The 288,358-nt window shown below is 48.2% G+C and overlaps 4 protein-coding genes and 1 pseudogene across 7 annotated transcripts in view; 4 read left to right on the forward strand and 1 right to left on the reverse strand.

Annotated features, from left to right (window-relative positions):
* Positions 1-29,532: 29,532 nt before the first annotated feature.
* Positions 29,533-50,568, reverse strand: Dph2 (Diphthamide biosynthesis 2). Of its 2 annotated transcripts, none has more exons than XM_077692740.1 (6): positions 50,280-50,568; positions 47,679-47,791; positions 46,160-46,380; positions 39,927-40,577; positions 34,914-35,096; positions 29,533-32,383 (listed from the first exon to the last, which is right to left on the reverse strand). In XM_077692740.1, the coding sequence occupies exons 1-6, from the start codon at positions 50,433-50,435 to the stop codon at positions 32,244-32,246; spliced, it is 1,464 nt and encodes a 487-aa protein (XP_077548866.1). In that variant the 5' UTR covers positions 50,436-50,568; the 3' UTR covers positions 29,533-32,243. The 2 variants fall into 2 exon arrangements, 1 of the variants encoding a protein (XP_077548866.1); XR_013320635.1 differs by lacking the exon at positions 29,533-32,383 and adding an exon at positions 37,981-38,094 and having other exon boundaries at positions 34,965-35,096.
* A 165-nt stretch (positions 50,569-50,733) lies between these two features.
* Polr1a (RNA polymerase I subunit RpI1) lies at positions 50,734-186,033 on the forward strand. Its single transcript, XM_077692741.1, has 31 exons — positions 50,734-51,065; positions 56,274-56,401; positions 61,686-61,849; positions 70,615-70,917; positions 71,994-72,312; positions 75,929-76,087; positions 78,814-78,957; positions 82,353-82,573; positions 90,735-90,954; positions 94,866-95,119; positions 98,886-98,994; positions 102,209-102,292; positions 110,263-110,418; positions 114,115-114,234; positions 116,605-116,822; positions 118,973-119,057; positions 119,602-119,802; positions 122,297-122,425; positions 123,303-123,467; positions 132,715-132,920; positions 135,311-135,590; positions 138,294-138,518; positions 141,814-141,863; positions 149,394-149,561; positions 162,901-163,124; positions 170,663-170,820; positions 171,554-171,634; positions 173,189-173,356; positions 175,055-175,165; positions 175,700-175,892; positions 185,824-186,033. The coding sequence occupies exons 1-31, from the start codon at positions 50,903-50,905 to the stop codon at positions 185,946-185,948; spliced, it is 5,331 nt and encodes a 1,776-aa protein (XP_077548867.1). The 5' UTR covers positions 50,734-50,902; the 3' UTR covers positions 185,949-186,033.
* LOC144162265 (zinc finger BED domain-containing protein 4-like) lies at positions 151,435-152,846 on the forward strand (annotated as a pseudogene).
* A 7,772-nt stretch (positions 186,034-193,805) lies between the features above and the next one.
* On the forward strand, positions 193,806-208,673 carry LOC144162266 (uncharacterized). 2 transcript variants are annotated; one of them, XM_077692743.1, is made up of 5 exons: positions 193,814-193,951; positions 194,039-194,146; positions 196,810-196,963; positions 203,116-203,269; positions 208,106-208,673. In XM_077692743.1, the coding sequence occupies exons 1-5, from the start codon at positions 193,901-193,903 to the stop codon at positions 208,518-208,520; spliced, it is 882 nt and encodes a 293-aa protein (XP_077548869.1). In that variant the 5' UTR covers positions 193,814-193,900; the 3' UTR covers positions 208,521-208,673. The 2 variants fall into 2 exon arrangements, with proteins under 2 accessions (XP_077548870.1, XP_077548869.1); XM_077692744.1 differs by lacking the exon at positions 194,039-194,146 and having other exon boundaries at positions 193,806-193,951.
* Positions 208,674-220,471: 11,798 nt separating this feature from the next.
* The window catches only part of LOC144162268 (uncharacterized), a 196,361-nt gene continuing 128,474 nt past the window's right edge, over positions 220,472-288,358 (forward strand). Inside the window, exons 1-3 of one of the 2 annotated variants that reach the window (XM_077692746.1) lie at positions 220,472-220,747; positions 271,923-271,966; positions 275,520-275,647. In XM_077692746.1, coding sequence (XP_077548872.1) covers positions 271,923-271,966; positions 275,520-275,647 — 172 coding nt within the window. In that variant the 5' untranslated portion in view covers positions 220,472-220,747. Of the gene's footprint in view, positions 220,748-237,544; positions 237,658-271,922; positions 271,967-275,519; positions 275,648-288,358 lie in introns of those variants that run through there. The other variant, XM_077692745.1, reaches the window with a different exon arrangement.

A 288,358-nucleotide genomic window follows, 5' to 3' on the forward strand; every position in this document is an offset into this window, starting at 1 on the left:
TAGCCACTGAGCCACCAACTAACAAACAAAGTAACTAATAAACAAAGTAACTAATTTAGTTGAAAACAAAATTAAGTAAACTTTGCTCTACGTGGGATGCAAACCAAGTTCATCCGGAATGTAAGACAGGCACTTTACCCTCGGAATACCCCCGCTCTTTTTTTCCCCACGTAATACACGTTCAATCTAGAGGTTTGAAGGGATACAAAATGTAGAAAAAAGTTTGCCTCTATCGGTAGAATACAGTGCTATGAATAAAAATATGTAAAAAAACGGCAACAGCAGTATCTTAATTATTAGCGTACACATTCATGCCAAAAGTGTCAATACAGGTATCCCCCTGCGTTCACTTTCCCGCAAAACGATTTGTGACGTTACGAATTGTTGGAAAGCCTAACCATTCTTCTGAAATAAACACTTCAGCCGTGCGTCATAATTATATGCTCGTTGCATTTGAATTGTTTTTGCTAGAAAACCGTTTAAGCAAGCTGCCCCAGTCCGCGCTTCGATTAACAGTCAGGATTTGTTAGACCTACAGTCTAGAACTAAATTAGAACTAAAGACTCCTAATTGGCTTATGAAAGGACTTTAGTCATAAATCGTGCTGCCGGAAGGTTACTGCATGGGGCAATACCTATTTTGACGCTCTCGGCATTTTCTTCGCTAATACGCAACCGTCTTTGCTGTGAGTGGTATATTTGCACCCACGGCAACTGTTTTCTACCAATTCAGGCAAACTTATTTCCACATTGGAACAGACAACCAATTTTTATCGAGTATGTTTTCTCTATCCCAAATGAAAGGGCGTCACTTAAAACACGTTAACCCGAGACGGTTTTGCTGATAGCGCCCTAGAACTTTTGAAATAGGAATTATCAGATCTACCACCCATATACGTGTCCCTCCAAAAAAGGAATGCGGGGAACCATAACAGTGAGCCTTGCGGCAACATGCATGTGAGATTAAAAGAGATGTTTAAAAATTCGTCCCCGCCTAAAACAACAATAATGTGCTACCTTTCCTATTAATTCATGCGGTTATTGAATCACGCGCTGAAATCGGCGGAGTTGTTTGGACACGTAAGGTAGTGTCACTACATAGTGCCACCTTTCAGGTTTCAAAAATGTTTGTGCTAAATTAAAATGATTTCTGCATGTTTATTTAGAAATTTCTTGCGGTCACCCCGGTGTATAACATGCTGGCTTTCGTATGAGCTAGAGGGAATGCAATCCACAAATATTGTCTGTCCGTTCATTTAACGCTAGTAATAGCCTTGTCATACTTTGAGCAGGTAGTTTACATTTGCGCCCTTTCACCACAATTAAATCATTTATTATATCTACTACATTATTATTGCGTCTTTGAGCGGCATGCACGACCCTAAATTTACACGCACTTTCGGCGAAATAATTTCGTGCGGCCATTTTCGGTTTCGTACGGCCATATTCTGCTTCTCCATATGGCGTGAAGGCCGAGCAAGAGGGAAAAAAATCCCGGGCCATCTCCACTAAGGTGATACCTGGAAAGGGGAAAAGCATGCAGTGTGTGCCGGTGTTTTCCCATAGCAAAATTGATGTTAATGAGCGAGCGTCCACAGCAGGAAAGTGTGTTTTTGGAGCCAACGAACGCCGTTGGCTCTCTTGCCACACGGCGCGCGCTGATTGGGCGCCGGAGAAGCGCCGGTGGGAGGAGCAATCACGCGCTTGCCGAAGCGCTGGCGCCCCCCCCCCCCCCCCCCCCTCTTGCGTTGAAACGGATTTAAGCAATTGAATGAGAGACAGACTGGCCGTAAGTTGTCTTCGTGTCACACGCCGCAGCATGCCAAGAAGTATGCTTTACAGGAGGTGGTGGTGGTGGTGGTGAAAACGTTTTATTGAGCTGGAACGGAGTTAGTTGAGCCGTTCCTCTCTTGTGGGGGGCGTCCTCAGTCCAGGAGGCCCTGGGCACGTGCGGCCAGTTGCGCCCGGGATATCAGCTGTTGCTGGTCACCCAGGTCGCCGCTAGCCAGCTGGCCCTCCCACTGCTCAGGGGTTGGGTTGGGAAGGGGGAGTAGAGTTGGGGTTAGGTGGCACTCCCACACCATGTGGTATAGGGTGCATGGGGATGGGCAGTGTTTGCACTTTGGAGAGTACTGTGCAGGATACATAGCATGAAGGCGTGTGCCATGAGGAAAGGTGTTGGTTTGCAGCCGTCGTAAGATGCACTCGTCGGTCTTGGGAAGGTTCGGATGGGGTGGAGAGAAGTGCTGGCGTTGTCGGCGTAAGTGGGCAAGGATGTCAGCGTAGCGGAGGGGTATGGGCGGAGAAGCACTTGGGTCGTCGGCTCCCGTGGGTGCCCGGGGTATGAGGGCGCGGGCAGAGGCGTGGGCCGCCTCATTCCCAGGGAGAGCCGTGTGACCCGGTGTCCACACGATGCGGATATCGGGAATTGGCGCTGATCGTTGGGCAAGAATGCGGAGGGCAAGGGCCGAGATTCGCCCAGCTTGGTAGTGGCGGCAAGCGGTCTGGGAGTCTGTCAGGATCGTCACGTACTCTAGATCGGTGTGGGCGGCCAAGGCGATTGCAATTTCTTCTGCTGTTGTTATGTTGTTGGTAGGGGTGGTAGCTGAGTTCACAAGACTTCCTGTGGAGTCGACAACGGCTGACGTGTGGGCTGAGTGAGAGGAGTATGGAGAGGCATCCACGTATCGAGTGTCGTCCCGAGATCCGTACTTGACGTAGAGGTGGGCAGCCCGCGCCTTGCGGCGGCCTTGGTTATACGTTGGGTGCATATGGCGGGGTATAGGGGAGACAGTGATGTGACGACGGATAGCTGGTGGAATGCGTTGAAGAGTATGTTCCGGTGGGGGGAGCGGATAGCCGAGACGACTTAATATTGAGCGACCGGTGGTTGTCAGGAGGAGGCGTTCTTTTTGGCTGGTGAGATGCGCCTCGATGAGCTCCTCAAGGGTGTTGTGAACCCCGAGTTGTTGGAAACGGATTGTTGACGTGGTGATAGGTAGCCCAAGTGCCATTTTGTAACTTCTCAATATGAGGGCGTTTAATTTATTACTTTCAGCAGGTTTTCGTGTGAGATACGGCGTGCCGTATGTTATGCGACTTATTAGGAGAGCCTGTACAAGGCTTACAGTGTCGCGCCGGTGGGTGATTCGTCGAATGAGGCCGACTAGTTGCATTACGGTGGTTTGCAGTTGGGTGAGAGTTGCGTGGCCAGCCCCATCTTGTTGAATTTGAAGTCCTAGTACCCGAAGAACGGTCACCTTGGGAACGGGTTTACCCTGTATGGTGAGTGAGGGCTCAGGCGGTGGAGGTGGGCGTCTGCCACGAGAGCGGGCGCGGAGAACGAGTAGAGACGATTTTTCCGGGGCGCAAGTAAGTCCGCAGGTTGTCAAATAGGTGAGAGTGGCATTGATAGCTTGCTGGAGTGAGTCTTCCTGGTCGCCTACTGATCCACCAATAGTCCAGATGGTGAGGTCGTCGGCGTAGAGTGCGTAGTGAATGTGAGAAAGAGAGTCAAGAGCTGGTGGTAACCCGAGAAGTGCGAAGTTGAATAGGAGTGGGGATATTACTGAGCCTTGTGGAGTGCCCTTGGGTGGTGGGTGGAAAGCAGAGCTACGGAGGTCACCGATTCCGATCGTAGCTGTCCGGCCAGTTAAAAATTGACGTACGTAGTTGTAGGTGTGGAGGCCGCAATTGGTGCTTTGTAGGTTCTTTAAGATGGCAGCATGTGAGACATTGTCAAAGGCTCCTTTGACGTCTAGAGCCAGGATGGCTCGTGGGGTGGATGTGCTGAGATGGTCCAGAACCTCTTCTTTGATTTGGAGCAGGACGTCTTGCGTTGAAAGGTGAGCTCGAAAACCAATCATCGTATGCGGGACTAGATTGTTGTCTTCAAGATAGGCTGTAAGGCGAGTATGAATGAGGTGTTCGTAAAGCTTGCCTAGACATGATGTCAGGGAGATCGGGCGGAGATTATTAATGGAGAGCGGTTTGTGAGGTTTCGGGACAAGTGTTATATCCGCATGTCGCCACTGGGCTGGAACAGTGCCTTGGGTCCATTGCGAGTTGAAAAAGTCGAGTAGTGCTTGGAGAGAGTCGTTGTCGAGGTTACGCAGGGTTTTGTTATTGATGCGGTCGTGGCCGGGAGTGGTGTTGCGGGTGAGCTTGGCCAGGACGTCTTGAAGTTCTTGAATTGTAAAAGGGGCATCTAGGATGGGATTTGGGGCCCCTGAGTAGTCTGGATGACCTATTGTAGAAGAAGGGGGAGGCCAAAATAGGGTGGTTTTGATATCGGAGAGTAGCTGGTCTTGGGGTCCGGGGTAGTTGTGAAGCAAACGTTTGAGGTGATGTGCCGTAGCAGATTTGGAGGGTTTGTCCCCGAGAAGCGATCGCAGTATGTGCGATGTCTTTGTAGTTCCAAGCGTTCCTTGCAAGCTGTTACAAAAGGTAGCCCAGTTTTGCTGATGTAGCGTGAGGCCGTATTGGGCTGCCTCTTGGGTGATCTCGTTGATCCGGCGGCGGAGTTTCTTGTTATGTTTTTGTTTTTTCCATCGGCGAAGTAGGCCCTTGCGGGCGTCTAATAAGTGGAGAAGATGAGCATCCATGACTGGGTTTTCGGAGGTAAGAGGGAGAGTTTTGCTGTGCCGGGATACGGTTTCTTGAATTTGAGAGACCCATTGATCAAGGTCCGTGATGGTGGTGGGGAGTGGGTTAGGATCTTCGCGAAAGGCTTTCCAGTCAGTAAGGGTAGGTTGTCCAATGCGCGTTTTTGCTTTATGTTGGGGGAGAGTCACTTGGATGATGTGGTGATCGCTTCCGAGGGTTTCGTCGAGGCGTTCCCAGATGAGGTGGGAGATGTTGCGTGAGAAGGTGAGGTCAGGGTTTGTATCACGGGTGACGCTGTTGCCAATTCGAGTGGGAGTGGTCAAGTCATTCCACAGAGATAGTTGGTGGTGATTCGCGGTTGTGAACAAATCCTGGCCTTTCCGTCTGTCCGAAGAGTAACCCCATGAGGTGTTGGGGGCATTGAAGTCCCCCAATAATAGTAAAGGGTGCCTATGAGAATGACAGAGGGCACGTCGGACGAGGTGGTCGAGCGAAGCGAGTGATTCTCGTGGGGGGCTATACACGTTAAGCAGGAATATACTAGGCGTGGTAGGCGAAGTAGGAAGAATTTCTATAAATGTATGGCCAATTTGGGAGCGAATGTCGATAATCTGCGCGGTGAGATGGCGTGCCACCAGGATTGCCGTGCGAGGGGAGGCTGGTGAGACGTGTGTTTCGTAATCCCGTAGGGTGACAGGGGCGGTATCAACTTCTTGGAGGGCAATGACATCTGGTTTTTTGTCCTGACTGAGATGTACGAGGGAGGTACGCTTGTTTTGAAATGAACGACAATTCCATTGCCATATGGTTAAGGGACGTTGTATGGCTTGCGGATTATTATTCATGTTGGAGTGCATCAAGAGTTGCTGCCATTTCCACATCTCGTTGAGGGTAGGTCTTCTGTTTCTTTGGATATGGTGTATGTTCTCGACTTGAGAGGTCCGAGACTTGTTTCGTAAGGTTCACGAGCGCTGAGTTCATGGCCGTGATTTGTTGTTCGATTGCCTTTGTTCGTGTGGTGAGGGCGTCTTCTATGCGGAGGATGAGGTTGGTCGTTGTGGTTTGGGCCTCTGTGATTTTTCGATCGATGAGGACGGTTGTTTCCTCGGGCGATTGGAAGACTGGGAGTGTGTTGATCTTTTCTATTAGTAGCGCATTCTGAGTCTCTATCTGAATTAAGCGTTCCTGCGTTTGATGTTCAAGCTTGTCAACTCGTTCCATCAAGAGATTGAGTTGTCGTTGAAATTGAGCTTGTGCTCGGGAGAGTGTCAGTTCAGAGGGGGAAGAAGGTGGGGAAAGGGGTGTGCTGACAGGAGTAGGTAGAGGGGGGAAGTCGGCATGCTGAGCAGTGGGAAAAGGCGCAGCCACTTGCGACCAGCTTACCTGGGTGACGTGGTGGGAAGGCTTGGCTGGTGGAATGTTGAACTTCTGTGCGACGAGGTCGGCCGAAGTCTTGGGTTTCGTTGTTGTTCGGGGAAGAAAACGCTTGGGGCAGTCTTTACTCGCTGTGATGTGTGGAAGGGAGCACAGCTTGCAGCTGGGCTGGCAGTTGTGGTCGGAGGAGGGGCTCGGGGTGCCGCAAGCGATACACTTCGGCTCGTCCGGCCGCGGGCAAATGTCCTGTCTGTGGCCTACGTCGCCGCAAATGCGGCAAAACTGCACTGCTCGTCGGTACGGGCGGCATCTGGTCAGCAGACAGCCCACCTTTACGTAAAAGGGCACGTGGGGTCCCTGGAACGTCAAAAGGGCTGATGGTGTTCGTCCCAGTAGTCTGGCGTGAAGTAGGCTGGGTCCATTGGCTGCCAGGAGGTCGTTTAGGTCTTCGTTGGAAATGCCTTCATCAAGGCCGTGTATGACGCCGCGAACCGTGCCAGGCGGGGGTTTCAGGTAGGGCGACAGTTCCGGAATGCCGGTCGTGAGAGCAAGTTGATCGACAGTGCTCAGCAGAAGGGCGTGATCTTCATTTGGCCACCAGCAGATTTTGTGCGGGTTGTATTTGCAGTGTTATGGACGCGTAGAACTGTTCTGGAGGAAGCTTGCTAGCTGCAACGAGTGCGGTCACAATGTATTTAGTTGAGCAGCGCGCGACCGTGCCTGCGGCGCGGGGACGGTAGACGATGACGTACTCAGAATCTGGTAGGCTTGGGGTGACGGGCTTGCGAACGCGGGGCTGGCGGAGTGCGGGCAGGATGCCGGCAGCTGACGCGGAGCCGACAGGGGCGACTGTGGTGGCGGCAGGGGTTGTTGGAGAAGCGGCGTTCGGCGCGGCGGATGTTGTAGCGACAAGCGTAGGAGACGCAGCTTTCGGCTTTGATTTGTTATTCTTGCGAGCTTGGATAATTTTCGTCCAAGGGCCGTTGGGATGAATCGTGCGACCGCTTAGTTCGTCGAAGTCCATGCTCTGAGTGGTTGTGTCCAGGGTAGACAGGAGCGGGTCGGTGGCTGTAGGCAGGGCAGCGGCAGGCCCGGAGGCTGGCAGGTTCGGCGGCGCGGCGGTGGCCATTAGGGCTAGCGCCCCGCCGGCACGGTGGAGTGTTCAGACAGCCACTAATTAGTCGGATGGGCACTCACAGACAGAAACGAGGTATCCCCAGGTAGCGGAACTCTTAGCGGATGCAATATTCACACAAAAAGAAAACAGGGAGGCGATGGTACGGCCCAATGGGCAGTTAAAACGGGAGTCGGTGTGAGTCGTGACTGCTTGCGGCGGCCCCCTAGCGGAGTCTTTACAGGAGAGAGAGAGAGAATAAACTTTCTTTATTGATAAAAAAAAATTAAAATGGAGTCTTCGGGGTGGCTTCCCTAGTCCAGGACGCCTTGAGCTCGGGCCGCGTCCACAGCCCTCTCGACCAGCTGACGCTGATCCTCGAGGGTGGAGCTGGCCAAGGCTCTCTCCCAAAGCTCATGGGTGGGATAGGGATTGGGGCGGGAAAGAGGGGCTTGGTCGCAGCCTCCTACAATATGATAGAGTGTCCCGGGTGCCTCGCAGAAGCGGCACTGCGGGGGGAAACAGGTAGGGGCCAAAACGTGACTTCTGGTGGCGTGGGGGTAAGTATTCGTTTGAAGGGCACGTAGGAGTCGCTCCAGATCTCTGGGGAGTTGTTTGTGCGCTGGGGGTAATGCTGTCGCTCTAGTCGGTAGTGTAGCGTAATTTCTCGGTACGTGACCATCGGGTGCATGCGCTCAGGCTCACTTCCGGCAACAGCGGCTCGGCGGGATAGCTCTCGAGCAAGGAGATGGGCGGTCTCGTTGCAAGGAACGTCGAGATGAGCGGGGGCCCAGATGATCTTGATGGAACGGTTTGGGGGGCGTTGTGCAAGAATCTTGAGGGTTGTGCGGTGGATTCTTCCGTTAGCGAAATTTCGGCACGCCTCCTGCGAGTCCGTGATGATGACAGTAGCTGTGGTTTGACTCACGGCGAGGGCGACAGCCGCTTCCTCCGCTTGCAATGGGTTGTGGTGTGGTATAGTGAGACTGGTGTGGTGGTGTTTCTTCGTGACTACAACAGCGGTCGTGGCCTGAATCTAGGGGTATGTGGTAGCATCCGTGTAGGCAGTGTCGGATTCGTTTCCGTATCGCCTCGAAATGGCTCTCGCTCTGGCCTCTCGTCTCGCCGCGTGGTGCACAGGGTTCATGTTGCGCGGTAGAGGGGGAACAATGAGGCATTGACGGATTGTGTGTGGGATGCTTCTTAGGTCAGGAGGTGAGTGTTGAAGTGGGACTGAAAGTCCCAGGCGGGAGAGAATGGCGCTGCCCGCTTCTGTGGCGCCCAGTCGCACTCTTTGGCTTGAGAGGTGGGCCTCGATTAATTCTTCTGCGGTGTTATGGATTCCAAGCTGGAGAAGTCGGTCTGTGGAGGTGCTTGCTGGGAGTCCGATGGCTTGCTTGTAGGCTTTCCGGATTATCGTATCTACTTTCTTGAGTTCTGCCGCGGACAGAAGAGCATACGGTATAGCGTAGGTGATCCGGGATATTATGAACGCTTGGACTAGTCGAAGCGTGTCTGCCTCCCCCATACCTCGCGTTTTGGAGGCAATGCGTCTGATCATGTGGGTTACTTTTTCTGTGGTGTGTTTTAACTTGTTGATTAGAATGGAGGATGTGCGGTCTGCTTGAAATGTCATGCCAAGGATCTTGATGTGTTGAAAGGGGCTGATGGTATGGCCGTCCATGCGGATTTTGATCGTCGGAGATCCAGGTGGTTGTTTTTTTTTTGGCGGGAGACCATTAGCAGTTCAGACTTCTGGGGGGCACAACTAAGACCGCACGATTGGGCGTAGTGGTTCACTACGTCCGCCGCCATTTGCAAACGGTTCTCAATCTCCCCTATCGATGCAGTGGACGACCAGATGGTAATGTCGTCCGCATATAGGCCGTGCCGGATACCCGGTATGTCGTTTAGGAGAGAAGGAAGGCCGAGCAGGGCGATGTTAAACAGCAGGGGGGATAGGACTGCCCCCTGAGGTGTGCCGCGCCCACCCACAGAGAAAAGATCAGTGGCGTGGTTGCCGACCTTGAGGATGGCTTGCCTGGTGGTGAGGAAGTCTCGGACGTACTGGTAGGTTCTTGCGGCACAGCCAAGGAAGTTGAGTCGAAGCAAGATGGCGGTGTGCTTCACATGGTCAAATGCGCCCTTTAGGTCCAGCGCCAAAATGGCAGTAGGAGAATTTCGTGTGGCAGGTGCCATTACCTCCTCTTTAATTTGAAGTAGGATATCTTGCGTGGAAAGATTACGGCGGAAGCCTGCCATAGTCCCGGGAAGCTTTCCTGTGTCTTCTAGGTACGTTTGAAGCCGGTTGAGGACAATATGTTCCAGGAGCTTCCCCACGCAGGACGTGAGGGAAATGGGGCGTAAATTTTCTATGCTAGGTGGTTTTCCCGGCTTCGGTATTAAGCGGACCTCCGCCGTTTCCCCTTCAGCTGGAAGAACACCAGCCCGCCATATCTGGTTGAGGTAGGAGGTGAGATCTAATAGAGATTATTCATCCAAGTTGACCAGAACTTTGTTGGAAATTTGATCCATGCCCGGTGCCGTGTGCCTTCGAAGACCGCCAACGGCTGCCGCAACCTCGTGTAAATGGATGTCCTCGTCGAGTAGGAGGTTAGGGCTACCGGTGTATGGTGGGAGCGGTTCTGACGGGTAGGGAAAACCTGGCGCCTGAAACCAATTTAGGGACAGAATTTGACAAATTTGTCATTAATGCAACAAAATCCTGATTATTCCTGTATTTTAAGATAGTTTAAATCGTGTTAGTTTTATTTTGAACCGGATTTATACATAATGCACTTGTTTTTCTGGCCATTGTTTGGAAACTTGATTTACCGTGACCACAGGAGACGCCGACAGCCCGAGCCCTCTCAAGCTGCTACACCCCTAAAAAACATCATACAGTATTACATCACGTTCCATGCCAACGAATCGTATGCCATTTGGTGTGAATGGCAGATCTTTGTGGAAAGTTCGCTAGAGGATGCCCAAAAAACTCCGCGTCTCAGCAATGCAAAAGAACACGCTGAACATTTTCTGGCTTTTTACATAGCATGCAGTCGCATCACCACGGAAAAAAAAACATCCCTCTTTCATGCAGTTATATCAAAACCGGCAGAAATGCTTGCGTGTGCATACAGCTTCAAGAAGTTTTCACCTCACCTCCCCCCCACCTACCCCCAAAAAAACAATTACTGGAATTAACTTTTTTAAGGACCCACCGTGGTGGCTCACTAAGGCGTTGCGCTGCTGAGCGCGAGGCCGCGGCTTCGATTCCCGGCCGCGGCGGCCGCTTTTCTGATGGAGGCAAAAAGCAAAAACGCCCGTGTGTACGAAATTTTGGTGCACGCTAAAGATCCCCAGGTGGACAAAACTAATCCGGAGCCCTCCACTACGGCGCGCCTCTTCGCCTGCGTTGCGTCGGCGCGTTAAACCCTACAATCAACTTTTTTAAGGACGTTCTTAGCCCCACATTCGTTATAAATGCTCCTGTGCATCGTTTCAGGGCATAAATGTTCAATAGTATCGCAAGTACTCCAGCGTAAATCACGCACACGCGTAAACGGGAAGGACGACTCAACTTCATGTGAATACGCATTGACAGCGTATCGGTGGGAAAAATGATTTGGCAATGCAGATAACAGTCTAACCTGAATGAATATTCATGTATCAACGGGTCATACTCATCGCGAAGAAACAAAAAAACATGGTCGCCATCCCGCCCTGCAAAAGTGGATGTCCAGCAAAGCTTTTGCCGCTACGTATACTGAAAACACATATCCCCCGTCAGCAAGCTCTAGCATAACTACACCGATTACAAGTCAGCATGCTACCACCTGGCCCAGGGTCTCGCCTTCTCCTCCTCACAGTTCCTCTTCAACAACGTTAAAGGGCCTTTTCACGAGCACTAGATGCCTGCTCACGCAGGCGTTGCAGGGAACGTCAGCCTCCGTTGCAGGGAACGCAGGCTCATCAGCATGCCCTAGAAGCTCTCCTCCGCGGTCCCCGTCGACGTCCACGACACAAATCCTTGTCCTACCCCTCCGCTTCCCACCTTAGCAGACCTTCTAAGCATATTGTCACGAAGAAGCCAAATACGAAACAGTTGTCTTGAAGGAAAAATGAGTTTATTGGAGCGAACTTGTGCTTCCCTAACAACTCAAATAATACACAGGCGGCGTAGCAGCAGTCAGCAAAAGTGACGTGCGCAGGCGAGTGTCGGCAAATCGAGTACTGCGGCGTCTGCTCTGCGGGCATTTATCTCTCGGCGCGAGTGTTTCTCGAACCGTCGAAGTACATCCAGAACACTGTATATCAAAGAAGATTATCCTAGGCTGGTGACGTTAGTTCCAAACACTCTCCCTATCAAAGGAGATAACACGGGCGGCATAAAAAAAGAGTGGAACACGAGCTTCACTTGGCCCACGGATAACACAAATAACACATCCCGGCGCCGCCGGTCTGCAAGAACAAAACATAAATAGGCAAACCCAATGCATGGTTCGCGGGAATATGTCGCACGTTCCCTCCAATCCACTCCGGGCTTACCCGTCGCGAGCAAGTACTCAATCGGCAGGCGCAACTCACACACACTGCGCACACCCACTCGGCTCCATCTACTGCATCACTCGCCAGACACCCCTGTCCCCACTGCCTTATTCCCCCCTACCCAGGACCACATTCTGTGAGAGCGCCCCTAAAACCCTACACAACCACACAATTACACCGGTGGGTGGCCGGCTGTTTCGGCGAGTCTCCAAGAGCAACGGGAACCGGCGGCCCACATCATCAGAGCCCTCAGCGGCTGCCTAGACCGCGGAGACTGATTCGTCCCCACCATCCCGTGGCCAATAAAGATTCTGCCTGCCTGCTTGTCTGTCTTCTTCCCAAGCAACCACGGATGTCCGTGGGACGTCCGAAATACAGCCGAACATCCATTGCCCAGTTTGGACGGCCACTATACGTCTACTGTACGTCCATGTTTGGATGTACAGTTTCGGACGGACAGTGGACATCCAGAAACGGATTTACGAGTCCGAATGACATCCGCCAGTGGACGTACAAAGATGCTACGAAGCATCGAATAATGGCTTAAATTGCATATAAAAGTGAAAGCGGTAAAGCTTTGTTTTTCAATTAAAAACATTTTGTACATCAACACCCCGAATTGTCTATTGCAAGTTTCATCTGCATATTTCTAAACTTAAGCCTAATTTTTTTTACTTTTTTGAAGCAACTCACCAACTCAAACGATGAGCTATTTGGGGAAGGATATGTATACATAAGAAATGAGCACAGTTAACGAAACATGTGAGGCAAGTTCAGTGTGTTCATGTATAAAGTCCGGCTGGCGCGAGGTTTTGGTCCGGGAGGGGAGAGCGCGTAAAGGCCGCATCACGGCCGCGCTCAACGATACACTGTGGAGGCTTCGGATCGTCAAAAGGGGTGGCGCTTTAACCTTCACAATGCGTGACTACGTCAATGTATTGAGAGCGCGATACGAACATCTGTTACGGCAGTCCTCTCGCGCTGCTAGTCGTGCCCAGTTTCTAGGCCGGCCAGTTTCAGACCCATCCGTGTTACGGTACGTCAAATCAGGCTCCCTTGACGGACCAGGATTGGCTCAAGTGCCAGAGGTTATGTTGCCGGACGGCTCGAAAAGTGCTAATAGCGACGACATTTGTGAGGTGTTCACGGCACATTTTTCTCGCCTTCTCACCTCAGAGAATACGTTGCGGGATGCATTCTTTGAGGAACGCCTAGCGTCTTTTTGTGGAGCGCTGCCACAGGTACCCCATGACATGGCGAGCAGGCTTTGTGCGCCGGTTTCGCAAGAGGAGCTGCACGATTGCGTCAGACGCCTAAACGGCGCATCAGCGGCGGGCCCTGACGGCATCCCTGCAAGGTTCTACAAGACCTTTTTTTCCGTTGTTGGGGGCGCGCTTCTCGCCATGGTGAACGGCTTTCTTCTTCATGGAGAGCGGCCGGAATCCTTTCGCGAGGGTCGTGTCGTACTGATAGCGAAGCCAGGAGGGAGCCCTTCGGACCCAGGTGCCTACAGGCCTATCACGCTCCTCAACACTGATTATAAGATTGTTGCGTCCATTTTAGCCCGCCGAATGAGCCATGTACTCCCGTACATACTAAGCTGCGCGCAAACGTGCAGCGTGCCGGGCCGGTCAATTTTTTCATCTTTAGCCCTGACCCGCGACCTATTTGACTTCGCATCGAGAACCGGCATTTCCGGTTGTTTCATATCGGTCGATCAGGCGAAAGCTTTCGACAGAGTGGAGCACCGGTACATGCTCGGTGTCTTAGGTCTCTACGGTTTCCCGTCGGAGTATATATCTTGTCTTCGGCTAGCTTACTCGAACGTGACCGCCCGGCTGCTTGTCAATGGCCGCCTCAGTGAGCGCTTCACAGTTACGCGCGGGATCAGGCAGGGTTGTCCCTGGTCCCCCTCGCTCTTTGCCCTATGCCTGGACCCCCTTCTGCGTCGCGTGGCAGCGTGTCCTTCCATCCGCGGCTTCCCGCTGCCCGGTCAAGGTCAGATTAAGGTCTCTGCATATGCGGACGATGTGTCCCTTTTTCTCCGGGATGAGGACAGCTACCGAGCGTTTACACGGCTTTTTTTGGAGTATGGTGAGCTGTCTGGATCCCGGCTGAATAAGGGAAAAAGCAGAGCGCTACGATTTGGGTCGCTTGCCAGTGACCTTGCTGGAGACGTACAGTGGGTGAGGAAAGTCCGGGTGCTAGGTGTAGTCTTCCATGGCTCTGGAGAAGTTGCTCGTGAGACGTGGAAGGGTTTGTTAGATACGGCTGACAAACGTATAAACATAGCGTCGACTTTCAAGCTGTCTCTCTCTGAGAGGAGCTATATCATTAAGTCGTGCGTGTCAGCGGCGTTCTTTTACGTGGCGAGGGTAGCTCGACCACCTCGTGATATAACTCGTCGGCTGGCCACAAAATTCGGGTCATTTTTCTGGGCTAGCAAGACCGAGTCAGTTGCGCGCGCTTTGCTGCGTCTGCCCCGCAGCATGGGGGGTTTTAGCTTGCCATGCCTGAACACGATGTCAAGTGTTCTAGCGTTACGCGGTGTGTGGGAACTAGTAGATGATGATGAGTACCCGGGGCAGGCTCTGCTTCGCTACTTCTTGGGTACTGCTCGCTTGTTGTTTTATGATGAGCCCATTCCCGGACCTACAGCCGTGCAGCCGCCAGCTTTCTACAGGTACGTTACTAAAACACTTAGAGGCTTTCAGTCGGCCAACCCAGATTTGGATATTAGAGCTTCATCTGCGACTGATATATGCGAGAAATTGGCTATTGGGCAACTGAATGATCGGCAAAAAGAGAAGTCTCGCGGGGCCCGCTGGCAACAGTTAACGTCAGCGGTGCTTCCTGCAGACGTTCGTGATTTCGGGTGGCTGCGGGGCTGGAGGGCCCTGCCGACGTGTGACCGCCTTGCAGCATTTGGTGTGGTTCGCTCTTCCCGGTGCCCGCAATGCGGACGCACTGAGACGCTAGAGCATGCTCTTTTTGAGTGTCGTGTGGCCGCCACATTCTGGGTTTTACTCAGCAGAATGTTTGAGCTTAGGCTGGGAGCCCACACGAAATCGAAAGACCCATTTGTCAGCTTTCTGCTGTGTGTGGGTGCCTTTGTTGTGTGGCGCCAGCGAGGTGTAGCCGCCTTGCAGGCACGACCACAGCGTGCCATGTATCCCCTGTTGTGGCGTGTTCGAAAAATGGCTATAGAGCATCTGCAGCATGAGCTGGTGGCGCTGGGTGAAGAATCTTTTCTCATGCGTTGGTCTACCCGCTTCATCAAGGTTGCCAATAACACCGTGCAATGGTGTGTCGTGCCTTATTAATAAGGTGAAACTTGCGTGCTGAAAAGAGTTGTATGTTTGAGGCCAAGGCGCAGTTTAGGCAGCCTGGCTGCGCATGCATCTCTGTACGGACATAGAACGGATGTGTGTGAACTGCTGTGGTTTTTATGTTCACTCCCACGCGTGAACTATGGTGTCTGAGTCTCGTGCCTCGGACATTATTGTAAAGGACTTTCGGTGCGGTGTACTAGTTGTTTTGTGAACTTCCGTGATCTTCACTTCCTTTTCCTCTGTGGCACATTACGTAAATCCTGTGCTCTGTCGACCCGTGTAGCAGCTAACTACAGCGGGTCCTAGCTGTAACCTGTGTTTAATAAATTCTCTTTTCGTATAAATGGAAATGCGGCGCTGTGTAGCGCACCCCTGATCACGCTTCATGGGATCATTTCTATATGCGGTGTCGGAGTTGCGCTGATCCGGACGGGGGCCGTTGAGGGTGGTCGAAGAAGAAGAGCTGCAGCTCCCAGTCGGAGGTGCAGTGGCCTCGTGGAAACCCGACTTCGACTTCGACGCTGATTGAGTCAAGGACTTCATTTTCCTGTGGGGCGGCCCTACGTTTGTACGTTGGGGTGGCCCCTCCTTCTGGACGTCATATACCCTGCCGCCGACTGGACCGCCTCTTGGGCATTTAAGGACACGTCATCATGGCGTCTTGGGAGGCTGTTCAGCCACCACCCAAGGCCCATGTCTTCTACTTCACGGCCCCGAAGGACGTCACCGTGGATGACCTGGTGAACAGCCTCGAGGAAATCGTAGGCCGTTATGGCCTGGACACCCTGATGCACCTGGGTGGATTTAAGTTCTGCGCAGTGGCTGCTTCGGCTGCTGCTGCTCGCAAGATCGCCGAAAAAGGAGCCGTCCTTGTGAACGGCGTTTCGTGTCCTGTAGCCTTCATGGGCCCACAGGTCGTCTACGTGACGGTGTACCGCTTGAACCCCGTCGTTAGCCACGCGGAACTCGCGGCAGCACTGAGACCGTATGGAAAGGTCCTCAACGTCAGTTAGCCGGCGTGGAGGAGTCTTCAGCACATCAAGACCGGCATGCGACTCGTGAAGATGGAGATGGCCAAGGCCGTGCCTAACTTCATGAAGATACGAGGGTTCAAGGCCCAGTTTGAGTATAAAGGTGTTCGACGGGTATGCGCCCGTTGCGGTCAGAGCGGCCACCAAGTTAGCAACTGCAAGACCCCGTGGTGCGGCCGCTGCTCGGAGTACGGCCACGACGAAGCCGACTGTAACGCCAAGTGTCGGCGCTGCAAGGGCAACCATGCAACCGCCGACTGCCTGCGGCCCCGGTCCTATGCGGACGCTGCAAGCAATTTCTCCGCGACGCCTAGTGCGTCCCCCAGTCAGCAGGCTCTCGAGAGCGCAAGTGAATTTCCTGAACTACCCTGCGCCCTCTCCGGCCAGCCGGCAGAGGCGTCAAGCGGGAGCACTGCTCTGGGTGACAGCACGGCGATTGAGGAATCTACGAGCGACAGCCAAGAAATGGACCTCGAGGGCTACACGTCGCCTTCGGAGGAGGCGATTGCACCTGCTGGGGAGGCCACGTCATCTTCTTCGACGGACACTTCCCTCTTCACGAGTCTCAGCTCTACCGAGAGCAGCGACACCGCAGAGCAGCCTCAGCGCGAGCAAGGGCATGCGCCGGTCAAAAACGCCGTTCTTTCTGGAACCTCCAGCGGCTCGCGCAGCAGCCGACGAAAGGAGAAATACAAGCCCGGAACCAGTGCCAAGACAGCACTCACGTCAAAGCCCTCTGCCGCGGGCCTTCTTACGCCCAGCACCAGTGTTCTGTTTCCGCCCAAGATCAAGGACCCCCGCCTAGTCAATCCTGTCAGCCAGGTCGCTGACCTACTGCGCTCCCCATCCATCCTGGATTGGCCCAATGCGTCCAAGCGGACCCTGCCTTCCTCCGCGGACTCAGGTGACGCGGATGACATTAAGAAATTGTGTGTTGAAGTGTCCTCTGAGGACAGCGAAATGTAGGAGGGAGCGTCAACATTAACTAGCGCATTAATACCATCATGCTGGTACATTTTCTTTCCCTGAATGCCCAAGTTTTTCGAAGCTTTGACAAACAGAGAGAGATAATGCATTATGCACGTGCGCAAAACGTTGACGTTCTCTTCCTGCAGGAATGTAATTTCCGCTCGCCGCGCGATGTGTTGGCTTTTCGCGAGCGGTTTTCAGTGGAGGCGTTTTTTGCATTGAATGATCGGGTAGCTTCGGGGGTAGGAGTTGTTTTCTTGCGCGAGAGCCTTCGTCGCAAGGCTCACTGCACGTTTGGCTTTGACGGGCGCGTGCTTGCAGTAGATTTTCTGCTCCTAGATCGTCGCCTGCGTGCCGTGGTTGTTTATGCACCGGCGCGACACTCCGATTCATCGGCGTTTTTCGCATCTCTAGATGCATTCATGGTGGAGCCCTACCCCACCTTTTTAGTGGGGGACTTTAACTGTGTTCTCGATCCCCAGCGAGATGTGTGCGGTCCTGGACAGGGTAAACCTTATGTCTGCGCGCGGGCACTAAAGGATCTTGTAAGCCAGTTCCAACTCCGCGACGCATGGGTGAAGCTGCATGGTGAAAGGTTTGCTGCCACGTGGGAAAGGGGACGATCGGGCAGCCGGTTGGATAAGTTCTACTTCCCGCCGGAGCTCAGCCATTATCTTGAGCGCTGTGACGTTCTTTCTTTTCCTGCGGGCACTCCGCGTATCTGTCGATCACAAGCCAGTCTTAGCAACTCTAAACCTTGGCGACTGTATGCCACGTCAGCAGTTGTGGCGGATGGACGAGAGTTTGCTGACAGATGAGGTCAGTGTAGCCGCGTTAAGGGATGCGCTTCGTCCACCGCGCCGCGACTCGACGAACCCACTACCGTGGGATGAGTTAAAGTCCGGCTGGCGCGAGGTGTTGGTCCGGGAGGGGAGAGCGCGTAAAGGCCGCATCACGGCCGCGCTCAACGATACACTGTGGAGGCTTCGGATCGTCAAAAGGGGTGGCGCTTTAACCTTCACCATGCGTGACTACGTCAATGTATTGAGAGCGCGATACGAACATCTGTTACGGCAGTCCTCTCGCGCTGCTAGTCGTGCCCAGTTTCTAGGCCGGCCAGTTTCAGACCCATCCGTGTTACGGTACGTCAAATCAGGCTCCCTTGACGGACCAGGATTGGCTCAAGTGCCAGAGGTTATGTTGCCGGACGGCTCAAAAAGTGCTAATAGCGACGACATTTGTGAGGTGTTCACGGCACATTTTTCTAGCCTTCTCACCTCAGAGAATACGTTGCGGGATGCATTCTTTGAGGAACGCCTAGCGTCTTTTTGTGGAGCGCTGCCACAGGTACCCCATGACATGGCGAGCAGGCTTTGTGCGCCGGTTTCGCAAGAGGAGCTGCACGATTGCGTCAGACGCCTAAACGGCGCATCAGCGGCGGGCCCTGACGGCATCCCTGCAAGGTTCTACAAGACCTTTTTTTCCGTTGTTGGGGGCGCCCTTCTCGCCATGGTGAACGGCTTTCTTCTTCATGGAGAGCGGCCGGAATCCTTTTGCGAGGGTCGTGTCGTACTGATAGCGAATCCAGGAGGGAGCCCTTCGGACCCAGGTGCCTACAGGCCTATCACGCTCCTCAACACTGATTATAAGATTGTTGCGTCCATTTTAGCCCGCCGAATGAGCCATGTACTCCCGTACATACTAAGCTGCGCGCAAACGTGCAGCGTGCCGGGCCGGTCAATTTTTTCATCCTTAGCCCTGACCCGCGACCTATTTGACTTCGCATCGAGAACCGGCATTTCCGGTTGTTTCATATCGGTCGATCAGGCGAAAGCTTTCGACAGAGTGGAGCACCGGTACATGCTCGGTGTCTTAGGTCTCTACGGTTTCCCGTCGGAGTATATATCTTGCCTTCGGCTAGCTTACTCGAACGTGACCGCCCGGCTGCTTGTCAATGGCCGCCTCAGTGAGCGCTTCACAGTTACGCGCGGGATCAGGCAGGGTTGTCCCTGGTCCCCCTCGCTCTTTGCCCTATGCCTGGACCCCCTTCTGCGTCGCGTGGCAGCGTGTCCTTCCATCCGCGGCTTCCCGCTGCCCGGTCAAGGTCAGATTAAGGTCTCTGCATATGCGGACGATGTGTCCCTTTTTCTCCGGGATGAGGAGAGCTACCGAGCGTTTACACGGCTTTTTTTGGAGTATGGTGAACTGTCTGGATCCCGGCTGAATAAGGGCAAAAGCAGAGTGCTACGATTTGGGTCGCTTGCCAGTGACCTTGCTGGAGACGTACAGTGGGTGAGGAAAGTCCGGGTGCTAGGTGTAGTCTTCCATGGCTCTGGAGAAGTTTCTCGTGAGACGTGGAAGGGTTTGTTAGACACGGCTGACAGACGTATAAACATAGCGTCGACTTTCAAGCTGTCTCTCTCCGAGAGGAGCTATATCATTAAGTCGTGCGTGTCAGCGGCGTTCTTTTACGTGGCGAGGGTAGCTCGACCACCTCGTGATATAACTCGTTGGCTGGCCACAAAATTCGGGTCATTTTTCTGGGCTAGCAAGACCGAGTCAGTTGCGCGCGCTTTGCTGCGTCTGCCCCGCAGCATGGGGGGTTTTAGCTTGCCATGCCTGAACACGATGTCAAGTGTTCTAGCGTGACGCGGTGTGTGGGAACTAGTAGATGATGATGAGTACCCGGGGCAGGCTCTGCTTCGCTACTTCTTGGGTACTGCTCGCTTGTTGTTTTATGATGAGCCCATTCCCGGACCTACAGCCGTGCAGCCGCCAGCTTTCTACAGGTACGTTGCTAAAACACTTAGAGGCTTTCAGTCGGCCAACCCAGATTTGGATATTAGAGCTTCATCTGCGACTGATATATGCGAGAAATTGGCTATTGGGCAACTGAATGATCGGCAAAAAGAGAAGTCTCGCGGGGCCCGCTGGCAACAGTTAACGTCAGCGGTGCTTCCTGCAGACGTTCGTGATTTCGGGTGGCTGCGGGGCTGGAGGGCCCTGCCGACGTGTGACCGCCTTGCAGCATATGGTGTGGTTCGCTCTTCCCGGTGCCCGCAATGCGGACGCACTGAGACGCTAGAGCATGCTCTTTTTGAGTGTCGTGTGGCTGCCACATTCTGGGTTTTACTCAGCAGAATGTTTGAGCTTAGGCTGGGAGCCCACACGAAATCGAAAGACCCTGTGTGTGGGTGCCTTTGTTGTGTGGCGCCAGCGAGGTGTAGCCGCCTTGCAGGCACGACCACAGCATGCCATGTATCCCCTGTTGTGGCGTGTTCGAAAAATGGCCATAGAGCATCTGCAGCATGAGCTGGTGGCGCTGGGTGAAGAATCTTTTCTCATGCGTTGGTCTACCCGCTTCATCAAGGTTGCCAATAACACCGTGCAATGGTGTGTCGTGCCTTATTAATAAGGTGAAACTTGCGTGCAGAAAGGAGTTGTATGTTTGAGGCCAAGGCGCAGTTTAGGCAGCCTGGCTGCGCATGCATCTCTGTACGGACATAGAACGGATGTGTGTGAACTGCTGTGGTTTTTATGTTCACTTCCACGCGTGAACTATGGTGTCTGAGTCTCGTGCCTCGGACATTATTGTAAAGGACCTTCGGTGCGGTGTACTAGTTGTTTTGTGAACTTCCGTGATCTTCACTTCCTTCTCCTCTGTGGCACATTACGTAAATCCTGTGCTCTGTCGACCCGTGTAGTAGCTAACTACAGCGGGTCCTAGCTGTAACCTGTGTTTAATATATTCTCTTTATCAGTCTGCCCGGTGGTGCGTTGGTCTCGTACAGTGTGGTGTTCATTGTAAAAACATAAGCTCCTCGTTATGTGGTTCTGAAAACTTTTACTGAACTTCCGAAATACATTCAATTTCGGACGTCCGACTAGACGTACGGAAGTGTTAAATCCGGACGTCCCACGGACGTACATGGTACGTCCAGCGGCCCTGAAACGGACGTTCTACGGATGTCCGCTAGCGCCGCAATGGACGTTCGGTGGACGGCCGACGGACGTCCGGTGGCTGCTTCTGTCTCCAACCTGTTTTTTTTTTTTTTTTGCGCATGCGCACGAGTTTGCGCAGCGGGAGTTTTTAAGTGCGAATGCACTTCTTAAGCGACCCTGAATCACGCGTCCACCGCCGTCCGCCCGTCCGCACCACATACCCACTTAGGGCGATTGGCCAAGAATCGGGCGTGAGAAGGGCTAATGCACCCGCTTAAAGGAGTACTGACACGAAATTTCAAAGCTGAGATCCGCTCTAGCAATCAAGTACGACAACACAAATAGGTGTGTGTCTGTGCATGGCACATACCCACGTGGGGGATTGGCCAGGAATCGGGCGTGAGAAGGGCTAATGCACCCGCTTAAAGGAGTACTGACACGAAATTTCAAAGCTGAGATCCGCTCTAGCAATCAAGTACAACGACAACACAAATAGGTGTCTGCGAATAAATGCATCTTTCTTTCTTTGTAGTTGTGTGTGTGTGTGTGATCTCTCTTTTGCGAACATTACCGAACCGCGCAAATTCAACTCCTGCATTCGCACTTTCACATTCTTCCCCTCGGGGAAATGCGGGGAAATTTTTTGAACTCACGAGACCGCTGGATTGTCCTTTCGCCTAGCCATGTAAAGCGTGACTTTTATACTTGGTGGGCGTTGTTGAACTCGCTACGCATGGTCGTCAGCAGGATTTTGTCTTGAGGGGGGAAAACCCGCGCTGTACAGCTGTAGGAAGGGGGTAAAAACATAAGAACAGTTCCACAGTATCCAAGGGATAGAACGAAGAAAGCTTATTTTGTTATTAGGTTTTTAAGAAGAACAAATTTTACGAATTAAATTTCAAGATGTTTATTAGCGCTCATACATCACAACAAGAAACAACTGCGTTATAACAGGGCAACATTGTATTAAAGAGAACGATCGATGACACAGGTTTTTTAAACAATTAATCTCGCACCGATAAGGTCACCATGTAAAATTAAATGATGCTGTGAGGCAACATTGAAAAAACTGGTATTTTCTTTGCGGAAACCCTTCCGTGCTGTCATTTATATAAGCACCATGCGTCTACAGGCGCGCGTATACCACGAAGTGGTTATCTCTGTTAGTGCTCTTTGCCTCTCCTCTTCAATTTCTTTCATAACGCATCTGAAGCATGCCGAGTCCAGGTTAGGGGATGCCGTCGAGCGAAACCACGCTTTCAAGTGCACCCGCCGAATCCCGTTAAACGAACGCTCTATGAGGACAGCATGTCGCGGGGAATATGACGGCCGTTTGCAGAGCGCGACTGACACCGGGATGTATCTCTTGAGCGAATGCCAGGACACGGCCCCTCGATCAAGCGCACCTTGTGTGCGCTTGATCGAGGGGCCATGGCTAGGAAATCCACGGGGTATTCATTGAAGCCCGTGGCCTTTCACGATCGTCGCCAAAGTTTAGCTTCACGGTCGCAGTAGCAGAAATGGTAGTATTGTAGCGTGAGCTACACTGGCCGAGGTTGAGCAGTTTCGCATGGCTCCTGGACAGCCGTGCTGCGCATGTGCGAGGAGCAGTGACGTCTCACGGCGCACAGCTGGCGCGCCGGAGCCGCCGCCAGCGGCCCGCCACCGCGACTGAACTGGACTGGAAATCGTTTGAGCAGCAGTAAGCATGATGATCAGCTAATCCTAGACAACCAGGAAAGCTAAGAATAACCAGCTGAACCATAGCTCATGCCACGTATATCCTGGCATAGCCGAGCTAAGCCACTGCTAATATATTTTTTAACTGACTCGCATAGCTTCGTATTTAAATCTTGCTCGTTCTCTGAACACGTTTAGGTGACGCAATAAAAGTAAAACAAATACGGGGTGTCTCTAATTTGTTTGTCTTGTGCTGATAGCAGAGCGTCTAAGCAAAGGATGGAGATGCTGCGAGTATTCTTCTGGAGTTACGGAGTGTTTGGCCGGCCCGTATTTGGCGTTTTCAATGATATGCAGCGCACTCAGTTCTGCGCCAAGCTGCCTCCTTGTTCTCTTAATGTAGGTGCGCAAAGACTTCTCTCGCTTTTGGCCTGAACTCGCGTATTCTTTCCGTCAGGAGACGGCATGTGCTGCTGCACGACTAAACTGAACATCTCTCCATTTAAAATGTCTGTTATTTTACAACGTGCGCCGAACGTAATAAAGCAAGATGATGTATACTGTATTTTTGTACTGATGCGCTCTTCAGATGTAGAACATCTAGCTTTGGCTCGGCCAACATCGCCAGACTCATTAAATAGTTATAAAAGAAAACTAAGAAATGCAGCTTTCGATGAAGCTATCCTAAGTATACCTACCGTGAAGTTCCGAAAGAACGCCCACCTAAATTTCAGAGATACCAAGTGAAAAATACGGGATGACGATCTTTCGGGTCAGGTGCGAAAGACTACAAAAAGTGGCCGCACCGCCAACCAAAACTGGAGAGATATCAAGAAAAAAAATTCCCGCGACTTCCCGCGAGGGGAACACGAGTAAATGCAGAGCATTGGGGCCTCAGTGCTGGTAGAAGGTAGTGTTGCTTCCATCGCTTCTTCCGTGATGCTGGAGTAGCAGACACGAGTAAACGTGGGAGCGAGCGTCAACCAAGGAAGGAAGGAGCAATGCAGTGACTGAAGCACGAGCGACCGCTAGCCGCTTTATATTTGCAGCGCGCGCAGTTCTGTGGGGAGAGCAGTACGAGGGGGAGAGCGCGCATGCGCAAGCAGCGCGCGCCCTTCCACGCCCCACCGCGCTGCTATCACGCACCTGTTACGCCGAGACCGCGACGGAGCGAACGGGCTGACTACGACGCATGCGCGCCCCAGCTGCTGTTGAGAGAGAGGAGGGAAGGAGGAGAGGCGCACCTGCTGCGGACGCGGAGCTGTGGACGCCGTCCGACGCAGGAAGAGGCGAGGCTAAGAAATGCTCTGCATTTAAAAATACCAGGTGGACGAACTTTCGGATCAAGTGCGGAAAGGACAAATAAGTGACCGCATCAACACATGAATAGATGATTAGCGCTTATTTTGTGCACACATCGGCGCTAAAGCAATAGATTTTCAGGGGTGGGCGATCTTTGTGGTCTTTTATTAAATTGAATATTTCACCCTAGCTAAAGGGTGGACGATGTTTCGGGTGTGGGCGTTCGCCCGGAACTTGGCGCTGGTACGGGGTTATAATAAACTAACTTAATAATTTATCCAACAAGTCTAACGCAGGCTAACCGGCAAACTGCAGGGGCATCTTACAGCCAGGGTTACGCGGAACAAGAATATTTGTCCTCAAATATCAATGAGAAAAACAAAACAAAACCAAGAAATAGGTAATAAATGAATTTTGATTAGTAGCTCACCCTAAAGATGGGTGTACCCAAAAGTTCTGAACGCGAAAGACTGGGGCCGGACTTTTGGCTCCAATAGAGTTTACCTGCAAGGGACGACTTGATGGCAAAGTGACGTCCATATGCTGCGAGAGTCCATCCTGCGATGGTGGACGCTGCTTAGGTGCGGCAATGGGGATAGAAATATCTTCGGATTCGGGATCGTCGACCCACTCGGAATGTTTTCTCTTCTTTAACAAGACGCTACACCAAAATCAGCACCGGTATTTTTTTTTTTTTTTTTGGAAAGCTTCTGGAGTCCATTTTAGGTTCACAAAAAGCTAAAACGGTCCAGCTTCGCGCTTGCCTAAAACAGCTCCGACAAGCTTTGCGCTAGTCTAAAACATCCCCGCGACGCTCACAGCCGCTCTACTTTTCTTTTCCCGTTCGCTCTACCCCACGAGGAACACGTTTGGTCTCTTTTTTTTGCCTGCTCAAAGCAGCTCTGAGCAGCTCCAAGCAGCTCCGTATTTTATTTGCCCATAGAACATCTATGACGGGAGCAGTTTTGGGCTGCTTGGAACTGCTCAGAGCTGCTCTGAGCAGGCAAAAAAAAAGAGACCTGTTGTGGCTACGATTGGATTAGGTTAGAAGCGTGGGCGCCGGAGGGGGGTGTAAAAGGGGCACTTGTCCCCCTCAAGCCCCACCAGCTTTGCTTCAGCCGTTTGCTTCTCCCTGTCCCCCGCAATGCAACGGGTTCGTCCCCTAAAAATGAAATCCTGCCGATGGCCATGGTGAGAAGGATTGGATTTTAGACGCCACGCCAGCTGGACGGCTTGGACCTCAGCTGGACGGCATGAATGCTTCGCCTTTCGAACGGGAACCGCACGAACGACTTCAGGCGACGCAGCGAACTCGCCAGTCCACTTACGGAAGAAAGGTGGTAGCGAGAGGTGGGAAAATGCTTTGGTGCACACACCCAGAGGCTCTTGCCCGTGTTACAAAAGGGAAATCACGCATCTGAGCACCCTCATGGATGCATTTATTTTGTCGATGCCGAGGGGACCCTCTGGCATTTTCTGTTAAACATAGCCGGCGCGGTCTTCCGGGAATGGGTTATATTCACCGGAGCCTCGCTCTTTGCAGGCATGGCCTTGCATCTTTTATAAAGGTGTACGAAAAAAGTAAATGTGCGTTCCGACGCCACGCAGCGACTTCTTATCAGAATCTTTCGCAAGAGCAAGCGCACAGAAGCCAGCCTTTCGAACACATTTGACACGCACCTTGAGTGGCTAAGCCCCTGCCGTTAGGCGAGGGGGGCCGTTAACAAATAACCGAAGCACAGCTATATGGTATAGTGCAGAGAGAGGCAAGGTAGGCCCAGAATTCCTGCGAAGAAAAAAAAAAACTTCGGGTTTTCAAATGCCACGGGCAAAATTTGCTAAGGCGTCCAGGGGTGGCTACATCTGTGTTTATGGTGCCCAATTTTGTTCCCGACCCATAAACTCCAATAGACGTCCCCACCCCGCCTTTTTTAACATTCGGAAACGTCAACGAACATTCTGGAATGTTTCCAATCATCAATTTTAGCGGCCGCGAACAAGCAAGCGCGAATGGAGAAGCGGCAGGGGCTGGGGAATAGTAGAAAAGCCGGTGGGGGGACGGGGATCAAGAACTCCTTTTGCACCCCCTGCTGACGCCCGTGCTGCCATGTTATTATAAACACGGGGCGTCTCCAGCATCGCCCCAAGTTAGATTCCAACGGTTCGCAATGCTTCCAGATATGTCGCAGAACTGTCTCGTCACAGGTAAAGTGCTGGTTAAGCTTGCTTCATCATTACAGAAGTCTGCCGCGACTATGTGCTTTGACTTCGGTTGCTTCCAGAACAAATCCTTCGATTGCTTACACAACTCTGAATTATATTTCCTGGTAAAGCGCGAGCAGAAGAGGTTATTCTTTCGGTTAGCTCTTTGCTTGTAATGGCGTTGGTCGTGCAATTTTAACACGAAAGTGTTTTATTCCCGGGTGCACGAAGATTTCGCTGACGTCACACCCCTCACGGAATTGACGCCAGTACAACGAAGCAAGCGGCCTGTAAAGGGTGCACCCCTGCACACACCGTCTTCTTGCGGGGAAGCAACCTTTAGTAATAAAGAGTACGTTATACTTCGGGTTATTCGTTTTCGAGTTTTATATTTTGCCACGAAAGTGTTAAAATATAAAATGCTGGCCGCGATACATTAAGATTTCACTGACGTCATATCCGTCACGAAAATGACGCCAGTACACATATGCGAAGCGACCCGCCAGCAGGAGGACGTCGCTCGGCAGCCACCGGCCCGCAAATGACGCTCAGCTGCAGATTTCGGTGCACATTTCACTTTCGTGTTTTACTGATTTCTTTGACAGAGGAATCAACCACAGTTTTTTTTTGTCCACCATCTTTACTACATCAAATACCACTGAACTCGCCTTGAGGTGCTATACAACTGGAAATAAATTGCCGTGACGTGCTCTGTCGAAGGCTTTTTCTTAATCAATTTGTATCACAGCAACACGCCCCTGAGCAGCGTCCCTACATTACAGAATGCTCCACCCGACGTGTATGTTTGTGCATACGCTTTTGCCTTTCATGCTGGATGTCTGATGTGTGGTCCAACTAACTGCTTTTTACGGCAAAGCTGTCTATGGCTGAGGTCCAGAAGGCTTCCTCCGGAGCACCACGTTGCTGCGTCCACTCAAATCCCCGAGATCGTAAAACTGTGCGCCACACCTTCAGCGTACGAAAAAAACATATAAAAATAAAACAAAAAAGTCCAGGTCCTTCATATTGCCGCGAACCATGTATGGGTTTGTTTTTTTATTGTTTGTGTTTACTGCCGGGCCACGCCCGGCTGTGTTATCTGCGTTCCTAGCAAAGCGCGTCTTCCATTCTTTATTTTTATGCCGCACAGGCTATCACATTCAGATAAGCAGACTGTTTCGCCCTAACGTCGCTAGCCCAGAATAATCTTCTGTGATCTACAATTTTCTGGATGCGAATGGACGGTTCCAGAAACACTCGCGCCGGAAGATAAAAGCCTGCAGAGTAGACGCCGCGGCATTCGATTTGACGACACTCGCCTGTGCAAGTCACTTTGTTGAGCGCAGCTTCGCCGCCCCTGTATTCTTTTGAGTTGTTAGGGGAGCACATGTTCGCTCCAATAAAGCTATTTCTCCTTCAAGACAACTGCGTCGTTCTTGGCTTCGTGACAATATTATAACATGACGGCTTATATTTCCCCTGGAAGAATGTCTCCATAGCCATGCATTCGTGTATGTAAGGGAAGCCTAAGCTTGGACATATTACGTAGTAGAAATTAAGAAGAAATGGACGTGGGCAGGGCATGTAATGCAAAGGCAAGATACCCGCTGGTCATTAAGGGTAACAGAGTGGATCCTTAGAGAAGGCAAGCGTGGCAGGGGGAGGGGCGCAGAAAGTTAGGTGGGCAGATGATATCAACAAGTTTGCGGGGATAAATTGGTCGCACTTAGCACAGGACCGGGATAATTAGAAATCTATGGAAGGGGCCGATGACGATGAAGATGGCTTTCCCACATTAAGTGTTGAACAGTGAAGCACTCCCATCATCGGAGGGAGTATTATAATAGAAAGTGGCTTTAACGGCACAGGGTAAGGCGAAATTTTGAAAAAATGACTTTTTGTTTTTCTTCGCAATTAAGGAAGTTCAATACCTTGTGCACATTTTCCATATTCACACTTGCCTTAAAAAGTCTTATTCCTCGCTAAAAAGCAGTTTTCCCGTAAGCAAGTAGTAAGTGCCCCCATCCTCTTAAGAATGTTCTCAGGGTTTATTGTCATTTTTTTTTTCATCAAAAAACTCCCAGTTTCAGATCAAAATGCTTTTCTGGAACCAGCTGTATTAAGAAATTGCTTAGCAACCATTGCATAGCTGATTTTTCAGCGAGGGCAATCCAAAGACCCTGTTGCACGTTTTTTCCACATCTGCCCTTCGAAGCTGCGCACAAAAAACATATTTTTTGGGCTTCACACTCTAATGATTGCAACATTGGATGCTGTTCTTTCATTAAATGATGAAGCAACGCATGAGCCAGCATTTTGAAATCATTCAGACCAAACCCTGGGCGCAACACCACCATCAAGTGGCTTAAGGAGGTTGACCACAAGCAAAACACTGTGTGAACAGATCTGTACGAGGGTGCACAAAATAGTCAAGGAAGGACAAACGACCGGGTGAAAAGCAAAAAAACTGACTTTGACAGTGATTATGAAGCTGGTGCTTTTTAAATAAATGGCTCCATTGGTGTTTTTACCAAAAAAGTATCGTTCTTCACCTCTTTTTTTACTTTAAAGGAGCACTGACACGAAAATTGTATGTTCCACTTTTATTGTTTTTATCGATGCTTAATGGCCTGGCGAACCCGAAACAGCACTTTAAATACTCCAGCGTGCGATAGTTAATTACATTGAACGGCCTGAAAATAGTTTGTTTCAAATTCCCGCGCTTTCATCCCGAACGGCGCATATGACAGACTCCCGGACAGACTCCCGGACAGACTTCACCGCTTTGTGCGGACGTCACCGGCGCCCGCTTGAGAGGGTGTTGTGCCCGCTCGCCGCTCGTGGGGTCGCGCGCGTGAAGGGACGTCACGAGTTTTTGACGAGCGCTGTCGCGTCACTTCTTTTCCGCTCATGGATTGACGTCACGCTGATGTCCATTTGCTGAGTGCCGCTCCGCGCGCTGCTCCGTCGGCGCGATAAATGAGATCCAATTGAACTACATTCTTCGCGCCGCAGGCCGCTCATATTTCAGCCAGGGTATTATGTTGAGCGAAGGAAGCGAACTGTGCAATAATATTAACGCCGAAAATTGGTGTCAGTGCTCCTTTAAACTCAATTATCTCAGAACGATCTTTTTTCTTACATAGGTACCAATATTTCTTATATCTTCCGAGACAACGAGCTGATTTTTTTCCCCTGTTATCTACATAACTTGTCACACCTGCTGTACTAGAATTGAAAATATGCGCGTAAGAGTTTTTTTGGTACACAACTTTTAATACTAAAATAATGCCAAAATGTAGGTACTAACGGACAAAAAATTATAAAAAACTGAATTTTTTAAGAATGTTCACAATTCTAGTACAGTTAAAAGAGCACAAAATTTGAAAGAAAATGATATATACGTTAAGCAGATATCTTTATTAGATGCCGAGAAAAATGTACCTCAAAATGGCCAAAAATGCATGGCAAGTATAGGGCTTACCCTGTGCCTTTAAGTCTTGTTTCACTGACACTATCCCGAAACAAATTATAAGACAATTAGTCACTAAGCCGACTCTAACATTACACAGACTTTTACTTACTTTTCAAAATTTCACAGTTCCCAGTGAAGTTGTAAATATTGTGGAATCCTCGTCTGCTGCTAACACATGCACTTCTACAAGAGGGAAGTGGACAGCCCCATGTTTGTCCTTGTGGAATAAAACTTGTTCATTAAATTTCAATTCAGGTAATTAAACAGTAAGTTTGCTCAATCGCAAATTACAAACAAACATGTTTTGATTTGTGCAGCCCTTGGCCTACGACCTGGTCAATGCGCATTGTCGCTCGCGTTGAGGCTTGCCACCACTGCTTTGCTGGTCATCCTTCTTCAGAGTGGAAGGGGACTGAATTTTTTTTAACATATTGCAGACGTTTCGCTAGTGCCTTTAAAAATAGTTTATGGTCTATTTGGTTAATGTGATGGGACGGTAACAATGTAACTTCACTTAATTTTGCTGCTTCCTCACTTTTCAGGTAAAAACAGCGTGTTCGTTGCAGAAAGACTTCGCCAAACACTCACTCACGAAGCTTCTCTAGCAAAATAACTAATTCAAGACATTTTGCAAAATGCTGAATTCAGTTTGTCAGCTAGGTGCACGTGGATTTCAAGGTCAAGTTCAGCAATTGCTCCTTTGAATTCTTGTCCACCACGTTTGGGTAATGCCACTGCAAAGTGTTGGAAAAAGCTGTAGAAACTGTTTTATATCTGTGGTATCGGGGTTCTCAGATCCCAGCATTTCGGTGGTCTACCAGCAGGGGGTTGCGAATCGGCTATACAGGCGATGCCATCTTCAAAAAATTATCTCCTGGATTTCACCTTCAACATGCGCGTTGCCTCTTTGCCATGCCCCTTAGGGGCCGTCGCCACCGCAACACTACAATATCTACTACTTAGTGGTTCTCTAGGGCTGAAAAGTTGCGTGCAATTTCTGGCAAGATACTTTAGTATCGCGTCGAGTCATCTTTAGCCCCCCACCACCTTGCAACTTAAACCAACTTGAACACCGAAGGCAGAAACGCGCGGGTTGTTGCCAGATAAACCTTGAAGGTCCACTGGCGTCAGATACAAAGAAGCTGAGCCAGGGATACAGCTACCTGTTGACCATAACTATGGGGGGAGTGGCCAAATCGTCTTTATTACACTCAACGGGCCAAAAGGCATTACAGAGGGGAGTGTGGAGTACACAAATAACAAAGATGACAATAACGAGCAAAAGTAGAGGGAATTTGAAGAACAAAACATTTCCTAATTACACAGTGTTAGCTGTATAATTAAAAGGTAAAAATACAAATAACCAGAGATACAGGGAAATAATGGATACCCAAAATGAGATATAGATGCAAAGAACAAGAGATATAGGTAAATAACGGATACACAAAATGAGATATAGGACAGTTGGTTGCATGAAAGGTTTAGGAAGGTCAGAGGAACTAGTTGCTTCTGCTGTTCGATGAAACTGATCTGCACCAAGCAAGATATGGCACATACCCACATGGGGATGGGCCAAAAATTAATAAGGGCTCCGCGAACCATGCTGGGAGTTCTGGCGTTCCTGCCTGCCCAGTCAAATGGTTTATCGCTCCATTTGATGCGTTCTACAGCTTCCTCAAGGAAGAAACTGACTGTCATTTTTTATCATACAGGCTTTCAGTAAAGCTGTACATCTCTAATCCACCCAGTTCTTGCGCCCGTGTGGAATGAAAACTTGAGGACTTGGCAGCAAAATGTACAAAGAATAGAACAGGTCTTAGGGCCTCCACATTTCCTGGAAAAATGTCTTTCCCGCAATGCACACACTGTTCAGAAGCCCACTTTGAGGAAGCCGGCTTTCCCACATTACGGGCTGTGCAGTGAAGCGCGGCCATCTACGAAGGGAGTATTGTTACAGCCATAATTTATACTCCTGGCCACGTGTGGGGTTTCCCTTCTAGCATTGCGCAATGGCACTGCCTCTTTGGTGGCTGGGCACGCGCCAGCACCAGTGCATCTCGTCACTCCTCTGGAATGCGCAGACTGGCGAATGTGCAGACCCAATTCTCTACGCACCCGTACTCCAATTGGATTGGATTTCCAATCCAATCCAATCCAATGCAATTCAATGCTCCTTGCGCTTGCGCAGCACAGCCCTTCAGGGTCGACACGAAACTGCTCAACCTCGGCCAGTGTAGCTTACGCTACAAAATTGTGTGTCCTTAGTCTTTGATGTAGAGATGGGGCCACTCTCCTCATAACTCAATGTAGCAAATCTCCAACAAAGCTAAACCCCAACACAGCAAATCCAACCAGACCGCCAGCTTCGCTGGACGTCTGGTTGGATTTGCAGAGAGTTCTTACACCCTTCCCAGGGTGGAAGGGCTCCAATTTCTTTTTTTAGTTTTTTTCTACATGCTTTCAAACAGCACATAATTTGTCGCAGTCCTCTTAAAAAATTTCAACTGTTTTAGTGATGTAGGTGTTAATGCAGGAAACCAAACAGGCTTCGTGAAACATGGTGGTTGATGGGCTATAGAAATCCATACTCCTTCCCTCCGTACTTCTTGTACCCATGGCTTCGGCTACGGCTACAAGTGCCCCCGGATCCTGCAGACATGTTGCAGCCGGCTACAGTGGCTTCGATGGTGTGTCACCCTCTCCTTCATAACCGGCTGCCAGTCCCATCTGCCCCTTTTGAACCTGGGCAGGCGGTGTCTTGCCAAGGTCTGGATCGAGCCCCTGCCATGTCCGGTTCATGAGAAACTCGCCTGCGATGCAAATAACACGATGAAAAAACATGCAATTGAAACAGCTACCATACCAATGGCGATCAAGCAAAGTTTCGTTATTCTGCACGAAGGAAAAAAAATAGAACACCGAGGACTATTTTTTCCCAAAGAATGGTTTTTAAAAATCTAGGCATGTGGTCACGCTCAACCAGTTTCAAGTGACCAGCATGCCATTTTGAGTATGTAGTTGGTTGTTGCACTCCAATACCTACTATAAACCTTTTCTCTAAAGGGGACAGGCAACCGTTTTTGGAGGCCATATGCTCTCTATCTCAAATTAAAGGACACCACTTAAAACACCTCGAACAGAACCATTTTTTTATATGACCCAACAATGTTACGAAGAGGAATTTTTAGACCTTCCAGCCTCACGCATGCTGCCAAAACGAATGCTGGCAACAGTGAGCCACTCAGCAACATACTTTCAACTGTACACATTTAAAGGGGCCCTGCAGCACTTAGCATCGACTACTCGGAATGTATTTTGGGGTAAAGTCTATTGTCCCAGCAATCTCCTCCCACAAGAATTATGAAAATTCGTTCACTATCACAAACTAGGTGCAATGAGAAATCACGCATAATTGTTCCCTCTCAACTCGACCGTGGACATTGCGACGAAAGCTGTGCGCCCTCTCCCGGAGAGTTGGGGCGGCTTGCGGCGTTCTCTTTGGCGGCCTTCAATATATCACAAGGCGAGGAGTTGTCTCCTTTTTTCTGCAACGTGGAGGGGTCTATTTTCGGTCTGGTGCCACGAAAAAGCTGGCATGGCTGCCTGCTCGCAAGCCCGTGCTCAGGCAAGCACGCTCAGGGCGTTTTTGGCATTTTTTGAATCAATAAACGTTTGTTGTAGAGGGGTGTCATTGAAGGGTGAGTATTGAGTTCGTCACTCAAACTAAGCGTGCACTCAAAACACAATAGAAACGCCAAAACTGTTCGTACAGGCTCGGAAATTGAAGAGGTTCGTACACAGCGCAGACGATGGCGGATCGTCACAGGAAATGCGAGAATTAAGCCACGAAGTTGACCAGCAACAGCCAATAGGACAGCCATGGTCGCAATGACGTCGTTTAGGCCATACCAGGGGTGCATAATGAGGAAAATTGAAGAGAGCACGGCTGGTTTTTCCGCATCTTTCACAGCAATTTGCACGCTCACCAGTTCACGTGCATGTGTAATATTTGGCTCAGTTACTCTTGGCAGTGTAATCTAAACGTTGCTCAGGTTTATTTGCACTGCTCAAAGGGTGTTGCACGGTCCCTTTGAAAACTTGTACCTGGCTGAAACTATAATATATTGCAGACTTGCCTACTCCTGCATAATTGTGTTTTTTGAATTGCGTATTGTAAACAATGGAGCTCTTTCAGGGTTCGTACAGGCTTCAAAAGCAAAAATTCAAGGGTTTTCAAGGACCAGAAAACACATTTTCAAGGTCCCCGTCTAATGTTTTATCAGGGATTATTTTATAACTTTTTCAACACAATGCAAAAGTTTTTTGTTGCACAATACCTAAGCACATTAGTGCACATTTAGATAGGCACCAACGCGTTCGTGACTGCTCCCCCAGATCTTTTTTTTATTTCATGGTTGGTAAGCTGTTTGATTTCAAAAGTTCGTTAATGTTGCCTGCATCTCCTGCTTTGTCAGCAAACTATCAGTTGAAATTAAATCCGCAAGTGTTGCAGCAAGGCAGGATGAACAATGTGCACGTCCACCATTTGCACATAAAAGCAAATGCAGATGGATCGTATGAGGCACAGCAAACATGCAAGGAGCGAGCATCCAGACTAGATGGATGATGCAAGATAGAGAACAGTAGCTGGCTTTCACTGGATTGTATAGTGACATGGATTGGATTGACAAGTGCCTGCTCCCAATGCTGCCTTGTAGTAAAAAAATTCCCCAAACTTGTCATTTCACGCAAAATGCACTTAATCTTGATTGCTACAATGTTTCTTTGCATTTCTTAGCACCTAAAATCCACGACAAACACTTTAAGTTCTTGTGAAAAGACAGGGACATTGATTCTCTCCGGAAAAATCAAGGGTTTTCAAGGACCATTTAAAAATTCCAGGACTTTCCAGGCCTTGAAATTGACACTTCTAAATTCAAGGGTTTTCAAGGTTTTCAAGGACCTGTGCGAACCCTGTCTTTGTATGCACACATTAGTGTCGCGTTTAGACATCACGTGTCACCACCATTCAGACTGCGGGAAGATTGGTGCCAAATTAGAATGATGTCCATTAATTCATCTGGAAATTCTTTGCGGTTACCGCACTACACAAACTGCTGGATTTTAAGTTGTGTTGCGTAAGTAAACATTTAGCGAAGTTCAGTTTTTGTCCCCCAGGTGGCGCGCAAATGCATTTTCCCCAGATCATCAACGAAGCAAGGGTGCTGGTACGGCCCGGATTTTGAAGCAGAGTTTCACACCTGGTGCCATGGTATACATCAAAGGACTCTGCCTCAACCCCTAGAGCCACCGCAACTCAGCCAAAGAGTGGTACAGCACCTGAGGCAGCAACATGCAGCCGTGGTACGGCGACCGTGCCTTCCTTGGCTACAAGGACACCACTTGCAGAGTCCGCGCTGTCTTCTTGAATGCCAATACTCCTCATTTTTCCAGTCACCAGGGACACGTCGTATTCGGGTTCTCGTGAAGCTTTTTCTCTGAGCTCCGAATACAATTCACCACCTGTCAGCAACATAACAAAAAGGGAGAAAGGAGGTTTTTATGTTCGGGGGAAACTTGCGCACATTCTCCCAACATCCCAAACAAAACCAACTTGCGCTGCGAGTGGCAGGGGTCAGAAATGAGTTCACTCAAATGATGAAATCGACCCCACCTAAGTGTAGATGAGGGGTAGTTGGTTCATTGGAAAACTGCCTGACAAAAAATTTAGACCCCTGCCACTACTGTGAAAACGGAAGACCAACGAAGCTTTATTGGTGGATAACCGTAATTGTTTTATGTGTGGTGACTTGCTATATTGATCGTAAAGGCACACACACACATAACTTCCTTACGACTATAAATTATTTGTCCTATAGTTGCAATCTTTTTATATGATCACACTCTCACCATAGACGGACGTATTGACGTGACATTAAAACTGTTACGCAACTGTAAACTGTGTAGTCACTGTGAACTAACTAATTATAACAAGTAGATGAAACTCGGGCGTAATGATAGAGTTGTTGTAGCGGCCAATTTCAGCATGATTTTCTCCAAGCTACATATATTAGATTGCGAGCTGCACCTGTTTTACTATCTCTGGAGCGAGTGCGTGTAATGCTTTGTCACCATGACCCAACAGACGCAAGCAATTTTGGTCAGAACCTAGTACAAGACAACTTCTCTGTGAAAATTAGCAGAACTATTTAGACGTAGTATCTGAATATGACATTTGGGATTCTGGATAGAATACGAATAGTAAAAACTAATCGCGAATTGATATTTTTAAATACTTTAGCTACAAAAAAAAATAACTTAGGCAGTCAAGAGTTGACACATCTTTGTTTATGGACTAGTGCTGATGAGAAAATAAGAGCAAAATTTTTTGAAAAGTTTAAGCCAGGATGGCAAAGCAGTAGAACAAATATTTGGCACACATTGCCATGAAGAAATGTGGTTTTTTTAACATGCTCATAAAAAAAAAAAGAATCTTTTGCTAGGCATGCAAGTAGTTGGTATGACCAGTACCTTAAAGCACGCCAACAAGTACCTAATAACCCTCGATTCGTCACTTGTGCCACTATATCGATGAGAAACTTCTTTTAGCTACATTTTGCACCAGTAGTGTTCCACTGCACCTAACATACACAACAGTTGGCAAGCACTCATTCCCGGCAACGCTTACACGTGTTAGGCTTTTTTGCACAGCTTCGGTGTCGTGCAAAAAAGTCAACAAAAAGAAAGGCGCGTAGTGCAGAGAAGCTTAAAAAGCTTGCTTGTTGTGCAGCAGAGACAACTTTTATTGCTCTATTATTCGCAACTTTCGACTCTTGGAAAACCTCGAATATTTCGAACGACAAAGCTGCACTGCGAATTGAATTAAACAGCAAACAGTACTCCGAAGCAGCCAAAGTTTCAAATTAGTGCAACCCCTTCCGTTAACAGTGCTCCAATCTCACGAGGCAGCAATGTTCTGGTGACCTTGAGGTCATGGTGCTCAACCTTGGAACTGGGCAAGTGAAAGTGCAAGTGCAATACAACAGCCCACACCAACAGCATGCATGTACACCAGCCTTTCCCATGATGATGAGTGGGGTGGGATTTTGATCCTGTTCATAACAATGATGGGAATGCTGTGATGTGTGTACACAGACCCATATGGACTCCAGAACTCCCCCCTGCTGTATGCTGTAAAAACTTTAAGAGGCAAGGAAGATAAAATACAAGTTTGTTTTATTCGAAGCATTTGGCGTTTCATGGTTACCCCAGCGCTTGTCTGGCAGCAAACATGCTTTATCCATTGAGAAATTGAACATTTTAAGCCAAAATTTTAACTATCCCGCTAAACCGTGTTTTGCGACGTCAGCAAAGACGTGCTCAGGGAATGCGCCTAAAACGATCGTTAGTATGTTGACTACAACCGCTGCAAACAGTGAAACGGTCTGTTGCGTTACTTTGTTTAGCATTCGCCTTCACAGATGGCACAACGATACCACTCGAACGATATCAGTCGAGGAGCGCTCTCCGCACTTGCTCTGTTTTTGACCTAATTTGTACGTGACCTACTTTTGTTGTGGTTGACAGTAATCATTCGTTCGTGAAAGATCGAGTATGCTCAACCAAAAGGGTCCCATTGGTGGCGATGTCGCTTACGCCAGTTGGCCAGTGTCGGGCCAAACAAGCCCAAAGTGCCCAACTGCTGTGCAGCTATAACAAGCATAGTACGCACTAGTGCTTCCATGTTTACGTGCACATTTGTAACTTCCATTGTTTACCCCGCCATTCTTACTGCTATAAAGCGAATACACGCCAAATTTGGCTCAAATAGCTCAGTGTGCAAGCACATACCGTATTTACTCCAGGGTGCCAAACCGGAACTGAACCAAACGGAACCGAGAACCAGAACCGAACCGGTATTTTTGCCGGAACTGAACCCGAACCGTTATTTTTTGAGCATGTCGAACCCAAACCAGAACTGAGCGGCTGCCGGTTCACGATGAAACGGTTCGGCCTTCCGCACCTAATAATGCGCGAACAACGCCACTCGGTGCTTCTTGTCTTTCACGCACCATCGACTTCGCAACTTCTCGTGCACTTTCCCCTTCAGATCAATCACAATACTACCAACGCTCTCTTCATTGTCCCAACATGAAGAAAGGCGTGCGCCCAATGCTACAACGGCATGCTACTACTGGTAGCGCGAACAGAGTGCAGGGCTGAGCAAACGAGATTTCAAACTCGGCGGCCTACAGGCGATATGAAACATCGACATCGCTTTTTCCTGGCACTACGACTGTGTAATGACAATCGGGCCGCAAAATTGCTGCACTGCGCAAAGGCGAATGCCAACACCTGAAATAAGAGCATGCCGCCTTTCATACTTTTCTTTAAAAAGCTTTCACACCTGGAGGGGGTAAGCGCTTGAGAACTGTGGCCCTCAAAAGCTTCTCCGAGAGTCACTTGTAGGCTGACGACCACAAGGATGTGGCTGCGAGCACCACACCAGGCTGCCGTTTTGCTGAAGTAAAAAGAAAAACCAAAACATCCATGTGTGGAGATTTCGACGCACGCAAACAGCCCCAGGCGGCCTAAATCGCTCTGCCTGCCTTCAATATGCGGTGCGCCTCATAGCACAGGAGTAGCTTCGCGGAATCAAATGCACCATGATTATTTGACGTGTTTTCACGGGCTCATCTCGGGGCTTTAAATTATTCCGCGCCGAGTTCCCACACGAACAATTTACGCTCTTTTTTGCTGCCTTCAGCCATCAAATAAGCGAAACACCAAAAGGTACATGTTGCTCTAGACACCCCTTTTTTGTCTGCACGCACGCAGAAAGGCAGGCTGGTCCCGCATTATTGCATTTCCACCGCTAATACCTTCTGTTTTTTTTTTGCGGTTCTACCTTTTTAGTGATGCTTTCTTTTGGGATATGCACGTCACTCACTAGACTAGCAACTGTTGTCGAATAAAGATATTATTCTTTCATTCATTTTAACTCACTGCTCTCCTACTGCTACTATTTCTAAGGGGAAGGGGGGGGATACTGCAGTCGACAAAATTAAATAGCGCCTCCTCAAAAGAGTTTTATATCGTGCTTTACGAGTTCCCTCTGCTGCCCTGGGTTGCATGTACTGGTGAGTCAGTGCGCTTCCTTTCCTTTTCCTTTCCCTCAAACAACAACAGCGACAGTCTCATTAGTAATTGCGTGATCTGTTATGAGATTCCACCGCTTAGTGGACGAGGGCGGTGGTGTGTGTGTGTGTGTGAGAGAGAGAGAGAGAGAGAGAGAGAGAGAGAGAGAGAGAGAGAGAGAGAGAGAGAGAGAGAGAGAGAGAGAGAGAGAGAGAGAGAGAGAGAGAGAGAGAGAGATGTTATTTTGTCCTTTGAGATCAGGTATTGGGGACGGAAGAGGCCCAGAGCACTGCCACGACTGCAAGAGCCCGGGAGGTGGCCAGTACTTGGCCTGACTCCCCTGAGCCACAACACATCTGCCCCCAGATGTGAGGGGAGGGAAGGGGGGTATGAGTCTGCGGGCCATTCGCAGAGGAAATGGTAGTGAGTGTCGAGTGCAGCGCAGGCTGGAAAGGTAGGGGTAGTAAAGAGGTGTGGAGGAGTGTGTATCAGTCACGTTCGGAGTGGGAAAGTGCATGTTTTATAGGATGTGAGAGGGGGGGGGGGGGGGGGGGGGTGAATCGGCAAGAAGAATGACATGATGAGATGCAACATGTGGAATTACATACGTGAATACTTATACACACGCTCAAGGGGGGAGGACTGGCCATGGCTTGGTGAAATGGCTCATGAAATAAAAACGCTTCTGTCATTCCATTACAATAAATCAACTTTTCAGTCGGTAGTTCTAATTAATAGCAGCCTCAGCTGACACCTGAAATTCGCAGCACTGCTGTGCGGCTGTCCCTCCAAATTTACTGTGAATCAGCATTCACGGCGCAAGGATCATGTATATTAGGAAAAAGCCGCTTGCAGTACCTGAATTAGTGCAAGGGGCAGCATTAATTCTTCAACTCAACTTCTTCTTTGTTAAATACTTCGCTACAAAATAAAGGTAACTAAGCTTCCCTGGCATATTTTTGGCCTGAACCGATCCTATCCTGCTCTGAAGTCTGCATACATTCCTTGCAACCAAAATTCTTATCTGATACCTTATAATCACCAAATTATTATCTGCCTTTTTCTACTTTTATTTTTTCACCTTCTCAGCAGCCAAGCTGCTGCACTGCTGCTCCATCAGTTGTCAGTCCTTTGCCCTAATGCGGAGAAGTGGCAACCGATGGTTTATCAGTGTAACAAAATGTCAAACCAACGACCAGAAAGTGATGCTCTTACCCGGCAAAATGTCCCCAAAGGACAGCGAGAACGTCTGGCTCCACTCCCGCGACGAGTTGAAGGCCACTTCGAGCTCAAAAGGTGTCACGATGGGCCGGTAGAAGTCCTTGGAGTCGATCAACGAGTTCTCGGGACACGCCACCAGCACGTACACGTCGACCTCCGGGAAGTTGGCAAGCTTGGTGACGTTGAGCTTGCCGATGACAAGGATGTACGACTTCTTGCCGGCCGCTTTGATCAGCCTCTTGAGGTGGTCGATCGCGGAGCGAAAGCTGGCCATGGCTAACGTTCCGACAAGGATTCCCACGATTTTGGCGTCTTTAGCCTTCTCAATGAAGTAGTACCTCCGCATTAGGTGCTTGTTGACGGACCGGCTCTCCTTTCGAGCCTTTCCGGTTAGCGGGTCGTACGAGTAACACGTGCACTGGTTCAACGTTAACATGATGGTGGTTAGCGTCCGGTTCTCCAGTCCGATGAACAGTACGGAGCAATCGGTGATGCTCACGCCTTCCGGAAGAGGGATTCTCCGGGAACACTTGGTTAGGACGTTTGCGCAATTTTGGTCACTGTTGCTGGCGGCTTGCTGTGGGATGGCCAGCTCGGAGCAGATGGCATTTTTGAACTTGGAGGAGATTTCTGCGAAAATGTCGTCTGCGGCAATGGAGAAAGGAAAGAAAAAGTGGTTGGAATATACGAAACATTACACAGCTATCGGAGTAGGTATCCACACAAAAGGCTGTAATGGTGAAAAAAGGTGTTGCTGAGAGGCGCTGCAGTGGAAAAAAAAAAGCTGTAAAAACAGTGCGAAAAACGGTGGCTGTCTGTGGAGTGACTGATTTGCACAAAAGCAATGAGGACTCAAACAATGAGGACTCAAAGTAATACCCGTGCCACATGTACACGAAAAATGACATTAAGTGCCTAATGCTTTAATGCCATTAATTTGCTGCTACACGCAAAAATCGAATGCCATTAGCTCTAATGTCATTTCTGGCTTAAGGAGTTCCGCACAGCTCATTTGACCTTACAAACGCCTTAAATCTGCTTACTCTCAAACACAATGAGCACCAAATGAAACCAACAAAACTCTCTCCACCAGAATGTTGATGCGGAAACGCAGCTGAACTTCCAAATATGACGATTTTTTGTGCACTCTTGGTGGCGAAGGTCTGAAGAAGACAAAAGTTTACTGAAACAGTGGAAAAGGCAAAAACATTGCGTACTCATCATTTTGAATTTTTCGGATCTGGCTACTGCTGGCAGGCGACGGCAGCTGCTGAAGCCACTTTTAGAAACAGCTGACATTTTTTCGAAATCACTATTTCTCATAACATTTTCTTTCGCAAAACATTAAGACATGTTTTTCTACGTTAAAAACTTCTAAAATATGAGTGCGTTTCTCTTTTTGACCATGTTCACCATCATGCCTAACACATTTAACGCCTTTGTGTTTTCGTGTGTAGCACGGCCTGCCCAAGTAATGTCATTCAGTATCTTAAGGCTTTAAACAATTAATGACATTTTTTCGTGTACGTGTGGCACGGGTATAAGTCACACTTTTGCAACTTTGTTTTTCTATTTAAAGCAAAGCAGCTCGACTAACAATCTTTCCGAATTTCGTGTAAACTCATCTCAGCCTCGTTCAAAAGAACATGCGAGTGCAAAACCAATTGTCTCTGCTCAGTAGTTCCTCCCCAGTGTACGGTATTTCCGACTAATTTGTAGTGCCAGGAAGCATAGTTGAAAAATGGATGTTAACCGAACAAAAACATAAATATTCCTTTCCAAGATAGGTCCAAGCCTGGCACTTCGAGTGTGATGCAAAAAATTTAATAAACATGTTGATACTACAGTCGAATCCCGCTACAACGAAATTGACGGGGCGTGCAAAAAATTTCGTTGAAGCGGAAATTCGTTGGGACGAAATCTGCCCCAACACAGCACGGAAGGGCAAGAAAAATAGCCCCGGATATTTCCGCATCATTGGCAGCATAATAGAATGTTTAGAAAAAGGAGTGACGCGCAGTAATGTCGTGTTTATTCAGATAACAAACATACCAATGGTTATCTGTTCTTTTACCGGCATGCAAAGAGCGCGATACTTAGGAGAAGGGGGAGAGGCGAAGAAATGCGGGCGAAAAGCGTATTGCTGTACGGCCAGGCGTTTCCACCGAGCTGATTACTTGCAGCAGATAGCTGCTAGGCGGTTGGAAGCCCCCCTCTCGCTTGTAGCAGGAAGGGTGCCGTTAACTTATCCTCTGAGTAGGCAAGGCAGCAACTGACCTTGGCAGGCAAGCCGCGTGCGCTTCCATTTATCGCGACCACGCGCTCACGACTAAGATAAGATGACGCGGGTTCAAGACTAAACACGAAAACATTATTTATGCTTTTGAATTTGAAGAATTGTAGAAGGAAAACTGTAAGGACAGCTGCTCATAACACATAGGTACATGACGGCGCTGCGGCAGCAGCAGAGCACATTTGCACGATTTCAACTGGATACGGATTGGCTATAGTTCCGGCTTGGCGAACCTGGCTTGCGCCTCATGTAAACACGGCCCACCGCATCGTTATCACCATCAAACAATTGCGTCCACCTACGAGTTTGTTTTTGTTCTGGGTGGCAGTGCGGGCCATGTGTGGGCGCACCGCGCATGTTTTCGGTGAAACTAAGCGTCCTTAATGTACAAAAAGTTACAGATAGCTGGCGCCATGCTTATTTTATTTTAAAATAATTGTTCAAACCAAGTCCAAATCATCGAAAGCTTCGTTGAAGCGAAAGCAAGCCAGACAAATGGTTCGTTGTGGCGAAGACTTTGTTGCATAGACTTCTATGGCTAGCTGACGGGGAATTGGAAATATTTCATTGAAGCAGACTTCGTTGTAGCGGGATTAGACTGTATACCGTGCCCACAACCTTTAAAGGCCAACTGCACTCAAAATTTCGACTTCTTGAAAACCCTATTTCCGTTTAGTCTGCTTAAAAAGAAAGCAACATGCAAAATACAACAGCTGAAATACGCACGTGGACGCCGCAAGCGGCCAGCAAAAATCGGCGATTTTGAAACCGAAACCGAGGAGAGAGCGGCCATTGCAGTGACGTTGCAGCCGTCCAGCGAGCGGCCGGACGGTCACCAGTTCGGGAGAATGTCTGCGCGCAAGCTCTACGCGCGCACGGGGCAGCAGAGCTCGACCGGTTCTCCCGCTGCGTGGCTGGCCAGAGGAAAAAGCCACCGTCGGCTGGAACGTCAGAGGCGTGTCATGCCTGTTTACGCGATCCGCCGGCAGGTGCAGAGTGGTCTGCGGCGGAGCTTTTTTAAACGCTTCTGACTGATTAACGAGGCGTTTCACGGGGCTACCACTTGTGTCCCAGCTTATTTGGGGGTACTTACTACGCATTAAAAATAAATTTGGCCGAGGTGAAATTTGAGTGCAGTTGGCCTTTAAGGGGGTCTCACGTGCCAACGTTCCTATGGGACTCGCTACTACATTACCCACGGGCGCCAATACGGAAAGTTTTGCAAATACAGTTAAACCTCGATATAACGAAGTCGTACTTGGGGCCGCAAATTTCGTTAAATCGAGAATTTCGTAAAATCGAGGTTTCGATTTTACAGGTTATTTAACCAGTTATTGGGGCTTTAACACTTTGGCCCTCGCCAGGCAACAACTGCTATGTAGTTACCTCTCCAATTAAAGCGAAATTTGTACTAAAACTGGCCGCGAAAATTGTGTGAATTAAGAGTTTCAACACTTGGGCAATGGAATTCGCATAGCCGATGGCAGTTCATGTGTCATCGTAAAACCGGTGCTTTTTCCGCAACGCCTCATTAAATATGATAGCAGACTAGGTTTCCACTTTTTCTTTTTTCATTTCGGTCACTACTAAATGCCGCTGTTAGTCAATTGAACCCGCGTCCATGTCCCGTGAACTTCACCCCGCCGAGGTGCTCGTTCGAAGTTACGCCTCTTTTCGTCCATTCAGTGGTAGGCTTAGGCGCGGCGGGCCAACAGCGGAAGGCTGCTATGAAACTTTCGAAATACTTTTTTCATGTACAAAGGCTCTGCAGTATGGGCGCGTGATGCAACCACAACACTCGAGATAAAGCCATGATTGCGAGTTGAGCGGAGTACACGCGGACCGCTTCACTGTGTGGAGCAGCGCTTACGTGCTCCGGAAAGCGGAAAGCTTACATTAAAATCTTCCGGCCAAATTCGATTAAGCAATTACTTTTATGCCCACTAAGCCCTTACGAAACTGATTTCTCCGCACCGCAGCTGTTTAATGAACGCTGGTGAAACGAAGATGACCACGTTCAAAGAGAGCAATTTATTGCCACCAGCACTCGATGTTCAAGCCGTAGTGAAGAAGTCCGTAAGCAGTGCTTGGCGTTTCTTGACCAGGGCGGGCTTTACGTGACGCTCGTACGCTGACAGCGCTAACAAGGTCTTAAACATTCGTGTGCACCTGCGTGCCTCCGCAGAACATCGATGGCATCCATCACACTTCGGTGGCTGTCAGTTTCGATTGATTGATTGTGGGGTTTAACGCGCCGACGCAACGCAGGCGATGAGGCGCGCCGTAGTGGAGGGCTCCGGATTAATTTTGACCACCTGGGGATCTTTATCGTGCGCCGAAATCTCGTACACACGGGCGTTTTTGCTTTTCGCCTCCATCAGAAAAGCGGCCGCCGCGGCCGGGAATCGAACCCGCGACCTTGTGCTCAGCTGGCTGTCAGTTTCACCGAACTTCCTCAGGCTCTTGTTCGGAACACTTTTCTTTCTCTTGGAGTGCTCATGCTGCTTACAAGACTCACCTAACGATGCACGAACAAAATATTAATTTGGTTATCAGCGAGCACAACCTAGAGCAGCAGCACCGTGAGCAATGACGCGCAGAAAAAAAAAGCTTGAAGTAGGCTTCGGCAGCCTAAGCATAGAGGGCGCTGGCGTAGGCAACGATGGAGACGTCAAAACAGTGACCCCACTATTAAACCGTCTATGACCGCTAGCGGTTTGTGCAGCTTCGTTCTTCGCTTTTAATTGTTGTTAACCGTAGATTTCACCGCTTTTCCTTCATTTTAGCCTTCAAGAGTCAATTTGAGTACTGAATTTTTTTCAATTTAGGGCCTGAGAGGCAAAATAAAACGTGCCCCGACCGGAATTTCGTTCTTCCTTTCTTGCCGTGACTTCGTTAAATCGAAAGTGCCGCACAAAATTACTTCGTAAAATCGAGACAAAAATACATGCATTTAGCAAAATTTTGTTAGAAAACTTGAAAAAATTCGTTATATCGCGAATTTCGTTAAATCGAAGTTCGTTATATCGAGGTTCAACTGTACACGGAAGTGTTCACAACGGCCCAGTTTGCTTATTTTAGAAATATGTCCCCTTTGTACTGAAACAAGGACATGAAACTTTCCCTTGCCAGGCAGCTACCGCCACCTAGTGAAAGCTAGATAAACCAAAATGTTTTTCTTGTCTATTTCACTAAAGAAGTGATATATGTCGAAAAGAAGCAAACTAGGACGTTAGGAACATGTATATGTGTTTGTAAAGCTTCATATCGGCACACAATGCTCTTGAAGCCTGTGTCTCACAATTGATAAGTCCCATAGGAAGGTTGATTGATTGTAGGGTTTAACATGCCGACGCAACGCAGGCGATGAGGCACGCCGTAGTGGAGGGCTCCGGATAATTTTGACCACCTGGGGATCTTTAACGTGCGCCGAAGTCTCGAACACACGGCGGGTGTTTTTGCTTTTCACCTCCATCAGAGAAGCGGCCGCCGTGGCGGGGAATCGAACCCACGACCTCGTGCTCAGCAGCACGACGCCTTAGCCACTGAGCCACCGCGGCGGGTAACATAATGTGATCAGGTGAGTCCGCCTTAAACCGACCTAAAGTACACCGAACCACTTTTATTTACAAAACGAATGCGCAGAATGGAGTCAAGGGATCATTTCACCATAAAAAAAAATCCCGGACCTTGGAAACAGTATTGGCATTGCTGGCGCTAAAGCCCGACGCATTTGTTCCGAAACCCATGGTTCTATCCCTAGGCTCTGAGGCAGAACAGCGGAGCTCTTCGAGCAGTTGCATAAAAGAAGGAGTGTTCCAAGTGAACCAGTAGATGGCGTTGGATGCGCACAGGAAATGCCCGGCTTGTATTCGCAAGGAAACGGAACCTCACCTCCCTCTGTTGCCAGATGGGAGTGCGTACCGACACTCACCCCTGCAGTGGTCGTACTGCGTGTCAAAGAGCACGACGACTCGGGCATCGGGGTCGGGCAGCACACCCTGCACAGCTTCTGCCAGACCCTCCACGCTGCACGGCAACCGTCCGAACACGTAGAGCACGGGAAGCCTTGAGGGAACACTCAGGCAGGAGTGGCCAAAGTGGATCACGCAGTCCGAAGAAACGTGCTCGGCGGCGACTTCGTCGATGCAGCAACTGTGACAACATGGACGTGTCAGAAGCACGGAGTGAGAGCAGGAGAGGAGAAACGACGCTTCCTAGGGTGGCCAGATAATGCCACAAGCGCTCGGCACAGGATAAGCTAGCGGCGTCTGTCCCAGGAAAAGAAAGAAACTGTGCACCCGCCGCGATAGGCATTTAACTGCGCGGCCCCGGAATGAATTGTCTGTCCATGAATGATTGTGAAAGTTAAATGTGTCAACACTCCGATACATTTATTTAGTCTTGTGAATGATGACTTGGGAGGGAGGATCATGAGAAACTGCTTTTTTGAACGTAACTTTCTTGAGAAAGAATGAATTTACCGTATTCTTCAGTCTATAAGTCACGCCCTCCTCAATATGGCAGCTTTTCCAGAAAAAACGTATTTAAGTCGCACCGGTGTACAAAATGCACTTGTTAATCATAAACTCATAGAGGATCAGTTCGTTAGAAAAGTGCAGCGAAAGTACATGGTTGGGGTGGCCACCTCCTCTGAACGCATCCCCCGGAAAGCAGTGCTAGACATGTGCATCTACCATCCAAAGTCTAGACAGAACTAACTTCTCAAAAATGGTTTATTGGTACACACAGGCGGCATGTGCTTACAGACGGTGTTTAGGCAAAGCCATCGAAGCCTTCTTCCTCCGACTCGCTAACAAATAATTCCTTCACTTAGACCATAGAGCTGCGTCTCTTAGCGTGCGCTGACATCACGCAGCACACAGGCACCTCTTCGAGCGCGGACCATGCGCGGCCACCACATACCAAATTTATTCCATACATAAGCCGCACCGGTGGTTAAAACGCACCTACGAAAATTTCAGCAAAAAAAAAAAAACCGCCACCTATACACCGGAAAATACAGTATATCAGCCGGAAACACTCTCAACTTTGCAAACACATTCTCAGCTTTAATACAATACAATAATCGGACATTGTTTCCAACAGATGCAAATTTGCGCGACTGCTATAGAAGGGGGCGGTGGTAAGTATTCTTGTCTGTGATGATGATGACATTGCAGTAGACGAATAAGAACAATATTTTTTGTCCTTCTAGTGATAAAAAAAAATCGTGTTTATTTGTGTGCCCACAGACAGGCAATAGGTCTTTACAGGCATCTGAAACAGTAATTTCTTCGGTCATTTTAGGTCGCTAAGGGGTGGTGGCTGCCTCCTCCACGCCCCCTCACATTTGCCACTAGTTTCCCACTCACCACAGAGTTCCTTTAGGTATGCTTAATTAATGATTTCATTGTGCCTCTGGAATACGTCCATTAGAGTGCCCCACGTACCTTCCATAAGACGTGTCACCCAAAATGAACACCACACCCTCAACTGCAGCCTGGATTTTGAGTGTCACCGCGACACAGTCCACGAGCATTTCATCCGGAAACTGTAGGGCCACCTGGTGGGAGGGCAAAGAACTGAAGTAAACATAATGTCACGCATTAGCGAAGCCCACAACTAATGAATGCTTCAATAGATGTACCTGACTTCGATTTTTCTTGGCAATCAGGCCTGCCCTTGGCAGAACGGCACCATGCATGGGTATCAAGCAACTGGGAAAAAGCGATACACAGCCCCTCGATGGATTCCCTAGGTCTTTATGCTGACCAGTAAGGTATCTCTCCCTGGGGATCCCAAGGGAATGCGTCGAGCTAGGGAATTCTAGGGAATCCATTGAGGGGTTGTCTCTTACTTAGTCTATCACCTGACACCCACGATTTGGGCGAGTACTGCGCACAACACGCTTGTCCATAACAGCGAGTTCAACTTCAAATTGTTACACCTGAAAGCTGCCCACACAAACTTTTTACAAAAATGTTGGTGACAAATGGGGAGGGATTAGAGTGCAGAATGCCAAAGTAGTTTTCTTCAAGCCCCGCTCGGGCAAGGCAGGATAAGGTTGGAAGTACGGAAGCTGTGTTATAGACAAGTATGTTGCACTCTGTACAGCACATCCTCACCCCCTCCCCCACCTGTTGGGATGGCTTATGTCTAGGGTACAATGAGTGCGGTCCAAGTTCAAACAATTTTCTGAAACAGAATACACGTCACGAATTAAATTATGTGAAGAATTAATGTCTGGTTCCGTATTTGAAATCATTGAACATTAAGCACTTGAAATCATTGAACATTGAAATGAACATGCACTATCACTGCATTGTAATGGTATTTGTGTATGGAGATGAAAAACGGCATCTTAAGAGGACCCTTGAAAGAAAATTTAGATAAGCCCAAGGAGTCATATAAAGGAAAAGCACTAGGTTTTATCCTGAAGGATGGAAAGTATGTCCTGCAGATTCGAGAGTAAACTAAAGAAAAGGACATGCTGGCTAAAAAAAAAAAAAAAAAGAGAATGAATGAAACGGAAGTGGACTGGGGGTGGGAAATTGAGTGCCAGAGGTGGACAACAAAATGGTGAGACTACTGCGCTATGGGAAGTGAACACATTGCCAGACGAAGCGATAACGGCAGAATATTTGGGGAGTCACTATACACGCAACGGTACTGTGATGCTTTGTCATACAGACCTTTTATGGTACTGCTCCTCTGCTCACTGTTTTTACTTACAGATGTGTACAGTAAGGCTTGTTGTTGGGCTAGTTGGTATCGGTAGTTGTCGGTATCGGTAGCGCCTCACTCGTTCTGTCTGGTTTTCTTTCGCTCTACGTTTGTCCCTTGTGTTACAAAAAAGCGCTTTTCCAACCATGTACAACTACAGATGTGTACACCTCCACAACTGCCTAAAAATCACATTTTGATGACCTAGTGGTCATTATAAAGCATTTTGTATTAAAGTTACTTGTAGTTTGCATTAGCTTTGCAAAATATCTGCACACCGTAAAGCAAATCTGACCAGCAATCGTAGACATTTAGGCTCACGTTTGCTAGCTTAGCATTAAGGTAGGAAAAAATTAAAGAAAGCAACTGCTCCCCTATTTCTTACTGGGCTATAACTTAAAAGTGCCACTGGTTTTTCGTTCGAAATCACCGATATCTACTAAAACATTATCACAGGGGTTTTCTCCAGTGGTGCTTCCAGGGACAAGTGTTTATAATCTGCTTTCAATGGCACGTGAGGAACCTAAGCGATCCTTCTCATAGTTGACGAGAAGCCACAGTATTTATATCGTTCGAAAAACCCTATGGGGGTTCTGTTGTAGGAACTGAAATTTGATGAATTCCTTCGCCATGATCGGAAAAAGCTACTTTCAGGAAATTAAATTGATTTATGTGTGTACTTCAAATGGTGTTTATTGGGCGTACCTGGTACAAATCTATCCCTCGCCACTCATTTCTTCCAAATATGTTTCGTAGTTTCTGCATATACATATGCAACGCAGAAATTTGGCGCCTGTTCTGTGCAAGTTGAGGATATACTGATTCTTGTGTACCCGTCTTTTCGCGCTTTTTAGCATGTCGAAGGCATATGCAGCATTTTGAGTTCAGATTCTAACCCGCCGCGGTGGCTCAGAGGTCATTGCGCTGCTCAGCCCAAGGACTGGAGTTCGATCCAGGCCGCGGCGCCTGCTTTGCAGACGGTGGCGAAAAGCAAAAAACAAAGCCTGTGTCGAGATCCCCAGGTGTTCAAAATTAATCCGGAGCCGCGGCGCAGCGTCGGCGCACTGAACCCCCATGAAATTTTTTAGTTTAAGTTCTGTACCAACGAGAGACCACGTAACAAAGTTTGATACGACACTAAGGACCAGTCGGGCTTGTCAGCCCATGTGAAGAATTTACAGCGCAGACACGCGAAGGACAAAGGGCGCTTGTGGTGTAGCGCTCTTTGTCTTTCGTGTGTTTGCGCTGTAAATTCTTCATACGACACAATCAATCTGGTGTATGTTGTCACTAGGTTTGGGTTAGTTTTTCAATGCAATAGTTTTTACCTTTCTGTAACTGTTCTCACGGATCCAAGATATGCACCGCTGGATCTCATATCTGAAGTCGAGTTGAGACTCTTCCGTTGGTGCGGCATTCCCGAAAGGCAGTTCCACGGTCCGGTCGATCGCGGCTTGGTCACTACTACTAAAAGCTACCGCCATTATGCTTTCACGCGTTTATTACATTGACCACGCTCAAGCGTGTAGATGAACACAGTTGTTTCCCTATTTTTATATCAAAGATACGATTGTAAACAAATACAACACGTGTTTTGAGCCCGACCGATTTCGTGACAGCGGCATTAGCCTCACCACTGTTTCGCAACTTTTTGCAGAAATTGCGGAAATCCCGGTTGAGTAATTTAAAAACGCAGTGTAATTAAAAAAAACGTATTAAAAATTATTTATAGCAGTTTTTTTACTTACGTTCAACCTTGATTGAAGGTGTGAAATGATCCTCCCTGTTCTGTGATTCCACGTGCGCGCGCGGTGTGCTGTGTGATGTCGTGTTTCGGCGTGTTGTGAAGTTTGCAAGTGTGCGTGTGTGTATTGAAAAGAAGTGACTTTGTAACTGCGATGAACGCTTCTCTAATTCTTCGCATGTAGACCTAAACCAAGCACTTTCCACGATGGACATTGGAAAAATTCCACACCGTTACGTTGACGGTGTGAGCTTCAGCGTGTTCAGCACGGAAGAGCTTTTGCGGCAAGGCGTGCTCGAAGTAACTTGCGCTGAAACTTTCGACATCGTTGGTCACCCGACGAAAGGCGGCCTTCATGATGCCTTGCTCGGTAAGGACGTTTCGGTGGCCCTGTCACCGAGCTACCCTTACATCGCTTTTCTCGGCAAATGTGGAGGGAATTGGCTTACGGCGGTCCCGTGCTCGGCGTTTGTGCTGGAGTGCATGCGATGTGTTCTTAGCGCTTTAGTGTGCCTGTGTCTTTCCCCATTGTGAAGTATTGCGCAACGAGACGCACGGACAAATAACAATAACGGAAAAGTCACACATTGTAGCATTGACCACATGGTGATTCTACTTGGATGGGCCAAAACTTAGCGTCGAAACGGCAAGAGAAAATTCAACAACACTAAACGAGTACGATCCCAACGTGTCCTGCATTAAGCTCATTAAGCTGTGTTATGTAAAACAAACGACTGCATTGTATCTGTAAACAAACTAGCTAAGCGTTCCCAGTAGGTTGTTAGCTGATCTTGCAGTATCCAACCCTGGAAAAAAGGGCAGTGAAGCCTCGGTATCTAAGGCCTACGATACCGTGGACAGAGGCATCCTTGGCCAGCAGCTGAAGACGCTGGGTCTGGACGAGGAAGACGTGGACCTGGTGAATGGGCTGCTGGGGGGGCCTCTCAGTGAGGGTGGAGTGGGAGGGACCCCATTCCCAACGAGAAGGGGCTACGCCAGAACTTCCTGCTCTCACCCCTACTCTTCATGCTCTACATAGCGGGCATGGAGCGGCAGCTGCAGGTCTCTGGCGTTGGCTTTGACGTCTCCTTTTCCAGCGTGGGGGGGAAGCTGTGCAGAGGCGAATCCCGGCGGTAATCTATGCCGACGACATTGTGGTGCTCGCGGATTCTGCCGAAAGCCTGCAGTCGCTGCTGGACATCTGTGGGCAGGAGGCAGCAACACTGGGACTGCGATTCAACCAGAGGAAAAGTGCGGTGCTTGCGTGGGGGGAGTGTGACAGGGGTGCGGTGTGGACGCTGCAAGGAGGCGAACTCCGGGTGCAAAAATGCACCAAATACTTAGGGGTCACCCTGACGGCGTCTCCCTGTTACCTGGACTGCCACGAGAAGGACCTACGCAGGCGAGCAGCTAGAAGCCGGGGAATGATGACCAGGCAGGCCCTCTGGTCCTTCAACCGTTTCGAAGTGTTGAGGGGTCTCTGGAAGAGGGTCGTGGTACCGGGCCTTACGTATGGTAATGCGGTCTTGTGTCGATCTACAGGGACAAGGGAGGCACTTGAACGGCGCCAGCGGGAGGCTGGAAGAGTGGCGCTGGGTACGCACAAGGGGGTCGCCATAGAAGGCATTCAGGGAGGGCTTGGGTGGTCCTCGTTTGAGGCCAAAGAGGCCATTGCCAAGCTCTTTTATGAGGTGCGCGCCTTCCTATTACTTGAGGACAACGTCGTGCGATGGGTCTTTGACTACGTTGTGTACAGGGAACGTCACACGCGCTGGTCGAAGAGGACTCAGAAGCTGAGGTCGCTCTGCGGGCTCGCAGCACCGTGCCTTGAGGGTGGTCAGCCAGCCATGTCTCCCAACACCCTCACGAAACTGGCGAAACAGAGGGAGGAGGCGAAGTGGCGGGAGGGAGTGGGAAAGAAGGTCACCCTGACGATGTACTGCTGAGAGAAAATGTCGATATGCAAAGCGACTTGCTACGATAACTCTCGGGGCAGCGACCTGCCGGCGGAGGCGCGGCTGCGAGCCCTGCGCACCAGGGTCTGGCGGAAGAGGACGGGTGGTACACTGCCTACGCAATGCGTGGCAAGCGGTGTGGTGGAGGAGTCGGATAAGCACATCCTCCTAGACTGCACGTCAATTAAACCAGCACCGTCGGCCGCTACGCTGGAGGAGGCGCTCGGTTTCAGGGTACAAAGCCCACACGGAACCGCGGATAGTGCAGCAGACGACGGCCCGCCCATGAGCCTGGCGAGCGGGGTGGCATCGCGTGAGATGACGAACGCTGCAGCGGGAGCGACGCTTGCACCAGGGGGCAACGCCATCCAGGCGTCCAAGCAGCGCCTGGAGGACTGGTGGCGAATGTCCCTGGCATGTTGGCAAGCGCCATGAACATTGCCGATTGCGGCAGACACTATTTTTTTTTTCTTCTTTCTGTTACTTTGCGTTTTGGGTTCAGTGTGTGTGTTTCAGTTTTTATTGCTAATTTTTTACGTATGAGCACTGCCGGCAACCGTCTCGGTTGCCGCCCGTTACAAAGGGTAGAGCCACATCCACATCCAAGCCTCGTGATCACCAGGCCACATTTTGACCGGGTTAAACTCGTAGCAACACATTTTTTTTGGTGGATGGTGAAAATATGTTCTGCGGACTCAAGTGGCAGCACTTTAGCCTGTAGGCTATATTACTGGCGAGCATAGTTTTGCTATCTGCAGTGCTGTTTTCATAACGTTTTCTCTGCATCTAACGTGTACCTAACCTAAGCAAATCTAACACAAGAAGTGCAACACTAACCCCACAAATAACACAACTGAACAGGGCAGCCGTGTGACCTAGTCACAAAAAGCCAGCGCTGTCGACCCAAACAATTGGGTGAAATCACTGGGCTACACCATTCTCCTCCCCCTCCTTTAACCACACTAACACAACTAGGCCGTGGCACAACTGATGGTGAGGCATCACTACCAGTGAGAAGCGAGTTAACTCTAGGCATAAATACCACTCGCACTGAAGCAAGCCAACTAAGCCAATCAGGGCTTGCAAAATATTCTTCTGGAGAAAATATGCCAGCTGTTAAGAAACAGCAATGAAGTCATTGACCAAGTCAAAAAGTTTGAGGGTGTTCCGGCACATGTACAGGTTCTTTGCTCGCAAGTTTTTTTCATTGCCTTGGTGACAAGTGCTGCAACTATCAAAGTTTTCACAGACTGATAATAGCTTCACCCAGACACTCTGTCTGTAGTGTAACTTAGTGGCCATTTTTTTTTACAGCCTTATTCGGCAGTCCACGGGATGCAGATGTCAAAAGTGACAGCTGGACAATAGCTAACCCCGTCCCACTCTCTCCATGAGAGGCAAATGTCTGTCTTGAATTTCAACCAACCGGCAAACTGACTAGCCAGAGCCACTTGTTGATTCATCACTGCCAATAATCACAGATCGGGGGAAGTACCTCTAGCGATGAAATTTAAGACAGACTGCTCCCGATGTGAGCGTAAAATGGGTTGTCCGGGGATCTCCTGCCGACAGCTCAAAGATTCAAAATGTGCTTGACACAATAAAGCAGTCACACACATCATCGCTGTTGGATGTTCACTGACGGGACGATCCTGAACGACTGACCGACAAAGCTCTGTAGGAGGTGAGCGGCACGATTGCCATAACAGCCTATCCACTAGATATGGCGGGAGCGTTTTAGGTCGTGCGTACAGCCTTTTGCAATCGGAGTACGAGACATCGTGTGTACAGCCTCGTCGCAAATAGCCCGCCCTCACTCTTGCTGTGGGCCTGGGTAATGGAGTGAGATAAAGAGGAGCTCTGATGGTGGCCCAGAAAAAAATAATTTGCCTGGTCTGATAATGTCCCTGCGGTGCCGGCCACCCAGCTGTCACTTTGCTCTCTTCCTCTTTCGCTGCTCTCTCATCGTTGTGCTTTTGTACGTTGCTCTCCCCAGTGGCTTGTTTCTTCTCGGCGGGACATCTGTCTTTAAACTTGTAAAACAATGCGCGCAACCACGAGACATGCGTAAGGGCGCGGAATCGAAACCCCGGTGGGCAGGCACAGTGAGTGGTGGGGTAATCACCCACCACCACACACGTGGCGATCGCTTATTCCCTGTCAGGAAGCATGAAGTATGACGTAATCAAGGCCAGCTGAAAAATATCAGACTAACCCAGGAGGTCGAGGATACAGCCGTACGACAACGATTTAGGAAAAACCTAACAAAAAGTTAGCACGCGTTATATTTTATACCACAACATGCAATGTAGCCTGATTCTGCTTATGGTAAATCGATGCAACGAAAAAAAGTACCCTTTCTTTCTCGCTCACTATCCTGCTGCCTGTTTATTGATTTACACACAAACAACGTTTACAAGGGTTATCCGCAGTATGCGTTGACGTGGAGCAATGATGCATATTTCTATTTCAACACCCGAAATGGATAGCTAGCTGCCGCCTCGTGACGGATTTACAAAGGCGCTGTCAGTGTGGTTTAGCGACCCAAGAATATCAAACGCATTCTTTATTTTACCCCATGTCCTAACTTATGGCCTGATGTTCACTGCCACTGTGCCGTTGTGTAACCTTGTTGATGCCATCAGCGGATAGTGCCAGATGCATTGCTGAGCAACTTGTTGGGTGACCTGGTTTGTGAAAATAAAGATAGTCTAAAATGAAGAGCCAGGATGGATAATGACAGTCATAAGAAGTGCTTCAGTCATAAGAAGTGGTTGCGTGTTTCTTCTCGCACCCTTGACTATTTTACTTGTACTGATACGTGCACGCGTGCCATAACCATTCCTTAGTGTATCTTTGATGTAAGACAACTTAATTTCGTCAGGTACCGGTTACCCAGGAGGTGCTGCCGAACAAGCTCATCAAGCCATGCGTAATATAGGCGCACAACAGATGCGAAACTGCGCCAAAACATGCCCAAACAATCTAAACAACTGTCGCTGAAGCAGGTGACAAGCAGACAGACTGCGTCCTGCCGTTGTGGGGCTGGCGGTGAGATGAAGTGCCAACACACAGGGAATGCTGGGTAATAGTGCCCATTTGTAGCGCCATCTACACTGAGCTCTGCGAGTTGGGGTCATTAACGGAACGTCTGAGATAGCCGAGTTGGTGCTCTTGTTATATCTTTCTCTGTGGCCTGGGTTATAGTCAGTAACGGCAGCCACCTGAATCCAATTTAGCAGTGTGCTTTATAGTAGACATGAAAAGTGTCATGTGGTATCAGCTACCATATGAGTGGCTCTCTGCATGGCTCGGCTGTTGTCAACTTTTACGTGCTGAGGTGTTGACCTAGTATGGAGCGTCAGTTGGACTTCATGGTAAGTTGTAACTGGGAACGAACTGCTCTACCAGGCTTATTTCTTACTGCTCTACCAGGCCTATCGTCTTATTTCGACTGCATATGCTGTACTGGAACCGGCCTTGTGGTACTGTCTCAACATGGACATTGGGGGGGTGTGCGAGGGAAGAGTCAGCCCTTTATTATGCACTGCACTCGGGAAAACAAGAATAGACGGTTGTGATTGCTGTAACTGAAGTTGGTGAACGGTTGTGACTGCTTGCAGGGCCTAGTGACCGTGACGAAGTCTGCGCCACGTGCGGTCTCGGCTTCACCCACTGTCCGGGCCACATCGGGTACATCAAGCTGCCCCTGCTTGTCTTCAATCCTGTCTTCTTCAGGACCCTCTATCAGGTACGGTGATGTGAAAAGACCATTTCCGTCTGTTTTGCATATTGCCTTTTTTTTTTGTGTGTGGGTATAGGGTGTTAAAAATTATGCTTCTTTGTTTTAAGAGGTAGAACACCACTAGAGTATTTTTTGAGCAAATTTACATTTTTCCCGTTAATGTGGGAATGTGTCGCTCAGGAGGAGCAAACTGAGTGGCAGCTAAGTGCCTCCTGTGGGAAAGCTACTGCGCATTGAACAATCAGTTCTACAGCCAACAACTTTGCCTCTTTGGGGGGCAGATATCGGCAATTATTTCTGCCTGCAATCTGTTTGGTCATTGAATCGAATGGTTACTGTAATTTTCTTCCTCAAGGTAGCTAAGTGAAGGTCAGAAGGAACGAAAATTCTCCTTAGTAGTTACTTCCACAAGATGTGTGCAGCATGGTGGAAGCCACACGGCTCTCCCCGGTCTACTCAGTGAGCAGCATGTCTACTGCCTAACTTACTGTGTCATGTTATGGTGGCCGGCTAAAGACACAAGCAATTGGTCGGGACGTCGCCATTTCTCCCGCCCTGCCCTGACACGGAACTGTCCTTCCAAGACGTTAACGCCTGTCGCTGTATTTCTGGCCACCGTAGAATGTCGAGGTTAGGTAGACATGCTCATTGAGCTGATTGTTAGGTCCATGTGGCTTTCACTGAGCTGCACGCATCTGGTGAAATGAACTGTAAGTGCAGGGGTGAGACAGCTGCACATATTGTGCAGTTTTGATAAAAATTTATTTTCATGTGCCAAGCTGCACCAAAATAGTGAAAATTTTGAAAATTGCGCCAAACAGCCTGAAAAGCAAGGATTTTGACTCTCACGTCAGCTTCAATTGGGGAAAATGCCGACTTGACAACATGATTTGTGAAGGAGCCCCAAGGGGACACTGTTTTTAGCAGTTTGATCGGGTCATCAATCAATCAAAAAACGTGATGATCGATAGCAAGAAGCGTCCAAAAGGTTGTTTTTTAGAAAGTCAAATTTTCAGAGTGCTTGTTTTATATTCTATACGTTTCTATATTTTGCTCGTCGAAAACCATTCCAAAGGGCCATTAAAAATACTTAGGTCAGCTGAGGTGACAAACCATTTGCGTGAGTTGACGAAAAGCAGCTATTTGTCATGCGCTGTATCACCGGAATGACACCACCGGGCCTTCTTGGTATGGTTAGATTAACCATGCCGTCGTCTTCCACTTTCTGGTCGCCTCTTTTTTTTCTTTTTTGGCTCCTCTCAAAAGCTCGCAAATGGCAGAAAAAAGAAAACGGTGAAACAAATGAAATGATACCTTCCAAAGCGCGATTGGCTCTCTAGCTGGGTTCGCTGAAACGTCTTTCCGGACCGCTGGGGCAAAGCGCCTGTGGCAAAAGCCAAAAGTACTTTGAGCACTTCGCCGAATAGTCCCAGGTTTAGGTTACGTGAGTGGCTGGGTCTCGTTTAGTCATTTTATCTGTTGCGGTACCGCAGCGACTTTACCGCAGCCGATAATGCTTTAGAACGTGCACCAAATTACAAGAAGTTGTGGGGCTCGAAAGGCGGAGTTCATCGAAAACAACACGGAGCCCATTGAGTGTGAAATGTGGTATGTGTGTGTGTTTATAATCGGGGTTTATGAAGCAGAATTTTTTACTCATTGCGATGTTATAAAATGCTGAGTTGGTGCTACTATTTGACAGCGAGCTTGCGAGACACAGGAATAGGACGATCGACACGCCAAAAGTTGCGGCGGACAAATGCATTGTCGCGAGGTGTTCGGGCAGTGCGCGAACAGTTGTTACTATTTGTTAAACTAGTTACTATTGTTAAATTCCAGTAGCAATTATTACTGTTTCTCAAATGAAATTTAACGCCAGAGGCGGTGTGGCTAAATGTAGCAACGTTACTGAAATTACAATTGTCATGAACATACTGCACCTGGGAGGGCTGGTAGGGTGCAACTACCGTTGCCTTGCTTTGCGCAGCTTTTGCCGTGGCTCTACAATCGTTCGTGCAACGCAGTCTGGAATTACAAAAATAATAATTTCAGCATTCAAATGATAATAGAAATGCCTTACAATTGCAGCATTTTTTAGAATGTAGTATTTTTATCTGCTCTGTACGCTGTCTTTGCATACAGCCTCAATAAAATTTATAGGGAGATAGTGCAGTTTGTACTTTGGCTACTTTGTTAAAAAGGACTTCCACCAAAGGCTGTTTCTTTGTGGTGTGTATATCAAACTAATTAAAAAGTCTACTGCCCCGCCACCTGCTATAAATTTGATTTTTTCCGCTTTTAAGAAGATGGAATAGTAAATGTTATTAACTGCTCCAGATTGAGGTCCTTCTGCTCCAAAACCTAGATTTTGCTGCTCTAGAAACTGCTCCCTATTCTGCTTCTGCTGTCTCACCCCTGTAACAAGTGTTATTGTACGAAACTATGTTGCAACTGTGCCGTGCACACTTGGTGTATAAATGCCAGCAGCAATGGCACGGGTGCCCAGTACTTGTAAAACAACACAGCCGCTTGTCGGGCAGTACAGCATGATTATTTGCTGTAGAGAAAGACCCGCCAGCATCGCATGCAATTGTTCAGTTTTTGAGTGTCAATTCCACCGTGCGAAAAGTGCACAGCCTGTGCGTACTGTTTTGAGAGCTTCTTTTTCTATCAACCCAAAACTTGGGTCAGATAAACCCTTTGCATTTGGAGTGAGTTGGAAAATTGGGGTCGGTTTTGGTAATGCGTCGCACGTATAGTTTCATACTTAGTATATACTAGAGGGAAATCTGCCTTTGCATTTGCCTGCCGTCATGGGCACTGCCATAACATTTGGAAGCAGAGCTGCTCAGTGTGCAGCAGTTGCAAAACTCTCCGTAGGCCCCATTTATCAAATAGCGGTCCGTGGTTGACCCCCCTGCCTTGGGACAAACAGGGGCAAGTGGATTGGTCTGCCATCTGTCGACAGAAACTTGTAGCAGTACTCGAGCGCGTGTGGCTGCTGCCGTAAGTCGCAAAAAAGAAACCGCGGAAACTTGAGCAAGCTTTACCTAATTTGGTGTTTTTTAATTTGAAAAGCAGGATTTAAGTTGTGTTACTAAGCAAATGCTTTGCAAAGTTCAGTATTGTTTCACTAGGTGCTACACTTGCCTCTCAGCTTCATCAAAGCAGGAGTGCTTGCAGAGCCCGGATTCTGAAACGTAGTTTCGCAAATGGTGTATATTGAAGAACGCTGGTTGGAGGCGTTCCTCTCGCACTTGACCTGGCTAGCAGCATGCCTTCTTGTGGCCCCCGGTGACAAAGGCAACAACAAGAGCGACACCTTTTTTTTTTAAATTTCTGGTAGCTATTGTTTTATAATAATAAAATAAATGTAACTGCTCTTTTAACAATGATAATTACAGTTTGGGCAGCTGCAGGTGACTTTTGAGCTTGTTGGCGAGCCGTGCCAAGTAACGATGAAGTGCTTCTCTGCAGCGATATTTTGTTTCAAGATTCTGTTACAAGCCCTGTACCTTCAATGCATTGCAGAACATTTATTGCACTTGTTCATATGCTGTGCCCCACTCCTAAACTAACCTAAAAAGAATCAAACAACCCTTATTTATGGAAACAATGCGTAGAATCGACCTAAGAAAAGATTTTACAGTTAAAAAACAAAAAAGATGTGGGTTATTCGAAAAAAATTAGCTTTGCTGTGGCTTGAACCCAGTTCCTCCGCTCTCAAACCTGCAGTGCTACCCTCAGGCTATTGAGGTTGAACAGTGTTCCTTTAGCACTTGTTCAAACGAATAGGAGTTTCCCAAGCGAGCGAGTAGATGGCACTAAGTGCGCACAGAAAGGGGAAGCAAGGACGCACGCCTCCTTAGTCTGTCACGTGTGCCTCTGATCATGATTATGTATGTTCCCTTCGAAAATCGCTTTCATGGTTTTTTTCTCCGGCGAGATGAACTCATTGCAAGAGGTGTAGTCAGTAAATACTTGTGCGTTTTTTTTTTTTTTTAATCAAACCAATAGTTGCGAGTCAGCGCCGTGTCGTCTATCTTTCGTTCTTCGTCCCTCTCTTGTGAACAGCAAGATGAACAGCTACCAACTAGCCCTATTGTCTGTTCTGCTGAACTGGTGTGCTTGTACCCATGATAGAAGGGAATGTCGCTTCTTCGCGGCATATGACAGTACATTCACGGAAGTACGGCTCCATTTTACACTAGGGCCAGATTTCCCTCCAGTGCGTATATACAGTCTAGTCCACTCATAACAATATCCAAGTGCCAAGGAAATTCCATCGTTTAACCGGTAATGGTTACAAGCGGGTTGCGGAATGAAAAGGCGAAACATAGACCAAAACATTTTACTAGCATGCAAGCAAGGTCGCACTACCACTTATTTGCAGAAAAGAAGCCGTAGTTGGTCAGCTTTGTTTGCTGCATGCAAAGTTGGCGCACATCTTTTTCAAGAGCATCTTTAAGTGGTTCACCTAGCTGAGAGAAGGGCCTTTGGCGGAAACGAAGTCCCAGAGGGACTGTATCATGTGTTGGGCGTTCTGTGAAGACTCGACCTGAGTAGCACAACCGCATCATCAGAGTCGTCGCTGCCAGCGCTGTCACATCCTCACAATTTCGGTGTATGATGTAACCGGATTCAATCATTATATTGTCACGTATCCAAAAGACAATGCAGTTGCCTTGAAGGAAAAACAAGTTCATTGGAGCCAACTTGTGCTCTCCTAACAAGTCAAAGAGCACCGAGGGGGTGAAGCAGCAGTCAACAAAGTGACCTGCTCAGGCAAGTGTCGGCAAATTGAATACCGCAGCACCTGCTCTGAGGGCATTTATCTTTCAGCATGGGTGTTTCTCGAGTCGTCGAGTTACATCGGGAACACTGTAGATAAAAGAAGACTATTCTGGGCTAGTGGCGTTAGGGCGAAACCTTCTTCCCATCAAATGACATAACCTGTGCGGCATAAGAAAGAAAGAATGGAACATGGGCTTCACTCGGGACACAGATAACACAGCCCAGCGCAGCCGGGCGGTAAAAGCAAAAACATAAATAACCAAATCCAATGCATGGTTCGCGGCAATATCCGATATCGCGACACTGGGGTGTTGTGATAAGCAGTTTATTTTGCCACAGAAAGCATATGAAAGCGAACGGTGCTACAGTTCACCGTGATATCCGATATGTTGTCATTATAAGTGGACATGACTGTATTGGTATGGATCTTGATGCTGTACACGCCTGGCTGTGCAGCTCGCAGTGAGTGCCCTGGAACGTTTCCTTGTTGTTTCAGTTGCTGCGTGGCAGCTGCTTTTCCTGCCACCGGCTGCTGGCGCCGCCCGTGGCCTGCCAGGTGGCGCTGGCGCAGCTTCAGGTCCTCCAGTACGGAGCTGTCGCGGCCGTCCAGGAGCTCCAGGACATTGTTAACGAGAGCCTGGCCTCCGACGGCAACCGCGGGTGCGTTGGGGGGCCGATGGCGGCCTTCTTATTAAGGGGGGACACTGGTCTTTGTCAAGAACATGTAGGGTTGCCACTTGCCGAGTTTTGGACCAGCCCGACTGTTTTTTTTTTAGACAGCGGGCCAGTTGCCGGTCCGTACTTAGAACCGGCCGTCATTGGCCGTTTTTTTGGCCCTTGTGCCGTGATCATTTCTTTTTTGACCTTTTATAAGCGTCAATTCACCAACTGCGACGATAAATATGTGTCAACAAGCTACATGCAAGCTGAAAAAAAAAAGCATGGGCGAGAGCACTTTCTGAGAAGGAGGCGGACCAAGGTGAGGAACAATACAACGAAATCCCGTTACCATACTCAGCAAGGGCGGTTACTTTTCAGTGCAGCACTTTCAGAGCAATAACAAAAGTCTCGATCACTTTGAGTATGAACGCTGCAATGATTTTTCTCTAGGAAAACGCTGCAATAAACGGCATCGCATATAAAAAATGCATTTTTTTCAACACAAATTCAACCTTCTATATACCACGTCCCCCTCCCCCAAGGGTCGTTTTTTTGTTTGTTTTTCTGGGGAAGGTGGCAACCCTAAGCGCATGCCCTCTAGCTCTCATGAAAGCCAGCATTTTAAATAGTGGGGTAAGCACAAGGAATTTTGAAATAAACTGGCGGAAAGACTTTTAAAGGGGCCATGCCTACAAAACACAAGTTCGGTTCATTCGAAAGATTGCCTCGTTGGAATCATACTGACTCCACTTGTAGCGTGAACTTTGCTCAAATAAGCTACATAATTAGGAAAAAAAGGGAATGGCCGTACCACCCAGTAGCTCATTTTCTGCAACAGAGCCTATGATGTCCTATGATGCGAATCTATGTTGTCATATGAACCTATGATGCGATTGGCAGCCCTGCGATTGGCTGAGGCCGGCAAAAGCAACCGCAATATAGGTACAGCTTATAAGCTTTCCCAGTGAGCTATTTGCGCTTAAATGTAATGCATATTCATTTTACAGCAGTAAAAAGGGTGGGGTTAACAATGAAAGTTGCGAAAATACACATAACCATATAAGTTCCGATGTGCACTGCTGTTGGTGCTAGGTGCAGGATGCTTGTTTTAGCTGCACAGCAGTCTGCCGATTTGGAGTTGTCTTACACGACACTGGCCAATTGGTGTAAGCAACACTTTCTTACGGGACCCTGTTTGTTGAAGATAACCCATGATTCACAAAACGATTACTACCTACTGTGAGAAGAATGGGGCAAGTGTAAATACACTGAAAAACAAAGCAACGGCGGACAACGGTCCGCGGCTCAGTATGTAGCGCCATCTGGGAGGACGGACGGTAAGCATGGCTACAGAGCCTAGTGGCCCACTGGAAGTTCATTTGAATACCCGCCCCCATGACTTCATGGCAGACGTCGCGTAAACTCACGATTTGGCGGGAGAATCAAAGTTTGAACCTAAGTTCATTAATTTCTCAGTGAGTACGACATTGTTTGCTGCTGGACAAGCGCTGGGAGCTTTATAAAACACAAAATCTTTTGAATAAAGCAAACTCGTATTTTGTCTGCATAACCCCTTTAGAGTGGCACTAAAGTCCGTGAAGTCTGAAAGGCGGCATCACGTAGTGTCTGAACGTTGACACTACCGTACGTGTTTGAACAGCTCTGTCGGTTTCAGTGCACGATTCCAAAGTCGCATGAAGGAATCTTAAGGACTGCATTTTATTATTGTTTTATCTAAGGACAAGTTTTCAAATATCTCTTTTCATTTCGCATACAGTAAGAGGTATGTTGTGGCACGGCCCACTGTTGTGGTTGCCAATATTGGTTATGGCAGTGTACGTAGGGCTGGTACAGTAAAACCTCGCTACAAGTGGAACCACAAAACTTTGGTGGCACCAGTGGCAAGGAACCGTTTCGAATGCCCATTTCAAACACCAGAGTTTAATGAGCTGTAAAACTAGTTGCAAGCGGTGCGTCAAAGCGCCGCTTCTCTTATTGCATTTACCAGGATTCATAGTATACTGGAAAATATAAAGATTACAGTTTTGTGACTAGCACAGTTTCACATATGTATTCCTCCAAAAATTACTAATTGTCTCTCATTCAGGGGTGAGACAGCTGCGCATATTGCGCAGTTTCGATACAAATTCGTTTTCCTGCGCCAGACTGCTCCAAAAGCTTGAAAATTGCAAAAATTGCGCCAAACTGCTCCGAAACAGTCTGAGAGCCAAGGATTTTAGTGCTCCCGTCAGTTTCAGTGCGGAGAAATGCTTACTGATGGCATAATTTTCCAGCGCCACCAAGGTGATGCTGTTTAATTGTAAAGGTAATTGATTGATCATTCAATAAAAAACTCGCATAAAATTGACCCCGAGATAGTTTCTTCGAACGTAGCAATGTCGGGTTGGCAATGTTATATTCTGGAGTTTTTTAAAGTTTTCTCATCGAAAATCATTGAAAAGTCTTGTAAAAAAAGGCTTATGTGTACTGATGCGCAAGGTACTTGTGCAAGTTGATGAAAAAAACGGCAATTTTCGGAGCGCCGTATCTCCGGAACATCACTGGGCGCCGCCATCTTGGTGTGGTGAAGATAGGAAAACATGGCTGCCGGGCGAAGCAGTTGTTCGTGGTTCAGGCAGAGGGCCCACGCCGATTTCTACCGTGGTTTTGGTTATGGGGGTGGCTGGGTTTACATTTAGTTGTTTGATCTGTTGCGGGAAGTTGCGCAACTCGAAAGACGGGAGTTCAAAAACAAAAGGGGTGCCCACGAATTCGCCGTGTTTCGGCCTTGAGTGTGAGGCGCTGTGCGTGCTTGAAGTGAAATTTCGGACTCATTGCGGTGTTATAAAACGCTGAGCTACGGCTGCCTTTGACATTGCCTTTGACATATATTTGACTTCGACATTGCAGAAGTGGTGGTGCAGGCTACATCGCCGCAAAATGCTCAAGCAATGTCCGAAAGCGGGACGGGCTATTATTGCACGCTAGTAATAATGGTTCATCTATCTGAAGTGTACCAATGCCAAGAGGAAGGAGGCTAAACATACCAACGTTACTCAAATTACGATCGTAGTGTATATGCACCTTGGGGGTTGAAATGGCAGGGCTGGTGGGGTACGACGACTGTCACCTCGCTTTGCGCAACTTTTGCCGTGGCTCTACACTTGTGCGTAAAGCCCCGTCTGGGAATACAAAAACAAAATTTTGGCATTTACATGACAATAAAAATGCCTTACAATTGCTTAGTTTTTCAACTCGATATTCTCAACGGCACTCCACGCTATCTATACATCAGGGGTGAGACAGCTGCGCATATTGCGCCTTTTTGATACAATTCCATTTTCCTGCGCCAAGCTGCTCCAAAAGCACGAAAATGGCGAAAATTGCGCCAAACTGCTCCAGAAGAGCCTCAACGGCACGGATTTTGATGCTCATGTCAATTTCGGCGGGGACGAAAGCCTCCCGCATCCCAGTCACCGCTTTTATCGTCGGTCAATCGCAAACACAAAAATGGCACAAATAGAAAGACTGAAACAAAGCAAGCGATAGCTTCTAAAACTCGATTCGCCTTCCGTTCGGGTTCGCTGAAACGGCCTCGATTAGTCATGGCTGTGGCAGCAAACATGGCCGCCACCTGATCTGGCTGCTACCAACGCGCTCAGTGCGCATCGCTGATAGTTTCCCTGGTTTATTTTGCGCTATCAGCTGGGTTCCAGTCTATTCATTCTATCTGTTGTGGCTCTGAACAGGGACGTTAACGCAGGGATATGGTTTGAGATAGATTACGGGAAGTTGTGCGGCTCGAAAAAAAGTTAATTGAAATGTGGTGCCTACGACTTCGGTGTGGTTTGCCCTTGAGTGCGAAACGCGGTGCGCGTGGCTATAAACGGGTTTGTGAAGTGATTTTTTTGGCTCGTTGTGGTGTTATAAAATGCTAAGGTGCTGCTGTGCTTCGAAGCGCGATCGCGAGCCTCGGGGATGGAATGGTCGACACGAAAGTTGCGGGCTGTGCTGCGGCGCCGCAACCTGTTCAGGCTGCGCCCAATAGCTGCAGGACTACACGGTTGCCATAGAACGCGACTATATCACTTGATGTATGCAAAGTGAAATTTAATGCCCAAATCAAGGTGGCTAAACAGTAACGCTACTCAAATGACTATAGGGTGAACCTGCGCCCCGGGGACTGAAACGGGTAGTCTGGTTGGGCTATGCGACCGTTAGCTCGAAGTTGCTCAACTGTTGCCGTGACTACAGTCGTTCGTACAACGCAGCTTGGGATTACAAAAATAATAATTTTAGCATTAAAACGGCAAAAAAATGCCACAATTGCGGAGCCCTTAAATTTGATAAGAGTTTTAGCAGTCCGTCTGTTCCGTCGTATGCGTAGTAACCGTGCTGACCGGGACTCGTCTGGGCACTTGGGCATTCGTAGCGGTAGGGGGATTAGTTCCGCGGGCCTGCCTTCGCCTTGTCCGCATCTCCTCGCCCTTCCGCGCACGCAGGCACAGACCGGTCCTGGTCAACCCGGCAGGTAAGGCTGTTTCAGTGTTCTGTGTATTCAAAACTGATTGAAATGTGCACTTGACCCTGCAAATTGCTGAAATAATGATTTTTTAGCTCACAAGACGATGTAATAAATGTCCCTAACTGCTCCAAATCAAGATTCTTCTGCTCCAAAATCGAAATTTTGCTGCTCCGAAAACTGCTCCCAAATCTGTTTGGGCTGTCTCACCCCTGATACATTGAGCCTAAGCATTTAAAAATGGTTTCTCAAAGGGTATTGCAGTTCGTACCTTGTGATACTCTGGTAGAAAAAACTTTATTGAAAGGCTGTTTTAGTGTTATGTACGTCCAAAACCGATTAAAAAGTGCACTTTTCCCCCATGCGTTGCCAAAAAGTTGATTTTTTAGGCTCCTGACATAATAAATGTCGTTGTTCTGCTCCAAATCAAGATTCCTCTGCTCCAAAATCGAGATTTCGCTTCTCTAAAAACTGCTCCCAAATCTGATCCAGCTGTCTCACCCCTGCTCATTATCTTGGGCAGGGTTGCCACTGAGTTTAGAGTGAATGTCGCCAGACGGCGAGCAAGAAGTCTCCAAACTAGCCATTTTTTCTTAAAGGGACAGACAACCGATTTTTGTCGAGTATATATTCTCTATCCCAAATGAAAGGGCATCACTTAAAGCACCTTGACGAGAAACGGTTTTGCTGATAACGCCCTAGAACTTTTTAAATCGAATTTTTTGATCTACGAGCCGTATGTGTCCCTCTCAAAACTGATGCTGGCAACCATGACATAGAGTAGCTCGGCAACATACTTTTGTCTGTATGCGAAATAAAAAACGATATTTAAAAACTTGTTCCCAGCTAAAAAAGTTTGGATCGCAGGCTTTCCTGTTCCTTTATGTGTTTTTTTAATGCAACGGTCTATTTTGCACGAATGCGCCATCTGTTGGGATAGACGATAGGTAGAATCTGGCTTCACGTGGAGGGGGGAAGTTCAATTCTCCCCGGGCGTGATGTTTTTTTTTTTTTTTTTTTTTAAGCTGCCTTGGCGTATTTGGGGACTGAAATCAAATATATTGGCAGAACAAACGCCCCTGACTCAGACAGAATCGTCAAAGCTCCTTCGCTGGGTCTGTTTGCTGAACGCTGCCGTTGATTCTGGGCATGGTGGCTCTCAGTTAGCCACACTGAGAGCAACCCAGCGGCGGCGGGCGGCGTGTCTTTAGAATTTTTAAAGTAATGTTTAGAAATACATATACTATTTAAGCTTGTAAAAATACTTGTGTTAAAAGGTTTTCAATACGTAAATAAACGTTTCAGCAGTTACAGTAGCTGCTAGGTTTGCAGGTCACGTGACAGGGACACATATTGTAGTGTCAAGTTTCGACACTACGAACCGCCACCCTTCCGATTTCAGGAAGTTCGCTGCCAAATTAAAATTATTTCCGCCAGTTTGTTTAAAAATTGCTTGTGGTTACCCGGCTATATAAAACGCTGGCTTTCGTATGAGCTAGAGAACATATACGCGACAAAAATCGGTTGTCTGTCCCTTTAAGATTTCGCCAAAAATGTCGCCACACTTGATATCTGCGGTAGCACCTAAAAATAAAAGCTTCTAATTTTGTATCACCTCATAAAAATCAGCACTGTTCCAAACACTTACATTATATTGACGTTTTTCAACGCCAGTCGCAGCATGCGCTTCAAATTTCCTGGTTCTTCGACTAGTTAGATGGCGCCGAAAGGCTAGCCCAGTTATCATGGTAAACTTCTAGTACACTCTAATCATGGTCTTTAACGACGGTGCGGAGCACAATACAGTATCAGTGCAACAAGTACAAATACCATTGGTGAAAGAGTACAAATATTTAGGAGTATAGATGAACGACAGCGAAGATTACACGCACGCGCATGAGGCTCACATTAAGACGAAAGGAAGCCGGAACGCGGCTATAATGAAGCATAGAGCCCTCTGGGGATACAGCAAATACGAAAGGGTAAGGGGAGTCTGGAAAGGGGTCATGGTACCAGGATTAACTTTCGCAAATTCAGTTCTGTGCATGAATCCAGAGACCCAAGCGGGCCTGGAGGTAAATCAGAGGGCGATAGGCAGATTGGCCCTTAGGGGCCCACGGCAAAACTACAAATGAAGCAGTACAGGGGGATATGGACTGGCTGTCTTTCGAGGCGAGGGAGGCGCAGAGGAAGATAGAGTTTGAGGAGCGACTTCGTAACATGGAAGACGAAAAATGGGTCGCGAGGGTGTTTAAGTATCTGTATGAGGAGACGCGGTGGAGACGGAGGACCAGACAGGTGACCAAGCGGTACGGAGAGTCAGCAGGGGAAAGTGGGTTTTACACTAAAGTCAAAAAGCAGGTAAAGGCAGCAGAGACGGCAAAATGGGAACAGAGAATGGAAGAAAAAAAAAAAAGAACCTTGGAGACTTATAAGACAGAGAAACGGGAAATTAAGAAGGAGGTATTCTATGGCAATACGAGAGGAAGTGCATTGCTCTTCGAGGCATGGGCGAGGTGCCTGAGAACCTGGGCATACACGGGTAGCTACAGGCAGCAGGATGAAACATGTGCATGCTGCGGCAGTGATCGGGAAACTATAGACCATAGTGTCAGGGGCTGCACAGAGATACGACCACTGCGGGGTGAGGGGAAAACGACGCTGGCCTGCGCTGGCGGAGGCTTTGGAATTTGGGGCGAGGGGGAACCTCAACTTCAACGCCATATAGGGGACGAAGAGGCGACTGGAGTGGTGGTGGAGGAAAAGTAGTGAAGGGGTGGCTACGCAAGCGGAGTAATCATGCGGATGAGAATTTAGAACTGCGAGAGGAGGAAAAAACGGGGGTGGGAGCGATGAGTTTAAAACAGGGAAGAGGGGAGATGGGAGGAAGGAAGCAAATCTATTAGGTTAGCCGGGAGTAGGGCAGGTAAGTGTAATAAAACAGGCAAGTCGGTCGCTGACAACCGACGCCTCGATCCAAAGGAAGAGCCACTAATCATCATCATCAGTTATCAAACCCTAAAGTTCCTTCATTGCTTTTGGTCAAAGCCTCTATTTTTTTTCCTTTGTGACTGGGAAGGCTAGTACCGCGGGGTGTGGGGAAACGTAGCAACAGTTGCAGGAAAAGCTTAATTAATAATAATAATAAACATTAAAATAACCACGCCGAGGCTCCACCTTTACCTTCAGCCATAGCGTTATACAGTAGGCTATGGCTTAGCCGACGAAGAGACTTTTCCACCGACATAGCATGGGATCGTTATCTTGCAAACACAGGAAAAAAAAGTGGTGACTGCACTTGGAGGGATAAGTACCCAAAAACACGCTAAAAGTTAGCTAGCTGCGCGGTTCCCAGAGCCGCGGCGGCGAAAAATTTTCACTGGAGCCGTGACCCCGTGACACCTGCGTACGTCCCGCTTTCCACCCCCCGATGCCTACCCTTGTGCCCCCGCCTAGATATGCGCACGCCTCGGAGGAAATGAGACAAAAAGCCCTTCGAACGCCGCTTTCTTGGTGCGGCCCGACGGCAAAGCTTTGCACCGCCACCGAGACAGATGGAGAAAGGTAAAGTGAATAAGGGGGAGAGTCCTCAGCTGAAAATCGCCAGAAATTCGCCATGTTGCCATTCATGATTTTACGTCACCACGGGCCTTTCAAAGTCGCCAATTTGGCGAGAAGTAGCCACCAGTGGCAACCCTGATCTTGGGAACTAATTGACTGACTGAAAAAATAAAGGCATATTTGAAATGAGCAGGGAAAAATAGCAGCAACACTGACAAATTTCAAAGGGTTTAGTTAACAATTAGCGGAAGTTGTTTTAAGAGCAGTGTAAGGAACTACAGTTTCATCGCAATCCATGTTGGTCCGTGGTGCCCCTACAGCAGTAATAGCGTCTAAGCCACTGTTATCCCACCCATTGACAGTGCTTATTTTGCACACACAGCTCCACAATATACCAACGAGAAAAAAGTATGCGGCAAGTCATCTAGTTACGTAGTCAGCTAGGTAAGTTCTTGTGCATAAACAAATGTGTAATGTTACTTGAGTAGTAGATTTGGCCCGTCCTTTTATGTACAAAACATGCGGGCAATACGCAAGGATATTTTTTTTTATTCATCGATGGAAAAGGGGGGGGGGTGCGGGTTATATGGTTATATGTGCAAAAATACGGTACATGCCCTTGGGAATTCGGCTTGTCGTGGTCCCATTCCCTTTGTATGAACTGGAATGCACTCGGCCGCAGTGTTGTTGCCGGCGCTGTCCGGCCGGGCCTTCAGCAGCGCATCGAGGCGTGCGTAGCGGCCGTGGTGCGGGACGCGGGCGACCCGGAGGAAGCCCGGCGGGCGGCCGGCGTCAAGAACGTGGTGGAGTGCCGGCAGCGCACAATCAAGGTGTTCATCCGTGAGCACCTGATGGGGGCGCCCCGCAAGTGTCCCCACTGCGCCGAGCTGCGCCGAGCCATGTCCATCCACAACAACAGCCGCTTCGTCTACACCAGCAAGATCCGGCCGGTGGTCAAGCCGCCCACCTCCGCGGTCCCCGTCAGGTATGTTCCCCTGTTTGCGTCACATTGTCATCATAATAATAATCGTTATCATTATCACCATCATCAGCTTGATAATGTTCACTGTGGCAGAGTTGTTCGGTATAGATGGTATTCACTGAAAAGTTTAGCTGCAAATTTCTTCGCTTGGCAACACTGGAAACGGCCACAGACATGGCCGAAGCGCCACGGACAAGGCGCGACTAGTGTCACTGCGGCCGCACGCCGCAGGAAAAAATAACGGTGTGCGTCGTCTGCTCGGTTTCAACCCGATTGTCGATGATGGTGTCAACAGAAATGTTTTTAATCACACTCACATTGGAGTCGAAGCATTACATTGCGTTCGGTGCAGTACAGTTTGAAACGCCCAACACATGTCATGAGCTTAGCACAGACAAGTACCGCCACCCCGCGAAGCCTGACGTAACTAGTGACGGAGCACTCTCATGGTTGCCTGCATGTGTGCCTCGCCAGGGAATACAACCTATACACCAGTTGCAAAACTCATCTTCGGAATCCAGGCCACGCGAGCACCCCTGCTGTTTTGAAGCTGAGGAGCAAGTGTATTGTCTGCGGCACCTGGGGGACAGAAACTGAACTTTGCCAAACATTAACTTATTAACACAACATAATGACATAAAACTTGCTCTAGGAAACACTAAATAAGGTACTGTTTACTTGTGTTTCCACAGTTTTTCTTGCCATGTCCTAATGTGACACTGCCGTATCTATACAAACATTTCTGTTTCAGTTGCAACACATCTTTCAGAAACAACGTAGACGAATATGAAAGAAGGCATTTCATTATTATTTTAGCCGGGGACAAGTTTACAATAAGTATCTCTTTTCATCTCACGTACAGTTAAAAGTATGTTGATGCGCGGCTCGGTGTCATGGCTGCCAGCATTCATTTTGGCAGCATCTGTAATGCTGGTAGATCTAAGAATTATTCGTATCAAACATTCTAGGGTTCTGTCAAGGAAACCGTTTCACGAAAGTTCAAGGTGTTTTAAGCGGTGCCCAATCATTTGGGACAGAGAGCATGTACTGCACAGAAATCAGTTTAACCGTTGTTACAGGCGCACGTACGGCGGCTTTGAGGAGGACGCCGGTGGGGGCTTTGACGTGGAAGAGGAGCAGCGGGAGGAGGAGGAGGAGATGCTGCGGAGGCAGGCAGCGGAGGAGGCGGCGGAGGCGAAGGGGGGCCAGGGGGGCGGCTCGCTGTCCTACCTGACCCCCGTGGAGGCGCGCGCCCACCTGCGCAAGCTGTGGGAGCGGGAGCGGCCCCTGCTGCGGCACCTCTTCGGCATCCTGGCCCTGGCGTCCAGCTCGCACGAGAGCCCCGTCGACATGTTCTTCCTGGAGGCCCTGGTCGTGCCTCCCACGCGCTTCCGCCCGGTCAGTCTCTCCCTCTCTCTCTCTCTCTCACTCACCGGAGGAGGGTGGAGGTTCTTTGGAGCATGTTCCGAATGCCAGAAAGGTATACAGGGCAGCATAATCATCATCGTTGATTCATTGATTGATTGTAGGGTTTAACATGCTGACGCAACGCAGGCGATGAGGTGCGCCGTAGTGGAGGGCTCTGGATAATTTTTGACCACTTGGGGATTTCTACCATGCGGCGAAATCTCGTACACACAGGCGTTTTTGCTTTTTGCCTCCATCAGAAAAGTGGCCGCCGCGGCCGGGAATCGAACCCACTTCTTTGTGCTCAGCAGCACAACACCATGGCCCATCATCCTCATTGTCCTACTTAAGTCCTCCAACCACTCCTGTCTTCAGCTGTGCCAGATTTCACTCTGCTGCCTGCCTGCACTGAAGCAACGTCTGTGGATTTTTTGTTTTTAGAATGCCGCGTCCGACCCTACTTTGCTCTCCCTAAGGTAACGCAATGTAACCTAACCTAACCTATTCTAAGAACAGAACTATCCTAAGCCATGAAATCCTAAGCCACCTCTACACCACAACAACAGATATGAAATGTTGGAACGTCATCCAACGGCACTCTAGACGCTGAGTTCCTTATTTTGTGTGTTGTGGTTACCCAGCAAGCGGTTTCCCACTTCCTTCCCTGGCTTTGCGTCTGGCAGTGCGCGTGTGTGTGTGCATAAAGGCCAGCGGTAGCTAAAATAGGTGTTTGGAGCCCTTTTCCGAACATGATGACGATGGCCTTTCGTGCATTAAAAAGCTTCCATTTGGGCAAACTGCTAAGTTTTTACAAGTGCTAATGTAAAGGTTAGGGGTTCAGGAACAGTGCAAAATCCGCATGACCTTTCATCAAGCTAACGTCATCCCAATGGCGCTCTTTGGCTTTTGCTTCCCTTGTGCCACAATAACACTACCGCATGCAATAGACAACTTGAACAGTTAGACACAGCTAGCCGTCACGGGTTCGATTCCTGGCCGCGGCGGCTGCTTTTTTGATGGAGGCGAAAAGCAAAAACGGCTGTGTGTGCGATACTTCGGCGCACGTTAAAGGTCCCCAGGGGGTCAAAACTAATCCAGAGCCCTCCACTACGGCGTGCCTCATCGCCTGCATTGCGTCGGCAGGTTAAACCTGACAATCAATCAATCAACAGCTAACCATCGTTTGTAGCCATTTCAACCTCAGTGGGTGTGCTGGCTTGTCTTGTGTGTGAAAGCAGTTTGGGTAAAACTGCTGCAGAAACGGTGGGGATGATCTTGAAAATTTTTAAAGATGATAGTCTTTCTTTGGCTACCTAAATGCAAAAGTTTTGGTCTGTATGTATGTCTCTTTGTCCTTTTGTCCTTTGATTTATCCGCCCAGCCGAAAGTTAAAGAAATTCTTGGAACAAGACGTTTATGTAGGGCCAGGCAAAGCATCGCTGAACTACTAAGTCTGGTGGCAATGTTCATACTTGTCGACAGTGCTCAGGAAAAAGAAAACATGAGGCATGTTCAGGGTTTTTACAGGTCCTTGAAACCCTTGAAATTGGGAATTGAGTTTTCAAGGGCCTCGAAAGCCGTGAATTTTTTCCTTCTCCTTGAAAACCCTTGAATTCTTTGGGCAATGAAGAAAAGGCCCGGATATATGACCTGCTTTTTATGGCTTATCATTGTGGCCCCGCACACTCCCCATCCAAAACAGGCTTTAACACTTTCAAGCCAGCTTGGGAGTACAGGCAGGCTGCTTTATGCAAGGGCTCGTACAGAATGAAATCCCCGCATCGGGCGAGGGGAAATTAACACAGGTGCCCTTCCCATGTTAGATGCTTTCTTCACTGCCTCGTCCTGCTATTCATTTTGCATATCTCTTGTGCCTCACTACGTTTTGAAAAGGAATGGTGCTGACACCCCAGAATGGCATAAAAAGGAGCACAGATTTGCTTTAAGCAAGGCTCTGAATGCGAATGTGAGAACACAGTGCATCTAGCTTCTAAGCTTTGGTGGAATATTTTATTTTTACATGTGTCATGGCGGGAAAAGTTGGAGGCCTCACCCCCCCCCCCCCCCCCCCTGTGTTGATCAACAGACATTTAGGGGATGACAATGGCAGGAGGTATTAAGTTATGTTCCTCACTATCCGAGACTGTGCATTAAGAGCATTTGCAGAGCTCAAAAAAGTTATACCGTAATGGCATGTTTTTTGTAAAGCTCTCGGATTATTATTGCGGGTGGCACTAAATTTGACCATTTCCAAAAGGTGGAGTTGTTCCTCAGAGATTTTTCTCAAGGTCATTTTTTGTAATGTAAAGAAGCAAATGTTTTGCGTGCGAGCAGAACAGTAGTAGAACAGTTCGGTACATGTTCTCCCCTGCACCTTTGAAAATACCTTGACAGGGCCTTGAAAGTCCTTGAATTGTGTTTGAATTCTGTTCGAACCCTGATTTTTGAGGCAAAACATAAATACATACCGTACTTACCCGATTCTAACGTGCCCCCGATTCTAACGTGCACCCGATTTTCCTGGCAAAAAAAAAATTGCACCTCCGATTGTAACGCGCACGGAACTTTATAACCCAGACAAACGAATGTGGGAGAAATGGGCGATTTATTCAGAAGTAATCTCACTCATCTCACTCCTCGTCGCTTTCCGCTGACCAAAACATCTCGTCCTCGGTGCCGCCAAGAGCGTTCGCGATGCCACACTTCTGAACGAACGTTCAACCATGGTCGATGGGATCGTGGCCCACGCCTCGCACGCCCATCCCATGAGCTTCTCCAGAGCCGCACGCTTCAGCCGACCGCTCGTTTTGAACGCGTGAGAGCCGCTGCTGCCATTGCTGTTATCAAGTGCGCAAGTGGAACGAGTTGACGATTTGTGTGAACGCCGATAGAAAACCATGGGCGCTTATGCTTCCTCCGTTCAAAAAATTGTTTCTAAACATGGAGGAAGTCTTCCTCCATGTAACTAAAGGCTTTGGCGCCATCTTGAGAGGGCGATGGCGATGGGTGGGATGAAATTTTTGCTGTTTCGGCAGTTTCGGTTTCGTATCCGATTCTAACGCGCATGCTATTTTTCGGCCTATTTTTCCGGAAAAAGGGTGCGCGTTAGAATCGGGTAATTACGGTAAGTGATATTTGCATTGTTATTTTAATTAAACGTGCATGGATGCTTGATGTTTTGCGATAGCAAATAAAAAATACACCTTGGAAAAAAAAAGTTTTAACCTCAAAATACAAAAAGCACTCGCGGCGGCCCTTGTGGCAGTGTTCCAAGTTCATAAGTAACGAAGCGTTCCAGTACATGGTGCGTGATCAGTGGAAGGCGGCCAAATTGAATTGGCTTGAGCAAACCTCCACCGTATTTATCGTGGGGGGAGTGAAACGGGAGGGGAAGAGCGTTAGAGGGGGAGGGAAAGAGAGGAGAGGAGTTTATGGGGCATTGGCAGCTGAAGACCGCCATCTTTCGACGACATTTGCAGCCAAGCGAGCAGATACATGGCCAATTTTTTTTTTTTGCTTGTAGTGCTGGGCTCTCCAGCGTTGCACCGTCCTTGCGGGTATTACTCGGTCATGTGACATGGTGTGCCCTGCCGGGCTGCGCTCGCAGATGAACTTCATGCACGGCCGCAAGTACGAGAACTCGCAGACGGTCAGCCTCTCCAAGGTGCTGCAGTGCTGCGACGCGCTCAAGGCCGTGCTCAAGCTGCTCGCTCGCCGGGGCCAGTCGGAGAAGCTTGAGGACCAGATGGAGGTCGAGAGGCTCGAGGTGACCGGCTGTTTCCGTGGTCTTTCCTTCACCGCATTCGCTTCCTTTGCTGGGGCTTTGTATGTAGCCAGTGTAACGGCTTGCTAGATGAAATGCTATCAGCAGCCCTGCTGATTTTTGCCACTGAGCACTGGGAGACGGGTCACAAGAAATAAATATACGGGACGAGTGCTAGACATCAGCTGGCGATGTGTAGCGTTTGTCCCGTGTATTTATTTTGTCCCATTTACAGCACTAATACAATGTCCTCAGTGGCGATTAATTTTACTTTTGCCAATTTTCGCAAAGTTACTCTATCTGGATACTGGTCACAGTAATCTACAGGGGACGCAAAATAGATAACATTGTTTCCAGGTCACCAGTGTGTGTTGAGAGATACAGTGTAGACCGCTTATAACGTATGTCGCGGGAGCCGCAAAAATCCGCACTATAAGCGGTACCGCACTATAACCAAAACGTGCGCGAATTCAACCAAATCGCGACCTATCTCTCAAGTCATCCTAAATTTTTTATCACCCAAACGCACAGCGCCTAAAAACGAAGGAAGGGTCTTTATTTCATATTATTTTTAACATCAGCCGCTGCTGCCGGGTCTCACACATTGCAAAAGCGCGGTTTTACAAACGGCGAGTGCGGCTTTAACTTCCTTTGTATTTGTATTTTGAAAGACCATGGCTGCGTTTTTTGCGTCTATGAAGATGCCGCAGGACATGATAAAAAAGGCCAGCGGGATTTTTTTTTTTTTACCCCACTCTGTGTTCACGATGCCGAAGGCCGAAGGCGGCTGCTTATCAGCGCAACGTACTGGTGGTGGAAATCTTCGCGCGGCTCGCTTGTTCGGGAAGAGCGGTGGCTTATCTGCACAACGTTCTAAAGCGTGAACCGCATGGAGCGATTTTTCGCGAAAACGTGCAGCGCACGCCGCAGGCGCGGCGACGCCGGCGCGGATACAACTGACGTAATGTGTGCGGCGCGGTAAGCGGCGGCAAGATGGCGTCGGCACTGGCCGCGAAGCGGCGAAGCTGTGCAGGCAGCTCCAGCGACCACTTTTAACCGCTCGCTGAAATGCCGCACGAGGCGCAAGCGAAGATGCTCATGCAGGAAAAGAGCTGATAATGTGACCGCAAAGTGGAATATAAACTACCATCCACGCTGCTTGTGAAAGCGCCCATCAAAAAATACCGCGGTGGTAAGCCTAAACTAAAGTCCCTTCATCTGATCGAGGGACTTTAGCCTAAACACCTCTGGCGCGGCTAGCCGGCTCGGAGCGCTTCGAATCTCCCGCCATTAGGTGCGCGTCTTTCCGTTGGTGCATGTCATCAGGCTCCTCCCACTGCCACGCGAAGAAGCCACCGCGAGCGCGGAATCGTAGACGCGAGCATGAAAAAAACGCACGCGCAACGCCGATGTGCAAAATTCGTGTGCGAAAACGGGCCATGCGGTTCACGATTAATAGAAACAACTTGCCACGCGCGGACGGGGAGCCGGCCGCTATCTTCCGAGGAGCATCAAGCAAAGTCAGTTGTGGTTATCACGTACGCGCGAACTAAAGGGTGCCTATTTTTTGCTTCTGTTGCGCGCTGCGTCAGATGGCCGATTTCATCATTTCTTCTTTTCTTTTGCTACTCTAAAACGATGCCCCAGCTGCGCCGGTCGATGAGCAGATCCGCCGAAAAACCGCACTATAAACGGTATTGTTCTTCGGCCAACTGCATCTTAAGCGGTATGCTTATGCATTGAGTTCTATGGGAGGCAAACCGGTGGTCACAAAAACCCGCGTTATATCCGGTCCCGCACTATAAGCGGTTACGTTATAAATGGTCTACACTGTATGTGAATTAGTGAAATGGTTCTTTGAGAAGAGAACGCTCTGTTTGCACCTCCCTACAACTTGAAGGTGTGATATGGATTGTAGACAGGCCAATTGGTGCATAACTAACAACTGATGCATTTATTGCCTGACAAGAAATGAAAAAGAGAAGGACATGTGACTTCAGCCTCTACAGAGATCACAAAAAATACAGAACAAGATACGCTAAGATCAACTAGGAAACAATATTCACAGTGCACGGCATTGAGATACCAATGTTGGAAAGCGCAATCCTTACAGGTCATGTACTCCACGACACGACAGCATGTAGGCTTCAAGCAATAAGATCTCTGTAATCTCTGGGCAGTTTTGAGTCGGACATTCTTTCCCTGTTTATTAAAGCGAGGGTTTCTATGTCTCCTTTATGGCGTCTGTAGTCCACCTTAAATGCTGCTGCAGGAAAGACGACTTTCTCAGACTGTGATCGTGGGTTATGTGAAAGAAAAAAACGATTCCTGTGGTCGTAATTGAACACGGGTCCCTCACATTATGGGGCCCGGTTGACGTTTACCGCATGCGTCATTCCGACGAGGTCGAAGCTTGTGTCTCACTGATGGCTGGTAGTCCACCTCAAAACCCTCTGCAGGAAAGCCAACTTTCACCTGTAAAGCGTGCTCTGCCGCATATATACTCTTTCACAGGTGAAGCCTGCTTTAGGCTTTCGTTTCAACAGAGGAATCCCTCACGAGAAAGCTTCGCGATCAACCGTCGCCATCGTTAGACGGAGGGGTGCAGCATTTTTTGCTTCTCAGGCCATATATCTGTCAGTTGTTAGTCAGTGCTGTGTGCGTGTGCTTTTCTGCTGTTGTCAGTTGACGGTGTGGTTGCGTGTCGCCGTATCCTCCCCTCTCCGCAGCAAGTGGTGAACAAGGTGATGGGCAAGGACTTGGACACCAAGATGCACTTTGCCTGGAACGCACTGCAAGTCGCCGTCAACGTGGTCGTCGACAGTGAGCTCGACCGCCTGAACAACAACAAGGGCACGCCGGGCATCAAGCAGGTGAGGGGAGTTTTCGTTGTGAAGACAAAGCACAAGTTTGGTCCGTTGAGATTGAATTTTTTTTTTAATTGAATTAAATTTTATTTCCAAAGCTTGAACATGAAACGTGAATGGGTACAGAGCCACAGGAAGGTAGTTCCCAAGGTAAAAACCGCAGGCGGGACCTCCCGTGGTGATAGTAAAAAAATGAATAAGTAGCAAGCAACTCTAGAACACAGATGTTGGCGAATAAATGCAAAACAAAAAGCGGAGAAAGATGGATACGAAAACCAGAGAAAAAATATTACACTAAGAATCTGAACACTAAAAAAAAAACAATCAATACAATGCCAGTCTATTCACAAATTGACTAATGAATGCCATATTCATAAAAAGTAACACGTAATACTGTAGTTACAATTCAGTCAGATGAAAGTGGGCAACAGGAAAGTTTCTAATTTAGATTTGAAAGCGCGTAGTGAATTAGAAAATTTAATTTCAGGTGTTAGTAAATTCCAGAGTGATACGGTGCAGAATTGGATCATATGTTTGCCGTAGTTAGTGTGTATGCACGGATGTAGCGTATTCTGGCGTGAAGCAAAGCAGGTATAATTGAGATTAGAAGTGATTCATTGAGGGAAAGTATCCAAAGCAAGGATGCTTCTTGCGGTACATATCACTATTATTGGTTTTTTTCTACAGCTACAGGAAAGCGTTGCAGTGAAGACCAGACTGACGTCGGGGTGACCCGAAGGTCCGAAGTCCTAGCTTGATGTACATCTAAAAATACTCGCACTACTAGCTTTATTTCTTGTGTGTGGGATCAGTGCTTTTTTTTTCAAAATTTATGGAAACAAGCAAAAATATGATTTTTTTTTTTTTTGAAATTAACGCTGATTAGATATCATGCCTGTAAATCACTAATTACTTGCAGCACGAGCTCAATGTTTTGTTTGTAGGCTCATAGCGTTGAAAAGTTTGGGAAAACACAGAAAAAAGTCTTTCCTTCGAAATAAAAAAATCCAGGGCTGAAAGGGACATTGAGATTGTAAGCATGAGATGCTCAGATTGTAAGAGCCTATGTCACACGTTGCCTGAGATTAACTGCTTGTAGAGTGGAGAAAAAAGAAGATGCGTGCAGTCAGCACATGCTGCTGTGGGGAGTGCAGCGGAACCTAAAGACCAACTGCACTAAATATTTTGACCTCTCAAAAATGTTATTCCCGTATAGTCCGCCTAAAAAGGCTGTGATACAAAATATGAGAGCTGAAATATGCTTGTCCACAGTGCAATCGACCATCGAAAATTGGCGATTTTGAAAGTGAAAGTGAGAAAAACACAGCCATTACAGCCAAGCTGGAGTGACGTTGCAGCCGGCAAGTGAGCGGCCGCAAGCCGCTGGCCGGCCGGAGTGAAACTACGCGCGACGCTTCACCCTCCCAGCAGTCCTAGGAGAAATGCACGTGATGGAGCTCACTTAGTTCTCCTGGCTGGCTGAAGAACCAAGCACCTGGCCATTCACAATGTCTCTTCCGCTTCATGGCCATTTGCGTGGTCCGCCGACAGGTGCAATGCCGCTTGCGGTGGAGCTATTTTAAACCTTTCATCTAATTAACAATAATTTTCCGGAGGCTACCAGTCAGGTCCCATTTAGTTTGGTGGCATATGCTGTAGATTCAAAATAAATTTGGTAGTTTGCCTTAGGCGCATTTTTGGGTGCACCGCTGTTTGTGTGTGTTTATGGACGGCCTCTGTGATCAGCAACGGTGCAGTGATGGAGTTAATTGTGGAGGCGGTAGTCTGTGCGTGTGTGTGATGTGTGTGGTGTTGCGAGCGTTAAAGGGGCCACGGAAACAAAATACAAGTTTGTTTTGTTCGAAAGCTTTCGTGTTTTATAGTGCCCGCAGCGCTTGTCTGGCAGCAATAGATGCCGTATTCACTGAGAAATTAATCAGTTTAGGTTAAAATTTTGATTCTCCCACTAAATCGTGTGTTTTCGTGACGTCAGCAATGAAGTCACAGGTGTGCGTATTCAAACGAACTTCCACTGTGTCGTTCGGCTCTGCAGCCTTGCTTGCCGTCAGTCCTCCCAGATGGCGCTACTATACTCATCCACGGACCGTTGTTCGCCATTGCTTTGTTTGTGACCGTATTTGCACCTGGCTTGTTTCTGCTACTATAGAAAGTAATCGTTTCGTGAAACAGAGGGTATCCTCGACAAACCGGGTCGTGTACGACTATGTCGCTTATCCTAATTGGCCAGTGTCGTGTAACATAACTCCAAAGCTTTGGGCTGCTGTACAGTTAAAACAAGCATGATGCGCCCAGTACCAAAAGCAGTGCGCATCGCTACTTCTATGCTTGCATCTATTTTCGTAAGTTTCATTGTTTACCGCACCATTCTTACTGCTGTAGAATGAATATGGTTACATTTAAGCGCAAATAGCTCGTTCGGCAAGCTTATAAGCCGCGATTAGTTTGCATTTACTTTTGCCGGCATCAGCCAATTGCAGAGCTGCGCATATGACGTCTTAGTTTCTGTTGCAGGAAATGAGCTGGTGGGTCGTATGGCCGTTCCCTTTTTTCCTAATTATATAGCTTATTTGACCACAGTGTGCGTTAAAAGTGGTGTCAGTACGATTCTAACGAGGCAATCTTTCGAATGAACCAAACTTGTGTTTTGTCTGCATTATGCTCTGATTTGATTTCTGTTTCCCTATCTCATTAAAGACCACCTTGAAATTGTTTCTTTTTGTCAACTGATGGGGAGTTGTGTATAGAGCTTGTGACAGAGCGCACAATTTGGCCGCAGCAATATTGTTAACCGAAGCTGGTCCCGATGCCTAAGGCGTTTTGTTGTTGTTATATCGAGATTTGTTGTGGCACTTCACAGTTGTAAGGTGACTTGCACTCAGGGGCTGAGGTCTCGTTGTGAGAAAGTCACTGGTGCTGAGGTCATGTGACCGAAGTTCCTAGATGGCTGTAGCCCCGGTGTAGTTTACCTTTTCTCCCATTGTATTCTCTTGATCCCAAATGAAAGGGCATCCCTTGAAACACCTCGAACCGAAACGGTTTTTTTGATAGGGACCTGGGACATTTAAAACCAGCATTTTTAGAATTACCAGCTTTGTGTATGCTGGCAAAACGAATGCTGGCAACCGTGGCAGTGAGCCGTGCGGCAACACACTTCTAACTGTACGCAATGAAAAGAGGTACCTAAAAGCTTCTCCCCAGCTAAAAACAGATATAAAGCACAGGCTGTCCTCTTCCTTTGTGCGATCTAACCACTTTGCACACGTCACATTCAGGCCCTACATGGGGCCACCTTCCAGTTTCAGCAAGTTAAGTGCCAAACTAAAATAATTTAGGAAATTCTTGCGATTACCCCGCCGTATAAAACGCTGGCTGTCGTGCAGATCCTGGAGAAGAAGGAGGGCCTCTTCCGCAAGCACATGATGGGCAAGCGGGTGAACTACGCGGCCCGCTCGGTCATCTCGCCCGACCCCTACATCGATGTGGAGGAGATCGGCGTGCCCATGGTGTTCGCCACCAGGCTCTCCTTCCCGGAGCCCGTCACCGAGCGGAACATCGCCGAGCTGCGCCGGGCGGTCATCAACGGCCCCGACAACTACCCCGGGTGGGTGAGAGTCGCCGGGCCGACCCCGATCTAACGCGCACGCGGATGGAGAAGAAAAGACCTCCGGTTTGTACCCGAATCCAGCGCGCATGCCGGAAGGTGCGCGTTGGAATTGGGTAAATGCGGTACCTTGGCGAGCCCTCATGGCGAGTAAAATGTGTCGTCCAGTGTGGTGAAGAGTGGATTCACTGTCGCTTCCCTCAAGAAAAAAATACAAGGGCGTGTAATTCGTCTCTTATGCGAGGAGGGCATATTTTTCCACGTCATTGCATGTCTTCGGGGGCTTTCTTTTTTAGTGCCGTTCCTTTTGAAAAATAGTTTGACCAGGAATTTTTGTAAGCTCTGTCCGTGGGCATCTTGATTTATCCAACACTTGTAAATGACATTGGGGAGTTGAGAGGGCCTTATGTGCACTAACAATTATGACGTGTACTGGCGTCAGCAGCTGTGCTTGCAGGCAAAACAGGGCTGCTTCTTGCACTGCAGTTAGCAAGGAAAGCTGTGCCATTCTGCTAATGCTACAGAGTGGCATCCCGGCAGTGTAGCTAGTGCAGTGCTATGTTGCCGAGTTGCTTTTCTGGCTGGCTGTATGAAGGGGCCTCAGTCCTGTTGTACATGAGAACACTGTTTGCTGCTGTAGGCAGATACTGTATAAGTCAGAATATTGGTCGAGGGGGAATATAGTCGATCCCTTTACCTTACAGCCAAGAAATGGGGAAAAAATACTCCAATGACCGGTGCATAGGTCGAGGGGTGAGTTTTTGGCAAACAATTTTGCGAGAAATCTTGACCTATACAGTTAAACCTCGATCTAACTTCATTACATTGAAATTTCGCGACATTGAAATTCGCGGTGATAATGAAGTGTTCATTGCGTGAAGCGTTTTCTGCAAACGAAAACGTGGCGCACTGTTTCTGTTTCTCTCGGAGCTTAATTGTCTACGCGGGCATCAGCGTGAACCGCATGGAGCGTTTTCTCCTCGCGAAAAAGCGCCCCCCAAGCCACAGACGCACTGATGCAGCCGCGGAGACCACCCACGTGATGAGGGTAGCTCCAGCGACCGCATCTAACCGTTCGCTGAAACGCAACTCGACGGGCAAACGAGAAGGGTATGCGAGAGAAAAAGCGCATAACACGACGAAATTTTCACTGTAAAACATCATACGCGCCGCTTACGAAAGCGCACATCAAATATCCTCCGCGGTGGTAAGCCTAATCGTCTCTGGCGGGACCAGCCAGCTTCCCCAAGCGCTTTGAAGCTCTCCCGCCATAGGGTGCGCGCCTCCCCATTAACAAAACTGGTCAGGCTCCTCCCACTGCTGTGCGCAGCGCGGGTTGCTTTCTTGCAAAGGCAGCCGCCGCCGCACAATCGCGGACGCGGGCGTAAAAAAAACGCGTGCGCAAGGTCAAAAGATTCGCAAATGCTTGCTGGAATGAGGGAACCCATAAGCATGAGCAAACTCGAACGAAGGGCAAATCGGCGACATGCGGCGACGGCGGCCCCGCTAGAGATAATTAGGCTTACCACCGCGGAGGATATTTGACGAACGCTTTTGTAAGCGGTGCATATGACGTTTTACAGTGAAAATTTCACCCGCGTTATCCGCTTTTTTTCTCGCATGCCCCTCTCGCTTGCCCCTCGAGTTGAGTTTCAGTGAGCGGTTAGAAGCGGTTGCTAGATAGAGCAACCCGCATCGCGCGGGTGATCTCCGCGGCTGCGTCAGCGCGCCTGTGGCTTGCAGGGCACGTTTTTGGTTCACGCTGATGCCCGAGTAGACGATTAAGCTCCGACAGAAAGAGAAACAGTGCGCCAGCCGTGTATGCACGCCACGCAGTTTGTAGGCAAGGGGCTCGCGCACAGACCGGTGGCTCACTGCATCCGCAGCATTGGGCAACCCGTGCTGCCGTTCGCATTTTATTGAGACTCCGTTTCGGGACTTGCGTCTCCAAAAATCTACTTCTACAACTGAAATTTCGTGCCTGAATCTCCATGAAACTTCGTTACATTGAAATTTGGGCAAACCGGACTTCGTTACACAGAGGGTGAAAATACATGGTGAGCATAAACTTGAAGTCACAAAAGATTCCATGGTTCGTTACATCGAGGGTTTCGTTACATTGAAGTTTGTTGCATCGAGGTTTAACTGTATTCCGACTTCTGCAGGACGAGTTTCATGATGTGATGAAACGGTTAGGTTTAGGCTGATGGTGGAATTGTTTCAGCTTGGCATCCAATCGTAGCAAGCTCATTCAAATCAAATGGGGTGTAGCATTTTGAGGTGCTTAACCATGCAGTTAAGCTTTGAAGTTACAAATCTCCTAGGGTGATTGGAAATGTTTGTATCATTGAAAACTAACAAAACTGGCACAAAGAAGCAAGAAAAAAATATTAGGGATGGGCGAATATAGATTTTGAGGTTCGAAGCGAATTCGAAGCGAATAGTGATTTGGTCGAATAATTTCGAATCGAATAGTTCGAATAGTGCACATTGCAAATCACAAAGACAAATGAGCAACTTGTGACCTGACTAATGTACACATTTTTTTCTAATAATTAGAACTCACGTAGGCACAGCATTGTGTAAAACTATTACCAGTTGAACATTTATTGCAAAATCTTACACACAGCTTTCCTTTGCTGTATTCACAAGTTTTCATGAAGAAATGCCTGTTGCGCCACATGCTCTAGGTGCAGCAGTTTCCGCCGGCTGCTCATGCACAAGTTTAAGCGCCGCCTAGAAACTCGCACAGTTAAGCGCCGCCTAGAAGCTCCGCAAAAAAAAAAAAAAAAGAAGTATTGTAGCCACTAGTATCCTCGGCCGTAGCCAAGCAAAGCGCAAGTGGCTGGCCGCCATTTTGAATAGGCTCGCTTAGTGCGGCGTACTGCCGCGCTGTGCGAGCCTATTCAAAATGGCGGCATGCCTATTCAAAATGGCGGCCTGTACAAGTCTGCTGGCTTGGTGCCGCAATGTTCGGAGCGGTGTCGTTTCAGTGCCGCCTTTTTTTTTTTAACTTAAGTGTGCTGGCGGCCGAGAGCTTCGTCGAACCTCTAGGCAAGGCAGCAACTCGGCAGTGCCGGCACTGATAATAGAAATGTCCGCGTCGGTGGGTCTTGAGCCAAGCCTGGGGTAACTCTCGGAAAGCTTGACCGAAAAGCTTGGCTTTTAGCTGCCTATTCGGGAGCATCGAATAATTCGAAAATATCGAATACCTGCATTCGGATCGAAGCGAATAACGAATAGAGAGCTATTCGATCGAATATTCGACAATACCGAATATTCGCCCATCCCTAAAAAATATGCAAGTAATTCTCAATAGTGAGCATGCATTATGAAGACATAAAACTGCATTAATGATGGGCTAGTTGATTTAGGGCTTCATGGGCTCTCAGGGTATTCGTTGTGCCTTCCTAGGAAGCATTGGTATATTCGCGTATTCAACTGGTGGCAAATGTCAGAGCAGAAGCGAGGATCCTTTCGAAGTTTTAGATATTACCCAAACCCAATGAAAGAACTACAATTAGGGACTTGGCCCATTCTTATGCCAACAATCTCTCTGGGCCACTGCCCCGTCTGTTCAACCTCTGCGTTTTAGTAGAAGAATTTTCCCACTGAGTGCAGCACATTTTTTAAAGCGAAAGCTTTTTTAGTGAGACCAATGGTGTCCTCTCAAAAAACTTGTGCATTTCCCCATAGACCAATTGGTTGACAGAAAAGCTCTGGGGAAATCTCTGGACACACGGCGCGTGCGGGAAACGGGTCTTCAATTGTGTCAAAACCGTTACTTGAACAATCGACAAAAAGGAACGCTTCTAGATAACACAACGCATGCATCGATCATGTACAAAGAGTACAATAGTACACCTTCATCTCGTAAACCAGTTATCGGTGCATGTTTAGATCATTCGTAGATGCGCTTGCTTAATGCGGGAAAAAGCGGCGCATGGGTTGGTTCTTCGTTTGCAATTTGGGTCTTCGAAGATTTGACGATTGACTGGACACACTTTCAGCTTTCGCACTTCTCCCAACTTTTAGGAGGGGATAATAAATTTTTTTGTTTGAGGATGGGCTGTGGTGGCAGAGTAGAGCCTGTTTTTGTTTGTTGTGTTCCTTGTCTGCGGTGTGCGTTACTTTCTTTTGGGATTTCTTTTAAAGCACGGTGTGTTCCTAGTGGCAGTCATCCCGGTACCTTTTTGTCATGTTCATACTGCTCTAATAGCCTGGTGAGATATTGTGTGCTTGGTCAGTGTGGGGTTGTCACTTTGCTCGCTTGCTTGCCCTCTTCCTTGCCCGACGCCTTTTGAAGCTTGCTTTTATGCAGCACTGTTCTGAGCTGGTGTTGACAATGCATAATCAGTAGTTTATCCGTGATATTGATTTTGGAAAGTGGGTTGTTACGAAGGCTCGAAGGGAGTGGGTGGGGGTCATGCTACTTGGAGCTATGTGGTGCACACACACAGGAGGAACGAGAAGAGCATGAACGAGCTTGAACACTTGTCACTCCCTTACAGCGTTTACAGTTAAACCTGGTTATCACAAACAGCGTAATGTAAAGCGATTTGTTATTCGATACAAATGAACCTGCTTATAACTAACTTCAGTATCAAATTCGCTATAAAAAATGTGAGCAGTTGTTGGGAAATGGAATAACGAAGGACGGACCATGCCATTCACCATGAATAGTTATCTACTCAAAAAGAAGTTTATTGCAGAGAAATGTACACCTATTTGCAGTAGGCAGGGATTTTTGGCTGAACACTGCATTTAGCACCATCAACGAGAATCGCATTTAAGTCACGCGACATCATTTAGACGAACTGCAGTCCACTTCCCTGTATTTCGGAGCAGTATCGCTGCAGCATGTGTGTAGCAGTAAGGGCTTGCAACGTCGGGTGAGGGCGATCGTCTTCCGGCGGTGGCTCAGTGATGGTGCCAGCACCAGACACCATCACATCAGTAACAATTTCAGATTCCAGTGGGCTCGCTGTCACAGCAATGTCGTCGTCTGCTGGCAAAAAGCGCGCATTGCTTCCGCTGCTGGGTTTCACGGAAGCGGGGCAGGGCAGGGCGGCGGCCCGGAGGTTAGGCATAACCAGCGCAGAAGCGTGTTGGTGGGCATTTGGGGACCGATTGCACGGGCTCAGAGTTCGATATATGCAATGTATAAAATCCAATGTACGTTACAAATGTACCGTATTTACTCGCGTAATCCTCGCACTCGCGTAATCCTCGCACTCGCGTAATCCTCGCACCCCTAATGTGAGCCACCAAAACTTGGATTTTTTGGTTCCTCGCATAATTCTCGCACCCCCAACTTCGCAGCGGCGAAAGTTGCCTGCTCGCGAAACCCGCATGGTGCACACGCTCTCCAACGCGCGCCCTCCCCCGCCGCCTCTCCGTTCGGCGGAGAACGCCGTGTATCCAAGGCCGTCCAGGCGCCCTAACAACCTGCATGGGTACTCCCTAAAGGAGCCCTAACACGCTACTCACACTGTCCTTGAGCCGGTTTTGCGCATGTTTCGCGTGCGCGCTACTAGACGGTGTTCGCGCAGCCCGCTGTCGTGTCGTCGTGTCGCCGTCCCGTCGTTGAGCGGCAGCAGTCAGTGAGTCACTTGCGTCAGTGGTGGATAGCTCGCTGCCATTTTGAGAACTTTTTGATCCCTTTGTTTTGCGCTTGGTGCCGCTTCGCCATGGGGAAGAACGCTAGCTACACTGCCGCTTTCAAATTGAAAGCGAAAGAGTACGCGATCGAACACGGCAACCGTGCTGCAGGCAGGCACTTCGGCGCCACCGACTTCAACGTGCGTTACTGGAGTAGGGCACGCACATACGACGACGAGATAGGGCGCGCGCCAGAAAGCAAAGGCGGCAATTTCATGATCGCTGATCGACGGAAGGCTGTTTACGTTGTAAATAATAAAATAAAAAGAAATAGCTGCTGTTAGCAACACTGAGCTTACATAAACAAAAAACGACCGCTACATTTAGCGGGATTGGCATAAGGCAAATTGGCAACACTGTGCACCGAATTTTTTTTCCCCGCATAATTCTCGCACCCCTAACTTTGCATTGACTTTTCCGAAAAAAAAGTGCGAGGATTATGCGAGTAAATACGGTATATTTTGATAAACATGTATATAAATATACATACATTATATAGATACATACATTATATATACATTTGTATGTATATGTATATATAATGTATAATTTATATATCATATAAATGTATAAAATCCAATGTACGTTAGAAAAATATATTTTACATTCATAATGGAAGAACATTGAGTGTTCGGTATAGAGCATAATTTGCTCTATCCCAGTTCGTTATATACGGGTTCGACTGTACATCATTTTTTTTAAAGCACTGGACTGTTTCTGGCTGAAGTTCGTTGGTGAATCTAACTGTTATTTGCCAGTAATTGCTCTGCGCTTTAAGTTAACAGCTCCCTGTACTATCCAGCTATCAAAAAATAAAATGGTCCTATAGTTTAACTTATCGACGTAAGAGTTGGTGAAGTCGTGTCAACATCTCACGGGAGTTAGGGTATTGTACCAGGAAAAAAGATGTACCGTAAAATTCCGAGCAAGCGAGCCCCCCCTCAGCAAGGCGGAATTACCGGCAAAGTGAAGGGGGGGCGCTATCCCGGAACGGCACCGAAATTCAAGATGGTGGCGACATTTGTTTTTACGAAAAAAAACGCAGTGCACGTGGTTTTAAACGTTCATTTGGAAGATGAACTTTATTACGCAAAAGATGTTACTGTTAGTTACTTTGGAAACCATTGGAAAACTTGGCAGCAAAAAAAAAAAGTTCGCAGCACTCTGCTGCCTCAGTCTTCGGGTGCCACGGCTTGATCTTACTGCTGTTCGTCACTTTCAAAACCATCGAAAGGCTCCTCAGAGTCTGTAGCAATAAACAGTTCGGCGCACTCGTCTTCCAGTCCGCCCCGGTCTTCTGGCACCACCGCTTCGACATCTGCCAGCCCGCCGTGCAGGTCGCCGTCCTTGGAGCCATCGATTGCGTTTGCAATGCCGCACCCCTTGAAGCAGCGCGCCACAAGGACCTGCTGCCGCGACGGCTTCTTAAAGTTGCCTTTTGACGTCATTTCGCCATCGCAGGAAGTTCACGGAAGTCCGGAAGGCGCTTAATGCCTCCGCAGATTCCTCGGGCGTCCTCTGGCTCTCGTTCATGGTGCGGCGCATTGCAACGCCGAACCGCTGCTTCCAAACCTGCTCATGTAGTGGCTGGAAGCTACAAAGTTTCCTAACTGCATGCTGTTTGCTATTTTCACAGCCTCTTCAGACAGCAGCCGGTTGCTAACGGCGCATCCCGCGCTTCTTTCGCGCTCTAAGAACTTGAACAGCGCATCGTCCACGTACTCGCTGAACACTGGGGCGCCGTTGCTTAGCTTCCGTCGAAGTTTTGCTTTTCCGAAGTTTTGCTGCAGGAGATTGTCGAAATTCTTCACCCATTCCCGTATGCGCTTTCGGTCGAGCTTAAACTGTGGAGAGGTCTGGTGCACGTTTTTCCCGTGCTCTCGGTGCCATCGGATCACCTCGATTTTCTTTGCAACTGTGTAGGAATGCATGACCTACCACCACCAAAACAAAGAAACAAATGGCGTGTAGCGTTTGGTTGAAGCAGATTGGATTGGATTCTTAGACTGGCTCCAGCAAGCCAGTGTTGCCTGCACACGGTGCGTGATAACTGCGCGGAGGGAGGGTGGGCGCTTTCCCGGAATGGCGTGGAAATTTTAAATTAGCACTGAGTGGGGGGGCGCTTGCACGGGTGGGGGCGCTTGCCCGGAATTTTACAGTAAGTTATGTACAAGTCATAAGCATTGGAAGTGTGTTGTTCAAGAATTATAACTGAAGAAACTTACTTCGTATACTTTTAGCCAGTTCTACTTTTGTGATGACTGTCATCGCGTTAGATTCCTGCTTATGTTTTGCAATGCGGTGTCAACGTATTTATGTACTACTACCTGCATGTACAATCTGCACACCCGGCTGCTTATGGTCTCGGAAAGAGACTGGCAGTATTGAAAATAGATAAATAAACAAAATTCCGGAGCAGGGGTGTGCACCTATGAATAACTTGAGCATTCGAGACAACTGCCGCCTCCCCTTCCGATCTCCTTTCTCTTGTACCGCGAAGGGCCCTGCTGGTGGAGCGCGAGGACGGGGTGGTGATGCGGCTGGACCCGAACAACCGGACGCGCCGGGAGGCAGTGGCCAAGCAGCTGCTGACGCCCGCAGAGGCCCCCCAGCAGCTGCTGCAGCGCTGCAAGACCGTGCACCGGCACCTGCGGTCGGGGGACATGCTGCTGCTCAACCGGCAGCCCACCCTGCACAAGCCCAGCATCATGGCCCACCGGGTACCTGCCTACCCTGCTACATGCTAGGGGCTTTTTAATCAAAGGGGCCAGCCAAGAAGGCAAAATGCCAGTTCAGTTCATTAAGAAGGCCCATTTGTCCAGATAACAATGATTCATACCCATTTCATCACAAACTTAAAATGATTACCGTAAAGTTCCGAAAGAACACCCACCCAAATTTCACGGATATCAAGTTAAAAATGTTGGATAGACGATCTTTCGGGTCAGGTGCGAAAGACTTTTAAAAAAAGTGGCCGCATCACCAACCGAAACTGCAGAGATGTCAAGAAAAAATACGAGATGGACGAACTTTCGGGTGAAGAGCGGAAGGGACAAATAAGTGACCGCATCAACACACAAATAGATGATTCACGTTTATTTCGTTCACTCATCGGCACTAAAGCCATCGATTTCAGGCGGTGGGCAATCTTTGGAGTCTTTTAGTAAATTGCACATTTCACCCCTAAAGGGGGGTGGGCGTTCACTCAAAACTTTATGGTAGTTGAGATATTAGGGAAAACAGATGTGGCAGGGGTGGCTCCACAGCCACAGCGATATCTCTAGTGCAAATTTGAAGTGCAACAAATTTGTACTATGGAGTACCAACTAGCTCGAATCCTCACGGTGTTAAGCGATATCTCTGTGATGTCACAAGCTCTTTAATGGGCATTTGGCAGCTGCTGATCTAAGCCGCCCCCAAGAAACACGACTGGGCAGTCGTGGTTGGGCCTCTAGTTTTGTTTAATCATATTACTTGAATGCTAACTTGCTAGTAAGGCACTGGTAACTTCACTTTGTCAAGGGGGGACGCGGCTTTCAACTTCGGAAAAATGACCAAAACATCGTTTTTTTGAAACCCACATATTCGGCTTCTATGTTTCCTATTCTATGCGTCTGCAAAGTTTTTCCGCTGAAAAGAGTCGCAAGCTGGCATAAAAAAATACTTTTGTCAGGCTCGGTGACAAACTATCAGCGCAAAAGGGCGAAAAAAAAAACGGCAATTTTCGGAGTGCTCTATCTCCGCAACGGTTCCACCGTGCGCGGCCGAGCAATCGTCTTTTCGGTTCCGCTCGTCTCTTTTATCTTCGTTCATTCACAAACGCACAAACGACAGAAAAGAAATGACGCACAAACGAAGCAAGAAATAGATGCTGAAGCGCTATTGGTCCTCCGGTCGGGGCACACTACAACGACCCTCCTGATTGGATATCACGGGCGCAACGCAAGATGACGGCCGCTTGAAGTGCGTAGCGAGCGGCTCGAGTTCATTTTCGCCGCTTCGCTCGGCCGAGTTTCTGTTCAATCTGTGGTATTCAGCACGGACGTTATCGCGATGGGAAGGCCTGAGATCACGAGCCAGATTACGGGAAGTTGTGTGGCTCCAAAGGCGGAGGTCATCGAATGCTTCGTGGTGCGTGACTCTACCGTCGCCAGACCCCAGAGGGTGTCGCGGTGTGCGCGCTTGCGATAGCGGTTCGTGAAGTGAACTTTTAGTCGGATTTGCGATGTTTACACGCTTTGTTATTGCTGTGCCATATCACCTTTCTTGCGCGTTTCCCATGCACTTGTAATAATCATGCAAACAGGTTTGAGTTAGTTATATAGGAATAAAGATATGTTCTCTGTGTTAAAAATGTACGTTACTGTCGCAGCATTTAACAGTGATTTTTTTAGGGAAATTATTGATACCATTGCTTAGGCATACTGGCTGTGCTGCGAGGAATATTGGATGCCTTGAATGTCAAAAGTAGTAAAAAAATATGCTCTCGCATTAAAGTTGGAAGTTATACAGAATATTCTACCAAGCTTCAAAGTAGCTCATTTTCATCCTTTTGGTATGCAAACTTTTGGCCATGAACACCTGCACGTATGAGTACTACGTTGCTGTGCCAGGCCAGATGATAAAACATAAAAAAAAGCCAAAAATGTTCAAATTTAAGTAAAAAATAATGCTCAAATTGTTGCCATGGTGACAACACTGCAAAAGGAGGTTGTCCAGTGCGATACAGCCAACCAGCTAACCTACTTTGCATTGAAAGCCCATTGAAAGCCATCTCCCCCTCCGTTTGGTCTGCTAACTGGGCTATGTACTGTTCACAGAGGAGCTGAAAATTATGTTTTGTGGAAAGAGAAAGGCTGTAAAAGGCACTCCAATTTCAAGGCGAGGCCTTCCAGAAGCCCCATGTTCAAAAGGACACAAAAGGCTACAACCGTGACGACTTTTGATAAGTGAAACCTATGTTGCAACTTCGGAAGCCGTTTTCTCAAAACAGTTTTTTTTGCCACCTGTGTCGCTTGTTCCAGGGATTTCTTCGTGACTGCTGGGTCTATTTTGATTCCGTTTCTTGCATTACATTCCTTGATGAACAGTTCAGGTCGTGACACTCTTGGCTTTCCAGATTTGTTTCTTGTGATTTTTTTTATTCAAATAATCGTTCACAGTCGACATGCCTGTTGCACATTAACCTCTAAAAAAAAATGAAAACTAAACAACATTGTGTTGTAAAAAAATTCTAAAACTGTCACGACCTCGTCCATTCATTTGGGAATGCAAAGCACTTCAAACAAGTTTTTCATCGTGTTTTATAATCCGATTATGCTCGGTACAAGTGGAACAGAAAGAAAATATAATGCATAAAAAAGGTTTCAAAATATTACTTTGAAATTTATGGTGTTAGCACAGAAGCATTTCCAGTTGCTGTGCCAATTTTCATCAAAATCCACTAAGAAATGAAAAAGTTGATTTTGAAAGCCACGTCCCCCCTTAACTGTGTTTTTGTGCCTGCTCGTAATACATCCCTCCTGCCCTTAACACGTCACTGTAGCGCGAACTTTGAGAGTTTTTTCACTATTTTTCACATTTTCTCGGTTAAAACACGTATGTTGTGGCTGGAAGGAAGCCAAGGGAGTTTTTTTTTCCCTGCGTGGATCTTCCCTACAGCTTGGTGAAAAAGTTGTAACTTTGTTGTCAGCTAAAAATGTAAGTATTGCAAGATATTTGAGTCTACTTGTTTTTCATTGGTTACTTTACTGGATTTGGAGCTTCACAGGTGTGCCAACCGCAAGACAAGGCGGCTCTTCTTCATAAAAGTCCCTGTTCAGAATTTATTGCCACGTACAGTTAAACAGCTTAGCGAACTGGTGGTGATTAGGTGCCTCAAGTATACTATGAAAACCCCTATCATGTATGCACCAGGCCTTCTCAGTTTACCACTAAAAGTTGCAGGGTAAAACACGTGAAACACACAGACTACTTTGTAGCTCTGGGAGTGCAGGGACTTCTCTATAGCAAATTGAGTATCCCCCAGTTGCAAGCAACGAAACGTTACCACAAATGTCCGCCGTGTGCCTCTGTCAGCATATTTTTGCACTAACTAGCTGTGGCCTTTCTATGAAATGTCGAGATAACGGGTTTCCTCAATTTACCAGTCCTGGGCGGTCCACGGGAAGTCTGAGGACTTAGTTCATACCGGAAGTCCCATAAGAATGCATGGGGAAATCGAGTGCTGTACTGCGTCTCGTGTAGTCCGCAGACTATCCGGGACTGGTAATTGAGGAGGCCCACATTTGGTTTTTTGGGGCACTCTAGTTACCTAGTAAACTAAATAAACTGATTTCTCAAGGTCTCAGAATAAAAGTAGTGGAACTCTGCGCATTCTTTGACGATCTCCCCAATCCTGCCTCCCTCCCCTTGTCAGGTCTTCCTCCCCCATCATTTTTTTTGCACTCATCCGCTGTGACATCCATATGATGTGTCGAGATGACACCTGGTTGTATTCAGGACCCTAGTTAGTGAGGGAGCTAAGCAATAGTGGTATTTCCCGTAGCCTGAGAACATAGATAGTGGTGCTACTGCGTCGCGCACCCACGCGTGACGACCTTTCCCTCTCTCCTTCCCTCGCTTGTCCCAGGCCCGGGTGCTGCCCGGGGAGCGCACGCTGCGGCTGCACTACGCCAACTGCAAGTGCTACAACGCCGACTTTGACGGGGACGAGATGAACGCCCACTTTCCCCAGAGCTACCTGGCCCAGGCGGAGGCCGCCCAGGTGGCCAGCGTCAACCGGCAGTACCTGGTGCCCAAGGACGGCACCCCGCTCAGCGGCCTCATCCAGGACCACGTCATCGGGGGCTCCCTGCTCACCATGCCGGGCCGCTTCTTCGACAGGTGGGCGTCACTCGGGCGATGAACGGAAGCCCTGCGTGTCTCGTCAGACGCGAAGAGTAATTGTCGTTGACGTCGGTGGCTACGTCAACTCAAACGGTATGCAAAGTCACGTGACCTTTTAGACAGGTGAGTGAGGCTAGAGGCCTTTTCCCTCGAACACTTAGCGTCACTGAGGTGAAAGCCCGTACGAGTCTCATCAAATGCAAAAGGTAATTGTCATTGACGGTGGTGGCGGCGTCGTACAACATGAAAAGTACCGAAAGTCACGTGAAGTTCGTGGCTTATTTGACAGATGAGTGAGGCTGCAGGCCTTTTCGCCTGTGACACCTGTGTCGACTGTCAAATGCTTAGCGTTATTAAGGAAAAAGCCTTGCACGTCTCATCAAATACGAAAAATGATTGTCAGCATAGGTGGCGACGGCGTTAACATGATTGGTGACAAAAGTCACGTGACTTCAATAGCTTCTTTGAGAGGCGAGCGAAGCTGCAGGTCTCAAGTGATGCCTGTATTGAGCGTCAAACGTTTCGAGTTACTGAGGCAATAGCCTTATATATCTTGTGAAACGCAAAAAGTAATTGTCGACAGCAGCGGCATCGACATGAATGGTACGATAAGTCACGTGACCTTAGCGGCTTCTTCGACAGGTGGACGAGGCTCGAGACCTCTTCCTCATGACGCCCATGTCAACCACCAAACGCTTAGTGTCACTGAAGCGAAAGTGATATGTGTCTCGCAAAACACGAAAAGTAATTGTCGTCAGCAGTGGCGTCAAGACGAATGATACCAAAAAAAAGTCAAACGACGTCAGCGGTGACAACTGCGCAGTGGAGGTGCATGGTGGTGCTCTGGCTCTGTTGCTCAGCGTTTGCAGTTCACATTCCTATGCTCAAGTGCTCTTAAGGGGAGGTGCGGGTCTTAGAATCCCAAAATTTGGCCAGAAAATCGATTTTTCGATATCGCTATCTTCGGAAAGTAGAGCTATTTTTCTCCCGGTTAGCAAAATATCCAGACCAAGGAGTACGTATTTGGGCCCAAGGTTCGCACAGGTCCTTGAAAACCTTGAAAACCCTTGAATTTAAAAGTGTAAATTTCAAGGCCTGGAAAGTCCTGGAATTTTTAAAGGGTCCTTGAAAACCCTTGATTTTTCTGGAGAGAACCAATGGCCCTATCTTTTCGCAAGAATTTAAAGTGCTCGTCGTGAATTTTAGGTGTTAAAAATGTAAAGGAACATTGCAACAATCCAGTTTCAGTGTATTGCGTGAAATGGATTGCGAGTTGTGGATTCTCATTATTACGAGGCAACATTGGGAGCAGCACTCCTCAATAGAATTCATGTCACGATACAATCCCATGAAAGCCGGCTTCTGTTCTCTATCTTGCATGTTCCATCTAGTCTGTGGACGGCCTTTCATTGCATGTTTTCTGTGCCTCATGCTCTCCATCTGCGTTTGCTTTTACGTGCAAATGGTGGACGTGTACATAGTTCATTCTGCCTTGCAGCAACACTTGCTGAGTTAATTTCAGCTGATACGCTTGCTGACAAAGCACGAGATGCAGGCAACATTAACTAAGTTTTGAAATCAAATAGCCTCAGCAAAACACCAAGGAAAAAGAAAAACCTCTAAATACAAACTATGAAAAAAAAATAAAGCTGGGGGAGCATTCATGAACCTATAGCGCCTATCTAAATGTGCAATAATGTTCTTGGGTCGGCAATATCAAAATTTTTCATTGTGTTGAAAAAGTTATAAATAATCCCAGATAAAACATAAGATGAGGACCTTGAAAATGTGTTTTCAGGTCCTTGAAAGTCCTTGAAAACCCTTGAATTTTTGCTTTTGAAGCCCGTATGAACCCTGTGAGCGATAATATCAATTCAGAGCACCGACGACCGCTAAAATCGGCCAAGATTCGACGCGAAAATAGCATCTTTTCGACGACTCGCCGCCCGGGTTCTACATGCGCCACGGCGTCCATCTTGGTCTCATTCGGAAGTGCGTCTTTTCGTTTTCAATTCCCCGCCAGAACCGCTCCGTTTCGTCCGTTGGTTGCGAGTAAAACCGGGTTAGAAAAGAGACGGAACGCGCCGCCCAATTGGCTACTGACTGCACGTGACCGCAGGGCGCAACCTCATTGGCTGGGCGCCGTGGGTCGTCTGCTCGGCACTCTCATCACAGTGCAACGGCTCATGTATTCGTCTATGCGATGACCGGCAAAAGCCCCGCATGGCATAAAAATAAATAGAAAGAAAAGAAATGATAAAGTGGAGGATGCCACATGCCGACGTTGCAAGGGAAGTTCTGTTATCAACGACGCCACGGCGGGTCGGCCCGCACTCCGGCGCGCACTTTCTCATCAGCAGGTTACCGTTTTGATTAGCGTTTTGGGAATTATAAATGCTCGCACTCAGCACAGTGTGCGTTGGTGACTTGATATACGCGTAGAGTAAACCGAAAACGTGGTTATCCCACCTAGCCAAGCGCATGCACATTACAGAACAGTGGGGTGCTTTCCGTTATCAGCCCCTTTGTTGCAATTCATTTCACGCGATGTAAATATGATTTGATTGCTACAAAAGAAACAGTAACATAACAAAATAAACGTTTACAACTGTGGTGCATGATTGGCACCTCAGCCTTGGTCGCCAAAGAGTGACGGCGCGCTGCCAACAGCGTAAAAATTGAAGCAACGTTCTGGCTTTGCTATTGTTCAGTTTTTCTGCCAAGTGCCATCTTTGTACAGAGGCTTTCATAATTTTCCCATCAACTGATTTCAGCAAACTTGGTATGCTCGTGTTGAGCAAAAAGCAAGCTACATTATAAATAGTTTTCTTTTATATGCTCAATAGATAAACTGTCACTTGTAGTAAAACTTCAACTGCGATTTTCTCAGCTTCCCCTTTTTTGCATATGTGCCTAGCCCTACAGAGGTTTTCAGGTTGTTTTTTTCAAAGGATTTCTATAAACGTTACACCGTTGAATTCGGGATGAAATGAACTGCATGCTGATGCTATATTAATTAGCTCAATGTGCCTCAAATAAATGTTATGAGTAATAATTAGAGCTCATTAAGTTTTCAGAAAACTGTACTTTGCATAATTAGACTAATTCTATCCAATCAACTATCTTTACAGGGATATAAATAGCTTCAGCATGCATGGCAGGTCTTAAGCTACACATCCATGCCATTTATTTTTAAAAATTTTGTATAAAAAGCCCCTTAACGGCCCGTAAGAAATTACTTAATTAGGCTCCAGTATTTTCTTTGTAACTCAAAAAACACTTATGCCACGTGAAAACTAATTACATATTTGAAATGAGGAAAACAAAACACATACGCACAGTGATTTTCATTATCATAGACCAATTAATAAAAAAGTTCATTTCAAGACCCACGTCTCCCTCAAGTGTCCCTCTGGCAAATTTCAATAGGCTGCGGTGTGAGAGTGGGCTCTCGGGAATCCAGGGTTGCCCGTTAGAGAAAACGTGGGCTGCTCTCATCTTGTGACTAGTATTTTGAATTCATTTAACGGCAAGTGTCCTTTTTTATTTGCACCTTTTGTTCCAGGAGTTTGCTAACCTCGCCCAGTCTTCGTATCAATGTTAGAACAAAGCGGGATTGTATTCTGAATGATGACTAGCTTGTCTGAGCAGGATCGAATGGGCGCAGTCGGAGATGTTGTGAGGATTTCCCACGGAAGCGAGCTAGCGTTGCCTGCCCACCCTGTGTACGCATCTTCTGTTTGCCGTCTCTGTGCCCTGGCAGGGAGGACTACAACCAGCTGGTCTTTGGGGCCCTGACCTTTGTCAAGGTGGGCATCAGGCTCCTGCCACCGGCCATCCAGAAGCCGCAGCAGCTGTGGACTGGCAAGCAGGTGGGTCGGAGGAGTGCCCTCAAGTGTCTAGCTTCATACTATAATGTATGCTAGAGGGAAATCTTCTGCTGCCAGCGTCTAGACAAGCCATGCCTCAAGCGAGCGTTCCGTCATGTACCGGGGAGGCACGTTCCCCTTGTCCTTGGCATGGCTCATTGACAGGCTGGAAAGTTGCCTCTGGCTGCAAAAGAGCAACAATATGATTGTAAACAATTATTTAGATGTGGTTAATCACTATAAAAATAGAGTTTCAGAAAGGTGTATTTCTCGGGGAATATTTAGAAGCTTTACGCAAAATGAACGAGAGAAAAAAAGTGACCATTCTTTGGTCCTTTTGGCTTCAAGAGTAAGAAGAAGCCATCTGCTGGCCAAGCCAAGCCAAGTAATACCCCTATCACACGGGCACTTTCAATCGCGATTGAAGTGAATCGCGATCGAGTTTTCGAGCGCGCTCGGCGTACTGCCGCTGCCACACAGCCCGTTTCAATCGCGATCGAGAAGTTGCACCGGTTGTGCTTGTGTACGCCAGATGGCGTTAACAATGTACTTGCGGCCGGCGTCTGGTAACTTCGCACGGTCGTAGGTATGCATAACTATGTAAATGTTACCGAACACTTATTTCGGTCAAGTTATTTGACACAATTTGCGTCGTTGGTTGAAGTTGTCGCCTTCTGTGCCATTGCTGAGCGGGGACAAGAGTACCGCCGCTTTCGTTCGATCGCGCTTGGAAGCCTCGATCGCGCTTGAGAAACCAGGATTGAGTTCAAGCGGGATCGAGCTCGATCGCGATTGAAACTGCCGTGTAGCAGCGGCCCGATCCAGATCGAGCTCGATCCGGATCGACTCAATCACGATTGAAAGTGCCCGTGTGACAGGGGTATAAGTGAGGAATGTCGCTAGCTGCTATGGCGGCACCGACGGCAGCCCGCGACTGCAGCGCCAGATTTCTCTCTATTGTGTATTAATATGAAACTCTATGCCCAAAGAGACAGACAACTGCTTTTCGTGGAGAGCATGTCCTCTAGCTCGTATGACAGCCAGCTTTTTGTATAGTGGGGTAGCCACAAGAGATTTCGAAGTGTAAACTGGTGGAAATAATTTTGATATGGCGCTAAACCTTCTGAACTCAGGAAGGTGGTGCCATGTAGTGTCTAAGCATGACACTATTGTACGTATACAAGCAGCTATGTTTCGGTTTCGACGCGGGGTTCGAAAACCGTGCAAAGGGATGGGAAAGACTGCATTTTATTATTCTAGCTGGGGAGGAACCTTTTCACCTCATGTCCAGTTAAAAGCATGGTGCTGGGTGGCTTACTGTCATGGTCACCAGAATTCATTTCATCATATTCATATACACAAGCTAGAACGTTTCGGTCTGAGGTGTTTTATGTTATGTTATGCTATGCTATGTTATGTTACTTGGGATTTGGGATAGAGAGCGCATACTCCACAAAAATTGGTGGCTGTCCCCTTGAACGTTTTCTATTCAGCTGATGCCCAGTGTTTTGGCTTTGTAATGGCTGCTCGTAGCGTCAAGCTCTCTGGCATCTCTGGTTGTGCCACTTGACAGCAGCATAAGTTGCTGACTAGTGGTGCCATCTTGTGGGTGCTGCAAGAGCCTGTCTGCCAGTAGGTTGCCAAAGGTAGCTGGAAAATCTTTAGTGTTCTAAAACTAAGAAAAATGAAAAGGAGGTATCAAAATAGATCACTGAAGCTGCATGCTAAAAGAAGCAGTAACGGCGACAATCGGGGACACTAGCCATAGGCCGTCAGCATGAATATTTGTGTATTGTTTCCCTCCGGATAGGCTCAATACGGTTGTGGTGAACTGCAGTAAAAATTTCTTGAGTCTACAAACTAAAATAGGTGTTTCCGAACGCCGGAGTTCATCGTATGAGCAATGGTGTTGGGCTTCTTTGGTCATGCAGTGACCTATTACAGCTTGGTTTTGTTTGATATATAAACAGCTTGCTTGTCATGCAAAATAAAAAGAAAGAAGAAACTTTTATGAAGCAGCTGTATCCACAAGAAGGCTCATTAGCATTGTCACAGACAGGGGTTCTTTTTCCATTTTATCAGTAAAGTGACACCTGCTTGTAAAGAGATGAGGACCGCTGTCGTCGCTAGTGGCCTGTCCTATCTTGAAAAGCTACTAATGAATGAGTGTACGTTTGTTCTCTTAATGGGGGACACTGCTCTTAAAACAGCTTCCTTTAATTTTTCAGTAAGTAAACTCTGGGAAACTTGCCAGACTTCCTGCTTTTTTCCCACTGATTTCAAATGTGCCACTATTTTTCAGGTCAGTCAATTAGTTCCCGAGAGAATTGGAGATAATTAGCCATTTCTGGAGGAACAGTAGACCAAACCGTGTTGGTCATAAAACTGCAATCTTTATATTTTATAATACTATGAACCCTGGTGAGTGCAATAGGAGGATCGCTTTTTTGATGCACCGCTTGGAACTAATTTTACAGCGCATTAAACCTTGGTGTTTGAAATGGGCAATCGAAATGGTTCCTTGCCGCTGGTGCCACGAAGGTTTAATGAGCTGTAAAATTAGTCCCAAGCGGTGCATAAGAAAACCGATTCTCTTATTACCTTCACCAGGGTTCATAGTATTGTAAAATTTAAAGATTGCAGTTTTATGACCAACACGGTTTGGTCTATTGTTCCTCCAGAAATGGCTAATTATCTCCAATTCTCTCGGGAACTAATTGACTCACCTGAAAAGTAGTGGCACATTTGAAATCAGTGGGGAAAAAGCAGCAAGACTGGCAAGTTTCACGGAGTTTACTTAAAAATTAAATGAAGCTGTTTTAACAGCAGTGTCCCCCTTAAAGCAGTCGGAAGCTGATTGAAGCCAGCAATGCGAGGGAGCTTAGGTTTGTAACGTTTGAGCTTTTCACTTGCATATCACTATCAGTCAGTCATGCGCAGCGTACGCTGCTTGAGTTCACACGTACACTTGCAGTTTCTAGCAGACTTTTCCGCAATCCCAACAGCATTTTGTCTTTAACAGGAAGCACCAGTGCGCATTGAAAAATGCCAATGAGGTGGATAGGGAAAGGTCGTTTGAGTCGAGTGTTATGTAGACGCCACAGTTTGTCCTCCCGTTTAGCAGGAATGCCCTACTTTTGTTTTTCTGGCGGTCGCTGTCTCTGAAGTGACTGAAGAGCATGATTGTTGAAACAGACGGCGGAAACTGCACTTTCAGGTCCTGTCAACGGTTCTGCTCAACTGCATACCTCCAGGGAAGCCAGCCCCGACTGTAGAAGGCAAGGCCAAGATACCCGCCAAGGCAAGTGTCCGCTTATCCTGGAGGAACCATCTGTTGAAAGAAACATTGAAAGCTGCGGAGCAATTCGAAATTTATGCAAAATGGGTGATTGACCCCTGTTCTTGTTCGTTCTCTCTGCGTTGTGTTGCGTAAAACAAGTCTACTTTCCTCATTATTGAAAGAAAGCGAAGGTGAACAAAAGGTCGTGACCTTTGCTACGTGAAAAGAGTGGGAGTGAATTTAAAAGGTGCGACGAGTTCAGGTGTGAAGTTTTAGTTGGGCTTTGGCATTTGTTTTGAACTCGTGTGTTAGGTTTGGTTCAGCATGTTCACTCATGTTGTCTACCAAGTGAGTGAAAGGCGTGCATCTTCTGCGTGAACTTTGGGCCTCTCGGCATACTGAACCGTTTCTGAAAATTTTTATGCGGTAAAGTTGAATGTGGTGAAGATAACAGCTGGTGGTTCTAGAATTCTTTGATTCTCTGGCAACTTTTAGTCGGTGACGAGAAAAAAAAAAGCAGCTCATGTGGGTGCGGAAAACAGTAATACAGTAAAACCTCATTACAAGAGACACTTGAAGGACCCAGAAAATATGTCCCTTGTATGCAAGGTTGCTAACATGGCGAACATAGGAAAACCAACCAAACTGTTTTCGTTCAAATGGCTCCTATAACCGAGCACCTCTTGTAACAATGTCTCTTGTAACGAGGTTCTACTGTAACAACTGTTGCGACCGGGTGGGCCGAGCCGAACCGAGCTAAGTGGCCTCCGTCATATGTGTGGTAGCGTGTATGATGCGAGCCGCCAGCCGCTGTTGCAGCCATGAAGAAGTCCAGAAGCCGTAGGCTAACGTAACTGTTTTCTTCATAGCGAGAGGTGAGCCGAAGCCAAAAAAAACAATGCCCCGACGGGCGAGGTTACAATACAGGACTCGAGCAGAGTGACAGCATGTATTCGCTGCTCAAACAGGAATGGGTTATAGCGCTTGCAGAGCTTCTATTTGTACCCAAAAGCGGTAACGGTCAAAACAGCCTTCTCTCTACATTTTGTGCATGCCACGAACGTCACAGACACACACAACGCTCTTTCCAGAGTTCGTAAGCAGTCAGTAACAGCACAGAACAGGGAGGATTTTAGAGAAGCAAAGGTCTAGCTTTGCCTGTACTGCCAGAAAAAGCGTAGTGGCGGCGTCATGAACTACCGAGGACGCCCGCTTGATGGCGCTGTAAACACGGCTTTGTAAACATGGCGGATGCTTTTTGCACTCTCTCGTTTTTTGCACAGGCCGCTTGAGCTCCTTTATAACATGGCTGCCCTCGCACGGCGGCCGCCGGCTCGCTGCCCCACGGCCGGACTCGACTCTCCTCCTCCCGCGCGCGAAAGGAGCGTCGAGTCCGGCCGTGGCTGCTCCTGCTGGTTCCTGGCTGGCACGCTGGCCGCGTGTTTACTTGCGCCGCGCTAGTGAAGTGATGTTACGCCAGGTGACCAGATGGCCTCGACTGGCACAGACCACAGTGAGCAGCAAGGGAGAACAAATCGTTTATTGACGTCCGTAAGTTTACAGAGGCCAGGACATCATTTCATTTCGATTGCTGCAATTGTACGTCGCTTTCGTGACATTTTTTTTTTGCCATAACAGCTCGTTCACTTGCGCTAAGATTTCGAACGAAGGGCACAAATGAGGTATTGACGGCGACAACGGTTTCATTTTCACCGTCTTTCTAGCGAAGTGCATAACACTCACCTTCTGTTGGAAGAATCAAATATTCTGGCCTCGACAGCTGTCTTCCGATGCGGAATTTCCCACATTTGTCGCTCCACAAGCACTCAATTCCCATGTTTTGCCAGTCCTCTCAACAACTGATGGACGCAAAAGCACATAACAGCAATAACAGTCACGAAACCAGTGCTCCGCGCACATTGAAACGGTGGGCCGTTGCAGCGGTTTCAATTTGAATTGGCGGCTTTGTGGTTGCGAATTCAGAAACGAGGTGGTGCACCAGTCGGCTGTTCGTAAAAATTTGCGTATATTTTTGCTCAACGCATGTTTGATGCGGAACTTGTTAATGATATTTTTAAACAACACATTGTAAGCAAACTGTGTAGGCTCTTTGAGTCACGGAATGAATGTTTTGTACTCTATACCAAAAGTAACCTTTCGGTTGCGCCATCTGGTGGACTTGATGGTCGAAAACTGCACTGTAGGAGGGAACGTCCAAGCTTGAGAGGCCTGGTAACAGCGGCGCACGCTGATTCCGAGAGAGGGGAGAGAGGAGGACTCCGCTGCGATCGCGGGGCCTCTGTGTCCCTGAAGCACGTTGAGATGTGCCTCGCCGGGCCGGCAACCATCGTAGTTTGAAACGCGGCGAAAGCGAAGCGTCTGGCCCGGGCTTTGTCGAGACTTGAAAGTATGAGTCACCGACACGGAGGTGCCTGTTTTGGAAGGTGCACGTAGTGGCTTCGCCGCACAGCCGAGGAGTGATGCGGGAAAGCACGGCGGCGGGCCGATTCGTAACACAACACGGCAAACAAAAAATAAATTTGTCAAGTAAACTCGAGGATGCACTGCCAACAATGTCTCGCCAAAACAAGTGGTTACAACACCTGAGAAGAAAGAAAACAACAGTTAACCTAATTAAAGCAATGTCATATGGAAGGTGCGCAACAGATTTATGCTTTGGCACTCAAATTTCATGAATAGGATTGGCTGTTTCGCCCCAATCATTGCTACACTACCCACCAGTGTAACACAGTGGCTGATGCATCGCACTGCCAAGTGGGGGTTGTGGGTTTCAGTGCGTAAAAAACAGAAGAGCTCTTGTGTACATGACGTGCCAGAAATTATTTTTTGTACCCTTCCAACACAGCCCAGTGGTCGCTTTGGCATGTGAAATGGTGGTGTGAACTTTGGTTCTAATACCCCTGTCACTTGGAAAATCTAATGACATTTAAAGCGAATGACATGAGCTGTGAATGCCTTTAGTTTGGCGCTATACGAGAACACTTAGTGGCATTTGTGTGAATGGCATTTGGTGATCGAATGAGTTCGGAGACAGATTCACATTAGCTTCCGAACTGAATGATTAGCCCAGACGTCAGTGGTCTGCCACTAAGCAAAGAAGTTTAATTGAAACCGACCAGCAAATCAACTTTTTTTTTTCTGCGTGTTATTTTATATAGAAAAAAAAACCACACGACATCTTTGCAAATCTCTGCCATGTTTGCTGCTACCCAGGTACGGATTTATTAGTTACTTGTCTCTGCTTGTGATGTGAATGTCGCCTAAAACAGAGCTACACTTTTTTTTCACTAAAAGAGTAAACTTTATCCTTTTGTCTTAAAAAAAAGTAAAAGTTTTGAAAACATTACGAATGCATTTGCAGTTATTGCCTCGCACTCCTGCGAGTTATACTTCTGTCACATGGCAACTCTTATGTCATTCGAAGTGAATGACATTAGCTGTTAATGACATTTGGTTTGGCCTTACGGGTCTACACAGCAAAACAAATGTCACTTGAGAGTGATAGTGGTGACGATTAGCGAGCTCAAAAAATTGTGAAATTGTAGTTCAGGTGCGTCTAAAATGTTTCCATACATAATAGTTTTTTTTAAAACAAAACAAATAATTATTTTTTTAAATTAAAAAGAAGAAAATCACTGTTCTAGGTGGCGTAAGTAGACATCACAGGCCGAGACAGGTTCGCAAGGAATCTGTACTATCAGGGTTGGGGGACAAGATTTTTTTTTTTGTAAGTAATTGTTTGTGTTTCTTTATGTGAAAAACAATATGAAGAGGAAAATATAAGTTTACTGACAGTTTTTAATGGTATTCTTTGATTTATTACTGAACTTTCTTTTCTAGGACTCGCCACTGGCCGCTGAATGAGCTCCCCAACCTTATTTAGCTGCTAAGTGCCATTCGCCTCAAACGTCTTTCGGTATTCTCGTGTAGCGCCAAACTGATGGCATTTAGAGCAAATGACATTTGCTCTAAATGCTATTAGATTTGGCGTGTGACAGGGGTATTACCTACCATATAAGTCAAAATGTAGGTCAAGCTGGAATATAGGTCGACCCCCGTACCTTGTGGCTGAAAAATGGGGGAAAATTAAGCCAGTGACCGGTATATAGGTCAAGGGGTGACTTTTCGGCAAACTTTTAGTGAAAAATCTCGGCCTATGTTCCGACTTATGCGGTTATCGTCGCTTATGCGGTTATCGTCGCTGCTATCACTATCAAATGTCATTTACTACACTTTGTAGACCCACACAGCCAAACCTAATGTCATTTATGGCTAATGCCATTCTCTTTGGATGACATTACATTTTCCCCGCGACAGGGCCATGAGACTCGATTCAGTTAGGGTTATGGGGGGAGCTCTCCACAGGTAGGTCTGTGAAAGACTTGACATGCGCTTCTTGCTTCTATGCACTTGCCGCGGTGGCTGAGTGGCTGAGGCGTCGTGCTGCTGAGCCCAATGATGCGGGTTCGATCCCGGTGGCCGCTTTTCAGATGGAGGCTGAAAGGGAAAACGCCACCCGTGTGTCAAGATTTCAGCCCGCATGAACGATCTCCTGCAGGTGCTGTGAAGTACAGTCAAACCGTACAATAACGAAATCCTGCGAGTATGAAATTCCCGCGGCAATGAAACATTTTCGGATCCCCGGCCAACATCCAGAGAAGCCCATGTGTTCCATATCTCGCGGCAACGAAATGTTCTTGGAAAGTGATCCCGCGCTAATGAAATGCGCTGCAAGTCCGGTCGGCATTTCATCTACCCATTTGAGGCTAACAGTGTGCAAAAAGTGCTCAAATGCATTTTTTGCGGACTCATTGTGTAAACACCTGCCACAGGGTGCTTGCTTGGCCCCCACCATATTTGTTTACATGAAAGACCGTGCAACGGGTGGCCGTGGAGGCAGCCTCGCAGCGACACCACCAGGGGGTGACACATGGTGACTTGCGGCATGTCTTTTGCTTAGGCTACGCTGGCCGGCTGCTGCTGAACAGCGTGCATGCGTTCGTTGCGTGTGCAGCAATGGACCTCTCCGTGTATGTAAACAACGTGACGTCACTAAGCGCACGTGCGCGACGGGTGGCGCCTGCTGGCGGCCGCGAAGTGAGGTGGCGGTTGGCAGAAAGCGCCTGCGCCAACGGCACGGCCTGGCCACGCGGCGCCCGAAACGAATGATGTGCCGTTGGTTCGGGCCGTCACTGGCTTCCCACATTGCAAGTGGGGGTCTAGCTATCCGAGCTGTGGCCGTCGCATTTCCATGTAGCTTTCCGCATCTACAACCTCCGCAACACTTTCGTTTACCGTACGGTCAACTGAACGGCGACGCTTTCGGATAATCAGTGCGCAACAGAACAGCCTAAACGAGTCATTCTGAAGGTTGGTACTGTTGCGACGCATCCCAAAATGTTTTTTAAGATTCTTTGGGTTCGGACACATACCAAGGAAAGCTAATTTATTGTTGCTTTCGAGGTCCGCTTAAGCTAAGCGCGGTGCCTCAGGCAGCTAAACGCTTCCTATTCTTGGTCTCTTTGCGTCGCCCGGAGACAGTGGCGTACACACGATTTCATGTCGAGGGGAGAAAGGAAAGGTAAAGCATGAAAGGATTAAATAGTAAAATAAGCAGCAACGAAACGAAAATATGAAGAGCAAAAGGAAAAAATTATTTCAATTAAAATATCGCGATGATGTCGTTCTCTACGAGATTGACCGATTGTTTTATTACCTTTACCCTAGTAAAATCTCGAAATGGTTCATCGTCATTGTGAGAGTAACATAGCAGCCACATATGGTTAGTGCGTATATCTTGCGACAGTGCACTGAAATATTTTCGGTAGTCATTATTTCATGATAGTTAAAGTTAGTGTCCATGTACGCCCGCTGCATACGGCAGCGTCGGGAGGCCGCAACAAATGAATACATTCACTGAGTCTATTCGCTAAGGGCAAACACATTTGTCGAGTCGCGTGAGCGGCCCATCTCGCCCCGAAGGCACGATGCTACATGTGAGCACGGCAAGCATCTCAGTTTTCCGGCATCCTCAAGGCAGAGTATAATTGATCAAGGTAAAAATTTATTGTACAGTTAAACCTCGATGTAACGAAGTCGGTAAAATTCGTAATTTACTTCGTTACATTGAAATTTCGCTACATTGAAATTCGCGGTTATAATGAAGTGTTCATCCCGTGAAGCGTTTCCTGAAAAAGAAAACGTGGCGCGCATACACGGCCGGCGCACTGTTTCTGTTTCTATCGGTGCTTAATCGTCTGCGCGGGCATCAGCGTGATCCGCATGGATCGTTTTCTTCCCGAAAAAACACGCCCCGGAAGCCACAGGCGCGCTGACGCAGCCGCGGAGACCACCCGCGCGATGCGGGTAGCTCCAGCGACCGATTCTAACCGCTCGCTGAAACGCAACTCGAGGGGCAAACGAGAGGGGTATGCGAGAAAAAAAGCGGATAACGTGGGCGAAATTTTCACTGTAAAACGTTATACGCGCCGCCTACGAGAGCGCCCATCAAATATCCTTCGCGGCGGCCTTATCGTCTAGCCAGCCGGCATCCCCGAGCGCTTCGAAGCTCCCGCCATAGGGTGCGCGCCTCCCCATTGGCGAAACTGGTCAGGCTCCTCCCACTGCTGCGCGCAGCGTGGCGCAGCGCGAGTCACTTCCCGCCGCCGGCACGCAATCGCAAACGCCGGTGTGAAAAAAAAAAAAAAAAAAACGCGCGTGCAAGGCTCATAAAGATTCACAAATGCTTGCTGGGACGACGAAACCCAACAAGCATGAGCGAACTCGAACGAAGTGCAAAGCGGCGGCTTGCGGCGGCGGCGGCGGCAACGCCGGTGGCTTAGGCTTACCACCGCGGAGGATATTTGATGGGCGCTTTCGTAAGCGGCGCGTGTCACGTTTTACAATGAAAATTTCGCCCACGTTATCCGCTTTTTTTCTCGCGCGCCCCTCTCATATGCCCCTCGAGTTGCGTTTCAGCGAGAGGTTAGAAGCGGTCGCTGGAGCTACCCGCATCGCGCAGGTGGTCTCCGCGGCTGCGTCAGCGCGCCTGTGGCTTGCGGGGCGCGTTTTGCGTTTTTGCAGGGAGAAAACGCTGCGTGCGGTTCACGCTGATGCCGATTAAGCCGTAGACGATTAAGCTCCGACAGAAACAGTGCGCCAGCCGTGTATGCACGCCACGCAGTTTGTAGGCAAGGGTCTTAATCAAAGACTCCGTGGCTGGCTGCATCCGCGGCATTGGGCGACCCGTGTCGCCGTTCGCGTTTTATTGGGACCCCATTTCGGCGCTTGCGTCTCCCAAAATCCACTTCTACAACTTAAATATCGTGCCTCGTTCTCCATGAAACTTCGTTACATTGAAATTCCGGCAAACGGGACTTCGTTACACAGAGGGTGAAAATACATGGTGTGCATACACTTGAAGTTACAAAAAATTCCGTGTTTCGTTACATCGAGGGTTTCGTTACATTGAAGTTCGTTACATCGAGGTTTAACTGTACTTACAAGCAATGAATTTCGTTCGTCTTGAACAGATTCCCCCATAACAAAAGACCAAACTTGTCATTGTCGATCAGGTGGTAAGGCGGCTATCGCGGATCCCTTGTCGAAACATTTATTTTGCGTCGCCTAAGCAGGTTAGGCATTCATTGTGTTTTTAATACAGTGCTGTACCTCCTCAAAACATGACAATATTTCGCAGCAAGAAAATTTCCGTCTGCCCCCTCTAATATAACCGACTTTTGGAAATGAATTTTCGGTTTGCGGCCGATTTTCCTGTCGTTTCGGCTTCATTCTCACGGCAACTAAATTCCCGCAAAAGCGAATTTGTTTGGCTTTTCCCGGTGCATTTGTTATTGCGGGGTTCGACTGTAATTTGGAGCCCTGCACTGCGGCTTACCCCATAGCTCCAGGGTGGCTGTGGTGCATTAACCCCCCCCCCTGCTTAATTTTTTTTTTCTTCCTCTATGCAGGCGTGGCCCAAGGGCCCTGGTGGTGAAGCGGCAGCAGCTGAGGCTCGCATGACTGAGGGTGAGGTGGTGATCCGCGATGGTGAGCTCCTGTGCGGCATCCTCGACAAGGCGCACTACGGGCCCACCCAGTTTGGCCTGGTCCACGTCTGCTACGAGGTAGGCGAGGACGAACCACGCGCGGGGTTGTTTGCACCAGTTGGCAAACTCCCCGCAGTCCCTATCTATCAAAACCCAGTCTGCGATTGCCCCCCCTCCCCTCCTTCATCGTGGGAGCATAGAGGGGCAAGCACGGGGCACAAGTACCATATTTTTGCGTGTATAACCCGCCCCAGCATATAATCCGCACCCCCTTTCAGCCCGCCGGGGAAAGAAAAAAAAAAGTCCTCACGTATTGCGTGCACATTGGATACAGGGAAGGCTGCACCGAAGCTACTGTTTAAGCAATGCATCACATACTATGTAGACAGAAAAAAACGTATATTTAGCGAGTAGAACACACTGACTGCAAGGCGAAAGTCACAGTTCACTAATAAAATTCAGTTGTTAGAGTGCGCTTGTCCGTGTTTTTTCTTCCTTGTCCTTGTATGTTTTGCGCCATTGCTGCCATGGAAGGCTTAGTCAGTGTTACTGCGTGGGAGCTTCACGGCACAAACGCCTATTGCTGTGAAGCTTCACTAAAGAAAAACCCCACGTATTATCCGCACCCATACTTTGCCACTGAAATTTTTGCATTTTTGGTGAGGGTTATACACGTGAAAATATGGTACACTAGCCTGCCATCTGTTGGCAGAAAGTTGAACTGGTACGCAGGTGTGCTTGCAGCTGGTGCCTTAAGTCGTGAAAAAAAAAAGGAAGAAAGAAAAGTGCAAACTTAAGTAAACATTGTTCATTTTAGTGCTTCCCACTTTGAAAAGCAAGTTTTATTTTATTGAGTTCTGTTGCTGAGTTAATGGTTTTCAAGGTTCAGTTTCTGTCGTGCCACTCCAATACACTTGCCCCTCATCTTCAACGAAGCAGGGGGGCTCGCGCTGCCCATATTCTGAAACGGAGTTTCTCAACGGGATTTATATTGAAGAACTCTGGTTTGTGCGGGGTGAGAGATGGTGGTGATGTTGGGGGGATGGCGTCACTTGCGTCGCTCAGCGCCACGGTGATTCGTGCCTGCCCTTTTATAGCCCTTTTTGGTGCTCGCACGGACATCTTTTGCGAGTCGTTTGTTTTTCCAGATGCAATATAGGCGCGGAACAGGTTGCCGCAACACAATGGGAAGTGCTCTGATGTTAGGAAATTTGGTGGTTCAACTGATGTTTACTTTGCACAGCACTGAACATGTGATTACACTTTTTCTCCCCTAAAGTTGCTAAAAATGTCACTGCTTGTATTTGGTTGCCTGTCTCTTTTGTTTCCCTATTTGTAATGACCTTCAGGTGAGAGTTGAGAGTATTAGTAAATCAATAAAGAAACAAATGCTGTATGAATTGCAAATGAGAACACCAGAGCACACGGACCCTTACTGGTCTTCCGTTGGCACCCTCTCTCACGGAGGGAGGAACCTCTTTTTCTACCGAGCTGAGTTCAGACGCGCACCCCGTTTTTGCAAGGACTTTTCGTGGAGATTTGGTCGGTGTTGGTTGTCGGGGGGCACCTTCTCTTCCGACTGCCACGATGACTGATATCAGAGTGTGTCTTTACGACCTAGGAAGCAATTGAAGAGTCCTGACTCCGCTATGAGTTGTGGAATATGTGGGGGTTCTTGGGGGCTACCTAGCCAGCACTCTGGCGTGGGCCACAACGCTAGCTCCCGGCGTGTCAACCACGTGGGCTCCCACACTTACGGCAGCCCACCGAAGTTCGCTGATACGAGAACACAGTGGTGCCGAAGCACAGCCGTTTATTTGGGGAATCCCAAAGCATGCGAGCACAAAGCTCAATGGCGCTCACGAATCACGCCATCCTCGTCCTGGCACTCGCGGCGTGCGACAAACAACAGTTTCCACCTGAGAAACATGGTCGCCTCCACCGCCGCGCTGTTCCGCCGATGCTTCTCAGTCCGGATTTCTGGTCGGACTCTCCCTCCGTCTCTTGTGCACCCCTGTTTGTGTGTCCAGCGCGCCTATTCCGCATACGGACTGGTGGTGCCATCTCGCGGGGGCGCCGATGAACCAGCGGAGCACCGGATTGGTTTCAGCGCAGCGAGTCTTTCCCCGGAGCGCGCACTGGTTCGGGACCGCAGGTTGCGGTTCTCCATGATTCCCACAGAGTGGAGGTTGTCTTGGGGTAAATTAACTTTCAGATGTGATAAGCACAAAGTTTGTATGAGAGACGAACAACAACAACAGGAGCAAGCTCTCTGCCTTTGTCTTTTGTCCAGACTTCGCGCTTTTCACGTATGGAATGCAGTACCAGCTAGCCCAAAAGGTTGCTTTTATCAATTAGCAGTAAAGCCGCAGCCTTGTTGCTGAAGCAAAGAGTTTGTCTATTGCGTGCGAGTGCTCGAACCTGTCCAAGAGTCTTCAGAATCCAACTCATGGCTAGTACAGCTTGGTGTTTCTTTTCTAGCGTTGTTAGGTGGGATCCCCTAAGATCTTGTAAGCAAGACTACAGGGTACCATTGTTTTTCAGCATTAAAATCTTACTGGAGATGTGCAACCGCTTGATGGACAATGCCAAGTTGTACAGCTGTTAGGCACCGTGCATTTATCGTGCTTCCACATCCCGGAAGCGCGAGAAAATGTGACGGAATATCCGTAACCCCGGGTTGTTGCACAGCTGTTGTGGGGAGTTTGAACAGAAATTCCTCCAGAAATACATTAACAGCCGTGTGTGCGTTCTCCAATGCCAAACGATCCTTTTACATTGAAACTAGGGGTGTGTGAATGCTTGAATATTCGAACACGAATCGAATAGTGCCTCCACAAATAATCCGATTCGCAAATCAGATATCTACTATTCGGTTTTTCGAATAGTCGAGTGGATTTCCCGACGAATGTTCCCTGGCTTTGCGAAAGCGAGAGATGTCAGCGCACGCTAACGCACTGCTGCTACACCGTCGGCTCGGCAAGTTTCATCCAAATAGCACTTTCGACGAGGGCGCCTTGCAGATGCCGTAAATTTTATCCCGCTGCACGGAGTAATCTGCGATTGCGTCAATAAGATCTTTTTTTTTCGGGCCTTCACCGTCGACTGTAGCCGCCATTTTGAATTCTGCGACCATATGCTTAACATGTTAGGGCAGCTTCCGGTGAAGACCGCCGCCGTTTTGTCAGCGCTTCTGTTAGTTTAAAATCAAAAGCGGTCGTGGCGGTTTTTAATGCGATTGGTGTGTGGTTACTGCGTGTTTACTTGTTTTTTAGACCACAGTGGATAGCGCAGGCTTGTCCACGGCGACTGTAGTGCGAGGTCTCCTTGCGCTGCCCGTGGGCTTCCGACGAGTACTGCAAAGTGGTTGTTTTTGAATTATGAGGCACTGTCTAGTCGTGGCCTATGACTGCAGTACGGCAACTCCAGTGCGAGTAGTTTTTTTCTTTTTTCAAATGCGTATTGTGCCCGCTCCGGATTCCTGGAGTACTGCCGATGCGAGTTGAAAAGTGCGTTCTCGAGGTTAAGAATGTCATGTCTCCCAAACATACGAAGTAGCTTCTGCTTTTGCACAAAAACTTATGAAAAAGTGAGGCCTGTAAAAAAAAAAAAAAAAAAATTGATATTCGATTTTCTATTCAATTTTTCTGAATTCAACTCGATGTTCGATTCGAAAGTTACTATTCGGCATTCACACACTCTTAATTGCAACTACTACTTGGGATTTCGCAAAGAGTGTGGCTTATTCTGGGGTCTGTTGCCTTGCTTTTGCAGCTTTATGGAGGTGCCACATCCAGTTTGGTGCTGAGTGCCTTTGCCAGGCTGTTCACCCACTACCTGCAGATTTATGCCGGCTTCACACTTGGCATCGAAGACATCCTGGTCACCGACAAGGTGAACTAGACAATTTCCTAGCCTCTGCAAAGCCGTTCACTGTGCTGCTGGGACCAAGGACTCGGGTTCGAACCCAGCCATGGCAGCTGTTTTTCGAGTGGAGGCGAAAAAAAATTAAAGCCGTTCCACTCAATGTGGAAGATGTCGGAAGTGCGGAGCAGCGATTCGCCATAATGGGCTGTAGCGCCACTATCCACTCGCTGCTACCACCCACTGCAATTCAAATTTCCCGCCTCCGCAGTGCTCGCGCGCCCCCTGCTTGAAACTGTGCCAGCGCGAGTTCTGTTCTTTTTGTGCTTGCTTTTCCTCCCACATGTGGCGGCATGGAACCGCCACTTTCTTTCGCTTACTATCGTGAAAACCAACCCAACGAGCGTTCCTAACTGAATGAACGCGGGCGCTGCTGGTTAATTACGTGTAATTTGCCTTAAAGGTACCTGCAGTTTTCTTAGCGCTAAACAACGGGTAGATGTATGACAAGTGCCAGCGGTTCACAAGTTTCGGACGTTTATGACTATATAAACTGCTTGGCTTTCAAAGCCTGTGTGGGACGCCACGACGACAGCCACTATGACGGAACGCCGTTTGGCTCTGCTTGGGTCCAGTGAGTGAGCTACGATGACAAGGCGAGCCTCTAAAGTGCTCTGCACTCAAAACAAGAACACCTGTGTGTTGAGATTTCGTAGCACGTTAAAGGGGCCGCAAAGACAAAAAGCAAGTTTGGTTCCTTAGAAAGGCTGCTTTCTCTCGATTACAACGATACCAATCTTATCGCAAACTTCATGCAAATAACCGAGATATTAAAGAAAATAGCGGTGGCAGTGGCAACTCCACTGCTATTTTTTGGCAATTTCTTTGTGACGTCGCGGAATCTTGCTTCAACTATTGGCGGCCACTAACAAATGTAGCGGGACATGTAGTTCAGCTTGATCTCATCACTTGAATGGTAACGTGCAGTTAAGACGCTTATAACTATGTTCTTAGTTCTGGCTTATATTACGTCCTGTCCGTAACACATCGCTTTAGCACGAGGCGTTTAAGTTACCTGACATTTCTTTCGTTGTTCTGGTTAAAAAAGTGTCTCTCGTGCCTGAAATAGGGCTGAGTGAGTTACCGAAAGCTAGTTCTTTTAAATTGAACGAAGTTGTATTTTGTCTTCAGAGCCCCTTTAAGGATTCCTAGGTGGTTATAGTTAATCTATGACCACCTATAAACCATAAGCACGCAACACCCAAAAATTAAATTCATTTCCTTGCCTTACTCTTTTATTACATAGTGCCCGTTATGAAGAGACAAGGGCCTGTGGCAAAAAGGTTTAATATGTGAGTGGTTGATGCGAAAATTTGCAGGCATGTGCTTCATCTTCTTGGCCTCTCAAGTGTTATGTTTTTGTTTTGTGGTTTTCCTGAATGTTTTTGGGAAGTTTCTGTCATAAGGTTCTAGAAGGGTGCTTTTAGTTCAGTGCTGCCATAACCCAGAGGAATCAAAGGTGCACTACAGGTCGTTTCATTCATCTAGCTACGCTATTTTAAAAGGTTGGTGAGCCTCGTAGCTGAAGAAAAACGCCTTTGAAGTTTGTTCTCGATCTTCAGGTGTGGACTTTTGGCATTCATAATTTTAGAACCGGATTGCTGAAAATGTGGAACAATCCTTTAGCATCTGTTGATTCATCGAAGTTGGGACTGCGCAAAAGTCCCAAACATCTTTCCAGCACTTTGTTTTTAAAAGCGTCTCAAAAAAGATGCACGCAAAAAAAGAATATTCAGCACTTGGGTTCACGGTTGCTGCAGTCCAAAAGCCATTAAAAATTTTAAGCGTAGCTCATTTAGCGGCTCTAGCGTAACCTAGAGCCACTAAATAAGCTACGCTGGTGTAACCGAGCCTGACCCCATCGCACCGGTGCGCTGTCTCGAAAGCTTCGAAAAATAAACATAGCTGTCATGGTTGCCAGGCGGCGCCCGGACCAATTCCGCCTGTCAATGTCAGCCGCAATAGGGTGCATAAAGCTGGCCACCCTGGTGTCAGGCACCAAAATGGCTGCCGCCGTGCGTCACTGTCGTTACTCTCAATCGTAGCTTATTCAGTGGCTCTAGTACTGGCTAATCTGATCTGATTGTCTTTGTTGGACTGTTGCATGACTTGCTTCTCGGCTGTCACGTCCTGCCTTCACTGTCCAGCGCGGCACCATCACCAATTGCATGTTAAGCATGCAATGTTATCATCAACCAAGGCAATGTCTAATAGCAGTGTTTTTTTTTTAACTCTGACACAGTGTCGTTTGGTGCTCCAGCAGTGTTATCAAACGAGACAATGTCTAATCTCGCTTCTTCTGTGGGTGTGACGCAACGCCGTTGCTGGGCGCCCGTGCAGGCTGACCGCAAGCGCAAGCGGATCATGAAAAAGGCCAAGACGCAGGGTGACGGGGTGGCCATCAAGGCCCTGGGACTGGAAGACGAACAGGAGCTGGACGCCACCCAACTGGAGGACCGGCTCCGAGCGGCGCACATGGCCCGCAACGACCGGCAGATGAAGCAGCTCGACTCGAGCATGAAGTCGGTGACCGACGACGTCAACAACCAGATCAACAAGTGAGTGCAAAAAGGGGGCTTACGGGGGGTGGTGAGGCTTCCGTGACGCGCGATTCCGTTTCCTGGTGGGTACAGGCCCGACATTTCCCATGCATGCGCGTCCAGCACCGCCTCCTGCTTCCTGTTAAAAAAGCTCCGCTGTGTGGCCCTGGTAGCCTATGGCTAGAATCGTGGGTTTTAGACAGAACGCCCAGGGTTCAAGCCCCAGCAGTGCCTGTATTTTTTTCCAAGAACCGTCTTTTTTTTTGTTTTTTTACTGTAAAATGTTCTCCTGGTCATTTGTACGCATTCTTTTCGTGAATAAAAGTGGATTGCCATCTTTTAGGTCGGTTTGGAGGTGGGGTGCAGGTTATGAACACGCCTAATTAACTTTTTGCATTGCACTGGAAGTGACAGGCTTGTATCTTCCTTGGAACGAAATACCGTAATTACCCGATTCTAACGCGCACCTTTTTTCCGGAAAAATAGGCCGAAAAATCGCATGCGCGTTAGAATCGGATACGGAACCGAAACTGCCGAAACAGCGGAAATTTCGTCCCACCCATCACCATCGCCATCTAAGATGGCGCCAAAGCCTTTAGCAACATGGAGGAAGACTTCCTCCATGTTTAGCAACAATTTTTTGAACCCAGGAAGCATAAGCGCCTAGGCTTTTCTATTGGTGTTCACACAAATCGTCAAATCGTTCCACTTGCGCACTTGATAACAGCAATGGCAGCAGCGGCTCTCACGCATTCAAAACGAGCGGTCGGCTGAAGCGTGTGGCTCTGGAGAAGCTCGCGGGATGGGCGTGCGAGGCGTGGGCCACGATCCCATCGACCATGGTTGAACTTTCGTTCAGAAGTGTGGCATCGCAAACGCTCTTGGCGTCACCGAGGACGAGATGTTGTGGTCAGCGGAAAGCGATGAGGAGATGAGTGAGATTACTTCGGGAAATAAATCGCCCATTTCTCTCGCATTCGTTTGTCTGGGTCATAAAGTTCCATGCGCGTTACAATCGGAGATGCAAGGTTTTTTTTTTTTTGCCAGGAAAATTGGGGGCGCATTAGAATCGGGTAAGTACGATATATCGCTGGCATGACGCCGTGTCTCAGAAGTGCTGCTGGGTTTTTGATGAAATTCCGAGGTCAATTTTGGGGATTGGCCGGACGAAGTCTGGGGAGTTCTTTGAGGTCAGTGGAAGGTACTCTTTCTTGCTCAATCTACCAGAGGAAGGTTTGTTTTGGGGGCCATAATGGAACGCCTGTGGCTGAAGTAGTGTAGAATTTAGAGCTTACAAATACTTCAGGGTGGGGCATACCGTGTAAGTCAAAATATAGGTCGATTCACCTCAGCATTTAAGAGAAACATCATAAAGTATGCCCAAGCCAACGGCAATATGCCTGGCGTAAATTCAAGGGGCAGCTATCAATATGCAAGGCTGGAAAGACCTCGTTTCATTGGAGCTCCGCTGCGCACCTGAACATGAAGGACAAGGTGGCTACTTTTGTCCGCGAGCACTGTGCGACATCTCCACGAATGGGTGGCCGGCAACATCACCAAGACGCCTGCTGGCCGCCTGCACATCCCGCCTTTTGCAAAGGTCTATCCACATATGGGTGCCCCATGCTTGGCGCTTGCTTCCAGATGACACGGTCTTGTGAGTGTTTAAGAAGTTCTCTGCTCCATAAGCGATGGCCCGGACCGCACTGAGGACGACTTGCTGCGTGGGGGACAGCCAGACTGAAGCAGTCGTCCGACAAGATTTCAGACTGCTCTAATGAGTAACCTTAGACAAAACAAGTGCCTCAATAAAATGTTGTTGTGCGCCTAATTTTTTTTTCCCCCATTTTGAGGCCTATATTCTGCCTCAACCAATATTCCGACCTATATGATAGTATTGAGACCTCTTGCAGTCCTTTCTAGGTGAAAAACCTTTGCGCTAACCGATGTGGTCGCATCAGTCATTGAAAGCAGGTACCCTATTGGCTGTTACTGACACTCCACAGTCCTGGTTCTCCAACTTTGCACCTATACAGCGTAGGCATTCCGGCATGTTGTTGTTATGAAAGCAGCATCTCTTTCCTGGAAGCTGTCCCAACTTTGAAAGCGTTTTCTATGCTCAACTTCTGTGCGCATTCATATTTTTTTCTTCTCTTTCTGGTTATTAGGGCCTGCATTCCCGATGGCCTGCTGAAGAGGTTCCCCAGCAATAATCTGCAGCTGATGGTGCAGTCTGGTGCCAAAGGAGGCATGGTGAGGCGTTTTACCTTGGGGGTGCATTGTGCAGGTTGAATGGAGGGGCCAGTATAATGCGCTGGTGTTAAGGACGAATGTTGCCCTTAGAACTGAACCCTTCGTCTTTTTTTTTTTTTCTCTCACTTTTAAGGATATGTGAAGGAAGCTCTCAGGGTATGTTCAAAGTTTCGTGAAATTGCGTACATTATTTCCCAAGTTGCAGGAGCCTAATGAGATATGCATGAGCATTTCTTAGGAAAGTCCTGGAGCAGCAACGAAAGAAAGTAACAGGCGGCAATTTTTAGTGAGGGTTCCTCGGTAGGTGATGCTGTTCAGATCAATTCGCAGTCCCAAATTTCATTTTATACACCTCTACTGGCGACTACTGAACACGCCTCTAATGAAAGCGGGCACTCATCTTAGCGCTGCTTAATTAGTTTACTAATTGACTAAGGTATTCAATCAGAACAATTAATCAATAATTAATATGTTAATTGATTTAATTAAACCGATTGATAATACAGCTCTGACGCGTGTCTTTCTGTCATGCTCTCCCCTCCAGGTGAACTGCATGCAGATTTCGTGCCTGCTGGGCCAGATTGAGTTGGAAGGGCGCCGTGTGCCGCTGATGCTGAGCGGCCGCACGCTGCCGTCGTTCCTCCACTACGACACCTCTCCGCGTGCTGGTGGCTTCGTCGACGGCCGCTTCCTGACCGGCATCCGGCCACAGGAGTACTTTTTCCACTGCATGGCCGGACGGGAGGTGGGTGTGCTGTTCTTTTCCTTCCTTTCTTCCTGTAATTAGCGCGCATGCAAAAGAGGCCAGTTTTGTGTTCGAAGCTCATGCTGGGGTCTGAAATTCATTGTGAGTAATGCTTGGTGTTGGGCTAGTCGGTTGAGCATCGTTTGTGGAATTGCACTAAGTATAACACATAATTGAACCAAAAAGAACACGTACGCTTGACGTAAAAGCTGCGCACTAACAACTGTTTATTATCAACGAAGTGACAACATATACACGGGAAAAGCAATAAAAGACATCACGAAAAACAACAATACGAGAGGAGGGAAAAAAAGAAGAGGCGATTGATAGGTGTGAAAGACTATTCCAGTGCTGCATTTGCAGCGATTGTTACAAGAACTGCGTCTCACTTGTGGTGAGCGTGATAGAAGGGAAGCTGACACATTCTCCTCCGCGACCAGACAACGTTGAGTATGCTTCATGAATCTCCCGTGCAAGTTTATCTTTTGACCTTAACAGGAGTGGTTTTTTTTTTTTTTTTTTTTTCAAGCACAACTTCACAATTGAAAAATAAAATTCTTCAGCTACTGAAATTGTTTTTAAAAGACCCCTCTGCAGGCCTGCCTGGCGGGGCATCGCAGAGGAGGCTGCGTTTTTTTGGTGGATGTTTCTAGAGATCTGGTGGCCATTTGGCTATTTGCACGCACGTGGATTGCTGTCGGCATGCTTTAGAAGGTGTCACATTGCTCGTGGGTTCCAGCCAATCCAAGCAGCACCTCACCAAATGATCTCAGTACAAAGGCGGAATGGGGAAGCAGCAGAACTGTGTTGGAGGCAGGGGAGGAGTGAAACTTTATGGAGGAGATTGAAAAGATGTGTCTGGAATTTTGTGTTAGTAGCATCAAAAATACAAAAAAAGCATAGTAATCATGAGCTATCCCATTTATTTATGTGACATGTGCCACTTTTGAACAGAAGCCGCTTCCCATGCACCTATTGAAGCCCTCTCTCCCAAAGTTTCCCAAGTACACGGAGCAAACATCTGCTGCCACAAAGCCTTACTTGTAATGATCTGCAATTTGCTACCATTTCTCGGAGCTTGTTGTCTTCATAGAAGTGCCCCACCTGCGTTTGTGGAGATTTTTTTTGGAGTCACTTACATGCCTCTTCTTCGTAGGTACATAAAATTCCACTTTGATGATTTGTTTGTTGGATGTTTGTGCTTTTAAAAGTGTTACTGGGAGTGTCTTTAGTACCTGTTAGAGTCTGAAGCGGTGCTTTGCAAATGGTGGATTCCACATTCCACATACCGTAAATACCCGATTCTAATGCGCACCCGATTTTTCTGGCAAAAAAAAAAAAAAAAAGAAAAAACTTGCACCTCTGATTGTAGTGCGCACGGAACTTTGTGAGCAAGAAAAACTAATGTGACAGAATAGGGCGATTTATCTCTCGAAGTAATCTCACTCATCTCACTCCTCGTCGCTCTCCGCTGACCACATCTCATCCTCGGTGCCGTCAAGCGCATTCGCGATGCCACACTTCTGAACGAACGCCATGGTCGATGAGATCGTGGCCCACGCCTCACACGCCCATCCCGCGAGCTTCTCCAGAGGCGCACGCTTCAGCCGACCGGTCGTTTTGAACGCGTGAGAGCCACTGCTGCCATTGCTGTTATCAAGTGCGCAAGTGGAACGATTTGACGATTTGTGTGAACGCCGATAGAAAAGCCTAGGCGCCTATGCTTCCTGTGTCCGAAAAATCGTTGCTAAAAGCTTTGGCGCCATCTTGAGTTTGCGATGGCGATGGGTGGGACGAAATTTCCGCTGCTTCGGCAGTTTAGGTTTCGTATCCGATTCTAACACGCATGCGATTTTTCGACATATTTTTCCGGAAAAAAAGTGCGCGTTAGAATTGGGTAAGTACGGTAGCCCACTGCAGCAATATGCTACGACGTGACAATAAGCAGTTGAGGAACACCAACTTTGCCGAATTGTTCATTGAGAAATAAACAGCTTATTGCAGTGCTAGTTTTTCTCATTATCAGGTATGGAGGATGCGGGCGATTTTTTTCCATGTTTGGCCTCGTGATGTACCTTGTAGTTCTTTTCCTCCGAGTTTTTCTGCATATTGGCAAGCCTTCCCGTTATTCCATTTGTTTCCTCGCTTCTATTTCCGTTATCATTCTGTATTACTTTCCGTGTATTTATTTCGTTGTTATTGATGTTGATTACGCCCTGTCATTAATTGAAGTTTGTACTGCCCGCACTCAATGCTCTCCCTGAGCCTCTAAGGTGTCATAAATAAGCATGACAGTTGAACCCGCCAGCTTCAGCCAGGTATTTGGAGGTTTATGTGAGAACCGTGGTGTCACGGGCAGATTATGTGCGTTATGCTCTTCATTCTTTAAAACGTGGAAGAAGTTTCAGGGGTGGGACCTTCTGTGTCTTTTTGTCGGTAAGCCCCCTGTGCTGGTACTGACGGCTGGTTGCCCTCCCCATCCCCCACTGCGCAGGGCCTGGTGGACACGGCGGTGAAGACCAGCCGTAGCGGGTACCTCCAGCGCTGCCTCATCAAGCACCTCGAGGGACTCATGGTCTGCTACGACCAGACCGTCAGGGACAGCGATGGCAGCGTCATACAGGCACGCCTCCACTACCACTCCCTCACTCGTCTACTGGTTTGTCCTGCCACAGTGGATTGCTCAGCGACTAAGGCATTGTGCTGCTGAGCCCAAAGACGCAAGCTGCATCCAGGCCGTCGTGGCAGAAAGCGAAAGTGCCCGTGGGTTGAGATTTCGGCGCACGTTGAAGATCCCCAGGTGGTCAAAATTAATCCCAAGCCCTTAACTACGGCGCTGCTCATAGTTCAGGCGTAGCTTCGCCGCATTAGACCCCTGGAATGTTTTTCTGCTGTTCGTATCGTGCAGAGATTGACACAAAAAGAATTATCAGGATCCGTGCAGAAATGAAAGCATTATTTAATTTTTAAATTTATAAATAGAAAAAAATTTAACGTTGCTCTCTCTTCAAAAACTGGGGCACTGCGGCTCATTTCTCACTCTCCCCAATGATGTCACATCACAGGACCAACGAGGGCAGCGAAAAATGCCGTGTTCCGGGAGTTTCAAGCCTACCCTAAATCACTGCTCATCTCGTGGGCAGGAAAGTGTTAAGCACCCGCTCCTCTGGTTTCACATCATCCATTGGCGTCAGCCTCCTTGCGACTGAAATAACAAAGTGGCCATCGAAAATAGAGTGAACAGGAAAGGGGAAAAGGAAAGTATGGCAAAAGCGTACGGGGGAGGTCGGCAATGCGCTGCGAGGTAACCGCAGAGTACAGCATGCCATCACGCATTCGCTGATGACGGTATCACTTCCTGAGGTGCAGCGGCGACGTGCCGTCGCCGAGAAGACTGCAGTTGGCGCTACGCTCAGATTTCGCGTTGGGGAGTATCGTAATCGTCAGCCGATTTTGCGCAAGTCCTCCACAGCTGGGCGGCCTTCTTCTTCTTCCTGCAGTTCCAGTACGGGGAGGACGGCCTGGACGTGCTGAAGATGCAGATGCTCAAGCCCAGCCAGTTCCCCGTGCTCATCAAGAACTCGCAGGTGCTCATCAACAGGGGCGACATCGAGCGCTGCCAGCGGGCAACCGACCACGACGAGCTGCACAAGGCCAAGAAGGCGGTGAGGGGTCTCCGCTGTGGCGTCGGGGATTTTGTTCGTAGTCGACGGTGTCTTTGAAATCGATGAGATGGCGGTACAGCTGAACGTCGTTATAAGAGACACTGATGTAAGAGACAAATGGGTATAAGAGACACTATTGACCCACATGGTTGGCTGCCCTATCTTTCCCATTAAATTGACCTCTTTTATAACAGACATCGGATGCAGAAGATTAGTTATAAGGGACAAGTCATCCTTGAAGTTTAATCAATAATCTCGCTTGTAATAGACATTTTAACTTCAGACACAGTGCCACCAGTCACTAATTGCAGTTGCTTCCATCCTGGAAGCACAGGTGGACGACAGACGCCTGCAGTCGCTATTTATTATCACTTCAGCAAACACACAGTGGTTCAGTCAGCTATGAAATGACGAGAAGCCCTGCCAATGGAAATGCAACTTACAGAAGTGGTTAAAGCTTACTGCCATCCATTGGATGGAGCGCAATCACACATGCGGGTTCTCCCACTGGCATAGCTCCCAATCAAAAAGCATCGCAGATGTTGAGTCCTGCAAGCATAATGAATAGCCTGAGCACACAGCGGAAGAAGCTGTGCGCTCCGCCTATTCATCAGGCTTGTGAACTCAACATGTACGATTCATCTTCCACAAACGAGGAAAGAAAAAAAAGCTTGCAGAATCGGTTGTAAAATATACAGTGTAAATACAGTCATGAAGCAAACAAAGATTCAGAACTGTTTCATAAATTCTGGGGGCCAAACATAAATTAGAATGAATCTTTTGAAACATGCTGTAGCATTCTTTTGAGCTTGTTTTAGTCATAGGGTGCCCACATTGAACTAGGGTCTGATTAGTAAGTGAAAAAATGGTACCCTGCTTATAAGAGACATCTCGTATAAGAGACAGAAACTGCACCCCGGTACGTGTCTCTTATAAAGGGGTTCAACTGTACTTCAATGCCAAATTTTCGCTGTTAGATTGAAATTGCCATTCTGTGGCTTTAGAAGCTTCGTCTTGGAAACTCAAGTAAGGAAAATTACAATGCATCTGTAAGTGGAAGAGTTCTGTCAGAGGCCGACCACACTGAAAATTTCCTCTTGAAAGCCTTATTTCCGTGTAGTCTGACTAAAAAGTTTGCAAGATACAGAATGTGACAGCTGAAATATGCACTTGCACGGCGCAAAGGATCTTTGAAAATGGGTGATTTTGAAACCAAAATTGAGAAGAGTGCGGCTATTGTGGCCAGGCTGAAGTGATGTTGCAGCTGGCGAGTGAGCAGCTGGCCAGCCGGAGCAAACCTGTGCGCTACCGCTTCGGGCTTGGAGCAGCGCTAGGGGAACCACGGCCAGCGGAGCTAGAGCCATTCCCCTGGCTGGGGCTGTTAGCACGATCCGACAGCAGGTGCAGCGGCGCCTGCGACGAGGCTGTTTTAAACGTTCCCAACTGATCAACAATGCATTTCACGGGACTACTAGTCATGTTCCAGTTGGTTTGGAAGTACATACTGTACTTTCAAAATAAATTTCATCAACATCACCACCACCAGCCTATCTACGCCCTCTGGAGGACAAAGGCCTCTCCCATTATTCTCCAATTACCCTGGTCCTGTGCTAACTGGGACCAATTTATCCCCGCAAACTTCTTGATCTCATCTGCCCATCTAACTTTCTGCCGCCCACTGCAACGCTTGCCTTCTCTAGGGATCCACTCTGTTACCCTTAATGACCAACGGTTATCTTGCCTTCGCATTACATGCCCTGCCCACGTCCATTTCTTCTTAATTTCTACTAGTATGTCCTTAACACGCGTTTGTTCCCTGCCCCACTCCGCTCTCCTCTTGTCCCTTAATGTTACACCTATCATCTTCCGTTCCATTACGCGCTGAGTCGTCCTCAATTTATGTTGAACCCTCTTAGTGAGCATCCAAGTTTCTGCCCCCTAGGTGAGTACCGGTAAGATGCAGCTGTCATACACTTTCTTCTTCAGGGACAATGGTAGGCTGCCATTCATTATCTGAGAATGCCTGCCGAATGCACTCCACCCCATTCTTATCCTTCGAATTATCTCTGCCTCATGGTTGGGATCTGGGGTCACAACTTGGCCTAAGTAGATACCGTATTTACTCGCGTAATGAACCCACTTTTTTTTCCAGAAAATTCGGCATGAATTTGGCGGAAGGGTTCATTATGCGGGAAAAAATTTCAAAAGATTCTTAAATGTTGAAATTTCATACAATAAATTGCTAAGAGAAGTGCTATCAGAGCCTTGCCATTTTTGTAAAAACATGTAGGTAATTATTAGGGGTGTGCGAATATCAATTTTTTAATTTCGAATCGAATTCGAATAATAAAAACAAAGTTCGAATCGAATATTTTTCGAATATTTTTCGAATACGAATACTTATTGTTTTTTGTAAAATTAAAGTTTTCACCATCTAGAGACACAAAAACTGCAACTTTATTGCACAACAAATCACACAAAGTAAAATTAGGAATTACACAATACCATTGCACTCAACAGGTTAAGGTCTGCACTCACTTAAATGTTAACATGGAGAAAGGTTAACTGCTCGACATGTTCGGGGAGCAGTAACAACCTCCTGCTCGTCACCACTTTACCAGATATCGAAAACAGCCGCTCACTTGAGACACTAGTAGCTGGCATGCCCGAGCCCGTGCACATTGCCGCGCGCTGATACAGTAAAATCTTGATGATACTAATCTCGCGGGACTGCGAAAAATATTCGTATCATCCGAAATTCGTATGAACCAAAACAACCCAAAAAATTTAGTGCTGAAAAAAGTTTTCGTTTATTTCTTTTGCTACTTTCGCGTGAAGAAATTCGTGATTTTTTTCAGCTTTTTTTAACCGCAAAGCAGTCCTTTCTGGAGCACGTAAAACTTCGCGCTCGTCTCCTCACTCGCTGTGCCCAAGCTCGCTACACGCCGCAACAGCCAAGCGTGAACCGCATGGTGCGTTTTTTGCACGCGATTCGCTCGCCTCGGCTCTGCGAGCGCTGTATTTTCACGCCCACATCGACGATTTCGCGCCCGCGGTAGCGCCTACCTCGGTCAGAAAATGACGCACGACGCGCGCGGCAGAATGGAGGAGCCTGACTACTTGCGATGAGATCAAGACAGCCAGCTTGGCTCCGCCAGAGATAGTTAGGCTTAGCACTCCGGCAAATAATTTAGGGGCGCTTTCACTAGCGGCGCGGATGATGTTTTATAGTACCGTTTTCGCATGCATTATCAGCTCCTTTACCGCACAAGCAACTTCGTGTCTCCCTTGAGCCGCATTTTAAAGAGCGGTTAGAAGCGGTCGCTCGAGCGCCCGCGCCACTTAGCGGCTGGAGCCGACGCCATGATGACGCCGCCGGCCGCGCCGCGCGCAGCGTGGGGGTGGTTGTTTCGCGGCGGTGTCAGCGCGTTGGGCGTGTGCAGAGCATTTTCACGAGCAGAAAACAACAGCCCGGCCGTTTCTGGAGAAAGAGTGACAAACAGGGGAGCGAGAGCCGTCACTTGCTCGTTTGGCAGTCGGGTGCCTCTCCGGCTCGTTCGTATCTTGCGCCGGGCCGCGCAGGTCCGTTTGTAACAGCCGAAAATTTTCCCATTGCAAACGATGCAATTTCGCCGGGACTTTTTGGAAATTCGTATCACCCCGAAATTCGCACCCCCAAAATCGTATCATCGAGAGTCCACTGTAAATAAACACCGATACAGACACGCTCTGAATTTATTATTTTTTTTTTTTAGTTTTGGGTTGTTCGAATATTTCGAACAATAAAAGTGTCGTTCGAATCGAATCGAATACCAAAAAATTCGAATCGAATATTCGAAGTTTCGAATATTCGCACACCCCTAGTAATTATGTTTTCAAATTTCTTTTTTATTTCCAACATGCTAGTGGCCCCCTACTCGCCATGGAGCTGACCTCAGTCTCCTCACTCAAGTCGCTTGCGGCTTCACATTCGTTGTCAGCCCGCAGCGCACCATCTTCCGCGCTGTCAAGGCACTCTAAAACTTTTTTTCCCACACCGGGAAACTTCTCTTCTTTGGGGCCACGAAACACACGGGGATCTTTGTTCATCGCCCAAAAAACATCTCGCACGCACTGGGTCAACACTAAAGCGCCGCCCAGCAATGCGGTTTCCATGTGCATCAACGCATGCTCCACCACCTTCAGTTTAAAACCGGCTGTGTAGCTCATGTACTAGCCCATCGTACGGCGCACTCCAGGAGCACAAAAAAGGGTTGGAACACAGCTGAACAACAAAACCACGGAGTGTAATGGCGATATCGCGAAACAGAGGAGTGCAGAGTACGTTTAGTGCTTTGTTCGCACGCTGCCAAGACCAGCCGGTAGAGCAAAGAGCAGGGAAGGAGTGCGAAGTACGTTTTGTGCTTTGTTCGTACGCCGCAATGTTTTCATGGCGCAAAAGGTACGTTTCGTGTTCAGCAGGTGGCGCTACGCGATTGCGCAATTTTTAAATTGTGAGCCACAGCATTCGCGCTCACGTCTCTGGCTACCGTTGAGATTTCTTTTTGTTGGAATGCGTTTTTAGCATTTCCACGCGTACTTTAGTGTGTTATCAAGGTGCTGCAATCGTTTACAGCATCAGCAACCATGCTGAGATAAAAACATATTCTTGCCGCATTTTCTATTCAAAGTGATAAAAAAGTAAATTCTCAAGAAGAAAAGTTAGGGGGGGAATCATTACACAAGTAAATACGGTATATTCGCTTACTACTTCCACGGCCTATCTCAAACCGCTGTGCTGTCTTGAGGTTATTGATCATTACTTTAGTTTTCTGCGTATTACCATAAAAACCCGCGTATAATACGGACCCGCGTATAATACGAGGTGTAATTCGGGGACAGCAAAATCAGAAAAAAAGTTTTCATCCGCATATAATACGAGGTAAAGAGCACAGAAAACATTTATTTGCACTGCAGTTACCCTTCAGTCATTGTCAGTTTTCGCTGGCACGTTCTCCCGACATCCGTTCAGTCATCGTCAGGTTCGCTGCCGCTGTCTCCTGAAGTTGCCTTGTTGGAAATGTCTTCCCACGAAAAGTGGTCCTCAGTGCCATCAAGGGCGTTCGAGATGCCGCATTTCTTAAAAGAGCGACTGACGAGCTCCTCTGGGATGCTGGAGAAGCCCGCATCAGCCATCCGGTAGCTGTCACTTAGGGGTCTCCTGACCTCATCCACTCTTGGTAGCAGGACCTGATGCAGTTTTTGAAAGGCTTGTTGATTCAAACATCTAGTGGTTGCAGCTGGGATGTCATTCCTCCTGGAATTACAATGAGTTCGATGCGGGGTTCGCACAACAACTTCTTCACGGAATCGGCCAGGTGACAGCGAAAGGCGTCCAACACGAGCACTGACGGGAACCCCAACAGGGCTCCAGGCCGCCGACACCACACAGACTTTATCCAATCAAGCACCAGTTGCTTTCTCCACCCGCTACTGCTGCCTTCGGTGACACCGAACTGCCATCCTGCGGCGCAATTAGTGATGGTCTCGGCAGATCAAATAACTTTCCGTTTAATTGCCGCTGAATACTGCCTTCGTACACCCGACACCGTGATAGACTTGCGGTGAACGTGTCGATACTTCGCGTGGTCAAAACAATCAAAATGGGACTGAGAGAAGCAGCAGCCAGCTAACGCCACCGCAAGATGGCCCACCCTCCGCTGAAACCAAAACCGAAAGTGCAAATTTTCAGCTGAAAACTTTGGGATCCACATATTATACGAGGCAAAAATTTTACATAGTAAAACTTGGAAAAAAACCTCGTATTGTCACGAAGCCAAGGACGACGCAGTTGTCTTGAAGGAGAAACAAGTTTATTGGGGCGAACTTGTGCTCCCCTAACAACTCAAAAGAATACAGAGGCGGCGAAGCAGCGGTCAACAAAGTGACTTGCGTCAGCGAGCGTCGCAGAATCGAATGCCCCGGCGTCTGCTCTGCAGGCTTTTTATCTTTCGGCCCGCGTGGTTCTCGAACCGTCTATTCGCATCGAGAACATTCTAGATCCAAGAAGATTATTCCGGGCTGTTCACGTTAGATCGGAATGCTCTCCCTATCAGAACAGATAACGCATGCGGCACAGAAAGAAAGAATGGAACACGCGCTTCCCTTGGCACAGAGGTAACACAGACCGGCGCAGCCGGGCGGTAAAATGAAAACACAAATAAACAAACCCAATGCATGGTTCGCGGCAGTATTATACGCGGGTTTTTACGGTAGTTTTCAGGCCCACAGTTCTACTCTGTCTGTCCAGTGCGGAAAGCATGCTTTGCAATTCGTCCCCCGATTTACTTAGCAAGGCAATGTATCAGCAAATCTGAGGTTACTGAGGTATTCTCCATTAACCCTTACTCCCACCTGTTCCCAATCCAACGTTCTGAATACTTCTTGTAAGCATGCTGTGAATAACATTGGAGAGATCGTGTCTCCTTGTCTGACACCCTTCCTTATAGGTATTTTACTGCTCTCCCTATGGATGATGATGGTAGCTGTAGACCCATTGTAGATATCCTCTAGTATTCTTACATAATGCTCATCTACCCCCTGGTTCCGTAATGCCTGAAGGACTGCTGAGGTTTCGACCGAGTCGAATGCTTTCTCATAATCTATGAAGGCTATATATAGGGGTTCAGTACACTCAGTGCACTTCTCTATCACCTGATTGATCGTGCGAATATGGTCCGTTGTTGAATAACCTTTACGGAACCCAGCTTGTTCTTTAGGTTGACTGAAATCTAAGGTTGCGGAAATTTTGTTAGCAATTACCTTGGTAAGTACCTTGTAGACGACTGACAGTAAGCTGATCGGCCTATAATTTTTCAAGTCCTTTATGGATTAGGATGATGTTCGCGTTCTTCCAAGATTCCGGTACGCTTGCGGTCATTAGGCATTGCGTATACAGGTTTGCCAGTTTTTCAAGTACCATCCTGCAAGAGGTCTCCTGTTATCTGATCCTCACCAGGTGCTTTGCCCCTTTTCATTTCTTTCAAAGCCTTCCTTGCATCTTTTGTCGTTACTGGTGGGATGTCTATCTCCTCTGAACTACTTTCTCGTTCGGCATGATCCTGGCTGTCCCGGCTACTGTACAGGTCCCTGTAGAACTCCTTGGCCACTATGACTATTTTATTTCTATTTGTGATGACATTGCCTCGCTTGTCTTTAAGTGCATACATCTGATTTTTCCCCGCGCCAAGACGCCTCTTCACTGCTTTCAGGCTACCTCTGTTCTTTACAGCGTATTCAATCCTCTCCATATGATACTTCCGTGAAATTTGAGTGCAGTTGGCCTTTGTCAAGGCATTGTTACGGTAGTAAAACGTGCATAATTGCTCAGGTGGGAAGGAGCTAGAATACGGTGCGACGGGGCACTTTAGTTTAATAACTGAACGGAATAATAACTGTACCTAAAAGGTGCTGGACCACACTTGAAGCACTCTGGCTGTTGTGAATTTTTTTCGTTAATGCAGGAGGACTCGGGGATCTCAATGGATGACCTCAGTGATTGTAATCACGTTTGTTGGGTGAAACTGAAATTTCTGGCAAACGTGCTTTATTTTTGAAGCTGTACAGTCAATGTCGAAGTTTAGGACTGTCACTCATAGTGGATGCAGCATGTCTTGCTAGCTTGCTGATACATGTTTTTGAAGTTTCTCGTGCTGTGTACAGAATTGTATCAAACCAGCTGAATAAGTGTCCTTACTGAAGCAGACTTGGGTAGTGAAAAAAAAATTTAATCTTTAAGTAAGCTCTGTGAAACTTGCCAGTCTTGCTGCTTTTTTCCGGCTGATTTGAAATATGCCATTATTTTTTGCGTCAGTCAATTATTGCCCAAGATAATTGGAGATAATTACTTGGAGATAATTAGAGATAATTAAAAAAAACAGACAAAACAGTGTTGGTCACAGAAGTGCAATCTTTACATTTTCCAATACCATGAACCCTGGTGAGTGCAATAAGAAAATCGGTTTTTTGATGCACCGCTTGAAAATAATTTTACAGCTCATTAAACCTTGATGGCACCAGTGGCAGGGAACCATTTCGAATGCCGATTTCAAACATGAAAGGTTAATGAGCCATAAAATTAGTCCCAAGTGGTGCATCAAAAAACCGATTCTCTTATTGCACTCACCAGGGTTCATAGTAGTATTGGAAAATATAGAGATTACAGTTCTATGGCTAGCAATGTTTTGTCTGTTGTTCCTCTAGGAATGACTAAAAGAATAATGGCATAGTTGAAATCAGCCGGAAAAAAGCAGGAAGACTGGCAAGTTTCGCAGAGTTTACTTAAAGATTAAAGGAAGTTGTTTTAAGAGCCACGTCCACCTTTAAGTCTGCTTATGTTGTTTGAAGGTGAGGGCCTGGTGATGATCAAAGTCTCCTTTATTGCTGCATTGGGTTTGCAGCTGACGGCACATGCACCAGGCCAACGCTTGATCCAATCTGCTACGGTGCCGGGTAAGAACAGTAGTTTGAGCACTTGGCCACCGCTGCTGCTCCGACAACCAAGGTTCAGAGTTCAAATCTCACTCGAACCCAATTTGTTTTCACTTCATGGCCGCGGCCCTTGTGGTACGATTCGTGTTGATGCTGCCAACGACGACGACGACGGCCACTTTTTGTCTTTGACGAGACACCTAAGCCTTCATAAACATTGCCTTAAACATTTGTACGTAAATTCCGCTAATAACAGGGCTGCCTTTGCTGTGGTTTGGTTCAGTAATGTGGCTCGTTTATCTTGTACACTGTGAAATGATTTACACCCTTAAGGGGAATTTTCACTGTCTATAATTAGGGTAGCACCCTTACACCCTGCCAAAGAAAAAAGAATGCGAGAAAACACCTGTAAAGATTGTATAGTGTAGCTAACACCCTTACACCCCCAAAAAAATATGAGAAACACACTTTTTATAAAAAAAGGCATTTTGTCATTCATAACACCCTGTGAGAGGGTATTTTTGTTGTGTTTTCTGGTTGGGCGTACTCACCCTTAATGGCGTAAATCACCCTTAAGGGTATAAATCAGTTTAGAGTGTATCCTTCATTTATTTCTTTTATTGTTTATTATTATTTTTTTTTTTCAGGACGTCTTTTGAAGTGTAGTGCTCTTGCTTCATTTTTTTCGTTAGAAAACGCACGTTGTTGGCACTTGTCCCAACTGAAGCGTTTATTTTTGCTTCACATGCACTTAACCTAGCATCCTCACTTCTGGCAGGTCCGCAAATGGAAGAGAAAGAAAGGCGATGCGGACGACGCCGGCGACACCTCTCGGAGGCAGAGTGCTTTCACGATCTTCTCGCAAACTCACGGGTCGTCAGTCCAAGAGGAGCACTTTCGACGTTTCCCCAACGCAACCCAGGAGACGGCTCGCCAGGCCCTTTTCGAGGCCTACTTCGACCTTGACGAAAAGACCCACCGAAAGTGAGATTTACGCACTTCCTTCCTCTGGGAGAGGCTCCGTAGACCGTAGAGTTTACCATACTGGTATACACTAGGCGCAATGCTGAGCAGGCACCAGTGTCTGGGCGAGCCGTGCTTATGCGAGCTTGCGGCCGTGCACTAGGTAGGAGGAACGTTCCGCTTGTCCTTGGCATGGCTCGTGAACAGGCTGGAAAGTTGTCTCTGGCTGCAAAACAAACAACAATAATATTATAAAACGTTATGTAAAGTCACTTTGTTATTACAGAAAGGGAGCTCCGAAAATATTTATTTGTGAGGGATTTTTTACGAACTTCATGCGAGATGCACAAGAAGAAAAAAATGGTAACATTTTTTGTCGATTTTGACTTCAGGAGCGAAAAAAACCACGTGGTCGGCGAAGCGAAGTTGGTATCTGCTATAGTGCACAATAGCAAAATACTATGGCATCTGTAGTATAGCTGCTACAGGAGATGCTACAGTGCTAGCTGCTATAGAGCTGGTATGGTACTATAGCTGCACATTGTCACACGATTTCAGTGTCAGATTTTCCTCTAGTATTCATTAGTATGCCACTCCATGCTGCAAACAGGTAAAAGTTGAAAATGCAGTCGGGTGCATCACTGTACTACTCTATTCCTCCTGGCACATAAAGACCTGGCCTCGTGGGTTGTTTAATAAGCGCTCATGCGGTGTTAGCTTGGACCGAAAGAAAAGTGAGGAATCGGACCTAATGTCATGCAGAAGGCCAGTGACAAGTTGACTCCCTGATTTGCTGTGAGAAACCAGCGGGGCGATGGGGTAAGATCGTCAGCGTAAAAGTTGGGTTCAGGGGGCACATGATTGAAGCAATTAGAAGCTCATGGTATTCGTAGGTCCTTCCGTCTTGCACTGGATGTCATCAAAGGGATGGTGATGATGATGAATAAATAATGTACAGGCACCGTGAATGATTCTGACGTGGTAGCGAACTGCTTGTTGGAGGCATGGACTCTCTCGGCACCTGCCCATTATACAGTAGAACCCAGTTGATACGTTCCCGATTGATACGGTTTGCCAGTTACGACGCCCTCAATTGTGAACACTAAAAATGCCCCGTGGCATTAGGGGGTTTTCTTCCTGGTGATACGATTTCCTGGTAAGCACATTCAAAATTTAAAAAATTTTATTCCTCTTTGATCGCATGATTTGTTTTACGGCGAACAAAAAACATGCTGATGTGCGTGCAGACCGAGCTTCGGCACACGTGGTGCAATGAGTAGGCGCCGAGTGGCGGTCGGGCCACCCAGGTCACCGTGGCGGCTTTCCCGCAGTGCTGGGCTTGACGGAGTCACTTGGTAACGCACCTGCCTTTAGCCAATGTGGCCTGTGTAACGATGTCCCAACGTGCGAAATGCTAATCTTGGAAGAAATCGGGGTGGAGTCACGCCATGAAACAGCGCCGGCTCTGGACGAAGCCTCCGAGAAACATGGCGACGATGATGGGGAGGGAGAGGTGGCATCTCCGGCGGCCGCTTACGCTCAGGCCGTAGTCGGCTTAGAAGCGGTGTGGAGTTAATTTCAGGTGAAGTACAATCCTAGTGTGGTGTTTAGTCTGCAGTGTTTAGAAAACAGTGTTTAGTCCCAGTCTGCAGTGTTTAGAAAAGGAGCTCTTGCTCTCAAAGGGCCGCACCATGCACCAGGAGACGTTGACAGACATGTACAAGTGAAAAAGGCCATTAAATGTTCATGTTCGTCTCTCGATTGCTTTTTTGGCTGCGGCAGATCGTACGTTTTCCCGGATAGAATTTTTTTTTAGAACATACCAACAAGGTTCTACTGTATTTGAACTGTATTGTAACAGTTGGTGTGAGGGCCTTGCAGAGGGCGGGTGCTGTTACCGTTACGAGTGGTTGACTGTCGTGGTGAAAAAAATCAGCCGTGCAACAAAAATTGAAGGGGCCAAGGAGGCAAAATACAACTTTATTCGGTTTGAAGGAACCTGTCTTTGGTAACTTCCTCAGGCTCATTCTGGACACGGAAGACGTTCTTGGCTGAAAGGTGGGAACCAGAAAACAGGTTTTCCCTTCCAAGCCCAAACTTCACAAGGTCATAACTTCTGCTAAAGACCACACAGAATGATGATGTTACTCTTATTGCACTCCTTGATTGGGGCACAGTTCCCTGGTACCTTGTTCAGCTGCATCACTCCAGGAGTTTTTTTTTTCACAAAAGCTGTCAAAAAATCGAATATAAGAATCGGAATAAATTTTAATGTAGTCATTTTACACAAAAACAAATTTTATATGTACAATCGGAATAGAAAACTACACATTTCCCTCAGTTTTCATCACCATAACTGCAAAAGTAAACTTTTTTGTTTTAAGGCCGTGGTCGCGTCTTTGCCTTCCCAGGCTGAACAAGTCCCTGGTGAAGTCGGCCGACCCCGTGTGCTCCGTGTTCCGGAGCGACGTCCACCTGGGTGCAGTGTCGGAGCGATTAGATGCCCTCATTGAGGACTACGTCGAGAAGAACCCCTACGGTCTCCTGGTCGGAACAGGGGACGAGGATGCGGATGACCGGTGCGCGGAGAGGAAGACGCTCGACGCCGACGACTTCCGAAACATGGTGTACATGCGCAACATGCAAGCCATCTGCGACCCCGGGGAGCCGGTGGGACTGTTGGCTGCACAGGTGAGCACGGGCCCTGACGGAGGAAGCGGTGGGGAAGTATATAAATAAAAAAAAATCAAAACCTCTTTCGTAAGAGAGAGGGGGTTAAAATGCGAAGCTGTGTTTCATGCAACCTGAGTAAAAGAGCCCAAAATCCAAACTGTTTCACCAATGTCGGAATGGCGCTATCAGATAGATGTCAGCTTCGTGACGCGAGGGACCCAGGTTTAATTGCTGTCACAAGGAGCGTTTTTTTTTTTTTTCCCTTGCTTTATGTGCCTTCGCTTATCATCATCATTGTTTTGTGAAACTCGTTGTGCAAAGCTGGCTTTAGCGCGTTTTAGCTCGTCATCGAACGCCATCATTGAGCATAGAAAGCTTCGCTTTAAAACATTTCGACCCCTTTAACTTGTGAAGATGGAAGACAGCGAAGCGGTAGTTTGGTGACTTTTGCTGTGGTGGGGTTTTGCTAGGGGAATTGATATATTATCTTTATTCGCTCATGTCGGCTTTCCAAGCGGGCAAGTTGCTCTTCATACCGGAGGGATGCGCAGCTACTCTACGAGCTGGAACTTGACGTGGCAACGGGGGTGATTTTTCTTGTTTTCGCACCCATTCATGCTTCTATGGGCGCTGACGCTCCTCCAATTCCTGCTCTTCTTCTTCCGAGCGAACAACACGCATCCGTCCCATAGCGAGTTTAAAACGCCCTGCAGGTAATGGTGTTAGAGCACCGTTATCACCCGATTTCACGACTTGTGGAAGAATCGTCAGTGGTGGCGATGAGGGGCAGTGGTGAGCGGGGTTCTTTTAGGGGTTGCATAAACGAATAAAAGGAGGGTTTGAAGCTCACCATTAGATGACATTGTGTGCGTACCGGAAGTACCGGGCGTGTACCACAGGGGAACAAAATATTGCCGACAAGCCGCGCGATTTGATGTTGAAGTTTTACTTTATTTCCAGTCACGTGCAGTCGCTGAGGAGGTGGGAAAAAAGCCGCGGTAGTCATGGCTTGATGGTGCTCCCACCCCCGGCGACACGCCTAACATCAGGACGTATAGCAGCAGAAAAATAAAGAAAAAGAAAAAAAGTTCAAAAAGGAAATCAGCAACAACAAAGAGAGAAAAAACACTGGCACAACAAAAAAACTTTTTGTTTAAGGCAGCTACAACAAATTGGGGCGTTCATGCCAAATTCTAGGAACTTGTTCTGAAGGGTACTTTAGGATATAGACGGGATTGACATATTGTCAAAATGATATTTGTTAAAGGAGCCATGAAGAGAAAATGCAAGTTGGTTTTTTCGAAAGATTTCGTGTTTTATAGTGCCCCCAGCGCTTGTCCGGATACAAACGGTGCTTTATTCACTGAGAAATTAAACAATTTAGGTTAAAATTTTGATTTTCCCGCTCAATCGTGCGTTTTCGTGGTCCCAAATGACATCACAGGAACCGACCGCTCTGCAGCCTAGAGTACCTTCATTCACGCATCCGCCGTACAGGGTAGAGGCACGTATACGCTGGCGCCGCCATTTTCGGTTGCTCGCTCGCCGCCGAAGCAAATCATTGTGTCAAAACCGCACTAAAATTATCGCCGCAACGCGGTTTACTGAAGAAGTTTGAATCATATTGTCTGTTTCGCGTTGCTAGGTCTCGTGGGAAACGAAAAGAATAACGCGTTGAGCCCGTTGGCCCAATTGCGGCGGCATGGGACCGTTCAAAGGTTGTCTCCACCCTGTACATAGGTGTTGGTTTCTTCCCGCGTTTCTTTACGTTCCGTAACCTAGATGGCGCCACCATACCTGGCAAGCGTTTGGTTTGTTTTTGCCCGCATTTAAACCTGGCTTGTTTTTGTTCTGGGAGAAAATATTCGTTCCCTGAAACAGTGCTCGCTCGACAAATGGAGTCACGTAAGACACCGTTGCTTGCGTCAATCGGCCAGTGTCGTCTGAGACAACCCCAAGCCCCGTAGTGCTGTGCAGCTAAACCAAGCATGCTGTGCACAGTACGAACAGCAGAACGCATCAGTACTTCTATGTTTACATGTGCTTTCGTAACTTCCACTGTTTGTCCCATCATTCTTATTGCTTTGTAAAGAATGTGCCCTAAATTTAAGCGCAAATCGCTCGTTCGTCTAGTTTGTAAGCTCTACCTAATTTGCGTCTGCTTCTGCCAGCCTCCGCCAATCGCAGAGCTTAGCTCATGTGACATCATAGGTTCTGTTGCGGGAAATGAGCTGGTGGGTCACATGACCATTCCCGTTTTTCCTAATTATGTAGCTTATTTGAGCGAAGTTTACGTTAAAAGTGGTGTCAGTATGATTCTAACGAGACAATCTTTTGAATGAACCAAACTTTTGTTTTCTCTTCATGGCTCCTTTAAGTGCGGAAGAACACTTAACAAGGGCAAGGGAGGAGGTCGTCATCAATTAAAAGTGATATATTTACATCATGTACAGAGAACTGTGCTTTAAGCAGCCATCTTGATGCCTCACACAGTTCTCTTTGTCTTCTTCGCCGTACACTTCTGTGAGCTTTGTGTCAGCTTTGTTCTTGTCTTTATAGAAGTTACAACATTATGTGTTAAAAGCAAAGTGTACGATAGAGTCTATGAGCTGTAAGTTGCTCTGACGCCATGTGTGAATCAGATTGTTCGATTTGTTGCGTCATTTCGCCTGTGAAGACTTTGGGCGTGTTACGATCCCCGTTCCCCCCCCTTCCTCGCAGAGCATTGGGGAGCCCTCGACGCAGATGACGCTCAACACGTTCCACTTTGCGGGGCGAGGCGAGATGAACGTGACGCTGGGCATCCCGCGCATGCGGGAGATCCTGATGGTGGCCAGCGCCAACATCGCCACGCCCACCATGGACCTGCACCTGCTGCCCAGGCCGGACATCGAGCAGCGCGCCGAGGAGCTCCGTGTCCGCATTACGGCCGTCAACCTCTCACAGGTGAAGCTTTTTCCTCCCCTCCGCCACTCTGGGGGTGGTTTCATTTGATGGCATGCAGGGGATTGAATTTCAGCTCTGGCCAGACCTGTGAAAAAAACACCGGGGCATCTCCACTAACGTGAAACCTGGGGAGGGGCAAAGCATGCAGTGTTATGAGTGTATTCTTGGTGCCTTGGCATGTTTTTTTGCCTACGGAGATGAAACCGTTTGGGGGTGGGGGTATACAGCTTTACTGTAAAAGTCTCTTGTCTTTGAAGCACAAAGCTCTCTAGCGCGAGGCATAAATGAAGGTCCCGGTGTTTTAGTGCCACGGCTACCGTATCTACACGATTGTAAGTCGACTCGAATGTAGGTCGACCCCCAAAAATTACATCTCTCAAAAAAAAAAAAAAAAAATGCGAGCGCCGCGTAGAAAATCGTATCACAAAGAAAAGCTCTTAACCCACACGGCGGCTCTCCACAAGAGCCGTGCGCTCGTGGTAAGCGCGGTAGATGTTAAAAAAGAAAAGCTTTTGTATAAGCACGCGGAATAACAATGCGCTGTAGGTTGAGCGGGAAAAATACATTCGCTGCGAGATGACAACCATCGAAGCAACCGGCAGCGGCCACTGCCGCGCGATACCAAAACAAACATGGCGGCTACGTTAGCGCCGTGCATTGAATCAAGGGATTCGCTAATGATTTTTTTTTTATACGAATAAAACGCTTCTTGACGCGTTTTTGCACGCGATTCGTGCGCGGGTGACTTTTTGATGCCCCCATCAACGACTCCGCGCGCGCGGCAGCTTCTACTGCTTTTAAGGCCGAACCTCATAGAGTGTTTTTTCACGCGATTCGCGCGTGTCGGGAGCGGCAGTAGGAGGAGCCTGACGACTTGCCCCAATGGGGAGGCGCGCTCTTCAAGCCGGCAGTTTGAAAGCGCTTGGGACAAACGGCTGGCGCCGCCGGAGACGTTTAGGCTTACCACGGTGGTGGATATTTGATTGGCGCTTTCCCTAGCGGCGCGGATGATGCTTTATAGTGTCGTTTTCGACCATATTATCAGCTCCTATCCTGCACAAACGCCTTCGTTTGTGCCTTCAGTGATATCTTAAAGAGCGGTTAGGAGCGGTCGCTGGAGCTACGCGGACCTCTTCGCGGTTGGTGACGCCGCCATGTTGCCGCCGCCGATCGCGTAGCGCACGCGGGTGGCATTAGCTGCGGTGTCAGCGGCGCATTTTCGCGAGCAGAAACGCCCCATGCGGTTCACACTTACGACCATAACCATGGGAACGAGGGTGCAAAGGTGTCCCCACCTCGCAGCAGCCCTGAGTTCTCGTTTCTCTTGCCGTGACTAGCGGTAGACGGTTGATTTCGATTCTAAGTCGACCCCCCAACCTTGGATTGTCAAATTTGAAAAAAAGGGTCGACCTACAATCGTGTAAATACGGTACATGAGACGACGATTACGACGGTGACAGGAGGCGCCAGCAGCCCCAGCCCCGAAGGGGCTTCGCCCCTAAAAGGAGAAAGAAAAAGAACGCTAGAACAAGAGGGCAAAGATGCCAAAAGAGCGAATAAACATTTGAAAAATAAAGACCTCGAAATGCAGTGAGTTCGCACTGTATAATCTTGTTGCTTTCTTTAGTTGCATACGCCTGCTGGGGCATTGGAGAGTGGGTAATCATTGTGGTCGGAGCCAGGCAAAGCCGCATAAGCACAATATATCACTTTAAACTAGGGGTGTGCAAATACCAAATCGAATAGATTTTGTAAACAAAGCTGAATATCGAATTGATTCGCAAAAACCCTCTTTACAAGCCTCATTTTTCCGCAAGTTTTTTTTTTTTTTTTTTTTCGGAAAATGAAGCAGCTTCACATGCTCAATAGTCGTGAAGTTTTTGTTTATAACTCGAAGAACGCGCTTTTCAGGTCTTATTCGCAGCAGTCTAGTTGCCAAATCACTATGAGGTGGTACTTCAGCAATCCAGAGCGAGCACGATATGCGTTGAAGAATGGCCTGTACTAGAGTTGCTGTAGTGCAACGACTATACAGCGCCTCGTAACTCTGAAGAGAGCACTTTGCGAGCATGAACAGTAAACGCTAAAACACGGCAGAACCACAATCTCGGACCACGATGAGGCAGCATCTGTGGAAGGCTCACAGGGTGAGTGTGAATGATACGTTGCGGAAGAATGTCTCGCACTACTGTTGCTGTAGACAAGCCAGTGCTATGCTGTGTAGGCACTGCTTGCTATGGTACCGCAATTAGGGAATACAGTGAGGCACTTTTTTGGAAGCCCGTGGCGAACATCAAGGATAAGCGCCAGATGGATGGCTTGCAGTGGCTGCTCATCGGTTCAGCGAAGGGGTAGTAAGGGTAATGAAACTATCGCGCCAATTTGTCCCCTGTAGTCTAGAATGTAAACATGCAAAAAGTATATGCCAGCTGCATGCAAAAAGGCCAGAACAGCTTGTGTTTTTAAATTAACGGAGGTGCCGTCTAAAACACAAAAGCGGTAACAAAGTTGGTATGATCGCTTTACCAGAAGCTTGCCCTAACATGTAAACACCCTGTCGCAGAATTCGAAATGGCGGTGATAGTCGGTGGCGTGGGTTAAGGTGATCTCGTCGACGCAATCGCAAATTACTCCGTGCTGCACAGTGAAATTTGTGGCCTCTACGAGGCGAGCTAGTCGCAAGCGTTATGTGGATGAAGCTTGCCGAGTAGGTGGAAAATGAGCAGATGGTGCAGAGGCAGTGTGTTAGGGTGCACCAGCATCTTTCACTTTCTCAGAGCTGCGCGCATTGGAAAATCTACGCGACGTTTCGAAAAATTGAATAGTCGATATTTGATTCTCGAATAGCACTATTCGTGGAGATAGTATTCGACACACCCCTACTCTAATTTTGATAGTCTTTATTTGATGATGGGAAGAGCCACTGGCCTTGCACGCTCTATTTATGCCTCTGTGGCCATTTACTCCTGTGGCTGGTGCCAGGGCACCAGACGGTCACTTGGTTGGAGTTCTGGCACCTCACCAATAGCAGGAACAAAACTGAAAGGAAGTAAACGAGCATCAGCCAAACCAGTGGTAACGTAACAGCTTTTTGACAAGGCACAAAATATATCCTTGTATAATTTTGGTTCCTCCTGCCTTGCTGGATGCCTATGCTTAGGTTAGAAAGGAAGAAATCTCCAGCATTTTATGCACTATTTCAAACTTGGGTGCAGTGTTTGTGTTTCTTTATCGTAAAATGTGTTTCTCTTTTTTTCTTTTTTCTTTTTTTCTTTTGAAATTGTAACTGTTGCAGGTGCTGGAAGAAGTTACCGTAAAGGAGATGCTCCACGTCAAGGGGAGATCGTGAGTACTTGGCTTTTTGCTCGCCCTGCCTGTTTTCCTTCAGCTGGCATGTGCCACTTTATGATGCCACAAGGATGACTTGCACACGCATTCATCTCGCTAGGAGATGAGCTCTTGTCGTGGGGAAGTCAACAGCTGGGATGTTGAAAAGTGTAAGATGCGCTCACATGTGAACAACAGTGGGTGACCTGGGGGGGGGTTGGGCTTCCACATATATTTCCACTGGACTAAAAATGACCACATCGTTGCCTCATTACAATGTAGCTCTAGCTCCCTGAAAACCTTTTTTTTTTCTTTCTTTCTGGGAAATTTCTCTTGGTAGGTGGTATACCTCGTCGCAACTTACATGCTAATTTTTAAAAGTAAGGGCGACAGTTATTTTTGGATGATGGTGAATCAAATATAGTTGAATAGCTTAAACCTAATGGCAGGCATTGCCGCTGACAGATGAAGTTTTCTATCACGTGATTGTCCTACTACACGAGACGAGTTTTCTAGCACTGAGAGTGTAGCCCTTAGCTTTGGCCGGGTGCTCTTCTCGGGTGACCAGCGGTGAGCATCATAATGGTATCCTGTAGAAGTAACTTCCAGAGTACTAGATTAAAACTAGCTTGCCAGTTCTTTTCCGCCACAGACACTCATTTTATGGCCATAAACACTAGTTGAGAAAGGGAAAAAAATTTTTAAAAGTAACGATAAGAACACTTGTTGCTCAAAACAGCATCTTTGCTCCCTGCAGCATGCCATGTAGGCACACAGACGCAGTGGGTGCTGTATGGGGTTTAGTGTCAGTGCTGCCCTGTTATCCACAAAGTTTCTTGTAGCTCCTGAACACTGGAAAGACAATGGGCCAGTGCTGGGGCATAGGAGCTGAGCGGTGGGAGAGAAACACCTGGCGCCCACAAATGTGGATTACGGGAATCGGTGTCACGGTGTCGGCACACACCGCTTCCTGTTATAAGAAACACTTGGTTGTAAGACACATTTGACACATTTGAAAAAGTGGCTTGGCTGGCTGTCCTGTGCTCGCTATGTTGGCAGCGTTGCGCACAAGGGACCCAGTCAGGTTTTGCTGTATGTATATGCAGTAAAATCTCGATGATAGGAATCTCGCGGAACCGTGAAAAATAGTCGTATCACCCGAAATTCGTATGAAACAACACAGACCAAAAAATTGAGCACTAAAAAAAATTTTTTCGTTTATTTCTTTTGTTACTTTGCAGGAAGAAATTCGTGACATTTTTCTGCTTTATTTTATCCTCCACGTCGCCGAGCGGTCCTTTATGGACTTTCATCTCCTCACTCGCAATGCCCAAACTCACTACAGGAGCGTTTTTGCACGCGATTCGTCCGCGCCCGCGGCCGCCTGTGCCGCCTGACGACTTGCGCCAATGGGAAGGCGTGCGCCTCATGGCGGCAGTTTTGAAGCGCTCGAGACAGCTGGCTGGCTCCGCCAGAGATGTTTAGGCTTAGCACCCCGGCAGATATTTCATGGGAACTTTAACTAGCGACGTGGATGATGTTTTATAGCACCAGTTTCGCCCACATTATTAGCTCATTTACTGCACAAGAAACTTTGTGCGTGCTTTGAGCGGCATTTTAAGGGGGGACGCGGGTCTTAGAATGGTCAAAAATGGCCAAAATATCGATTTTGAGAAAATCCAATTTTTGGAATTATTGTACCTTCAAGCACCTGCCTTCAAAATATCAACGCGAAATTCCATCGGGAAATACTCTAAAATCATGTTTTGAAACGCCTCGAGGGCCACGAAATGCCCCGAATTGGGCAAAAGTTGCTTCAAATTCCCGCGCGCCCCGCGGGCGAAGCAGCCGACCGATCGCCGCCATCTTGGTCTTGTTTTAAAGCTTGTTTCTTTGTGCGCATTTTGCGATATCTCAAAATGGCGTCGCTTGAGTAGAACGACCGCCCTTGCCAGTTTTCCGAAGGCACCTTCTCGGCCGCCGATTGGCTAGAGCGGGCGCGCGCGGTTTGAGTTCGCCATACGACCCCTCCCATTGGTCGGCGCGACTGCTGTCATGGCGGTCGCCATCATGGCGTCTGCTACGCACGTCTGACGGAGTCCGCTCTTCTGGCGCAGCGCTCGCTTAGAGCAGTTTTTTTTTACAGTTTCTTTTAATTCTTCCATCGCGTACTTTCGTGAATGATGCCAGGAGACGTACGTTTGAATCATGCGCACGGGAAGCGAAAGCGTCGTCCGCCTATCCCAAGGTCGCGTGGTGCGACTTCGGGCCGCTCGACTCCGCCGGATGAGAATCGTTCGCCGCCTCGTATTGCCTCGCCTGCCCCATCGCCTGACCAACCACCTCCGGAATCCATACCAGGTCCAAGCACGTCCTGCCGGCTTGACACGAGGTATTACACGGCGGAGGAGATCGCCGCGCGTACGGAACACGCACGAGGTCAAGCGCGGAATGGAGACCAAGTCAGCAACGCAGCGGAAATTCGACCTCCTTGAAGTGGATTTGGCGCACTCAGAGGAAGAATCCGGCACAGATTTTGTCTTAGTGGATTTTGCAATGCTGAAGGACCTTTTTGCGCACGTCAGGTGCGGCAAGTGCGGGCTGGCGGCGCTGGATTTGAGGAAGCCTGACCGGCAGTACGGCCTCGCCGTGAAGCTCGAGGTGACGTGCTCGGTTTATGAACACCGTGTGGAACGTTTTTCCTCGCCAAGGACCGAAGGATCTGGCAATATCACTCTTTTTGAAGTGAATATGAGGGCTTTGAAAAGTATTCAAAGCATCGGGAAGGGGGTGACTGCTCTGTCAAATTTTTGTGCTGGTATGAACTTGTCCCACAGAGGCCTGCACCACAAGACATTCCAAGCGCACTTGAGGAAAGTGGTTCAGGTTTGCGAGGACACTGCAGCAGCCTCTGAAGCTGATAGTGTGCGTGCCATCAAGGACTTGTACTCGGACCTTGGTCAGCCGCCAAACAACATAGATGTGATGTTTGATGGCATGTGGATGACAAGGGGACGGTTGTCACACATTGGAGTGGGCTGCATCATTGAAGTGTACACCGGCTTGGTGATTGATCATGTAGTCCTCTCTAACTTTCGCTTAGGTTGCGCCATCGGACCCAAAGCTTCAGATGAGGGCTACGAAGATTGGCTGGCAGACCATGAGTGTCAGCGAAACATTGACTGTGGTGCAGGACGCATGGAGGTAGAGGCAGCCCTGATAACGTTCAAGCGCTCGCTCTTCAAGAATGGGCTGCGGTACACAACCGTGATGTCCGATGGAGATAGCCGCACCATGCACGGCTTGAAGGAAAAAGGCGTCTATGGGTTTATCCCCATAGGCCAAGAAAGTTTGCCTTTCGGCTACATTTATTTTCCCCAAAAGACTCTTTTGAGAGCCAACAACATGATGCATTTGCGGAAAACGCACTGCGCAGTGTCCCACCCCTGTATCCTCTCAAACTTCCAGCATAAAAACAGCGAATGAAATAGCCTCACCAAAGAACAAAAAAAGGGGGCACCTAAAGCAAGTTTCACCCTCATACTTTTGCCGTACACAATATTCTGGGTACCACAGTGCACTGTAATAGATGATGGCACTTCACGAAGGACTGTTGCAGTTTTCACGACGCCAGCAAGACACCACCAGATTTCACAACGCTAACAAAATGCCAACCGATTCGAAGTTGATAAATTTTGCTAAATTCCTGATGGGGTCCGTTACTTGGCCTTTTGTATCTCCAGTTCTAGTTGACATTTTTGGAATCCAAAGACAGATTTGAAAATGGGAAGAACATGTCTTTGTTACTGGGAAAATTTGAAGCTACACTACTGACGGTTCATCTCATAACACATGGCCAAACTTCAAATGCAGTTTTCTCAGTTTCATATTTTTGAACACTTCCCTCAGCCTTACGCAGCTTTTTGGAAACTTCTTTTTGCTTCACAAGGTCAATCTTGGTACCATTTTTTTCAGTACAGCCTGAGGCAGCCGATGACATTCTTAGTTTTTCTGTTTAGGCTACGCATAAATAATGACTTGCAGTTATTTTGATGAGCCAAAATATCCAATACTGCCATTTTTTGTACTTGACATATTTTTTTAGGATGCCGTGACTTTAGAGAAAAACGAAAAATGTCATCGGGTATGGGAACTCTCTGGCTATCCATTCATGTAATTAAAAGCGACAAAATGCAATGCGAAAGTTCATTAAAGCTGCGTAAGAAATTACCTAATTGCGGTTTAGACTTTGTATTATAACTTTTGAACTAACAGCACCAGCTCAAATATAATTGCATATTTGAAATCTACAGAGAAAAGCACATCCGTGTGCAAATTTTCGTAAGTTTCTACCCATAAATAAAAAAGTTAGTTTTAAGACCCTCGTCCCCCCTTAAAGGAGCCATGAAGAGAAAATGCAAGTTGGTTTTATTCGAAAGATTTCGCGTTTTATAGTGCCCCCAGCGCTTGTCCGGATACAAACGGTGCTTTATTCACTGAGAAATTAAACAATTTAGGTTAAAATTTTGATTTTCCCGCTCAATCGTGCGTTTTCGTGGCCCCAAGTGACATCACGGGAACCGACCGCTCTGCAGCCTAGAGTACCTTCATTCACGCATCCGCCGTACAGGGTAGAGACACGTAACGCTGGCGCCGCCATGTTCGGTTGCTCGCTCGCCGCCGAAGCAAGTCATTGTGTCAAAACCGCGCTAAAATTATCGCCGCAACGCGGTTTACTGAAGAAGTTTGAATCATATTGACTGTTTCGCGTTGCTAGGTCTCGTGGGAAACGAAAAGAATAACGCGTTGAGCCCGTTGGCCCAATTGCGGCGGCACGGGACCGTTCAAAAGTTGTATCCACCCTGTAGCGGTGTTGGTTTGTTCCCGCGTTTCTTTACGTTCCGTAACCTAGATGGCGCCACCATACCGTGGCAAGCGTTTGGTTTGTTTTTGCCCGCATTTAAACCTGGCTTGTTTTTGTTCTGGGAGAAAATATTCGTTCCCTGAAACAGTGCTCGCTCGACAAATGGGGTCACGTAAGACACCGTTGCTTGCGTCAATCGGCCAGTGTCGTCTGAGACAACCCCAAGCCCCGTAGTGCTGTGCAGCTAAACCAAAGCATGCTGTGCGCAGTACGAACAGCAGAACGCATCAGTACTTCTATGTTTACATGTGCTTTCGTAACTTCCACTGTTTGTCCCATCATTCCCATTGCTTTGTAAAGAATGTGCCCTAAATTTAAGCGCAAATCGCTCGTTCGTCTAGTTTGTAAGCTCTACCTAATTTGCGTCTGCTTCTGCCAGCCTCCGCCAATCGCAGAGCTTAGCCCATGTGACATCACAGGTTCTGTTGCGGGAAATGAGCTGGTGGGTCGCATGACCATTCCCGTTTTTCCTAATTATGTAGCTTATTTGAGCGAAGTTTACGTTAAAAGTGGTGTCAGTATGATTCTAACGAGACAATCTTTTGAATGAAACAAACTTGTGTTTTCTCTTCATGGCTCCTTTAAAGGGCGGTTAGAAGCGGTCGCTCGAGAGCCCCGCACCACTTCGCGACTGAAGCCATCGCCATGTTGCCACGGCCGGCTGCGCCCCGCACAGCGTGTGCGGGTGGTTTCGCAGCGCCGTCAGCGCGCCTGTGGAGTGCGCGGCGCGCTTTCGCAAGCAGAAAACAACAGCCCGGCCGTTCCTGGAGAAAGAGTGACAAAGAGGGGAGAGAGAGCCCGTACATCGCCGTCGCCTGCACACTCGGCAGTCAGGCGCCTCGCCGGCTCGTTCGAATCATCCACCGGGTCATGCAGGTCTGTTTGTAAGAGACGAAATTTTTCCCATTGCAAACAATGAAACGTCGCCGGGACTTATCAGAAATTCGTATCATCCCGAAATTCGTATTACCCTGAATCGTATCATCGAGATTCCACTGTATGAATGATTTTATCACTCCATCGGGTTGAATTGCTTTTCCCACTTCTAGTCCAGTCTCTCAGGAGCCATATTCTTGCCTGATGCTGTTAGTGTACAGTAGCATGCTCAAAAGGCCGAAAGTAAGCTTTGTGCATTTAGCTGAGATAAGGGGCGTACACTTGTCATCACAGCTGTATTTTGGGGGAAGGGGGGGGTGGGTGCATGTGTGTTTGTGTGGCAATAGTCACTGTGAGATAATAATTCCCCAATAAAAATTTTCGCCATCCAGTAAATGAAATTGTGGCGATTGGACAGTCTGCACTTGTACTTTATCTGAATAGATGTCTGGCTCAGAATCTACTAGTCAGTATTGGTACGCCCATAATACCTAAAATACAGCGAGCATTGCCATAAACAGGGGCAAGGCTACTGGATGAGAACGGTGCAACAGTGTGTCATTGATTGCTCGGTGCTCACTGATTTCGGCAGCTTGGGAAACAAAGAGAGCTTGGCTGGTATTGGCAACACTTTGGAAAAGGCTTACGTATTGGACCTCAAGGCTCAGTTTTCACAAGAGTTTTAAAGCAAAGATTTCTGTCTCACTGATTCTGTACATCGCAACAAAAAAACGCTGCAGGATAGCAAACTTTCTCTGACAATGATGATGGTTTTTGGTGAAGTGGAAGAAAAATATGCTTCCCGTGATCGAAATCGAACCTGGGTCCTTTGCGGTAAGAAGCCGAGCTTATCCGATCCAGCCCGACACGGTCGAAGCCGCTTGGATTTGGAGAAGGATGCACGGGCGTGCAAAATTAGGCGGAAAAGTCACGAATTCATACAAATCAATCACTCCGTCTAGCGACGACGGTGGTTGAATGCGCCGCTTTCTTTGCGCAAAATCAAATGGCGAAGGGCCGACGACAAAGCCGCTGCGATAAGAAGTCCAAACTGCGTGCCAGTAAAGTCAAAGCTCAACGAGTCAAAGTCCAAGCTCAGACGAAAACTCAGGAATTCCTCACGAGAAAACTTTGTGTTCAACCATTGTCATCGTGCGACAAAGGAGTGCATGATTTTTTTTCCTCTACTGTTTTTCATTGTTACTCCTCTTAGCCCCGAGACACTTGGGCATTATCTGCAGGAATTTTCTGCGCATTTTAATGAATTTTTACGACCATTTCATTTTATTTTTCCTTTTCTGCATTTTTACTCCACACGGAAACATTTTGGGGCCTTGCAGACACTTTCAGCACGTAGCTGTCTGCCTGACTGCGGCCCGCCTGCCTTGGTCTTGGCCTTGGCGGGAGAATCAGAAAGTTGAAGTTTGTTTCCGTAGTTTGTAAACGCTCCTGGTCATTGGCTTCCCACCTTAATGCTGTCCTTTGTCTTTTGCGTGCGTGGTTTGTTCAAGGTTCGCCGACAAGGTTGGATTCACACTACACCAAAGCTTCAGTTGGAATTTTTTTTAATACTTCCACTTGAACAAACCTTTTTCGCTGGCCTTCTTGAAATGATTCGAATTGAAATCCCGGCATGTTTTACTAGGCACACACTAGTCCTCGTCCAAATACCGCTGGCACTACTGTTCTTGGGACGAAATGAGTGCTGACTGTTCGACGCTGCCGTGTGGTTGGTTCCTTCTCTCTAGGGAGCGGTTCCGGCGGTACCGCGTGCACTTCCAGTTCCTGCCGCGGCGTGCGTACCGCAAGACCCTGCAGGCAACGCCTGCACGGATCCTCCGGTACATGGAGACCACCTTCCTGAAGCGCCTGGTTGAGGCCATCAAGCGCAAGATGGAGCAGGTCAGCTCGGAGAGGTGAGCCCCCTTTTCCACTGATGGCGGTGTTCGATGGGTAGCGTAGCCGTTGGTGTCAACACATTCAAGCCCACTTTGGGGAAATTTAGGGTCTTCCATTCTGTTAGAACACTGGTGTTCTGATGATGTCCGTTCAGTGTGAAGTATTTTTGAGATCTGTAGCGTTATCTGATTACATGAAGAATGTAGACGAGCCGATGGATGTAATAAAGGGAAGAGAAGAGGGGGGAGAGGCTAAACCATTGGCTTGCTTAGCCTCCAATGCCCTGGGGCTCCAAAAGTACTCCAAAAATACTCCACAGGGTTTAAAAATACCCCACAGAGTATTTTAAAACTAAATTGCCGTGATGATTATGATTATTTCAGGAATAAGAGTTTTATTTTCCTCTTGCAGTGCAGAATTTTAGCGTAGTGTGCGAAAGGGCAGTGTTGTCGTGGGACTTTATTTCGAAATAATATAGCACAAATGTAACTTTTATGTGTGGGGACTCATACGGTACCACACCACCAGTCATGGTTCCTCTCTAGTTTGGAAAACACACATATACAGGTCGTTTCACATATCATGGATGGCGAATTAAGGCTAGGCGTGGTAAATTTTTAAGCAACAAAACTCGCGCTAACCTGATTCGGGGTGCCGTGAAACAGTCCAGCCTAATTTTTCTGACATTTGTATCAATTTAAAAAAAAAATGGTTTCAGTAAAAGTGTTTTTTGAACAAGTGAATGCAGCCGGAAATGCCCCAGTACAAGGTTGCACATAGTGCAAAGGAAACATCGAATGTAGAAGATTGACACTTTTGACGTCAGCGTGTCACATTTTAATGACCCGCACATTCAGTAAAGTTCCGAAAGAAAGCCCACCCAAAGTACAGAGGTATCAAGTGAAAAATACAGGATGGGGAACTTTCGGGTCAGGTGCGAAAAACTACGAAAAGGTGGCCACACCACTAGAGATGGGCAAATATTCGACAATTTCGAATATACGATCGAATATTTTATTATTCGAATTCGCTTCGACTCGAATTCAAGCATTCGAAAATTTCGAATTATTCGGCGTCACCGAATACGCTGGCATGGTCTTCGAACGTTGGCACGGTCTGCAAGTGACGCAAGCAAAGCGGCAGTACAGTGTAGCGGAACGCAGCCGGCCATTCACGTATAGCTGCTGTCAGTCCTATCGCCATCGCTAACATGTTTTGCTTGAAGGTGGGAGATAGAAGTCAATCCAATCCATTTAGCACAGCTCTATTTCCAAAATGGCGTCAACGTCATTTGGCGCGTCGGAAGACGATTCACGCTCAATGTTCGCAAATTCAATATGAAAATACTACTCCAAGCTTCCCGGTGGCGGCACAGCGCGGTGCGAATAGTGCCAGTCTGTTTTTAAGACCCCGACCGGAACGACTACAACGCTAGTGAGCCACCTGAAGCGACACCCTTGCAAGTACAATGCTTACTTATCCGACCGCCAGCGTAAAGTAATGGTGGCCTCAAAGCGGAGCGCGGGAAAGGAAAGCTTGTCTCCCGTTTCTGTTGCATCCAATTTCAAGCCAAAGCTCCAGCCGACGTCCCCAAGAGCGAAAGAGATGACACGAAGAATCGCCACTTTCATTGCCCACGGCCTTCAGCCGTACAGTGTGGTCGAAGCTAAAAGCTTCGTGGATATGATCAACTACGCAATGCCCGAGTACGTCATCCCTTCTCAAAATAAGTTTTCAAGGACGATTATTACAGACTTATATGCGGCGAAGATGAACGAGTTGAAAATGGTGTTGCGGGGAATTTTCTCGCGGGGAGTAGAGTGCTACACGTTCACAACGGACGCGTGGATGTCGCGAGCGAGCGACATTTACGTGAGCGGGACCGTTCACATGCTGCATCGTAACTTCGTGCAGCATGCGTTTGCCTTGGCATGCAAAGCAATGCCAGAAGGTCACACGGCAGACAATATCCTGCGTTTTCTTCAAGTGGTCGTAAAAGAGTGGGACCTTCCCGAAGACATTCCTACCTGTGTTGTCACGGACAATGGAAGAAACTTTGTTTCGGCTGTTGCCAGGTCATCGTGGGAGGGACTTCAGTGTTTTGGACACACTCTTCAACTGTGCATTAGTGATGCAAAAAAAGAAGTCTCAAGTTTTGCCCTACTCTGTGTGAAATCAAGGTCCATCGTGGGACACTACAAGAAAAGCGCGCGAGCACGAGGCAGGCTCCTCGAAATACAGAATGACATGCACATGCCGGCCCTTGAAGTTATCCAAGATGTCCCAACCCGCTGGAACAGCCAGCATGCAATGTTGGCAAGGCTGCTAAAGCTTCGGGCTCCTATTTCTGTAGAGCTGTCGGAGTCAGACTCAATGGAAAATCTGAGCGCGCAAAAGTGGAAGCTGATGAATGCCGTGGTCAGAGTAGCCTGCCCTTAGAGCAGGCTACTGCCGAGCTTTCTGCAGACCACTATCCAACTCTTTCACAAGTTATTCCACTCCTGCACTGCACGCGTGTGATGCTTGAGAAGCACGTATCTGGAGCAGACGAAGCAGCACCTTTTGCCTCCAGACTCTTGCACAGTCTTTCGACATGATTTCTCGACATCAAGATGGCCAAAGTGCCAGCACTTGCCATGCTGATTGACCCACGCTTCAAGAGTATCTGCTACACCACGAAAGCTGAAAAGAAGTGGGCAAGAGCATTGCTTGTGTCTACTGTGGAAAAGCTTTTGCCGTCACAGCAGAAACAGGACCAAGGATGTTCTGTCGTGCCAGAATCAGCAATGGGTGCGACAAGCGCTGTGTGGACTATTTTTTCTACATTGAGCTCCACCGCATGTCAAGAAACTGACAATGGTCATACGGCTAGGCAAGTCTGCGACTACCTGAGTGCACCGCTGCTGCCTCGAACAGAGAACTCATTGGACTGGTGGAAAGGTCGTGGGAGCCAATCGTACCCAGCCCTGGCTAAAGTAGCTCAGAGGTATCTCTCCATCCCAGCCACTCAGACAAGAAGTGAGAGACTGTTCTCAACTGCAGGCGGTGTAGTTAGCAACAGGCGGGAGCTGCTTCTCACAGAGCATGTCGAGCAGCTTGTTTTCCTTCATGAGAACCTGTAACTGTGCCGCCAACTGTTGACACGAGATGTGCAGCATTTGCAGTGCTCCTATTATTTTTATAACGTGAACGTTTGATGTTACCTTCCCCCAGTGTTCATAAAATAAAAGTGCATGAACACAGTTCAGACTCACGAAACTTATTGTATGAGTATTAGTTACTTAAGCACGTGCATTTTTACGATTAATGATTATCATTTTCCAAACTATGTGAGAAAAAGTAGTAATGATATTCGAACTATTCGATTCGGAATTATTCGAGAAAAACCACTATTCGCTTCGAAGCAAAATTTCACTATTCGCCCAAGCCTACACACCACCAACCAAAGCTGCGGAGATATGTATCAGAAAAAAAATACGAGCTGGATGAACTTTCAGGTCAAGTGTGGAAAGGACAAATAAGTGACTTCGTCGAGACACGAATAGATGATTCACGTTTATTTTGTTCATGCATCGGTGCTAAAGCAATCTATTTTAGGAGGTGGGCAATCTTTGGCGTCTTTTTAGAAATTGAAAATTTCACCCCTAAAGGGAGGTGGGCAATGCTTTGCGAGAGGGCATCATCGCAGAGCTTTACGATACTGTCACCATTCCCGCTTTGCATATCTCGGCACGACTTGGCACTTGCCAAGAAGAATAGCTTTTTTGCCAAGAGACCTAATGAATACCTCTTTAGCCTCCCACTTTTTATATGGTGCAGAAAGGCCAAACATGTCACGTCAAATGATTCTTCACAATAGCACAAGTCATAAAAATTGAGGATGTGAATTTAAAGGCTTCTTTCAGGGCCATAAAAACGAAAGACAAGTTTGGTTCATTAAAAGGACTGCTTTTTCTCACGACAACAATGATATCAATTTTATCGCAATCTTCAAACAAATGATGTACATATCAAAAGAAACAAATGAAGCAGAGGCAACTCTCCAGCTACCTTCTGGCGAAATCTTTGCAATCATTCGAATGCTGCAGAATCTTGTTTGTGCAAATGCAGCCACTGGCTGAAGCCAAGAAACATGACTGGGTGATTGTAAAGCGTCTTCTGCCGCAATTTACTCGCGCAATGAACCCTCCCCCCACTTTTCTTCTTGAGAATTTACGTTCTTGTCACCTTGCATAAAAAATGCACCGGGAATACGTTTTTATCTCAGCATGGTCGCTGATGCTGTCGACCATCGTAGTAACTTGACATCATGCCACAGTGTGCGCTGAAGCGCTAAAAATGCATTCTAACAAAAAAAAAAATCTGAGCGGTAGCTGGAGACGCGAGTCCGAATGCCGTGGCTCAAAATTTAAAAATTGCGCACTTGCATGGCGCCATGAAAGTGCGGCGGCGTGCAAACAAAGCACTAAACGTACTTTGCACTCCTTGCTTGCTTTGTGTTGTTCTGCCTTCCGCGACTTCGCCGTTACGCTTCCGTGATGTTGTTCAGCGGTGTTTCGACTTTGTCTTGTTCTCCTGGTGCGTGGCGTACGATGGGCCAGTACATGAGCTACACAGCCAATTTTAAACTGAAGGTGGTGGGGCATGCGTTTAGGCATATGGGAATTGCGTGGCTGGGCGGAACTTCAGTGTTGACCCAATCAATGTACGTATGATACTGGTGAAAACAACAGGTTTGGGCGATGAACAGAGATCACCGTGTGTTTCGTAGACCCAAAGAAGGAAAGTTTCCCGGTGTGGGCAAGGAAGTTTTGGAGTGCCTTGATGCCACGGAAGACGTTTCGCTGTGCGCCGACAAGTGTGAAGCCGCAAGCGACTTTAGTGAGGATGGGAGCTCCATCTTGAGTAGGGGACCACTGGCATGTATTGGGAATAAAAAAAAAAATTTTATTGCATAATTACTTACGTGTTTTTTCTAGAAAAGTATGGTTTTGAGAATGTTTCTTTTTGCATCTTTATTGCTTGAAATTTTAACTTTTAAAAATCTGTTGCAACTTTTCCCCGCATAATGAAGCCACCCCCCCCAAATTCATGCCAAATTTGCTGGGAAAAAAGTGGTTAATTATGCGAGTAAATACGGTAAATCGCTTGAATTGCTGTTTCCCTATGTTGTATCACTGCTGACATCGTGTAAGGTGAAATTTGAGTTCGTCAATGTGTGTTTTTTTTTGTTGTTGTTGTTTAAGAAGGCTTCTCTTGTGGTTGTAATGGGGCTGAGTGAGTGAGTTATTAAGGGCTTGTTATTTCAAATTGAACAATGTTATATTCTGTCATCGTAGCCCCTTTAATAAGTTTGCAAGCAGGTATCTTACAGTGTCATGTGGTTCAAATTAAGGGAGAAGAATACAGTGGTGTCAAGCCAGGGTGCGAAACACAGGCTCTTAGTGACAGAATGGTTGTCGCGGAATGGGCTAATAAGTAGAGGAAGACAGGAGATGGGAACACTGGCAGAGGAACTAGATAAGAAAATTTCAGAGCAAAGAATGGATTGAAACAGTGCAGTGCGGGAGCACACAGACGTATTTGGCAAAGACCTTTGTTTTCAAGGAGGAAGATGATGATGATGATTGTGCAGTAATATTTTCACGATTTTAAATGCAGAGCATTTCAGTAACTCACGATGTCACCCGCGTTGACGTCCGTCGTAGTCCGCACCGTCGTTGTCCGCACCCGTCCCCCTACACTATACAGTGTAGACCGCTTATAACGTATGTCACGGGAGCCGCAAAAATCCGCACTATAAGCGGTACCGCACTATAACCAAAACACGCGCGAATTCAACCACATCGCCACCTATCTCTCAAGTCAACCTATATTTATCATCACTCAAACGCACAGCACTTAAAAACGGAGGCATGGTCTATATTTCGTGTTATTTTTAACATCAGCCGCTGCTGCAGGGCAAAAGCGCAGTCTCACAAACGGCGAGCGCGGCTTTAACTTCCGTTGTGTTTGTTTTGAGACCATGGCTGCGTTTTTAGCATCTATGAACAGATGCCGCAAGACGTGATAAGAACGCCAGCGGAATTTTTTTTTTTTTTTTACCCCACCTTGCGTTCACGATGCCGAAGGCGGCTGCTTATCAGCGCAACGTACTGGTGGTGGAAATCTTCGGCTTCGCGCGGCTCGAATGTTCGGAAAGGGAAAGAGCGGTGGCTTATCAGCAACAACGTTCTAAAGCGTGAACCGCGTGGTAGATTTGGTATCGCGAAAACGTGCAGTGCACGCCAGCGCGGATACAACTGGCGTGGTGTGAGCGGCGCGGTAAAAGGCGGCAACATGGCGTCGGCACTGGCCGTGAAGCGGTGCAGGCAGTTCCAGTAAGTTCCAGTGACCGCTTCTAACCGTTCGCTGAAATGCCGCACGGGGCGCAAGCGAAGATGCTCATGCAAGAAAGGAGCTAATAATGTGGGCGAAAAGTGGAATATTGTCACGTAGCCAAGGACGATGCAGTTGTGTTGAATGAGAAACACGTTTATTGGAGCGAACTTGTGCTCCCCTAACGACTCAAAAGAATACAGAGGCGGCGAAGCAGCGGTCAACAAAGTGACTTGCACAGGCGAGTGTCGTCGAATCGAATGCCCCGGCATCCGCACTGCAGGCTTTTTATCTTTTGGGGCGCGTGGTTCTCGAAATGTCGATTCGCATCGAGAACATAGTAGATCCAAGAAGATTATTCTGGGCTGTTCACGTTAGATCGGAATGCTCTCCCTATCACAACAGATAACACATGCGGCACAGAAAGAAAGAATGGAACACGCGCTTCCCTTAACGCAGAGATAACACAGACCGGCGCAGCCGGGCGGTAAAAGCAAAACACAAATAAACAAACCCAATGTATGGTTCGCGGCATTACCCCCCCCTCTAAGAGTGCATCGACCCGATGCTAACATAAGCGACAGTCCGAACAAATGAAAATAAAAGTTCGTCATCGTCCGTAGAAAGGTTTTAAGCGAACCACGTGGACGACTTCAGGCCGCGTGCGTCGTCGTGATGTGCCGGAGTCACCATCGGGGATCACTTCGTAGGTAAGTTGGCCAACACGTCGTAGAATCTGGTAGGGTCCGAAATACCGTCGCAGGAGCTTCTCACTGAGTCCGCGTCGTCGGATGGGAGTCCAAACCCACACACGATCCCCTGGTTGGTACTCGGCGTCTCGGCGTCGGAGGTTGTAGCGGCCCGCATCCACCAGCTGCTGGTCCGTTATACGAACTCGAGCGAGCTGGCGGGCCTCTTCCGCACGTTGAAGATATCCGTGGACGTCGGCGTTGAGGTCGTCGTCTTCTACGTGCGGAAGCATGGCGTCGAGCATCGTAGTCGGCCTTCTACCGTAGACAAGCTCGAACGGCGTCAGCTGTGTCGTCTCCTGGATAGCCGTGTTGTACGCAAACGTGACATACGGGAGCACTTCGTCCCAAGTCTTATGTTCAACGTCAACGTACATTGACAGCATATCTGCGATTGTCTTGTTCAGACGTTCTGTTAGTCCGTTCGTTTGGGGGTGGTACGCCGTCGTTCTTCGGTGATCCGTGTTGCTGTAGCGTAATACTCCTTGCATCAGCTCCGCAGTAAATGCCGTTCCGCGGTCTGTGATTAGGACTTCCGGGGCTCCATGTCGCAGCACAACTTGGCTTATAAAGAACTTCGCCACTTCTTGTGCAGTCCCCCTCGGAAGAGCGGCGGTCTCTGCGTAGCGCGTCATGTAGTCTGTCGCTACGACAATCCACTTGTTCTGTGATCGTGACGTAGGGAACGGGCCTAAAAGGTCCATTCCAATCTGTTGAAATGGTCTCGATGGGACGGCGATCGGTTGCAGAAGTCCGGCGGGTCTTGTCGGCGGCGTTTTTCGTCGCTGGCAGTCACGGCAGCTCCGGACGTAGTGGGTGCTGCCGCGAAGTGGGTGCTGCCACTACGTCCGCACCCACTCCGGACGTAGTGGGTGCGGACGTAGATGCTGCCATAATGCCGCGAACCATACATTGGGTTTGTTTATTTGTGTTTTGCTTTTGGACAAGGACGGCACCCAAGCCTATATCACTGGCGTCCGTGTGTATTTCCGTTTCGGCGTTGTCGTCGAAATGAGCGAGCACGGGCGGGCTTTGCAGGTGTTTTTGCAGCTCGCAGAATGCTTTTTCTTGGTCGTCTTCCCAGCTGAAAGCGGTGCTATCTTTCGTCAAGCGCGTGAGCGGCTCTGCAATGCGTGCGAAGTTTGCGACGAAGCGCCGGTAGTATGCGCACAGTCCAAGAAATCTGCGCACGCCCTTCTTATCTTTCGGCCTTGGGAAGTTCGCTATGGCTGAAGTTTTCGCCGGGTCAGGCAGGACTCCCGCGGCGTTGACGACATGGCCCAAAAACTTCAGTTCCTCGTACGCGAAGCGGCACTTTTCAGGCTTCAGCGTTAACCCCGACGTACGGATGGCCTCGAGTACTGACTGCAACCTTGCGAGGTGTTCGTCGAAAGTCCGGGAGAATACCACAACGTCGTCGAGGTATACGAGGCAGGTGTGCCACTTCAGGCCAGCTAGCACAGTGTCCATGACTCTTTGGAACGTTGCTGGTGCCGTGCATAGCCCAAACGGCATTACCTTGAACTCGTATAGGCCGTCCGGGGTTATGAATGCAGTCTTCTCTCGATCTCTCTCGTCCACTTCAATTTGCCAGTAGCCGGTCTTGAGGTCCATCGATGAGAAGTACCTCGCATGGCAGAGGTGGTCGAGGGCGTCGTCGATTCGTGGCAGGGGGTACACGTCCTTTTTCGTGATTTTGTTCAATCGCCGGTAGTCAACGCAGAACCTCAGTGTGCCGTCTTTTTTCTTCACGAGTACGACCGGCGCAGCCCACGGACTTTTCGATGGCTGTATAATGTCGTCGTTGAGCATGTCGTCGACTTGAGTCCGGATGGCTTCCCGCTCGTGGGAAGAGACGCGGTACGGTGACTGTCGGGTAGGTCGGGCTCCATCCTCGGTTATTATCCGGTGCTTCGCCAGAGGTGTTTGACGTAACTTTGAGTTCGACGAAAAACACTCGCTGTAGCGACGCAGCAAAGCCAATAACTTGTTCCTTTCTTCTTGCGGTAGCGCCGGATTCACGTCGAAGGGGTGCGGAAGCTTGAAGGTATCGTCGGGTGCGCGTTCAAAGTCGGCGACTGCTATCACGTCACTTGCTAGTTGCGTTTCTTCGACGAACGCAATTGCAGCGCCCTTGTTTAAATGCTGGTACTCGTCGGTGAAATTGGTGACCAAAACATGGGATTTGCGATGCTTAAACCGCGCAATGCCTCTTGCGACAGACACACCGCGGTCAAGAAGCAACCTTCGGTCACTCTCCACGATAGCGTCGACGTCGGGAGCAGCACCTTCACAGTAGACGGTGATCATCAAGCTTGCGCGGGGTGGCAGGGTGACGTGATCATCGGCGATCCTTACAGCTGCACGGTGTTCGGGGTTCAATTCCGGCGTCATGGAGTGGTCGGAGGAAAAAGTTATCGACTTCGTCTGGAGATCGATTATTGCGCCGTTGTCTGTCAAAAAGTCCATTCCGAGAATTACGTCGCGGGAGCAGTTGGGCAAAACGACGAACACTACAGGGTACGTCGTGCCATCTATGGTGACGCGCGATGTGCACATTCCACTTGGCGTCACGATGTGGCCTCCTGCTGTGCGTATGTGCGGACCGTCCCATCTGGTCATAACTTTCTTCAGCTTAGACGCAAATGGTCCGCTCATTACGGAGTAGTCGGCTCCCGTGTCTACGAGGGCGACTACATCAAAACCGTCGATGGACACCTTGACGTCGGATGCCGCCTTCCTCGAGTTCCGGGTGCGTCGGGGCGTCGCATCTCGGCTTGTGCGTGTTGACGGTCGGGCACTGTGCGTCGTCGTTGTCCATGTCTTCTCAGCGGACGTCTCGGTCAGGTCGGGTAAGCGTCGCGGCGTATAGCTGTCGTCGTGTTCGGGAGTCTCATCAGGGTTAGGTCGGGTCGTCGGGATGAGGGCATGTCGTGAATCACTGTCTTCGGCGCGTCCTTGCGTCGTTGGAGGGTTTCCGGTTTTTCGCCGTAGAGCAACTTCACCTCCAGAAGTTGCTGCTTTTAGTTTCCCCCGCGTGGGCTGGGGGACCTTCCACGGGCGAAGTCAGCGTTGCTACGGCGGTTCGGCGATTGGTATGGGTAGGGCGACGGCGAACGGTTGAAACGCGCTGGGCCACGGCTGGTTTCAGATAGATACTCGTCGATCTCACGTGGTCGTTGGCCAGGGAGAGGGCGAGGTGCGTCGACGGAGAAACCACGCAGTCCGAGCCTCTTGTATGGGCAGCGACGGTAAATGTGGTCGGCCTCTCCGCAGTGGTAGCACAGAGGACGGTTATCGGGAGTTCGCCATACGTCCGTCTTCCTCGGCGTCTGGTTTCGGGCTACCGGGGGTCGGGCGGGTGACAGTGGGCGGCGGTACGGCGGGGCCTCTTGACGGCGTGTTGGAGTAGGGCGGGGTCGACGAACAGCCGCGGAGTATGTCATAGCTTGTGGCTCTCGGGGTACCTCGGATGGCGTAGAAGTTCCCAACGCTTGTTGCACTTCTTCTCTAATCACGTCGGTGAGGGAAGCGACTTGGGGATGCGGCGGCGTTGGGAGAAGTTTCCGCAGCTCCTCTCTCACTATTGCGCGGATAGTCTCGCGTAGGCTGTCGGCCGGGATCCGCGTGCTGCCAAAGTCGTTCTCATTGGTCGCGCCAACAAAGTTGCGGTCATACTGCTTAGCACGCATTTCGAGGGCTTTTTCAATGGTGCTGGCTTCGGTCACGAATTCGGCGACGGTTTTGGGCGGATTTCGGACAAGTCCAGCAAACAGTTCCTCCTTCACTCCGCGCATTAAGAAGCGCAACTTCTTTTCTTCCGTCATTTCGGGGTCCGCGCGGCGAAATAGCTGCTTCATCTCCTCAACGAAGATCACGACACCTTCGTTGGGGTGTTGCGTGCGCGTTTCCAACAAAAGGGCGGCTCTTTCTTTCCGCACGACGGTAGTGAAGGTCTTAGTGAACTCGCTTTTGAACTGAGCCCAGTTTGTCAAGGAGCTCTCGTGGTTCTCGAACCAAGTGCGAGCCGAATCTTCCAAGTAAAAGAAAACGTGCCGGAACGTTTCTGCGTCGTCCCACCTGTTGAATTTCCGGACGCGCTCCAGTTTCTCCAACCATTCTTCTGGGTCTTCTGCGGGGGCTCCTCGGAATGATGGCGGTTCCCGTGGCTGCTGCAGAACGACAGGAGGATTGGCTTGGTTGAGCATGGTGCTGGTTGCGACGTTTTTCTTCTTCGTCTTCTCCGGTAGTAGACCGAACTCGGGTGGTAAATCTTGCACGCGGAGGCTGGCTCTTGTTGGACTGGCTTGGCGGCTTCCAGAGGTTGTAGTGGGCATGAAGGGTGCGTACCCCGCACCTCCACCAGATGTCACGTAGCCAAGGACGATGCAGTTGTGTTGAATGAGAAACACGTTTATTGGAGCGAACTTGTGCTCCCCTAACGACTCAAAAGAATACAGAGGCGGCGAAGCAGCGGTCAACAAAGTGACTTGCACAGGCGAGTGTCGTCGAATCGAATGCCCCGGCATCCGCACTGCAGGCTTTTTATCTTTTGGGGCGCGTGGTTCTCGAAACGTCGATTCGCATCGAGAACATAGTAGATCCAAGAAGATTATTCTGGGCTGTTCACGTTAGATCGGAATGCTCTCCCTATCACAACAGATAACACATGCGGCACAGAAAGAAAGAATGGAACACGCGCTTCCCTTAACGCAGAGATAACACAGACCGGCGCAGCCGGGCGGTAAAAGCAAAACACAAATAAACAAACCCAATGTATGGTTCGCGGCAATATAAACTGCCATCCACGCTGCTTGTGAAAGCGCCCATCAAAAAATACCGCGGTGGTAAGCCTAAACATCTCTGGCGCGGCTAGCCGGCTCGGAGCGCGTCTCCCCATTGGTGCAAGTCGTCAGGCTCCTCCCACTGCCACGCGAAGAAGCCACCGCGAGCGCGGAATCGTCGACACAAGCACGAAAAAAAAAAAAAAAACGCGCAACGCTGATGTGCACGATTCGTGCGCGAAAACGGGCCATGCGGTTCCCGATTAATAAAATCAACTTGCCGCGCGCGGATGGGGAGACTGTCGCTATCTTCCGAGATGCATCAAGCAAGGTCAGTTGTGGTTATCAGGTACGCACGAACTAAAGGGTGCCTATTTTTTTTCTTTGGGTGTCTACGTTAGAGGAGGGCAAGGGGTGCACGCTGCGTCAGATGGCCGATTTCACTTTTTTTTTTTTTTTCTTTTGCTACCCTAAAACGATGCCACAGCTGCGCCGGTCGATCACCAGACCCGCCGAAAAACCGCACTATAAACGGTATTGTGCTTCGGCCAACCGCATCTTAAGCGGTATGCTTATGCATTGAGTTCTATGGGAGGCAAACCGGTGGTCGCGAAAACCCGCGTTATATCCGGTCCCGCACTATAAGCGGTTACGTTATAAATGGTCTACACTGTATAAAAAAAAATACTATCCGGCGCCTGGTTTCGATCCCTCGACCCTGCGGGCGGAACGCAATGTACATGGTGCTCTACCCACTGCGCCACAAAGCCGACACAGAATGGGAGGCTACGAACGCGCCTTATATCCTTGACTCATTCAAACTACGTCAAGAAGCTGCTGATACAACGCATTCACTACCACCAACTCCCCAAACACTAAACGTTAACGCAATACACCCACCCCCTATGCGACGCATTTACTCGAGTCCCCCGCGCGGGGAGATGGGACCGCCAAAAACAACGCGTTGTGGACTGCGCAGTAAGGTGCCGGCACGTGCGAGAACCGCTCGCGCTGTTCGTTCCAGGCAGGGGGCGCGCGAGCACTGCGAAGGCGGGAAATTTGAACTGCTTTGGACAAACCTCCGTTCAATTCATCAAGAGAGAAGTGAGACAGGGAGGGGAAGAGCGTGATGGGTAGTAGCAGTAAGCGGATAACGGTGCCACAGGCCGTTATGGCGAATCACTGCTCTGCATTTACGACAGCTTTCACGTTGAGTGGAACGGCTTTAATTCTTCCAATTCACAATGCTGCAAGCTGTGCTGTAAAAAATAGTCCCCACTTCCTGCCGCCTTCTGATGTCATTGGAGAGTCGTCATTTCCGCCCAGTGTGGCATGCTTCTAAGCCACGTGCATTGATCTGCCAAAGCAGGTGAGCACCTTTTGTGCATCCTGTTAGCGACTCTGATGAAGAGATTCACTTTCTTGCGCCCTGCGCGCCCCTCCAGGATGACGCGGACGGCCAAGTCACGGCAGCGGCGTGGTGGCGGAGACGCCGACGACGGGGGCGATGGGATGCCGTCCCGGCCCGAGGCGAACGACGCGGAGGGGGAGAGCTCGGACGAGGGGGAGGGGGACGGAGACACGGTCGCCCACCAGGCAGCCGCCCGCCACGCCCAGGAGAGGGAGTACGAGGAGGCTGAGGAAGAGGAGCGCGTCGCCACCGAGTCAGGTGAGAGTCGGAGTGCTCCGCTACGCACCGGTCAGGGCCCGTATTTGCGGATGGGGAGTTTTTTAGTGATGATGATGATGTTACAGTAGACGATAATAATAATGTTTATCGTTATTGTCCTAATAACAACTAAAATTAAATTAATAACATGGTAATTAAGTCTGTCTATTTATGCACCCAGTGGCCGCCAGTAGACCTTTATGTCGGTCCGAAACAAGGTAACTAGGTCGCCTAGGGAGAGCAGCTGCCCCCCTCCCGCCTTCCCCCCCTTCCCCCCGCCCCTTCCTTGATGGAGGCAGAAAGCAAAAACGCCCGTGTGCGAGATTTCGGCACATGTTAAAGATCCCCAGGGCGTCAAAGTTAATCTGTAGCCCTTTACTACGGCACACCTCATCGCCTGCATTGCGTCCACACATTAAACCCTACAATCAATCAATCAATCAAATCCCCCCTCACTCAAATCTGCCTCTGAGCCCTGTTGTGAAACTCTGCTAGGGACTTCTGCTTCACGGAAGCTGAGGGGCGCCACCTGTGGGACAGAAACTGGACTTAACTTAGCTTAACATTTACCTAATAAAACAGCTTAATGGAATAAAGCTTGCTTTTCAGGTTAGGGGAGCATTAAGTTAGGTAATGCTAGCAGAAAGCCAGTAAGGCATGGGGTGACACCTGGCGGAGCGAAAGGAAAGCTCGGAAAGCATCCATGCTACATTGCATTGCGTGATCAGTGCAAGGATGGATAGCAGCGGCTCACTTACAAAGCTGAACAACGATGTTGAAAGGTTCAACACAACTAATCACTTAGTGTGGGTCAATTGCAATGACACTACCCATGTGGTCGTAGTTGGGGGCGTTCCAGTGTCGGTGAAATCACTGGGAGTGGTTTACGTGTTCTCTGTGTTGGAGACGTATGGAACTACCCAGTGGCGTACATGCATCGAGTTGACTTTGTCCAAGAATGTGCCTGCAGTGCTGACGAGTGTGTATCGTAGCAACCACAAAGCCATTGTTACTGTTGCTACCAAATCAAGTGATGCATTGAAGTGTTCAGAACAAGTTCTCGTACAATTATGTTGACAGCTCTGCTGGTCGTCCACCTATGCCAGGCTGAGAACGGCCTTGGAATTTGCGGTTGCACAGAAGCTAAGGCCATGGTAAACTGCTTTAAGGAGGGGCTTATACAAGGAGAGGATATCTGAATTTCTTGTATAATACAGTAGAATCTCGATGATACGAATCTTGCGGGACCGCGAAAAATATTCGTATCATCCGAAATTCGTATGAACCAACACAGAGCGAAAAATTGAGCGGTGAAAAAAGTTTTCGTTTATTTCTTTTCTTACTTTCGCGTGAACAAATCCATGATTTTTTTTGCTTTTTTTAAACCCCCACGTCACAAAGCAGTCCTTTCTGGAGCGCGTAACGCTTCGCCTAGCTTCGCGCTTGTCTCCTCACTCCCGGTGTCCAAGCTCGCTACACGCCGCAACAGTCAAGCGTGAACCGCATGGTGCGTTTTTGCACACAATTCGCACGCCTCGGCTTTGCGCGCGCTGTATTTTCAAGGCCGCATTGACAATTTCGCGCCCGCGGTATCTCCTACCTCGGTCAGAAAAAGACGCTGACGACTTGCGAAACGATTGACAGCCCGCTGGCTCCGCCCGCCTCTATGCCGCCCGCGATGTTTAGGCTTAGCACTCCAGCAGATATTTTATGGGCGCTGTCACTAGCGGCGCGGATGGTGTTTTATAGTACCGTTTTCGCCAACGTTATCAGCTCCTTTACTGCACAAGAAACTTCATGTCTGCCTTGAGCGGCATTTTAAAGAGCGGCTAGAAGCAGTCGCTCAAGCGGCCGTGCCACTTCGCGGCCGAAGCCGCCGCCATGTTGCCGCCGCCGGCCGCGGCGCGCGCAGCGTGCGAGAGGTTTCGCGGCGCGCATGGGGCGTGCGGGGCGCGTTTTCGCGAGCAGAAAACAACAGCCCGGCCGTTTCTGGAGAAAGAGGAGTGACAAATGGGGAGAGAGAGCCGTCACTTCCTTGTTCGGCAGTTGGGCGCCTCGCCGGCTCGTTCGTATCATCCGCCGGGCCGCGCAGGTCCGTTCGTAACAGCCGAAATTTTTCCCATTGCAAACAATGCAATTTTGCCGGGACTTTTCAGAAATTCGTATCATCCCGAAATTCGTATCACCCAGAATCGTATCATCGAGATTCTACTGTACAAATACATGATACTTACCCTAGCTTTCATTACTTCTTAGTACTGAATGCTCTGAAATTTTTATTGAAATGAATACAGACTGATGTACTGATTGATTGGATATCAAAAAGAAATGAATATTCGCAACTACCTAACATCTGCTGTCAAACTTTTTTTTTTTTTTTTGTCCATTCAGAGCAGTTCAAAAGTTAGGGGGTCAACTCATGATCAATCCCTACTTATGGGCCTCGTGCACTGCAGTTTCAAAAAAACATGTGGCGGCGGAATTTTTTCTGAAGAACAAAATAAACATATAAAGCAGTTTGCTACGAGGCTCAATTTAAACAACAACCGGAAAATTAGTAAACAACAATTACAGCATTTTGTTACGTTCACCGAAACCAAATATTCATAGTAATACCGTATTTACCCGATTCTAACACGCACTTTTTTTCCGATAAAATAGGCCGAAAAATCGCATGCGCGTTAGAATCGGATACAAAACCGAAACTGCCGAAACAGCGGAAATTTCGTCCCACCCATTGCCATCGCTACCTCAAGATGGCGCCAAAGCTTTTAGCAACTATTTTCCAGACGCAGCAAGCCTAGGCGTCTAGGCTTTTCTATCGGCGTTCACACAAATCGTCAAATCGTTTGACTTGCGCACTTGATAACAGCAATGGCAGCAGCGGCTCCCACGTGTTCAAAACGAGCGGTTGGCTGAAGCGTGCACCTCTGGAGAAGCTCTCGGGACGGGCGTGCGAGGCGTGGGCCACGATCCCATCGACCATGGTTGAACGTTCGTTCAGAAGTGTGGCATCCCGAATGCGCTTGAAGGCACCGAGGATGAGATGTTGTGGTCAGCGGACAGCGACGAGGAGTGAGATGAATGAGATTACTTCGGGAAATAAATCGCCCGTTTCTCTCGCATTCGTTTGTCTGGGTCACAAAGTCCCGTGCGTGTTACAATCGGAGGTGCGACTTTTTCCGGTTTTTTTGCCAGGAAAATCGGGTGCGCGTTAGAATCGGGGGTGCGTTAGAATCGGGTAAATACGGTATTCGGCTGACGAGTTGTGCGGGAATACAAGGTGAGATATTTTAGAAAACGCCCCTTCTCCAATAAAAGCAGACGACTACACGAATCAGCTGCCTGCGACGCCGACGTGCACAAAGCACATAGTACCCAAGAAAAAATAAAAAGAACAGATTCATAGGTGCATTTCGCGTATCTGACGGCTACTAGGCGTAAGACAGCTGCGAAAAACTGCCGTCTATCCAGCTGAACGGAACGAGTGCTTATTTTTGTAGCTCTTCAAACAGATTGGTGTCAGTATAATAACTGTGCACTCATCAGAAAATACAAGGAGCATCCCACGGATATGCATGCTTTCATTGTACGTAGTCAGACCAGCAAAATATAAAGAAAGCTTTAAAATGAAAACAATAGAAACGTAAATGTTTGCGCTACACAGCGTCATAATAAACAAATGGACACATATAGACACAATTCGGAAGCTCGCATCTACAGTTTTATTGAAATGACTCTCCAATATCTCAAACATATGTTGCTCTACAACTTTTAGTTTGCGCTTCTGCCACATAGGTGACAGGAAAAGAGTTCAAGTGGAGCTTGGGCAAAATATTTTTCTGACAAAGGTAGCATGCACGAGCATAATAATACAGTTAAACCTCGATGTAACAAACTTCAATGTAACGAAACCCTCGATGTAGCGAACCACGGAATTTTTGTAACTTCAAGTGTATGCACACCATGTATTTTCACCCTCTGTGTAATGAAGTCCCGTTTGCCGGAATTTCAATGTAACGAAGTTTCATGGAGAACTAGGCACGGAATTTAAGTTGTAGAGGTATATTTTGGGAGACGCAAGCGCCGAAATAGGGTCTCAATAAAACGCGAACGGCAACACAGGCCGCCCAATGCCGCGGATGCAGCGAGCCACGGGTCTGTGAGTGAGCCCCTTGCCTACAAACTGCGTGGCGTGCATACACGGCTGGCGCACTGTTTCTGTCGGAGCTTAATCGTCTAGCGGGCATCATCGTGAACTGCATGGAGCGTTTTTTCCCCACAAAAACTCAAAACGCGCCCCGCAAGCCACAGGCGCGCTGACGCAGCCGCGGAGACCACCCGCGCTATGTGGGCAGCTCCAGCGACCGCTTCCAACCGCTCGCTGAAACGCAACTCAAGGGGCAAATGAGAGGGGCATACGAGAATACGAGAAAAAAAAAAAAAAGCGGACAACGTTGGCGAAATTTTCACAGTAAAATGTCATGCGCGCTGCTCACGAAAGCGCCCATCAAACATTTTCCGCGGTGGTAAGCCTAATCGCCCCTTGCGGGGCCGCCGCCGCCGCATGCCGCCGTTTTGCCCTTCGAGTTCGCTCATGCTTGTTGGGTATCATCGTTACAGCAAGCATTTGTGAATTTTTGTGAACCTTGTGCGCGCGTTTTTTTCACACCCGCGTCCGCGATTACGCGCCGGCGGCGGCTTTTGCGCCAGGAAGTGACTCACGCAGCGCTGCACGCGGCAGTTGGTGGAGCCTGACCAGTTTCGCCAACGGGGAGGCGCGCACTCTATGGCGGGAACTTCGAAGCGCTCGGGCATGCCGAGGATATTTGATTGGCGCTTTCGTAAGCGGCGCGTATGACGCTTTATAGTGAAAATTTCGCCCACGCTATCCGCTTTTTTTTTCTCGCATGCCCCTCTCGTTTGCCCCACGAGTTGCGTTTCAGCGTTTCAGGTCGCTGAAGCTACTCAGATCGCGCGGGTTGTCTCCGCGGCTGCGTCAGCACGCCTGTGGCTTGCGGGGCGCGCTTTTGCGGGGAGAAAACGCTCCATGCGGTTCACTCTGTTGCCCGCGTAGACTGTTAAAGGGACCCTGCAACACTCTTTGAGCAGTACAAGTAAACCTGCGCGACGTTTAGATTACACTGCCAGGAATACCTGAGCCAAATATTACACGTGCACGTGAATCGGTGAGCGAGCAAATCGATGTGAAAGACGCAGAAAAACAAACCGCTCTCTCTTCAGTTGTCCTCATTATGCATGGCCTAAGGGACGTCACATAGGCCATGGCTGCCCGATCGGCTGTCACTGGTCAACTTCGCGGCTAGATTCTCCCATTTCCGTCGTCGTCATCGCTGTGTACGAACCTCTTCTATGCCTGAACCTGTAGGCACAGTTTTGCCGTTTATTTTGTGTTTTGAGTGCGCGCGGAGTTTGAGTGATGAGCTCAATACTTCCCTTTCAACGGGACCACTCGACTACAAACGTTTATTGCTTCAAAAACGCCCTACCAGCCCGAGCGCGCACTTGCGAGCAGGCACCCATGCCTGCTTTTTTGTGGCACCAGACCGGAAATAGGCCCCTCCGCGTTGCGGAGAAAAGGAGAAAACTACCCGGCATATGATATATCAAAGGCCGCCGAAGAGAACGCCGCGAGCCGCCTCCCTCTCCGGGAGAGAGCGCGCAGGTTTCGTCGCCTTGTTCGCGCTCGAGTTGAGAGGGAACGATTATGCGCGATTTCTCATCGCGCGTAGTTTCGTTAATTGTGAACGGATTTTCATAATTCTTGCGGGAGGAGATTTCTGGGACAATAGACTTTATCCCAAAATACAGTACTAGTAGTCGATGGCAAGTGTTGCAGGGTCCCTTTAAGCTCTGATAGAAACAGAAAGAGTGCGCCAGCCATGTATGCGCGCCACGTTTTCTTTTGCAGGAAATGCTTCACAGGATGAACACTTCATTAAAACCGTGAATTTGAATGTAGCGAAATTTCAATGTAACGAAGTAAATTACGAATTTTACCGACTTCGTTACATCGAGGTTTAACTGTATTCACGCTGGCATGTAGTTACAAGAACATCACGTACAACTCTATTAGCTTTGAAACAATTTCTATTATTCCAAATGGTCTTTATTTTTATTGGCACTCGAATGCGAGGAACCATTTGGCCACAATTATAGCTCCTGTTGTGTGCTCTACCATATCTGTGCCCGTGTCGATGTCGACCGATAAACAACAAGGTAAATAAACGCTTAGAGGCTTTCATGAAAGCTTCCTCACGCACATATACGTCAAAAGGTATTCGCATAGTAAGTACGCGTTTATAAACCCATGAAATCGCTTTAAAAAGCGTCGCGATATTTTTCTGAGCCCATCCAATGAACTCATCGTAGTTTCAGCAGTTTGAGGTAGAGTTTACCCAAGCAGTTGCATTTTCAAATACCTGCCTCCACAAACCTGAATCTTCGGGCTCTTGAAGCCGCATATCCTTGATGTCGCAATATACACACGAACCTTTCGCAGCAATTTCACACACGCAACGGACATCGCATCACTTCCTGACACATACAAGTCACAGGGGGGGTTTACACGGGAGAAATTCGCTTCTGCAAGCCCCGGGAAAGTCGCGTTGCCGGTCTCCTCTTCGCTAAGCTGTCCGCCAAATGATTCCAGTTATGAAGTTATGTCAGTTATGCCCTGACCAGGACTGAAAGGGTAAAACCGAACAAATGAAATCGTTACTACTACTGCTAAGTGATTCAGGTGGAAAAGGGAAATGAAGTGCACTGGGGATATTGTTGCCGGTGCCGCGTGAACGGTGAACATTGCGCTGTAATTTTAATGCTCTTGCGGGGACGAGGGGCCCCACAGAAAAGGAGCACAGGGGTGTCCCCATTGGTGGAGCGATCGCGGCTTCTCTCACACACAATATCGCTTGCAGGAGGCGATGCACACACACACACACACGCACACTCCCGCTTGCGGGTTTTCGCCTTTTTATTTTTGTCTTTCATTCGGACGATGACGCTGACGCCGATGGTGAACTTCAGTTGAAGCCATTGCGAAATTGCAGCGTGTCCATGCGGCTTGGAAAGAGACCGGCGCTTGCATACAACCGATTCTTTTTTGATGAATCGCTTTCCTGTCGCCCTTGCGAAGCCTTTTCTCTTTATTTGAGTACCGTTTGGCTGTTTGTATCGCATTTAAAAAGAATAGCGGCCATTCTTGCTTTCTTGTGCTGATATTCGTACACTGCCGAACGAGACACTACTAGACGTCGCCTGCTCGCGGAATTCAGAAGTTATGTCGTCGTCGTCCGAAAGGTGGCGCGGAACACACCGAATCAGTGGCGCCACCATACCAGCGCACGAGGCCCATACGTGTCAGTGTACAGTACTTAATCGTACCGACTGGCTGATTGGTGGAAACTAGCGGTTGCTCACTCGCATCTCGCAAAAGGGGGGTCAGAGCTTGAGATGTTTGGCCTACTCTGGCATTGGTGCAAAAGAAAAGCGTCTTTTTTCTTTCCGCTTTACAGACGAAGAGTTGTTTGACGGTGTTGATAACCCTGCTGCTGCTGGTGCTGCAACGCCTACCGCTGATGAGAGGGAAAGTGCGGCCCATGATATCCTGATGTCCCTTCAGGAAGTTGTACGGGACGAGAAGGCGGAAAGGCAGAGGCAGGCGAGGATATTTGTAAGTCTATACTCTCTCTCACTCACTCACTCACTGAGCTGAGCGGCTGAGCAGCCAGAAGGTGCTAGGCTTAGCATTGTGGCGGAAATTCGATTACCGCTTTCAATAAAAGCCCTGATGGTGACTTCTATTGCGATTCTGGGCTATATTATCGCTTCCTTTCCCGTGTGTGGAACTTTATTTTTGCCAACAGTGCCTTTCTGGGCAGCGGTTATGCCGGTAGCTCTGGCTACGTGCACCCATTTGTGAATGCGCCGGTGCCCGCTCGCCGCTCGCGGGGCTGCGCGCGTGAAGTGACGTCACGAGTTTTTGTTGAGCGCTGTCCGCGTCATTTCTTTTGCCTACCACGGGATGATGTCACACTGATGTCCATTTGCTGAGCGCCGCTCCGCGTGCTGTTTTTTCGGCGCGATAAATGAGATCCGATTGAAGTATGTTCTTCGCGTCGCAGGCCGCTCATATTTCAGCCAGGGTATTCTGTTGAGTAGAGGAAACGAACTGTGCAATAACATTAACACCGAAAATTGGTGTCAGTACCCCTTTAAGCTTTGTGGTTCCTTTCATTTGGGATAGAGAGCATACGCTGCAAAAAAATTGGTTGACTGTCTTTTTAAAAGGCACACGCTGTGACTCGGCTTTTAGCTTTACGTACCACCGAGATAGCGGCACGTTGGTCTGTCCGTTTCCCCGCTCCTTGTCATCCCACTCGTCGTCTTGCTTGTCTCGTCGGCAGTCGGTGGTGAAGTACAACCCCTGGGTGCTGGAGTACGACTACGACGACGCCAAGGAGGAGTGGTGCACCTTCACCTTTCAGGTGAGCTCAGTAAACAAAGGCCGAGTCGTTTTTCTCCAGTTCGGACTCTGCATTTCTAGGGCAGGAGCCTTGGGTGCGGTCACGAACACTTCTTGGCACACCTGATGTCATGCTTGTTGAAGCGTGGCCTGCCTGGACACTAAGCACCGGATTTCCCTGCTTCCCTTTGAGCCGTGATTTGTTAATTTCAAGCAAAACAATGTTTTCTGGGTATTTTCCAAAATTTTAGGCTCCGATCAGCCCAGAAACAAAAAAATAGAGCTGGAAGTGCAAGTAATAACTAATTTATTAATGAGGCAATTATGTAAAACTGTCAGTTAAAATTTTTGTTGGGCAGAAGCATCTTGTTAAAGTGTTTTCCTAAACGTTACGACCGCATGAGCCTAGAAACAAAAAATGGACTTCATAGTGCGCGTATTTATAGATTTACGAGCTTGGGAATAAAACTAGGACCTCCGTTTATTTAGCTTCAGTGTCGCAGTTTTGTTTTCAGGGGAGCAAGCTTCTTCTTTGGAGCGTCCAGTTCGCTCTAAAGTGCAACAACGAGAACGTCTATGGCAATGGGCATTCTTGAAGAACAATTCCCCAGAAAGCTAGCACTTTTGGGTTCGTTCTCTATGCGCTATAGGAACTTTTATGTAGTGGCGTCAATTGACACCACCAGGGTTAAAACGGATACATTAGTAAGAAACTCTGTGGTGTACACATTTAAAGGGCCATGCAGACAAAACATAAGTTTGGTTCATTCGAAAGATTGCCTGGTTGCTATCATACTGACACCACTCTTAACGTAAACTTTGCTCAAATAATCTGCATAATTGGGAAAAAAGGGAATGACCAAGTGACCCACTAGCTCATTTTCCGCAACAGAACCTATGATGTCATACCAGCGAGCTCTTCGATTGGCTGAGGCCGGCAAAAGCAAACGCAAATTAGGCAGGGTTTATAAGCTTGCTGAAGGAGATATTGGTGCTTACATTTAGGACATTCTCTTTTTATAGCAGTAAGAATGGTGGGTTAAGCAGTGGAAGTTACGAAAGCATAGAAGTACCAATCCGTACTGCTGTTGGTACTGTCTCAGACGACACTGGCCGGTTGGCGAGAGCGACGGCGTCTTATGTGACCGTATTTGTCGAGCGAACACCATGTTTCACGAAACAATTATTTTCTACCTTAACAAAAACAAGCGAGGTACAAATACGGTCGAAAGCAAATCAAAGGCAGAAAGCGGCCCGCCGTGGTATGGTGGCGCCATCTAGGTTGACTAACGATAAGCAATTGCTGTCAAGCACACTAAGTTGAACTTGAAGACCTGCTTTTGTGATGTCATGGCAGATGTCAGGAAAACACGCAATTTGGCGGGAGAACCAAAATTTTAACTTAAATTAATTTCTCAGCGGATATAGCATCGTTTGCTTCCGGATGAGCACTGGGGGCACTATAAAACACCGAATGTTTCAAACAAAACAAACTTCTATCTTGTCTGCATGGCCCCTTTAAGTGTACGCGTCAATAACAGTGCGTTGGATGTTCCCCTCCCTGTCGGGAGCGCAGCTGGAGCTGCAAGGGAGCAAGTTTGACTTCACCTCGTTGGTGGAGGAAGAGTCGGCCCGGGCGGTGTTCCACTCGGTGCCCAGCATTGCGCGGGCCTTCCTGGTCAAGGACACCAAGGACAAGTCGGGCTGTGGCAAGATGCTCCAGACAGAAGGCGTCAACTTTGTGGTCAGTCTGCCCCGCGTGCGCTTGCTTCTTTGCTCTGCGAGGCTGTGTGGGGCCAGAATTTTGTGCGTTCTCTCTCTCTCTCTCTCTCTCTCTCTCTCTCTCTCTCTCTCTCTCTCTCTCTCTCTCTCTCTCTCTCTCTCTCTCTATCTCTCTGTCTGTCTGTGCACGCGTGCATGCAAAGCCCTTGCGGGGAAGCCAGCAAAAGCCAGCCTCAAATGCTGTGCAGGAAATGGCTGACTCTTGTTTCATCAAAACTTTCCTAAAAACAGTTGCATGACAAATGGCCGCCAGGACAGCCTTATCATTTACTCCGAGCTTTATTCGCCTGTCATTACAGTAAAAACCTCGTTACAAGAGACACTCAAGGGACCCAAGAAACATGTCCCGTGTAACCAAGGTCTCTTCTATGCGGCGTTGCTAACATGGTGAACATAAGAAAATAACCAAACCGTCTTCATTCAAACGTCTCTTATAACCAAGTGTCTCTTGTAACAGTGTCTCTTGTAGCGAGGTTTTACTGGATTAGTTCACAGCAATGTTTTCAATATGGCAGAGTTCCCATCTGCTGTCAATGCACGAACTTCTACAGAAGCATTAAGGTTGCAAAGAAAAAAAAAATGACTGTCACTTGTTTCATTGAAGCTAACCCATATCAAATCATGGGACGATTAGCCTCTAAGATGAAGGACGTCGAGTTTCAGCTGTGTTTATTATTGGGTTTTTCACGTTGAAGCTTCAAAGCTTGTGGAATTTCTGTCTGCTGTCAAAACGCGCGCTTCTGTGGGAGAGAAACGGGCAGCCCCACGTTTGTCTGCTGGGATAAAACCCTTGTCCTTCCGTGTCTGATCACGTAATCGCAAAGCCGAATGATGAGAAAAATATGTGGTAATTCTCCCACCATGCGTGTGTGTGACGTGTATTTTGTACAGCATTGCTGGTCCTCCAGTGTCGTAGAGTGGAATGGCTTCTAATTTTTATGTAAGATTCTTCATGTATGCAGTTTTTTTTCTGTTTTTAGAAACAACAGATGAATGGTAATGATTTCTTTACAGCTTTTATATAGAGAACCTAAGAGTGCAAGAAAGGCTGTTTTATGCCTCTAGCTCAGTTTCTCCGGCAGTAAGAAGTAACGCTGGCCCAAGGTTCATTGTGTGAGAAGAGTAATAAAAATTTGTGGGCTTTCCTTCTACCATAAACTTTGGAGCCCGATGACATTTGAACTAGGAGAGCTAAAAGTGCGAAACAACCCTTATAGCAGTCTATGTTTGCTGTAGATGATTGTTGCAAAAGAATTGCATACCCTCATTACACAGGGTTTTTTTTTTTAATGTAACTAAACTTTTTTGGGGAAAATTTACATATATTGTAAGCTGTTTGATCTATGAAAAGCTAGTTTTATATATGTGGTCAACCCACTGTAATGTACATTCTGTTCAATTTTAATCAGGATTTCACCAATACTACGAAGTTGTCAACGGTCCATGAGCTCTCCTAAGCTGTGTAAGCTGTACTCCCATTTTAGGGCACCCATACATACTCTCGCGTTTTTGTGAGGGCACGCTCATAGTGATGAGTGATTGTCAGAAGCTGTGCAATTGGGCCTGAATAGCTGTTTCACTGTGGGGCATTGCCTCCTACATAGCGGAATGCTCAACGTTTGGCAGCGCGAGCCAAAATTCACGGTGTTGCACTTTGCAGGAAATGTTCCGTTATGGCGAGATACTGGATCTCAAGCGCATCTACAGCAACGACATCCATGCCATCGCCAACACCTTCGGCATTGAGGCTGCGCGAACTGCCATTGCTAGGGTGAGTGCTTTCTGTTACGAATTTACGGAGTAAAACACTTTCCCAAGGACGCTGGTTTGATCCCGACCGTGGTAGCTGCTTTTCAAGTGCAGTTGGAAAGCGTAAACGTCTGTGTGTCAGGATTTCGGCACACGTTAAGAGGTCCCCAGGTGGTTGGAATTAATCCGGAGCCCTTTACCACAGTGTGCCTCATGGCCCAGGTGTAGCTTTGTCGCATTAAACCCCACAACCAATCAATCAATCAATCAATCAATCAATCAATCAATCAATCAATCAATCAATCAAACAAACACTTAATGATAAAGTTAGCTTGGTACAAGTGGCACATCGACCTTGTACATTCTTGGCCTCCTGGCAACCCATGATTTGGCGTTGGAGCACACCAAGAACCCCTCATGCTTGGGCACGTGCGACGGTGGTGTCGGTCGAATGCTGAAGACTTGGAGACGCTGGTGTGGTCTTCTTGTCACTGGAAAGGATCTTTCGAGGGTTGCCTGTGCTTCACGGCACGATCCGTCCACCGTCACTGCGCAGGAGGTGGCCAACGTGTTTGCGGTGTACGGCATCGAGGTGGACCCCCGGCACCTGCTGCTGGTGGCCGACTACATGACGTTTGACGGAAGCTACCGGGCGTGCAACCGCATCGCCATGGAGAACAACGCCTCCCCGCTGCAGCAGATGACCTTCGAGACCACCATGAACTTCCTCAAGACGGCCACCCTCGCCGGTGAGGGCCCTCCCTCTGTGTGCTGAAACGTTTGGGGGCGTATCACTCGTATCCGTCTTCATCTCGGGCAGGAATTGCTGCCTGTAATGGAGTGTCGCCCTAAGCTGTCCATCACGCATGCCCAGCACAGTTTCAGTTCTGAGGTTCTTGTTGGGCTTTTGTTGTCCGTCTGCTGTAGGGGGCTTGGCAAGGCAGCGCGAGTGGGATCCTTTTCGAGCGTGGTAGTTTGCTGGAAGAAGGGTTCTTCGTCATGCTTTGGCCATAGAGTTTGGTACTAGTGTATACTACAGGGAAATCTGGTGCCAGTGACGTTCCACTTGTCCTTGGCACGGCTCACCAACAGGCTCGAAAGTCACCTGTGGCTGTAAGAAAGCATTAATGGAAACGATTATTCAAATTTGTTGAATTATTATAAAAATGGAGCTTCAAATTGAGTTATTTGTTAGGGATTATTTAGAAACTTCGTGCAACGCAAACATAAAGAAGAAGCTTACCCTTATTTGTTGATTTGGGCTTCAAGAGTGGAAAGAAGCCACATGGCTAGCCAATCCAAGTACAGTTGAACCTCGTTACAAGAGACACTGATGTAAGAGACAAATGGGTATAAGAGACACTATTCGCCCACATGGTTGGCTGCCCTATCTTTCCCATTAAATCGACCTCTTTTATAACAGACATTGGATGTAGAAGATTGGTTATAAGGGACAAGTCATCCTTGAAGTTTAATCAATAATCTCGCTTGTAACAGACATTTTAACTTCAGATGCAGTGCCACCAGTCACTAATTGCAGTTGCTTCCATTGTGGAAGCACAGGTGGACGACAGACGCCTGCAGTCACTGTTTATTATAACTTCAGCAAACACACAGTGGTTCAGTCAGCTATGAAATGAGGATGAGAAGCCCTGCCAATGGAAATGCAACTGACAGAAGTGGTTGAAGCTTACTGCCATCCATTGGATGGAGTGCAACCGCACATGCGGGCTCTCCCACTCGCGTAGCTCCCAATCAAGAAGCATCGCAGATGTTGAGTCCTGCAAGCGTAATGAATAGCCTGAGCACACAGCGGAAGAAACTGTGCGCTCTGGCTATTCATCAGGCTTGTGAACTCAACATCTACGATTGTTCTTCCACAAACAAGGAAAGGAAAAAAAGCTTGTAGAATCGGTTCGAAAGAACAGTGTAAATACAGTCATAAAGCAAACAAAGTTTCATAAATTATGGGGCCAAACATTAATTAGAATGAATCTTTTGAAACATGCTGTGCCGTTCTTTTGAGCTTATATTAGTCATACAGTGCCCACATTGAACTAGGGTCTGACTAGTAAGTGAAAACATGGTTCCCTGCTTATAAGAGATATCTCGTATAAGAGACAGAAACTGCTCCCCGGTACGTGTCTCTTATAAAGGGGTTCAACTGTAGGAGAGGAGCGTTGCCAGCTGCCATGGCAGTGCCTACGATGGCACGCTATTGCAGAAACAGATTTCTCTCTAGTTAGTGTATATATTAGTATGAAACTCTACGCTTGTTTCATCGAAGCAAGGCCATCTGGTCAAGTGAGGGGCTGCTGGTGTAGGGAGTGCTGCCGAGCTTTTCTGTCGCTTTGCGGCATGGCAGGCCGAGGGCGTGTGCAGGCGGTGAGTGTCCAAGGGGTTTCAACAATGGCGAACAAAGGCATTCAAATGTCTTTCTTGGGCGGGCCTCTGGTTTCTGTATGCTCTAAATTTGTACTAGGGTTGCAGTGTATCGTCCACTTCGTTTAACACCAAGGTCTGTGATGGAAAGCTAAGTTATTTATAAATCTAATGGAAACGATTTCTACCCGTTGGAGTTGCGGCGGCCATTACAGAATATTGACTGTCATGAAACAGTTACGCCACCTGTCTTATCCAAAACCAAATGATTTGACTTCTGAGAAGTGGTTCGGTCCTGTTCACGTCTGTCATTGCTTCGTAATTTATTGTTGACTTGAAAGCCCGTAAGCATGTGTGGTGAATTTCAGGTGTCCAAACACGTCAAACAGGCCTTGAAGCAAAATTTTTTCTCTACCAAGAAGCATTTTGTTCTTTTGGTAAGGCAGGTGCTGCCAGTATTCGTGGCGGTCATTTTTTCCATAATGGCTGTCACCATTCTCATTTGTGAAATATATTTTGTTCAACTTATAAATAACTAGGTGAGTTCCCTTTCTGATCTTGGTGTCAAATAAAATGTACAATAAACTGTGACCCTTGTAACGAAGCCTTTGATAAGTGCCACAAGGGCATGCCATTATGCTTTTGCCTTCAGACCATGGAAGTACAGTCGAGTCCACTTCTAACAATACCATTTATAACAATATATCAGATATAGCGATGAACAACTATGGCACCGGCCAATTTTGTCTGCTTTCTATGGTAAAATAAATAGCCTATTACAATATCGGATATAACAATTGAATCTGATTACAGCATGCACTGAAAATGTTGCACCACGAGCCGAGATGAGTCTCGCATCCCTTCCACCGCTCAGAAAGCGAGCCGACTGCACTGCTTTCAAGGAAGCGAAGGAAAGAGGAGAGCAGTTTTCCTTCCGAACCACCCTCCTGGCACCGCTGCTTTAGCATCGTCCCCCCCCGCCCACTCGCGTGTTCGCTTTGGGCGTTTGCCCCGCACGGGGCACCTTGAGTATTCATGGTGACGGTGAGCAGCGACACCGCGGACCTTGAGCTCCCAACATAAGCTGTGTCCAACCGTGGCGAGGTGTTTAAAGGTGAAGGGTAGAAGCCATAAACGGTGGCCGTCGGAGCTTTGGTCAAGCTCCGGCCAATGGGCTCCCTGCCTGTCTACCAGGCAGGGAGCTCCGGGACCTCTTTGACTACCAGGGTAAGGTCAAAGGAGAAAGTACCCCCGTCTCCCTGCTTTTATACTATGCCGTATGGTATTTTCAAAAACCCCCCCAACCGTGATCGGCCCCCTAAAAGGGGCCGCACCGAAGTATCGTTTCCCCAATCGCCATCTTTGACATTTCCTGAACCAGATCATTACTCTCGATTTCTTGTCATGGAGTCCCTGAATCCAACCCACCCTCTTGCATCTCAGTCAGTCTTCTTGATCGCCAAGTATCTTGAAGCCATAATAGGAAAATCGTATAAGTGCAAAAAACAAAGGTCTGGTGAACTCCTAATCGAAATAAATGACAAGCAGCAGTCTGCAAAGCTTCTAGCTCAGACTAGACTGGCTGATCTCGACATCAGGATCACACCCCATTGGAGCCTAACAGCTCGCAGGGTGTGATATCCGAGACAGATCTCCTGAACGAAACGGATGCGGATCTCCTTGCCGGCTTGAAGGATCAGGGTGTCACTGCCGTGAGATGCATCCCTATCCGCGGAGACGACAAGGAGATTCCCACCAAGCACATTATCTTGACTTTTGACCGCGCAGTACTCCCACAACACATAAATGCAGGTTTTATCCGTTGCTCCATCCGTCCGTACATCCCGAACCCGCGGCGCTGTTTTAAGTGCCAGCGGTTCGGGCGTGGTACAAACTCTTGCCGTGGCCGAACGACGTGTGCGAAATGCGTGGCGCATGATCATCCAAGCGGCAATTGTCCATCCGATACCCTGTCTTGTGTGAACTGCGGCGGGCCGCATGCAGCGTACTCCCGCAAGTGTGAAAAGTTCCAACTGGAGAAAAAGATAATCAACATCAAGGTAACTGAGAACATCACCTTCCCGGAGGCGCGAAAGAGGTTCGCCTCTTTCCCCCTGGGGAGGTACGCTGACGCGGCTCGCCGGGGGGCGGAGCGGCGTCTGGTGTCCACAGGGACCCAGTTCAGCGAGTCTGACCTGGTCCCACCCCCGCCCCCCGCTGGGTTGCCTCACGCAGCCCAACCCGGTACCACGCCGCTTGCTGAGGCAGCAGTGGTTGTGGTGCAAACCACTTCTGTTGGGACCGGTGCCGCTCCCGCCTCTGTCTCCCCGTCCTCCAGTGCGTTGGAGGGGACCGAGGTGATGGACACCACGGGCCCCGTATCGGCTCCCACCGCCACCGCACCGCCCCTGCCACTTTTGGCGTCCCTTACGCCCGCGGCGGTGGCAGCTCAAACGAAGGGCTCCCGAAGGGGGGCCAAGTCCGGGGGTCCGGTCCGTCGGGCACCCCTCGGACATCCGACGACGAGATGGATGTCGGGCCGTTCCTGCCTGCAACGCAGCACAAGGAGCGGCCTCCGACGCCCAAGCCAGCAGCAGAAAGGCCCAAAAAGCCAAATCCTAGAGTAACAGCCCCGATAGACACATGAACACACATACACACAGACTTCAGTAGCTTCTGAATCTCCATAATGGGAAGAGAAAATATTACTCAATGGAACTGTAGAGGCCTCATTAAAAATCTTGATGATGTCCATGAGATATTGCATTTGAACCAGCCAAGTGTGATGTGTCTTCAGGAGACGCATTTGAATCCCAGTCACACAAATTTTTTAAATAGGTACATGGTATTCAGAAAGGATAGGGTTGGCTGCACACACTCTTCGGGCGGTGTAGCCATAGTAGCCCGGAAATCCCAAGCATGCCACCCTATCGCTCTCAACACCGTCCTTGAGGCTGTAGCAATATGCACAATAATTTTTAATAGGTTGATAACGGTATGCTCAATTTACATTCGTCCTGATTATGCACTTTCCAGCTCTGACTTCGAGGCGCTGGTCAACCAGCTGCCCGAACCGTACATCCTAACAGGCGACCTTAATGCACACAACTCTCTTTGGGGCTCCTCCAGAACGGATGCCCGAGGTCGCCTGATAGAGAAATTTCTTACATCTTCAGGAGCATGCCTTTTCAACAAAAAGCAGCCTACATACCATAACTTAGGACATAATACATACTCACATCTCGACTTGGCTATTGGTTCTGCAATTCTCTTTCCATGTCTTGAGTGGGGCGTGGGCACTGACCCATATGGTAGTGACCATTTCCCCACTTCCCTAACATGTATAGGTAAAGGCCCATGCAGTCCATCTTCCCATAACAGGTTTAATGAATCAAAAGCAAACTGGAGTATATTCACAGAAACATCTAAACTACACCACACAACCATAGAACACCTACACGTGGAGGAAGCATCCCAACTCATCACGGCACACATCTGCGACGCTGCCGAAAAGTCCATTCCCCATGCCTCCAGCGCTCCGCGCAACCAAAGGAGGCTGTGGTGGAATGAGGACTGTAGGCGGGCGCGAGAGGCCCAGAACAAGGCGTGGGGTGTCCTTCGCCGGTACCCCACGTCAGATAACCTCATTTTTTTTAAACGGGCAAAGGCTTTTGGGAAGCGAGTGCGTCGTGAGGCGAAAAGGGAGAGTTGGCGCACCTTCCTCCATCAACTCATACACTGACATGCGAAAAGTATGGACACGAATCCGTAAACTAAAAGGACAACAGACACACAGCCTGCCCCTGGTTAGTACAACAGGGGACACACTGGAAGACCAGGCTAACACACTCGCACAACACTTCCAACATGTGTCCAGTTCAGCGCACTACACGAACACTTTCATAAAACACAAAACATCCTGTGAGAAGAAGTCCTTGCGAGACAGTAATAAGTCGACATCATCTTATAACACCCCCTTCTCACTGCATGAGCTGAAGATCGCACTTAGTACATGTAAACCTTCAGCTCCAGGCACAGACAACATTACATACACTATGATTCAACACTTGCACACAGACACACTTGAAACCCTCCTTCACCTTTACAACAAAATATTTCTTTCGGGGCACCTCCCAAGGTCGTGGAGGGAGGCCATCGTAGTGGCCTTTCTGAAAGAGGGGAAGGACCCTTCCTCTCCCGCAAGTTATCGTCCCATCGCCCTCACAAGCTGCCTGTGTAAGCTGTTCGAGAAGATGATCAATAGGAGACTCATGTACTTCTTAGAGTACAATGGTCTTCTCGACAGCTGCCAGGCCGGCTTCAGGGCTGGGAGATCCACCAACGATCAACTGGTTGCGTTGGAATCGTATGTAAACGATGCCTTTATCCATAATCAGTTTTGCATAACAGTCTTCTTTGATATGGAAAAGGCCTATGACACTGCCTGGCGGTATGGCATCTGGAGTGACCTCAAGTCGTTTGGTGTCTCCGGCAACATGCTGAACACCCTCGCTAGCTACATGTCGGAAAGGACGTTTCGAGTGAGGGTTGGCAGTGCACTTTCCAATGTATATGCGCAGGAAAATGGCGTTCCTCAAGGCGGTGTCCTGAGCTGCACACTATTCATTGTTAAGATGAACTCATTCCAGAAGGCATTGCCACCAACCATTTCCTGTTCTGTATATGTAGATGACGTTCAAATACAGTCGAATCCCGCTACAACGAAATTGACGGGACGTGCGAAAAATTTCGTTGAAGCGAAAATTCGTTGAGGCAAAATCTGCCCCAACACACCACGAAAAGGCCAGAAAAATAGCCCCGTGCGTTTCCGCAACATTGGCAGCATAATACAATGTTTAGAAAACGGAGTGACGCGCAATAACTCATGTTTATTCGGATAACAAACATACCAATGGTTATCTGTTTTTTCACCACCCAAAGAACGCGTTACGGAGGGGGGTGAAGATATGCAGGCGCAAAACGTATCGCTGTACAACAAGGCGTGCCCACCGAGCTGATTACTTGCAGATAGCTGCTAGGCCGTGGGAAGCCCCCCTCTTGCTTGTGGCAGGAGCAGTGCCGTTATCTCATCCTCTGACAGGGCACGGCACAGCTACTGACCTTGGCAGACAAGACGCGCGCGCTTGCATTTAACATGACCGCGCGCTCACTAGGCTTCAAGACCAAACGCGCAAACATGATTTTTGCTCTTGGCTATGAAGAATGGTAGAAGGAAAACGGCAAGGACAGCTGCTCACAACGCATACATGACGGCACCGCGCCAGCAGCGGAGCACATTCATGCAATTTCAACTGGATACGGATTGGCTGTAGCTCTGGGGCTCCGCCTTGGCGAAGCGGGCCTGCGCCTCGTGTAAAGACGGCCAGCCACATCGTTATCACCATCAAGCAATGGCGTGCGCCTATGAGTTATTTTTTGTTTTGTTTTGGGTGGCGGTGTGGTCGCAACGCGCATTTTCGGTGAAACTAAGCGTCCTGAATGTATAAAAAGCTACAGATAGCTGGCGCTATGCTTATTTTGTTGTAAAATAATTGTTCAAACCCAGCCCAAATCATCGAAAATTTCGTTGAAGTGAAAGCAAGCCTGACAAATGGTTCGTTGTGGCGAGGACTTCGTTGCATTGACTTCTATGGCTAGCTGACGGGGAATTGGAAATATTTCGTTGAAGCGGAAATTTCGTTGAAGCGGCGTTCGTTGTAGCGGGGTTCGACTGTATCTTTTAAGTCGTGTAACTTCTCAATTTGTGAACGCCAAGTTTAGCTTGGGGTGAACCAACTTGCTGGCTGGGTGGACACAAACGGTTTTAAACTGAACCCTGGAAAGAGTACTTGTGTTGTGTTCTCCCGCAAGCGCGGGATTAAGGCAGACCCTGAGATTACCCTTCATCGCGCTTCTATCCCTGTAAAAAAGGAGCACAAGTTTTTAGGTGTCATATTTGATGAAAAACTCACGTTCATTCCACACATCAAACAACTTAAACAGAAATGCCTGAAAACACTAAACATTCTCAAAGTCCTTTCCCACCAGTCCTATGGTGCAGACAAAGAACTCCTTCTTCGCGTCTTTACCGCCTTAGTCGGGTCTCGGCTAGACTACGGTAGTGTCGTGTATGCGTCGGCATCAAAAACAGCACTAAAAATGCTTGACCCAGTGCTCCATTTGGGCCTGCGCCTTGCGTGTGGGGCTTTCCGCACTAGCCCGGCCCAGAGTCTGTACGCTGAAAGTAACAAATGGTGCCTGGAACATCAACGAATGTACATAGATTTATTATATGCTTTTAAGGTCTCATCATTCAATAACCATCCTTTTAAACCTGTCCTCAACGATACATCTACAACCCAGCTATTCTCAAATCGTCCATCTGTTCCTTTGCCCTACTCTCTGAGGGTGAGAGAGGAAGCTTCAGGTATTTCCGTTGGGTTTTTAGATGTCTGTACATCATCATTTTCTGACGTTATACCACCATGGCAACTGCAGCCTGTTTGTTGTGATGTTTCTTTTATGAAAATAGATAAAAACAGGGTTCCGAGAGCTGCAATTCTGCAGCATTTCTTGGTGCTTCAGGATAAATATAAATGTGCCGAATTCTATAGCGATGCCTCGAAAACTTCAACTGCAGTGTCGTGCGCCGCTCATGGTCCCAACTTTATTGCTTGCAGAACCATGAGTGTACACACCACTATCTTCTCTGCAGAAGCATATGGCATTTTACTCATCGTTCAGCACATTCTTAAAAAACAAATTCCTAAGTCCGTCATCTTCACAGACTCTTTGAGCGTTGTGCGTGCATTGTCTTCACACAGACCCAGGAAAAACCACATTGTCAATCTTGTCTTTAATTTCATAATGTCTATATATGCAAATAATTTTCAACTAGTCCTGTGCTGGGTTCCAAGCCATGCTGGAATCGCGGGGAATTAGACCGCGGATCAAATGGCCGCCTCTGCTGCACTTGCAAACACAGTGGACATAACAACAATACCCTACACTGACCTCAAGCCACACATCCGACAACACCTTCGCAAAACATGGCAAGCCGACTGGAATACACAGACAGACAGCAAGTTACACATAATAAAGCCACACTTAAGACAATACACTAGTGACTCACTCAACAGATTCATCGAAATTGTTGACACATAATAAATAAAGCCACACTTAGGACAATACACTAGTGACTCACACAACAGATTCATCGAAGTTGCCCTAGCTAGATTACGGATAGGCCACACACACGCGACACATTCCCATCTGCTCACTGGATCTCCAAGACCCCTGTGTAGCAGGTGTGGGAAGGGCCTATCCGTACTTCACATCCTCATTACATGCAAAGCACTCCAGACAACAAGACGCAAGCACTTCCCTCAACTCTACAGACAACACATTCCACTACACCCAGCACTCTTTCTAGCGGATGATCCCGTGATTCCTGTGCAACGCACTTTTAAGTCTCTCAGTGACATCAAGTTTTTACATCTCATTTCCTATCACGCGTAGTTTTTTAGAGCCTTATTTCATGCCATGCACCATCACAACCTGGCCTTTTACACCAGCCATCCTTACTGTCTTTTATTGATTTGACTTTTGTTCTTGCTTGCTTATTTTAGTGTCTACGTTCTCACCTCTCATATTTAACCACTGTTTTGGCGCTCTTTGCCCCAGTTGGCCTTGCGCCATTAACATCCAACCATCATCATCATCATCGCTTTGGGCGTTTGCTTGTTGTGTCATGTGCGCGGCACTCTGAATTTGGCTGGGTGCGTCTTCTACTGCCCCCGTATTTCCGTGGAAGGGATGTCAGGGCTGATGTTTTGGAAATGTCCGAGGCGATCGTTGTGCGGATATGTGCTGTGGACAGCGGTGACAGTGACGATTCTGAGAACGCCGTCTGACGATTCTGTCTTCGCAGGAAGCCCAACACACGATACCGTCCCTCAGGGACTTCGTTTCTGCCAGGACCCTTTGCTCAGCTTGATGAAGCACCTATAGATCTCTTGAAAAAGACGTGCGCCAGCTTTGTGTGCAGAAAACAAAGCTGACTGACTATGGCTTATTTTTCGCAAATAACTAGTAGTACGGCCTTGCTTGCATGCGAATGTAATGTTTTGAGCTCTGCTTCATCTTTTTTATTTCACACTACGCGCTTATAACAATAATCGGTTATAACGATGAAATTTTCTTGGCGCTTGGATGTTCTCATAAGTGAACTAGACTGTATACCTAAGTGCCCTGAAGAATATTTATGTGTGTTCTCAAACTGTGCTTGTTTTGTTGCAGGCACCGAAGACCACCTGAACTCGCCCTCTGCTCGCCTCGTGGTAGGCAGAGTTGTGCCCCTGGGCACTGGCTGCATGCAGCTGCGACAGCCCAAGGCCGCCACCTTCAAGCTTCGCTCGCGCTAGAGGACTGCACGCTACGTGAGGCCCGTGCTGGAAGCTGATTCCAGGCACTTGAATAAACCACGGTGGTTTTGTTGTGTTCTGTTCAGTCGTGATCTTTTATTGGCTCTGCTGCATTTGTTGTTTGAGCAGTCACCATGTGGGCGATTGATTGATTGTGGAGTTCAACGCACCAAAGCTACACCTGAGCAGTAAGGCGCACCGTGGTGGAGGACTACTCCGGATTTATTCACACCGCCTGGGCATCTTTAACGTGCACTGAAACCTCGAAACGGGCATTTTCGCCTGTCGCCGCCTCCATCAGATAAAAAGTGCGCACCGCAGCTTGGATCGAGCCTGCGGCGTTTTTGGACTAAGCAGCGCAATGCCTTGGTCACTGAGCTGCTGTGGCAGGTAGTCGCAATGTAGGATCGGGGTAGGGTGTGTGGGGACCACGGCAATGAATGGGCTTTATTACATGGTGTCGCATGGATGCCGCTGAGGGTCCGATCGACTCACCGGAAAGTCCCACTGACGAGCTCGGAGGCAGGTGAAGTCAATGAAGACAGCTTTATTCCGCAGTAGGTCAGATGTACACTCTACGAGTGGCTGTCCAGAGCTTGGATACAGAGTCCCCACGAGCTCGCTAAGCCGTCTTAGGTCACTGGCTTGGTCCATCTCCTGAGGGAAGACTCACCCTGCCTCGTGGTCGAGGAACGTAATGTTCCTTGTGCGACCGTGCATGAGGAAAATTCCCAGGGAAGCCCCCGTGCGCAGCTCTAGGCCTCTGTGGGAGAGAAGGGACTCCCTGGGGTGGGGTATGCGGCTGATAGTGCTGGCCGGAGCATCGACCGTCGGGAGAGGGCACATCATGTCTCGCACGAGAGCCCGAGAGACTCATCATGCTCCTTGTGGCTCAAGATGGCGGCCCCGTCGGCGGTGCTGGCCTACTAGCCCTAAGCAAGGCATAGGGACACACGTATTCCCCGCAGGTGCGAGCTAGGCAGCTGGTCACTTCAACAGCGGAGCTATTTTCTGATCTCCGTGTGGCTCGCTGTCATGCTGTGGCGCAAGTTGCCTTGCCAGCATTCAATGGGGCCGTTATTGTCGATCGATGATGATGCTCTGCAAGACTGATGTCCAAGGCTTGCTACGTTACAGCCTGCCTGTTTTACAGCGGCTGACGACCACAAGCAAAAAGCAGCTTGATGCAGCAAGAAAAAAAAAATCACGCCATATCCCCGGAATGAATGATGATAAGTGGGGCAAAGCTCGAGAGGGGGAGATCATCGGTAACTGTAACTCTCCCGTGAAAGTTCGCCCATTACATCATTAAGAAAGACGTAAGACTGTGTGCGTACATTGTACAAATCAACTTTTATTTTCGGAGTCAATGCTCCCAGGCCCAGACCTGGTGAAAGACCCCGGGCCATTGAGGACTACCCCGCACCTCCACCACAATTTGTCACGTAGGATGGGACACAACGGTAAAGAAAGAACTTTTATTTAGGGCGAACTTGTGCCCGAACAAGACGAGAGGAAACGAGCAAAGGTCCTTGCGTCTCGTTCGGTCTCCGAGAACGACTGCCTGCGTTCGTGGCGTGATCTCCCCCTCGCAGTGCACGTGCGCTCGCGCCTCCGTTGGCGAACACAGACAAGCTCGCGCTCCCGGTGCTGAGTTTGCGCTGCCGGTTGCAGCCGGTTCTTGCGCGTGCAACGCGGCCCACTTTGCGACATCTCCGAAAGCATGCGGCGGTCACGTACCACGAGACACAAGGGATGGACAGACCCATGGCTTTAGGAGCTTCGCCCCTAATAAGTTACTGTTTGCGCACCTGCCTTGGCCTGCCTAAGGGCACTTCATGTGCTGGTACAGTTGCGGAGGCTGGTTGCTTGCTGTTAGAGGTTCTCCGGCTGCAGGAAGCAGTTCGAATACACCTGAGGCATCGGTTGCACTCACAAAGCGATTTCTTGACCCGTATTGTATAGCACAATGAAAATACGAGCTTTGCAGAAAAACTCCATAAACATATCTGTACCCTCTCAAGAACAACAAACCATGCCGTCTGATTTCCCACCCTGGACTCTGCCACGCCTGTGCATAAAAATGAGCATACCTGGCCTCAACTTAAAGAAAACTCTGCCCCAAATTTGCCTCCTACTTGCGCTTGCCCACATCAATGCCCGATATCCACATATGGTCAACATTTTTACTGACGGCTCATCTACGCCTCATGGTAGTTCATCTGGCGTCTTTATTTTGTCAATAGGCCAAGTGCTGCACTACCACATTGAACGTGCAACCTCATCCACGTCTGCCGAGCTCCATGCACTTAAACAAGCCCTGCACTACATTCTTCGTCAGCCACCAGCAGAATGGGCTATATATCCACGGACTCGAAGGTGGCGTTTCAAACCTGACGACATGCCAGCTGCTTCAGCCTTCATGAGCATGTATCCCATGACATCACCTTCCTGCACCATCTAGCCTACGTCACCAGGCACCGTGTGACCCTACAATGGATGCCTGAACATTGTGGCATTCTCGGCAACGAGAAAACTGATGAGGCCGCTCACAGAATGCTGCAGCTGCGAAAGCTAAGAAACATTTTTTCACAGAGCACGAGCCCGCAGTGCTAGTGAAGCAGCTTGCCTTAGAGGAACGAAACCGCCTCTGGTCTTTCCTTGAAAGTGGCCACCCTTTCCTGCACCATATAGACTCTGGACTCGGAATGAGGCTACTAGAGCATATTCCACGTAGCCTTGAAACTCTCTACCACGGGTTGCGTCTCAATGCAGGTCACACAAACTCCTACCACAATCGCCTCGGTCTAACTGCAAATTCCTATTGTGACGACTGTGGATTGCCGGAAACAGTTGAGCACATCTTGCCAAAGTCCAGCATACAGGCAGGAAAGATATCACCTTGCACAAAAGATTGAGTGCCTCAACTATGGATCTACATCTTTGAAAACTCTTCTTGGACCCTGGCCCTTTTCATCATCTCAGCGAAAAGTGTTGGTTGCCTTATTTGATTATTTACACAAAATCTGTGTCGCGCATACAGTCTAGAACTTCATATCCTCACCTGTGAGATATTGTGAACTTTTACGACAACCATGCAAAGCTCCATGTTAACGTTCTGTATCTCTTTTTTAACACGAAAGTGTTTTATGCCAGGGTCCACCAAGATCTCACCAACGTCATATCTGTCATGGAAATGACATCGCCAGAAAAACTTTGACGTGGGGATTCGAGCCACGAACTCTTTCGCCGCAACGGAAGGTATGCAACGCGCTCCCAACTTCGATATAAAAATACCCGTGAATAGGACGACTGTGCCTGATATTTTTCCCCTTCAGAAGGTGCTGCTGTCTAGGAGAGGCGAAGTGAAGTAGTGCATCATGACGCTATTGAGCGCCCAAGTTGGCGCCTCGATGCCAGAGCCTACGTGTATGGGGGACACACAGCATAAGCTGTTGCAGAGCCCGTTGTGCTTGTGGCATGGTCAGCTGCTCCTTTTGCTGCGGCAGACCATGTGTTCACCAAACGATACGCTGGCAACCCGTTCGGTTTCGTTCGCACGGACGGTTTGCGAGCGCCTGTGGTTCCAGTCGGATTTACACAATGCTCCGGCGCGTGCAATCTAGTGTCTAACGTTGATGTGTATAACGGTACGTGCCATACCGACGAATAATAAGTAACGATGTGCAATAAACATTCACCTGCTCCTGTGGAGGCAGATTTCACTTTCGTGTTTTACCAGTTCCTATGGAAGCGGGATCAACCACATTTTTTCCTTCCCTCTTCCTCCCTACTTCCTTTAGGGCTTTTATTCCCTTCTCCCTATCCCTGCAGAGTAGGCGGGAACATGCCGGCAAACCAAGCTCACTGCTTTCATCTAATAAAGCTCTCTCTCTCTCTCTCTCTCTCTCTCTCTCTCTCTCTCTCTCTCTCTCTCTCTCTCTCTCTCTCTCTCTCTCTCTCTCTCTCTCTCTCTCTCTCTCTCTCTCTCTCTCTCTCTCTCTCTCTCTCAAAGGGCATCCCTGTTTCAGTCCTCGATGGGTGCATTTCTGCCCTTCCCTTGTCAGGTGCACTCTAATATTTATAGATTGCTTCAATTGAACTGTACTAACTTGTCATCTAAGCACTGGAGTTCCTGCACCCTCAACAGCAGGCACTGCAAAGAAACGACGAACTCCCTGAACAGACGCCAAACGCAGAGAGAGCGAGAGAGAGCTTTAATGGACACTGAAGAGGTTAGCCCGACAAACAGCGGTGCTTGCTACTTCAGATGGGGGTGAACATAGTGAGGTCAAAAAAAAAAAAAGAAAAGGAAAGAGGGCCATGCACCAAACGAGCTAGTTCAAGCGGTGTTCGTTCTCCTTTGCTAAAGCGGTGCTGTAAGTCCTGTAAGGTGCTGTTTTAGGAGCTTTATGTCCTCTAAAGGAGTGCACAGAGATGATTTAAATATGGACAGCAGACCTGTTTAAACTTTTAGTTCCGCCGTATGCCGTTACCAGGAAAAAAAAAAAAAAAAAGATGCCAAGAGAAAAGACCGAGCGCACGTGAGCTAGCGCCTCGTGAGAAGCGCTCGGCGTCGACCAAGCTAGCGCCACGTGAGGAGCTCGCAAAAAAAGAAAAATACCGAACGCACGTGAGCGTGCGCCTCGTGAGGTGCGCCTGGCGTCGGCCAGCGACCTTCGAGAGCACTCAGCCCAGCGCCCTCGTGGCGTGATCTCTCGCGTGCTGTTCATCTCGCCAGGTCACTTGCGTTCGCGCCTGACGTGGGGAGCACGGAGGCCGAGTTCGCGCAACAGACCGAAGCCGGTTGCCGCGGGTTTGGGAGAGATGTGAAAGCCTGCTGACAAAACGATTCAGGCCTGCCAGTCACGGAGAACTTTCAGCGGCAAGTTCGGAAATCCCGGGTCTCCGACGAAGGGAGATGGGCCGCGAGCTCTGCTGTTTCTCCAGCCTTGCACGACTAGTGCAAGAAGGGCCAACGGCTTGTGGTCTTACGAGTTGAATTATTCCCGCTAATGTGACTTCATGTAGCGATCAGCTGTGGCCATCATAGGGACCGGGCGGCCGTTGTATGGCACCACCGTCGCTTCAGCGAACAGCGCCGCTCGTGGCGAACCGCTCGTCAGTGGAATGCATGTGGCGGTCAGCGCAGCGTTATTGTGCATGGCTTTCTATCGTTTTTCTGCGGTGCGGCTTGCAAAGCGCGCATAACCACAAGAACTTTTTTCAGATCGGTAAATCTTGAGCGCGGATGTGACCTTTACGAGGCATGCCATGTGTGTGATTAACGCCCATACTCAGTATTTACAAATAGCAGACGACGCTCAATGCGCCAAGCTGGAAGTCAAGCTGGAAGTGGAAGTCCGTTCGTTCATGTAAATTTTTTCATGCCTGCATGCAGTTTCGCGTATCGAGGAGTATATTGCAGCTAAATACTCCCAGAAAGCCGGTGTGTGCAACCGATCCAGGAATGCTGCGCCGCTGGCCTTTAGCAGCTGACAAAACGGCGTCGACGTCGTGCACAACCGAAAGGCAAAGTTGGGGGGTGCCTTCCAAGATTTACCTCAAAACAGAAATTGTGATGGACGGCGTACGCTTCCGTAACTTTATTACATACGGCTGAAACGTGCTTAATTTCACAGAAATGCTCTTACTACAGTCATCGGGAATCATTGATAGAATAAATACCGCATGATAGTAAACGTTATTGCTTGTCGTGGAGAAGCATTGATTTATAAGAATCGCAATGGTTGCTGGCTAGTTGGTAAATGGTTATTCAAAAAATTCCCCCGCATTTCCCCGAGGGGGAGAATGTGAAAGTGCGAATGCACGGTTGTCGGCCCGCTTGCGGCGCTTGCGCTCGGCCCCCGCAGCCCACCGCCTCGCCGCCTTCTCTTCCATCTCTTCCATCGGGTTTGTAGTATCACGTGTACACCATGGTTATCAAGCCGCTATAACGCCGCTGAGTCGCCAACGCACGCCGCTGACGACGTAGTTTGAATGCGTTAAAGATATATGGCGCGTTACTGACAATATCAGCGTCGCGTCCGTGGCTTATTCGGTAGAGCGTCGGGCTGCGGCCCGCAAAGTCCTCGGATCGAAACCTGGCGCCGGATGCTGTTTCTTCTTTAAAGAGCGCTGCGGACGCCGCCGACGCCGGCGGTGGATGGTTTGGGGTCGCTTATAAAGTCACACTTAAAACCAATTTCCGCGTGGCTGAAGGACGCAAGACAGGAGGGTGCCCGAAGCCTGTACTCAGCTTCACAACTGAATGCTGCCGTTACAAGCTTCCACCTACGCTTGAAAAATCATGCACTCCTCCGTCTAACGACGATGATGGTTTATTGAAAAGCTTTCTCGTATGTGTTTCCTTGGTTGCCTTCTGGATTTAAACTTTCATTAGTTGAGTCTCGAATTTGACCAGCACGCAGTTTGGTCTTTTGATCACAGCGTCTTTGACCATTTCCCATTCATTTCGCACGAAGAAAGCTTTGCGTTCAACCATCGTAATCATTAGACGAGGGGCTAGATGATTTTGCTGTTTAATTTTTAACTTCCATGCACCCCTCTCCAAATCTAAACTTTTTCTAGCGTGTCGGAAATGTGTCTGTGCTGGAGGACTCGGGCTGATGCACACATATTTGAGGTAACTAATCGCGCGTTTTTGGTGTCTTCACAAGGCATTACACGATTTGTTAGGTACTCTGTAAAGAATACTTAAGCATTAAAAAACACCTGCTGACGTTAACACTGTCACATTTTTTAACTATCGGTGCCAGCCTTTATTCCACGAATGTGGTAAAACGGGAAGGGGAGGAGGGATGGTTTGTGGCTTGTGCTGTTGGTAGGGTGAATAACTTTGGCACTTGATAAAATGACCCCCACAAACGTGGGAGTTCCACTTCGGCTTTCAGGCTCCCATGCTGTCAAAGTGTCGCTCACCAAAACCGAAGGCACAAAGCTCACGGTTTCAGAAAGTGTGAATTACCGCAACGTTTCTACGGCTGCGCGGTAATCCACATCGTACGCAAGTGCCTTTCTCTACAAAGCACACGTATAGAGGTATCCCAGCGCAAAGGCTGGCGCGGAAACCGTAGTCATTGAAACCAGTCAAGATAATTTAAAGTGGTAGAAATGAATACTAATATTCCTAATAGTTTTATTCCTACTCAGATCGCGCGGAGCCATGGGCGCATAGCGCTGCAAAAAGCGCTCAGCCCATTTCCAACCTTAGAAGCATCCAATAAGTTTTCGTAGCCGTTAATGCATTTAAGAAGAAATGAATACTAATAATAGTAGTTTTATTCGTACTCACAACGGGTGTAGCCAAGCGCAAATCGCTGCAAAAAGCGCTCATGGCGTTGCAGCCGATACCCAACTTTAGAAGGGTCCGACAAGTTTACGTAGTCGTTACTGCAAATAAGAACCAAACACATCTGTCTAAACTTCGTTTCATCTCACATGTCCGCTCACAACACCACCAAAACATTCAAAGCACCGAAGCAAACACGACGAAAACAACGGGAGGCTGTGTAGTCCAATGCACCGGCTCATTCCACTGACGATGGGAGCGCCGAGTGGTGGCGCCACCCGTCCAGCTGCCCGGTCCCTATAGATGGTCTCTTTTTTTTGCCTGCTCAAAGCAGCTCTGAGCAGCTCCAAGCAGCTCCGTATTTTATTTGCCCATAGAACATCTATGGCGGGAGCAGCTTGGGGCTGCTTGGAACTGCTCAGAGCTGCTCTGAGCAGGCAAAAAAAAGAGACCTACAGTTTCTTCACAGTTTCTTGTTGTCATCATACCGACTGGAGTCGCGCCAATCCAATCCCAGCCAAGCCGCCAGTCCTTTTTTTTCGTTTGCAGTTTTCTGGCTTTTCTGGCAAAACGGCAAAACCGAGCGCCTGCGAAGGAATATTCTGCCGAGAAACTTCTCGTTCGCAGCAGTCCATCTGACATGGCAACGTACGCAGAGACCCCCAGCAGGGTGGACAGTGTACGAACACGGGTAAGTCGCGTCAACCACCAATTTATGTTGAGGGGCTAAGCAGCGTCGCTGACAGCCTTGTCTTCGGATCTGCGTTCCTCGCGCAAGGTGCATCCGGACGTGGCGGGAGACGCTGACCAACAACGCAGCCGAGGTTCAAGGGCTTTCACTCATTGTGAACAAGCCTGCGTTCGCTCCTCCTCGTTCATCGTCGAGGTGAATTTACGCGCCATCGTCACCCAAACATCGCCCGCCCGCCTGTGCGGGTTATCTGGAAGCGTGTTGCGTGCAGATTGATGTAGCCGTGGCGCTAAAGTAAACGGAGTACGGGAGCGGTGGCATCGCGAAGCCGCTCAGATGAAACGGCGAGCTGCGTTGTAGGGGGTATGTGTACCCGCCGCCTTTCTTCCGCTACCGAGCACGGGCCCACGACATCGCATCCTCGAAGCTATCCCCCACACGTGATTGGTGACTCTAAAGGTTAAGGCTTTGATGAGATTGGTGCATAGGTTCGTTTTTCTATTTTCCGATTGTATTTGTCCCGTCAATGCACTGTGGCCATGTCCATCGCCAAACCACTTCTGCCTTCTGCGCCAGTTCTAAACAATCTGCATCACATCTTGTATAAAATCGTCACTCTGCTGGCGTCGCTAACTGGGCATGGCAGTTGCCGAAGGACAGCGCTTGGGTGTACAAAGGCGCTGGTTACATTGCCGCTGGTAGTCGCAGAATCCGGCATGGTTGGGGTGCGATCTGGAGTGCAAACATCAATAAAAAAAACCGACAAAAATGCTCCGCTTTTCTGTTTGTGTTCGCACACTTCACCATCTTAACAAGCATTAATACCATTGCAGCTGTGATGTCCAGGCAAATGGGGAAAGTCTGACTGGTTACTTTTAACAGAGCACAACACGTGTGGTTTGTGTCAGCCATTCTGACGTTGTCCTTTCCTCTGTGATTCCTCAGCAGGGAACGTTGCAAAAAAAGAACCTAGCACATGATCGCAAAAGCTCGTCAGTTATGAAGCCCTCCTCTCCATGGTGGCACCGTGCGTTTTCCATGATTTGCAGCTCCATTGCTCTAAGGCTTGAAGGGGTCACTGCTATATGTCTCTCAGCTTGTACTTGAAAATGGGTACATGACCTTCTTCAAGGCTTTTACTGGGCAAATCAGCTCCAGTGTGACACTGAGGTTAACTGTGCCAATGTCGGGCCAAGAGCGTTAGATGCCAACTGCACTGAAAATTTGGAACTTTTGACCCTATTTTATATACTAAAAACACTGCAAGATGCAAAATATGACAGCTGAAATACAGGCATGCACGCTACAAGTGACCAGCAAAAAATGGGCAATTTTGAAACAAAAAATGAAGGAAGCTCACACCATTGCGTAAGACTTGAAAGTATTGATTGATTGTAGAGTTTAACGCGCCGACGCAACGCAGGCGATGAGGCGCGCCGTAGTGGAGGGCTCCGGATTAATTTTGACCACCTGGGGATCTTTAACGTGCGCCGAAATCTCGTACACACGGGCATTTTTGCTTTTCGCCTCCATCAGAAAAGCGGCCGCCGCGGCCGGCAATCGAACCCGCGACCTTGTGCTCAGCAGCGCAACGCCTTAGCCACTGAGTCACGGCGGCGGGTAAGACTTGAAAGTAGCAAAGCTGTTTGCAACCATTATGACCATCACGACGGTTTAAGTCCATCATTGCAGCTAATTTGCTCCTTCACTGCCACAACTACCTGTACCGCATCATTGTTGCTTCTTTCTTTTCCTGAAAGTGATAACCATTGGACATCACCTTGGAGGGGCGCATGCTACGAGTTGTCCTTCTCGTTCCGAGCAAGCGTTGCGACGATTACGGTGGACCCTGCAGTTTTTTTTTTTTTTTTTTTTTGCCAACCTTGGCCAATCTCCCTGAGCGGGTATGCCTGGCTTGACAAATGTGCGCCGGGGCCACTGGGCAGTTGCTGCAAGGCACGCACACACGAGCACTCGGCATTCTCTTGGTTTTGTCAAGTGCCCGGCGGTGGCCGCGAGGCCCGCACTCACATGCGCTTGCTCATGTGCACGCGTTTAGCAATTTTTTGGTATTTTTGACTGTGTACTGGGCAAATTACGAATTGCTAAACATCTTCCCCGTTAAAATCGAGGAGCGCTGCCATTATGGTCCGACTGAACTGGTGTTGCAGCCGGCAAGCGAGCGGCAGGCCGGCTGTCAGCTTGGGAGCAAGGTAACCTCTATGCGTGCACGTGGCAGCAAACGCGGAAGCACCTACGGTGTAGTTCAACCGGAATATCACACATGCTTCATGGCTGTTTCCACGATCCGCCGACAGTTGCAGTGTTGTCTGCGACGTAGCAATTGTTAAATGCTTCTGACTGATTAAGAAGGCATTTCAAGGGACTACTGTTTGTGTCGGTGTTGAGGTGGTAGGGATAAGTTAGGCCGAAGTGGCAATCGAGGGTGCTGCGTGTGCAGTAGTGAAGTTGTAGTTTGAAGCAGCTGTGCTTTTTTCTGAAATAATGAGCTTGGTTAAGATACCGATGTTCATAAGAACACTTGCTGGCTCTGTCTGTGTTAACTTTCGCCTGTTACCCGCCGCGGTGGCTCAGTGGCTAAGGCGTTGCGCTGCTGAGCACAAGGTCGCGGGTTCGATTGCCGGCCGCGGCGGCCGCTTTTCTGATGGAGGCGAAAAGCAAAAATGCCCGTGTGTACGAGATTTCAGCGCACGTTAAAGATCCCCAGGTGGTCGAAATTAATCCGGAGCCCTCCACTACGGCGCGCCTCATCGCCTGCGTTGCGTTGGCGCGTTAAACCCCTACAATCAATCAATCAATCATCAATCAACTTTCGCCTGTTTCCTTGTTTCTTCCAGAGGACAAGGCTCAGCCTCTCCCAGTCCTTCTGCCCTTGTCTGTTCCGAGTCCAGGCTCTGCTTGTCCTCGCAAGACTACCTCAACAGACACATGCTAGGTGCTTCCACGCAACTGCCTCAAGGAAATCTACTGCCCCTACACAGGCAACGATTGGTAAGAATGCAATGCTTTTTACCTTGAAGACCCGGTACCGCATGTTTGGAAAAGTGTGCTTTTTGCTAGTTTACCCTCCAGTTTTCTCATCTGTAACAACTGCATAGGAAGCAGTGTCCATATTTCTGCGAGGCAGTGCATAGAATTTGAGCAGTGCGTATGCGTGAGTGGTCAAGGTTGTTTTGAGACTATTGGTACCGCTTGTTGTCTGCCTTGAACCACAAGTTGCTTTGAGGAATAGACACAAAAAATTTCAATTAAAGAAAAAATAACTGACGATGCGGACTCCCTAATGAGGAATTTGTGCGCAGCAGGAAGTGCAGTCTTCTGGATCACGGTGCAAAGCTGCTGCGTCTCGGGAAGTGATCACATGATCAGAGAATGCACGGCGGCGCGCATTAGTCTGCCATTATCTCGCACCGCGTCGCCGCTGCTCAGCATGTTGTTGTAAATTGCGTTTGAACCTCCCGCACAAATGCCACGTGGTTTGGATGAGTCATGCAACGAGGAAAACGCCAAAGCACCCGTGCACATGCAGCACGCAGCGCATGCTGTCCTCCCCCTCACTCTTTTTCCATATTTTCATTCTCCGCTTTCTTGCAGGCTCATATTCAGTGGTGTCCTTGTTCGTTCGGTTATCTCGTAGCGCGTCACCACCGGGGAGCGTCTTGCGCTGCGTCGGTGTACCGCACACATTCACCACACTTTCCTCCTCCACTTTCCTTCCGTCTTTGGTGTTCGTTCGCTTGGTCACGAGGCACGGCGACGCCATCAAACCACAGTAGCGGGCGTCCAAGCAGTGCGCACTAAAATGGCCGCTCCAGATCCCCCTGTGATGGCGCCGCTTCTCCAGCAGCTTGCTTTCACTGGGTGCATGTGGGAGATGCTGCCGGATGTGAGTCTTCTGTCAGCACCATTGCTGGTAGCACTAGGCCGTGAGCGTTGCTTGTAGCCAGGTTAAAATAACTTGGGTGCGAGGCATAAATGGGCTATTGCCATTGGCATGCGTCTTCTGCTCCTTTCGGTGACCACTGGCGCAGCTACGCAGCGCTCCAACACGGTTTGACCACAGCTCCAATTTTCGAAATACTTTTAACGGCACCTATCCGTCATCACACAACATTTCGTTAGGTTTTAAAATCTTGCTTGGTTAAGGGTAGGTGTACTGAAAGCATGCTTACACCTTGCCCCCAAAAAAGTGGGGGCAAGGTGTAAGCTGACCCTCATGCTGACCCTGTATGAGCAGGTGGTGGCCCTTGTGGACGCAGGCCCCCCTGCCCTGACGGCCAAGTGTGCCTCGAGATCCCGGGCCCGTGCAGCAAGCCGCGAACGTCACACTGCGGGCAGCTGCAGCTGGCCCGGGCCATCGTCTGGGGCGACCTGGATGCCCACACCCTGGCCTACTCGGATGGTTCCGTGTGGCAGGGTTTGGCCGCAGCAGCTGCTGTGCTGGTGGGCGCCTGCCCTAAAGCGCTGCGCCCTGCTGTGTGACTCCCGGGTGGCCCCTGGTGCGGATTTAGGAGGGCGACCCACGCTCACTCCTGGTGCGGGCCGTGCGGGGCCAGGCGGCGCGGCTGGCTGAACGAAGCACTCACCTGCGGCTGCAGTGGGTGCCCGAACACATCTGGCTAGAGGGAAACGAGTGGGCAAATGAGCTGCCCTCCTCGCCTGCCTCCTGATCCAGCGGCACGTGCGGGCCCAGCGCCCAGATCTGCGCTTGGCCGCTGGAAAGACCCCATCACCCATGCAGACCGGCACGTCAGCAGCGCTTGGCCGTCCTGCGCCTCCCTGCAGAGCGCGTTTGGACGGCCGAGCAAAAACACCGCCTGGAGCTGGTTGACAACCCGTTGTGCCCGCACTGCCAGGTGACCATCCAGACTGTGCCACACTTGAGTGCCCACAGTTTGTGGCATGGAGGGCAGAACTGCTGGCTGCCCTCGGGGGAAGGGCTGGGCCCTTTGAAGAGGCTTTGTGGCTGCCAGGCAGTACCAGGGAGCGGAACGGAGTCCATGAAGCCCTGGGTTCCCACCTGGGGGTCTTTTTTTTAGTGAATTGTTCGGTGTATATGTTCCTTCTCACACTTTCTCCTCCTTTTCCTGCCTGTCTGTTTTCCCCATTCCCCACACCAGCAGGCATTTTGGGGTCCACCCTCGGGCAAGACCCACTACACCTGCTGGTGGACTTTCCTTTTCTAGCGTTGGTAACAATAAATTAATTTTCATTCAAGCCAGCAAGAAACAGTTGGAAAATATAGAATGCCAGTTTGGCCCACTCAACTGCTTTACCTATCACAATAACAATGGTAAGTTTATAACTCCAACTCAAAACCTTCGAAAAAGGCTTGATCACAGCTATTAATTAGCCCTAAGGCTCCATTCTGAAATGGTTGTTTTCTTTTTGTTGCAGTTTTGTTTTTGTTCACATTGTTAAGCCATTTCTTGATTACTATAACGTGGTTGGTGAATGTATTGCTCCGACACGTTGGACATACTTTATGGAGAAAATAACACAGCTTTTTTGTTCTCAGTTCACATTTCAGGAAGGCGAAAGTGGATGCCCGGTGGGTTACCAGCAAAGAGAAACGTTTTGAAACTCAACGGTGCCTTCTTTGCTTGCGATTACGTGGGCCTTCAAAAAAAACATGCAGAACACTGCATGGGATGGCAGTACAGTTTTTACTTTGTTGCTCAAGAGAAGTCATTACATGGCGTCCAAGGACACAGGTTTGATTCCCGGCTACGGCGGCCTCTTTTCTGATGAAGGCGAGATGCAAAAACGCCTGTGTGTTCGAGATTTCAGGGCATGTTAAGGATCTCCAGGTGGTCAAAATTAATCCGGAGCCCTCCACTACGGCGCGCCTCATCGCCTGTGTAGCGTCGCCACGTTAAACACACACAATCAGTCAACCATTACTTGATGTAGGCTTCCAGCTGATAAATTTTTGTTTACGCTGCCTTTTTTTCTTCCTTGGTGGTGCTTTCAATTGACTAGCCATGTTTTAGTACATTTGCTAGCTTTTTCCATTTTCTTCTCGCCTGTTTTTCTTTTACATGAGTTATTCTTTTTCACGCCTGCCTAAATCTTCTTTATCAAGTGGCTATTACTGTAAGTTTCTTTAGAGCGAGAGCACTATTACTCCATGTTTTTTAGAGCATTGTGCCCTCTGGAATCTGCATTATCTGTTCTGATTCTTGTATGTGTTTTTTCTCTATCGCTCCAGGCACAAGCCCACATAACACCTGGTGATGTCCATCTGACCTTCGAGCTCAGCCAAGGTCAAACCAGCGCCTCGTGCAATTGCGTGGAGGGAAACTGTCTATTCACCTGTTCACTCTGAACTTTGCTGGCTCACTATGTGTTTGTGCCAACAGCATCCTGGGGTGCCTGGGGTGCAAGTGTAGATGCGGCTGTTCTTGCTACAAAAGCAACTGTCTTAAGGCGTTGCTAGAACTGAGCGGCCACTTGATAAACCTGATTTAACCGCGTTGAACCGCGGAATTTTTTTTTTATCATTTTGCCAGTGTTTTCTTGATTCCAATCGTAGTGCCCGCATTATTTTCTTTAGCCAGTTTTAAAGAACTGGTTAATTTTAATGTTTTTTTTTTTTTTAGCGCAAAAATTGAGTATATTGGAACTACTGTAACTTGCATTCTAAAAACTATAGTTCCAAAATATGACAATATAGGAATCTGGGTGCCTGGATACACGACACGGCGTTTGCAATTGTGCACGCGACTTGTAGAAGCATTTTTGTGAGTTGCAATCGTCGTCATCCCCACTTGAACCGTTCAGCCAGCATTGGCATTTCCTGCTCTAAGAAACGGTGCTACATGGCCTCTGAGAACCCGCGCGGGGGAATATCTGAGGGCATGCCAAAACAAAAGAGCAAGATGGACGCTTTGGCATTCTACGGCGCATCAAGTAGCTGTTCTTGGTTTTACCTTTTTTTTTGTCCAGTTAAAAAGTTTATTAAAGAGAAACTGAAGTTGTTACTTTAATGTATAAGGGCTGGAGATCACAATAACGTGTACATGTTTTCTATTGTAGCAGTGGTTAGGAAACGGCGGTCGTGTTTACGATGCCGTGTTTATGATTTGGACACGGCCTAATTTATTAACTACTTATGAGATCGAGTTGTTTATTGTTTTTAAGCATAATTTTGGTTATAGAAAGCATACACAGGTAGCTACAAACTTTTCTAACAGCTACATCATAATGCGTGTCGCAACTCGCAAAGGAATAAATGACCAGTTCTTGTCGATGTGTTTGATGGCACAAATTTTATGAATGTGGACTACTTAAACACTGCTTTGTGTGTTCAGAAACCTTTCGTTACCCTGGCTGCGGGTGAAGAAATATTGAGATAATGGCTGATTGAATTTTCCTTTAATGGGGCTTTGAACGAGGCTTTTTAAATTGTGTTTGGCAATTCGAACAGGCTTTTCTGCTCCTGGTGTCTCATTTGACACCAATGTAAACGACGTCTGCTTGGTCACTGTGACCACAACAAATAGTGTGTTACTTGCCTTGTTCCCGTTGTTTCTTTTTGTCTATGTTGTGTTTCTGCTGTGCAGTGCTGCTGTATGTTTCTAGAACTCCTGTAGCTGATAGATGCAATGTTGTATTTCCTTGTAGTTTTTCTCTTTTTTACCTTTTGTTTTCTTTTTTATGGTTTTTTCTCTGCTGTACACTGCTCCTGATTGCGATCATTCGCGACTTATCTTTTTGTTATGAAAGGAATTTTTCTATTTTGAATTTTTTATTCTTTGGATTGAGGTATATGTATTTGTAATATTTTTTTCTTAGTACGAGATTGATGTGTTTATTTTTTCGGTTGCTCTGCGGCATCTCTGCAACAATGCCCTCTGGATGAATGTAGTTACCTGAATAATACCCATGCCACACGTACACAAAAAATGACATTACATGCCTAATGCCTCAAGATTTAATGCCATTAATTCGCTGCTGCACGCAAAAATCTAATGCCATTTGCTCTAAAGTCATTTTTGGTTGAAGGAGTTCCGTACAACTCATTCGCCGTCATGAACGCCTTAAATCTGCCTTCTCTCGAACGCAGTGAGCACCGGAGTGTTGACGCGGAAATGTAACTACGTTAAACGTTGAAATAAGACGATTTTTTGGGCGCTCTTGGTGGTGAAGACGAAGACGAAATTCACTGCAACAGCGGCAAAAGGCAAAATCGTGTTACTCGTTTTGAATTTTTCGGATTTGGCTACTGCTGACAGGTGACGGCAGCTGCTGAAGCCACTTTTAGAAATGGCTCGCACCATTTTTTTGAAAACACTATTTTTCATAACATTCTCTTTCTCAAGAAGCATTTTTAACCCTTCAAAACTCAAAAAAACTTCTAAAATATGGGTGCATTTCTCTTTTTGATCATTATCAACATCATGCCCAACACATTTAATGCCTTTGCGCTTTCGCGTGTAGCACGGTCCGCCAAAATAATGTCATTCGGTTATCTTAAGGCCTTAAAACACATGTAATTTTTCGTGTACGTGTGGCATGGGTGGAAGTGACAAACATGAAAGTTGGGTTAGTTGGTTTATGTTGGTTAATGTTTAAATGCGAATTATGCAGTTGTCATGGATGCTTGCTGAAGAAAAACATAGCTAACCGATGAGTGTGGCTAGTGTGTTGTATTGGGTGGAACAGTCTGAGCAAATTACTTTTAGCAATAAGTCAAAATGGGTTTTACCTAAGCCCCCTATGGTGCTTTTTGCTCCTGCATAGTTTCTCAGCTATGAGCGGTTTTGAATTTTAACGTGATGATCCGTTATTAATGCAGCCGCGTATTGTGTGCCGTCAAATTGAAATTTATGACCTGTGACCTTCACACTTTTCGTTTTTGAAAATGCTTTGTGTTGTGAATGGGTGATTGCTATCCGTCGCTAAGATTTTACGCTGGAGAACGGGCATGCAACGTTTGGGGGTTCTTCCTTGTCTAATGAGCTGCCACATAGACATTGCGATGAACTGGCCCAATTGCAGAAAACGAAGTGTTGTAGTAGTGCTGCATTTGCAGCAGTTGGGGTTCCGTATAAATCGTTATGTTAAAATGTGTGAAGTTTGTGTGAATGATTGCAGTGCCTGTCTGTACAAAGTTGTGCCTCTTTCCTCGTTTCTGACAGAGGCTCTTCTTGGTGCTGCTGTCTTCGTCTGTCCAGAGTGTGGGGAATGCCTCTCCTCGCAAGACTACCTCGACAAGCACATGGAGGACTCCCATTCACCAAGGCCGCCAGGGAAATGGCGGTGTGCCTACTGCTCGTACACGACCGATAAGCGGTAAGTACGTGAACGCTGCTCTGTGCTTTAAATAAGGACTGGTGAACACACATATGTCTGCGTTTTGTGTGGTTATCCTTCAATTTTATTGAGTGCATTGCTAGTAAACAGCATTTTTATTTCTGTGAGTCTTTGCCAGTACAGTCGAATCCCGCTACAACGAAATTGACGGGACGTGCGAAAAATTTCGTTGAAGCGAAAATTCGTTGAGGCGAAATCTGCCGCAACACACCACGGAAAGGCCAGAAAAATAGCCTCGTATGCTTCCGCATCATTGGCAGCATAATACAATGTTTAGAAAAAGGAGTCACGCGCAATAAAGTCATGTTTATTCGGATAACAAACATACCAACGGTTATCTGTTCTTTCACTGCACGCGAAGAACGCGTTGCGGAGTGGGGTGAAAAAATGCAGGCGCAAAACGTATTGCTGTACAACAAGGCGTGTCCACCGAGCTGATTACTTGCAGACAGCTGCTAGGCCGGCGGAAGCCCCCCTCTCACTTGTAGCAGGAGCAGTGCCGTTATCTTATCATCTGACACGGCGGGGCAGCTACTGACCTTGGCAGGTTAGACGCGCGCGCTTGCATTTAACACAACTGCGCGCTCATGACTAAGATAGGATGACTTGGCTTCAAGACCAAACACGCAAACATGATTTTTGCTCTTGGCTATTAAGAATGGTAGAAGGAAAACGGCAAGGACAGCTGCTCACAACGCATACATGACTGCGCCGCGCCAGCAGCGGAGCACATTTGTGCGATTTCAACTGGATACGGATTGGCTGTAGCTCCGGCTTGGCGAACCGGGCCTGCGCCTCGTGTAAAGACGGCCAGCCACATCGTTATCACCATCAAACAATGGCGTCCGCCTATGAGTTGAGTTTTTTTTTTTTTTTTTTTTTTTTTTTTGTGGCGGTGTGGTTGCACCGCGCATGTTTTCGGTGAAACTAAGCGTCCTGAATGTATAAAAAGTTACAGATAGCTGGCGCTATGCTTATTTTATTGTAAAATAATTGTTCAAACCCAGCCCAAATCATCGAAAATTTCGTTGAAGCGAAAACAAGCCTGACAAATGGTTCGTTGTGGCGAGGACTTTGTTGCATGGACTTCTATGGCTGGCTGACGGGGAATTGGAAATATTTCGTTGAAGCGGCGTTCGTTGTAGCGGGGTTCGACTGTAGATGCGTACAGTCTGTATAAACTTTGGTCAGGGTTGGTGAGGTCCCAACTTATCACGAACTCGCAAAGGGCCTTGTGTAAGAACTCAACTTTTAAAAATGGAGGCTGGTAGGATTTATGCTGTGTACTGATCGCATCTTGCTGCCATCATCGGCTGCGAAGGCCGCAATCCAGAACTTTCCAGTGTATGTCCTCGCAATAGTTTTCCGATTATTGTGAAAGTGGCACTCCCTGCATTGGCAATAGACGTGGCCCGGTTTCGAGGTTTTTTGCCATTTTTGTGCACCAAAGCCGCTTCACCACATTTTGTTCCACGTCACATGTGCCATGGCCTCCGAAGTCGTCTCTTTCAATCCTGTTTAAATAAGGAAAGTGACCTCACTGTGAGCTGATCAAACTGACAAAGATGCAGCGTCTGACGTCACTTTGCAGTAGCAATGACAGAAGGGCCACAGTGGTGCTGGCACTCCCATTTGTCTCAACACTGTTCCGTCAGTGGATTTCCATACGCTCCCCGACTACTGCGAGGGTAGTGCAAAAAGCTTGAACTGAAGACAGAAGTGTGGCAGACTTTTAGATGCGACTGCATCTCATTCACTCGCTTTGTCCATGCAGCGTCGTCGGCGTTGTTGTCGTCCTCCCCTCCCCCATTCTCCTCGCCACGCGAGCTGCGCTCTCCGCTGCTCACCCCCTCTCCTCTCTGATGCCCCTCTCTCGCGAGGGGCATTGGATTGGATTCGAATGGATTGGATTGGACTAAAGTGGATTGTGTTGCGTCATAGCCGCGGCAGACACTGGTGCCGGCGCATGTGCAGTAGTCTCTCTCTCTCCGCGGTCTCCTCTCCTTCGGGCGCGCTGCGCATATAACCGGTGTGCCGCTCTCCGGCGGCCTTTCGGTCGACGGTTGCTCTCCGCTTGCACTTGAACCCCCCTCAGCGTCGCATCACACCAGGGTTCCGGCGAGGGGAGGTGGGTGTAATTTTTTATGCTCCTGCGAGACCAGAATGTTGATTCCTCACCCCACGCCACGCATACATAAGCATCTTGCAGAGGTCACAGTGGTACAAAATGCAGTGGCTACATTCGAGCAAGGTGTACATGGCAATGTGTTGATGAGAAGTTTGAGGTCATGGACTGAAGGCCGTAAGTCATCTAGGCACTGCGTTGAAGAGTCTGGAGATTCAACTGCCCAGCGCAGAGATGCTTGGTGGCAAGACCACTCGGCAGTGGGGAGTGTACCGAGTTATGCACTGCACTACCTGAGTGTCGTAATTTCATTCATGCTAAGGCAGTTGGCGGAATGCGCACAAACTGTGCCCAGACAGGAAGGTCGTGCCAACAGAAATGCCCAGGCCTTGAAACAACCATCTCTCAAACACACTTTACTTCTCGCTTAAGGGGGGACACTGCTCTTAAAACAGCTTCTTTTAATTTTTAAGTAAACTCTGTGAAACTTGTCAGTCCTGCTGCTTTTTTCCCTACCGATTTAAAATATGCCATTATTTATTTAGTCGGTCAATTAGTTCCCGAGATAATCAGAGATAATTAGTCATTTTTTGAGGAACAATAGACAAAACACTGTTTGTCGTAAAACTGTAATTTTTATATTTTCCTGCAAACCCTCATGAGTGCAATAAGAGAATCGGTTTCTTGATGCACTGCTTTTAACTAATTTTACAGCTCCCTAAACTTTAATGCTTGAAATGGGCATTCAAAGTGGTTCCCTTCCATTGGTGCCACCAAAGTTTAATGAGCTGTAAAATGAGTTCCAAGCAATGCACCAAAAAACCGGTTCTCTTATTGCACTCACCAGGGTTTACAGTTTTGGAAAATATAAAGACTACAGTTTTATGACGAACACTGTTTTGTCTATTGTGTGACCAGAAATGGCTAATTATCTCCAATTATCTTGGGAGCTAACTGACCGACTCAAAAAATAATGCCATATTTGAAATCAGTGGGGAGAAAGCAGCACAACTGACAAGTTTCACAGAGTTTACTTAAAAATTAAAGGAAGCTGTTTTAAGAGCAGTGTCCCCCCTTAAAGTCTAGAAGCACTTGACAGATGCCTGCTGTTTGCAAATGAAAACACAGAAAGTCCCTGCTGAGGTCGTCAACCTGAAGACCTAGATGCTGTGCTTCAAGACTCGAAGTTTTTTGCATTTTTTTTTTCCAGTTTGTTTTAGTTCATCTTCAAAGTGTGTGCCCTCCGCCTTCCCCCTTAGAGCTGTCATATTAGTGGAATTTTACGCATTCCTTCGTGTGTCGAGTAAACACGCATTGTTGGGTATGCAATTTGTAGAAGCGAATATTTACGGCGGTCATAAAACCAAGAAGTAAATGTGGGCACACAACTTGTCAGTTTTTTGCTAGTAATGTAAACGTCAAAGCATTTTCAAATAGATTCGTAAACTCCAGAGCTAAACAGAAACTGCCGAGTTGGTTTTGCATTTCTAAAAATTTTACCAAAAAAAAATGATGTGTGCAAGAAAAGGAATTCAATACACCTAATCCTGCATACAAATTTACCCAGCGCGGAAAATTACATGATTTATCACAAGAGCAGCTGAAACTGCTCTGTTGAGCCACTTAAGTTCATTAATAAAAAGAGTTTTTTTTAATAGCATCTCTGCCAGTCTGGCTTTTGGCAGGTTTGTGGCATTTCCTTTGTATGCCCACACATTTTCGGCATTGTTTTTGAATATTCAGTAATTTAACATGGTTTTGATAAGACCTTTGTACTTCTTCATTAAAATATACAAATGACTCAGTTTCCTGGCAATCTGGTGTGGTCTTTCAAATTGACTTGGTGAAAGGATGAGCTTTTTTTTTTTTTCACATGTTCATTGTTTGAGCATGGTTCACTCAACTGAAGAAAACTGAAGCTTTTATTACGGTGACGCTGCTCTCTGCAGAAATATTTTCATAAGGAATGTTTGTTGGTGGAAATTTTTATCGAAAAGGATACCGAACTTTTGTTATCTTATAACTCTGATTTTAAGTGCACAGCACTTTAGGCGCTTGCCTTGTCGTCCTAGCTCGCTCGCTCGACCCATGTATATAAAACACCAAGGCAGCGTTCCGGGGTAACCCTGTTCGCGGCGTACCCCAGAGGCTTCGAAAGCCAAGCGGTTTATGTAGTCATAAGCGTTCGAAACTCGTGAAACGCTGGCGCTTGTCATACATCTTCCCGTTGTTTAGCGCAAAGAAAACTATAGGTACATTTGAGGAAAAGTATTTGTAATTAACCGGCAGCGCCCGCGTTCCTTTAGTTAAGTACGCCTGTTGGGTTGGTCTTTACAACAGTAAAGGTAAAATGTGGCAGTGCGATGCCGGCATGTGCGGGGAGAAAAGCACAAAGAGAACTGAACTCCCGCTGGCGCAGTTTCAGGCAGGGGGGCGCACGAGCACTGCGGAGGTGGGAAATTCGAATTGCATGGGGTGGTCGCAGTAAGCGGAGAACGACGCTACAGCACGTTATGGCGAATCACTGCTCTGCACTTCCGACAGCTTTCACATTGAGTGGAGCGGCTTCAATTTTTTTAAGAACTCCACGTGTAATAGTGGATGCCGTGCTCATTCTTGTTAATGCAGTTCTCAGTCGTCTCTCCAACCAAGTGTCTCGTAATATCGTCTTGCCCTTCTAATCTCTGCAGAAACAACATGATGCGGCATCAGCAAACGCACACTGGTGACCGGCCCTTCTCGTGTCCGTCGTGCGACAAGAAGTTCCCGAGGCAGTTCCACCTGGTCCGGCACCAGCGGGTCCACACGGGGGAGAGGCCCTACAAGTGTCCCGAGTGCGGCCAGCTGTTCAGCCATTCGTTTCACCTGGCGAAGCACCGAGAGCTGCACCTGGGGGCTGGAAAGCCTCACGCGTGCCACGTCTGCGGACAGGCCTTCAGGCTGAAGAGCGATCTTACGAGGCACTTCCTGGTCCACACAGGGGAGAAACGGCATCCCTGCCGCGTGTGTGGCGAGAGGTTCGCGCGGGCCTCGCTTGCCAAGAGACACGAGCGACTCAAGCATGGTGGGAAAGTCGCGTCCAGTGACAGTGCCACCGAAAAGTGATGCTGAAAGGGCCATGCGGAAATACCAGCGTTAACGTCTAAATTATTTCGTTCTGTTAAAAGCTTGTTGAGAATCAAGTTCAAGAAGTGCTGTCCTTCGGTGACTTGCTAACAAGAATAAAAGATCAGGCAACTTCGTTCCTGAGGGTTAAGATGTGGCGTGTTGTTGAGTTTGTGCGAAAGCATGACCGTTACCTGGTGGTGACAACCAGGCTGCGAGATTTGGAAAGTGCTTCACAAATTTGTGTGATATGACACGACTTTCTGGGCGTAATTTTAGATTAAGACAGAGTGTAGTTCATTTCTAGTCGTACTGTAGTCCTGCCCTTAGTAGCCCGCATCTATTTTCATTACTTTAAGTGGTGAGTTGGTTGAGACAATGCCGACGCAAGTTTTTGGAGAGGCACGTAAGTCTTTGGAGCGACCATGCCTGTCAAGCACTGTGCAATCACCGATAGGGAGAGGATAAACTTCACTGTCACACTGCAGGGGTTCACTTGCTGAAATCCAGTACCCTGCCTGCAATACCGTATTTTCGCGCGTATAACCCGCCCCTGCATATAGTAACCCGCATCCCCTCTTTCCGTCGACAAATAGCAGCGCTGCAACCACCATAGTGTCTCATCACCACTGAAATCCCACCCCGTACGCTTGCCGCATTCAGCTCTTCGTCCTGTTCTCGTGTCAAATCTCGGAACACTTGCCTCCAACTCGTTCGTCTATTGTTATGCCTTACACTTTTGCCGTCGTTTTCTGTACGCAATACCTTGTTGGGTGGTTTTTTTTTTTTTTTTTAACAGTGAAGGTGTATTGGATACGATCCGTACTCCTCGCCATTCCTGATGTCTCTTTCACAATTTGCGCAACTGGCTGATAACGGCACTAGGTGTGACTGTTGCCGTCTGTGTGAAAAAAATGATGTCCTGCATCGTCATAATCACCGAACAGATAGGGAGCTGGTGGAGGAGGCATTTGATGTCAATTTAAAAGATACCAGGTTTGTTTGCAAAATGTTTGCCACTCTGCAGCAGGGTTTGTAGTTGGGCAAGTCGGTACATAATTTACCGAAACAGCGCAATGACAAAGGGAAGAGAAGATGACACAAATAAAACAAGTTTGCCACTGTGCAAGCGGAAGAGCATGTTCTACTCGGCACTATGTTCCTCAAATCTGTGATTTGTTTTGATGTGCAAATTTCGGCTTTCAGTAACCCTGGATTTGAGGGTAAACGCTTATGTTTTTTCCATCAGTCCCTCATTCCTCTTGCGCTTTTTAACCGACTCTCCCAACTTTCATAGTAGGTGTCTGCCTAGAGCTAGACCAAAGGCAACCTAGGGGGGTGCGACTTCAAGAGCAGCTGCAAGCGGGTGCAGCTTTCAAGGTAAGGCTGACGTCCTCGGAAGCTGCGTTAAAACACGGAGTGAATCACCTGAGGTGGAATCTTATGTGTTGACCTGTGTGTCTCGATGGTGGAGGGGCTCCATAAGTCGCTGATGATAATATTTAAAAGCTTGATGATGATAATATTTGTATTTGGTTTTTCTACACGCCAAAGCTGCACTTAGGCTGTGAGGTGCGCCGTGGTTGAGGGATCCGGATTAATTTTGACCACCGAAGGTTCTTTAACGTGTGTGCCGGAATCTCGACGCATAGATGTTCTCGCTTTTTGCCTCTGTCTGCAAAACAGCCGCTGTGGTGGGGAATCGCAAAGCTTTCTCTTATGTGCCTGAGTAGAAATCTGAGTCCAAAATTCAAACCTCTTCGATTGTGTCGGAAAGGCACAATGGGATAAAGGTTGGCTTCATAATGCGAGGTACTGCAGGTTCGATTCTGACCACGGGAAGCATTTTAAAGCGAAGCTTTGCTAATCTCGTCGAGCCGTTTCGCCGTCGCGGTGAGTTTGACCTTCATTTGACTACAGCTGCGCCGTATCCTTGGAAACGCATCACGTGATTCGAGCTCTGCCGACGGCCGCCGCTGCCGGCTTAGTGCATGCACTCTCTGCAGCTGGTTCGCACGTTACCACGTGACCTGCTGCGTGCACGCGGGCTTGGCCATGGATGAGAGCGAGTCCTGACCGCGGCGGTCAGGACTCTGAGCATTGCACGGGAGCTGGAGGCTTTAAGCCGTCGTCGGCAAGCGGCGTCTGACCACCCAGTGGGTATCACCTGGCGTGCCGATCAACTCGGAAAACTTTTGATGTGGGACCACAACCGTAGACAAAGGCAAGCCTTGGACGAATAGTATAATAATTACAGATAAAATATTAACCGAGTGAAACCAAGCCAAGCCAACACCACCTGTATAAATATTGCCTAACGTGTCGCGCGCTTTTCAATGGGAAGGGTAGGGACGCTTAGTTTAGGCACTTATCTGCTATGTTGCGCACGCCGGCGCACATCTTGCCTTACGTCACTGCTCCTGAGTCGCCAGCGAGTCACGAACGCTGCACCCACGTCTACCACGTGGGTCTGTCAACTTGCCTGTTGGGTTTGAAGACCCGTTTCGCTCTCAATTTAGCCGTGACTGGGCGCTAGTTCTGATGCGCACTGGGGATCTCATTCAACATGTCGCTCGCTTCATACTTGCTGCATTTTTCCAAAGATAACTGACGAGGTGGAACTGAAATAGTGTAAGAACATATTTATTGTCGGGTAGACAAATAGTGAACAGAAGAACGATATTTTCAGATGGTGGAGCCATTATTTTACTGATATTTTCCTCTCTAGAGGATTTGGGGAAGAAAAAATTGCGTGCACATTTTTGTTCAGGCGCTCACTTCTACCACTTCTTTCCAAAAATATCATGTGCTTCTAAAATTTCAGAATATTATAGAAAACAAAATGATAAGCAGCTGAGGGCCCGCCACGCTCTCCGGGCGCTTCTACAGTACAGTCATCAGTTTGAAGTGCGTACCGATGCGGAGTGCGAGCAGCGGGGACAAAAGACCAAAATGCGGAGGGGACAGTGGGGGGATGTCCCACCACTTGGAAAATTTCGGGGCCCGTGATCCAAGTAGATAAGCGCGCAAAGCCGGAATCGGCCTGAGGCAGCACAAGTGATTTTGCCCCGTGGCAAAGGCAGTTTTACTAGTGACAGAACAAGACAGACAGGGATGGTGAAAAACAAGAAGGCGTAGGAGCGCCGCCTGGGGACGCTAAACAAACTTTCAACTACTTCGCATAGTTCCCGAGGAGCGGTGCTGGCCGCGGCTAACATGAAAGCACGCAGGAAGGCTACGGAGCGGGGAAGGGTAGGAGAGAGCAACAGTGGCTGTTTGGCCATTTTTCGCTCATGCGTTAGGCAATGATTATACAAGCGGCGTTGGCCAAGCTTTTGCTTTGCATATCGAGGGTAATTCACTTTGCTAAGCTAGCTGAAGCCATTTTTTTCCCTTGAGGCGCTTGACGTTCATTTGCGGAAACCCACTGTGTAAGTCGACTTTCCTGCAGTGTGTTGCGCATGCGCGTACGTGTCGATTTGGATTTTAAACTAAGGCTTTGGATTTTGAAGAGATTGCCTTTGGACTAGAGAAAGCTTGGAGTTTCAACCAGTTTCTTTTTCACCAACGATCAGTATACCACCTTCGGAGTAAGTTGGCTTTCCCGCAGTGCATTTTGCCATGCGTTGGGCGCCATCAGTGAGAATAGACAGCTTCTCTTTAAAAAATTACGCCCACCTCCCCTCGCGGGAACCCTGGTGTGATGCTACGCATCTCATGGGGGGTTCCATTGGCGTTTTCCATCGTATTGATTACGCTTATAGCAGGGATTCTAACGCGAAGGGGAGGTGGGCGTAATTTTCCATTCACCATGCAATGCACATGCAGTACACGTATGCTCAGGCACGGTCTTTATTGCAGACGAGAATGAGTGCCTTGTGGTCCGTAAAGTGCACCGTTAGGGGCTCGACGATTGCATCAAGCAATCGTCGAGTACTGCGAGAGAGTGCAAGCGTAACGCGGACGACCGTCGACTGAGACCGTCGGAGCGCGGCATGCCGCTTTATATTCACAGCGCCCGAAGGAGAGGAGAGCTCGGAGAGAGAGAGTACTGCATATGCGCAGCGCCGCCCACCGGCGCCTAGCAACGGAGTGAGAGCGCGCTGCGCCAACCCGCAGCTGTTTAGGAGAGAGTGTTCGCTATCGGAGAGAGGAGAGGAGGAGAGGCGCAGCTGTGCGGACAACGCCGGACAGACGCAGGAAGGACAGAGGGGCGAGCATGAGATCGTTGCATCTTCTTCTTCTTCTTTAATACCTGGTGGAAAAATAGGAGAGGTTGACGCTTTATAGGAGCGCCGGCTACTCCTTCTCGCGTAAGTTACTGTTCGTAATAGACATTTCAAGAGTCTCAAACTCACTGGCCAGTTCGGCGAAGGCAGCTCTTGCGGGAGAGTTCTTGCAATGATTCAAGGAGTGACTGCACACAATATACTGCAAACACAAATTTGTCCCTGGTGTCCCTTAATAGGAGTCAGCAACTATGGTAGACACTTGATGGTGGTTAGGGTAAACGTCACACACAACAGAAGATCACAAAGCACACAGAAGATTACAAACAAATCACACACTAAAGAAGTAACAATGTGCAGTACAGAATTGAGGAAGGAAAAACGGCACAACGAGAAACGCAATAAAACGTAGTGTGGGCAGTCATGGCTGGAGACTCTAAGCGCAATAATACCAAAGGTAGAGGAACATTTCCTACTAATAAAGTCCTAATAAAGCAGTCTCTAGAAAGAGTTTAAGAGCAGAAAAAGAACGCCGTCGCTGACTGGGTGTTGTCCATGGTCCGAGAGCTTTGGCGAGATTAAACGGCCTATTGTCTAAGGACATGAGCACACTTTTAAAGTTCCTCCTGGCATCGTCATGTCGGGGACATTCTAAGATTACATGATGAATCGTTTCATCAGGATGACCACATAAACATCTTGCACTTTGAACTTTGCCGATTTTGTGGAGAAAGTGCTTTGTGTAAGCAGTGCCAATACGCAAGCGGTGTATAAGCGTCTCTAAGCATCTGGATGTAGGTGTTGGAATTTGGAATCGTAGTAAGGGATCAACCTCAAACAGAAGGCTACTTTGGGACCGTTCGTCAAACCATGTAGCATGGCAAAGGCTGTCACTAGCTCTCGTTAAAATATGTCGCAAGTCCGAACTGTATAGAGGCAATATGTCGGAGGTTGGAAATTGGTGCGCTTGGCGAGCTGCCACATCTGCCGCTGCATTGCCGGGAATATTGCAGTGGCCAGGAATCCATTGAAACACAATATGGTGCACCTCAGATGGCTCTCGTTAATGCTTTCAAAGTTTCATACACCAATGAATCGTTGAAAGCATTGCTAGTATGTTTCATAGATGCTAATGCTGCTTGAGAGTCAGAAAGAATCAACCAATTTTGTGGAGCTGCCACACTGCCGATGAACCGCATCTAAAAGCGTCTAAAAACCGCATCGTTGCATCACCCCGGATGCCGGTAACGCGTGCATGGGGGGGGGGGGGGGGGGGGGGGGGCTACCTTTATGCGCTCAGGGTGACATGCCCGTCGCGCTGAGGCGGAATTCTGAAGCTGCGTCCGTTCCACAACTCGTCAGGGGTGAGACAGCTGCGCATATTGCGCAGTTTTGATACATCCATATGCATGTTTTTCTGCGCCCAGCTGCCCCAAAAGCTTGAAAATTGCAAAAATTGTGCCAAACTGCTCCGAAACAGTCTGAGAATCAAGGATTTCAACGCTCCCGTCAGTTTCAGTGGGGAAAAATGCTTACTGATGGCATAATTTTCCAGCACACCTATGATGATGCTGTTTGTAAACGTTTATTAACTGATTGATCATTCAACAACAAAAAAAATGGGTAAGTCTCGTGCCCCGCGCGGGGTACGAGATCTAGCCCCCTCGCGGTGGCTCCTGCCCCGCAGAAGTGACGTCAAACTAAACTGGTCACGTGACTTCCTGTGGCGTCACTATTTTTTTTTTTTTTTTTGCACAATCGAGGTTGTTGTTTGACAGCGTGTGCGCGCAATGTGGGATTCCGGCCGTGGCTCCAACCGCAAGCCTGCGCAACGTTACGTCCTTATCGCCTTGCACAGCGGCTGACTCGCGGCGCTTTTTTCTTGTTGGGAGGATTGTTTGCAATAATTTATTGAGTATTTTTCGTGAACTTGCTGCTGCTAGTCTTGGTAAGCCTAACGCATCCTATTTTGGCAAGCTGCTTCGCCCCGCTTTTTTCCGTGCTCCTTTTTTTGCCGTTAAATATGTTGCTAGCTTCATATTGTCTTGCAGTTCGCGTGCCATCGGCTCTATGCTCCTGCATTCGTTCTCTACTTGTTCCGATCGCTACTTGCATTCCAAGCCTTGTATTTTGATTCTGGCGTGAAACGTGTTACGTGCGGATCAGTTTTCCAGCGCTTTGCGCCGTGGCTAACGAGGTAGCTTACTTTGATGACGTGTTAACGCGAGCAACGCAGTGTCAGCGGCGTCAGTGTGCACGAATGAAGTATCGTCAGGTAGCGCAGGGCATCGTCGAACGCAATCCGTCCTCGCATGTAGCCTGTTCTGCAATTTTTCTCGCGGGGCACTGCAAGAAACGTTACTACCCCGCGAAACGATCCGTGCACGCGGCATGCAGGGAGCGCAGCTCCACTTTCGTGGGTGGCCTGGTGAATGGGAGAGCCAAGCAGCTGCCCGTCCATGGGCAGCATAGGTACTCAGCTATCGCTGAAACCAACCGCCCACTGGCTGGCTTCTTGTGCAAGGTGGCTCAAGCTCCAAATGTGCAAGTTCGGGAGAAGTCAAGCCGATAAGATCGCCGTTTGTGCCAAGCTTGACACTTGTGTTAAATAGTGCTTTCAAGTTTGGTGTGCTCAAGGTAAACAAGTGGCTCTCTTGTTGTTCATCTATGTTTTTCGAATTTGTTGCTTCGAATAATACTATTGTGCTTTCATGATATGCAAAACTTCAAATGAGCTGCGAATTCTAAGCAATCTGTAGGCAGCCATTATTGAATGCACTGGAAACAACGTTTTGTCTACCTTGAAATTTTCTACATAGGGTATGTGGAACTGCCAGCTAGCAAGTTTAATGAAAGGTTGTTATCTGCTCAGTTATAGTAAAGAGGTAGCAAGGGATAGATAGGATAACCCTCCCTCCTCACCAGCTGATCGTCTGGCAGCGTCTCATAACTTCGTTCCCAATTACCGCATGGATTTTATTTCCCTAACCTTTGCCCCACTGCCTTCTTCAACCCGGTTAGTCAACAAACTTCATCCTGCATCTGTTCTGATTATGTATTGTGGCACGCTAGTTTTTTGTTTACTCGTGTTTGGCTTGGAAGTCAACATAACCAACAACAATACTTTTCATGCCCACTCAGTTGGATGGCCAGTAATGGTGAGAGCTTCTCTCGAAGGCTTACTGAGGATTCACGAATTCTGATTGACTGTGACATCAATGTACCCATCCGGAGCCCCCTGTGGAATTCAACTTGACGTTAATACTTGTGTTCACAGCTGGTAATTGTCTGCTCTGTGTTTGGGGGAGGGGGGTGAACAGTAAAAGTTTCTAATTGCAAGGAGATATTTCATGTTCTTTTGCTTTTTAACTCTGTGCTGTGTAAAAAACTGTTTCGGCTAATTGCTTAAGAGACTATGCTTAGTCGTAAGGGCCATAATGCAGTGTCCCATATTTTGTTTGCAACGATGCATGCCCAGCAGAGCCCAACTGCTAGAAAGCACATTCTCTGGTGGTGGTAATTAGCTTGAAAAAAACAGGGCACTGAAACTATTTTTTAAGCTAACAAGCCTAAAAAACGGGTTATGGAGCACATCTACGAGGGAATGGTTCTTGTACAGCTTGACATTATCCTCTCCCGAGAGTACTTCATACCTTGTGCAGGAACTGGAGCCGAGGTCACCTATGTGGACGTGAATGTCTTTATTGGTGTTTGTGAATATTGCAGTACAGCTGAAAGCTGTATGTATCCTGGAAGGCTTCAACAATAAAATGACTCCAGTGAACGTACTTCTTCTTTGGTGTCAATGGGCAGCATGTGAGCATTGATAAGTGCTTCGCTGTTGACATTTTTGTTAGACAAAAACAGGCTTGATCAGGCACTGTAGCAAGTCTTCATGAAAAAACACAGGAAAGAAAAACATGGACACTGTTCATCACAGCACCTTTCCTTGTACTTCAGTACTGTTATTGTCGCTGTATTTTCCCTCAAAATATAAACCAATTCTCCCAGATTCACACCTTCAGACAGAAAGCAAACATGGTGTTTGTCAATGACAAGTGATTCTACCAAAATTCCGTGGCTGTGAAAAAAGTCAGAGAGTAGCTCTACTTTCTCTGCACAGTCTGTGGTGTGAAGTTCCTTTTCCAAACAAAATGCAAGGGTTTCTTGGCACAATACACAGAAAAAATGCCAAATAAGCAAGTGATGCCTTCTAGCACCAGTCCTGCAGGAAAGCCAAACAACCAAGTGATCTTTTCGCTTGAGTGCAAAGCTCTGCAGAGAAGCCAAGAAAGATTCCTTTTTTGTTGACACCAAAGCTCTGCTGGAAAGCCAAAACGTGTGGCTTCTTTCACTGCTGATTTGCTGTAAGACGGGCATGTGAATATATTGCAGTAAGGCATTTGTTGTGTACATGTCCCTCATACATAGATAAATAAATATGAACCAGGCTGGCTGTGTAACAAAAACGTCAAGTGAGGTAACAACCAAATGTTTTATGTAAAATGTTAGAATACTGTTTGTTATAACTAGCAAAAAATGTTTTAATATGGTGTTGACAGTAGTTAAGTGACCTGTTGGAAATCATAAGGTAAAACTAAACAGAAGCAATGTTTCATACAGCTGCAATCGCGTGAAATAGCAAAATAATGGTTTGGGCCCTAAATTCAGCAGGCATGTTCCAGCTGGGAATGTGTTTGTAGAGCACAACAATAATAAAGACATGGGGAAAAAAGGGTAAGCTGAGTTGAGTTACCCCCAAAGTATTGGTAGACAGTTAGAATGCTTACAAAAATTTATAAATAGTTTGGATACCCTGAAACAATAGGGGAAACTTCACTTGCCCTGGTTTTAAGTTTATTAGTACTGAGCTTAATGTACCCCACACAACACCATTGAAGAATGTTACGCCTGCATGGACACAGCAGCGTTTTAGGTATAACACATTTTTATTTGAGCAGAGGTAAATAAGAGAATATTCCATAATCAATCCATTTATACGTAAATCAGAAAAAGTAGGGTTTTTGAAGTGAAGCTCGTAAGCATGCTAAGTGAAAGGGACAAATGGCGAGTTGATGTTGTTACTAATCACAAATTTCAACTCAACCACCTTGCCGGAAACAAACCCCTTCCATGGAGGGAGTGTGTGTAATTGCAAGATTTTTAAAGAAAAGTTTGTGAATGCACTGTACACGTAGGCCAGAAGGTATTTCGACACCCCAGCCGAGGACTCGGAGTCATCAGCGCTCTTTTCTGCTGTTAAAATCAAGAGACTCACTGCATTGGCTTATAAGTTATTGCATGGCATTGTGTGGGTGGGCTTCTGGTTTCCACCTATGAAGCCTGTTGGTTGTGTTAGTGTCCAGTCCTGCTGTCAAACTTCTTTTGAGTCTTGCACTGCCCTGGAGTGTACCACCGTGGATTCCTTGGAATTTATGTTGGCCATAAAAAATCCTAGTAAATCGTTACAAGCCCCTGAAGCTGGCTGGCAAGTGGGCATTTGTTTAGCGACCACTGTTTAGGGGCACAGTAGGCAGGCTCTTACAGAGGCTACGAAGAAAAAATACAAGGTTCGTTCATTAAAAAGACCTCTTTGCCCCAAAAACAAATGACATCAATTTTATTGTAAACTTGAAACAAATAAGATAGTACAGAAAATGTGTAGAGCAGTGGAAGTTCGATACACACTTTCCAGCTATTTCTCTATGACATCACAGAATCTTGTTTGTGCAATTGACAGCCACCAACCTAACCCACCGCAAAAAAGCATAACTGGGCAATTTCAGTGGGGCCTCCATTCCGTTTGAGTGCTAACGTACAGTTAACACACAGATAACTGCATTTACAGTGCACGTCCATATGACGTCACTCGTGCCCATATTATATCAATGCAGTTTGAAATTGGGATGTTTTTCACCATTTCTTTTGGTTAAACTCGCACCATTACAGCCTTGACCTTTGCCTATCAATTACATTTGCAGTGTGCTCGCTGCTCATACCCATGGACACAAACCATCCGCTGAGGATTTCACGTTCCAGGCACATCTTCAGATTCTCTTTGACGTTGACTATTGAGCCTGCGTAGAACCCATGGGTTTTCATATGCTGGAGACATGATGGTCGGCCAAGTGTATACCCACCCATTTAAGCATTCTGAACTTGCCGTGGTGCAAACTGTTGATAGCAGATGCCGCCGCGCGGACATGCCGCAGCAGGCTCACATAATCACGCTCGGACGGTGTCTTTTCTTGCGTGGGACGTGGGTTGTTCGAACGGGGCCACTCGGCTGCGCGATGTCGTAGATGTAACGCAGGTACCATCGGCATACAGCAGGCGGTCACAGGTCAGCATTACTCGAGAGCGGATTTCGCTACCGTGTGGAAAGGCTGGCTTGGTCCCCGCATACGGCAACGTTCTCGCACATTCTGATAGTGATTCTAACTCTATCAACTCTGCTTCATCTACGTTGTCGACCCAAGAAATTCAGGGATTCAGGGCTTTCGGCACTTTCGGATACGCCATACCGCCAGCAGCGGCAGCATCGGCGGCTTCCGCAAGAACGAACAAAAAAATTATTTTATAAAACTTCCAGCAAATGAGTGGCTTCTTAATTTTGTATTAAAATGTAAAAAAATGTGCTTTTTGTATTCTACTACGCAAAATAATAATAAATGCTGTTAATATGACGTCACTATGACGTCTTTATGACGTCACGCGGGGCAGGAGCCGTTGCGAGGGGGCTAAATCTCGTGCCCCACGCGGGGTTCCAGACGCTGCCAAAAAAAATTGCACAAAATTGTCCCCAGGATAGTTTTTTCGAAAGTCACAATGTCGGGTTGCACATGTTATATATTCTGTGAGTTTTTTTTTTTTTTTTTAAGATCCGCACCCGAGCCAGAGCCCGCGGCGTGAGCGCGCAGGGGTTTGTAACCAGAGCGGAATGAACTGGCGACCACCTGCAGCCGCTCTTTTAGCGGGGAAAGCATTCCTGGTCTGGCAACCATGGTATCCCCGCAAAAAAAAATGGCGGGAAAATTTGCGGGTACGCCAACCGAAATGCTACCTCCTCTTCCGCCATTGGATGTCCACACCTTTAAGGTACAGGTACCTGCATGTGCACTCTGGCGGCCCACTTCTTCCCATCATGTCTAAGCCGCTCCTCAAAACGTATTTTACTTCGCGCTTCCCTCGCCTCAAATGAAGTCTAACCCACATCGCCTTGCACCGCCTCATTTGTAGTCTTACTGCGAGCTCCCAGTGCTAATCTGCCGACTGTCTTTTGGTTAACCTCCAGTCCCGATAGGATATCTGAATTAACCATAATATGTCATTAGAGAACGTGAACGGTGGTACCATCACCCCTTTCCAGATGCCTCGTACTACCTCGTAATCCTTGTATCCTGTATTTAATTATTGTATTATATTGTATTAGTTATTGTATTAATTTTTTGTATTGTATTGCATTTAATTATTGTATTATTGTATGTTTCATTATTGATGCGTTTCGTCTCTCTTTCAGTTTCCCTTTCGTCTCCCTTTCAATACACTGCGACCGCAGCGCCGCCATGCCAACTTTACACAAACTACGCTTCGCGGCGAAGCAGGCGCGGAGCCGGCGGCTCGTCCCGCTCAGATTCTTCTATTATAGTACACTCTAATTACCTGCGCAGCTATCATTATCACCATCACCATAACCGCCGCCTAAACACGCAGAAAATCGCAAGTCTTGCTTGCGCAGTCGGTGCTGCACTGTTCACCAGACCATTGTATTATCATCATCACCTGCGCAGCTATCATTATCGTCAGCATCATCACCATCATCATCATAACCGCCGTCTCAGCACGCGCGGGAAATCGTAAGCCGCGCTCGTGATCGCGCGGCCTACGAGCCCCGCGAGGCGAGAAGAAGAGGAGAGCTCATCTCGCGCAGTCAGTTCTGCCAGCGTTCGGCGACTTCACCATCTCTTCTGGCCAGCCCCGTCCTCGGAACCGGTCAAGGTGAGCTTGCGGCCGCCCTCGTTGGCATTCTTGAAGCACAGGTTCAATAGGAACGCGTTCGGGATGGCTGTTCCGGGAGATCCAGAAGCGATCGAACACTGGCCGCACCGTGGGTGACCGTAGTCGCTCTGTCAGATGCCGAGACCGCCATTTTGCACACTGCTTTCGTGACCGCCTCGATAACGATTGCTAGTAATCACGCAGACAGGCGGGTAAATTGTTCTTGAAAACATTTCTCTTGACGCCATTGGGAAAAGCCCCCGCGGGCGAAGAAGCGTTGCGCTTTTCTATCGAAAGGTAGTGAGAATTTTCGTAAGACGTATCCCACGGCAGTCGCATCTGATTGGCTGAGCACGCCACACGGATATTCTCTGGGACAAATATTCTCTGAAAACTCGCTGGTACAGTTGCTCCGGTGGCGCTGCGATATACCACTTACTTTTACATAAGAAGGCTCAGGTTCAGGTCCGGCAATGTATAGAAAGGTTTTGTTGTGTTGTTTCCTTTGTCGTTGCGCTGGGTTAAATGGGCCCCGAGTTGGATTTCAAAGTGACTTTGTTTGTGTCAGAAATCTTCTCTATAGTTCTTTAAAAGAACTGTTTTTTGGCTCGGCGGCTTGCGATGACGTAGGGTGCGTTCCAATTTCCCCCTTAGACGGCTTCGTAGCGCGATGTTGGTGCAACTAAAGGATGTCTACATTCTCTTGAAAACATTGTGGATTGACGTTTTGGGGAGAGAATAAGTAGAATCAGCTGTGTATTGTAGTAGCTTAAATATTAGTATATTGCTTCAACTTTTTTTTAACATTGTGTATGCTATGTTAGGTTTCATTGGTGGTGTGGGCCTGGATTTACACGAAGCTGGCTTAATGGAGTGAGGTATTTTTCGGGATTTCTTGTTTGCTCTGAGAACCATTATTCAGTCATGTGGATATTGTAAATATTGTTCGTGCTTATGCGGGGGTCATAAACGTGTGGGTTGTACCCACGTAAAAGTGTGAACCTTTTTTTCAACAAGTTGGCCTGCTAGACGTCTCACTTTCTTTTTTTTTTTTTTTACAAATTTATCAGGCTTGTGCAAATACATTGCGCAGCTTTTTGCATACTCGCTGAAACTTTAGTCAGATATGATTGATTGGTTGATTGATTAGAACTGATTGGTTGATGGCGTTTAACGCGCCGAAACCTCGCAAGTTATGAGGCGCGCCGTAGTAGAAGGCTCCGGATAATTTTGCAAAATTAATCCGGAGCCTTCGCCTACCCCAGGTGGGCATGACCACATGGGCATCTTTACGTGCGCCGAAATCTCGAATACACGGGCGTTTTTGCTTTTCGGCTACATCACAAAAGCGGGCGCCGCGGCCGAGAATCGAACCTGCGTCCTTGTGCACAGCAGCACAACGCCTTATTATCCACTCAGCCACCGCGACGGGTTAGTCAGAATTTTTATCCTATTCGACCATGCATATGCTATTACCAGAACACCGCGAATAGACGCGCCGTTTTAAAGATATACTGAAAATAGGCCATACAGACCAGTCTTGATATTTTATTAGAGCAATTAACGCTCTTATTCGGGCTTTGAATAAACATGAAGCTTCTGCATAGCCACAGCCGGGCTAGAGCGGCGGCCTGCGCGCGTTCCGGTACGGCCTTCGCAAGGAGCCCAGTTCTTGCCTGCCGCCGCTGCGGGGAGCCGGCGCTGCGAGCCCACTCTGCTTAAGATCCCTAAAATTGCTAAGGTAGCGCCAACTGCTCCCTCCTTCTCCGCTGCCCTCCTCTTTTTCTCTCCCCTCACCCGCGGCGCCGTGGTCCCTTTAACTATGGTCCCTATTTCTAGGGACCATACTTTAACTACGCGGCGGGGCCGCCATTTTTGTTGGTTTCCTCAAAGCAGACGCCCTCGCAACGCTTCGGGCCGTTCGCTGCAGTTTTTCGTGCAGTTTGCTCTTGTTTTCGCGCCGCAATCGCTCTTTGGTAGCATTATAGCATTTCTAGAGCCCCGTTTTACAACACGCATTAAGTGAGGCTGTTTTGTTGTATATTTTTGTCTAGAAGGGGATATTTGCGGGGTGGATGCCGCGGGCGCATGCGGACAGCGCGGTGTTTGTTTACGTGTGCGGCATGCTCAGCATAGTTCGTAAACGCGAAAGGATTGAACGTGGACGTTTCAAACTGCTCTGTTACATAGTATTTCTAGAGCCCCGTATTAGCAACTAAGTGAGGCTGTTTTGCTGTATATTTTTGTGTAGAAGGGGATGTTTGCGGGATGGATGCCGCTGGCGCACACACGGACAGCGCGGTGTTTGTTTACGTGTGCGGCATGCTCGCAGCATAGTTCGTAAACGCGAAAGGATTGAACGTGGACGTTTCAAATTGCTCTGTTACAGTAATTCCGTTCTTGCATTTGCGTGATTAAGTTGTGGTCGTGCAAGCGCTGAACAGAGGTCTTGCGAATGGTTCGCGGTGACCTTGGTTCGCGGCAGTTCAAGCGCTGCGCTGGCTTTTTTGCGTTCGCGTTTTTTGCGTTAGTTGTAGATCATTAGGCAGCGCTCCGTATGCGTCCAGCATTAGCTACTGACATTCATGCCACCTTTATTCCGTGCACTTTCGGGTGCTTTGACGCTGTTGCAAAATATGTCACCTTCACGTCGTTATAGGCTGCTGTCAGGGTCAAAGTTCTCGCGTCTCCTCGTTGGCCTCGCCCATGACGGCTGTACTTTTGGCAGTGCGTCCGTGACATAGCAATGTTCGTGCGATTGGCGTTAACAATTACTTCGAGTAAGATCCTGTCGGGCATATCTGGAAATGGCTGGCACGAAGAACGAGCAGTTAAAGAATGCGCTCACCTTACAATTAGCTGTAGTGCCCAATTCTAAAATAACTACCGTATTCCAAGGCCAGAAGCGCGCTAACAAGCGCAACTGTGAATCCTTTTTATGCTGTACAGCTAACATTGATTTATGTGTGGGCTTTGATAAATTACAGCTTGCTACAGCCGAGCTGGCCGTGACTGCACTGACCTTATTCGAGCAGCCGAAGGCACAAACACTCGGCATCCCAAAGCTACATAAAGTGACGCCGACGCAACACTTGTTTGAAACGAGCAGCTGACTCTTCGGTTATCGGTTGTTATACGCTCGCGGCTTCGATAAGGCCTGCTCCGAGGCAGCTGAACCTAAAATGGCGAATTTAAATGGGAAGTGGCGGCGAAGAGAAGAAAAAACAACGCGGGGACGAGGTACTACGTCACTGGCCGTTGGCCAATGGCGCGCGGCGTTCTCCGGCGAAAAATAAAATGGCAAAAAAACGGAGGAAAGGATCGCGGGCGAGGGCGAAAGGCGGCGAGATCTAAAGATGGCGCTACCTTAGTAATTTCAGGGACCTTAACTCTGTTGATGCGCGCGTCTCCCACTCCGCGGGCAAGCTATGCGCAGCTGCTGCTCTTGTTTTCTTTTTCTTTTTTTTGGTCCTGGCTACGGTCCTACGCAAAATACGGGAAAGGGGGGCTGTGGTAGGAAACAATCGGCGAAGACATGCTCATCAACGAATAATGACTTCGGATAATTATTCCGACGCACCAGCCATACGTGCCTTCGATGTATGTACCCAAATTCTCCAAAGAAATTGAAATATTTGGAAAAATAGACAAAGCACTGAATCACCCATAAATTGTTACCTTTGGCTCTTTCTGTTGTCTTGTTTTCTTTTTATTGGCTAGATTTCGGGGGAAACCCCAAGGCGGAGTAAGTTTCTGGGAAGAAACATTTGACCTGCACCTCAATGCAGCAATCAAATTTTCCTTCGCTTGTTTTGTTTTATTTACTTTTGTGGTCCTTCAGGTCCCCCCCTCCCCCCGAACTGAAATCCTCAGTACTCAGCTGTTGTGGGCACCCGCCACTGAGTGCATCGCAGCAAAATATTTCTAATCTTGCTCTAAACTCGTAAATGATTCGTCTTTGCTAGTTTCAATGTTTCGGGTTCGTATGCAGTTTTCGCGTACATTGCTTAGAGAATACTCTAATTGTCATAGGTTACTTACTAAAAGTAGCACAGCAGCTGTTAAGGTACCATGCCGGAGTACGGTTGCCACCTTTTCCCGAAAAAAAACCCCGGCCCTTCGAGGGGGGGGGGGGGGGGGGGTGGTATATAGAATTTTTAATTTGTGATGAAAAAAGAGACGCCATGTTTTTGCCATGCAGTGCCCTTTATTGTAGCGCTTTCTTAGAGAGGAATCAACATAACCTTTGTACTGAAAGTGATTGAGAGCTTTGTTATTGCTCTGTATGTTCTTCACTGAAAAGTAACCGCAATTGCTGACCGCGGCGGTCGCATTTCGTTGTTTTGTTTCTCCCCTCAGGCAGCGCGCTCGCCCGCATATTTTCTCTGCTCGCGTGTCTTTGCACTTAAGCTTGTCGACACATATTTATCGTCTTAGTTGCTGAATTGACGATTATAAAACGCCAAAACGGACATAATCACGGCACGAGGGCCAATAAACCGGGCTATGACGGCCGGTTTTAAAGGGGCCTTGAATAGGTTTCTGAAGGCCGCCATTTTAATCGCGCAATCGCTAGAGTACCCCTTCCCGACAATGTATACCAAATATTACACCTCTGCGTAAAGCAGGGGCCGCACAAACACGCAACAAAGGTGCCTTCTTTCTTCCTTGCTCACCTACCGCTTCCTTGCCGCCACACTGCTCCGCTCTGACGTGCGACAGAGCGCTTGTGACGCACCCGTGTGACGCACGAAGCTCTCAACAGTACGGCTGCGCTATTGGTGGGCCCCGTTAAATGCTGTAGCCAATCAGCGTACCCGGCTGTGTGAGAAAACGCGGGCGCGCGGCGCTCCTGCACCGGCGGCACGGCACGGACGAATGTAGATCGTCGCCATCGGTTACACGAGCTTAGCCGAGTTTGTTTACAATGTATGAATAACGCTGAAAAAATTCCCCCGCATTTCCCCGAAGGGGAGTATGAGGAAGTGCGAGGCACGGGGTGATGCTATGAGGGGGAGTTTGTTGAAGTTTGGTGGCATTTTGCCCGTTAGTTACATTAACACCCCCTCGTGATCACGTTCGGCTTAACACGCCTCGTTTGTCCCTCTGCGGAAATCTTGGTGAATTAACGTGTATGTTCGAGAGATGTTCGAGAGGGAATGTAATCACGCACACACACACACACACGCAAAGTAAAGTGAAACGACAGTATTTATTTCAGCACTTGTTTGTGTTGTCGTTGTCCTCGGATCGAAACCTGGCGCCGGATGCTGTTTTTTTTTTATATAGTGTAGTGGCCTGGCTGGCGCGCCGAGAGAGGGTGTTGCGAGCTGGAGAGTAGTAAAGGGGCTTTAGGAGAGTAGGCGAGGGGGGAGAGGAGGCGCTATGCGAGCGCCCTCACGCGTCGGAAATCCGGCGCCGTTGCTAGGCACGGTAGCTAGCTCCGTTGCTAGGCTGCGGACGGAGGACGGCGGTGGAAGCAGGAGTAGGCCCGACTAAGAAGTGCTTCGCACTTAAAGGGGTCCTGAAATGCCTTCCGCCGATGCATGGATGTACATGTAACCAAATAAAGCAATGTATTAGCAATCTCCTCCTGCAAGAATTTTGTTAAAGCGATGAGTATTAGCTGAGAAATCGTAAATCAAAAACCGCGAATTATCGTCGCGCAGTATTTCCTCCTCCTTTCAACTGTTTCTTCGCTGTTGGCCTCCCCTCCCATGATGCTCCGCTCCTCAGAGGTGACGAACTTCCGCTATTGCGCTCCCACAGACTGCCGTCTGCTACGGGCCAGCTCTTTCGGCTTTTTCATCTCTGTAGACACCATGGACACAGGCTGGAAAAGCGAACGAATGACCTGGCCGCATGTGTGCGGCCTGGCCTTGCCCTTTCGCGGTGTACGTAGGTGCAGTTGGTATCGGCGGCGAACTCGCAGCCGCGTGGGGAGAATCGTGCGCTCGTTCCCTTTGGTGCACCGCGCACTGTTTATCCAAAAGGCGCGGTCTCAGATGTGGCCCCGCTGGTGCGGGGTGTTATTTTGCGGTGGTTGTAATTCCTACTACCGGCGGCATGTGAAAAAAGACATTTTCAACCGACACAGAACCCGTGCACAAAACGCGCCGGATCGGATCGCTTTATCAGCGGCGATGAACGTGAAGGCGAAGAGCAAACCAACGCTGCACTCGATCAGCGAGAACCCGTGTTCTGACAAGCTGCACCCGTGTGTTGCATTCAACACTCACGGGAAAGCGTTTGTTTGCACTTGTTTGGATAGTCGTAAAATGTCCAAACACTCCGGCACTCCGCTAGCAGCAGATCAGCCGGCGAGACATTTCGGAAAACATTTGACAGATGGCGCCGTATGCATTAGTGTGTCGCTACGCAAAACTGATGAGACGCTCTACTAAAACTCCCATCGCGGTGTCACGTAGCGGGACGAAAAAATTTAGCGTTTAGCGTATGCAAAGGCCACAAACGCTGTACTAAAACTCTATTAGCAGCAAAATAGCGTGCGTATGTGAAACCGCTTGCGTTTACAAAGCTGCACGCCGAGCGCGTACGTTTCAAACCTAGTGACATCGTTTAAATACACTGGCAAGCACAGTGCGCTGACTTGCCAGTGTATTATATCAACCGTATCAACCAAGTTAGATATCAACCGTATGCTCAGGCGACAAGCAAGAGCTTGTTTTATGTGGGGCGGAGATTGCGCATAAAGGCCCCTTCGCACTTGCGACGAAAGCGAGTGAGAGCGGCAGGAATTCCGTCGCTTTGTCGCGCGACGATCGTTTTTGTCGAATGGTCGGGACAAATTTTGGTTGCGCGACAGAATTCCCGTCGCTTTCGCTCGCTTTCGTCGCAAGCGGGAATGGAAAGTTCTGCCGCTGCCGTCTGCTACGCAGCTCGGAGGTAACCGCGCGATCTGCTCGGGCCGGATGAACGCGCACACTCTCGCATGGCAGCGCCCCAAGCGGCAGACGGCCGCGTACATCGCTCCCGGCGCCCGCCTGGAGCGAGCCCGCCCTCGGCACACTAGCCAGTATATTTCAGGCACTATAATGGAGGAAAGATTTTTTGCTTCCGATGAACCTAGTTCTTTGCCCCTGTGTTTTTAAATACGTGAAGTGGTTAGCACGTCGTCCTCACGCAGCTCTGTATCGTCGTAGCATCGCTGATTGTCCGAACGAAGCTTGCAGCTAAGCCAATGCAGCGACCGAAGCTGTGTGTGTGTGTGTGCATCGCCTCCTGTGGGTTGTGGACGCGTTCGTTTCGCGATGAAATGCGACATTGTACTTCTGCGGGTGGATAGTGCTTCCCATGGTCTGGATTATCTTTCTCGAACGACGTACCACTCAACCTCGCATGGGGTATGTGCGGTGTGCCTGGCTAAAAGCCTTCTCGCTTGCGCGCCAGAGTTGTGACTTGCTGCTCGTCCCCGCAAACCGGGTGTGAGGTGAGTGCCGAATTTACGACGGGCAGGAGGAGGCAACTCATCGTCTGTCAATCGCGGTTCAGACTTGCAACGTATGTTGTGACGTTGCGTTCGTTCGAAACGCATCTCTGGATTGTTTTGAAGTTGAATAAAATGTACGCGTCAAACCCGGGCATTCGGCTCAGGGCGTTCTCTGCGATTGCACCAAAGAAGTGCCACGGGACTTTCTTTATGGTACGTACTCACGTAAGATAAAATCCACGTCGTGTTATGGCCGTGTTGCATTCAATACAAACGGTTAAGCGTTTGTTTACACTTGTTTCGTCTGTCGTAAAATGTCAAAGCACTCCGGCACTCCGCTGGCAGATCAGCCGGCGAGCCGATGCTGAGCAGACGACTCATCTCTTTGCCGGAAGTGCGTGAAAAAGCCGCCCAATAGCAGGATGTCTAGCTCATGACGAACATCTGGGAATCGATGATGTAGACATGTGAAGATGGCGGCGTCCAAAAACACGAAGGAAAGGGTGAGAAAAAAGCGACAAACTTTGCAACAAAAGTGTGAGCTTTCCGCTGCGCGTAAAAGAGTAATACTTGGCACAGGTGACGTTGGCGACCCAATCTAGCGATTGCGCTAGTTCATTTAGTGTGCTCAAAATGCCTTTCAGGGCCCCTTTAAAACACGGAGCACCTCTGCGGGCACAAACACCCGCTACACGCGCGACCGCGGCAAGCATCTGCCTGTACGGTAGACAAGCAGCCCACTGTGCGGTGTATGCACGATAGGCATACACCGCGGCAGCTAAAACTTGTCACCGCCCGCCAGAGCGGGACTATTGCTGAAAATCAGTTTGCAAATACGTGAAAGGGGGTGATAATGCAGTGAAAGATTGCGCGGGGGATAGTCGTCGTCGCGGCCTCGCAAAGCAGTGTCTGGATAACTGCGGCGATGCTAAGCCTTTTCCCCGACCTCGGGACGAGATCACCGCGACAGCGCCGCATGCCGAAACGCTAGCGAGCCGCTATAGTCATCGGTGGCAATCTTCAATTATGATCGTAAACGAGCATGTTGAGTTTGGAAGACCCCTATCTTGCCTTCGAACGCTCGTTTCCGCCGACGCGAGCCCAGCCGGCGCGAGGAGCCGTTCGATGCGGGCTGGCCACCGACCGACCCCGCTGAGTGGTAGTGGAGGTAGTATACTCGGTTACAACTCAAGAACGGCACCACCTCATGTAGTGTATCACTCCGCCAAAGCGCCGGACCCGTGACGTCAGTGCGCGCGCGTTTTGAAAGGGGTTTGCTATGAATGCGGGATAGCGCCTGCCTTGTCTCACGCAGTTTGTTTGTCGTCACTGGAGTCGTTTATAAGCATATAAAGTCCAAAAAATAACGGGAACGGCTCACGCCATGTTCAAAATATTCCCAGTAACGCTCTACTTGCTCCGCGCGGAGAAACATCCGGCTACGGTGATAAGGCACAGCGGCAACTTCCGGTGCCGTTCTTAAGTTGCATGGAGGAAAGTTGTCACCGAGTGTAGGAAGTGCTTGGCCGTCGTCTGCTACAAGAAGCGTGACGTACCGCCGAGCGGAGCCAATGGCTGCGCGCTTCTCGACGCAACCCTGTTTCTCTTGGTGTCACCTACCAGGTCTTGCGCCTGGTCGGTGGCATCTTCGCTTCCACAGTGCTTTGGAGACGCGGTGAAGGAGGCAATGCGCCAGGCCTTGTTGCGGGCCCTTTTTAATGAACGATAACTCGGCTAATACTGAACGCTTTTGAACCATTTTTGCGGCAGGACGTTCTTTGTATAGTACTCTAACGATAGCGCACGTAAAATCTCAACCTTTGGCACCCTGTGTAGGACCCCTTTAAGTATGAACCGGCAACCGGCCCGCTGTTTAAAAAAACCGGTCGGGCCGGTTTAAAACCGGGCAGGTGGCAACCCTATGCCAGAGAAAAAGCATAGGTGGATTACAACCTGCGAATTGAAGGGAACGAGGCAGGCTGGAAACGAGTTGATTCCCACAGTTTATTTGGGGCGTAAGATTCACAACCCAAGCCAGCTATCAGCCGTGAGATTTAACTCTGAACGTAAGGCAACTATGAACTGCACTGTAGCGGAACAACATCCTTTCATCTTCTCTAAATTTACCTAGCTGATTAGAAGGGGGGGGGGGGGGGCGCTCTTCCTAGAAGACTTCATAATTTCCCTCGCTCTCTGGAGTGAGAAAATGTCCTTGCGTGTTCAGGATCCCAAACGAAGCCACAAAACAAAGAGAGTTCCGTGATAGGAAATATGTAAAAGCCGTAGGCATAGACTTGGGGATGCACAAATGGGTGGGTGCATTGTCATTCTCTGGCGTGGAGGAGCACAGCCGGGATGACTGTCAACAAAGAAACTCCCTGTTGTCGGATCGAACTGTCAACGAATTTCTCGGCCTCCGCAACTGCAAGGACGAGTTACCATTGACCGCATAAAATGACCTCTATTCGGTAGCATCGATAATCCAATTGAAAAAAACCCACTAAAAATGGGACATTTCTGACAAATAAACACGTCCGACTAATTGGTTAATTAAGATTTTCAACCAATCGAAATAAAATTTTTAATGACGCCCAGCCCTATTTATTACATTATAGTAATAGAATAATGTGCATAATAGTTATAATATTAGTAAGTCTTAACCATTTCTCGGCGGCGGCCAGAAGGGCCCATTGGTAATCCCAGGGAGCGTGTGAAAACACGATTGAATAATAAACTATTGTTAATATTAATATTAATATTATCGTCTAGTGGAATATCATCGTAATACATACAAAAACCCCCCACCTTTCCAGGGCGCACCAACAAATCCGCTCCTGATGCGAATAAGTGGTGAATACAGTTCGTTGTCCGGCGTCGTCGGGCCCTGGCAAAAATTTCGTCGAAGTCCGGCGTCCAGCATCCAGGTTTCGCCGCAATAATATAACAGAGCTACAAAATTCTGCTCCTATATGATCTCTGATGTATCACATAAGTACGAACGCTGCGAAAACAGCCCGCGCGCGCGTAAAACAGCTTCCTAATGCAAGTGCGCAAGGACCAGGCAAGGGAAGGCTCCACCAGCCCCCACGCGGAGAGCGGCGAAACTTTACGTCGAGACTCGTCCGCATTCTTCTCGCCTCCGCTGCTGAGGCCGTATCAACAGAACGCGCGCCGCCGCTATAGCCCGGCCGTTGTCTAGCGCACTTATTTATAGTTGGGAGTGCAGATACGAGTGATTCCGGCAGAATTAAACGTCGAAAGCAGGAGATGGCTACCAAATGTATCCGTCCAGATTCTAAAAACACGAGCCCTTTGCCCAAACATTGGCACTGGACCGAGCCTACAAACTTCTTGTTCAGTAACAGTAGGATCCCGTGATACAGAATAACCGCCGCGTCAGCAGATCAAGCGCCAGCTGGTCAAGATATTTGTTCGTGGCAATTTAATGTTATGTCACTTGGAAACCAGTGCGAGGTGTCATGACCCCTGCGAGTGGCGGACACTTCTACGTCCGGCGTCACACCGGGCACACCTCGGGCGATTCTAACTTCTTCACCACCGATGGCGTGCGTGCAGTCACGCTGTATGTAGCGGTATGTACAGTGTATACATATACTGTATGTAGCGGTATATACGCTCGCGCACTGCGCAGTTTCGTTTCTTACTCTCTGACACTTGCGTTGCCGGCGCGGCATCCCGGCGCGTAAAATCGGAGGAGGAGGCATGCCGATGACGTTGAAATTAAACACCGAACGCTCATCACATCAGAGCACTCAAACAAATGACTATGCGACAGCGGCACCTCCGATCTGTGGCCACGCCGGTGCTTGCAGATCTCAACGGCTCAACCCAATCCATGGCGACCGGAGCGCCGCCACGCCAACTTATCGCAAACTGACCACCTCGGCGAAGCAGGCGCGGAGACAGCGGCTCGTCCCACTCGGATTCTTCTAGTACACTCTAATTTCCTCCGCAGTTATCATCATCACCATTACGATAACCGTCGCCTTAAAACACGCGGAAAATCGCAAGTCGTGCGCAGTCGGTGCTGCACTGTTCACCAGACCATTGTCATCGTTCATCACGATTTCCCGCGCGTTTTGAGATGGCGGTAGTGATGATGACGGTGATGATGCTGGTGACGATGATAGCTGCTATCATCATTGTTACCGGCATCATCATCATAACCGCCGTCTCAAAACGCGCGGGAAATCGTAAGCCGCGCTCGTGATCGCGCGGCCTACGAGCCTCGCGCGGCGAGAAGAAAAGGAGAGCTTATCTCGCGCAGTCAGTCCTGCCAGCGTTCGCCGACTTCGCCATCTCTTCTGGCCAGCCCCGTCCTAGAAACTGGTGAAGGTGAGCTTCAGGCCGCCTTCGTTGGCGTTCTTGCAGCAAAGGTTTCAATAGGAACGCGTTCGGGATGGCTTTTCCGGGAGATCCAGAAGCGATCGAACACTGGCCGCACTGCGGGTGACCGTAGTCGCTCTGTCAGATGCCGAGACCGCCATTTTGCACACTGCTTTCGTGAACGCCTCGATAACGATTGCTAGTAATCACGCATAGAGGCGGCTAAATTGTTCTTGAAAACATTTTTGTTGACGCCATTGGAAAATGCACTCGCGGGAGAGGAACCGTTGCGCGTTTTTAGCGAAAGGTAGTGAGAATTTCCTTAAGAAATATGACACTGCAGTCGCATCTTAGTGGCTGAGCACGTCACCCGGATATTCTCTGGGACAAATATTCTCTAAAAACTCGCTGGCACGGTTGCTCCCATAGCGTGGTGCTATAGCACTTGCCTTTAATGGGACACGAAAGGGAATTTGTCCAGCTCCCGTATTTGCTTGCACAATTAACACACTTTTCATCGTTTATCCAGTGATCAAGTCGGTAATTATTTTATGAAGCCCGAAAGATGGAAAAACTACCATGCGCGGTCTGTGGCGGCCGCACCAACTAAAGAAGTGACGTCGGGAGGAGGTACACCATGATTGAACGATGTCAAGATTAACATTCAAACAAATTTCGGTTTCCGTTCTGTGAAACAACATGCTTGACATGCGACGTCATCATTGGATGGGCATTGTTATCTCAATAATCGTCATACCGTGCTTCTGCCATGTTGTCAGCCGTAAAATGCCTAAGATAAGCTTCTCAGGACAGCTTGGAATCATAGTAATCGACCTTCGCATTGGATGAACGCCCTCCGTGTCACCGCAAACACTCAAATGCCATGCGCTTTCCCCCCATATTTGGAGCCTGCCTCACTCGTGCGTGTATCGTAAAAAGCGCGTTCGCACCAGGTCAAGGGTGTGCTGATTCTGGCCTGTGCCCACTGCCCGCAAGCAGTCGGTGCTTATGGCAACAGCACGCGAACGAGAACTCGCTAGCGCGTCGGTGTCAGTTTGCGCGCGTTCTGCGAACCCGTTCGTGGAACAGTGAACGTTACAGCCCAATAATGGGGAACTCAGTATATGAAACCACGGTCGAAAACGAAAAAAATCAATTTACAAAGAAAAAGAACGCATCCTCGGAGATTCGAACTTGCGTCTTTCTCCAGACCACTCGGTCACGGGCCAGCGCTGCCGACGTTGGAAATATGAGGTATATAATGTATAACTAGTTTATACTTTTATTTAGTTATAGAATTTCAAGCAGCTTAAGTGACTTGTTGTATAGCGCTCGTGCAGTAAGCATCCCCCAAATTTCCAGAATATCTCACGTCTAGCAATTGCATTTCTTAGGCGGAAAAGCGTTCGAAGATGCATAGTCGTGCCGCTGACCGCTGTGCTTCTTCACCCAGATCAAAAAAGTGCTTCCTATAGCTCCCTAGTTTTGCGCTGTACGGTGAAAGTCTCAGTTGATTTTGTTTTCTTGGTACCTATATTGACTTCGCGGACTTCTCCAGCCTTTCAAGTGGCCTTAATTTTTTCTACTAGCGTAGCAGTCAGCGAAGCGTCGCATGTGCGCGTGTGCACCGCTTGTGTGGAGCGACCTGGACTTGGACCTTGATACGGTGTACGAACTGAAAAACTAAAGAAAGGCACATTCTACCATTCACAAACTAGTCGTGGCTTAGTTTCAACTGAGCGAACGAATTGCGACGACCTGTCGGCAGCCGGTGGACTAAAGGCCGGGCCCACTGGCTCTGTCGGAAGGTCGGCGAGCTGTGCATGCAGTGGCGCAGTCAATCCAAGTTGTTTCCTCCTGACGTCACGCTAAAACGCCACAGAAAATGGGCAAGGAGGCCGATAGGAGGAAAGCATTTTAGAATAAATTCGGGTAAATGCACTCAGAGTGGTAGAAACAAGGCCTATAGACTCCGGAATACAATTTGCTCGAGTAATCCCGCAATGCTTACAAATCACTTCAGTGTCCCGTTATAGGATAGGGCTCAGGTTCGAGTCCGGCAATGTAAAGGTTTTTATAGCTAATATATGTTGAGCTCTTTGACGTTGCGCTGGGTTAAGTTAGGTTTGTTGCAGTTGAGCTGGGTTTGGGTAGGTTATAATTTTGTTTACGTTGGGAGGTAACGTTATTAAGCGAAGTTTATTCCAACCAGCTATTATGGAAAGTGCCGTGAGACCCACCGTGGTGGCTGAGTGGCTAAGGCGTTGCGTTGCTGAGCACGAGGTCGCGGGCTCGTTTCCCGGCCGCGGCGGCCACTTTTCTGATGGAGGCGAAAAGCAAAAACGCCCGTGTGTACGAGATTTCGGCACACGATAAAGATCCCCAGGTGGTAAAAATTAATCCGGAGCCCTCCACTACGGCGCGCCTCATCGTCTGCGTTGCGTCGGCGCGTTAAACCCTACAACCAATCAATCAAACTGCCGTGAGAATTTTCCGGAGGCAATTCTCACTACTGCCGGGAGATTAGACGCAGCCTTTACGAAAAGATGGCTTGTTGTCGGACAGTGTTCTTGCGGGATAGCATCGCCTCCTCTGTCCTATCATGCAGATCTTGGGCTATTTTCATCGCGTGAGTGATGTGTACATGCATATATATATATATATATATATATATATATATATATATATATATATATATATATATATATATATATATATATATATATATATATATATATTTTTTAATATACACATTTTCTTCCAAAGACTTTTTTCCGCCTCGTGGTATGCGAAATTCAATCTTCTATTTTTCCGAGTGCATATTTGAAATTTTTAACTTTGCGTACTCGTTGCAATACAGACGATCTAAAAAGTAAAAAAAAATATCGACGCAGCTTTTTTACTTTAGAGCTCGTTGGCAAACAACTCGTAAAAAAATTGATCTCAGCTATTCAAGCAAAGCTTGTATTTTACTTCCCAACTTCCCAGCTCATTTATGCAAAACCAAGGGGTGAAAACGGCTTATTTTTTCGCCTTTGTTGTTCAAACATTGCTTTTTTCATATTCACCACCAAATATTTATTACATTTTATTGCCGAGGTCCCACACGTAGCTAGACAACTGACAAAGCTTTCCTTAATTTGGCATTGCTCCTTTACTGATATCTATGCTGCTTCTACCCATGGTAACACATTTCTTTTGGCGAAAACTACCTTCTAAAATAATAGGAACCACTTTCGAACTTAAATAGCTGAGGAAGTTAAATAAAACATGCTTTGCCAGGAAAAAGTACATTGACTTCGGGCATGCGAAAAATTCATAAGCAATACTGCTCTGAGAAGCGATAAGCAGCGAAATTTTAGCACGCAGACAGATTTTAGGTGAAAGGTACGAGCAACTTGTATTTCTTTTCAAAATAGTTCACGACGTCACTCCTCAGAAAGGCACATATATACACGCACACACGTGGCCCCGTTTGCTGGCATTGTCTGCCTGTCGCTTTTTTTGTTGCCCCATTCTCTTTTGCACCTACTCGACCGTGAACCTGTTCCGCACTACGTTTCACAGTGCATAGAAGCGGTGAGGAGATGCGTCGGACAGTGATGTATAGATGCATGTACAGATATCACTCACGGGATGAAAATGGTCCAACATCTGTCAAGAAATTCACATAGCTAGGCATGATATTACAGAGGAGGCGATGCTATCCCGCAAAAACACTGCTCGACAACAGACAACAAGCCATCTTTTCGTAAAGGCTACGTTTAATCTCACGGCAGTAGTGAGAATTACCTCCGGCAAATTCTCACGGCACTTTCCATATATAGCTGGCTGAAATAAAATTCGATGAACAACTTTACCTCCAAACGTAACCAAAGGTATAACCTACCCAAACCCAGTTCAACTGCAACCAACCTAACTAAACCCAGCGCAATGACAAAGAACACAACATATACCGTATTTACTCGCATATTGATCGCACCCCCTAGGAATGTCGTCCAACTTCGATTTTTTTTTTATTTCCTACGCAAGGAACGCACCTTGAAATAGCCGCAGCAATATGTCGTATGTGCGCAAAGTGATATGGTCGTGCGTACCTCTGTTTCCTTCCCTTTTCGAAGAGGACATGGATACGTTATTGAGGGAGACTTGCCGAAATTCACGATATCGGCAAGCATGCATTAAATATTGACGAGGAAGAAACTATCACTAAATGCAGATAACATAATCACAAGACAAAGAAAAAAACGCGCTTAGGCTGCTGAGTCGGCCTGTCGGTTTCGATGTCCCGCACTGTAACAGTGACAGCCACTTATTGGTCGAACTGCTGTTACCTCGCAGCAAACTCGTGCAGGCGCGTTCGGTAATTCATGAAAGCACGGCATTTTGCGTCACTTTGCAAAGCTGCTGGCGGCGGTGTGCGGAGTGTTTATTATGTTTAAAGTTATTATTTGTATTATGTTCATCAGAACTATCGTAAAAATATTTACCCAACGCTTGCTTGCATTTTCTGTGCACAAAACGTTTTGCAAAAAAAATTACCCAGCGTAATGAACGAACCCCTAGATTTTCATCAAATTTTCTGAAAAAAAAGTGCGATCACTACGCAAGTAAATACGGTATTAGGCATAAAAACCTTTCATTGCCGGACTCGAACCTGAGCCCTCTCATTTAAAAGTGTTGTATCACAGCGCCACATCAGCAGCCGTACCAACTAGTTTTAAAGCTTTTTTATTGCCTAAAAGTCAGGCCTCTAATCATCATCTATTACCTTCGCAGCTATCATCATCACCATCATCATAACTATCGCCTTAGAGTGAACTAGAATAAGGGAGCGCGGGAAATCGCAAGCCTTGCGCAGTCGGTGCTGCACTGTTCCCCTGTCATCATTCATCCCCTGCACAGCTCTCATCGTCACCAGCATTATCACCATCATCATCATAACCGTCGTCTCAAAACGCGCGGGAAATCGTAAGCCGCGCTCGTGATCACGCGGCCTACGAGCCTCGCGAGGCGAGTAGAAGAGGAGAGCTCATCTCGCGCAGTCAGTTCTGCCAGCGTTCGGCGACTTCGCCATCTCTTCTGGCCAGTCCCGTCCTAGGAACCGGTCAAGGTGAGCTTGCGGCCGCCCTCGTTGGCATTCTTGAAGCAGAGCTTCAATAGGAACGCGTTCGGGATGGCTTTTCCGGGAGATCCAGAAGCCGCCGACCCACCCGAACACTGGCGGCGCTGCGGCCGACCGTAGTCGCTCTGTCGGGTACCGAGTCCGCCATTTTGCACACTGCGTTCGGGACCGTCTCGATAACGATTGCTAGTAAGCACGCAGACAGGCGGGTAAATCGTTCTTGAAAACATTTCTCTTGACGCCATCGGAAAAAGACCGAGCGCGAGGAAGCGTTGCGCGTTTTTAGCGAAAGGTAGTGAGAATTTCCGTAAGAAGTATCTCACGGCAGCCGCATCTGATTGGCTGAACACGCCACCCAGATATTCTCTGGGACGAATATTCTCTGAAAACTCGCTGGTACAGTTGTTGCTGTGGCGCTGCGGTATAGCCCTCACTTTTAAATGCGAAGTCTCAGGTTGAGTCCTCACTATTAAATGCGAAGTCTCAGGTTGAGTCCTGTAATGTAAAGGTTATCTTGTGTTATTTGTCGTTGCGCTGGGTTAAAGGGACCCTGAGATGTATTTCAAAGTGATTTTGTTTGTGTCATAGTTCTTGTAGAAGCAAGTCCAAAAATACTAAGCATATTTGATCACGCTACTAAAAGTTATTACCCTGACAAGGCTGAACTATTTGTTGGCTTCGCGGCTTGCGATGACGTAGGTGCTGTCTTCGCGGACAGCACGCCGTATTAAGCACCGTTCCAATTAGAACGAAGCACTGCTTCGAGGAGACGGGAGCCGAGGAGACGACGTAACGGGAGCCCCGACGTCAGCAGTTTTGGAAGAGGCAATCAAATTGTCATGCTAATGCCGATGTCGTAAAGGCATCTGTTGCGAGCTTTTTTTTTGCGTGCAAAGCCTAAAATTGATTCCAAATATAGAATGCTGATTTTCTACGATGGAAAGTTTATGGGATAAAGCAGCCTGCCAAAGTCGGGAAGGGTGGTCCCAACAACAATTCGGGTTCAACGATACCATCCTACTCACCGAGGTTGCACCTATGGACCCTACACATTCCTCCGAATGGGCAACAACTTCTCCATTCAACAGGCTTGCCAATTGACCCGTCGAGCCCCTGTATCACAGCGCCCCCACACCTTCTATTACTTGGGAAGACATTACCCAGTTTTACCAGACCACCAGACAAATTCCCCTCACGTTGCGACGTTTACAAACCGGAAAATTCGTACACCCGCCACGAATGCATTTATTTTTTCCCAGGCATTACACGGCTCAGTGCAGAGTTTGTAGCCTTCAAAGTATACTCGTGGAATGTGCTCACAACCGGCCTAACTACTACCATCCACACGTTGCTACAGGACGCCTTTGCTGCTCAGCCACCGCGGGGGGGGGGGGGTTATGGAACAATTGAATGGCTTTGTTCAGCTGTTAGCGCCTTTGTGCCATAGTGGACAAAAATATTTTTGATTTTTCTGGCGTAGATACAGGCCTCACATGTCTCCATTGGAAATTATTTACATTTATGTAAAACTTTGTGGTGCCTATATTTACATTGGAGGCCTCAACGTTGCATTGCCTACATGTTTTCGGCGTCTAGAACGCGCGTTATTTTGCCGAAGTCAAGCCTCTAGTCGTAATCTATCAGCTGCGCAGGTATCATCATCATCATTATAACCGTCGCCTTAACAGGCGCGGAAAATCTCAAGTCTTGCGCAGTCGGTGCGGCACTGTTCACCAGATCATTGTCATTGTTGATCACGATTTCCCGCGCGTTTTCAGATGGCGATTTTGATGATGATGGGGATGATACTTGTGACGATGATAGTTGCTATCATCATCATCACCATTATAATCATAACCGCCGTCTCAAAACGCGCGGGAAATCGTAAGGCGCGCTCGTGATCACGCGGCCGACGAGCCTCGCGAGGCGTGAAGAAGAGGATCATCATCTCGCGCAGTCAGTCCTGCCAGCGTTCGGCGAGCTCGTCATCTCTTCTGGCCACGCCGATCCTAGTAACCCGTCAAGGTGAGCTTGCGGCCGCCCTCGTTGGCGTTCTTGCAGCAAAGGTTTGAATAGGAACGCGTTCGGGATGGCTTCTCCGGCAGACCCAGAATCCGCCGACCTACCCCAACACTGGCGGCACTGCGGCCGATCGTAGTCGCTCTGTCAGATACCGAGTCCGCCATTTCGTACACTGCGTTCGTACCGTCTCGATAACGATCGCTAGTAATCACGCAGACAGGCGGGTAAATTGTTCTTGAAAACATTTCTCTTGACGCCATTGGAAAAAAGCACCCGTGGGCGACGAAGCGGTCGCGTTTTTAGCGAAAAGTAGTCAGAATATCCGTAAGAAATATCTCACAGCAGTCGCATCTGATTGGCTGAGCACGTCCTTCGCGTGCTTGAGAAGCTGACTGGAATATGCAAGTACGATATTGTTTACGGAAATGATGTACGATATTCCGATGTATTTTATGTGCTTCCTACTTTGTCGGAAACGATGCTAGTCTCGCGTTGCTCAGTCTTTTTTGTACAAGCGAGGGTTTTTGGGAATGTTTGTTCCGGAGACAGTTGCTCTTGTGGCACCGCGGTATAGCACTTACTTTGAAATGAGAGGGCTCATGTTCGAGTCCGGCAATGTAAAGGTTTAGTTGTGTTGTGTTCTTCGTCGTTGTGCTAGGTTAAAGGGTCCGTGAGATGGATTTCAAAGTGATTTTGTTTGTGTCGGAATTCTACCCTATAGTTCTTTAGGAGCAAGTTTAAAAGTAGTGAGCGTATTTGTTGGCTCGATGGCTTGCGATGACGTAGGGTGCGTTCCAATTTCCCCCTTAGACGGCTTCGTTGCCGTCTTCGCGGACAGCACGCCATGTTAAGCCCCATTCCAATTTGAACCAAGCACTGCTTCGAGAAGACCGCATCAATTGTGCGTTCCAATTCGTGGACAGCTTGGTAGACAGCTTACGACAGCGCCACCTTTTTGCGTAATAATTTTGGAAAAAAAGCACTTGTTCTGTTTTTGAAATATTTACTACAATTTACTAGTGTTGAAGATGACTGTTTAATTTTTAAATCACGTAATGTTTGTAATAAAAGTGTGTGAATATCAAGTTTTTTAAATACGAATAGAATACGAATATCTAGCTTAGAATATCGGATCGAATATCAAAACATTAAGGGGGGTTGTGTCTTTCAAAATGAACCTTTTGATATTTTAGTGGGCTTTTATGAGAATTAGCACAGCAACTGGAAATGCTGAAAAAAACGCCATAAAAAGTTTAAAGTAATATTTTAAACTTTTTAATTTATAGAATTTTGTTTCTGTCCGCCTTGTACCGAGATTGAGTGGCCTGTAAAATGATAGAAAACTTGTTCAACGTACTTCGCATTCGGAAATGAATGGACGAGGTCGTGAAAGTCTTATTAGAACACAATTTTTTTAGTTTGCAGTTTTTAGAGGTGAATGTACAACAGGCATAGAGACAATGGATGGACATTTGAATAGAAAATTCACAAAAAGTAAACCTGAGAAACCAAGAGTGTCACAACCCGAACTGTTCATCAAGGAATGTAGCGCAAAAAACGGGATCAAATCATTAAATAAAATAAAAATCATTAAAACAAGAGGCAGGTGGCAAAAAAAAACTGTTTTGAGAAAACGGGTTCCGAAGTTGACAAATAGATTTCGTTCATCAAAAGTCGCTAGGCTTGTAGCCTTTCGTGGCTTTTTAACACGGGGCTTCTGGAATTCCTTGCCTTGAAAGTGGAGTTCCTTTTGCATCCTTTTTCTTTCCATAAAAGATCAATTTCAGCTTCGCTGTGACGAGTACACAGCCCAGTTTGCGGACCTAGGGGGGGAGAAGGCTTTCAATGCAAAGTAGGTTAGCAGGTTGCTGGTATTGCACTGCAAAACTTCCCTCTGCAGTGATCATGACAACAAATTAAGCACTCTTTTTTTTACTGAAATTTGAAAATTGAGCGTTGACTTTTATGCTTTGTAGCCTTGCCTGAAGAGCAGCTGCTTACGTGCAGGCGTTCATTGCTAAAAGTTTACGTACCACAAGGGTAGAAATGAGCTACTTTGAAGCTTGGTATAATATTCTCATAACTCCAACTTCAATACATGGACATTTTTTGACCCGCCGCGGTGGCTCAGTGGCTAAGGCGTTGCGCTGCTGAGCGCGAGGTCGCGGGTTCGATTCCCGGCCACGGCGGCCGCTTTTCTGATGGAGGCGAAAAGCAAAAACGCCCGTGTGTACGAGATTTCGGCGCACGATAAAGATCCCCAGGTGGTCAAAATTAATCCGGAGCCCTCCACTACGGCGCGCCTCATCGCCTGCGTTGCGTCGGCGCGTTAGTAAACCTCACAATCAAATCAATCAATCAATCAATCAAATCAATCAATCAATAAATCAATCAATAAATCAATCAATAAATCAATCAATAAATCAATCAATAAATCAATCAATAAATCAATCAATAAATCAATAAATAAATCAATAAATAAATCAATCAATAAATCAATAAATCAATAAATCAATAAATCAATAAATCAATCAATCAATAAATCAATCAATCAATAAATCAATAAATCAATCAATCAATAAATCAATCAATCAATCAATCAAATCAAATCAAATCAAATCAAATCAAATCAAATCAAATCAAATCAATCAATCATTTTTTGGTACTCTTAAAATTCAAGCCAATGCATTGGTATTATTAATTTCCCTAAAACATCAATTTGTTGAATTCCACGACTGTAAGGTACATTTTTAACGCTGTCAACACGTTCTTCCTAACTCAGACCAGTTTGCATGATTACTTGAAGTGCACGGGAAACATTGCGCGAGAAAGCGATATGGCTCACCCGCATCGCGGTGCTCGTATACCGCAACATGTCACACTTTGTTTACCCCTGACATGGCCCGTCAGGTAGCTCTTAAGATGAAATCTAAAGTCACGGCAATTATCATAACTACTGCCGTTCAATCGCACCAGGTTGCGTAGTCTAGCAATGCTTTAAAGGAGCACTGACACCAATTTTTGGCGTTAGTATTACTGCGCAGTTCGCTTGCTTCACAGAATACCCTGGCTGAAATATGAGCGGCCTACGACGCGAAGAACATAGTTCAATTGGATCTCATTTATCGCGCCGACGGAGCAGCGCGCGGAGCGGCACTCTGCAAATGGACATCAGCGTGACAGTGCACCCCGTGAAGCCGAAAGAAGTGACGCGACAGCGCTCGTCAAAAACTCGTGACGTCACTCCACGCGCGCGGCCCCATGGGCGGCGAGCTGGCGCAACGCCCTCTCAAGCGGGCGCCGGTGACGTCCGCACAAAGCGGTGAGGTCAGGCCGGGATTCTGTCATATGCACCGTTCGGGATGAGTGCGCGGGAATTTGAAACAATTTTCAGGCCGTTCAATGTAATTAACTAACGCGCGCTGAAGTTTTTGAAGTGCTGTTTCAGGTTCGCCAGACCATTAAGCATCGATAAAATCATTAAAAGTGTAACATAGTTTTCGTGGCAGTGCTCATTTAGCGCACAGTTGCTACGCCGTGCGCGCCGAAGGTTTTGAAGCGTCGCCCGTTTCTTTCCCAAGGCTAAAGAGCATAGTGCCAAACTTAGCAATAACTAAGCGTGTAAGCATCGCAAATAAGGCGAAAAGTTCACTGCGCAAACCGCTATCACAAGCGCGCACACCGTGTTTCACCCTCTGGGGTAAAGTCACGCGCACCACGAAAAGAGTTTGGTGGCCGATCCGCCTTCGAGCCACGCAACCTCCCGTAATATGGATTGTGATCTCAGGCATTACCATCGCGATAATGTATTTGTTGAATACCACAGCAGATAAAATGATTTAACAGAAACTTGGCCGAGCGAAGCGGTGCAAATGCACTCAGAAACGCGCATTACGCAGTTCAGGTGGCCGCCATCTTGAAATGCCGCTGCGACGCCCAATCACGAGAGCCGTTTCAACGCGCGCCCGCAGAAAGGCGAACCCCGCTTCAGCATATATATCTCACTTCGTTTGTGCGCCTTTGTTTTTCTTCCATTCGTGCGTTTGTGAATGAACGAAGATAAGAGGCGGTAAGGACCGGAAAGAGGGTCGCTCGGCCGATCCAATGGTACCAAAATGGCCGTGATCGTCGGCAGTGTTGCGGAGATACAGCGCTCCGAAAATTGCCGTTTTTCCGCCCATTTGCGCTGACATTGTGCCACTTTGCGACGGTTTTCGGCGGAAAAACTTTGCAAATCCATAGAATAGAAAACATAGAAGCCGAATATTTGGCTTTCAAGAAAACGATGTTGTGGCCCTTTTTTCCGAAGTTGAAAGACGTGTCCCTCCTTAAACTAATCAACCCATAATAGCCGATTATTCCAACTCGTTCGAATATTCGAAGCATTTCGAATACGTAGTCTTCGAAGCGAATACGAATATATTGCCGCGAACCATGTTCGGGTTTGTTTATTTATTGTTTGTTTTTAATGCCCGGCCGCGCCCGGCTGTGTTATCTGTGTCCCATGGGAAGCGCGTGTTCCATTCTTTATTTTTATGCCGCACGGGCTATCTCATTCAGATAAGCAGAGTGTTTCGCCCTAACGCCGCTAGCCCAGAATAATCTTCGGTGATCTACAATGTTCTGGATGCGAATCGACGGTTCCAGAAACTCTCGCGCCGAAAGATAAAAGCCTGCACAGCAGACGCCGCGGCAGTCGATTCTGCGACGCTCGCCGACGCACGTACGTCACGTTGTTGACCACTGCTTCGCCGCCTCTGTATTCTTTTTAGTTGTTAGGGGAGCACAAGTTCGCTCCAATAAACTTGTTTCTTTTCCAAACAACTGCGTCGTCCTTGGCTTCGTGACAATATCATATTTAATATGCGAGTAATATTCGATATTTTCTAATGTTCGCACATTCCTAGTTTTTATTAATAACGGTAATATTATTTACGAAACATGCTGCTTGCGTTTCTCAACATGTCTGCTACGAGGCTGTCGTCTGCGTTGGTGTTGCGTTTGGGACGGCGGCGGCGTCAAATTGTATTCCTGTAGACGTCTAGTTTCACTGCTTCGCAAGCTGTCTACCAAGCTGTCTGCGAATTGGAATGCAGACAGAGTGGTTCAAACGCCTATACTTTCAATACCCCAAGAGTGAAGCAAAAAACGGGTAATATTTGCTAGAGCCGCTGCGTTCACAAGACTTCAAAATGTGGCGCAGTGGTAGAATAATTGCTTCACACGCATCACACGCAAAATGCCGGGGTTCGATTCCCACCAGCGCTGCATCTTTCTTTTCTTTAGTTTTTTGTCTTTTAATGTCTGCGAAACCTTGGGTACCTACGCTTCAGGGTTACTGTATAGACCTTGAGTATTTGTTTTCTGTTCGGAACGACATGCAATAGTCATACTCTGACCTTGAAATAAATATTCGTGCTTCCTTGAAGCAGACAATCACGGGCACATTTGTAGTTTGCAAATATACAAAAAAAACAGCACCGCAATTTTCTTAGCACCGAATACGTCATATACATATCTACGCCTACCTATACACATAGTTTCATACAAATATTATTGCATGAAACTCTATTCCCATGCTTCTGTTCAATGCAACGTCGCATTTGCTGAGTCTTCGCCTCATAAGTGCGTGTTCATGCAGCGAGGTGATAGTCAGAGCCCGGCAGCGCTATTCACCAAACGTTAAAACCCGAGGTTAGATTAGGCGAAGAAACATATATTTGGTGAACTGATGCGCTACCGATGCATATTTTAGCCGAGAGTAGTAGTAGTAGTTGTAGAAACTTTATTTTGAGCTCGAAGCGACGGTGTCTTCAGACACCGGACGGGGCCTCGGAGCCCGTATGCGGCCAGCAACTCCTGTCCGCCAGTGCAGGCTGGGTCATCAGGGCGGGGCTGAAACGCAAGGTCTCCCATCGCTCGTGGAGTGCGGTTGGGGCTGGGAGGTATGGGTGTTTTGAGTTTAGAGCACTCTGCGATAATGTGTGCAATAGTGCCAACGTTCTCTGCGCAGAATAGGCATTTGTCCTCCTCTCGTTCTGGATAGATTTTGTGTAGTAGGACTGGGTGCGGAGGCGACCCCGCCTGAATTTGCCTGATTATCGTCTGCTGGTTCCTGGTCAGGGCGCGATGCGGGTCAGGGAGGGTACACCGCTCTCCTCTGTACTCGTGTGTAATCTCTTTATATGTGAGCATCGGGGTTGTGGTGCCGGTGTCCTGCCGTGCCCGGAGGGTCATTGCTCGGGCGTGGTAGTCGGCGATAACGTTGCCGGCCACCTTTGTATGGGAAGGCACCCACGTGAGCTCTATGGCTCTCCCTGGTTCCATAGTCTTCGACATAATTGCGGCTGCCTCACAGGAGATCACCCCTTTTTTGAAGCCGCCGTACGCTCTTTTCGAGTCGGTAACCACTACCTGGACGCCAGGTTGAACGAGTGCCAGGGCTATGGCCACCTCCTCGGCCGTCGTTGGGTCCTTGGTCTTCACCGCAGCGCTGGTGACCAGCCGTTCATCGTCGGTGACCACCACCGCCGCGCGGTTGCTCCCTTTCGCAAGTGAGGCATCCACGTAGAGCCTTGACGTCTTGCCGGTGTCTTGACGTAATCGCTGGGACATCGCCTTAGCACGAGCTTGCCTTCTTCCGACATCCTTACCCGGGGCCATGTTCCGGGTTAGGGGCTTAGTGTTTATAGACCTCTCCCACTCTGTTGGTATGAGGGCCTTTATCGTTGCTTGTTCCTTGCACCAGCCTACCTTGTTCAGCACCGCGTGACCATGGATTGTTTGGCTCAGGCGGAGACGCTGGTGAGATAGATAGGCCTCGATGAGCTCGTCAACTGTGTTGTGCACGCCCATGGCCTGTAAGCGCTGGGTCGACGAGTATATTGGTATGCCTAGGGCTTGTTTGGTGGCCTTTCAGATGATGGTGTCGAGTGTGGACTTCTGGGTCTTATTGAGGTTAAGGTAGGGGGTAGAGTGTGATTCTTGATATAATGAACAATTGCACCAGCCGGAGGTCATCTTCTTCTTTCAGGCCCCTATAGACCTTATGCAAAAGTGCCGCCATCTAACGGAAGAAAAACGAAACGAGCACGCGACGCCATGTTGGGGGATGGCGGTCGCGGCATTGCTTGGTACGGAGTGTGTGAGGGGCTTTCTTGGCTTGGCGATCATTTCATATTCAGATTTAAGCGCAGCAAAATGAGCGACTAGTGATATGTGGACCTTTCTCTCTGTTGCCCACATTTGCGGGCGACTTTTTAAATGCGCATTATGCATCGAAAAAGCAGTTAGGAAGGCACCGCAGGGAAGCTGTTGGAGGCTGTCGCGTTTCTTCTCCTTTTTATTTGGCTTTGAGAACGCAAACATTGAAAGTACATCCGTGTGAATTGGTTCGCATCCTGCGAGTTTCTTATGAGGTCATTCCTGAAACGCTTCGAGATTTGCGGGATGTCCTGAGGTTGAAATGAGGGGGGGGGGGGGGGGGGGGGCATCGCGATATAGCTATACGCTAAGGATCCTCTGGGACGCAGAGGAAACCTGCAAAAGAAAAAAAAACACTTAACAAAATAAATTGCATACCTGGTATTTTTTAACAGCGGACCTGTTGTAGATAGCCGTCATGTGCAGCGCGTAGCGCGTTACGTGTGTGGCGTGTAACGCGTTAAACATTGCCAATAAATTACCAATAAATTGCCAATGAATAATTGAATTACCAATAAATTGTCGAGCGCTGGTGAGCGCGTGCCTAGCGGCGACCGCCGAGCGTCGCCAGCACACGCAAAGGCTTTATAAAAAAAAAACAGTGAAAACCTTAAAGAGCGAGAAAACCGAGCACTAGTGAGTGCGTGCCTCGCGGCGACTGACGAGCGTCCTTTGCTCGCGCCGTGGACAACAAAACTGGGTCACACTACCGCTTAGAAAATTCCGCTCGAAAAATTTGTTCTTGGGGAAATAGGCTACGGTCGAACAGCGGGCGACGAGCGGTAAATGACCGAAACACGGGTTACTACGTACGTTACTTGCGCTACTCATGGCGTTACGTGAAGGTTGCAACTCTCGCGGATCCCTTATTTCCTGTAACGTTTCGCAAAGGAAAGAATGCGTAGTACTTCTATAAAAGCCTACCGAACGTCCAGAATAAAAAGAAAACGCGGGCGCGCGAAGCACGAACGACAGACTCAAAACTCATCTCGATTAAGTACGAGGTGACCGATGCAGTGCGCCTTAACTACCAGCCGGCAGGACTGCTCCGCGGCAAATACAGGGCTAGAAAATAGCTCACTTTGGTACCTTTTTAGTCCTGCACATATTATTCGTTTCGTGACTATGCATGTGATCTATAGCTATAATGTTACTGCGTGAAGGGAAGTTGACACCCGCAAGCGACTTCACGCAGGGCTCCAATCATGCTTCCGTTGATAAAAAAAAAAAAAAGATGTGTACGCTATTTCCGTGGTCATCCTCGTATTATCTTTGTGCACAGCAAGTTACACGGCAGTATTTGGGCATCTTGGACAATGATAAATGCCCACGTGCGCGTTGCTAACTTCGGGCTATCATGTATACTGCGGTATCCGGAGATCCGGGAATCCCCAAACATGGCGGAAGCGCACGCGGTTCCCGCAAGAGGGCGCCAGTTTTTGCATAAGGTCTATTCCTGGTGGATACTCTTCGCAGCATTGAGAGGATCTTCTCCGCGCTGTTCTTGATTTAATCGACGGCAGCGTGTGCCTTTCCGTTGTGTTGTAGAATTAGCCCGAGGATACGGCATTTATCCGTTGGTTTGATTTCGGTGTCTTCAACTTGGATGGAGATGTCGGTTAAGGGCGTCTTGCGAGGTTTGCTGGGTTGGACCACGAGGAGGTCCGACTTTTGCGGCGCGCAGCTAAGTCCGCAGGTCTTTGCGTACTCGTGTACGGTCAGCGCTGCCGCCTGGAAGGTCTCCTCTATCCAGCCGTCGGAGCCCGCTCGCTCTGTCTATATTGTAATGTCGTCCGCGTAAAAAGCGTGCCCGATCCCTTCTATTTGGTCTAAGGCGTGGCAGGGGTAAGATAGCCAAATTAAAGAGAAGTGGTGACAGGACAGCCCCTTGAGGGGTGCCGCGTTCACCTAGCTCAATAGGTTCCGACTTCTGATTGCCCACCGAGATTTGTGCCATTCTGGAGGTCAGGAAGTTCTTTATGTATCTGAATTTGTGTGCGCCACACTTCGTTCCGTTGAGGTTTGTTAGAATGCTTGCATGCGTGACATTATCAAGTGCACCCTTCAAGACGAGGGCCAGGATTGCCCTGGGGCTGTTCCTTGTGGCCTTCTTGACGACCAGCTTCTGGAGCTGGGGCATTACATCTTTGGGAGGATAGATGCTTCCTGAAATCGAACATAGTCCTTGGCATAGAATTTGCGTCTTCCAAATGTGTTTGGAGTGGACGGAGCACCATTCTCTCCATGACCTTCCCCACACATGAGGTTAGAGAGGTTGGTCTCCTGTTTTCAATGGCTGGGGCTTTTCCGGGTTTAGGGATGAAGCGCACTTCTGCTTCTTTCCCTTCCGGCGGGAGCTGCGAGCTCTCCCAAGCTGTGTTGATGTGCTTAAGGAGAGTCTGCGCAAATTTGTCGGTCATGTTTGTAAGTAGCCTACACGTGATGGTGTCTTTCCCAGGGGCACTCCTCTTGTTACTCTCGTCGACTGCGGAGAGAGAAGTTCCGAGATAGTTCCGAGAAGTTCCGAGAGACAGTTCCGAGAGAGAAGGGCCTGTCGAGGTTTTCATTGTTCGGCCCCGTATATTCTGGCGGGGTTGGATGTTTTTCTTGTTCTGTTTGGAGGTAGCGTTCATTGAGGGCCTTGATCAGCTTGTCACCATCGCCGTTGTATGTGTTTAGCTCTTTCGTCAGTGCGCGGTTGCTTGCTGTTTTGCTGCCTGTAGGGTCAAAAAGATGGCGTAGCAGCTTTCACGTCTTCCCCACCGACAGCTGACCTTGGAGGCCGTCGCAGATCTCTAGCCAATTCTCCCTGCTGAGTTTGGCCACGTACTCGGATATTGGGCTATACGGCGGGCTAGCTTTGTTTCGCCTGTGCCGTTTCCAGCGTTTCGTTAGTGAGTGTCCGGCCGCCCACATGTTGGCGAGTCTGCTGTCGACGAATGGCGCCTGTATCGTTGTAACGATTGTTTGTGTGAACTGGTGTAATGTCCGTTTCTGCTTGTCGGCCCACTCCTTGTACGTCTGGCCGGTTGACGCTGTTTCGTCTGTGTTTTCTTCTTGAGTATGCTTGCGCATCTTGTCCCAGTCTGTGATGTGGGCTGTTCCCAGCTTGGCTCGGTAGTTGGGACCCCATATCGTGATTGTAACGACGCTGTGAGCGGAGCCCAGATCCTCATCTTCGCACTTCCATGTAACGTCCAGTGATCCGCTGAGCCACGACAGGTCCGGTGTTGTGTCCCTAGATACATTGTTTCCTCTGCGTGTTGGTACCCCAGGTTCGTTCAGTAATGTTATGTCTTGGTCGTCCATTGTCTAGACTAGAGCCTTTCCTTCCCTTGATTGAAACTTGTACCCTCACAGCGTGTGCGCTGCGTTGAAGTCCCCGAGGACCAGGAGTGGTCTGGTCCTCGCAAGCTTCCTCGCATCCAGCACGACGCGGTCAAAGTCGTATTGTTTTTGCGATGGTCTGCAGTAGACGCTCATAATTTACTTCCGATTTCCCTTGCATGTATTTCAACGAGCGTATGTTCACATCCCGCTTGCGTTGGAAGGGGTTGGGTGGTTGCTATACGATTCTCTACGAGAATCGCCGTTCCCATTTTAGCGGGGTCGGTATATGTGACATACCCCAGGATCCTCGTAACTGTCTCCTGCAAGGCGAGCAAGGCTGGTCGAATTTCTACCGTGTTCATGTGTAGCGCGAGTTCCATGTCCTTGTAACGGATGCCCCGGCCATTCCACTGGAAAATCGTTGTGAGCTCTCTACTGCCCTTCCGCTTACTGCTCCTGATGTTTGTGTTCGGTGTCATGTTTGGTGAGGGTCTCGAGCCGGCCGCGTCCTTTGGCTAGGCCTCTTTGAGTTTTAATTATGGCCCTGTACACCAACTTCCATAGTTTAATTTTAATGTAGTGAATTTTTTAAATTCCATTTTAATATCCTCTCATAGCATCCCACCATTGTCATGGCGCTCTTTGCCGTCGTCGGCCTTGCGCCATAAAACCCTAAATCACCATCATCATCTTTGAGTCTTCCTATGCGATTCCTTATTCGCGATGCAGATTTTATCCTTACTTCTAGTGTCGTAACTCGTGACGCTAGCCTCTCGTGCTTAGCTTGTAGCGCGTTCAGCCGGTCCTCGTTTCGCCCCAGTGCCATAAGGATGACCGTCTCTCCGTGTGTTAGCTGTTTCTTCCCCTCGGCCTGCGGCTGCGTTTTCCTTTCACTGGCTGAAGCCTCTTCGTTTTCCATGGCCTCTTGCTTTTGTTGACCTGGCGTATTGCTGATCGTCGGAGGGGGTGACCTCCTGCGGGGCATTTTTCGCGGGCCCTCTGTCGCTACTGCTGTCTCTGCTTGGCCATTCGCTTGACCCTGACCTGATTTGAGACCAGCTGTTCTATCTTGCTCATTAGACCTTTTATTTGAGCGTCCTGCTCTTGGATTTGTGCATTCTGTTTTGCGATGATTTGTTTCGACTCGACTATCTCTACGTTTTCTCTAGTTGTTGACTGGGGAGGGGGGCAGGAGGGGTTAAGGAAGGGGAACTCCGATTCGAGCGTTTGAGCTGTGGGAGACCCGCTAGCCCAGCCCACCTTTGTGGTCGCTGGTCCGCGTTGATCACCGAGTCGTCCCCTGGACCTCGAACGCTGCCTCCGCCCTGGCGCCTCGCCATCCTTTCCTTCGGTGTTCCCGCGCTGGTCCGCAGGTCCGCCTCGTGACCTCGAACTTTCTCTGGCGTCTCGTCCGGGCCCGCCACGCGCCGCCGATGCCGCTCGGCCAGCTGTCTCCCAGCGCGTTATCCCGGTTGGTGTCGTCCTTGAACTATACCCAAGTATTCTAGTATGGTGGCTAGAGTTCACTATACTTGAACTGGAGCGCTCCTTGCGGCCATTCGCGCTGCTCCGTCCTCTGGAGTGCGGCTCGCGGCTGGCGCTGCGCTCTCTCCGCAGCGGCGGAAATTTCCCTCCACATTCTTTCCTCTCTTGCTCTTGCTGTTGTCGTTCCCATTGCCGTCTTCGCACCACGTACGGGGTCTTGAATGTGTTGCTACATTCTTGGCCGCCCGTGATGTGCTGGCCTCCGCATAGTTGACATTTTGGTTTGCATCTTGCTTCGTGGTCGTCGCCGCGGTTCGGCTGTCCGCACCCGATACAGACTCTCGTGTCGGGAAAGGGGCACGCATCTCTCCGGTGCCGATCTTGCCATACTATCTATACACATCATAATGCTTGCGGTATAGGACTCACCGCCGTAGCATAGGTCCATACTTGACGTAGCTTGGCACCCTCGTCCCATGAAAGACTGTGACGGCCGACGTTGTGCCGATGTGGTGTGCCTGTAACGCAGTTGAATTTAGGTCGTTCACGATGTTTTCATTGATTTCTTCGTCCATGTGGGTAATGTCGAACCCCCGGATCACTCCTTTTGCCGTTTCTTCCGGTGCGGCCCTGTAGGTCCACACCACGTGTGTGTTTTGTCTCCCACCATCAGTTCCTTCATCCTGTTATACTTCATTGCTCTCTCCTCGATCGACGTGCTGACCACTATAATATTCTGGGTGGGGTTTAGGCACACCGTGTTCAATCTTGCCTCTTCCTTGCTAATTTGGGCTGCCGTAGCGTCAGTGCGTGCAATGTTTAGTCCACCTCGTCGTCTAACGATAATTTTGGCTTCTTCCCGTCGCAACGCCGGCATGCGCGCTGCCCGTGTTATTCTTTTGGTAACTCTTCTTGCCTAATCTGCTCGTTCCCTCGGTCGCGATTGCCGTCCAGTGGAAAAAGTGGACTCACCGGCTTTCGATTCCGCATCTAGTGGCTGAGTGCGCTTGCCCAGGGCCGTCCACCCCGCCGTGTCCCCCGCCACCAAGTCTTCTCTGGTTACTTCAATACTCGTCCGGCCGTCACGGTTGCCGAGTTGGGTCAAGTTCACTCCAATTGCTTTTGTTGATTCCATGCCTTACCAGTAGAGCGGGCCGCTAGGGCCGGGAGCCGCCCGCGACGAAGATAAAGAGATAAAACGTTTATTTTAAATGAAAGGTCTCGATTGAACTAGGGTAGGTTCCCTCCTTCCAGGGCTCCTGTTTCCTCTGCCCCGGTCTTAGCCCTAAAGATCAGATACTTCTGAACCCCAGGGTCAGAGCTGGCCAGAGCTGCCTCCCATAGCTCATATAACTTGGTGTTGGTGTTTACTGAGGGCCATATATTACGACAACCCCAGGATGCATGGAATAGGGTGAATATTTCACCGCACTTATTACATGCCTTCGAGAATTTCTCGGGGAACATCTTCGATAGCCTGAGGATGTTGGGATAGGTGTTCGTCTGTATTTGCCTGAGAGACTGATGCTCGGCAGCTGTTAAAGGGGCCCTGAAAGGCGTTTTGAGCACACTAAATGAACTAGCGCAATCGTTACATTGGGTCGTCAACGTCATCTGTGCCAAGTATCTCTTTTACGCGCAGCGGAAAGCTCACACTTTTGTTGCAAAGTTTGTCGCTTTTTTTCACCCTTCCCTTCGTGTTTTTGGACGCCGCCATCTTCACATGTCTACGTCATCGATTCCCAGATGTTCGTCATGACCTAGATATCCTGCTATTGGGCGACTTTCTCACGCACTTCCGGCAAAGGGATGAGTTGTCTGCTCAGCGTCAACTCCCCGGCTGATCTGCCAGCGTAGTGCCGGAGTACTTGGACATTTTACGACAAACAAAACAATTGTAAACAAACGCTTAACCGTTTTTATTGAATGCAACACGGCCATAACACGGCATGGATATTCTCTTACCTGAGTACGTTCCACAAAGAAAGCGTTGAAGCCCCTTGGCACTTCTTTCGTGCGATCGCAGAGAACGCCCTGAGCCGAATGCCCGGGTTTGACGCACACATTTTATTACACTTCAAAACAATCTAGAGATGCGTTTCGAGCGAACACAACGTCACAACATGCGTTGCAAGTCTGAACCGCGATCGACCGACGATGGGTTGCCTCCTCTTGCCCGTCGTAAATTCGGCCCTCACCTCGCGCTCGGTTTGCGGGGACGAACAGCAAGTCACCTGACTCTGGCGCACAAGCCGAGATGGCTTTTAGCCACGTACACTGCACATACACCATGCGAGGTTGAGTCATACGTCGCCAGAGAAAGATAATCCAGACCATGGGAAGCACTATCCACCCGCAGAAGCACAACGTCGCATTTCATCGCGAAACAAAGGCGTCCACAACACACACACCATCGCCTCCTGTAATGCCAAACGCATCTCGCACTTCCCAATGGGAGTGAGTGGCACGCCTGCAGTGCCAGTATGCCGCGAGGTGGGGCCCCGAACTGAACCGGGATCACGGAACCGTAACTGACCTCTAGAGTGGTTTGTGCCTTGTTGCCAGGGCAACCGATGTTTGAGATTGTCAAAGAAATGGCGCTCGCTCCAGCGCTAGAAAGCTCAGAGCCGCACCGGAGCATGTTTTGCCAACGTTGCCGCTCTCCACCACGCGTCGCCCCAAGCTGAACTGGTCATATGATTGAATCAGTTTTGTGCACGGGTTCTGTATCGGTTTAAAATGTCTTTTTCACACGCCGCCGGCAGGAATTACCACCGCCGCAAAATAAGAGCCGGCACCAACGGGGCCACATCTGATGCGGCACTCTTTGGATAAACAGTGCGCGGTGCATCAAAGAGAACGAGCGCACGATCCCCCCCGTGCGGCTGCGAGTTCGCCGCCGATAAGAAGTTGCGTGCCGCCGATACTGCAGCAACGTACACCGCGAAAGGGCAAGGCCAGGCCACCGCACACATGCGGCCAGGTTTTTCGTTCGCTTTTCCAGCCTTGATCAGAGTGTGGGATTCAAGGTGTCAACAAAGCTTGCCCGTAGCAGACGGCAGTATGAGCAGCGCAATAGCGGAAGTACGTCACCGCCGAGGAGCGCAGCATCACGGGAGGGTAGGCTGTCGCGCCGTCAACAGCGGAGAGTAAGTTGAAAGGAGGAGGAAACGCGGAGCGACGATAATGCGCGGTTTTTGATTTACGATTTCTCCGCTAATACTCGTCGCTTTAACAAAATTCTTGCGGGGGGAGATTGCTAATCCATTGCTTTATTTGGTTACGTGTATATCCATGCATCGGCGGGAGGTATTTCAGGACCCGTTTAAGCTTTTATCTGGTGGAGGAAACAGAGCTCTGGCTTTTCTTTGAATGTTGAGTCGCTCACTGAAGGTATTGGGGAGAGGGGTGAGTAAGCTAGGACTACTGGCTGAGCGGTTAGTAAGTTCTCGCGCAGCTTGGTCTGCTCTCTCATTACCCTCAAGCTCCTCATGTCCCGGTGTCCAAATGATATTTTGGAACTTAGTGATATTTAGAGGTAAAATTTTTGTGAGCCTTTTGTGGATTCGGCCATTTAAAATGTTTTGTACGGCTTTCTTAGAGTCCGTAATTATTTGGAGGCCTTTTCCTTGGAATTCTCCATACCTTACGGCCAACAGAAGGGCGCCAGTTTCGGCCTCCTCTGTGCTGGTGTTCGTTAATGTGAGGCAGTCCCTCATTACTCCTTCTTGGTCGACGATGTCTGGGGAAGCATTGGTCTTGTTGTAAAAGGCAGCGTCTGTATATACAACGTTTGGTTTTTTTTTCCAACTTTCTGCGTAGGAAATTGACCCTGGCTTTCCTTCTGTCTTCATGTAAGTGGGGATCCATGTTTCTTGGAATGGGGAGCGCTTTCAATTTCTCTCTGGCGGCGTTACTTAGGTCTTCTTTGTCGATAATTGATTGTACATCTAACCTGGAGCCTACTTACGACGGAGGCCGGTCGGCCGTGCTAAGCCTAGGCGTGGTCGGCTGGTCACGCAAAGCTCGTAAATTCGAAAATCCGGGTGCCTTCGCCACAAATTTGGTGTCAGATCGCAGCGGATGACTTCCTACGACTCGTCGTATCCTTGATTTGGTCCAAAATTGAATTTACACTGCGTAAACGGGCATTAGAGCAGGAGCCGAAGCGATGCACGTCTGCACGCTCTGGCGATCGCAGCGCCCTTCTTTAGCCGAGAGGACTACTAGCTTCACGCCCGGTTTTTAACATGTATGCGCTGTCTTCAAGCCACGGGTGAAATTTCTTCCATGCAACGGCTCCGCGTCGCAGACGTTCACGTAGCAGACAACGCAAGAGTTGTTGGTGGCCGCCGCATGGCGGTGCCGCCATCGCAAGAATGCAGAAAATTTATATTCTTTTTCGCAGTAGTAATAGTAAATTGCAATTACTTATGCAAGTATTTATTTGCTTGCCTAAATTCTTATAAAATGTCATAATGATCGATTAGTGTTTGTTTATTTTTAAATTATCCACGCAGACGCTGAAGTTGCCACTGAGTGCCGCGTGCCGGCAAGACGATCGCAGGACTTCAGGGGATTCCCCTGTCGTTACCTTGTTTTTGCTTCATTTTTGGCACCTCGTTTTAACCACTTTGTGTTCTAGTTCACTCTAGCATTGGTGTTGCGTTTGGGACCGCGGCGCCGTTCCAATTTTATTCCTTCAGTCGTCTAGTTAGACTGCTTCGTAAACTGTCTACCAAGCTGTCCGCGAATTGGAGCGCAGCCGGAAAGTTCGACCTCGTCCGAGGCGAAGCATTTATTTCATGGTTGGCCGCTGGATTGCCCGCGATTTTCGCCGGCGGCGGTTCTACCCGCGTACGTGGTTTACAGCGTCGTCGTTACCATGGTTACTTAAGCGAGTGGGCCGCACATGGAACGACGACGCCTTTTTTGAGCCAGCTCCCCAGTTCTTACGGACTTCAAACAGGAGGTACTGAATGCGGGAGTCGACTTTGCACGCGCGAGAGTAACCGTGAACGGTAACTTACTTTTACCCTCGCTACATAGCGATACAGAGGCTAGATTTTCTAGGGACTGTAATAGCGAGCTCCCTGCGTCTGCAAAACGTACGCTCGCGTCTAGATTAGATTACCGTAAATTTCCGAGAGAACGCCCTGACCCGAAACATCGCCCGCCCCCCTTTACGGGTGAAATATTCTATTTACTGAAAGACCCCAAAATCGTCCACCCCACAAAATCGTTTAGCACCGATCAGTGAACAAAATAAACGTGAATCATCTATTGATGGGTTGATGCGGTCACTTATTAGATGCGACTGCATCTCATTCACTCGCCTTGTCCCTCCATACGGCGTTGTTGTTGTCCGTCCACACCCCTCCCCCATTCTCCTCGCCGCGCGAGCTGCGCTCTCCGCCGCTCACCCCCTCTCCTCTCCGATAGCGAACACTCTCTCGCGAGGGTAATTGGATTGGATTGGATTGGCTTGGCTTGGATTTGGATTGGATTAAAGTGGATTGTGTTGGATTGTGTTGCGTCATAGCCGCGCCACGTTGCGTCATAGCCGCGGGAGGGGGTTCACGGCACGTTTCACGCGATGGGAGAATCAACCTAACGGAAACAACGGAACCCCCTATGCGTCGCATCTACACAGGGGTTCCCGCGAGGGGAGGTGGGAGTAATTTTTCGTCATTTCCGCGCTGACCCGAAAGTTCGCCCGTCTGGAATATTTTCTTGATATCTCCGCAGCTTTGGTTGGCCGTGCGGCCACTTTTCGTAGTTTATCGCACCTTATACGAAAGTTCACCTATCTCGTGTCTTTCACTTGATATCACTGTACTTTGGGTACGCTTGAACTGATTTATTCAGCCAGCATGAGCGCACGTGAGCGTGCGCCTCGTGATCACGAGCAGTGCCCCGCGTCCTCCAAGCGCGGCGTGAGGAGCTCCCGCCTTCGTCGTCGGCGCGGCGGGGCGCTCGCTTGGCGCGCCGTTCGTTACAACCTCGTAACTGAAACAACGTCGAGTCTCCGCTCGAAACACGGAGGGTGCAAAGAATCCTTCCGGATACAGCAGCACAAAAAAAAAAAAAAAAACAAATGAAACTGATCAAACTCGCACCAGAAACTGAGCGCTGAGCGCTCACACCGGGCACATCCCCGGCCGACGCATCCCCTCACCGCTTGCATGCACTGTGGTGAAACGGAGTGTAGCGAAAGAGGACCAGCGTCTGGCTTCCGATACGGTGATGGAGTCGATTAGCGAGACAGTGAGCGCCCCCGATCCTCCTCTTCCTCCCCTTCTACTCCCCCTACCGTCGCCCCCTGCCTGCGCATCTTTATTTCTTAACATACTCCCGCCGCCGCCAAGTTTGGTTCTAGCAGGCAGTTGCAGGGGTAGTGGCGAAGTCTGTGTCCCACTACGACATGTTCTCCGACTTCCGCAGCGGTGCATGATTCCACAGCAGCGATGCTTGTAAGTTGGCTGGGCGATCTAGTGGGGCCTTCGGCTGGGTGTCTGGGTGCCGTCGATCTTGGTACACGGCCTTGTCATTCGAGCGAGGTAGTACAAGTCCATAGCTAGCGTCATGGGCAACGAGCGCTTGCTGGTTTGCTGGGACAAAGTTAATTAGGGGCTAACAGTGAAGATCGCGAATGTTCATATGGTCACCCGGGAAGAGAAGCCATGCTCCAGGTTTTCGACCAGAAGGCAGCCGCCAGGATCGAATGGGAACAGCTGATTCGGCCGGTCAAACTTGCAGAGATCATGCGGCGTGCGTAGTGGCATTGTCGTTGCGTACATGTCTGATACTGTGGAGCAATCGGTGTGTTCCAGCAGCACATCCGTTGTCTCTGCGAACCATGAGACTTCCCTCTCTCCGGACCTATAAACACTGTAGAAAGGCGCGTCCAGCATCGACTTGCTCTTGTTGAAAAGGGGTAGTCACCATCGAAGCTTTTGTTGAGGATGCCTCCCTACCGGGCCTCGACTAGCGCGGCCGAAGCTCGCTTCCGGCGTCGAAGCTCGCTCACAGAGCGTCGGAGAAGCAGGCGCTTCGTTATCCCCTGAAGGGAGTTCCCCTTCCGCACGAATCGTGTTTTCGTTGCTGGACCCAATGAAAATATCTTCGACTCAAAACCGGGTTGCTGAACTACTTGCGAAATGAGAGATTCGTCGCCGACGTAATGGTCGCAACAGGGTAGCTCGGATATATCCTAAACAAGAGTCGCATCATCGGCGCTAGGGTCGTGGCATAACGGGACAGACGTCTCCAGAGCGGAAGTCAATTCGTCGATGCGAAAGTTGCGGAAGGGCTGTAGGGACGTCTCAGAAATCAGAATCACGTCTGTGATACCAGCGTCAGTCTGGGGCCACTGAGACATCTCCAAAGCAGATGTATGAAGCTTATCGGCAAAGCTAGAGTCAAGGCAGGGTCGCTGAGCTTTCTCCGAGCTTCTCTGGAGAAAGCTCTTGCTCTTGCTGGAGGCTCTTGCTGGAGAGACGCTCTTAAGAGGCTCTTGCTGGAGCCTCTCTCCCTGGCTGAGCACCTCGGTGTCCTGCTTGGCGTCCTGAAAGACCGCAGCGCCTCCGTCCTCGTTGTCCTGTTCTACTAACGCCGCACCAGTCATTTCTCAGACAGGCGGCACGTCACCCGGAACCATTGTCCACCGGGCCTCCTTGGGGAGCGAGCACATAGTCGAGATATCGACTCGGGTAGTAAACAGCGCCGCCTGAGGTTTAAGGACGGGGCTTGCGGAAGAGTCATGGCTCGCGGAGAAGCGTAAGCGCGTTCGCAGGGCGCAGATACGCTCGTCATAATCGATCGCTTCCAAAACGTCAGCATCAAACTCTTCACCCTGCAGGTTCTCCTGAACTTGAGCGTCGAGTTTGTGAAGGCTCACCTGGTTATGCAAAATGAGGTCGAGGATAATTTTTCTGTCAAGGGCCGTTGCTACCTGGCTCCGCAGCAAGGCGTCGAGGAGTGTCATGGTCCCGGAGACGGTCGCTCGCAGGAAATCTCGGCGAATACGAAGAGCGTCCATGGTACCAGTCGATGAAGCAAGACGCTGGGGTTTCGAATACCTAGGGGACAAGGGCGGGCTTGGGCACGAGCCGAAAGGGGCGGCGGCCGAGGGCAAGGCTTCCAGGATAAAGCAGTACGAAGGTATGCAAGCCTCGCGTGCCTCGGAGCTGCTGCGCCGTCGAACGTAGATCCGCTCGTGGGTCGGTTCCCGGGTTTCACGGCACCAGAAAATGTGTAGCGAAAGAGGACCAGCGTCTGGCTTCCGATACGGTGATGGAGTCGATTAGCGAGACAGTGAGCGCCCCCGATCCTCCTCTTCCTCCCCTTCTACTCCCCCTACCGTCGCTCCCCGCCTGCGCATCTTTATTTCTAACACGGATTGTGGAACGAGTGCACGGCCGAGTAGGTGCAAAAGAGAATGGGGCAACAAAAAAAGCGACAGGCAGACAATGCCAGGAAACGGGGCCACATGTGTGCGTGAATATATGTGCCTTTCTGAGGGGTGACCGTCGTGAACTATTTTCAAAAGAAATACAAGTTGCTCGTAAATTCTCTGTGCTAAAATTTTGCTGCTCATCGCCTCTCACAGCAGTATTACTATGAATTTTACGCATGTCCAAAGTCAATATACTTTTTTCTAAAGCTTGTTTTATTTAACTTATTCAGCCATTTAAGTTCAAAAGCGGTTCCTGTTATTTTGGAAGGTAATTTTTGCCAAAAGAAATGTGTTAACATGGGTACAAACGGCATAAACGGCATAAGTTTATTTATATCTGCTTGGACAAAGCAAATAAATACGACGCGACGGAAGAATGCCAAATTTAGGAAAGCTTTGTCAGTTGTCTAGCTTAGTGTGTGACCTGTGTAATAAACTGGAATAAATATTTGGTAATCAATATGAAATAATTAATGTTTCAACAACAAACGCGAAAAACATGACCCGTTTTCACCTCGTGGTTTTGGAAAACTAAGCGTGGAAGTAAAATGCAAGCTTCGCTTGAATACCTTAGACCATTTTTTTGAGTTTGCCAACAAGCTCTAAAGTGAAAAAAGCTGCGTCGATATTTTTTTACTGAACATCTGTATAGCAACGAATGTGCGAAGTTAAAATTTCAAATATTCGCTATGAGAAAAATATTGAATTTTGCAGGACACGAGGCGGAGAAAAGTGTTCGGAGCAAAATGTAACCATGGCTTCAAACCACGTGAATGATATAAATAACCATGGAGTAATTGAGCATCAATCTACTTTTGTTAGTTTAGTACTTATATAAAAAAACTGCTACTGAACGTTAATTACTTAATTTAGGTTAATTAGTGAATTATTGATTAGTCAGATTGGGTTAGAAGTCAGTGATGCCAGTTGGGCTTGTAAGGTATCAAATTAAAGGTCTCGATGAGCAGAATCACGTGAGACAAAAATCGCTTCGTAGGTATAGTCATAAGAAAGTCACGTGAGTCATAGATCGGGTTAAAAGTCAAATTGATGCCACTAGGGCTTGTGCGGTATTATATTAAAGGTCTCGAGATAGTCACATGTCATGGATTTAATTAAGTCAGTGACCCCACCAGGGCTTGTTAGGTATCAAATCGAAGGTCTCGATGAGGGAATCGCGTGGGACAGATAAAAATCGCTTCCTAGTTATAGTTGAGATAATTAGGTTAACAGTCAAATTGATGCCACTATGGCTTGCGAGTTATCAAATTAAAGCTCTCGATGAGAGAAATACCCTGGGACAAATTAAAAATTTCTTCCTCGTTGTAGTAATGAGATAGTCACGTGAGTCATTGATTGGGTTAAAAGTCAAAGTGATTCCACTAGTGCTTCTGAGGTATTAAATAAAAGGTCTCGACGAGAGGAATCTTGTGGGGCAGATTGCAAATTGCTTTCTAGTTAGTCATGAGCTAGTCACGTGAGTCATAGGTTCGGTTAAAGTCAAAGTGTTGCCGCTAGGGCTTGTGAGGTATGAAATCAAAGGTCTCGATGAGAAGAATCTCGTGTGGCAGATTACCAATTGCTTTCTAGTTAGTCATGAGTGAGTCCACGAGAGTTATTGGTTTGGTTAAAGTCAGTGTTGCTGGTAGTGCTTCTGAGGTATCAAATTAAAGGTCTCGATGAGAGAAATCTCGTGGGGCAGATTACAAATTGCTTTTTAGTTATAGTCATGAGCTAGTCACGTGAGTCATAGGTTCGGTTGAAGTCAGTGTTGCTGTTAGGGCTTGTGAGGTATCAAATTAAAGGTCTCGATGAGGGGAATCTCGTGGGGCAGATTACAAATTGCTTTCTAGTTAGTCATGAGCTAGTCACGTGAATAGGTTCGGTTAAAGTCAAAGTGTTGCCGCTAGGGCTTGTGAGTTATGAAATCAAAGGTCTCGATGAGAAGAATCTCGTGTGGCAGATTACCAATTGCTTTCTAGTTAGTCATGAGCGAGTCCACGAGAGTCATTGGTTCGGTTAAAGTCAGTGTTGCTGGTAGGGCTTCTGAGGTATCAAATTAAAGGTATCGATGAGAGGAATCTCGTGGGGCAGATTACAAATTGCTTTTTAGTTATAGTCATGAGCTAGTCACGTGAGTCATAGGTTCGGTTGAAGTCAGTGTTGCTGTTAGGGCTTGTGAGGTATCAAATTAAAGGTCTCGATGAGGGGAATCTCGTGGGGCAGATTACAAATTGCTTTCTAGTTAGTCATGAGCTAGTCACGTGAATAGGTTCGGTTAAAGTCAAAGTGTTGCCGCTAGGGCTTGTGAGGTATGAAATCAAAGGTCTCGATGAGAAGAATCTCGTGTGGCAGATTACCAATTGCTTTCTAGTTAGTCATGAGCTAGTCACGTGAATAGGTTCGGTTAAAGTCAAAGTGTTGCCGCTAGGGCTTGTGAGGTACGAAATCAAAGGTCTCGATGAGAAGAATCTCGTGTGGCAGATTACCAATTGCTTTCTAGTTAGTCATGAGCGAGTCCACGAGAGTCATTGGTTCGGTTAAAGTCAGTGTTGCTGGTAGGGCTTCTGAGGTATCAAATTAAAGGTATCGATGAGAGGAATCTCGTGGGGCAGATTACAAATTGCTTTTTAGTTATAGTCATGAGCTAGTCACGTGAGTCATAGGTTCGGTTAAAGTCAGTGTTGCTGTTAGGGCTTGTGAGGTATCAAATTAAAGGTCTCGATGAGGGGAATCTCGTGGGGACGATTACAAATTGCTTTCTAGTTAGTCATGAGATGGTCACGTGAGTCATAGGTTCGGTTAAAGTCAGTGTTGCCGCTAGGGCTTTTGAGGTATCAAACTGATGGTCTCGACGAGAGGAATCTTGTGGGGCAGATTGGAAATTGCTTTGTAGTTAGTCATGAGCTAGTCACGTGAGTCATAGGTTCGGTTTAAGTCAAAGTGTTGCCGCTAGGGCTTGTGAGGTATGAAATTAAAGGGCTCGATGAGAAGAATCTCGTGTGGCAGATTACCAATTGCTTTCTAGTTGGTCATAAGCGAGTCCACGAGAGTCATTGGTTTGGTTAAAGTCAGTGTTGCTGCAAGGGCTTGTGACGTATCAAATTAAGGTCTCACTGAGGGGAGTCATGTTGTACAAATTAAAAATTGCTTCCTAGTTATAGTCATGAGCTAGTCACGTGAGTCATAGGTTCGGTTGAAGTCAGTGTTGCTGTTAGGGCTTGTGAGGTATCAAATTAAAGGTCTCGATAAGGGGAATCTCGTGGGGCAGATTACAAATTGCTTTCTAGTTAGTCATGAGCTAGTCACGTGAGTCATAGGTTCGGTTAAAGTAAAGTGTTGCCGCTAGGCCTTTTTAGGTATCAAACTAAAGGTCTCGATGAGAAGAATCTCGTGGGGCAGATTACAAATTGCTTTCTAGTTAGTCATGAGCTAGTCACGTGAGTCATAGGTTCGGTTAAAGTCAAATTGTTGCCGCTATGGCTTGTGAGGTATCAAATAAAGGTCTCGATGAGAGGAATCACCTGGGACAAATTAAAAATTGCTTCCGAGTTATACTCATAAGATAGTCAGTCACGTGAGTCATAGATTGGATTAAAAGTCAACGTGATGCACTAGGGCTTGTTATCGCCCACCCGAATACATGCCAGAAAGGGGCCTATGCTATAGAATAAATTGTGCTAGGAATGTGTTCGCGCTGGTAGTGAAAGCGGCGATCAAATATCTGCACAAGATCCCTGCATCCTGAAATCCAAAGTCGGCCATGCATCGTTCGGGGTGAACTCTTTTTTTAAGCTCACCGCGATCACCTATTTCAAGGAAAGATTTTGTGCGTCTTCCATTTTCTTAGGGGCTTTCTGGCCCGTATCTGAATGGGAACAGAATGAGCTCTGCAGGCGGAGTGATCGGCGCAGCTCCGGGGCTTCCGAATAGGACGTTATCTACCGCTGCCCGATCGCGAAAGGCAGCCAGTGCTCTGACCGCACCCCGGGCAGGGGTCGTTTGCTTTCACGAAAAAAAGGCTGCTTGGGTGTATTTTCACAAGAAATAAACATCTTATCCGAATTAAGCGTCAAGATGACTATAAAAGAATGCCCCCAACAAATTTTCTGAAAAGCTCTTCAGCAGCCCTTTAAAAGCATGTCGAGCTTTTCAAATGTTCGGTAACGTGGTTTCTTATTTTCGATATTTTTCTAAGAAAACATGAAAAGAAATTTTTTTTCACGCCCTCACTATTTGATGGAAAGTTACAACTCTACAGAGGTGGCATCTCCTTGCAATTCGAATTTACGCTTTTGTTTTATATATAAAATAAATTCCTTGATTTGTTTTGTTTCTTTATTGCTACTTTGTTACTCGTGGCCGATATACCATGTGGAGCAACGTAGCACCAACACAATATTTTACAAGAATGGTAAACATATCTATGGTGCTTTACGTTTTTATGGTAGTAAACAAATATACAAATGAAGAACCACCCCGCCTCGGAAGCAGCTTTACATCCCCTATCAATCTTAGGGCAGTAACTGAAAATACCAGCCGCTGCAGTGGCTCAGTTATGCTGCTGAGCCTAAGGACGCGGGTTTGATCCCGGCCGCGATGGCTGCTTCCAATATGGAGGAGAAAAAGACGATTGTACGTGGAGATTTCGTCTCGTCTTAAAGATCCCCAGGTGGTCAAAAGTAATCCAGAGCCCTCATGGCCCAGGTGCACAGCCGCGGCGCGTTAAACGCCCATAAATTGAATTTTGAACTGAAATAATACAAAAAAGGCCCCGTATCTGCTTCTTTTGCTGCAAATGCCTTCGAAAGACGGCAGTCTTCGGCCACCCCGGCCTGTAACACCCCCTTCTCTCTCCCTCCCCGGTCTCCTCCGCTCGCCTTCCCCCGTCATGGATGCAGTCGAAGTTTGCTAAATTCGACCCGATTTTCCCGCGTTCGCCCCATCTGTTCAGAGCTCTTTTTTCTATGGCTCTTTGCCGCGAATTAAGAGCCCGAAAAAAAGGAGCACACAGCGCCAAGAAAGCAAGCAGTGCTTGCTCCAAAGTAGTGCATAGGGAATGCCGTGCTGCTAAGAGGAAAAGAAACTCGAGCCACCGTCGGGAAAAGAGTTGTCAATCACGAAGCATAGGAATATAAAGGCAGGTGAAGTAAAAATGTAACCTTTTCTAGCAGTCCCATGAGGGCACCTGATTGCAGTGCCAGACTTTCCTGTAGTGAAATTTGGTATACTCGACTTCATGCTCTAGTGTTGCAAGCCACTCACGGAAAGAGTAACGCCGCAATCACTTGCTGCGTCGTCCAGGATGACTGTCACCAAGAATACTCGTGACAACGTCACCCTTTTCTTAGGGAATGAGTGGCGTAACAGCGCCATAAGATGTGCCCTGCAAGACGTTTCGCAGGGTTACTCTTTAAACCTAACAGCACTATACGTTTTTCTGCTCCTTGCTAGTGCAATGAATAAATCGACATGCATGATCCCAATATAGAGATACCTGTTCCTGTCGTCTCGGTACAACTATTCACAACTATCTTAAGACTGGCGCCACCATTTGTAAACTATTCCACCACGAAGATAAGGAAAGTTTGAGAAAGGCTGTGACATCTTTCGTGCAACTGGTAACGCCATGTTAGGAGTGTTCACTTTTTCTTGTATTTTGAGCCCATTCTCCCTTTGGTTCTCCTTAAGTCGCTTCTCGCTTCTTCTCCAACTGTGCCTCTGAACCTGTGGACACTGGTTGGAATTGCTGTGACGTAGTCTTCGGTTGGTCGGTGCTTCGCCACGCCACCGTTGCCACAACGCCAATACCAGCGACGTCCGAGGGCGTGAAAAGAAACGCGAATACCTCAACATTTCTAGCAATACGCCGGATAGATGGGAACTCTCCTAAGCGTTTCTCGATGAAATTTATGGTGCGAGTTTACTTGCGAATTCGCATTGGCGGCACTGCTCGAGCGGCAAAACGACCTGTTTTGTAGCTTCGGCAGCAACGAACATTGATCGCTTGGATTGTTTTGTTTTAGCTTGTGCAGCAAAACGACACATTGCCGCACTAGCGACGCCGCAGCTGCGAATTTGGTTGTGAAGTCGCACCATGTAGAGCGGGCTTATGGCACCCTACTTGCATTTACGCAAAGGTAATAGGTCAATTATTGCCACATGTGCGGTTCCAGAACATGAATACTCATCTCATTCCAATACCGTATGACTTCGAAGCGTCGACAGACAAGTGGTTATGGTTATCATTGTGATGATCGTTCTTCTGCAGCCCTGCTAGACTTCTTAAATCTCATCAGATATCTTAGCTGTGAGGCTCACTTCATTCGACCGTTACAGTATATATATCTAAACCAGACTAACTTTTTTTGCAGTGGCTGATAAAAATCAGCCCGTACTTAGAAAGAACCCCGTAGAAATATTTTCTGGGGTGGACTGAGAGCAACACATGTGAGGTTCTCGCTGTGCTTTGGTCCGTCGGAAAGACAGGAGTCAGTGGTGCGCCAGGCCCACTGTATTGGGTATTAAAAACTCCCGAGGGACTTTGAGGGCAAGTTCCTTCGAAGAACACCGATGCGTAATGCGGACGAAGGCCCGGACAGCCTGGGTGGCTACCCGAGTTGGAGCTTGGAATGGTAATTCAATCAAAATTTGCGGTCGCAAATTCATGGATCAACTGATTCTCTTTGGCCGGGGGCGGTAACACGCTCCTGTAATCCAGTGTGGGTGGAGGCCGGGGGGTCAATGTTGCGAAGTGTAACTGCACTCATGCGGTACAGTTTGTGTTACAGTGGCGCACGGTTGCGAAAGCAATGTGAGCGCTACTAAGATGACGGGGGGGCCCCTTCCGCAGCTTGGAAGGGGCCTATGAACATGTACCGATCTGCACGCCGAGCGAGGTATCGAGCCCTTGTAACCCAAGTCATAGGGGTATATGCGGTACAGTTTGTCTTATCGTGCCATGCTCAAGCATGGGTACACACAATGAGGCCGGGGGTGTAGTGAGCCCCTGTAACCGGAGCATAGAAGGGGCCTTTAATGCGAGCTGGTCTTCTGACCGAGGGAACTTGATGAGCCATTGTAACCTTCAGTGTTGGGGGCGACAGTGCGGAGTTACTGGGAGTTCCCCAGGGGACCCCTTGTTATTCGAAAGATGGGATTACTTGTGGATCAACTATGACTCTCTTGGCTAGGGGAAGTAGCGAGCCACTGTAATCCAGTGTGGGAGGATGCCAAAGGCGGGGGGGGGGGGGGTGGTAACGCGCCCCTGTAATCCAGCGTGAGAGAAAGCCAGCGGGTCAACGTTGCGAAGTAACTACTGCGCTCAAGGGGTACAGTTCACACGTACTGTTGGCGTACCATTGCTGGAGCAATGGGTAAACCACTACCGAGCCGGGGGCGTCCACACCCCTGTAACCATAGCTTGGGGCTCGTTCGGTTGAACTTGCGATCTGGTCTGCGGGCCGGGGGTTGTGGGTAACCCTTGTAACCTAATGTCATAAGGGCCAGGGCGTGGAGATACGGGGAGTTCCACAGGACCTCCTGGAGGAATCGGCGATGCCGCACCCCCCTTCCCGGGGAGCGTGCAAACGGCCGCCACTGCGGAGGTTCCTGGTCAATTAGAATCAGGTCCAACGCGGAGGTCGGGCGGTCGGGTCACCCGGCACTTGGTCGGGTCAACCGCATCACCCGGCACTTGGTGATGCGGTTGAAGTTGGAAAAAGTGTGGAGATCGATCAACCGTGACTTTCTTGGGCCGGTAGAAGTAACGCGCCCCTGTAATCACGCGTGAGAGGAGGCCGGATAGTCAAGTTGCGAAGTAGCGAGTGATGCCAGCGTAGAGTCCTTAGTAGTTGGCAGCATAGAGTTTCATACAAATAACTAGAGGGGAAACTGGCGATAGTGTCAACGCGAACATGGCAGCGGCGCTTACGCTTCAATGGGAATGATGGGTAGTTTTGGAACCGGATTGCGTAGGATCAAAACGGGCTTATGGCTGCGCAAATTGTGTTTTTTGACAAAAAAACTGTTATTGCCCGGTTCTTCGTTTACAAATTACATGGCGAACAAAAAAGTTAGTGACGAAAAACCGGTTTTGTACGATATAAAACGGCGCGTTTAAATAAAAAGCAGACGCGGAGTCAAGAAGGTTTGTGGAGCAGGTTTGCCATTTTCTGCCAACTACAGCAGGACGCGGACTTCTTTAAAAACTACTTGTAAAAGTTTCGGCGCTGGTGGTTTGTAATAGTAAGAGACGTTTTGTGCTCATAAGAAAAAAGAAACAGATTACCTTTGGAGAAGTTATTATTGCGTGAATTAGTGACATCCATCAAGCTGCGTTCCTATCAGCCGCCGGTGCTGCTGTTCTACGTCGTAGGAGCCGGCGTTCGCACGAAAGGTGTGGCTGTTCCAAGCGATTCGCAACCGTCGTCAGCTTTGACAATACATTGCTCTGCCGAATGAGCAGCGCCGCAACTCCTAATTAGCAGACAACTTCGCCGCACAGAGCGCCGTCATTTGTGTTTTCATGCTCGCTGTGCGGCAATGCATTGATAACCCAATTCGCAACTCTGGTTGTAAAACATTCCACTCAGGGCGGCGTCAGTGCACGCGAGGCATGCAGTTCAAGGAGAAACGTATTTTTGATCACTACTCCCAACACCCCGCCTAGGCAAATGCGTTCATGCAAATCCAAACGAAAACGAAACTGCCTGCAATCCATAGTAAGTTCCACGAGCCATCAAGCGCCAATCCGAATCCACAACTACCCATCACGCCCATTGAGGCGTACGATCGCAGCGCCAGTTTCCCCTCTAGTTGTATTGTAAGAAACTCTATGGTTGGCAGTACCGATTTTAATAGTCAGGAAACCACTACGGGCCGGGGGACTGGCGACCCTAGTAACCGCAAGCTTGGCGGGGCCAGAGACCTGATCGACAGAGTGTCGGGGGGAGTGACAGACCCCTGTAGCCTAATGTCATTGGGGGCTGGATGTCGTACAGTCCGTATGGGGCCGGGGTGGGGGGGGGGGGGGGGGGGGGTCGCGGCCCTTCGTTACCTTGCTGTGAGGGGCCTATAGACTGATCCGCTCTAGCTGAGGAAGTAGACGAGCCTCGTCACCCACAGTCATAGGGACCTGCTACCACGAGCTACTTGGTGTCCCGCATGGGCAAAACGTGGAAAGGGGAGGTTAGTACACCGACCGGGGAAACTCTCCTGGCTTAGTAACGGCTAGTAGCCCGGACCGATCTCCTCTGCCGTTCCCAGCGGCAATGCCCGAAGACTCTTATTCCTTTAAGCGAAGAGTAGGAAAAGAGGAGGACATAAGCAAAAGGCCCTTATTCTGTCGGCGGGGCCCTTGCGAACGCGGAGTTCAGTTAATGTTCGCATACAAACTTCCGGTGTTTGGAGACCGTGAAAAGCAGGTGTTACAAGTACCCATGTATAGTGGAAAACTTCACTGGTGATTCGTTGGTACCTGATGCGGGGCCGTCGATCGAAGACGTCAGTACGCATCGGCCGCAGAACTGAGTGCAGGGGGGGGGGGGGGGGGGGCGCCTGGACCATCGCCCTGGAATAGACCCTATGGGTCTATTAACCCAAAGCGGTAACCCGTTGCAGCGCCCGCACATTCGGCAATTGGCACTATCTGATGCCCTCGCTCAGTGATCAGTCCTGAAAAGGAGTCAGACATCTGGATCAGCGCAAAATTGCTCCACCCAATCCCATCCTTTTTCCCAAAACCCATCCCGACTCCCATTTCCCTTTCCCAAAAACCCATCCCATCCGGCTATTTCCTATTTTGACATGGGGGGTCTCCCCGGGCTCGTTTCCCTGGCGATGGGTCGCAAGGTAGCTTTTCCCTGTTAATTTCTCTCCACCTTCGGGTGGACAAAATTCTTTTGCAGTGGGGCCTGCCCGTTTACTGTGCAATTGGGTATTAAACCGGTTGTACGAAAGTGGTACCGGGGAACCATTGAAAGCTCCATTTACTCGATGTGTTCACACCTCGGCCTTGCGTTACTTTATCGTCTCGCCCCGCGTGGGCCAACTACTTATGCAAGCGGCCAGCGCAAACGTCGTGCAAGCCATGTATTGGCACGGTGGGTTCTGCGAAGGCCGCATTATCTTGGGTACACAAACGGCTGCCCCAGAAATGCTTCACCTTATCATTACTATTTTATTTAATGACAAATAACATGAAATTACGATCGAAACTGCATAGCATATGTAATACAACTCTCAGACGGCAGATCAAATTATCTTTAGAGCGAATGACATTTGCTCTAAATGTCAATAATTCAGTGCTACATGACAACACCGAAGGAAATTTGAGGCGAATGATATTTAGCGGCTAACTGAGGTTCGGGAGCTCATTCAACGGCGAATTGAGTGGCCTCGACAGCAGTGGCGCGTCAACAGTGAAGACAGTTCACTAATACACAAAACAATATGGTGTCTAAAAACTGTCAGCAAACATAATTCCCCCTGATGTTGTTTTTAAAATAAAGACAAACAAGCACTAGCTAAAAAGAAAATCTCATCCACAATGTGCGCTCTACCCTAATACGAATTTTTCTTTCGCGGACTTGACTCGTCTTGTGATGTCTATGATGTCACCTAAACCGGAGATTTTTCTAATTTTATTTAGAAATATTCCTTTTTTTATCTTTTCAGAAAATATTTTGTGAGAACATTCTAGATCGAGACCTTTAATTTGATCTCTCCCAAGGCCTAGTGGCATCACACTGACTTTTAACCCAATCTATATAGGACTCACGGGACTATCTCATGACTATAACTAGGAAGCAATTTTTAATTTGTACTACATGACTCCCCTCAGTGAGACCTTAATTTGATACCTCACAAGCCCTTGCGGCATCACTTTGACTTTTAACCCAATCTATGACTCACGTGGCTAGCTCATTATTATAACCAGGAAGCGATTTTTAATTTGTCCTACATGATTCCCTCTATGGAGACCTTTAATTTGATACCTCACAAGCCCTAGTGGCGTCACTAACATTTACCCAATTTTTGACTCACGTGACTATCTCATGGCTACAAACAGGAGGCAATTTTTAATTTGTCCCACGTGATTCCCCTAATCGAGACATTTAATTTGATACCTCACAAATCCTAGTGGCATCACTTTGACAGCCCAATTCATGACTCACGGAACTATTTCTTGACTACAACTAGGAAGCAATTTTTAATTTGTCCCACGTGATTCCCCTCATCGAGACCTTTAATTGGATACCTCAGAAGCACTAGTGGCATCACTTTGACTTTTAACCGAATCCATGACTCACGTGTCTATCTCATGCCAATAACCGGGAAGGATTTTTTTAATTTGTCTCACGTGATTCCACTCATCGAGACCTTTAATGTGATACCTCACAAGCCCAAGTCGCATCAATGTGACTTTTACCCAATTAATGACTAATGAATAATTAATAAACCTCAATTAGGTAATTAATAATATGAACGAGCATTGCTCGCACCTAATTTCTGACAAAAAAAAAGTGCGTGTCATGACTAGCATTATGAGGGTAACAAGCGGTTGCACATTTAAACAACACTGAAACACGCCTGCTCCACATGCACACGCCACGCCACGGCATGTCCCGACCATTTTTGGGATTTTCTTCCCCGGGTGGCGCTGTGGAACGGCGCCAGCAGCGCCACCTATCCCACGTTCGGGTCCTAAGCGCGTCCATCCAATCAGAATGCGTTTCTTCTTGCTCTTTTCCAGATGGCGGAGAAATCCGAGATGTCGATGTCCGTCCAGAGTGCGTGGTACGTGTCATTTCTTTGCTGGCGTCATTTCCGCCTTTATTTTACAATTTAAACCCTGTGTTGTGATAGCCGCTAGTTCGACTAGTCTAACCAACTATGCAAGCACGTGACGTAGAAGCGAGATGACCAGCTCACAGGAAACCAAAAGGATTGTCCGGTAAATTAACAATTTTCAAAGACGCTGTTGAACTTGCCTCCAGCTCACAGGAAAACTAAAAAAAAAGTTTAGTTGCTTGTAAATTTTTTGTAAATTCACGGTAATATTAAAGTCGCAAGCGTCCTAGCCTGACAGATTACGAACTTAGCTGCGTGTGCTCGTTGAGTGCGATAGCGTGGGGAGTAACTGTAGAAGGGGTATGGCTCCTTGGCGTATTTTGTAGACAAATAGTAGGTGCGGTGTTCTCGACGACCTGTGTTGTTTATAAGGTGCATGTGCTTGGGTATCAGCCAGGAGAACGCGTATGGCGGTAGTCCGATAATGTTTATAAGGGTGTAGCGTGGACTATTTGAGAGAGGAAGCTGAGTACTTGTCTTATCTTACTAAGAACAGCCACGGACAAATGAACCGCGATCACTAAAATATGAACCAGAACCTACACATAACGCATTTCTTTGCATTCAAGTCAAATTGACGCGTGGCTTTGTACAGTAACGGTGTTTGGAAATCTGGCTTAACAAATGTACAAATAGCGCCATTATTGGACCTTCACGAGCAGTATTTTTTTTTCAATTTGGCGTGTTGGGGTGGATATTTCCGTGCGCGGATTTATTTTTCCCATTTCTTCCTTGCCCGTGGCTTTAAATCTTAGTTTGCTGAATACTTATCGCCCAGTTGCTGTGAAACGTGGGCGTCGTATCTGGCTGTTCCTGTGGGCGTAGCCCCGAAGTTGTATTAGGGAGGCCTAGTTTTAATAGTCGTCCAGCACCAGCGCAGTTTTGAACTGGAGTCCCGAACCACAAATATTGTCAATTGAATTCGTATTATTCTCTCTCTCTCTTCACCCATGGACGGCAGCGCGCAGTGTAGTTGCAGCTGCATTTGAAGCAATCGAGGTTTCGCAAAGCTCATTCAGGGGTCCTATTCTCGACTGCACAAATTGCCGGCAATCTGGGAACTCGCCGGAAGTCTTTTCTGATTGGCTTTCAATTTTGGTCAAGTGCTTCCGGTTGGCAAAGCGGTTGTGTGTGCTGTCGACATTTTGGCGTTTTATGACGTTTACGGGCACCAGTTCTAATGTTTGCCTTATTTTTCTTTACTGAAAGCGCATAATTCTTGGCCGGCAATAAAAAAACTGGACTAAATGCACCGGACATGACAACGTAAGCCTGTCTTTGCTATTCGACAACAATACTGCTTGGAATACACACCCTCTCTGTAATTGGCTGAGAAGGCGTGACGTAATTTAAACAGTTGGCGCGAACGATTACGTCAAACATCGGCAACTTCACCCTGCGTAAAAGTAGCGTAATGTTACGTAACAGCTTGAAAATGGCGGCCGTTTTTGTCGCAAAATACAAGCAAAATAGGGAAAAAAAATTGCCCCGGCTTTCGGCGCCGCGAAATGTCCGCGAATTTGCAGCAGGCGCAGTTTCGTATGCACGCTGTTTAAAGCATGTTTCCTACCGAAATAAGTTATAGTTTCAACTGTTTCCAAATCAGTGATCACTGAGCATACAAATAACATGCAGTATTTTGCTTCTATGTTTGGCAATAAGATAAAAATTATTTCTTGGGCGTAAGCGCAACATAAGAGGGCAGTACAAGTCTCCCCATGACAAAGAGAACCGAATGCATGGTATTTGTCCACGCACCTCCTAGTAAGCTGCTGGGTCACATGATCGAACTCAAGAAAAAAATAGCCAAGAAAAATAACTCGTTTGTTCACTACAGCGTAGATTGAAGTTGAGCTTGACGAATGAGTGAATCAGCGACATCGGTGCGCTCTGCGATTATCAGGCGTAGTGGCTTTGCTGCTCTTATGTGTCACACAAGCGATGGTCGCGGCCGTCTTTTTCTGTCATCACGCCATAAACTTATAACATAGCAGCAGACGATGCCGTTGCGGCGGTTTCGGCCGGGAAGGTGATAACGGAACAAAGCTTTCATTGAAGCAGAGAGCCCAGCTATGTTACTAAAAGCTATTGAAAGAAATAAATAGATACGGCAAAAAAATGTGTAATGTTCTTTAGCTCGACATCCGCCTTTCGCTCACGTTTGAATCAATGTTACTCGATCACCTTGTGGTGTTGACGCCAATTTTGACCTGTAGAAATTGTTTTTCTTGTTAGCCTCAGCTACCATCTTAAGTTTTATAGTACATGCCAAATGTTCTTATATCTTTCTTGTCCAATATTTGATACCTTGATTGCAATCTTTATGAGTGAATGGTAAAAGTACACCCCAAGTCGTCATATATCTATAGGTGCAGCACGTCACGATTGCTTACTTCGTCCTAGCGCAAAAAAAAAAAAAAAACATGGCGAATTGCCGGCAACTTGTGGAGGGGCCCTATTCTCGACTGCGCAAGAGCAGCAAAGCCACTACGCCTGATCATCGCAGAGCGCACCGATGTCGCCGATTCACTCATTCGTCAAGCTCAACTTGAATCTACGCTGTAGTGAAAAAACGAGTTATTTTTCTTGGCTATTTTTTTCTTGAGTTCGATCATGTGACCCAGCAGCCTACTAGGAGGTGCGTGGACAAATACCATGCATTCGGTTCTCTTTGTCATGGGGAGACTTGTACTGCCGTCTTATGTTGCGCTTACGTGCAAGAAATAATTTTTATCTTATTGGCAAACATAAAAACAAACTATTGCACATTATTTGTATGCTCCCTGATCGCTGACTTGAAAACAGTCGAAACTATTCTTTCGTTAGAAAACATGCTTTAAACCACGCGTCATGTGAAACTGCGCCTGCTGCAAATTCGCAGACATTTTGCGGCGCCGAAAGTCGGGGCAAGTTTTTGCCCTATTTTGCTTGTATTTTGGGACAAAAACAGCCGTCATTTCCAAGCTGTTAGGTAAGATTACGTCAGTTTTACGCAGGCCGATGTTGCCAATGTGTGACGTAATCGTTTGCGCCAACTGTTTAAATTACGTCAGGCCTTCTCAGCCAATCACAGAGAGGGTGTGTATTAAAAGCAGTATTGTTGTTGAATAGCAAAAACAGGCTTACGTTGTCACTGCCGGTGCATTTAGTCTAGTTTTTCATTGTCGGCCAAGAATTTTGCGCCTTAAGTAAAGAGAAATAAGGCAAACTTTAGAACTGGTGCCAGTAAACGTTATGAAACGTCAAAATGACGACAGCACACACAACCGCTTTTTTAACTGGAAGCACGTGACCAAAATTGAAAACTAATCAGAAAAGACTTCCGGCAAATTCCCAGATTTGCCGGCAATTTGTGCAGTCGAGAATAGGGCCCCCAAACAATATTTTTGGGCTATATGCTATCGGTGCAGTCTGAATCGTCGTCTGGCAGCGTCAGCAGAGGGCGAGGAAAAAGGGCGACTGCGCAGACGCTAAATCAGTGTTCTCTAAACTTCCGCAGGGAGGACCTGGTGGTGGAAAACCCCAACAGAAGAAAGCTGGAGGCCTGCCTGGTCACCACAATCCTGTGCGTGGTCATCTGCGTCATGGGTCTTCTCCTCTTTGTCGTCGTCGAGATTCAGCCCATCGGTGAGCTACTCTGCAGCTGTCCTCATTTCCCTTATCGCTGTGTCGCCTTTCTGCCTTGGCAGGCGAAAATGTTCTTGTGCGGTCTAAAAGAATCAAAATTTGTTGACGGGCTAGTTGGTCGCATACTTGAAAAGCCATGCGGATTGCGCAGAAGGATGACACCCATAGGGAAGACAAAGGACGAGCGCAGCTAACAACTGAGTTATTCAAGGGCTCACAGATGCAAATATCAGACGAATTTGCCGCATGCGCCGAACATACATATGCAAAACACATGGAGAGCATGTTCCATCGTACCACCCTACAAGCACGACTTTAACAAATCTAACTCGTTTTATATAAAGCCAAGGACGTGTCACGCACGCAATTTTGCGCATTCGTTATCAAATACTTCCATAATTTCATGCGCGACATCGCTGCTCCCTCGGCGAAGAATCTTAATCTCATTCAGTAGCGGCCTGCGCACATTGGGAGACAAAGATACTAGAACTAACGTCACGGAGCATTGCAGAAATTGCGGAAAAAGCGGGTGGAGGCCGCAAGTGAATTAGATTAAGATTATTGGCCGAGGCAGCAGCGATGTTGAACGTGAGATTATGGAAGCCTTTCTGAAAAAAAAAATGCGTACAACTGTGGGAGTGACACTTCCTTGGCTTTATATAAAAGCAAGTCAAATTCGTTAAAGGCGTGCCTGTAGGGTGTTACAATGGAAGATATTTTCTAGGCATTTTGCATATGTTCAACGCATGCACCAATTTTGTCTTACAGTTGGGGGACAAAACCCTTGAATAAATACGTTATTTGCGGTCATCCTGTTGTCTTCCCTATGTGTGTGGTCCTTCTGCGCAAGCCTCGTGGTTTTTAAAGGAATCATTACTAGATTATTAATACCGCTGGGTAACGATCGTACTGAATTGGGTGCACTATTTTTGTTACTGTGCGCGTGATTTTTGTGGGATCTCACAATATTTTGGCGTTTCACCAATTATCAGATATCTAGCTGTTTCAGCGACCACCGGAAGTGATTCCCCGTGCGATCCTTCTGGCTGCGCTCGCAATAACAGACCTCATTTGAGAAATTTCCGGCTTCTCGGTCTTGCGTGAAGGTTTTGCGAACTCATTATACGAGAGAGGCTTAGCTGGAGCACAGCATGGTTGGTGACGGTGTATGCGAGACACCAGTAGGCGCGGCGACAATCAAACATAGACGGTCGAATAATGCGCGAGGCTCACCTTGGGGCGCTGCTGCCTGAGTTTTCAGCTCTGTTGAAGAGCGCAAATTGTCTACAGGCGCAGACCCGTGGAGAGGTGTGTGTCCAAACACATTTAACATGGCCTTACAGGGATCAAACGAAAGGGCCCTGTTGCTCTCCCAATTGACAAAGCAGCTCCCGTGCTTCAACCTTGAGGCCACTCTCGAAGTCCTGTAAAGAAATGAAGGCTGGCTAGCTATAGCGCACTGCGACACGAACCCAGTTTAGATTCTAGCCGTTCAACAATGAAGACTATTCAACTACAGTGGAACCTGCGTCATACGAATCTGAAGGGGCGGCAAAAATATGCGAATCACCCCAAACTTCGCATTATCAGAAAACGAGAAAAAATAGAACAGTACCGCGCATCTGACAGTCGGCGGCAACATGGCGTCGGCTCTTGCCGTGGAGTGCAAGTTGCTTCAGCGGCCGCTTGTGACCTTTTGTTTAAACGCAGCCCAAGGTGTAAACTAAACTGCTCATGCGGCTAAGGAGCTCACAGTGTTGGAGAAAACTGCGCCATAGAATGCCAGCCGCGCCAAATATCCGCCACGGGGGTGGCCCAGCCAGCTGCTGCGAGCGCTTCGAAATTGCCGCCATGAGGCACACGTCTCCCCATTGGCGCAAGTCGTGAGGCTCTTTCCACTGCCGATCGCGGCAACCGAGGCAGAGGCTGGCGCTGGGGTGCCGGCCCGGATCGTCAACGCGGGAGTCAAAACAACGCGGGCTTATCATCGACGCGAAGTGCGCACACGAACCGCATGCGATTCGTGCGCGTCGGCGTTGCGCGCGCGTAATTTTCGCGCCCGCGCTGACGATTTCGCGTGTTTCCGTCTCCAAAACGCTGTAGAGGCAAAACTTCCGGTGACGTCACACAAAAATAAAAAAACAAAACAAATACGCGAAGAAGTTTATGCATTGAGTAGTAATGATAAGGATGATCATAAAAGTAAAAATATTGCTGCGCGTGTAAGCATTTCCATTGAAACGTTTTACGCATTATCTAAATTGGGGCGGATGCGCCACTAGCGCCTTCGAGTGGTAGGAGCAGTTATCAAAAAAAAATAAACAAACAGCGGGCGAGCTCGATCGTACAGGAGGCGATGGCGCGCTGCTTGTGTTTACATTCTCGAGTGACACTCGCATTGTTTTTCAGCAGTATACCAAGCTTTTCACATGAACCATTTCAGTGCGGATGCTTGCCCCGAGGCCCGTTGCCGAAGGTGTAATTATCGATATAATTATAAATGGTATTCATTAATTAACAGTGAGAGGTAGCGGTTGGGTAAAAATGCAGACAGACTGCCCTCACTGCGAGTTGTGAGCCGGGAACGCTGTTTGGCGTTCCGTCTGGACGGAACGCTAAGCAAGGGCCTTCTCGAAATCCCTGTAACCTTTTCTACGCTTGATAAAGAGCGCATCCTGCCCCTATAGCAACTATTTTTACTCAATCCACGTGTAGTTCTTAGTCAAGTTCACGAACAAAAACACAGCCTCCGAAAAAATAGTAGTTCTGGGTATTGTATTTCGAAATGTCAGGACGGAAAGTACATTGTACGATTTCTTTCTTACCCAGCTAACAAACGGTAATATAATCGCAGGAATAATATTTGAATAATACTGCAGCATCTGATGTTGGGACCATTTTTGCAGGGGCCGTGCTCACACTTCTCGAAATTTTTTTTCCCCAGAACGCGTATGTGTCAGAATTGGAAGGTTAGCAGCAAAAGTAGATAAAGAGAGCGTTAAACTTAACTCATTTGCGAACGGTTTTGTTCATTGTCTGTACCAGTTAACAATGGTTCAGAGACCCGAGTCACGTCACTTTGTTGGTACAGTGTAGGGTATGGGGCATCGCATAGCACCATTCCCTAGTAGGCTGCATTGCAGGTGCTTAAAATATAAATTATAACCTACATCTGAGAATGTAAGTCCCAAAACCTGTGTCACCAAAATCATGCAGGTGCCGTTGACAAAACTTTTAGATGCGGCGCTTAGAGCATCTCTTGTCGGCGGCCCTGTCCTTCCTGCGCGCGTCCGTCGTCGTCGGCGTCCGCACTCTCTTCCGCTCACCCCCTCTCCTCTCCGATAGTGAACACTCTCTCGCGAGGGGCATTGGATCGGATTCGATTGGCTTGGCTTGGTTTGGATTGGATTGGGATTGGATTGGATAAAGGGGATTGTGTTGGATTGTGTCGCGTCTAGCCGCGGCAGACGCACTGGCGCCGGCGCGTGTTCAGGTGAGAGCGAACACTCTCTCTCAGCATCTGCGGGTGTGTGGCCCAGCGCGCTCTCACTCCGCCGGTGGGCGGCGCTGCGCGCGGTGATGCGCATGTGCAGTACTCTATCTCTCCGCGGTCTCCTCTCCTTCGGGCCCGCTGCGCATATAACCGGTGTGCCCCTCTCCGGCGGCCTTTCGGTCGACGGTTGCTCTCCGCTTGCGCTTGAACCCCCCTCAGCGTCGCATCACACCAGGATTCCCGCGAGAGGAGGTGGGCGTAATTTTTTTTCACTTATTCTCTACAACTGCACTGCCGCTATCTATCACCAGCTCAGCTCCAATTTCTAAAATATCAGTAATTGGCGATAGTGCCAGTGTTTCAGTAAACTACTTATGTACTTCATTGCCGCTTTCTTCGCTACAATTTGCGTAGACTTTTTGTACCATTAATTGCAATTTTACAGGGAAAGATGTCCCTTTTTCTTAATTGATTTGATCAATCGTGTGGGGGCACAACTCTACCCCCTCCCCCCAAAATGGCACTTTCCAACCACCTCATTCCATAGGGGTGATTTCCTGTACAAGCTGGGTCAACGTTTCAAGCGTTGTAGTCACAGGCCAGGAGCATCTTCTACTGGTAACAAGGGCCGAGCGCCAGGCTTGTACCTATTTTCTCAATAGGTGCCCGGCACCAATAAGGCACATGAATGCACATGGTGACTTCGACAGCTACGCTGGACACTCTACTCGGTAACCGCCTGTGGTAGGACATGCCGCCAGACTCTTCCACCCTTGGACAATGCAGTGTTGTAGAAGGCTGTGGCCCCACCAGATTGACAAAGGTCAGAAGCCCCTCGCAAGGGTAAAGGCAGCTTTCCAGGCATGAATTATCCTTTCAAAGGTCCGCACTCGACCAGGGACACCTGTACCCTTTAAAGAAACTAGTGGGTGCCCGGCGGTGCATGGATTCGAACCCAGTACATCCCCCATACAAGGCAAGTGCAGCGCCTCTGGGCCATCGGGGATGAGGCATAGCCACATCACGTTTCTGCAGTGCGCTGCAGAAAAGCTGTGTCCACGTAATCCAGGAAAACACTGACCACCAGGCTCATAGGTTAACTGCAGAGGGTTCTCTGACACCAGGACTTAAGGCGGTTGCAGACTGCCTCCGTATCAAGTTTAAAACCAAAGTGCAGAGGCCCGATGAAAACAAGGGGAAAGTGATGCCGTATCTTCATAAGCCGCCACACAACATAAAGAAAATTGTTTCATGTCACGGTGTTCGAGTAGTGTTTTCCGAGTCATGAAAGCTGTCCAGGCTGGGCACGCACATTGAAAACGCCAATACTGGGAGACCTGGGAAAGGTGATAGCAGAGGTGTGGGTCCTATGCAAAAATTACACTGGTGTGTACATGAGAAGCACCAACTTCACAGTCTTAAGGCCTGGAATGAATACATTGTACTACATTACATAAGCATCTTAACTCCACCGCGGCTTCATTGCTGTAAACAAGAGGTGTGCTTGAGAAGCAGCGGCTTTGCAGCCTGAGGGCCTCACATGAATTCATTCCAGCGTACTACATAAGTCTGCAATTCTTGCCGTAGCCTTCTAGTCAGAAGCAACAGACTACCTCTGCAAAGGAGCAACATTAGCACCTCGAAGGACTGACATCAAACCATTGCAACCTGCTGGGCAACTGGTTCCTATTCTTACTGCAGGTGTACAGCCAGAATATTCTTGAAAAGCAGCGACATGGAGCGCTAAGGTCCTGAACTATTCTGATATGCCGCATCATTTTCTATTCTTACCGCTGATGCATAATCAGATGCAACTGTGCATGCTTGAAAATCAGTGACACAGCACTCTGAAGCCCCTCGAGGTGTTGAATCTAAACAAACTAAAGATCTGTGGGAAGTCTCTGAAACAATTGTCCCACTTGGTAGAATAACGGCTCTATCGTTGCAAGGGGACGCTGAACACCTGACTGTTTGCCAATACACTTTGAAAACTCCTCTGAAAAAAATTATATTCTACTGTTAAACTGCACAAGCACCAAAATGTAATCACGATACTTCAGCCATCACTATGAAACACAATTTCAAAAAACGCATTTTTATTGCTCACGAAGGCCATTCTACAAACACGGAAGAAAAATAAAGGAAAGATAAATTGCTGGGTTCATTCCTCAAAAATGCACTGCACAATTTCAAAATAACTTTAATGGCTGACATTACTTCAGACAGAATCCAACACTGCCAACAAAATAATGGCAATTTGAGATCAGTACACCCTTAGTCTGCCCCTTTGATACCAACGGGAACAACGAACCAGCAGAGTAGCAGGCATAATAAAACACAGCGTGTATGTGGATATTTAAAATCAATTTGTCAAAAACACGTGAAGTAATGCCGTGGGGCCACATACTTTCAGCTTTCTGCGATGACGGGGTCATAATCCAGCAATGTCTTTGGTACCTTTCTCATGACTTGTAAGGAATACTACTGTAGTGTCCTATGTAGTGGCGCTGTCGTCCCGTACTCCGGAAACACAGCCGCGTGTGGAAATTGCGGCGCACAAAACTGCCAACTGTCTGCCTGTGTAGCCCGAGGTTGAACCTGCTTCACGTCTGGCCGCCTCGAGGTCACTTTCAACAGTACTGTCGAAGTTTGCGTCGCGGGCGTGGAAGACGCCCGGCCCGAGTCGCCGAAATTGTTCCAAAGGAAGATACTGAGAGTGTCATGAACATTCTTACTGTTCACACGGACAATTAAGCGTACGGCTGTCTACTTTGATGTCGGGGTTCAACCTGTTTCTCTGGCATCACCACGGCGCATCATAACATTTTTAGTGGACACTGGCTCAGCTATATCGATAATGGGAGAACGAAGCTTTCAAAACCTGACCAAGTTGAGCTGTAAAAATCGCAACTAACATTGCTGAATTTTTCACATCGACAAAATCCTGTGCGTGGACAGTTCCCTGCCCTCACTGTGCACAAATCGGAAACAGCTGTAGTGACCTTCCACATTACCCAAGGTGGAACACCACTTCTGGGTATTGATGCCGTACAAGCTTTTGGGCTCCAGATTGTGGGCACAGAATTACGCTGGCTTACTATGGCCAAACATTGACACAAACCAAGTAAAACGTTGACACAAGGCCCCAAAATGCTACGCCCCGAAATGCATCCACAGCACTGAAATTGTCACCGCCCACCACGAAACCACCTGAGGTGGAAGAAATAGTGTCTCTGGTGATGCCTGTACATCAAGAACTGAGACTGGTGACAGCAGAGGATAACACTCTCCGAGAAGTTTCACGTTATGTGCAGACATCGTGGCCGCACTGCAAGAATCGGGCACCTTAGCTGACTCCATACTATGAAGTCCGATAAGAGTTGACAGTTGTTGATGGCATGCTCTTCCGTACTAAGCGCATCGTAGTTCCTGCCAAGCTCACAGCGACTTTTGTCCAGCTGGCTCATGCCGATGGGGCCGTGTTTGAGCAGGTTGGCTTTTCTGTGCAGCTACCTAGTTCTCGCCAATCCGATAACACAGACGCGATGCCCCAGCATTCAGATAGCGCAGGCGTGTCAAACTCGTCCGATGTTACGAAATAGGAATACGCGAGGGGTAGTGGTTTGTCGTCGTCATCCAAGAGTTCATTGTCATTTCTTTTGACTAACATTAGAAGTGTTCTACCAAAAAAGGACGAATTGAGTTCGCTGATTGATTCATGCGATGCTGACATTATAATGTTGACGGAAACTTGGCTTTCCTCGAATGTTGCTAATCGTGAAGTCTTTGAGTGCAACAAGCATTTCAACATGTATCGCCGAGACAGGGGTGAAAGATATGTTGGTGGTGTGTTAATTGCTGTTGCTGATTACTTGGTTTCCGCCCGTATATTTTCCGTTACGAATTTAGAACTGCTTTTTGTAGAAGTTGACTTGGGTTTTAAAAGGCTTATCCTTGGTGTTTGTTATCGCCCCCCGTCGTGCGATGCCACGTTTGTCGATCAAATTCATGACGCTCTGAATACGATCGTTGTTCGCTTTCCAAATGTGCCTATAATTCTAGTTCGTGATTTCAATTATCGGAATATTGAGTGGTCCAGCCTGAACCCTCGCCCCACACCTTTTTCAACCGAATGTAGCAATTTTCTGACTATGTGTGCAGATTTTAATTTGTCTCAGCTTCTTAACGAACCAACTAGAGTTACGTTAACAAGTAGTATTTTGGACTTTATATTAACCACATCACCTGACTTTTTTTCACCCATATCTTATCTGCCTGCCTTAAGCGATCATTCCGCTCTCCATTTTTTGGTAAACGTGCCTGTCCTTCACCAACGCACGCATGCAAAACAAATAAGGGACTATAAGCGAGCCGACTTCGATAGTATTAATCGTGAACTCTCTATATTCCTGGACTATTTTGCAAGGATTCCGAAACCGTACAGTCAACACAAATTGGATTTTGTACAAGGAGAAGGTAGTTGCGCTTATCGAAAGGTTTATACCCGTCATAACTATCACATCTAGCAAGGAGAGCAAGGAGAGAACAAGGAGAGCATCTAGAAATATTGTCTAACAAGAAAAAGTGTTTGTTTCGCTCAGCCAAAGCTCAAAACTCAGCCCTTCGATGGGATGCACATAAAGTAGGAGCTGCTAATTACAGGACCGAATTAAAAAATGCGAAGAATTTATTTTTCACGAAAACTTTGCCGTCCTTATTATTTAACAACCCTAAGCAATTTTGGAATATTGTAAACAAACGTGATACTTGTACTATAAACCTTAAGACCCCAGGCGGTGTGACAATTCCTTCTAATGAGTGTGCTGATTGTTTCAACGCTGCAATTACTACTGACCACTTTACCGGCTGTGCAGCTACTTTTCCAGATAGCATATGCTTCAATTGTTGTCAAATGGAACCCATAGCTTTCGACACACTAGGTATTACCCGCATAATAGAAAAACTTAAAATTTCTTCGTCATGTGGTGTTGACAATATAAACTCAAAATTCCTTATCAACACTAAAAAACAGTTCTATCGTTTTTACAAAACTTTTCAGTCAGTCGCTTCAGACTAGTTGCATCCCTGATGACTGGAAAATTGAGACAATTACACCGCTTTAAAAATCTGGTGATCGATGTTCTCCTAGTAACTACAGGCCTGTGTCATTAACTAGTATTCCGTGTAAAATAATGGAACATGTCATTTATAGCCACATTGTAAATTTCTTGGAGTCCAATTCATTTTTCAGCCCAGCGCAGCATGGTTTTAGAAAGAAATATTCTTGTGAGACCCACCTAGTCTGTTTCACTCATGATGTACACTCGGCGCTGGATCGTGGATGCTTTATAGACTGTATATTCCTAGATTTTAAAGACGATAGTCTTTCTTGGGCTGCTTAAACCCATAAATTTTGGTCTGTCTGTCCGTCTGTCTGTCTGTGACTCGATTCAGCCACGCGGCCAAACTAAAACAATAGCGGCGCAATAGTCTTATATAGTCACAGCTAAATGTACCCGTCTAAGTCCGGTGTAATGTTCATACCTGTCAACATTGTTGAAGAAGAACAAGACATTACGCAAATATAAGAGAACAAATTAATACAGAAGTGATGTTTGCAGTGTTCCTTTATAAAAAATCATACATGCTTGACTTTGGCGAAATTAAATACTTCATCAACTCCAGAAAAAAAAATTCACTTTGCCGTCGCCTGCTGTAGCCCGCGCCACTATAGCTTCTTGCGGCATTTTAAGGAATCAACTGGCAACAGTTACGAAAAGTTCCACTAGCTGTCGCCCGCGCCACTATATCTTCTTGCGGCATTTTAAGGAATCAACCGGCAACAGTTACGAAAGGTTCCACTAGATAGGTTCCACGTTCTGCTTGCAACGCACGTGGAGTAGGGAAACGCGGTTCTATAAACGTTGATTCACGTTTATAGAACGCCGCGATTCACGCGCGTCTTCGCCGTACGGCAGCATTGGCATCGAGACACCCGGTTTGGAGCAGTGGAACGCGGGAAATTTAAAATGATTTAAGCAAACTTTTGGCGTCTTTACCTTGGAACTAGCGCGACGCAAGAGGAACAACATTAGAGGTGAGCGGGAAAGCGAAGGGGGGCATTTACTTGGCAAAAGTCAATAAAGACTATCGTCTTTTGACGACATTTGCAACGAAAGAAGCAGATACGCGGCCAATTTTTTTCTAAAGCGTTTGATTCAGTTCCGCATGATTTATTATTTATAAAACTTTCTAAACTAAACTTAGATGATAATATACTTGCGTGGTTGCGCTCCTTTTTGACTAACCGATATCAGTTCGTAAGTGTGAACAATACAGACTCGCATCCTTCTTCAGTTCATTTAGGTGTACCCGAAGGATCTGTCCTGGGGCCTCTTTTATTTTTAATTTATATAAATGACCTTCCAATTAACATCAGCTCATCTGTCAGACTTTTTGCCGATGATTGTGTTATTTACAGGCAAATAACTAACAACGAAGTCCAAATTCTGCAATCAGATGTTGACAGTATTTCAGATTGGTGTGAATTATGAAAAATGAAACTTAATACTAAAAAGTGTAAAATCATGCGCATTTCCCGAGTTAACACTACTCCTCCCGAATACTCAATAAACAATGTTTGTCTTGAAATCGTGCCGTCGTACAAATATTTAGCTATCATAGTGTCTTCTAACTTATCATGGAAACTTGACATAGATTATGTTGTAACTAATGCCAACCGTATGTTAGGATATATTCCTAGGAACTTTAATTTTTCACCTAGCTCTTTGAAACTAATTCTGTATAAAACTTTGGTTCGTTCGAAATCGGAATATGCGGCTGCTGTTTGGCATCCTGGTGTTGCATCGCTCACCGACGAATTGGAGGCGGTTCAAAATCGTTCATGTCGCTTCATACTTTCAAATTATGATCGCACGTCCAGCGTCACCACAATGAAAACGACTTTATCTCTACCGCTACTCGAGCATCGCAGGCAAATATCGCGTTTGTGCCTATTTCACAAAATATATCATGGCAATTCCATTCTTAATGACAGACTACTAACGAATCCATCGTACATGTCAGCGCGCATTGATCATCGATACAAAGTAGGCATTCCATCTTCTCATACAAAGTGTTTTCATGATTCATTTGTACCGAGCACATCTGTTAAATGGAATCAACTGCCACATGCAGTTGCCGAAATCTTAGATGTCGTGGCTTTTAGGCGTGCAGTTTCCAGACTGTTTGAGTGACAGGGCAGTGTTTATTTGTTTATTTAGCCTTCTCAGGTGAACGTCCGTTGTATTTGTATTGTCGCCAGCCGAATTTGTGCAGTGTCGACTCTGTTGGAGCAAAGCTGGGTTATGAGTGTTTACGCCAACTTGTGCGACGCATGCTTCCTTAAGTAAGGAGCTGTTGATATAACTATCGCAGTGTCTCTACTGTTTGTGTAAAGAGCTGTTGTTATCATATTATTACTTGCTGTATATTCTTCGAATAATTTTGTTATCCCCCACTTCCCTCTGTAATGCCCCTGGGCCCTGAGGATATGTGAATAAATAAATAAATAAATATCACCCTCGTATCGTGAAAACCAAACACCTACGAGAGAAGTATGATGGCCAGGGTTAGGCAAACATGATGAAACAGCTATCCGCAGTTGTTCCATATGTCAGCACGCGGGCAAAAGTGCAAAGATCTCACCCACATCACTTCAGCCAATTCCTCTTCCTGACAAACCTTTGGACAAGATAGCTATTGACATTGTTGCTCCTTTTAAGTGTGCACCTGCAGACTACCGATTTGCCATTTCAGTTGACATTGTTGCTCCTTTTAAGTGTGCACCTGCAGACTACCGATTTGCCATTTCAGTAGTTGATATTTTTCAAAACGGCAAGAAGTGGCTTTTTGCACTGATATTACCACTCACATGGTGACGAAGTTGCTTTTAGCACTCTTCGCACGTGAGGGTTACCTTACCGAAATAGTCTGACCACAGTCGACTTCACATCATGGGAATTTGAGTCCTTCCTTCAAGACCGTGGAATCAACCACATCTTTTCTGCCATGCACCACCCACAGGCAAACCGTCTCGTTGAGAGATTTAATCGCGTACTGAAGTCGTACATTCAACTGGCTCTGCTGGAGCAGCGTCCAGTGAAGGAAACTGTGACAGGGTACTTGGGAATATACAGAGCCATCCCTCACAGCACCACCGGTCTCTCCCCGGCCGTTCTTCTACATGGCCGACACATGAGAACTTCTTTGTTAAGTTGGTCAGTCGACAGCTGACTTCAGCACAAAACCTTTACGGGAGATGAGTCCGCTCGGAAAAAGATTCGCAGAGTGTCAACAAAAAAGTAAGGCATACACTGAGCAACAGCGAGCTCCAGATTTCCCAAACACAGAGGGAAATATGCGAAGCATTTTTGATAGTTTCTGACCTCGATGGTGAGTTCCAAGTTGGCACCTACATACGAGTGAAGAAACCAGTTCCTGGACCATAGGGCACTCTAAGTTATGGACCACTATTAAAAATCCCCCAAAAATTGGCCGCTGGTCCTTCTATCTGGAAGACGGTCGAACTTGGAACGCTTCACAGCTATCAGCGCTACCAAAAGAGGCATCACAAAGGCAAGAAACTAAGGACCACTCTTGCACGTACAACATGCCCCCGTTGACGGGCTACCAAAGTAGAGCTGCACCATCGAAAACTTGGAGCACTGCACCTGGGGGTCCGTCACAAACACAATCTGCTAGTTCATCCGCAGATCAACTTCAGTCTTCACGCGCTGTACCACCACATGTGCCACCGAGCCCACCACAGCCCCAAGGTTCGCAGCCACAGTCTGGCTCCTGGCGCTGGCACTTAGAAGCGCAGTATACCGGTAGAGGGAAATGGACTCGATGCCGGGGCCACCACGTGACTGTTCCAGAAGAAATAGCAGACCTCCAGTGCGCTTCCGAGAGTACGTGGAGTGATTTGACAGCTTTCAGGGCTCATACAGTGACGGTATTGGTGATTTCTGCTTACAGACAGTGACCGTATTGGTGATTGTTTTGTGCAGACAGGACTGTCTAATGATTGTTTGTTCCCAGGGAGGGAAAGATGTAGTAGCTCGCAGAAGCACCAGGTGCCGCCATATTATCCGTAGACGCCAACATGTGGCACCACCTCTGCAATATGCACACACACACACACACACACACACGCA

This window comes from Haemaphysalis longicornis, unplaced genomic scaffold (genome assembly GCF_048455015.1).
Source record: "Haemaphysalis longicornis isolate Haplotype H1 unplaced genomic scaffold, Haemaphysalis longicornis Haplotype H1 scaffold_12, whole genome shotgun sequence".
Lineage (NCBI taxonomy): Eukaryota > Metazoa > Arthropoda > Arachnida > Ixodida > Ixodidae > Haemaphysalis > Haemaphysalis longicornis.

What these genes read in the sequence shown, in the direction of transcription:
- Dph2 (XM_077692740.1), bottom strand. Translation starts at nt 50,435, where the DNA reads ATGGCGGTAGCTTTTAGTAGTAGTGACCAAGCCGCGATCGACCGGACC. An exon ending in GGTGACACGTCTTATGGAAG is followed by an intron (nt 46,381 to 47,678) that starts GTACGTGGGGCA and finishes ATGTTGTCACAG; the next exon opens with TTGCTGCATCGACGAAGTCG. An exon ending in GCTGCATGTTGCTGCCTCAG is followed by an intron (nt 32,384 to 34,913) that starts GTGCTGTACCAC and finishes TTTGCATCGCAG; the next exon opens with GCGAGTTTCTCATGAACCGG.
- Polr1a (XM_077692741.1), top strand. Translation starts at nt 50,903, where the DNA reads ATGGACATTGGAAAAATTCCACACCGTTACGTTGACGGTGTGAGCTTC. An exon ending in CGGCCGTCAACCTCTCACAG is followed by an intron (nt 138,519 to 141,813) that starts GTGAAGCTTTTT and finishes TAACTGTTGCAG; the next exon opens with GTGCTGGAAGAAGTTACCGT. An exon ending in CAGAAGGCGTCAACTTTGTG is followed by an intron (nt 173,357 to 175,054) that starts GTCAGTCTGCCC and finishes TGCACTTTGCAG; the next exon opens with GAAATGTTCCGTTATGGCGA.
- LOC144162266 (XM_077692743.1), top strand. Translation starts at nt 193,901, where the DNA reads ATGGCAACGTACGCAGAGACCCCCAGCAGGGTGGACAGTGTACGAACA. An exon ending in TGGACAGTGTACGAACACGG is followed by an intron (nt 193,952 to 194,038) that starts GTAAGTCGCGTC and finishes TCCTCGCGCAAG; the next exon opens with GTGCATCCGGACGTGGCGGG. An exon ending in TCGTACACGACCGATAAGCG is followed by an intron (nt 203,270 to 208,105) that starts GTAAGTACGTGA and finishes TAATCTCTGCAG; the next exon opens with AAACAACATGATGCGGCATC.